This window comes from Anastrepha ludens, chromosome X, assembly GCF_028408465.1.
Source record: "Anastrepha ludens isolate Willacy chromosome X, idAnaLude1.1, whole genome shotgun sequence".
Classification (NCBI taxonomy): Eukaryota; Metazoa; Arthropoda; class Insecta; order Diptera; family Tephritidae; genus Anastrepha; species Anastrepha ludens.
This window is the reverse complement of record NC_071503.1, coordinates 8,623,568-8,911,925: the sequence shown is the minus strand read 5'-3', so window position 1 is coordinate 8,911,925 and position 288,358 is coordinate 8,623,568. Positions and strand designations below refer to the sequence as shown.

Below are 288,358 nucleotides of genomic sequence, written 5' to 3'. Positions count from 1 at the left end.
AATTTTAAGACACATAATTACAAGTATTTAATAGCGTCATTTTTCCATTGAGCAAAAACAAACTGCTTTCGATAGTTATTTTTTGCGCGTTTTCTCTGGCAGCATGCCATTTCGCCTATCAGCTGTTCAAAATCCCATAATGCGTGAATGCTGCTAAGTTTTGAAACGAGCTCATGGGCGCGATCTCTCTCAAAATGAAAGAGTTTCACATCTGGTCATCTATGAACGTGACATCGTCGGCAACTTTTTTGATTAAATTAATTGATATTGATATATCATCAAAAACAGAATTTTAATTTATTTTTATATTCTCAATTACTGAATTTTGTTAAATAAAAATTTTGAATTTGAACGGAGGCGATTATAGCATTAACTTATTAGCCATTTCGGCGAGGTGTTACCCTCTTCTACTGAGGTGATAAAATACTACCTTCACTAGTCCTTAGGCTATTTGATCCGAGTCATATTCCAGTACGCCACAATCGGTACCTTACTGGTCTTGACCCCGGTGCGCTTTTCAACTCGAGTTCCGTTGTATTTTTTTTCCTTATTTTATGTTTCTGTATGTTTCTGTTGTCTTTTTGTTTGTTTTCTAATTAATCTCTCGTCGCACTCTGGCCTCCCGCTCATGTGTAGGTGTTCTTCGGGGCAGCCTTGATGGGATTTGATGCCGCTTATTTCACGGGCGGTGCCAACTCACTGTGCACTAGAGGTTCTCTGGGTATATGAGGGATTTTAGGTAGAAATTTCCTCTACTGCCGAATTTTATTAGCCTCTTATGACAAGCACGCTTTCCTCGTGGGGTAATAATAACACAGGCCGACAAAATTTAACCAACATTCAGACCCAGAAACCAGATTATATATTTCCGAAGGTTTATGATGCGCTGAATCCAAATCTGGCCTCAGAATTGCTCTATTAGTTTGAGTTTTCGAGATATCCTAACCTAAAACTGCAAAAACCCCATTTTTGCCCATATTTGAGGTTATGTAGCCTTGCAGATGTTTTCTTTCACCAAAATTAAAGGATGGCATCTTTAAATACAATCCTTCTTTTTTCAAATGGCGTTTTGTTTGCTCAAATATCATTTTTTTTCGCAGAGATATCGCATTTTGAAATTTTCATGTTTCGAAATTTTCCTACACCTGAAAATCGATTAAGATAACATAGACATGATATATTCGATTACTAATTTTCTTGAATTGAGTCTTATTTTTCTTAAAATTTTGTCTCACACCATAAGTGTGCTGACTCACCACATCCCTACACTATCTAACCTTTGGGTACCGAGTCACACACAGCCCTAACCCCTAGAAACCACCCCTATCATACCGCGAGCAGGCTAACCCACATAACCGCAAGCAGGCTTTCCCACAAACTCCAAATTTACATATGTACTATTAATCCATATATTTCAGGCCCTCAAACCCAAGAAAATTAGTAATCGACTATATCATGTCTATGTTATCTTAATCGATTTTCAGGTGTAGGAAAATTTCGAAACATGAAAATTTCAAAATGCGATATCTCTGCGAAAAAAAATGATATTTGAGCAAACAAAACGCCATTTGAAAAAAGAAGGATTGTATTTAAAGATGCCATTCTTTAATTTTGGTGAAAGAAAACATCTGCAAGGCTACATAACCTCAAATATGGGCAAAAATGGGGTTTTTTGCACTTTTAGGTTAGGATATCTCGAAAACTCAAACTAATAAATTAATTTTAGTTATCAATCCGAATTTTGCATGGACAGAGAAGCAGATATTAGTTTAAATTATTTCGGATACTTTTCCTTGTAGACTAGTGTAATTATAATAACAAAAATTATAATAATGTTACCAATAATAAAATCCTACACAAGAAATAGCAAACAAGCTAGAACTGTTGAAAACCGAGAAGCTACTTTATAAACATAATAGAAAATTAAATATACACACTATGCTGGGCAGATAAAACCATTATTAACATTAGACCATATATAACACATATTAACAAAACCAATAGAAACACCTTCTTTAATGAAATTAGCAACCCAAGTGAGAATTACGAGAGTCTCAGATGAGCGGCGTACAGGTCGGGAACGACGCGGAAATTAAGAGCCCGATCATGATGACAATAGAAAACAACTTGCGCTAAATATTTTGTCCGGAAAACTTTCTTCCTAATTGGCGCGGTAACTGCTTACGCGATTTTGGCCGAGTTTAACAAAGCGCGGCAGTTGTTTCTTTCTCGTGCTAACCGGAGCCAATTGGACACACCAAGGGAAGTCAAGACCTTCTCCACCTGATCTTTCCAACGCAGATGAGGCCTTCCTCTTCCTCTAATACCACCAGCTGATACCGCATCAAATACTTTCAGAGCCGGAGCGTTTGTATCCATTCGGACGGCACGACCCAGCCAACGTAGCCGTCGTAAAGCTCATACATTTCATCGTTCCATCGCCTGCGATATTCGCCGTTGCCAACGTACAAAGGTCCAAAAATCTTGCTCTGAATCTTTCTCTCAAACGCTCCAAACGGCTCGGCGAGGTCCTTCCCAATTCTGACGCCGCTGGTGGTGTTGAACAACGTTATCTTGCATAGCCGTAATAGTTTTGCGAGGATACCGAATTCAGACATCGGCATACAGGAAAATGCTTTTCGTACTGTCGAATGCAGCTTTGAAATCGACGAAAAGATGGTGTGTGTCGATTCTCCTTTCATGGGTATTTTCCAAGATTTGGCGTATTGTAAATATTTGGTCGATGGAAGACTTTCCAGGTCTAAAGCCACACTGATAAGTCCATTCAGTTGGTTGATGGTGGTCTTCAGCCTTTCACACAATACGCTCGCTAGAACCTTATAGGCGATATTTAGAAGACTAATCCCGCGGTAATTGGCACAGATTGCAGGATCGCCCTTCTTATGGATTGGGCAGAGCAAACTTAAATTCCAATCGGCAGGCATGCTTTCATCCGACCCTATTTTGCATAGGAGCTGATGCATGCACCTTACCAGCTCCTCGCCGCCATGTTTGAATAGCTCAGCCAGCAGTCCGTCGGCGCCCGCGGCTTTGTTGTTCTTTAGCCGTAATATTGCTTTCTCACCTCGTCATGGTCGGGTAGCGGAACGATAATTCCGTCGTCCACAATTCGGCTATCGGGATCTTCACATTCTCGGTGACATGCGCAGCTATCACTATTTAACAGGTTCGAGAAGTGTTCCCTCAATAATTTAAATATGCTCTGAATGGCAGTCACCAGATCGCCGTCTTTGTTCTTACGGAAAACGCCTCGGTATTCAAACCTTCTGTAAGCCGCCGAACTTTCTGGTAGAATTTTCGGGCGTTGCTCCTATTGGCCAGCATATCAAGTTCCTCGTACTCACGTATTTCGACCTCTCGTTTCTTCTTTCGGATAATACGTATATCTTCCTTTTTTAGGTCTCTGTAGCGATCCCACATGGCTCGCGTTGCGCCCGATCGCAGCGTGGCTCTATAGGCGGCATCCTTTCTTTCTGCGGCAGCATGACATTCCGCGTCCTACCAATTGTTTTTTCAGGCTCGTCGGACTCCGATTTCTTTTTCGGTGGCGGTACATTGAGAACGAAAAATGTTGCTCCATTGCTCATGCATGCCGGTTTGTTGGGTAGTATTCTCTAAGAGCAGGAGTGAGGGTCGAGTGGCGAGTCTTCTGGCTATCTGTTGTGATTGCAGCTTTTCGATGTCGAACATTCTTTGCGTAGATTTATGTACGTTTTTTGCTAAACAGGGAGGTGTGTACAGATTGGTTGCAGCAAGGTAATGATCCGAGCCGATGTTGGGTTCTAATACACTAGACCACAACATGATCGATTTGATTTAGCGTTTTTAGATCAGGAGACAGTATTGTGTATGTTTCTATGCTGGAATCTGGTGCTGCAGACTACCATGTTTTGGGCCCCGGGGCAGTCGGTCAGCCGTTGTCTGTTACCGGACGTTTCATTGTGCAGGCTGAATTTTCCGACTGTGGGACTAAAAATTCCCTCCTTGCCCACCCTAGCGTTGAGGTCGCCCAACCCGATTTTTATATCGTGGTGAGGGCAGCGCTCATAGGAGCTCTCCAAGCGCTTAAAGAAGGAATATTTGGTCGCATCGTCCTGCTCTTCCGTCAGGCCGTGGGCGCAAATGAGCGAGATGTTAGTAAATCGGGCTTTGATGCGGATTATTGCGAGACGCTCGTCTACCGAAGGGAACGACCGTATTTAGCGACGAATTCTCTCTCCCACAACAAATCCGACACCGAATTTTTGCTCCTTTACATGACAGCTGTAGCGACGTCCCAAGTTCCTATGTTTTTCTTGCCTTGTCCCGTCCATCGCATCTCTTGAATGGCAGTGATGTCAGCCTTTACTCTCATGAGGACATCAACCAGCCGGCCAGAGGCAGCTTCCCCATTAAGAGACCGGACATTCCAGGTGCATGCCCCCCGTAGTCCTTAGTTCGTTTACAGGGGTCGCCATGAGCATAGGAAGTTCTCATCCGAGGCTGGTTTAATCTTTTCATTAGGGGGGATTTTTAAGTGGCGGGTTCTAAGCCTAGCGCACAACCCGATATCCTGGAATGCTTCGCCTTCTCATGCTAGCTCACTTCCGAACGGGTGTTCGGAAGCTACCCCGATGATACTTGGGCTAATCCCGGAAATTGGGATCTGCTTGAATCATATGCAGAAGAATCGTCCTGGCCACTCCCAAGTGAATGGCGATCAGTAACTTTTCATACTTACGTGGGCTTCTACATATGGAACCGTTCTTCATTCCAATTACATTCCATAACTAAATTCAAAAAAATTTCTGTAAAGCAATCAACACGTACGCCATAGCAATACTCATATACTTATTCGGAATAATAAACTGAACAAAAACTGTTATTGGCAATCTGGAAAGTACAATAAGAAGACAACTTACCATCTATAGAAAACTTCACACCACCTCATGCACACAAAGACTTACAATATCAAGACTAGAAGGGAGAAGAGGATTTATTGGTATCCAAAAACTTCACAACAACCAAATTTTAAAATTAAAATAGTTTTTCCATAGCCACACTACACCTCACTAAACCTACAAAACACTGAAATAACAATAACTCAAAGCAGTTGAAGAAAACTGCTTGGCACAGAAATATTGTATGGCAAACACTTACACCTTATAGGAGGCCCAAATTTTGAATTGAACAGGTATACCTGACTTCAGGGAGGAGGCCTTCATTCTGAAAGGGAAGGGTTTATAATCGACGTTCAAGATCAAATAGTCCTCACCAAAAACTACCAAAAATACATAGTGAAAACCGGATTATATTGTAACTAACCACAAATGACGAATGTTTTTATACATTGAATATATTTTATGGAAATTATGTATGAGATATTACATCAGACAAATGTCCACCATTTTTCTAGATACAAAGATTGGCTCTTTTTAACGCGTTTTCCATTACACCACATAATGTTTCTTGTAGAAGGCTCAGTATGTATTTCGTCTCGAATATTTTGCTTCAGCTGTCTAATAGTGTCTGGTTTACTAAGATACATTTTGTCTTTCAAATATCTCCATAAAAAAGAAGTCGAGCGCAGTCAAATCTGGCGAACGAGGGGGCCAAGGGAAATCTGAATTTTTGGAAATCAGACGTTCGCCAAAAATTTCACGCAGCAGGTCCATAGTTTGCCTAGCAGTATGCGCAGTTGTTCCATCTTGTTAAAACCACAGATAAGAATACTGCTCCGCTATTGGCCGTAAAAAGTTTTCAATCAATATTATGTAAGAAGCTCCTGAAATCGATTCCGGCGTTTCATTCTCATTTTCGAAGAAATATGGACCGATAACTCTAGTGACCATAACACCGCACCAAACAGCACATTTAGATGGGTGCAACTGATGTTGATGTGTTGCCCTAGGATTTTCAGAGCCCCACAATCTACAGTTTTGTTTGTTGACATAACCATTTACATGGAAATGCGTTGGAATTAAAATGTTGCCGATATTTACGCTGCGTTGAAACAATTGATCGTTGACAAGAATAGAACAACTCTATAATTTTAACGCGTTGTGTTGTACTGTATACAATTCAATTATAACCTACAAAAAGAGAAAAAAAAATATGTCAAAAAATAAAAAAGTTATTTATGCTTAACATTAGTAGGTCTTATTTGGCCCACTCTGTATAAAAGAAAAAAATTGCGCAGGAATTACACAACAGCGAAAGTTCTAGAATATACAGTTTACAGCGCTTCATAACACACTGGCAATACACATAAATCATGTCTTAATTTATCTAGAAGAATTACCGAACTTTCTTACACAGGGCAAAACTCTTATACTACTTAAACCAGTGGTCGCCAACCTTTTCAATGTGTTGAGCCACTTTCAAGATTTTTAAATAAACAGCGAGCTACTTGCACAAGCCAACATAAATTAAATAATACACAGTTATATTCGACATACAATACATGTATTTATTTTACTAATATACGTTCTGTATATAATAAACTTATGACTTATAGTGCTTATACTTATGCATAACTACATCCATGTTCACACCTATCAATCGTAACAAAATTTTTTGCAATCATAATGGCAAATCACAAGCGACTTTAAAAAACAACAAAACAGTAATAGTACACTATTATAATTACAAATAAAATATGGGCAGATAAAAAGAGCATATTTAATGAGAAGGTTGTCATTCTGACTCATCGATAATTTTTTTAATATTTGCAGTATAATTTGATACAGTCATTCGAATACAGTTATCCAAATGTATATCTGTAAGCCGATTGCGGTATTTATTTTTAACAAATTTCATATTGGAAAAAAGAATATTCACACAAATAAGTTGAACTGAATAACGCTTTCACTTTCAACGCAACACGACATAAAACTGAATACTTATCTTTACTTACTAAAGTCCACATACATTTTGTATTTGAACCTAAAGATTTTAAAAAGCAATCAGTTCCATTTCTGTCACAGCAATGTCTTCGCCAAAGTTGTTCATAACACAAGTTGCAAACTGTTGTATATCAATGTCGATGAAGGGTGAAACAACAAATTGCGTCACTAAAGCTTTTTTGCTGAAATCCTTGAAACGATTTTTGAAGTTTTCCTTCAAGTTAGAAACTATTTCCATATGATATTTACTGTCATAGGGCTCTAATAGATTTTTGGATATCTTTTCGGAAAGAATAGGAAAATGCTTAGAAGCGCGGTTTTTTAGGTTTTGTTCCCAAAATTCAAGTTTTGTAATAAATGCATTTATATCAGAAATCATTTTCGCTAATTCTTTATCCCTGCCTTGAAGCTGCAAGTTAAGCTCATTTAATTTCTCTGTAATGTCCACAAGAAAACCAAAATCTCTGAGCCAAGTCGAATTTTCCAGTTCAGGAATCGGTTCATCGCGTTCTTTGAAAAATTGGAGTATAGCAGGCAGGACATCATTGAAACGTTTGAGCACTCGTCCTCTGCTTAACCATCGTTCAGAGTGAAGAAGTAGCTCTCCGTATTGACAGTCAATTTCATCAGCCAAGGTTTTAAATAATCTTCTTTGTAACGCTTGAGCTCTAATCTTGTTCACAATTTTCACCACCAGTTTCATAATGTTGTTCAAGTTTAGAAAATTTCCACATAATGCTTGCTGATGTATAATACAGCTCCGTCAGTTGTCAGGCCTACCATTTTTGATATTGGAATTTTCTCAGAAGAGATGAGATTTTTTAAATGAGAAAACAGCTCTAGTATGTCCTTTGAGTGGAATAAACTTCAAAAGATCTTCTTTAATTGTAAAATCACTAAAAGCCATCCTGACAAATATGGCCATTTGTGAGGTGTCAACTACATCTATTGATTCATCCAGTTGCAGTGAAAAATAAATACAGTTATCTAAGTCACTTCTTAACTGTAAAAAAATATCATTGCTCATTACTTCTACTCGCCTCATCACTGTATTAGCAGAAAGTTGCATAGATTTTATAGCAGACACTATTTCGTCTTTATTTCTAAAGTTGGCGAATAAAGAATCTGCAGCTTCCAAAAATGCTTGTTTTATGATTTCCCCGTCTTCATAAGGTTTTTTCTTTTGTGCAATTATCTGGGAAACACGATAAGATGCTTCACTTGCAGCCTTATTTTTGTCGATTGTTTTCAAAAATATTGACTGTTGTCCAATTAACTGGATTTTTAAATGTTTCAGTTTTTCTTTTCTGGTGGCAGAATTTAACGGGAATGCCTTCTCAAAATTCGAATGTACAGTTTGCCTCTCAATATTTCCTTTTTTAGGAACTGACACAGATGTAGTACATAGCAAACAAACACTTTTGCCTTTAACTTCTGTGAAGAAGTATTGTTCTTCGCATTCCGAATGGAAATGGTATGTCTTCGCCTTCTTACTACTGCTTGCCATAATGTTTCGAACTCTAACCCAACCGCTGCACGCAGAACGTTGATAATGCCGTTCAGTATTAAACTGAGCGCAATGTCGACGTGCATTGCGTATATATAAAGCGGAAAAATTCTCGAACACGCTAATCGGTTCCAGCCGATCCTAGAACGGAGACGCGACTTCGCGTCGTGTTTGTCGGCGCGAAATCGCTTACCGCAGTGTTCCCGCTGTTTATCTATTTATTATGAAAATTTCTGAAATTTGCTAATACTGGTATGATTTTCAGACTTTTGGATTTTTTGCAACGTGAGCAGCGCGAGCTACCAGAATTGCCTTTGCGAGCTACCGGTAGCTCGCGATCGACGGGTTGGCGACCTAAACGCTCAGAAACTGAAAATCCAAAAAAATTGTAAATGAATAACTTGCTTACCTACCCTCATAAAGGTTATAAGCCTCAGTAATAGCACAAAAAGTATAAAATGTTTATGATATCCCATATCATACTTACAGAAGAACAAACAAGATGCAGGAATACAATTTATAATCGATAGTGTTATAATAAAGCAAAGTGAGAACAAGTGAGGAATGAAACCTATCCCAAATACGATTAATATATCATATTTACCGATGACTCGAAAATGTCGGACGGAGTAGAGGCAGCGATCTAGCAGAGCTAGGTATCAGGCAGCCATTTAAGCTCCCCGACCACTGCAGTATCTTTCACGCAGAATTATTTGCTGTAGGAGAGGCTGAGGAAAAAACATTCGCTAAGGCACCAAGAAACTCCAAAATAAATATAGACGTTGACAATCAAGCGGCCATAAAAGCAATAAGCTCATATAAAATTTCATCTAAAAATGTTCTAAAAAGCAACATTTGCCTGTCTCGTCGCGGACATGGATGTATGGATAAAAAGTGGAACAACCTAGCCACTTGCAAAATCGCGAAAACAATGTTTAAACTGAATGCAGATAAATCCGCCGCCCTGTCTAAAAAAAAAAGCAGAAATATCGTAGGTATACTGACAAGCCACAACTTCCTAGAGGCAAACGCGTACAAGAGAGAATTACAAACAGATTTGGCAATGAACTGGAGAAAGAGAAACAATAGAACACCTTCTATGTTCTTGCCCTGCGTTAGCTACAAACAGATGGAAATGCTTGATTGAATGCCTCTCATCCCATGAGGAGTTGCCTGATTTTCCTTCGGGCGCGTCCCAGGTGGTGAATAGGCAAGCTCTAGCATCACACGAGTGGCCTTCCCAGATGGGTAAGGTTCCAACACTCGTGTGACGACTCAAAGTTGGCAATAGAATCAGGGTGCCGTCCGCAAACCAAACTGGCTGGGGAGGAGTGTCGAATTAAAACGATCACCTAGTAATGGACAACTATAGGATTAATACTACAGGTGGAACCCACTCAAGTGGCAATCCACCCAATTCGGCGGCAGGGGCATGAAGTCTGAAGGTCCCAACCATTACCAAAGTCTCTCAACTATGAGAACAAGAGCACATTCTGGAGGAGAAGGGAGTTGCTATCGCAATCTCCTCTTCTTCAGAGACAGAGAGTTGCTCCGCAGTTTCGGAGGGCTTGCGTTGTTAAGTCACTGCGGTGGCGGCACGACCGCCAAAGGAAGCCGGGAACTCGAAGAGCTAGGCAAGGAGGGAAATGAGAAGGCGGTTTGCAAGGCTAATGCGGGAGAAATCCTTATGTGCCTTTGCCGGCCCTTCTGCGTCTGCGTCTTTCAAAATACCTAGGTTAGCGGAAGGGAAACTCACGGAGGCTACCGAGTCCTCGGTACGCTCCCAAATTTTCTCGCTCTCGAGGTAAGGGGAAGAAGACGGTGGCTGAAATTAGTACACCTCCCTGCCCTGCAGGTGCAGCTAATGGCCACGCCACGACCCCCCAAGGAACGAGCGCGGTCTTAGCGCCAGTCAATGTGACGGGGAAAGGTTCTGCTAAGCCACGACCTGATCAGCGCCTCGACAAACAGTAAAAATGTTTGCCCGGCGAAAATTGCGTCAGTGGAGAATTTATCCGAGCACATCCAAGGGTGTGGCCGAGCCATCTTATTGCGAGAAGGCTGCTGATCCACGATCTGTGGCTGTGATCAGTAAATTGGGGCCAACTTTTGCAGTATTTGATTTCTGCATTTGTCGGCTGATGCGTCAAGTTATTCCCTCCGGTCCTGAAACCACCGCGAAGGGCCCCATGACGGTGACGTGCGCATCTGTAGCCAATTTCGTGCCCCCATGGAGATCACTCGCTTCGCAGTCTACAGCGAAGCGGGCGCACCCCTCAGGAAGGTCATTTGCTGAATTTTGGACCTGTATATAACAGATATCCTGACCTGCCTGCGTGCCCAGAATACGGGCACAGGCAAGAGGCTTTGGCGAGTTCTTTCGCACACCAAGGGTAGGTTAGGTTAGGTTAGGTTGGTATGGTTGCCCAGGGAATGAGATGATTCCACCTCATCCTCCATACATCCAACACAAAAAGGACTCAAGGTGATTCCAAGTCTCACAGCATGCATTCCGCGCGCATTGAGTCCTGTGAGAGAACCCACGAGATTAAAGAGCTGATATTTTGTCAGCCTCAGAAGCTCGCCCGAGGGCCTCCGGTCCACACGTGGCCAGAAGGAATTCTTGACCTTACACGTTTGTGTACTTGCCCAGCGCTTGCTGAGTTGGTGCGATGCCCATCTTTCCAGGAGCAGACCGCAGGTAGTCAGGGGGACTCCAATTCTCTCCCTTCGCGGGGAAATCCCCTCACATGTCCCTTGTCTGGCCAGCTCATCCGCCTCACAGTTTCCAGCAATGTCGCTGTGACCAGGAACCCATATGAGGCTGATGTCAAAATAGTCGGACTCAAACGAAAGCGAGGTCAATCATTCCTTGACCAATTCCGAATGCACCGCCATAGACCCGAGGGCCCTTATTGCCGCTTGGCTGTCGGAGTAAATATTTACTTTCTTGACCGTTAGTACGCATTTGAGCAGCCAATCACTTGCCTCCTCGATTACGGCTGCCTATGCCTGGAACACACAGCAGTGGTCCGGTAACGTGAATTTGAGTCTGATGGGGAGCTCCTTGCAAAAGACTCCTCTGCCAACCTTTCCTTCCAACTTCGATCCATCCGTGAAAAATTTCACCAGGCCCTGCCCCGAAATGTAGCCCTCCGTCCACTCTTCCCTTGACGGAATATAAGTGGAGAAGGTTCCGGTGGGACTAAACGAGGGTATACACTTATCCGTTGACAGAGGGATGAACTCGAAGCTTCTGAGCATGCTTGAGGGGCCATAAGGGAGGTTGAGCTTATAGCTCCAGCCCCTCAGTCTGATTGCGGTACGCGTAGCTGCAATTCTGCCTGCGACGTCCACCGGTACCACATATAACATTGCGTTATGCACCAGAGTAGGAGTCGTTCGAAACGCCCCACTGATTCCAATGAGTGCCGATTTCTGCACTCTCTCCAGCTTCTTCCCCAATGTCGTATTCTCTAGTGAGTTCCACCAGACTATGACTCCATATACCAAGGTAGGCTTTACAATAGTATTATATAGCCAGAAAACAACTCTAGGCGAAAGGCCCCACGTTTTACCAATTGCACCTATACATCCATACAAGGCGGATGTTGCCTTCCTCACTCTTTCCTCAATATTAGGCTTCCATGTAAGCTTGCTGTCAAGGATAATACATAGGTACTTTACCTTGTCAGAAAGCATCAGAGGAGCGCCCCCTAGTGAGGGAAGTTGAGCTCTGGGTATTTTATGTTTCCTCGTACATAGGACGAGCTCCGTCTTAAGAGGATTCACCGACAGGCCGCAATCCGTTGCTCATCTAACAACTACGTTAAGATATCCCTGCATCAGTTTGTACAGAGTATCCACAAATTTTTCTCTAACGATTAATGCAACGTCATCCGCGTAGGCAATTACCCTGCAGCCCCCTATCACCAGCTCCTCCAGCAAGTCATTTACGACAACAACCCAGAGGAAAAGCGAGAGAACACCACTTTGCGGAGTGCCCCTACTCGCCTGCCGGTGGATGGAGATGCCGCCCCATTCTGCCGCGACAGTTCTACACTCTTCCATTCCTCCCAAGAGATAGCGCCGTCTTCCTTACCGCTGTCCATTATTCGATGATCGAGCCCGCCTGTTTAGCGACTTCGCTAAATGACTTTCGCGGGCCACCACCAATCCTGGGCCCCTTTTCTTGCGGGATATCCTCTTCCTGGAAGCGTTGCCTTTTAACTCCCGAGTCCAATTGTCTTCCACTCCCTTTCCACTGCCCTCCTCTGTTCCCTTATGGCCTTCCTGGCCCACTCGAGCGTCTGGGAATGCTTCTCAGATAACTTAGAGCCATTCTGCCCACCGTAGCGCTCCAGGATCTTGGTAGTCATACGAAGATCAGAGATGGACCGTTTACTCTGGCCTTGCTGCCGTTTAGGCCTAGTGGAGGGTCCCCGGAGAGATACTCTCGAAGTCCCCGGAAAACTAGGGGAAAGCCCCTTGCTTGTGCTGGCTTGCCCATTCATCGCCCCTACTTTAGGAATTACAGACGGTTCCGTCTGTACTCCGCTACCTATGAAAGGTGGATTCCCACCCTTTACCCCCCGATTAATACTGAAAGTCGGTTCCGACTTTCCCTCGGTGTCTCCCTTGGTTACTACCTTACGCGTCGATTTCGACGTATTACCCCCACTAGAGACTACCTCCCGGGGCAAAAATTTTCGAGGAGGCGATTTCGCTCCTCCTGTCTTGAGAGAGGTGGTTTTGGGACTCGGTTCCGAGTTTCCGCCACCTTCTGAGGCTTTATACAGGTTTATTGTTTTGTTAGTTGTGTTGTTGTTTGTTGTTGTTATTCATTATTGTATTGAGTCGAAGCCGCTATCCAAACCCGTAGTGTGTAGTCGTCCTTAAAGGGCCCCATGGTTGTCTATGCCGTAGCAGGGTGGCTATGCGAGGGTTGACGCATGTCCTTATGGGGCATTCGTTCAGTGCCAGATCGGACACAAAGACGGCAATCGTCTCAACCGCACCTACACCGCCAACCCAATGGCTACGGGTTTGGAACCTATTCCGAGGCCTGCCAAGGTTTTAGCGGGAGCAGTCACGTCATTAGCTCATTAAAATGTGTGGAAAGAAAATAAGTCCAAGTCCGAAAGCGGGGGTGGGGTCGTCATCGTTCAGGAAGACCGTTGAGGCCGCAGTTCATTTAGCGCTTCCCAGGGTGCATCACGCGGAGGCGATCTGCCCTACACCCCACACCAAGGGTTGCAACCCAGAAGGAAAAGGAAGGGGCTACTCATGTGGTGCGAGTGGATAAAGCAAGTGCTGATGTCATGGACCCTCGGTGCGGGAACCGTCTGAGTCTCTTCTTGGCGTCTGCTACTTTCGATGTCTTTCCCAAATGATTATCTCGGACGGTTCCTGTAGCTGCCCTCCCTTGACGGTGACATAGATTAACTTGCAGTATTCCAAAGCCGCTACCGCATTACTAAGCAGACGGTTTGCCCAGCTGCATATTTCACCTAACATAAATCAGTGCAAGAGGGTCTTTAGGGGCCGTCTCTTTTGGTTTTGCGCCACGTTATTATGTAACAGGAATTCGAGTAGACCTAGGACTGGTCTTAAAGTACCATCTCATCTCACAATGGCGATCTTGAGCAATTCTGCGAAGACCTGGTGGCGGCAGAGGTGTGTTATAGGGGTAAACGCGGATGGTTGAGGTTTGTGATTGCATCTGCTTATTTTTCTTACGATGCTCTAAAAGCGCCACCACCTGGGAAGGCCACCAGTCATCTGGGCCTCGTTCTCTGTTGCGATGTCAATGCCCAACATACAATCTGGGGCAGCAGCAAATGCAATGAACGGGGTCCTTAGCCGTTCGAGTTTATCACTTCGCTTGCTGAAACATACACAACAAGGGCACACAACCTACGTTTGTAACTGCTATAAGCAGGCCCGTCGAGCGGGGGGGCGGATCGGGTACTTTTTCCCCCGGGCCCGTAGTTTTCAGAGGGGCCCGGACTCGAGATTATACGTATTTATATGAATTAGACATCATTGGAAAGGGCCCGCATTTGCAATTTTCCCCCGGGGCCCGGATTTTCCCCCGGGGCCCGGATATCCTCTCTACGGCCCTGGCTATAAGGCAGGAGGTGACTGATTTCACCTTATAAAATTCAAAACTTGGGTGGTCAGTCAAGAATTGGAGAGTCGTTATCGAAGATTCGTGCTAACAGCACAGGTACATTGAATTTTAATGTAGCGAGGAGGCACAAATGCCATTGCCCTCAAAAAACCCCAGAAAAACAGACTGACATAAGCTTAGGGCGGCATTGCGGAACCTTGACGTGACGCCACCAAGACTTCGGAAAGAACAGGAACTCAACACTGTCTTAACTGAATGTTTTGGGTCAGCCTGTTCAATTCAACCTCTCCTCGACCGGACTCTCGTTCCATGGTGGAACCGAGAGCTCCAGGTGTTGGGGCGTGAGTCGAGAAAACTTCTAAATCGGGCCTCAAAACTAATCCTTCTAAGAACTCTGAGCGATACCGTAATGTTCAGAAAAACTACAAGAAACTTATTCAGGAATCGAAAAGAGCTTCTTATAGGAACTTCCGCAGCGGTATTGAATCTCTAAGTGGCACGGCGAAATTGGTTAGAATCCCAGAAAAGGGGTTCAACCGCAAAGCTGGGGCCACTTAGGAAGTCTGATAGCTCTTTCACGAAGACACTCAGCTTGCTGATGGAATCTCACTTTCCTGGAGATTTGTCATCAAATCTTTTAGCCGCTACAAGTCGCCCGGACCAGATGGCATATATCCTGTCATGCTGAAGGAAGGCATAGAGCCCGTAACTGCAACCTTGAAGAAAATCTTCACTGCATGCCTGGCACTTCAAAATGATCGTCATTACTTACACGAGCGACTTCATGCACAAACAATTGCAAAAAAAAGTTGAAAATGTTTTATTTTGCAAATACAAAAAGTGCGAAACACGGTTTTTACTCAAAAATTCATTACTCAAAACCAACTCATTTTAGCTACTAGGCATTCAGCTCAATTAAAGTTTCAGATGTCCTTCTGATTTGGAAAAAGTTATAAAAAAAAAATACTCTTTTTGAAATATTGAATTTCGAAAAAATTTCAATTTTTTTTCTGTTTTGCTAAATAAAAAATTTTCGACTACTTTTTTGCAATTGTTTCTACATGAAGTCGCTCGTGTAAGTAATGACGATCATTTCGAACCCAGAATTATTAAAATCGGTTCATTTTTGACTAAGTTATGGTGTATATTTCGCAATTGTTGATAAATTATGTTATTCTTAATTTGAGTTGAGGGTTATAAAATTTGGTTTTAGTTCTTCATAAACTGCTTGAATGCCTCTATTATTCTTACAATTGTGTTCTTTCTCAATTATTTCACTTAATTCATTTTTATCTTCTTAATCTTTTAGTAAAGTAAAACGTCTCATAATTCTAAACTTTCTGTTATAAGAGAATAATTCTTCGTAAGTGGTCTTAAAGGTGTTGTAAAATACGTCATCTATTAAAATTGCATTTAGTTGTGCAGGGTTAAAAAGTTTTTTAAGTAGTGTAATGGCTGTATTTCTATCTAACTCTTTAATTTGTATAAGTTTTCTTTTGTTTTTAAAAATTTGCTTGTTTTTCATTCTTACGGCTCCTGATTCAGTTTTTCCTATTATAACCTGATTTTTTTTTTCTTCATCATGTTGGTCTCTTTGTCGCGGGGATGAGGCTTAAGTGGTGGTTTGACCACCATATCATGGGGACTAACCCAACACGAACTATGAGGGAAGCTCCATATGAGGATTGGCTAGCCATCCATCCGCTTTACGGCAAAATTGGTGGCCATCCAATCACAATATGAAGATCACCGTATCGACGAAGATCCCCTGTTAATCCTTAACCCCCATCATCTCCTGTCCTCGCCCCCCCTAACCAAAGATGTCATGCGACCCATGCCTATTGGGTGGTTTGCAGTCAGGGGGCTTGCTGTCCGACTGTATTTCTACGGAGCTACCTCGATGCCGGGTCTCCTCGGGGTATAACCATGACCGTGCTGTGGTGTGGGGCGATGCCATGGTCGACCATTATGTTTCCCCTTTCTTTTTAAAAGATCACCATGTCTGCCACGGACCTCTATGGACAAGCAGTACTTAAATGCAAAGGAAGCTATAGCTTCCACCCCCAAATCTGAATCAAACTAGATTTGTTTTAGTACGACGGAAGCTGGGATAATCAAGCCTAGTGGAAGGGTCAGTACATCCAAGCCCTTCACGGCTAGCCCATTTCGTACGGTGGAAGCTGGTGCTAAGGAAAAACCTGGCAACTGCAGAAGTGGCGGTACTAACAATAACCCAATAAAACAATAAATAAAAGCCAAGGAGTCAATTTCCTGTAGCACCAATACCGGGACTAGCTCTCGTAAAGGTAGTAAAACTGAGTCTGAAACGACTGATACCTCCACAGTAGCAAAGCCTGCACGGCATGGCTACAAGGAGAGAGGTGCTGCCTTCAGGCTACTGGAGTGCTTCAAAACGATTCCAGAGGGGGAGTGGTCTGTCAAACAGAAGCACTCTTTTAGCTGGGCAACAAGGGTAACGGAGAAGTCCCCACGGGGTTCTGAACCGACCCCAAAACGTCAGTTGTCGGAAGACCCACCCAGCAACCCCAGCACGTTGAAGAACAAGACTTCTGCAGCTACATACAGGAAGCTGTCAGAGGCCAACAGCTAGGGGCGGTGGTTGATAGAAGAAACCCTGACGGCACTATTTCGCCTGAAAATTGGATGAAAGTGGAAGCCACGCTCTTAAGCGTTTTCTTCCAAATTCTGAAGGAGAATTCGGGTCCAGCTCCTTTCAGTCGCGATAGTGGCTGGCATCAAAACCACGTGAAGCTTATCGCCTGTGCCGATCGCCTGTGCTGATCTTTAGAAAATATACAAGGATCGGCGAATTATGGCCTGGGTCTAAACTCGAGGTAATTTCAAGGGATGGCATCCGCAATTTACCAAGAGCTAGGACCTGGTTACCAGCGAAGCCATCAGGCCCTCAAAGGATCCTTGAAATGATTCGGGTGTGTATTCCGGAGCTTCCTACAACGTCGTGGAATGTCACAAAGCTGGACAATCCCAAGGGTGAGTACCGAAGCACTACTTTCGTAGTCTGCAAGGGCTCGGTGGTCGGACTGGCGCGATCTGACGGTGTAGTAAGCTATGAGCTTTCATCCATAACAGTGGAGGTCTATAATAAGAACAAGACGTCTAATTCAAAGGGCCCAGTTGGAGCTGAGATAGGCCCCACGGCGGAATCTGGCTCCGGTCCTAACACTGCTACAGCGCTACGAAAGACCTCTGCTGACGGCAGTATCTCCACCTTGTTAGATAGAGTACTTGATACTACTCTCACTGATGAGGAGGAGCTACTGGCGTCAGACTCCGATGATCCTAACAAAACGGTGGTGGAGAGGAAGCCCAGTAACCATGATGGCTCGGGTTCTTCAAATTAATCTTCACCACTCAAAGGCTGCCTCCGCCAGCCTCATAATCCACCTGTTAAATGGTGGGCATCATATTGTCATGATTCAAGAACCATGGGTATCACATGGACTTGTTGTCGGACTAAGGACTCAAAAATATAAACTGATATATGCTCGTAACAAAGGTAATCCTAATACAAACTGATGTATGCTCGTAACCTAGGTTATCATGCTCTCTAATTACAGCAACACCGATCAATTGACCATTAGCCTGGAGTCGGGAAATTAACGGATGTGGCTATCTTGCTGTCCCCTAGCACATGACCATGAAGAGCTACCGAGATTAATATTCAAAGATCTGGTAGCGCAGGCGCAGAAGCTTGGCGCAAAGCTAATTATTGTTGCGGGTGCAAATGCGCATCACGAGATATGGGGCAGCACTGATACTAACGCTAGAGGTGAGTGTCTCTTTGATTATCTGATGGGAACCAAACTACAGATTTGCAACAAAGGCCATTAACCTACTTTTGTCATTAGTAATAGACAGGAAGTGTTAGACGCTACTTTTGCCTTTGACTTCGTTATTAACAGAATTAAAAACTGGAAAGTTTTGGAAGAACATTTCTTCTCTGATCATAGATATATCTCTTTTGAGGTTAGCAAAAATCTACCGAAACCTAAGCCTGGTAGAAATATCAGGAAAACAGACTGGGAAAAGTATGTAGATCGTATCGGGGTTACCCTAGGAACATGTCCATCTGTGGTACCAAAAAACATAGAAGGACTAGAAAATTTGGTTCACAAGATTACCTACAACATGAGTGCTGCCTTGGCGGACGCCTGTCCCATAAGAAGACTGAGGGGTAAACCCAAGCCGAAGTGGTGGACGGTTGATTTAAGCAAGCTTCAAAAAGCAAGCAGAAGCACTTTTAATGAGACAAAGAAAACTCGCCTCGCAGAAGATTGGAAAGGCTATAAAGATGCTCTGAGAATCTAAAAGAAGGAAATCAGAAATTACTGCAGCACTCACTGATCTTGGGATAGAACCGGGCTTTTTTTTCTTTTTTTTTTTTTGCGGTGAGGCTGGGTTAAAAATGCCTTCGCACCATATAGTAACCGTCGCTTCTACGTGTGTGGTGATTCCACTAAAAATATCCCTCCTCTTCTCTTGGATTTTTCCACCCCGGGACTGCTTCCGCATTACTTCGAGGTAGAGGGCCAAGACGGCGTCCTAAGAAGGACACATACTTACTCACCCTGCGTCCAGGGTCGCCTGTTTTGAGAAACCTATGCTCAATGCTCTTTAGCATAACTCTCCATTTCGCGCTTCTTTCTTCGGATAATATCCTCCACAAAATTTGCGACGGCATTCCATTTTTCTTCGTCTATCTTCATTTTCACTGTAATTTCTTCAGGTGTAAGTACACCAATAGCTCGTTGCAGACCTCTTCTCTCTACGTTCCACCTTTGGCATTTAAAGAAGCTGTGCTCCGCATCATCATACTCAATATCTCCATATATGCAGCTTGGTTGGCTCACTTTTCCCATTCGCCACAAATACTTGTGAAAGGACCCATGTCCGGACATAAACTGTGTGAGGTAATAGATAACCTCATCGTGCTTTCTTTCTACCCACTTTTTTAGATTGGATATTAGTCTCGCTGTCCATCTACCATACCGTTCAAAGTTCCATCTTGCTTGCCAAAGTGTGAGCGTTTGAACTCTAATTTCGGAGAATCGTGGTACTGAGATTCCTGTGTTTTTGCCTCCCATCTCCGTTTGCGTTCTTGTGCTCGAATATCTATAGGGATGGTTCCGCTGAGAACTAGCACAGCTGCTTCAGATACTGTTCTGTATGACGAAGCCACTCTAGGAGCGCAGATGAGTTGCACAGATTGCAGAGTTTTCCGCCGGCATTGCAACCTTGGCGAATCTGCCCATATTTCGCATCCGTATAAGAGAATCGAGTTCATCGTGTCCATTAAAAGTTTTCGCTTGTTCTGCGTTGGACCTCCAAGGTCTGCCATGAGCTTACTTAACATGCTGCTTACTTTGTCAGCTCTTGTGGCAGGATGGTATACATCGAGCATCACCTGATTTAACTTCCTTTTGGCTTCGTCAGCGTTTCGGGCGATTATTGCAGCAGCAATGTCATCTGCGTATCCCACTAAATGCACATCCTCAGGCATCTCTATTCGAAGGATTTCATCGTAGCTTATATTCCAAAGTTCAGGTCCCAGCATTGATCCTTGCGCCGCACCTGCTGTTATTTGTTTAGTCTTACACCCTTCTCGCGTTTCGTATAAGAGCACACGATTGCTTAGATAGCTACGAATAATCTTCAATAGATTATTCGGGATCTTGAATTTTACCTTTAAGGCTTCATTTCCGTCATCCGAACTTAAACTGTTGAATGCATTTCTAATATACAGTGTGGCCAGTAATACTAAGCGTTTGGAGTATCGATTATCTGCATGGGCATGTTCTACGCTAGCTATTACATCTTGGATGGCTCCTAAGGTAGATCTGCCACTTCTGAAAACCATGCTGCCTGTCAGAGAGGCCGCCACTGTTCTCTACGGCTTTGCTAAGCCTATGCTTTATCAGTTTCTCAAAGAGTTTTCCTGAGCTATCCAACCTGCATAACGGTCTATAAGCGGACGCTAATGTTGGGTCTCCTCTTCCCTTACTGATTAGCACTAGTTTTTGTTGTTTCCATATTTCTGGAAAAATTCCTTCTTTTAGGAATGCGTTGTACATGTCTAGCAGCAAATGAGGGCGTTCGATTGCCAATAGTTTCAACATTTCTGCAACTATGCCATCAGGTCCTGGCGCTTTATTGCATTTCATTGCTTTTGCAGCATCCATAAGTTCTTCTTCTGTGAATGGAACAGGTTCCGTTGCTTCATGCTCAGCAGGGGATTTGGTAGCCCAACCCCCATGGGTTATTGTTTAGATTGTGTCGTAGCTCTTCCCATTTGTCTGTTTTGCTTTGGCTTATAATATAGCTTTCCTCAATTATTTTCTGCTCTTTTTTTATTCTTCGTATTCCGTTATCGCCGGGCCCAATCTTCTACTTTCTACTTATGGATGCACATATCTCTAAGTTCTGCGATCTTATGCGTCCACCAGTTCACAGCATTTCTTTTTTTTGTTCTCATCTATTTAAGGCATAGATGCATTGCAACCTATCGTACTGCATTGCATTGTTGTCTTGACGAGTGTTTTTGCTGAACTATTCGTACATTTTCGTCAATAGTTGCTAGGAGCGTCGCTGGGTTTAGCTTGTTTATGTTCCATTTGCGTGTACTTTTATTTCAATTTTCACGCACTCTTTGGTTTTCCATTTCAATGCAAAATGTGTTGTATTGATGGTCACTCCCATTGTCATCTTCCAGAACTCTCCAGTCTTTAGTAAAGGTGACTATGCTTTCCGATGCTAGGGGTATGTCGGGTGTTGTGCTTTCGCAACCTGGCTTTCGGTACGCAGTCGTTCCTGTGTTGAGCACCACTAAACCTAGTCAGGCTGCCATGTTCAGCACTCGTCTACCTCTTGAGTTCGTTGTCGCCGAGCCCCATTCCTGCTATTATTAATCGTCCCTCTAAACTAAGGGCTTTGTCTTCAATATTTTCCAGTTTTCGGATGAATTCATCTATATTGTCGTTCGATGTAAGATAACAGCTTATCATTATGAATTGGCTGTTTTGAATGTAGACGAAACCATCGCCTGATCCTTTCCTAGTTATTACGAAATTTGTGCCCCTAGGCAGCCAGATGGCGGTAGTTCCCGAGTCGTCTTCGATCCAAGCTTTCTCGGATTGAGCATATTGTTCCCTTATCAATACTGCTTGAACTCCTTTTTCTAAGACCATCTGCTCCATTAGCAGGTCTGCATTTTTACTCCTGTGCATATTTGCTTGAAGTATAATCATATCTTATCTTATCTTGGCATATTCTTCTGTCATCGGGCAGTTGCCAGGGCCTGGCATGTGCTTTGTCTCGCTGCGATTGACATCAGTACATAGACAGCATTTGGGCTCTTTGGTGCACTCTTTCATTTTGTGCACAGCTTCTCCACATCGGATGCATATACCCTTTCCGCTTCTGTCTGGTCCTTTGCAGTTTGATTGAAGGTGTCCGACAACGAAGCACCGCTTCAGAGATGTGCTAGCCCTATCATTGCACTAGCCCATCCGATTTTGATATTATTTTGCTTGAGCAGCTTTTCTACGCTTTTAATAGCGAGAGTAACATAAGCCCGTACTTGTTGTCGTTGACTAGGTTTTGTGATCCTAACATCGATATTTGCATTAGTGCCAGCTAGCATTTTTCTCACAGCGTCATCAACTTCCTTCTTCTCCGTGACGGCATCCAAGTCTATAATCTCTACAGTTGAAGTTGGTCTGAGGGTTGTAATGGAACCGACCGCTTTTACGGTTTCCTCTAATTGCTTCAAAAAAATCAGCGTTAACTGTTTTCCCCTTTTCTAACTCAAGTAAAAGAGCGCCAGTTTTGGTTCTTTTTATGCCTTTTACCGTTGTGGTTTCGTCTGGCATGGTCTTTTCTCGGAGGTTTTCGAGGATTTCAGCATAACTGTGGCCCTGTACCGGCTTTACCAACACAGCCTCCGACTTTGGTTTTGGTATTCGCTCATTCTTATTTTGGTTCACTTTAGCCTTCCTTACTCCATCGTTTTGCGCTCCATCACTTCCTTTTGGCACGGTAGTGTGTATAAATTTTTGCCGGCTTACCACTTGCCATTTCTCAGGCTCTCGAACTCTTAGTTTCTTCGAAAAGTCGGGTGCGGCAAGACTTGCTGCATTCCGTTTTACGGTTAAAGGAGTACTCTCCTGGACAACACCTGTTTTCCGAGCCGTTGCGGGGGTGTCACCTCCGATTTCTTTCGTTGATGTGCCCGGCAAGAGACGACTTTTACCGGCTTTCTCAGCTCGAATCCAACCTCCTCTGCAGTTTTTCATGAAAGACAAATAGTTCGTAAAGCTCTGAGACTCCGGTCTTTATTTCCGTGGAAGTCTTCCTACTCTTAAATATAGCTGCTTTCATCTTCCTAAGCACTCTCAAACATTTCTCTACGTCTTTCTCTTCTTCAGCTCGCATTTGGACATTAAACTCTTGTCGCGGAGATGCGGTGGTTTCCCGTTCTGTGTTTGCGTCCTTTTACAGGGATATACGACGGCGCATTTGCAGTATTTTTAACCTCTTTTCATGTTTCTCTTACGTCTAATTCTTGAGGCGTCATTTCAGCTCCTTCGTTGACCGTCTTTGATTTTCCTATAGTTCGCAATGTTCCACTCGTAAGGGGCGAATTCGCTTTTTGTAGTGGCGAGCGAAGCAATCGAGGTTTCTTTACGAAAGGGCTCTCCATCAGTAATGGCCTTCTGCTGTTTTTCTTCTTTTTGTCTTTTTTTCATAATTTTTACCATTCTTTTTTATTTAACCAGCGCCTCGTGTGCAGGGGGGCGGGCCGAAATAGTCAAGAGCGGGTGTACCCTCGGAGGCATTGCTCCTACCCCAGTTCCCTCAGGCTTGATCTACGCTTTACCGATCCCGGAAAACAATCGAGTATCGGCGCTCGCCCGGAGCAACGAAAGCTACTATTCTTTCGCCCAATGAACACTTCCTGACCAGGGTCCCAGGCGGCCGGTTACTGGTATACAACGAAGCTAACACATCGGCAGAGCGAACTCACATCACCCCTTTGAGGTCGCAGGTGGAAAGCCATAACGACCTATCCAGGGACTAACAGTGCGTCCCGGTGCATACCGGTCATGCTTTTTTACATGACATGGCGAACACACACTGACCAGCACACCGCCCATTATGGGAACAGACATGTGCTGGATTTTGTCTCCTAATTTTCTAGCTAACTCTTACAAAGTCGCTGAAACGAGGGACATCTTGACTAGGGTCCGCGGGTTCGTCGTATCCGTCACCTCCTTGTGGGAGATGCCCTTGCGGGCAGTAGTTGTTTTGATGCTGAGTTGGTTGCCTGAATGTTGTGTTTCAAGACGTTGTGCCCATGGGTTCTGGTTTTGGTAAGTGTGATGGCGGCTGGTTATAGTTGTATTTCCGCTGAATCATGGTGTTCACGTCGATTTGTTCCATAACGTCAATGGTGTCCAAATTTCGTCGTGTATTAAGTTTATTACGTTTTTCCAAAGATTTTCTCATCTGCTCTTTTCTATGAGAGTTAGATCACTGTTTTTATTTTTTTAATGGAAGAGACAGGAATAGTTTTTCTATCACTACTTTTTTTACTTCTCTGCTCACTGTATTTTCACTTCTTTTCCTTACAGCCTTTAATTTTTTTACATAAGATTTTGTCCTTTATTATGAAGGATGTCCTTGCTGCGACGAGGATGACTATTTTTTTGGTCAGCTCACTGGAGCATCAATATGATACTCCTGGCAGGATAGTCAGTTAAAGATTTGGAAGATAGTTAAAGACTTGCTTGTTTTTGGAAAAATATAAAGTTTATTTTTTATTTTTTGAGTAGTTCTTAACACTATGTTAATACTGGACTGACTGCCAATACTTGACAGTCGTATTTATACCTATACTTCATCTTACTCGTTTAGGTACACGACTTGTATATTAGTTTCTTTATTTGCTGTTTAGGAAAAGCATGTTTATCTCTTGTTATTCTTAAAATACATATGTTTAACATATTTTTATCTTTTGTTATTCTTAATATATGTTTATTTTTTGTTATTCTTAAAATTCATATGTTTATCTTTTGTTTTTCTTAACATATGTTTATCTTTTGTTATTCTTACAAGTGTTTGTTTTTTGGTGTTCTTAAAATACGTTTGTATTTGCTCAGCCCTGCATGATTATATTTACAATTTACTAAACTATTTGTATTTATTATCTGTGAATGAAACCATTCCTTAACTAGTTTTGAATTTGCGTAATATCGTTCTTTCTGTTGGAGTCTGTTCAGTAAACAGCGATGCATGCGTATTTAAAGAATGCGATGAATGCCCGGGAGTCAATGGAATAGTCGAAAAAATTACCGATTATTTTCAAGACGAAGTCCAAGAAGACATAACTTTCCCTGTGTGGGGAGGGATTAATCTCCTCAAAAAGACAACTTCAATGGAAATCTTTATCAAAACATTGTCTCTATGTACTTTAAAAGTAAATACTCACCTTCAGTGCAAAAAAATTCAACAAAATGGAATAGCTCAAGAAAAAGAAAATTGGTCGGTGATTGTTAGAAATGAAGTACAGTCGTACCACTGGAAATCGAAACAAGTTTCTATTTTCACTGCAGTATGCTATTTTGGCCAAAGCACCGAAAGCTATGTCGTCATTAGTTATGATTTAACTCATGATTCACCGCATACATTGTTGACAATTGACAAAATTTTACATGATTTGAAGAAAAGATTTCCATTTCCAATTATAGCGCGGAGTATGACAATAATTTCTGATGGAGCGGCTAGTCATTTTAAGAATCGATTCCAATTTCATGAATTCAAAACATCGAAGCTCCAAATGAAATGGTTGTTTTCTGCGACAGGACACGGCAAAGGGGCGTGCGATGGCATAGGGGGACTAGTAAAATACTTTGCGACAAGGCACAATCTAAGTGCTGATGAAAACTTATAGCCTCCGCTGTATTAGAAATATAAAAAAAAAACTAAAATGTTTGTTCATAAGAATATGAACAAACATACATACATAAGTATTTTTTCACACTTCCTTTATTTAAACTTTACTGCTTTATAAGCAATTTGTAGCAAATAATTACTACAAAGACCAATGAACCATTTTTCGAAGAATTGTAAATTGAATATTGTAAATATTGTCAAGTAATCATAATTTTGTTGTAAATAAAATTAAGCAATTATTAAAAAGACCAATGAACTATTTTTCCAAGAATTGTAAATTGAATATTGTAAATATTGTCAAGCAATCATAATTTTGTTGTAAATAAAATTAAGCAATTATTAAAAAGACCAATGAACTATTTTTCCAAGAATTGTAAATTGAATAATGTAAATATTGTCAAGTAATCAAATTTTGTTGCAAACAAAATTAATATTAATTAATTAATTTTCCAAGAATTGTAAATTGAGAAAATTAAATTAAATATTGTCAAGTAATCAAATATTTATTCTAAATAAGAAAATTTAAGGAAATAAAGATCAGTTATCAGTAATAAACTCAACAAACTACAACCCAAGTGTTGTTTTATAAACACCCGTTTTTATGAAACTCAGTATTTTCAATCTGCAGAGACTTTCATTGAAATCGTTCAAAAAGAAAACTCCAAATAAAAAACATCTTACTATACCAAATAAAGAGTTAGAGAGTTTTCGGATTGAAAAAAAACACATCTGGAAGAAAGCACCAGCATACAAAGGTATTCGGGAAACTCATATGTGAAAAAATGAAATTGGAAGAAACAAAAAAAGTGTACATGGTAAATACTTGTTAACATATGTGGAAAAATGCCAAATAACAGCCATGATTTAGTTAAAGTTGAGATTCACGTGATTTAGAAAGTTATATAAGTATATGACTGACTTATGTAGGTCAAGATTCTTGATAGACATTAAATGGTAAAGTAAGCGGTATATTATAAAATAAATATGTTCCTTGTTTGTAATGATTTTTTTCTGTACACTTATTGTACGTAAAGTGGAGAATATTCCTCTTCGATGACTTATGTAGATGAAATATTTTTAACAATACAGCATCTTAGAATAAAAAAACTACAAAACACTTACTGTACTTTGTTATATCACACAATATGAACAGTTCGAGACGATATTTCAGCAACTGGGCATCCAGCTCAATTGAAGTTTGAGGTGTCCTCTTGATTTAGATAAAGTTAAAAAAATACACTTTTTGAAATATTGAATTTCGAAAAAATTTTGCATTTTTTGTTTTTTGGAAAATGAAAAAATTTCATCTACTTTTTTGCTATTGTTTGTACATGAAGTCGAAATAATACTCATTTTGAACCCAGAATCATTATAATCGGTACATTTTTGACCAAGTTATGAGCAATAAAAAAAATAGTTCTTATATAATTAAAAAAATCGATTTTGAGCCGAAAAACAAAATTGCCGATAAATTTTGAAAATTTCTCGGGCGAACAAAAAATACGTGTCTCATTATTTTCACCAGAGAGCAACATATTTGAGTTACATCGAAATCGAAGAACATGTCCCGAATAGCCCGGTTGAATAGAAATGGAAATCATCTAATATTATACATGCATATTAATTAACACTATATTAACACTAGAGTCGTCGTGCGAAGTAGTCGCTGCGTTCTCGTCTGCGTGGATTTTGTAAAACTAATGTTGAAGTAGGTAAAAAAATATCGCAAAAATATAAACCAATCGTTAAAATAACAGACGTGTGCGAAATTGTGAAAAAATTTTAAGATACTTTTAAGATACAATTTATACAGTGAAAATATTACAAATACAAGTTGTGTTAAAGAGAATTGCAAGAAGGGTGAGGAAAAGGGACCAAAATTCCTTTAAACAATAATAAAGACTACAGAATCAAAGACTGAATTTCTAGGCGTGTGAAAATGCAAACGAGTATCAGTACATATCAAAATAACCAATACAAATCGCGACATTCATAGTGGATAATTAACATAAATAAATCAAAACAAAAGCAGAATCTAAAGAAAAAATTTACAATAAATAAAACTCCGCTATTGTGAGTATAAACAAATCTTGTCACCGTTGACTGCATTATCGACTCCACGAAAGGAGTGTTACTATACTTCTAAACCGAAGTGGAATGGGTTCTCCACTACAGGTTGGTGGGCCCAATCATTTTCATAGAAACAGTGAAGTGCGAAATAAAGACATAATGCAAAAAATTTGCGACTTTTATACTATGCTCTACAAAATGAAATATCCCATCTTAAATGAGAAAACGGCAAACATAAATCTGATATATGTGCTGATAATATTATAATAAATCTTGGATAAACATCACAAAAAAAAACACGTTTTGAAGTTTATGAAACTGATGAAGAAGAGCTTGCTAGAGAAACCGACTGGATCCTAAAGAAAACAGGCTATTCAAAAAACGTAGAGCTGAATCTTGTTACACCATCAGAATCTGCAAATAGTGTTAATGATTCAACAAATTCAAGAAAAACGGAATAAGTTAATAAAATACCTCGTCCTCCTCCAATAATTATCAATGGTAATAATGAATTTGGCGACCGCCGTAGCCGGATGGCTTGGTGCGTGATTACCATTCGGAGTTCAGAGAGAACGTAGGTTCGAATTTCGGTGAAGTACCAAAAAGAAGAAAAAGTTTTCTCTAATAGCGTCGCCTTCGGCAGGCAATGGCAAACCTCCGAGTGTATTTCTGCCAGGAAAAATCTGCTCATAAAAAAATATATGTCGTTCGGAGTCGTCTTGAAACTGTAGGTCCCTCCATTTGTGGAACTACATCCGGACGCACCTATTTGGCTTTTGCAAATTATCAAACTAAATAATTCAAAACCAGTGCACATTATATTCGGGCTGGAAAAAACAGTTTACAGCCAGTCTACATAAACAGCGTAAATATACCGTACGTCAACGAGGCAAAATATCTCGGAATAACCCTTGATGCTAAACTACGTTAGAAGGCGCATGACAAGAAAAAGCGTGAAGAGCTGGAATTAAAAACAAAAAGCCTTCTTTATCTTATTGGCAGACACTCTATTATGTCAACAAACTACTTCTATATAATTAAATTCTTAAACCGGTCTAGACGTATGGCATTCAGCTATGGGGATCATCAAGCGAATCTTGCATGACATTATCCAACGATTCCAAAATAACGTGTTGCGCAACATCGTCAACGATCCATACTATGTGAGAAATCTCGACCTCCATCGTGATCTTGGTGTGCTGCTCGTCACTGACGTGGCGAAAAAGTGTACCATGGATCACAGACAACGTCTAAGTACAGATGTCAACGCTGAAGTGTTGGCTTTGCTCCAGCCAAGTACTCATAGTCGGCGACTCAAGCGTAAAACAGTTTTAGACCAGATGGGCATCCAGTAGCAGCTGTACCTTATATATTTATACATTCATAATGAATTTGTAAGTATTGAGTCATTTTAGTTTTCTATCATTTAATATACATACATATGTATATGTTTAATAAAAATTGCTCGTTAGTATCTTTATTTCGTTGTATTAGTTGTAATATCTAAACGTTATTCGCTGTATACTTTAAGATGAGTTAATATCAAAAAAGAAAAAATATGTACATATATTCATACATATAACATACAATGAGTTAACTGCGTGTAATGGCAATGTTATTATTATCATTATTGGGCCTTACTGCACTCTGATGTGCTCTATCTTGACGACATACTTGAATATAAATTTACTGTCATAGCAGAATCCAAAGTTTTCAGATATGCGTGCTTAATACTACCTTCTGATCCTATGGATTTTTATATTCATTATTATTTATCGTCAATGCATTGAATATTACGATCTTAAAATCCAATTCTTATGTAAAGTCAACTAATCCGAGCCAAATGAACCTTTTCGGTCATTTAGTTTTTGTTTGGTGAATCATACAAATGTCTAGTTTTTGGATCTTGATATTTAAAATGAAGGGCAATTAATTTTTGTTCACACATAATTTTTCAATCAAATCCAAGGTTTTCAAGATATTTACAAAGTTTCCGAATAATACTGTAATAGATATAGTACATTCCTTAAACCTACTTAAAAAATCTCTCGAATAAATGTAAAAGTAAGTCGCATGAAAACAACAAGACTAAGTTTTGCATTGACCATACTTAAGAAAAGTTGAACAACTGGCCAGCTAAAAATCAATTTTTTTATATCATTAGTTGGTTTTCCTAATAGCAAATTACTAAATTTTAATCGTAAAAATGCAAATAACATATTGACAGAGACGGAACGACTTTTTTTTTTTTTTTTTTTATTTTACATTGCGACTAGTTACAAAGAAAAATTTTATTAACTAACAAGCAATTTGTTTAGAATTTAGAAAATAAGGTATATACAACAGTTAACGCTAAGGTGTGGCTAGTACTTTAAGTCTTTGGGCTTTCTGCGTTTCAGTCTTCTTCTCCAATTAGCTGGATTAGCGAGAATAGTGGCCTCCTTATTGACGTGGTTTTTTAACCTTTCATCATGGGCTTTTGCTATCTTTTTTATCATGTCTGCCACCGAGTCAATATTTAGGTCGCGTTCAAGATCGGAGCTACGGATATACCACGGAGCACCGACTGCACATTTAATAATTTTGTTTTGGAGCCTTTGTATAGATTGAATGTTACTTTGGCTGGAGCAGCCCCATAACTGTGCGCCGTAGGACCATACAGGCTTCAAAATTTGTTTGTATACAATAATTTTATTGTTGGTGGATAGTGCTGATTCCGTTCCCATAAGCCAATACATATTTCTGTATTTTAATTCCATTTCTTCTTTCTTTTTCTTTACATGGGCTTTCCATCTTAGCTTGGCGTCTAGATTCATGCCCAGATACTTTGCAGTATTTGAGTATGGAACCTGTCTACCATTTAAATATATTGGAACAATTTGATTTTGTTTTGGGTGAAATTTATATGCACAGACTTGCTTTCATTTAGTTTAATATGCCATTTATTTATTGGTCCAGTCATATATTTCATTTATGGCTAATTGTAATTGTGATGTCGATGTGTTTTCCGTGTTTCCTATCGAAAGAATAAATGTATCGTCGGCAAAAGTAGCTGTTACGCAGTTTGAATTGCATGGCAGATCGCATGTAAAGAGCAAATACAATAAAGGGCCAAGTGCGCTTCCCTGGGGAACCCCTGCTTTGATTGGTTTGAGACATGAATATGAATCTTCTTGTTTTACTCTGAAGTAACGGTCGGATAAATACGAATGTAGGATGGTGGAGTACTGCTTGGGTAGCAACGCATTTATTTTCTTCTGTAGCCCATAGTGGCATACTTTGTCGAACGCCTTGGATATATCAAGGAATACCGCAGAGCAGGTTTTTCTTTCTTCAAAAGCATTTTCTATTATTCGCACTATCCTATGTACTTGATCGATAGTCGAATACTTCGTGCGGAATCCAAATTGATGCGTCGGTATAATTTTTTTGTTTTCTATTATTATGTTGATCCTTTTGATTAACAATTTTTCCACCATTTTCGATAGTATTGGAAGAAGGGAGATAGGCCTGTATGATGTTACATCGTGAGTATCTTTACCTGGCTTATTGAACATAACGACTTCCGCTGTTTTCCAATATATTGGAAAATATTTTAGCTTAAATGTGGTGTTGACGATATTCGTCAATACAGCAATAATATTGTTCGGGAGCTGTTTTAATATTTCAGCAGTAATGAGGTCGTAGCCTGGCGATTTTTTTATCTTTAGATATGAAATTTCTTCTAATATTTCGTCTTGTGTGTATTTCGGAGGGATCTCATTTATAGCATTGCTATCGCCGTCGTGATCCATATCATCAGCCATTACCGATCCATATGGTGTGAACGTCTCTTCGAGGTAGTTTGCGAATGTATCTGCTTTTTGTTTATTTGTTTTGGCCCACTTATTGCCATGTTTCTTGATGGGTGCGTTCTGAGATAACGGTTGTTTTAATTTTTTAGTACATTTCCACAGTGAATAATTTGTCTTCCGTTCATTTGTTAATTCTTGCAGGTATTTTGTGAATGAACTGTTTTTGTACGCTTTAATTTCGTCGCTAAGTTTTTTGGTTAGTTTTTTTAGCTGAGCTTTGTCAAGAGGTGATCGTGTTTGATGCCATCTTCTTCGTATTTTCCGTTTCTTAAATACCATTTCCTTTATTTCTTTGGTATACTTGTGACCTGAAATGGGTTTCCTTATAGTTGGTGTACTCTGCCAAGCTGCGCGTTGGATGTTATTTGTCAATCGAAGTACTTCGTCATCGAGTTGATCCTTTGTGTTGATTATCGGCAGGTGGTCATCTGGGCCTTCCAAAATGTGTTTAAAGTAATCCCAATCTGTAAGGTGGTTAGTCAGTTTAAATGGATCTTGTATTGTCGTTACATTTTCGTGCAGTGTTAGATAAATAGGAGAGTGATCTGATGACATATCCATGCCATTCTCAATGTTTACATAAGCGGTTGATACTTTTTTAGCGATGAAAAAATCAATTAAGTCCGGTGTTTTATGTGGATCTGTTGGCCAGTACGTGGGGCTGCTCGTCGATATAGCAATGCATCCTGTCTTCTTAAGTGCATCGTAAAGTTCTCTTCCTTTGGTTGTTGTGAGTCGCGATCCCCAGTGAGTATGCTTGGCATTGAAGTCGCCACCCATTATAAATCTATTCTTGTGGCTGTTTATCAGTTCAATATATTGGGCGCATTTGATTGTATGTCGTGGAGGGCTATATACCGTGGAAATTGATATTTCAGTTTTGGCGTATATCGTAGCAGTTGTTACCTGGAATTCTTCCGTGAATGTTTTTTGGTCTTCGTGATGTTTCAAGTTTCTTTTGATGATAATTGCACTCCCTCCTCTTGCACGGTTGCTAGGGTGGATAGTGCGATAAACATTGTAATTTTTAATTTTTATTGATGACTCCTTTGTGAAGTATGTCTCTGTAATCAAACATACACCCACTTTTTGAGAATCTAAAATAAATTCCAGCTCTTTTTGATGCTTTAAAAGCCCGTTTGCGTTCCAGAGCATTACTTTCAGGAAGTTTGGAATTATGACTTATTTTGCAGATATTTTTCGACGTTTCGCAGTCTTTTTTCGAGTACCAAATTGAATTCATGTTGTTTTGTTGGTTTCTCTAGGATCAGTTTCAAAATGTTATCTTCCTCAATTTTGTTAGCCTTCAATGTTTCTGCAAATGTAAGCACCTTTGGTGCCGTATCTGATGATAGCGGAGTTTGCTGTTTATTTTCTGTTTCAGGTAGCCCATCTTTATTATCGGCTTCAGCTACTTCTTTGTTTGGGTGTAAAGTTCCGGTAATACCTTTATGTTTGTTAGTTTGATTGTCACGTAGCTTTTGTAGCTCTTTTGCTACAATGCAACCTCTGTAACTAGCCGGATGGGCTTTTCCACAATTGCAACATTTCGGTTGATGTTCCTCCGGTTTTGTGCAGAGAGAAGTTTGGTGCTTGCCTGCGCACTTAACGCATCTAGGTTGCTTTCCGCAGTAGTTATGGGTATGTCCGAAGGATTGACAGGACTTACATTGAGGTAGTTGGTTGTCTAACTGGTTCCATATTGACTACTGAATGCAGTATGGTTTTTATATTATAAATTTTATTTATGTCTTCCGAAGTTTCAAATGTAAGAAGGAACATATCAAGCGGTTGCTCAGTTTTCCATTTTAATTTGTTTATCGCGTTGGTTATTTTTAATCCCTGTTTATTCAAGTCGGAAATTATATCCTTGGGGTCACATGAGTGGTGTAAATTTTTGGCTATGACCTTAATTGGTCGTGAATGCTTATCTTCATAAGTGTACCATGAAATATTTTTGTTTTTCAGTGCTTTCGTAATTTTCCTATAATCATTTGGGTCCTTGGTAGATACTTTGTAATATTTGTTGCTAAGCAGTTTAATTTGAAACTCTTCGCTTGCCTCAACTTTCGCTATGTTAAAAAGCTGATGGTAATTACACTCTACCGAGACCATTATAGGTGGAGGTCGATGGGCCTTTTTTTTACTTCCTTGGTTTCTTGAGGATTTTGAATAGTTGGTGAAGAAATCAATAGTTCGGGGGAAGAATCGGCTTTCCTCTTTTTGCTGGATCTCTTTTTGAGTATCCATTCCGCTTCACGGGTTAGCTCTACTTCATCGGTTTCATATATTTTATCATTTGCATTTTCTATTTGAAGTGCATTTTTTCCAACATTGGATTTTAATTGGCAATTTTCTGATTTAAGGTGTACTACTTCTTTTTTAAGATCGGCGCATAGCTTTTCCAAATTTTTTAATTTCTCTGATAATTGATTTATTATTGTTTCGTACTGGTTATTTTTAGTTGCAATTGGCTTTGCTTGATTTCCGCCACCTCCCGGTGGAGCTGCACGATCGTCTCCCATAATAACGCAGAGTTTAGTTTACGCGATTTTCTTAGAAGCAAAATTAGTTTAATCTAAGTATGGTGTTTGTTGTAATCGTAAATCGCGAGATATCTTCAAATACATCCGGATCAACTTTGTTAGTATCAATTAAGCAATAAATACATATATTATATATGGGATTTTATCCTGTCATCCGATTTGGTCATTCAAAACACTGGTAACAAACCAACTTTTGTGACCAGAAGGAGACAAGAGGTGATTGATTTAACACTTACCAATAGGTCAGTTGGAAATCAAATCAACCGATGGCGAGTTTTGGAGGAGGACTCTCTTTCTGATCATCGTCTTATCGAATTCCGACTGGGAATTGACACAATATCAATACCTTCCGGTAGGAATCCTCGAAATGTGGACTGGGACAGGTATGGTGAGCTTGTAACAGAGCGATTACCAAACCTGAAAAAACTCAAATCAGCAGAAATGATTGAAGATGCGACTAAGAAATTAGAAGGTACTTTAATCAATTGCTTTGAGGAACTGTGTCCACTCAGGCAAAGCAGACAGGGGAAAGCGGTTCCTTGGTGGAACCCTGAACTGTCGAAGCTTCGTGTACGGTCCAGGAAACTTCTTAATAAGGCCTTGAAGACCAAAACAGAAGAGGACTGGGCCAATCATCGACTTACACAGAGAGAATATAAGAAAAAAGTACGGCAAGCCAAACTTGAATCCTATAGAAATTTCTGCAGTAACGTCGAAGAAATGAGGGAAACAGCGAGACTTTGTAAGGTCCTTCATTTAGACCGCTCAGTAAGGCTGGATTCCATTCGAAAACCTGATGGTTCATACACCATTTCCAAATCGGAAACGTTTAATGCTCTACTCGAAACTCACTTTCCGGGTAGTAGAACTATCTCTGAAGTTGAGAGTGGCATGAACAACAACGGTGGAACCTCTAGGTACAGCTGGTATATTGCTAGTCGGATAGTGACAAGGGAATCGATAAGGTTTTCCTTATCTTCCTTTGAGAACTTTAAGTCCCCTGGACCTGACGGAATATATCCAGCAATGCTTAAAAAAGGAGGAGACAGGCTGATTGAGGCCCTGAAAAGGATCTTCACAGCCTGTCTTGCATTTGGTTATATACCATCCCAATGGCGACGCGTAAGAGTAGTATTTATTCCAAAACCAGGAAAAGATGACTATTCCCTAGCAAAAAGTTTCAGACCAATCAGTTTGACATCGTTCATGTTGAAAAGTCTGGAACGAGTGGTGGAGAAACATATTCGAGTGGGGGTATTGCCGAGAAGTCCACTTAGTAGAAATCAACACGCTTACCAGAGTGGAAAATCATGTGAATCAGCCTTACACGATCTTGTTAGCAAGATTGAAGCTGGGCTGGAAGCTGACGAATACACAATGGGCGTGTTCGTGGACATTGAGGGGGCTTTTGATAATGCCACTTTCGGCTCGATATGTTCTTCTGCCGAGCGACACGGAGTTAATCAAGCCATTATAAAATGGATATACTCCATGCTCTCTGAGAGGCTGTTAACCGCTGGTGGGAGCGACGACGAGCAAATCACAGTCAGGGCCAAGCAAGGATGTCCCCAAGGGGGTGTTCTTTCTCCGCTGCTGTGGTGCTTCGTCGTAGACTCCCTATTAGCGGAGATGCAGGAACTCGGCTTTCACGTCCAAGCATATGCGGACGACGTCTGTGCGCTAACATCGGATAAATCCTTAAGGAGGCTTTGCACGAAAGTGCAGAGTATCCTTGACAAAATCGATGATTGGTGCATGAGACAAGGTCTTTCCGTTAATCCGAACAAAACAACCATAGTCTTGTTTACGAGAAAACGGAAATTGGATGGACTCAGTCTTCCAACACTGAAAGGTGTGACACTTGGTCTTTCCAACGAAGTTAAATATCTAGGAGTAATCTTGGATAAGAAGCTGACCTGGGAGACACACGTTTCACTGAAGGTGAATCGTGCATTGAAGATTTTTCAGCAATGCCGTAGAGCCTTTGGCAAAACTTGGGGTCTGAAACCTGCTGTGGTCCTATGGATATACACGGCACTTATCAGACCAATCATCACTTACGCTTCTGTGGTCTGGTGGCGACGGAGCATGGTTAAGTCCACAATCCGGGAACTATACACGCTGCAAAGAAGTGTATGTTTATGCATCACGGGTGCCATGAGTACAACCTCTGGAGATGCCCTAAATCCTATGCTTGATTTGCTCCCCCTGGATCTTAAGATACAACAGGAAGCAATAAAAGCTATGTGTAGACTCCATAAATATGGTTTCTGGCACGAAGATGGAGCTTCGGGACACAGAGAAATCTTTAAGTTGCTGTCGGAGCAGTATCCACTGTTTTTGGCACCTAAAGATGACCTGATACCCACAATTTCATTCGGAAGGAAATTTGATGTCAGATTTCCATTGCGTGAGCAATGGGGCAATCCAGGAGGCATGCAGGGAGGTTTGACGGATATTTTCTTTACCGATGGGTCCAAGACTGAAATAGGGTCTGGAGCCGGATGGTACTTAAACGATAGTAATAAGTATCACTACGCTATAGGGGGAATGGCAACTGTCTTCCAAACAGAAGTTTTTGCCATCCTAAAAGTAGCCGAATGGATAATCGAGAGGAGATGGAGCGGGAAACAGATTGGAGTCTTCAGTGACAGTCAGGCTGCATTGAAGGCCCTGGAGAACGCGAAGCAAACCTCAAAGATTGTTCAAGAATGTAAGAAGAAGCTTAATTCTGTCGCAAAACAGAACAGGCTTGTACTTATATGGGTTCCAGGACACTCCGGTGTTCAAGGAAACGAAATTGCCGACGAATTGGCCAACCGTGGATCAGCGGTGCCTCCACAGGGGCCAGAGCCAATAATCGGAATCAGTCCCGCAGGAATCAAGAACTGGATCAACGATTATGTAGGCAATCTACATAAAGAGCGATGGTCCGGTCTAGAACGCTGCAGAACTGCAAAGTGTTTTGTGACGAGTCCGAACAGAAAACTGTCAAACTTTCTACTAAAACTTAGAAGGAAAGACATTCGGTTGATGGTCGGCATCATTACAGGACACAACCCATGGGGTCAGCATATGGCCACCATTGGGATCATCGAGGACCCGGCATGCCTGTCGTGCTTGGAGGAGGCGGATAGCACTGACCACTTTCTCTGTGAGTGTCCTGCCTTTGCTAGAGCGCGACTACAAGTATTGGGTTCCGATGTCATGAGAATGAGTATTATTCGTTCTCTAAAACTGGAGGATATTTACAAATTTGTCAAAGAATCTGGAAAATTCTCACAGGACTAACTATCTCTATCTCTGTCTCTATTCTTTCCTATCTCTTTCTATGATACTTTTCTCCCTCCCTCCTTGACTATCTACCCCCTTTCCAGAGCTTTAAATACAATGGGCTTTTTTAGCCTGAGTGTTTTAGGAGCCACCAAATCTCCTGGTGCTCCTTGGCTCGACCTTTTCAAATTCAAATTTCAATTCAATATATAAATTTAAAGGATGATTTTAGCGGTTTTTCAACATAAACTCAACGCTTATATATGTAGTATGATAATTGCAAATACGCTAACAGTATGTTATGAAGTATTGTAATATAAATATATTGTACCAGACAATTTATATCAATTTCTCTTTACCAAAAATGTTTGAATACTTTTAGGAGCTATTTAATACAACTGCTATTTGTTATGTTTTAGAACCACAAGGAGCTTTTTAGTACTAAAATATAAATTTCTACAAATACAGCAACACCTGCTCGGGTCAAAGTCCAATCGTCGTTGACAGCTGAGTAGGAGCAGAGAATGTTAATGCAATGAGAAGGAGCAAATGTTAAATGAGCTTTTTTCGAGTACTAATTTGTAGATTCATACTAAGGTAATTTCAAATTTAACTTTCCTCACTAGTGGGGAATTGCAGATATTTACCACGCGAGTGGAGGGTTTCTATATTTACTTACCACGCAAGGACAGGAATTCAGATTTTTTCTGCGTTTACCAAACTACTGAGGAATTTCATAAGATTTTTCGGCACACTACTAAGGAAATCGACTTATTTCATGCCCACAGCGAAGCGAATAAATTTGCGATTAAGAAAGCCGTGCGACAGTTAATTTGTGGTGCAGAAGCTAAAGTCGGCGGAATTATTCGTTTTGTTTTTTGGCACGTATTTAATTCAGGTTCAAGTCCTGAAGTCATATTTTTTTTGCTTGCACATTTTTTTTTTACAATTCAAACCAGGAAAGTTTGGTAAAATTTTTGAGTTTATTTTAATTAAAATTTCTTTAAAATACTGTTTTTTTTTGAATTTCATAAATGGAAATTTCTTTTCGGCATAAAATAGTTCATACTGGATATGACCTGATTTTTATATAAATCAATCAAAACAGAAAATATGTAATATACATATGTCTCGAATCTCTTTCATCAAATCCAAATTATATTGATGAGAAAATATCATTCTAATATCCGTCCAGAAAGCCAAACGCGCATACACACATACATATGCATATAATTACGCATACAAACTTTCAACTAACGCAGAATATGTGCATATAAAACTGCGAATCGAATACATGATTGATTTAGAAAAGTTCATTATTAATTATATGTAGTTTAGAGCAATCGTGAAAGACGTGTCGTGTATGCAGTAAATCGTCCCATATGTGACTCAGGTTCAAGTCCTGTACACAGTTTTTTGTTCGATATTTTTATTTCATTTTTTATATTTGGTTTAATTAGAATTGATTTAAAATAGTGTATTCAGGTTTTTCTAATACCTGTTATTTAGAAATTTATTTTCTATATAACATTATTCATACTTCTTTTGAATTGATTTATATGTAAAACAGTCATAAAGGCAATCATATGAATATGCATTCCTATATTTAATCTCTTCAGTCAAATCTGAACTACTTATGTACATGCACATATTGATGAGAAAATGTTCTAATATCCATGGATGCATCCAGAAAGCCAAACGCGCATACACGCATATGTATATAAATACAGTGAAACCTCCCACAAGCGGACACTCACGGTTCCACAATTTTCGTCCGCTTATGGGGAGTGTCCACTTATGGGGGTTGAAAAAAAACTCTAAGTTAAAATTACTATCCCACCTCTTTAAACAATTTTTTTATGTTTTTTTTATGGTACGTTCAATTTTTTTCATATTTTTTGAAAAATATATATGTAATATATGTATGTACATTTTTATATTGGGAACAATGAATATATTTACACATTTGAATATACAGATTTCATTGAACATATTTATATTTTAGGCTTCAAAAATTCATATAACGTAGTCTGTCGTAGATTTTCCTGCTTATGTTTCAGAAAAAGGTTTTCAAGATGACATTCTAAAGTCTTGGCGTATTGGAATCCAGTAGTATCGTCTCTTAGAAATTGTTTAATGCGACGCAGTTGTTCTAATGCTTCAGGATATGACTTGATCTGGCATTCATCCTGGACACATACATGATTTGAGTCTTCGCTTTCTCCGTCAGATAATTCCTCAGTATTAATTTCGTCAATGACAACGTCAATATTATTGTCTTCTGTATTAACAACTTCGACGATTAACAAAAACTCTTCTGTATACTGACCTTGCTGATTTTCATTTAAAATCTTTATCAAAGCCGCTAGTGTCGATATGGGAATATCATCCCCTGCCTCTAAGTCAGAACATTCAAGCGGAGCTTTTTGAAACCCGGCTTTCGAAAAACAATTCTTAATAGTTTCTGCCGTTACGTTGTCCCATGAAGATTTAATAAAAAAAACAGCCTCCAAAATGTCAAAAGTTTTTGAAAGGCTGTCCATTGGAATGTCTCCTTATTTTGTCAAAATATGTTTGATTATATGGCATCTGTAATGACACATAAAATTTTGTATTATACCCTGATCGAGGAGCTGACAAACGGATGTTGTATTAGCAGGTAAAAAGATCAACTTTATGTTATCTAGTTTAATATCTCGAGGGTGAGTTGTAGCATTGTCCAAAAATATAATAAAATAATAAAATTTTTCTCTTCTGGCAGCCCATTTTTTTATCAAGCCTTTCCAGCCACTCACACATAATTTCACGAGACATCCAAGCTTTCCGGTTTGACTTCCATTCCACTGGCAAACTTCCTATATTGCCCTTTTAAAGGCGCGTGGGCATGCTGCTTTTCCGATAACCAATGGCTTTTCTTTATCTCCAACCATATTGGCACACAATAGCACAGTTAATCTTTCTTTTGATAACTTACCGCCCACGCATTTTTCATTCTTCAGAGCAAGAGTTTTATTGGGCAAAGCACTGAAAAATAGTCCAGTTTCATGCGCGTTGTAAACATCTTTTGGGCTGTAGCCTAATAAAATATTTGGTAGTTTTTGTTTAAATTGCTGCACATCCTCGAAATTAACCTCGGAAGATTCCTCACATATTCTTTTGAAAGTCACATTATGACGCCTACGCCATTTCTCCAACCATCCATTTGTCGCAGAAAAATTTTGAATACCTAATCGGCCAGCGATTTCTTTTGCTTTTTCCTTTATAATAATACCCGATATTGGTATATTTTGGCTTCTGGCCTTAACGAACCATTCGAAACTCAAATGGTCAATTTTTGAGCCATCCGCGTTTAAGAACTTTTTCTTTTTGTTGACGTTATCACCGCACATCAATATTCTTTTAATATCTTCCTTTTGTTTCACGAGAGTGGCAGCTTAGGTTCTTCCAATATTGAACCTTTAAAAGCAAAACAGAAGGAAACCTGTTGAAAAGATATTTAAAAAAAAAACAATTTTGTGTAGTACTAACCTCTTTGCTAGAGCACGAACAGATAAATTTTCCTTATCAACCACATTTAAAACTTCCATTTTTTCCTTAATGGAAAGCATTTTCTTTTTCTGAGACATTTTCACTATTGAAACAATTAACACAATATAAAAGTTTTGCATAATACAAATCAAATTATTCAAAATATTCTGTTCTTTTCATGGTAAAAGCTACACATTGTTACACATATGCAGATCCCGTTACACGTTCATATGTTTCAGCATGTAGATTTGTGTGTTTAGTTTAGTTATGTATTCTTTTTTTATTTCAACTATTGTCTATCTACCATCTTTGTTGTCCACGGATTAGAGTATCGCGTCCGCTTATGAGAGGTTTTTATTGTTTTCTTTACACATTTGTTCAGTGATATATTTTGCGTGTCCGTTACCGAGAGGTCCGCGTCTGCTTTCGAGAGGTGATTAGAACAAAAAAAATGAGAAAAAGTGTCCGCGTCCGGTTATTAGAGTGTCCGGTTATTAGAGTGGAATTCGTTCTAAAAACACAACATAAAGCTTGGTTCCTCAGTTTTTGTCCGGTTATGGGGAGTGTCCGCTTATTGGAGGTGCCCGCAAGGGGAGGTTTCACTGTATATACAAACCTTCAACGAACGCAAAATGTATGCATATAAAAAACAACAACTGCGACCGTCTTCTTGTCCGTCAGTGAAAAGATGGGATATGTATACCCTATGAGCAAAAAGAACCGGGAAGGTGATGTTGACTGTTTTCTTCGATTGCCAAGGCATAGTACACCATGAGTACCTTCCATCGGGCCAGACAGTCAATAGAGAATATTATTTATCCGTTTTGAAGCCTTTGAGAGATGCTGTATGTTGTAAACGGCCGGAAATATGAGCAAACAATTCTTGGATTTTGCGTGATGATAACGCGCCATCGCACCGATCAAAAAGATCAAAGAGAATACCACAAAGGAGCTGAAGGCCATATCGGCCTGCCGGGGGTGTTTGGAGGACTGGGTTAAACGTTGGCACATGTGTGTTGCTTCAGACGGGTCATATTTTGAAGGAGATAATATAAATTTGCCTGAAATTTAACTCTGTTATGTTTTATTTAAACATTCCCGGTACTTTTTGATCATAGGGTACATATATGCGGCTTTGCGAACAGAAATGCGTGATTCGCTGGAATTGTTCAAGGAATCTAAGTCGCATTAACTCGCGACTGTCGAACAGTTAGAAGACATATTTACATACATATAAGGGTGCATACATACATACGGAGCCGCGGCCACTCGACATGACAAAAATTCAAGATTTATCAAATATTAGCAAATAATTCCACGCGAAATATTCCAATATTGACTATTTTCGAATGGTCGCGAAAATTGGCATATGGGCGGCTCGTTTTATGAATGAAATTGAAATATGAGCTCGAACTTATGAATGAACTTTTTGTTTTTGTTCTAAATTGTTTAGCGCCGTCGCTGATAGGATCATGGCCTCTGCGACTGCGTCTACGAATGTATTTTATTTTTGTAGTCGCTAGGCTTAGATTTTAGCTTCGGGCGACATGCGCATGTGAGGTATGTGTTTTTGTTGTGTTCTAGAACATTTTAGAATGTGTGGTGGCAAAGCGGCCATCGCGTTGCGCTTGCTGTTGCATTTGCGTCTATCAAAGTATTGTGTTTTTGTAAGTACAATATTAGGAATATCGACTGGTGAAAGACAAAAGTACACGGAAGCAAGAAGGGAGCGCTGTGCTCGCGCATATATGCATGAATGTATGAACGTGCATGGATGTATATAGTAACATATGAATACAATTATTTTGTAGGAAGTTTAGAAGGCAAGTAGGTATATATGTATGTATATATGCTAGGACATAAAGTGGGTATATATACATACATAGAGCAGAATTGTTTTTGCACTTCTTAGGAAGAAACTCGTTCACTAGTGCGTATGTGTATTTGATTTCTTGTAAGAATGTGATGTGCTGTGACATGTGTACATACATAAGTCAAGGTTATTTGGGCATACATGCATATGTACATATGTATGAAAGAAAGATGATGTTCTTACGCTTGTGCATTATTGTTTTTCATATACAAATGTACATACATACATACATATGTATGTAAATGCTGTCGAATACATTAACTATAAAGTGACATACAATATATAATAAAATAAGTGTTGATTTATCTTAAACCGTTTTATTTTCTGAATGCAAATACCTCCTATTGACATGTACATACATACATATTATGTATATTGTCATATACCATCATTTATGTACATATAGAGTATGAATGTATGTAATGAAAAACTACATGAATTACTTTCAGAATTTATTAAAACTTATTCGCGTCGCGCGAATTTTATATTTTACTCAAGCAGGAGAATTTTTAAAAAAAGAAAGAACAGAATTACTTTTGCCTTGAAGGGCTTCTCAACAACTGATTTATTATTTGTTCAATTATTACATTCGGACTTAAACTAATGTACATATGTACAATTTGCTTATTTGGCATTTAATATTTAATTTTACAAAATTATTGTCAATATCTTATTCAGCATTTCCTTTCCCACACTTTGTCAAGTAAGTCAAACTGTTGCAAAACAGGAAATGCGTTTCCAATTACTTTTACTTATTGTTTATTATTTTAGTTACAAATTCATCAATCTCGTCTGTTTTAAAATATGAATTTGTCTTTGGAATTGAATATGTAACTTCTCCCCCCTTTAGAGTAGAATTCTCCTGAATTCTTTTATTTAGTTTTATCTTGATATATTTATTTTTTATGATTACGATAATTAAAGTGATAACTACAGTTATTGTTAATATAAAAAGGCATCCGTAGGATATGTTACTATGATATTTCAATTTATCTATTTTTATCTATATATATAAATGTGAAAATCTGTCCCTATATTCGCTTAAAACTCGAGAACGGCTGAACGGATTTATCTTATCTTGGTCTTGAATTATTCGTGGAGGTCTAGGGAAGGTTTAAAAGGTGAGAAAAATTCGAATAATTGCCGGGAAAATGGTCAAAACGTGGACCCGGGTAACCTTTGGTTGTGTATGTACAATATGGGTATCAAATGAAAGCTGTTGATAAGTGCTTTGATACGGGGTAATTTTCATACCTATTGATGACTAGGGTCTCGAAATATATGCCAAATCGTGGACCCGTCGTGTCTTTAAACCGAATTAAACCAAACTTACACACATTGTTAAGGAGGTATTGAAGATGGTTTCCGTATAGTTTGGATACCTATTGGTAGATACGGTCTCGAGATATAGGTCAAAACGTGGACCCGGGTAACCTGGGGATGTGTATGTACAATATGGGTATCAAATGGAAGCTGTTGGTGAATGCTTTAGTTCAGAGTATTTCCATCCGCTCCGTGACTAGGGTCTCGAGATAGAGACCAAAACGTGGACCCTAGAATATGTTTGTACAATATGGATATCAAATGAAAGCTGTGGTTAAGTGCTTTAATACGGGTTAATTTTCATACCTATTGATGACTAGGGTCTCGAAATATATGCCAAAACGTGGACCCGCCGTGTCTTTAAACCGAATTAAACCGAACTTACACACATTGTTAAGTAGGTATTGAAGATGGTTTCCGTATAGTTTGAATACCTATTGGTAGATAGGGTCTCGAGATATAGGTTAAAACGTGGACCCGGGTAACCTTCGGACGTGTATGTACAATATGGGTAGCAAATGGAAGCTGTTGATGATTTCTATAGTATAGAGTATTTTTCATACCGTTCCGTGACTAGGGTCTCGAGATATAAGCCAAAACGTGGACCCGGGTAACCCTAGGATATGTTTGTACAATATGGATATCAAATGGAAGCTGTTGGTGAATGCTTTAGTACAGAGTATTTTGCATGTCGCTCCGTGACTGGGGTCTCGAGATATAGCTCAAAACGTGGACCCGGGTAACCTTTGGTTGTGTATGTACAATATGGGTATCAAATGAAAGCTGTTGATAAGTACTTTAATACGGGGTCATTTTCATACCTATTGATCACTAAGGTCTCGAAATATATGCCAAAACGTGGACCCGCCGTGTCTTTGCACCGAATTAAACCAAACTTACACACATTGTTAAATAAGTATTGAAAATGGGTTTCGTAAAGTTTGGTTGTAATTCGGAACACCGGCAACGCGTACAGCGTTCTTTGAACCAGCCGTAATGTCGTTTACTTTTTTAACGCTTGGGGCGGAACTGAACTGTCAAATTGACAGTGTGAGTTACAATGTGTCAATATTTCTTTCAGATTTGGACGCCATAAGGAGAAGACGTAAGTGCAAAGTGTAAACATTTTTTGTGAATTTTTTTGGAGTGGATTTTGGAACAGTGAGTAATTTCTTACGAAATTTGAGAGTTTAATGTGAAATCCGAATGTTCAAATGAAATTATGTTTTGTGGATTTATTTTTTCGGTTCATTTGCGATAAGCTACGATACACCTTGAGTGAAAAAAAGGTAAAAAAAAATGAAAAAACAAAAGAAATTGTTAAAGGATGCAAGAGAAGAGCACGAAAAAAGCGTAACTTTGATGAAAAAATCAATAGTCTTATCATGCAAATTGTCACCAATTTTCAGAAGCAAAGAGATAATTTAAGAAAATCACAACAAAATAAAATAATCCTGACCATGTGGACTTGGGCTTTTAAACACATATGCATCGAAAATATAATCCACAAAATTGAAAAAAAACATGTTTTAAAATCTCAGAATACCATAATTACAATCATGTTTATTACAGTACAAATGCCAAGACAATCACGTAATCATATTGGTCGTTCGACAAATAATAATAGGCGCATGAGAAATGCCCGGAATAACGCGACATCAGAAGAACGTCAAGAACAAAATGAAGTAGTCAAACGATTGACGAATAATGCTATCCAAGCAACTATTTTAATTGGCAAATTCAAGAATGAAGACGTTCTAATACCCAGAATTCCTATGATTCCACCTGAATTGCCATTTGAATTCAAGCGTTTGCAACTGCCCATTCGTTTAGCATTTGCAATAACTATCAATAAATCACAAGGGTGAACTTTAGAAATATGCGGGATGAATTTACAAGAACCAGTATTCACTCATGGTCAACTATACGTTGGCTGTTCACGTGTTGGGAAGCCAACAACATTATATATTTACTCAAAAGCAAATAGAAAAACAAAAAATATTGTTTATGCCAAAGCGCTTGAATAAAGAATAAAGAAATAAATAATATGAAAACCATATCTTTTCTGTTCTAAACCATATCTATTCTATTTTAGTGTGCCCAGCGAAGCGGGCCGGGTTTGCTAGTAACATTATATTTGTTTTCTTCTATGATATCGCTGAACGTTAATTTTTTTTTAAAGTTTTTTATATTTTCATATTTAATTGTTAGAATCTTTGTTTCATCTTTCTCAATTATATTAGAAAAATAGTAATCTTTTATTTTTAATGAACAATTATTAAATTGAATTATATAATTTCCATTCACTATGGTTTTATTTTCATTACAGGTATGTTGGACTGTTACATTTATTGCATTCTTAATAACTATTGTTTTTATGTCTATTGCTATTACTTCAAATTCTATGTTTTTTATTAATTTACAATTTTCTTCTATTACACAGTGTTTGCTAGGCTTTAATTGTCCAAATGATTTGGTTTCTTCAAATCTATAGTTAATATTTTCATAGCTAAATATTTTTTCTATTTTGGAATCAATTTCATTATGTTCATTATTGGGTATTGGTATTATATTTCTTATATTTACGTGTATAAATGATTTAGGCACTTTTATACCATATATTAAGTATGTATTATTGAAAATTGCTGTGCCTAGTTTAATATGTTTTAACTTATTGTAGTCTATTTCATATTTTAAGATTTCTTTACTCGTTAAAATATTTGGATGAATTAATCCATATTTAGCTGAAACAACATTATCTTGGATATTTTCAATTTTACTTTTTAACAATTGTATTTTCATTAGTTGCTGTAAATACATATTTTCTTCGTATTCTTTATCAATATACTAGCAAACCCGGCCCGCTTCGCTGGGCACACTAAAATAGAATAGATATGGTTTAGAACAGAAAAGATATGGTTTTCATATTATTTATTTCTTTATTCTTTATTCAAGCGCTTTGGCATAAACAATATTTTTTGTTTTTCTATTTGCTTTTGAGTAAATATATAATGTTGTTGGCTTCCCAACACGTGAACAGCCAACGTATAGTTGACCATGAGTGAATACTGGTTCTTGTAAATTCATCCCGCATATTTCTAAAGTTCACCCTTGTGATTTATTGATAGTTATTGCTAATGCTAAACGAATGGGCAGTTGCAAACGCTTGAATTCAAATGGCAATTCAGGTGGAATCATAGGAATTCTGGGTATTAGAACGTCTTCATTCTTGAATTTGCCAATTAAAATAGTTGCTTGGATAGCATTATTCATCAATCGTTTGACTACTTCATTTTGTTCTTGACGTTCTTCTGATGTCGCGTTATTCCGGGCATTTCTCATGCGCCTATTATTATTTGTCGAACGACCAATATGATTACGTGATTGTCTTGGCATTTGTACTGTAATAAACATGATTGTAATTATGGTATTCTGAGATTTTAAAACATGTTTTTTTTTTAATTTTGTGGATTATATTTTCGATGCATATGTGTTTAAAAGCCCAAGTCCACATGGTCAGGATTATTTTATTTTGTTGTGATTTTCTTAAATCATCTCTTTGCTTCTGAAAATTGGTGACAATTTGCATGATAAGACTATTGATTTTTTCATCAAAGTTACGCTTTTTTCGTGCTCTTCTCTTGCATCCTTTAACAATTTCTTTTGTTTTTTCATTTTTTTTTACCTTTTTTTCACTCATGGTGTATCGTAGCTTATCGCAAATGAACCGAAAAAATAAATCCACAAAACATAATTTCATTTGAACATTCGGATTTCACATTAAACTCTCAAATTTCGTAAGAAATTACTCACTGTTCCAAAATCCACTCCAAAAAAATTCACAAAAAATGTTTACACTTTGCACTTACGTCTTCTCCTTATGGCGTCCAAATCTGAAAGAAATATTGACACATTGTAACTCACACTGTCAATTTGACAGTTCAGTTCCGCCCCAAGCGTTAAAAAAGTAAACGACATTATGGCTGGTTCAAAGAACGCTGTACGCGTTGCTGGTGTTCCGAATTACAACCAAACTTTACGAAACCCAATAATACTCAATACTTATTTAACAATGTGTGTAAGTTTGGTTTAATTCGGTGCAAAGACACGGCGGGTCCACGTTTTGGCATATATTTCGAGACCTTAGTGATCAATAGGTATGAAAATGACCCCGTATTAAAGTACTTATCAACAGCTTTCATTTGATACCCATATTGTACATACACAACCAAAGGTTACCCGGGTCCACGTTTTGAGCTATATCTCGAGACCCCAGTCACGGAGCGACATGCAAAATACTCTGTACTAAAGCATTCACCAACAGCTTCCATTTGATATCCATATTGTACAAACACATTCTAGGGTCCACGTTTTGGTCTCTATCTCGAGACCCTAGTCACGGAACGGTATGAAAAATACTCTATACTATAGAAATCATCAACAGCTTCCATTTGCTACCCATATTGTACATACACGTCCGAAGGTTACCCGGGTCCACGTTTTGACCTATATCTCGAGACCCTATCTACCAATAGGTATCCAAACTATACGGAAACCATCTTCAATACCTCCTTAACAATGTGTGTAAGTTTGGTTTAATTCGGTTTAAAGACACGACGGGTCCACGTTTTGGCATATATTTCGAGACCCTAGTCATCAATAGGTATGAAAATTACCCCGTATCAAAGCACTTATCAACAGCTTTCATTTGATACCCATATTGTACATACACAACCAAAGGTTACCCGGGTCCACGTTTTGACCATTTTCCCGGCAATTATTCGAATTTTTCTCACCTTTTAAACCTTCCCTAGACCTCCACGAATAATTCAAGACCAAGATAAGATAAATCCGTTCAGCCGTTCTCGAGTTTTAAGCGAATATAGGGACAGATTTTCACATTTATATATATAGATTTATTTATAGAGTTCAGGCCTTTCTCTATTTCGTGCCTATCACTCTTTACAATTAGTCTCAGTTGATTGATGGCTGAATGAAAATAATCATTAACTTGAATTTGTTGGTGAACTGACTCGTTCGTTCGTAAAAGGTGGTTATGAATGTCCTGTCTGTCATAATCGTCCATTGTACCGAATAACCATTTAGTCCTGCTTCCTACGGCATTCATTAATCCTCGTTTATGTCTATTACTAATACTTTATTTCTAACTTCTAATAGTTCTTGTTGAAGTACTATTATGTTGTCTGTCATTTCGTTTACTATATTCTCTAAGTTTTCTACGTCTATTATATGTAGTATTAAGTCTGTCTCCTTGACTATTTCCTGAAGTCCTAACTGAATGTCCGTGAATCCTGTTTGGTCTTTTAACTCAATTGTGCTCAGTTCTCCTTTAATTATCGGTGTCGAGGTCATTATCAGTATGAGTATGGTCATTATCTGTAAATTTATATTGTCTTTTAATGTTGCATGGATGAATATTTTTTAACAGTCCTTTTTTGTATTTAGGTTGTTCTTTGTGCCTAACTGCTTTGTAGTTCTTTATGAATCCCTCACGTCTTTTTTCTTTATAGTCCTCACTTTTTAAATTAAGTTTATCAATTTTCTTTCTTTTGCATTCTTCTAAGTTTTGTTTAATTTTTCCTAGATCTAAACGTCCTTCCTGAACGTCTTTTGGTGCACATTTAATACTGGAATGATACCTTTCGTTATAATTTCTGATTGTTCGTTGAATTAATTGTTGGATAGGTAAATTTTTATTAGTTTGGTACAAAATCCTAAACTTTTCTGCCATCGTATTATGAAATCTTTCTATATCTTCTATAATTCGATTCCTTGATCTGTTAGAAATTCCCTTATCCTTATTGTCTTAAATTCATTGTCTGCTATTATTTTATCTGGTTTTCCTATTTTAGTGATATGTTCTTCTAGTTTTTCTATTATAGTCAAATGATTTCTGTCATGCAATGGATACGCTGCGCCAAATTTTGAAAATTTATCTATAGTCGTCAAAAAGGTAAATCCTTTGATTACGTATGTATCCATATGTATGATTTGGTTCTTATCTGAAGGAGTTTCTGTGTAATGAAATTTATTTTTAATCGGATGTCGTTCATACTTTACTTGTTGGCAAATGTCACATTGATTAATTACCACTTGGATGAGTTCCATGAGTTTTGGAAAATATATTATATTTTTGATTTTATTATAAGTTTCTTGTATGCCAGAGTGCATACTCTCTCTCACATGATACAGTGATATTTGTCTTACTGCTTCCACTTCAGTTTCAATGTCCTGTGCTCTCATGGTGCACTTAGTAAAATTAATTTGGCTATCGTTTGAATACATATCTATAAGCTTCTCTTGTACTATATTATAGTTGTTTTCGGATAGTTCCGAAAATATCCCTATTTTCCCTTTTGAAATGTATCTTCTAAAAATGTCTCCTATTAGGTTAAAGTCACTTTCTGGAATAAAAATAATTCTTTTCCCATATACTTCTTTAAATTCTTCCGTTTTATTATTTGTTAAAATTATTTGGGTTTTGTACTTATTCACAATTTCTTCTTTTATAAAAAAATGATCACCCAATTCTTCCTCGGCTGAATGTACTGTTGCCATTGTAACATCATCTTCTACATTGTTAACTGAAAAAAAATTTAAAATATTGGTATTTTCAACCATGGTATTTTCACTCCCCGCTTTTTCTGAAATAGTGTCCTCACTATTTTCTAGTCTACTTAAAAAATCTGCCACTTTATTTTCTTTTCCTTTTAGGTATTCTATCTCAAATTGGTATTCACCTAATTTTAATAGCCATCGCTGGTGCCTGGGTGACATGTCTTTTCCTTTGTATTTGGAATGGAGATTTTTAATTGGCTGGTGATCAGTAAGGATTTTAAATTTTTTACCATAGATGTAAGGCCTAAAATAATTTACACTCCACATTATTGCTAGGAATTCTTTATCCGTTGCAGAATAGTTTTTCTCATGGTTATTTAATGTTCTTGAAGCGTAGCACACTGGGTGACCTTCTTGCGATAGTACCGCACCAATCGCATAGTTAGATGCATCCGTTGTCAATGTGAATTGTTTATTGAAATTGGGATAACGTAAAATAGGATGTGTACTTATTAATGTTTTTGACTTTTCGAAAGCTTCAATGTATGTTGGGTCTATTACATTAATTTTTGCGCCTTTCTTTAGGTATTTTGTTATCTGTTGGGCTACTTTCGCATAATCTTTTATGAATTTGCGATAATAACCTGTTATTCCCAAAAAACTTTTTATCTGTTTTTCGGGTTTGGGTAATTCTAAATTTTGGATAATTGTAATTTTATTTGGGTTTGGTTTCATGCCATCCTTTGTTAAAATGTGTCCTAAAAATTCTGTTTCTTTTTTTAAGAAAATTGCATTTGTCAACTTGTATCTTCAAATTTTTACTTTCGAGAATTTCGAAAATGTCTCTTATTGCTTTAATATGCTCAGTTAAAGAAGTACTAAAGATTAGTATATCATCTAAGTATACTACACAGGTTTTGTTAATATGATCGCTCAAGATTTCATTCATCAGCCGTTGGAATGTGGCTGGCGCATTTTTAAGACCAAAAGGCATTCTCATAAATTCATATAGACCATGAGGAGTTACGAAGGCAGTTTTTTCTCTGTCTTCCTCCTTTACTAAAATCTGATGATAGCCTTTCGCTAAGTCTAATGTCGTAAAATATTGCGCTCTACCTAATTTGTCTAGAATTGAGTCTATATTGGGTAAAGAATATTTGTCGTCTAAGGTTATTTCATTAAGCTTTCTATAGTCGACAACTATTCTATATTTTTTTTCGGCTGAATTATCCGTTTTTTTGGGTACGACTATAAGTGTCCTTGCATATCTTGAATGGCTTTTTCTAATTATACCTTGTTCCTCCATTTCTCTGATCTGTTTCCGTACTTCTGCTTCGTGTTGAGGTGGGTATTTATATAGCTTTGAATAGATTTGCTGTTGGGTAATGGTTTTTATCTCATGCTGAACTTCTGTTGTATTAGTTAATAAATCGCCTTCTCTAAACAATAATTTGTTATATCGGCTTAGTAATTTTATAATTTCACTACGTTCTTCATTATTTAAATGATTTAATTGAAGCCTTTCGAATTTAGGACCACCAGTTTCAAGCATGTAAATTTGATTAAATTTATATGGGTTATTAATAAAATAAGATATTTTTCCATTTAGTGTTATTTGTCCTTTTTCTATATTTATTTTTGGCATTTAAAAAGCTTAATATATCGATACCTATAATGAAATCATAAGTTCTCCCTTTTAATGGGGTGATCTTCCAACGAATCCTGGCATTGTTGGGCTTTTTGTGTGTACTTCATAATTTATTGTATCTTTATTTGTTAATGTACTAAATGTTATGGGATATTTTAATTTATATATCTCAAAATCATTTATTTCCTTATTAATTAAACTAAGACTGGCACCTGTATCTATTAGTGATACGTATTCTTTATTTACGATCTTTAATGTTATCTTTGGCAGGCATTCAGTAGCTGCCTCGTAAAAAAAATGGTATTATTAATTTCAGGTCCCTCTGGGCTTTGCCTACCCAACTTTAAGCGATCTTGGCCAAACTTGTGATTAGGGTGTCCTGCCTCTCGAGGATTGCTATAACACTTTTCAATATTGTCCACTTCCATGGGTTCCGTGCGGTTTTGTCTAGGCGGTTGCCAGCGAACTTGGTTGGAATACGGCCTAGCGTGTCCCACTTGTGGCACACGTTGGAAATGTCTTGGGGTGTTATTATTTCTTGCATCATTTTGGAATCTGTATCTTCCCGAATTATTTAAAGGATTATTAAAAGCATTTTGCTCTTCGCGCCTATAAAAATCATTAGTCCACTTATTTCTTTCTTGGAATTGTCGGTTATTTCTTTCATCCCTATTTTGATTACTATAGGTCCTATTCTGATTATTATAAGATGTTTTATTATGAAATTGTCCTTTATGTTTTTCTTCTCTTCCGAATCTCTTGTATTCGGGTCTTATGCACGTGTCTTCAAACCTTCTTTGATTCATTATAAACAAAATATCTTTTAATTGTCTTTGTTCGTAAATTTTGTCGAGTAGTGTCCCTTGGGTCATCTCTTTTATAGTATTCACTAACAAGCTGTCTATGTTTGTCAAGTCTATGCCAAGTTCACCATTATAATATACTATTAACTCGTCAGTTTTATACTTAATATTCTGAATTACAGTAATTAACTCACTTACCGTATTGACTCGTAAATTGGCAACTCGCTTGTAAATTTCATGAGGCTCTGTGTCTGGTTTATACATCAATTTTAGTGTGTCTTTAATTAGTTTCCAATTGTCCGGTTCCGGGATGTTAATGATTGCATTTTTAGCTTCTCCTTGGATTGTTTTATAGTATATGGTTCTTCTTTTTTTTGTCCTTCATCTTCGAGCGTTGATATTAAGTATTCTACGCTACTAAAGAATGAGTTTATTGTTATGTCTCCGTGTCCTGTGAATGCTGGAAGGTGGTTGATGTTCTTCAATATTCTGTCTAGTCTGTTTTGATCCTGTTGCTGTCTTTGTGGTAGATCTATGCAGGCCAATCTTAATTGCTCGAGTTGCTGCTCCCTTCGTGCGAGCTGCTCTACTAGATCTACCGGGGCCATTTCTTGCTGGGCCTGCTCCATTCTTCTCTTATCAAATTCTCTCTGCCTGGCTTGCCGAATTTTAGTATTTTTCTTATGGCTGTTTACAAGAAATTCTTACTTTCCTCTGTGGCTTTCACTCAGATTTTCACTTGAGTGTTTGCTGCACCTTTTCACTTGATTATCGTTTAGTGGTTAGTACACGGATTTTCTTTTCCTGTGTATTCACTGCACTATTGAATAACCCTATATTTTGTGGTGTCCACTTTTCTTTGTAATGAAGAATCGTTCACTGCACTTTATCTTTAGTGGTGTTCAATTTTCTTTTTATTGAATAAATATTCACTGCACTTTTCTGTTAAGTTATACGTATGTTAAGTTATACCCTGGAGGGTCCGGTCAACTCCTGAGTTGGCTACGGATTCGCAGGATTAGTTTTGGGGTGTTATAAAAATTTTTAGTTTATTCACTGCCCGTATTTTCGTTTCACTGGATCCTTTTACTTCTTAAAGGATCCTACCGACTGATTTATTATTTGTTCAATTATTACATTCAGACTTAAACTAATGTACATATGTATTTGCTTATTTGGCATTTAATATTTAATTTTACAAAATTATTGTCAATATCTTATTCAGCATTTCCTTTCCCACACTTTGTCAAGTAAGTCAAACTGTTGCAAAACAGGAAATGCGTTTCCAATTACTTTTACTTATTGTTTATTATTTTAGTTACAAATTCATCAATTTCGTCTGTTTTAAAATATGAATTTGTCTTTGGAATTGAATATGTAACTCTCGCATACATATCTACGTAGACATCACAAACCTTTTGTTCACAAAGCAGGCGCAGAAATAAACGCTCTGCGTATTTATCCTCCCCACGTGACTTGCCATCAATTCCTCGCAAATTTTTTTTTTTTCGTTTTAAAATTTTTTTTTTTTAATGTAATCGTAAAAAAATTTGTAATACATTTTATGTATCCACTTATCATTTCAAAAGTAAAAAAATGATAGAAAAATAAGCAGTCGAAGAAATAAACGCACCGCCTATTTTTCCTCGCCACATGTTAGACTCGATTTCAATTCCCGGCGCAAACTTTTTTTATTAATTTTTTTTTATTTAATTCGTTTCTTTTTTAATGTAATTGAAAAAAAAGTTATGTGATAAATTTTACGCATTCGCTTATTATTTCAAAAATACGGAAATAGTAAAAATTTAATTGGTTTAATGTCGAGGTGAGAAATGTGTTGTGTGTTGAGGTGAAAGATGTGTGGTGTTTCTAATTTTTGTGTCGGCAAAAGTCAGTGAGGTGTCTATAAACTCGGTGTGCTAAATTTCCTTACTTCAAACCTTTCAAATCTCAATTGTACTAAAAAAAGAGGTTGTCTGTAAAGTCGGTTTACTGACGATAGTTTAACGTGATAACGTCATAAGAAAATACTGATTGAATGGTTGCATTTTCAAAAGAAAATTTTAATTTTATTTGTTTGATAGATATTTTGTATGGATATAGAGAATGAGTTAACATTAACATAACATAATATACTTTAACATAACATAACATAACATAACATAACATAACATAACATAACATAACATAACATAACATAACATAACATAACATAACATAACATAACATAACATAACATAACATAACATAACATAACATAACATAACATAACATAACATAACATAACATAACATAACATAACATAACATAACATAACATAACATAACATAACATAACATAACATAACATAACATAACATAACATAACATAACATAACATAACATAACATAACATAACATAACATAACATAACATAACATAACATAACATAACATAACATAACATAACATAACATAACATAACATAACATAACATAACATAACATAACATAACATAACATAACATAACATAACATAACATAACATAACATAACATAACATAACATAACATAACATAACATAACATAACATAACATAACATAACATAACATTACATTACATTACATTACATTACATTACATTACATAACATTACATAACATAACAAATTACCCCGTATTAAAGCACTTATCAACAGCTTTCATTTGATACCCATATTGTACATACACAACCAAAGGTTACCCGGGTCCACGTTTTGACCTATATCTCGAGACCCCAGTCACGGAGCGGCATGAAAAATACTCTGTACTAAAGCATTCACCAACAGCTTTCATTTGATACCCATATTGTACATACACGTCCGAAGGTTACCCGGGTCCACGTTTTGACCTATATCTTGAGACCCTATCTACCAATAGGTATTCAAACTATACGGAAATCATCTTCAATACCTACTTAACAATGTGTGTAAGTTTGGTTTAATTCGGTTCAAAGACACGGCGGGTCCACGTTTTGGCATATATTTCGAGACCCTAGTCATCAATAGGTATGAAAACTACCCCGTATTAAAGCACTTATCAACAGCTTTCATTTGATACCCATACACAACCAAAGGTTACCCGGGTCCACGTTTTGACCTATATCTCGGGACCCCAGTCACGGAGCGGCATGAAAAATACTCTGTACTAAAGCATTCACAAACAGCTTCAATTTGATATCCATATTGTACAAACACATTCTAGGGTCCACGTTTTGGTCTCTATCTCGAGACCCTAGTCACGGAGCAGCATGAAAAATACTCTGGACTAAAGCATTCACCAACAGCTTCCATTTGATACCCATATTGTACATACACATCCGAAGGTTACCCGGGTCCACGTTTTGACCTATATCTCGAGCCCTATTTCCAAAATAAAATATAATACATGTTACTCGTGGATGATGTAGCTTTCGAATGGTGAAAGAATTTTTAAAATCGGTCCAGTAGTTTTGAGCCTATTCATTACAAACAAACAAAGTTTTCCTCTTTATAATATTAGTATAGACAACATATCTTATAAGGTATATGGTAAATATTACCATACATTTTTTCCTTCATATATAATAAAAAAATTAATAATTATAACATTAAAACAACAGGTATTATTAACAAACTTGGTTTTATTTTAAATTCTTCAAGTGAATCAAATTAATAATAATCAATAAGAAGGCATATGCAAATACAAATACGTGAATTTATATATGTACATATGCGCATATACATACATATATACGCTCACTTAAGTAGGAGAGAGCAAGATGTCGAACGTTGCCGTTCGTTTGCTTTGTTTGCTTTGTCGTTCGTTCCGCCCTTTCGCTTGCAGTTCATTCAATGCAATGAGCAAGGTAACGGCAATGAGCAAGGTAACTACATATGAGCAAGGTAACACTAATGAGCAAGGTAACACTAATATGAGCAAGGTAACACTAATGAGCAAGGTAACTACATATGAGCAAGGTAACACTAAAGAGCAAGGTAACTACATATGAGCAAGGTAACACTAATGAGCAAGGTAACTACATATGAGCAAGGTAACGACACATTTTTTCGTGCGTGCAGCCTGTTAAATCGAATTATAAGACGTTATCACGTCAAAAAGCTCACAGTAACATTTGCACCTTCTCATTGCATTAACATTCTCTGGTAGGAGTCCCACGTAGGAAGATTTGTATTTCAGCACTTTTGGTTGTATTTCACTGGCCAACTTACTGCACTTCAGCTTCCAGCTTTCCCTTCCAATAGGTGTTTTGAACTTCCTTGCTTATAAATTTTGTTTCGACAGAAAACTTCGAATATTTGAATATATTTGATTCACACTGCACAGAAACAGTCTTTATTCGACAGAGTTGCCAAATGCAATCGGAGCGAATGCAGTTATAAAATTAAGATTGTATTTGTGTTTATTATAAAATCTAACGCATTTAGAAAATAGATAAGGAAAAAATTGGTTATTTAATTATTTTGCTTTCTCTGGTTATGCTCGTCCCTTTAAGATCCGAGATTTCCGAAAAGTGCGAAAGTAAAAAATGTATCTGGAAAAACATATTTTCTCCTGCAAAGAATAACTGATTTTATATCCAAACAACAATATTTATTCCTCGATTATACTTCTGTGCTCTTTGCTCTTCTTATTGATGAGGGCCCAATCGAAAATAATTCCAACCCTGAATCATACAGAAGCTTTTTAAAGGTGTGGCAAAGATCAGACCGTTAACTGGCCCTCTGCGAATTTGAAAAAATCAGTTTATTGGTTGACGTCCTATGGGTCAAAAAACTAAGATTGTGTTGGTGATATAGGAAGAAGTATATACACAGTATCCGCTCATGTTGCTTCGTTGCGGTCCCAACAACGGCTGATTGGGCGAGAGTATTAATTTGTGTGAAATGAGCGGGCAGAATTCTGCTGCCGAATCCCCAGTTGCTCGCTCAATTTCGGTTTTCGAAATAGCGATATCGGCTCTGAGCGAATTTGACAGAATCAACTGATGGTTGACGTTACTTGGAATGTGTTTAACAAAACTTAGCTTGTGTTAGCGATATATGAAAAAAATCAACACAACCAATTCTCATGCCATGGCAATTGTTTGTTTATGGACACGGTGAATACAAATATGCGAAAGTGAATTATTTCATCGTCTTATTTCGAGTTATTTCATTTATTTGAATGTCGTGATCGGTTCTAAATTATGATGGGGTAAAAACCGTAAGTAACATATCTTTTAGTTTTTTCGATTTTCCATCGGACGCGGATTGTTAGAAAAGAGAATTCAGTTCTGTCGGAGAGAAGATGAACTTAACCCGAAAACGAGTTGCATATGCATAAAGTATTTTATGAATGAAGACGTCGAAAATGAGATGGAATTTAATTTGGGTAGAAAATAGTTTATCGATTATTTGTGCAAGTAATAATTTAATAATAATAAAAAAAAAAAATAAATAAATAATTGGCGCGTACACTTCTGTTAGGTGTTTGGCCGATCTCCTCCTCCTATTTGTGGTGTGCGTCTTGATGTGGTTCCACAAATGGAGGGACCTACAGTTTCAAGCCGACTCCGAACGGCAGATATTTTTATGAGGAGCTTTTTTATGGCAGAAATACACTCGGAGGTTTGCCATTGCCTGCCGAGGGGCGACCGCTTTAGAAAAATGTTTTTATTAATTTTGCTTTCACCGAGATTCGAACCAACGAACTCTCTGTGAATTCCGAATGGTAATCACGCACCAACCCATTCGGCTACGGCGGCCGCCGTTGTAATAATAATGCTTTACTCAAAATATCTTAGGCTTTTCGAATAAGCGATTTCTAAGGAGAGGTACGGTGCTCAAATACTATACCATGTATACTTTTACATACATACATGCCATATATATCATAAATTCACAAGTAAGTATAATTTGTAATTGGTATTGCTATTTATAATTGTTTAATATTATTTAATTTTATTATTTACACTCCATACTTTGCAAATACTTTAATAATTTCTTAATAATTTTTAATAACAGAAAAAGCCCCTTTTCATTGCCGCAAAATACTATAAAATGAAGAGACCAAAGTTGTTACATTATAAAAAATTAATAACAGTTGTTTGCATTTGGCGAGTGCTATTTAAAAAGGGCGAAATAGATTAACTACTTAATTGATGACGCGAATTTTTTTATACTCCCCATGGATCTCCTGTTCTTCTTCTTCTTCTTAATGCGCGTGATAACCGCTTACGCGATTTTGGCCGAGTTTAACAAAGCGCGGTTGTTTCTTCCTCGTGCTAACCGGCGCCAGTTGGACACACCCAGTGAAGCCAAATCCTTCTCTATATGATACTCCTGGCAGGATAGCCAGTTAAAGATTTGGAAGATAGTTAAAGACTTGCTTGTCTTTGGAAAAATATAAAGTTTATTTTTTATTTTTTGAGTAGTTCTTAACACTATGTTAATACTGGACTAACTGCCAACATACTTGACAGTCGTATTTATACCTATACCTCATCTTACTGTTTTAGGTACACGACTTGTATATTAGTTTCTTTATTTGCTGTTTAGGAAAAGCGTGTTTATCTCTTGTTATTCTTAAAATACATATGTTTAACATATTTTTATCTTTTGTTATTCTTAATATATGTTTATTTTTTGTTATTCTTAAAATTCATATGTTTATCTTTTGTTTTTCTTAACATATGTTTATCTTTTGTTATTCTTACAAGTGTTTGTTTTTTGGTATTCTTAAAATACGTTTGTATTTGCTCATCCCTGCATGATTATACTTAGAATTTACTTAACTATTTGTATTTATCATCTGTGAATGAAATCATTCCTTAACTAGTTTTGAATTTGCGTAATATCGTTCTTTCTGTTGGAGTCTGTTCAGTAAACAGCAATGCATGCGTATTTAAAGAATGCGATGAATGCCCGGGAGTCAATGGAATAGTCGAAAAAATTATCGATTATTTTCAAGACGAAGTCCCAGAAGACATAACTTTCCCTGTGTGGGGAGGGATTAATCTCCTCAAAAAGACAACTTCAATGGAAATCTTTATCAAAACATTGTCTCTATGTACTTTAAAAGTAAATACTCACCTTCAGTGCAAAAAAATTCAACAAAATGGAATAGCTCAAGAAAAAGAAAATTGGTCGGTGATTGTTAAAAATGAAGTACAGTCGTACCACTGGAAATCGAAACAAGTTTCTATTTTCACTGCAGTATGCTATTTTGGCCAAAGCACCGAAAGCTATGTCGTCATTAGTTATGATTTAACTCATGATTCACCGTATACATTGTTGACAATTGACAAAATTTTACATGATTTGAAGAAAAGATTTCCATTTCCAATTATAGCGCGGAGTATGACAATAATTTCTGATGGAGCGGCTAGTCATTTTAAGAATCGATTCCAATTTCATGAATTCAAAACATCGAAGCTCCAAATGAAATGGTTGTTTTCTGCGACAGGACACGGCAAAGGGGCGTGCGATGGCATAGGGGGACTAGTAAAATACTTTGCGACAAGGCACAATCTAAGTGCTGATGAAAACTTATAGCCTCCACTGTATTAGAAATATAAAAAAAACTAAAATGTTTGTTCATAAGAATATGAACAAACATACATACATAAGTATTTTTTCACACTTCCTTTATTTAAACTTTACTGCTTTATAAGCAATTTGTAGCAAATTAATTACTACAAAGACCAATGAACCATTTTTCGAAGAATTGTAAATTGAATATTGTAAATATTGTCAAGCAATCATAATTTTGTTGTAAATAAAATTAAGCAATTATTAAAAAGACCAATGAACTATTTTTCCAAGAATTGTAAATTGAATATTGTAAATATTGTCAAGCAATCATAATTTTGTTGTAAATAAAATTAAACAATTATTAAAAAGACCAATGAACTATTTTTCCAAGAATTGTAAATTGAATAATGTAAATATTGTCAAGTAATCAAATTTTGTTGCAAACAAAATTAATATTAATTAATTAATTTTCCAAGAATTGTAAATTGAGAAAATTAAATTAAATATTGTCAAGTAATCAAATATTTATTCTAAATAAGAAAGTTTAAGGAAATAAAGATCAGTTATCAGTAATAAATTCAACAAATTACAACCCAAGTGGTTTTTTATAAACACCCAGGTAAAAACCTGTTTTTATGAAACTCAGTATTTTCAATCTGCAGAGACATTCATTGAAATCGTTCAAAAAGAAAACTCCAAATATAAAACATCTTACTATACCAAATGAAGAGTTAGAGAGTTTTCGGATTGAAAAAAAAAAACATCTGGAAGAAAGCACCAGCTTACAAAGGTATTCGGGAAACTCATATGTGGAAAAATTAAATTGGAAGAAAAAAAAAACAAAAAAAGTGTACATGGTAAGTACTTGTTAACATATGTGGAAAAATGCCAAATAACAGCCATGATTTAGTTAAAGTTGAGACTCACGTGACTTAGAAAGTTATATAAGTATATGACTGACTTAGGTTAAGATTCTTGATAGACATTAAATGGTAAAGTAAGCGATATAAAATAAATATGTTCCTTGTTTGTAATGATTTTTTTCTGTACACTTATTGTGCGTAAAGTGGAAAATATTCCTCTTCGATGACTTATGTAGATGAAATATTTTTAACAATACAGCATCTTAGAATAAAAAAACTACAAAACACTTACTGTACTTTGTTATATCACACAATATGAACAGTTCGAGTCGATATTTCAGCAACTGGGCATTCAGCTCAATTGAAGTTTGAGGTGTTCTCTTGATTTAGATAAAGTTAAAAAAATACACTTTTTGAAATATTGAATTTCGAAAAAATTTCGCATTTTTTGTTTTTTGGAAAATGAAAAAATTTCATCTACTTTTTTGCTATTGTTTGTACATGAAGTCGAAGTAATACTCATTTTGAACCCAGAATCATTATAATCGGTACATTTTTGACTAAGTTATGAGCAATAAAAAAAATAGTTCTTATATAATTAAAAAAATCGATTTTGAGCCGAAAAACAAAAGTGCCGATAAATCTTGAAAATTTCTCGGGCGAACAAAAAATACGTGTCTCATTATTTTCACCAGAGAGCAACATATTTGAGTTACATCGAAATCGAAGAACATGTCCCGAATAGCCCGGTTGAATAGAAATGGAAATCATCTAATATTATACATGCATATTAATTAGCACTATATTAACACTGGAGTCGTCGTGCGAAGTAGTCGCTGCGTTCTCGTCTGCGTGAATTTTGTAAAACTAATGTTGAAGTAGGTGAAAAAATATCGCAAAAATATAAACAAATCGTTAAAATAACAGACGTGTGCGAAATTGTGAAAAGATTTTAAGATACTTTTAAGATACAATTTATACAGTGAAAATATTACAAATACAAGTTGTGTTAAAGAGAATTGCAAGAAGGGTGAGGAAAAGGGACCAAAATTCCTTTAAATAATAATAAAGACTACAGAATCAAAGACTGAATTTCTAGGCGTGTGAAAATGCAAACGAGTATCAGTACATATCAAAATAACCAATACAAATCGCGACATTTATAGTGGATAATTAACATAAATAAATCAAAACAAAAGCAAAATCTAAAGAAAAAATTTACAATAAATAAAACTCCGCTATTGTGAGTATAAACAAATCTTGTCACCGTTGACTGCATTATCGACTCCACGAAAAGAGTGTTACTATACTTCTAAACCGAAGTGGAATGGGTTCTCCACTACAGGTTGGTGGGCCCAATCATTTTAATAGAAACAGTGAAGTGCGAAATAAAGACATAATGCAAAAAAATTGCGACTTTTATACTATGCTCTACAAAATGAAATATCCCATCTTAAATGAGAAAACGGCAAACATAAATCTGATATATGTGCTGATAATATTATAATAAATCTTGTATAAACATCACAAAAAAAAACACGTTTTGAAGTTTATGAAACTGATGAAGAAGAGCTTGCTAGAGAAACCGACTGGATCCTAAAAAAAACAGGCTATTCAAAAAACGTAGAGCTGAATCTCGTTACACCATCAGAATCTGCAAATAGTGTTAATGATTCAACAAATTCAAGAAAAACGGAATAAGTTAATAAAATACCTCGTCCTCCTCCAATAATTATCAATGGTAATAATGAATTTGGCGACCGCCGTAGCCGGATGGCTTGGTGCGTGATTACCATTCGGAGTTCAGAGAGAACGTAGGTTCGAATTTCGGTGAAGTACCAAAATGAAGAAAAAGTTTTCTCTAATAGCGTCGCCTTCGGCAGGCAATGGCAAACCTCCGAGTGTATTTCTGCCAGGAAAAATCTCCTCATAAAAAATAGATGTCGTTCGGAGTCGTCTTGAAACTGTAGGTCCCTCCATTTGTGGAGCTACATCCGGACGCACCTATTTGGCTTTTGCAAATTATCAAACTAAATAATTCAAAACCAGTGTACATTATATTCGGGCTGGAAAAAACAGTTTACAAGCCAGTCTACATAAACAGCGTAAATATACCGTACGTCAACGAGGCAAAATATCTCGGAATAACCCTTGATGCTAAACTACTTTAGAAGGCGCATGACAAGAAAAAACGTGAAGAGCTGGAATTAAAAACAAAAAGCCTTCTTTATCTTATTGGCAGACACTCTATTATGTCAACAAACTACTTCTATATAATTAAATTCTTAAACCGGTCTAGACGTATGGCATTCAGCTATGGGGATCATCAAGCGAATCTTGCATGACTATTATCCAACGATTCCAAAATAACGTGTTGCGCAACATCGTCAATGATCCATACTATGTGAGAAGTCTCGACCTCCATCGTGATCTTGGTGTGCTGCTCGTCACTTACGTGGCAAAAAAGTGTACCATGGATCCCAGACAACGTCTAAGTACACATGTCAACGCTGAAGTGTTGGCTTTGCTCCAGCCAAGTACTCATAGTCGGCGACTCAAGCGTAAAACAGTTTTAGACCAGATGGGCATCCAGTAGCAGCTGTACCTTATATATTTATACATTCATAATGAATTTATAAGTATTGAGGCATTTTAGTTTTCTATCATTTAATATACATACATATGTATACGTTTAATAAAAATTGCTAGTTAGTATCTCTATTTCGTTGTATTAGTTGTAATATCTAAACGTTATTCGGTGTATACTTTAAGATGAGTTAATATCAAAAAAGAAAAAATATGTATATTCATACATATAACATACAATGAGTTAACTGCGTGTAATGGCAATGTTATTATTATCATTATTGGCCCTTACTGCACTCTGATGTGCTCTATCTTGACGACATACTTGAATATAAATTTACTGTCATAGCAGAATCCAAAGTTTTCAGATATGCATGCTTAATACTACCTTCTGATCCTATGGATTTTTATATTCATTGTTTTTTATCGTCAATGCATTGAATATTACGATCTTAAAATCCAATTCTTATGTAAAGTCAACTAATCCGAGCCAAATGAACCTTTTCGTTCATTTAGTTATTGTTTGGTGAATCATACAAATGTCTAGTTTTTGGATCTTGATATTTAAAATGAAGGGCAATTAATTTTTGTTCACACATAATTTTTCAATCAAATCCAAGGTTTTCAAGATATTTACAAAGTTTCCGAATAATACTGTAATAGATATAGTACATAAGAAAGTGACTTTCAACATTTTTTTTTACATTCCTTAAACCTACTTAAAAAATCTCTCGAATAAATGTAAAAGTAAGTCGCATGAGAACAACAAGACAAGTTTTGCATTGACCATACTTAAGAAAAGTTGAACAACTGGCCAGCTAAAAATCAATTTTTTTATATCATTAGTTGGTTTTCCTAATAGCAAATTCCTAAATTTTAATCGTAAAAATGCAAATAACATATTGACAGAGACGGAACGAATGCAGTTATAAAATTAAGATTGTATTTGTGTTTATTAAAAAATCTAACGCATTTAGAAAATAGATAAGGAAAAATGGTTATTTATTTTGCTTTCTCTGGTTATTCTCGTCCCTTTAAGATCCGAGATTTCCGAAAAGTGTGAAAGTAAAAAATGTAATATATCTGGAAAAACATATTTTCTCCTGCAAAGAATAACTGATTTTATATCCAAACAACAATATTTATTCCTCGATTATACTTCTGTGCTCTTTGCTCTTCTTATTGATGAGGGCCCAATCGAAAATAATTCCAACCCTGAATCATACAGAAGCTTTTTAAAGGTGTGGCAAAGATCAGACCGTTAACTGGCCCTCTGCGAATTTGAAAAAATCAGTTTATTGGTTGACGTCCTATGGGTCAAAAAACTATGATTGTGTTGGTGATATAGGAAGAAGTATATACACAGTATCCGCTCATGTTGCTTCGTTGCGGTCCCAACAACGGCTGATTGGGCGAGAGTATTAATTTGTGTGAAATGAGCGGGCAGAATTCTGCTGCCGAATCCCCAGTTGCTCGCTCAATTTCGGTTTTCGAAATAGCGATATCGGCTCTGAGCGAATTTGACAGAATCAACTGATGGTTGACGTTACTTGGAATGTGTTTAACAAAACTTAGCTTGTGTTAGCGATATATGAAAAAAATCAACACAACCAATTCTCATGCCATGGCAATTGTTTGTTTACGGACACGGTGAATACAAATATGCGAAAGTGAATTATTTCATCGTGCTATTTCGAGTTATTTCATTTAGTTGAATGTCGTGATCGGTTCTAAATTATGATAGGGTAAAAACCGTAAGTAACATATCTTTTAGTTTTTTCGATTTTCCATTGGACGCGGATTGTTAATTAGAAAAGAGAATTCAGTTCTGTCGGAGAGAAGATGAACTTAACCCGAAAACGAGTCGGATATGCATAAAGTATTTTATGAATGAAGACGTCGAAAATGAGATGGAATTTAATTTGGGTAAAAAATAGTTTATCGATTATTTGTGCATGTAATAAGAATAATAAAAAAAAATAAATAAATAATTGGCGCGTACACTTCTGTTAGGTGTTTGGCCGAGCTCCTCCTCCTATTTGTGGTGTGCGTCTTGATGTTGTTCCGCAAATGGAGGGACCTACAGTTTCAAGCCGACTCCGAACGGCAGATATTTTTATGAGGAGCTTTTTCATGGCAGAAATACACTCGGAGGTTTGCCATTGCCTGCCGAGGGGCGACGGCCATTAGAAAAATGTTTTTATTAATTTTGCTTTCACCGAGATTCGAACCAACGACCTCTCTGTGAATTCCGAATGGTAATCACGCACCAACCCATTCGGCTACGGCGGCCGCCGTTATAATAATAATGCTTTACCCTAAATATCTTAGGCTTTTCGAATAAGCGATTTCTAAGGAGAGGTACGGTGCTCAAATACTATACCATGTATACTTTTACATACATACATACCATATATACCATAAATTCACAAGTAAGTATAATTTGTAATTGGTATTGTTATAATTGTTTAATATTATTTAATTTTATTATTTACACTCCATACTTTGCAAATGCTTTAATAATTTCTTTGTCGAAGGAACCATATAAATATCGTATTAACTTAATAATTTTTAATAACACAAAAAGGCCCTTTTCAGGGCCGCAAAATACTATTAAATGAAGAGACCAAAGATGTTAATATACATTATAAAAAATTAATAACAGTTGTTTGCATTTGGCGAGTGCTATTTAAAAAGGGCGAAATAGATTAACTACTTAATTGATGACGCGAATTTTTTTATACTCCCCATGGATCTCCTGTTCTTCTTCTTCTTCTTAATGCGCGTGATAACCGCTTACGCGATTTTGGCCGAGTTTAACAAAGCGCGATTGTTTCTCGCTCGTGCTAACCGGCGCCAGTTGGACACACCCAGTGAAGCCAAGTCCTTCTCCACCTGATCTTTCCAACGCAGAGGAGGTCTTCCTTTTCCTCTGCTACTATCAGCTGGTAGCGTATCAAATACTTTCAGAGCTGGAGCGTTTGTATTCATTCGGACGACATGACCGAAATAACTCGAAAAATCTTCCGCAAAATCTTTCTCACGAACACTCAAAGTGCGCCTCATCGGATGTCGTCGATTTCCAATATTCTGTGCCATACGTTAGGACGGTTATGATGAGAGGCTTGTAGAGTGTTAGTTTTGTTTGTCGAACGAGGACTTTCCTACTCAATTGCCTACTTAGTCCAAAGTAGCACTTATTGGGAAGAGAGATTCTACGTTGGATTTCCAGGCTGGCATTGTTATCGATGTTAATGCTGGCTCCTAAATACACGCAGTCTTTTACAACCTTGAAATTATAACTGTCAACAGTGATATGGGTGCTGATACGCGAGTGCGTATTCGTATTCGTCTTGTCTTCGTTTATTCGTCTTGTCTTCGTTTACCAGCAGACCCATTTGCTTTGCTTCTGTATCCAGTTTAGAAAAAGCAGGAACCAATAGCGAGGTTGTTCAGGCCGGTGACATCAATATCATCGACATACTCCAACAGTTGTACACTCTTATATAAAATCGTGTCTGAGCGAATAAGTTCTGCGGTTAGCACGATCTTGTCCAGCATCAGGTTAAGGAAGTCACACGACAGCGTTGTCTGAAGCGTATCAAACGGCTCGGAGACAGTGTGTGTCGATTCTCCTTTCATGGGTCTTTTCTAAGACTTGGCGTATTGTGAATATCTGGTCAGTAGTGGACTTTCCAGATCTGAAGCCACACTGATAGGGTCCAATCAGTTGGTTGATGGTGAGCTTCCGCCTTTTACACAATACGCTCGCTACAACCTCATAGGCGATATTTAGCAGACTAGTTCCGGCACAAATTGCAGGATCACTCTTCTTATAGATTGGGTAAAGCCCACTGAAATTCTCATCGGCAGGCATGCTTTCATCGGACCATATTTTGCTTGAAGCAGATGCAGACACCTTACAAGGTCCTCGCTGCCATGTTTGAATAGCTCAGCCGGCAGTCCGTCAACTCCCGCGGCTTTGTTGTTCCTTAGCCGCGTTATCGCTATTCTCAGCTCGTCGTGCTCGGGGCGCTTCCTGAAATGGGGCGCGAATACTGCTGTTTATTTTTTTCTAAATTTCTAAACTAAATTTAAAACACACAACTTTTCACAATTTGTTAACTACGCTTGTTTCGGCGCGTGTTTGTATTCAACTAACCCCATTTCATACTTTTTGCTATGCATTTTGCTTTAATTTCATTCGCCTCTCCCATGTGCCGTGGCAGCCAAAGCTCCCCTTACAATTTTATTTTTTCGCCAGCAAGCGAACCTTGTAAATCTATCATCCTTGCTGGTAATCTATAATTCTGGCCGGCAACGTGGTAGCCGAAGTTACTCGCTTAATTTCGTGTTTCACCGCAGCTGATGGCCAGGCCTGCCAATCTTCCATCCTTGACGATTAAAGTGAATTGTCCATGGTGAAAATATTTTAAAGGTGAGCCCAAGATTAGGCCGTTAACCGGCTTTCAACGAATGTGAAAGAATCAGCTGAATGGCTGACGTCACATGGGTCATAAAAGAGGTTTATTTACAGAGTAAAGAAACAATCAACATAGTCTTCGCTCATGTTGCATCGATGCCATCTAAATAACAACTCATTGCACGACAGTGTGAATACGTGTGCAATGAGCAGGCAGACTTCTGCTTCCGAGTTCTTCAAGACATTTGAGATAATGGTGAAACACCCAGCCTGATAATCTACCATCCCTGTGAATTGTCAAACATGAATTCGAACGACGAAGACAGTGTCAGCACACCTAGCTGGATAGCGGGAAAATCTTAACAAAATTAAGTGCAGTCACCCCATTTCCATTCAAATATGTTGCGCGTCTGATTTAATAGCATTAAGAAATATGAAAAGAAGAGGAAAGGCAAGCATCATGACGACTTATAGATACAACCAACCATTTTTCTACTTGAATACACAGGGAGTAGAAGAAGCACAGTACTGCGGTTCTATATAAAAAGTGAGCGAAAATAGGAAAATGGATGGATTTTGCTGAAAGTATGTTCCTCAGTGGACTAGAGTGCGCTAAGCCAGTAAACCAAATAGGTTTTATATTTCGAATGAAAAGTATGAAAAAGATTACCAGAACTTTCTCCCTGAAACATTCCAACAAAACCAAATACGCCTATATTTGGAACAACAAAATTTTTAATTTTTCCGCCCAGGATTCGTTAAAAATTCTGAAGAGTTCGAATTCGTTGTTCGAAACATTATGTATATGTAAACATTCGCATAGAAACATATGATAAATTAACTACAAAAAGAGCCGCACTCTTGTTTCAAAGTAAATTTCTACCTTCATCTCTATATTACTTGCCAAGTACAAAACGACATTCAGGGCAGCACTGATGTCAATACAAACAGTCCTTTGCACCCTCCCTAGTTTTGTGATATTAAAGCCCTTCCGAAGAGCTTCCCACCCAGCTAGACATCCATTAAAATCTGCAGAACCACTACATCTGAACATAGCTTCCAGTGGAGTTTGCAGGCAAGTATCTCTCCAAGACTTCCGATGGAAGCGGGAAAACGTCATTGTTTAATTTGGAAAGTTTCAAGTGTGAAGATTTATATTTTCTGGTAAATAGCACCAGCTCCGTTTTGTCAGAGTTGACTTGGAGGCCGCAAGTGGCAGCTCAGCGACTGAGTACCAAAATCTCAGCCATGACTGAGGAAAACGGTCCAGATACTATTAGGACCGGGTCATCGGCTATGCTACTACCTTAACCCCACCCTAATTCAACATTCTCAGAACTTCGTCAATAGCAATCAGCCAAAGTATAGGCGAAAAAACACAAGCATAGAAGATGATGCATGCACCTTACCAGCTCCTCGCCGCCATGTTTCAATAGCTCAGCCGGTAGTCCGTTTGTTGTTCTTTAGCCGTGTTATCGCTATTCTCACCTCGTCATGGTCGGGCAGCGGAACGACTATCCGTCGTCAACGATTGGGATATCGGGATCTTCACATTCTGTGTGACATGCGTAACTATCACTATTTAGCAGGTTCGAGAAGTGTTTTCTCCATAATTTAAGTATGCTCTGGATGTCAGTAACAAAACCGCCGTCTTTGTTCTTACCGGAAAACGCCCCAGTCTTAAAACCTTCTGTAAGCTGCCGAACTTTCTGGTAGAGTTTTCGGGCGTTGTTCCTACTGGCCAGCATCTCAAGCTCATCTTTCTTCCTTTCTTAGCTCTCGGTAGCGATCCCACATGGCTCGCGCTGCGCTCCATCGCAACGTTGCTCTATGGGCATCATCTTTTATTTCCATCTATTTTTTCGGGATCGCCGGAATCCGATTTCTTCTTTAGCGGCGTTACTTAGAGAACGAGAAATGTTGCTCCATTGCTCGTGCATACTAGTTTGTTGGGCAGTACTCTCTGAGACCAGGAGTGAGAGTCGAGTGGCGAGTCTTTTGACTGTCTGTGGCGATTGCAGCTTTGCAATGTTGAACATTCTTTGCGTAAGTAGATGTCCGTTTTTTACTGCACAGAGGCGTGTGCGCAGTTTTTCTGCAACGAGGTAATGATTCGAGTCGATGTTGGGCACTCTGATCCGTACGTACATCTAATACGCTAGAAGGAGACAGGCAGATAGCTTGGTGTATTCTCTTCTGCTGGAATCTTGTGCTGCAGACAACCATGTTTCGGGCCTCGGGGAAGTCGATTAGTCTCTGTCCGTTACCGGATGTTTCGTTGTGCAGGCGGAATTTTCCGACTGGTAGACCAAAAATTCCCTCCTTGCCCACTCTAGCGTTGAAGTCGCCAAGCACGACTTTTATGTCGTGGCGGGGGCAGCACTCATAGGAACGCTCCAGTTGCTCATAGATGGAATCTATGGTCACATCGTCCTTCTCTTCCGTCGGGGTGTGGGCGCAAGTTAGCGAGATGTTAAAAACACTGGCTTTGACGCGGATTATTCCGAGACGGTCGTTCACCGAAGTGTCAGTAACGACAGTACTTGGCGACGCAGTTTCTCTCCCACAGCAAATCCGACACCGGATATGCGCTCTTTTACATGGCAGCTGTAGTAGACGTCGTAAGGTCCTAAGTTTTTTTTTTGGCATCAACCAGCCGGGCAGAGGCAGCTTCCCCATTAAGGGACCGGACATTCCAGGTGCATGCTCTCAAAGCATATTCTTTATTTCGTTTGCAGGGATCGTCATCTGTATAGGAAGTTCCCTTCCGACACTTTTTTTTTTGGAATCTTTTCATTGTTGGGGATGTTTAAGTGGCGGGTATCAAATCCAGTGCCCAACCAGCTATCTGGGAATGCTTCACCTTCTCACGTTCGCTCAATCCCGAACGGGTGTTCGAAAGATACCCAGAGGATACTTGGGCTAATCCCGGAAGTTGTGAGGTGCTTGAACCATATGCAGAAGAATCGTCCTGACCACTCGTAAGTGAATGGCGACAAGTAACTTTCCCCACTTGCGTGAACTTCTACATATGAAATATTATACTATATATATTTACTACCAAACCAAGGCTTACTGCAGTTCCAATTAAAATAAGTGGCAAAGCAATAACAATAAAATCAACTACTAAATACCTAGGAATTCATTTTGATTCGAAACTAAACGGGAATCAAAACATAAAGCAAACGGTCAAACAATTAAAAAATAAACTTTGACAACTTCATTGGTTAGTCGGCACAAAATCCAGAGTTACTATAAGAACAAGCTGTTCGCCTACAAAACTATGATTAAACCAATCTGGCTATAGATGCTTTCCATTTCAATTCAACCGGGCTATTCGGGTCATGCTCTTCGATTTCGATGTAACTCAAATATGTTGCTCTCTGGTCAAAATAATGAGACACGTATTTTTATTTATCGGCAATTTTGTTTTTCGGCTCACCATCAATGTTTTTTTATTTATATAAGAAACATTTTTTTTAATTGCTCATAACTAGTCAAAAATGAACCGATTATAATAATTCTGGGTTCAAAATGAGTATTACTTGCACGAGCGACTTCATGTACAAACAATAGCAAAAAAAATAGTTGAAAAAATTTTATTTTGCATCGAGCATTAATTTTAAATTGTTTGATCGATACTTTACGATCTACCGCGAAAATAATGCATTTATTTTCCCCCAAACTAATATTGAAAATTTTAAATGAGCTTTCTGAAGTTTTCGCGAAATTAGCAAATTTGGGTGAATGTGCGAAGTTAACGAAATAGAAAAAAATTTAATCCCGTTAGGGGCTGAGCTCGTTACCATAAAATGGGAACATGGAGACCGAAACGACAAGTGCATTTAACTGTGAAACTATTAAACTAAACTATGATGTTACCTAATAAATATGAATACTTACAATACCCCACCACCGGGTGGTGGAAATATAGAAAAAATACTAAAACTCCGAATTGAAAGAACAAAGAATTAATAAAAGGAATTAAAAATCTAGGAAGCATGCATACACTATTCGTTTATGAGGTTACTCTCAAAAGTGAAAACGAAAAAATAAAATCATCCAAAAACTCTACAGAAAATAATGTTACGAATTTGGTTACGAAATCCAAATAGTTCTCTCACAATTATTCCTCTGAGTTCGATCACTGGATCGCCGAATAAAACTCGCAAATTAATGGTAACACCACTTGCTTTACTTTATCTTCAACACTTAACTGCTTTGCTTTACATATAAAAGTTCACCTTATGACTGAATTACTCTATTACTTTTCGTTTATTCGTTTACAAGTTCAACTTATAACTGAATACTGTATGCGCATGCACCTCTGTTTATGTACATAAGCTTAATAACTATCGTAATTTCTAGATCGTATCTCGATCTCGTACCTTCTGGCGAGCTCTGAACTGCCATCTGTTATCGGATAGTAAATCAGATTTGACGGCTTCTCCATTTTCAAATCAGTTGTTATTTTGCTGTTATCTTTAGACTCTTGATTTCATTTCACCGGTGGTATCTTCCATTTTGTTAGCTTTCGTGACATCGGCTTTTTCATCAGTACCTTTCTTTGCGTTGTCCCCTTCACTTTTCATCTTCCCAGATAACTGGTCGTCTTTTTCAAACTTTTCTCATCAATTTCAGCAGATTTCTATTCGTGTGCTGTTCTATTTTTTACTACAGTACTGCTTTGTGTCTAATTTATCCTCTCCGTTTCTAATTTTGAAGTTATATGTGCTTCTCTGCTTCTAAAATGTGCGTGTTGATTTTCTTCCAACATCAGTCCGCATAATCCGCTGTTCCTTTTTCAGCTGTCTGATGGACTTCGTCTTCCTCAATTTCCCTTTTAAAATGCTCTAGATGGTTTTTCTCCTGCTTTCAATTTATCTGTGATGATCATTCTGTGAACCTTTGTTACATCTGTGCTGAGATTTCCGATGCTGATTGCGACGCTCATGATGATAATTGTGTTGACTGAAATGACATTTCCGTTAATAATTGCGACCACCATGTTTATATTTCCGATGACATTTGCGAATACTGCGATAAAATTTCCGATATTGCAGCCATAATCCCGCTCCATTATACTCCTGGTGACGGTCCTAGATTCTTTACGTTGTTTGATGACTCCTCAGCTTCTAGCTTGAACACATAGCCTCAAGTAGTCGTCCTTGTAGCTTTGCCTTGCTTCCATTAGTTAACAAGCCACGCTGTTTCAACTCTTTCTTAAGATGCTGTATCTTGAGTTCGTTTAGCTTTGCCATTTTCACGATACTGTTCTATGGACTTTATTCAACAATCCCACTTCTGACACCAATTGACGAACTAGAACCTATTGGAAACTGCTTTAAGTAACACCAGAAGAAGTTGGTAAGGAAATGAAACAAAATTGAGCTTAAAAAGTTCCTTGGATTTTATTTAAACACAACTGAAGTCCGTCGTAATCTGCCAAAAAATTGCAATGTCTATTTGACCAGCTTATTTCATAAGTGCCTCAGCTTGAGACATTACCCAAATCGCCCAGCGAAGCATCCTTCTGGAGGCCAATATCTTTGTTATCAGTAATGTCGAAGCTTTTTGAAAAAATAATTTTAAAATGTCTACTACCAGTTATTGAGAATAAACGTCTGATTCCCATGCACCAATTTGCTTTCAGAAAAAATCATTCAACGCTCGGTCAAATACACATAGTCGTAAGTACCATAGAAAGCGATATGGAACAGAAAACTTTTCAACCGTTTTTCTTAATGTATCGCAAGCTTTTGGCAAATTCTCGTACGAACGGTCGGTCAAATAAACCCTATCGTTTTGGGAGTTTACGAATTGCTCAATTTGAAAAACTTTTTCGTCAAAAAACACAATGTTCGGAAGTTGAACGCTGTCGACCAAGCGAAACAACTCCTTTCGCCTTTTGGATCTTGTGAGGCTTGACGTTGAGATCATTTTTAGTATGCGGCGGATGCTACGGTAAGATATTTTCAGTTCTTTCGCTATTTGGGTGGCACTTCGTCGGTGATTTCGCTCAGGTCGCTTCTTCATTTTTTGAACCATTTCACGTGACGTTGCAGTCTTTTGGGGATCACTTCCATAAAGTTTCGCGATGCTATCATTGTAACGAGTAATCGTGCGAGAAACAAAAACTTTCTTTACTTTGAGGTACTCGTGCTCACGAACAATCGCTGGTTGTGATTTTCCAGCCAAATGTAATGCGATCACACTAAATTTCCTCTAAAACTAACAAGCCTGTGCTGCGAAAATAATTCAGCAGGATTTAATTGTTTTTTTAACGAAGTTTTAGTTTAAATTTTGCCGGTCAAGCTTCTATCAGACAGACTGTAACTAAAACTAATAGTGACGAAGTACAAAAAATTATGGTGTGTATGTTTATTACTGGCCAATTCATTGGTCAAAAATCAATTCAGTTGCGTTAGATAGATTCATATATATATATTATTCCAAGAAGTATTTTGGATGGAAAAATTAAAATCTACTATAGCCAATAGTAAACGTGTTTTTCAGAGAAATGGGCTGCATTTGGGTGTGTTTAGGCCACACCCTAATATTTAATATACATTTTTAGCCACCCTAATGGTAACTGCGCCTACCGTTCCGACTGTTGCTAACCACCGTTTCCAGTCGCTGCAACGTGAAGGCCGTTAACCCTGGCATTTCCCCGCCGAACAGTTAAACCGTTTACCGTGTTAAACGTTGTTCGGCGAGGTTACTTTCACTTTAATTCTAATTATAACTTTCTCTGCGATTTTCCAATCAGAAGCATCAGGACGTGTCAGCCAGCTAAAGGTAATATGTTATAAATTATACTTATACTAAAAAAAACAAAAAAAAAATAATTGGCGCGTACACTTCTGTTAGGTGCTTGGCCGAGCTCCTCCTCCTATTTGTGGTGTGTGTGTTGATGTTGTTTCACAAATGGAAGGACCTACAGCAGAGAATGTTAATGCAATGAGAAGGTGCAAATGTTACTGTAAGCTTTTTTTAGTACAATTGAGATTTGAAAGATTTGTAATAAGGTCATTTAGCACACCGAGTTTATAGACACCTCACTGACTTTTGCCCACACAAAAATTAGAAACACCACATATCTTTCACCTCAACACACAACATATTTCTCACCTCGACATTAAACCAATTAAATTTGTACTATTTTCGTATTTTTTGAAATAATAAGCGAATACGTAAAATTTATTACATAATTTTTTTTTTTTTCAATTACATTAAAAAAAAAAAAAAACGATTTTAAAAAACAAAATTTATAAAAAAAAGTTTGCACCGGGAATTGAACTCGAGTCTAACATGTGGCGAGGAAAAATAGGCGGTGCGTTTATTTCTTCGACTGCTTATTTTTTGACCATTTTGTTACTTTTGAAATGATAAGCGGATACATAAAGTTTATTACAAATTTTTTTACGATTACATTTAAAAAAAAAACGATTTAAAAAAAAAAAATTTATAAAAAAAGTTTGAGCCGGGAATTGATCTCGAGTCTAACATGTGGCGAGGAAAAATAGGCGGTGCGTTTATTTCTTCGACTGCTTATTATTTTACCATTTTGTTACTTTTGAAATGATAAGCGGATACATAAAATTTATTACAAATTTTTTTACGATTACATTAAAAAAATAAAAATTAAAAACGAAAAAAAAAAAATTTCCACCGAGAATTGATGGCGAGTCACGTGGGGAGGATAAATACGCAGAGCGTTTATTTCTGCGCCTGCGTTGTGAACAACAGGTTTTGTGCATGCGCGCGACGCGAATAAATTTTAATAAAGTTCTGAAAGTAATTCATGAAGTTTTTCATTACACACATATGTTCATAAATGAACGTATACTTTATATGTAAATAAATGATGGTATATGAAATATACATAAGTACATAATATGTATGTACATGTCAATAGGAGGTATTTGCATTCAGAAAAAAAGAACGGTTTAAGATAATCAACACTTACTTTATATTGTATGTCAATTTATAGTTTATGTATTCGACAGCATTTACATACATATGTATGTATGTACATTTGTATATGAAAAACAATAATGCGCAAGCGCAAGAACATCATATCACATATGCAAGTATGCCCAAATAACCTTGACTTATGTATGTACACATGTCATACCACATCACATTCTTACAAGAAATCAAATACACATGCGCACTAGTGAACGAGTTTCTTCTTAACAAGTGCAAAAACAATTCTGCTCTATGTATGCATATATACCGACTTTATGTCCTAGCATATATACATACATATTGTACATATATACCTACTTGCCTTCTAAACTTCCTACAAAATAATTGTATTCATATGTTACTACATCCATGCACATTCATACATTCAAGCAAATCATATACATGCGCGAGCACAGCGCTCCCTTCTTGCTTCCGTGTACTTTTGTCTTTCACCAGTCGATATTCCTAATATTGTACTTACAAAAACACAATACTTTGATAGACGCAAAAGCAACAGCAAGCACAACGCGATGGCCGCTTTGCCACCACACATTCTAAAATGTTCTAGAACACAACAAAAACACATACCTCACATGCGCATGTCGCCCGAAGCTAAAATCTAAGCCTAGCGACTACAAAAACAAAATACATTCGTAGACGCAGTCGCAGCGGCCATGATTCTATCAGCGACGGCGCTGAACAATTTAGATCAAAAACAAAAAGTTCATTCATAAGTTAGAGCTCATATTTCAATTTCATTCATAAACGAGCCACCCATATGCCAATTTTCGCGACCATTCGAAAATAGTCAATATTGGAATATTTCGCCTCGAATTGAAATTATTTGCCAATATTTTGTAAGTCTTGAATTTTTGTGATGTCGAGTGGCCGCGGCTCCGTATATATGTATGCACGCTTCTATGTATGTAAATATGTGTTCCAACTGCTCGACAGCCGCAGCTGCTGTGAGTCAAGTGTTCGCAAAAGCTACAGTAATAGGCACAAAAAAACGACAAGTAGTATATGAAAAAGTTCTGGCCAGGACATTTCGATACTACGGAAAATTTCTAAACCATTATTTTTAGTTCTCGCGTGGTATATAAATACAAAGATAACATATTCCTTTACGTATGTGGTTCTCCGATTGATAAAAAGTGCACAAAAGCATATGCATATTAGCAGCAAAGAAATAAACTTACTGTAAAATAAGAGTGCGGTTTTTTTGTAGGCTACTGTGCAGACATTCAGCCTTCCCATGAAGCACAAAGTGCCAAACATTTAATATTGAAGAAATCACTGAAGCTTCTGCGAGTTGTGTTGATGTGCAGTATTGTTCATAACAAAAGAGACCGATGTCTCAAAATTTGTAACCAAAATTTTTCAATCAATATGTACTTTTTATTTCAAAGCTGTAACACTTAACACTCGACATTAATATAAGTATTCATATACCAAATAATAAGTTACACTTCATAAAAAAGGTTTAAAAAGGTATCTAAGTATATTATGGGGCAGTTTTGTTTTCGCTTCATAATTCATAATTTTCGGCACAATGCTGTGCCTTTGAATGCGCGCGGATTCCTTTTTAGCGAATCGTGTGTGAACAACCGAATATGTATTGTAGATATACCGTATTTTCCTGAAGGGTAAGGAGTAGGCGGCCACAGTGAATGGTTGTTGTTCTTTACATGCCCTGTGTCAAGTGTGCGCAGAAGCTTGTGTTCTGGGTTTGTTAGAATGGTGATAGTTTGTACATATATTTATACACATATGTGAGTATGCGCGTTAGGCTCCCTGGATGGATATTAGAATATTTTCTCATCAATATGTGTATGTAAGTAATTCAGATTTGACTGAAGAGATTAAATATAGGAATGCATATTCATATGATTGACTTTATGGCTGTTTTACATATAAATCAATTCAAATGAATAATGTTATATAGAAAATAAATTTCTAAATAACTGGTATTAGAAAAACCTGAATACACTATTTTAAATCAATTTCAATTAAACCAAATATAAAAAATGAAATAAAAATATCGAACAAAAAACTATGCACAGGATTTGAACCTGAGTCAAATATGAGACGATGTACTGCATACACGACACGTCTTTCACGATTGCGCTAATCTACAATTATTAATGAACTTTTCTAAATCACTCATCTATTCGATTCGCACTTTTATATGCACATATTCTGCGTTAGTTGAAAGTTTGTATGCGTAATTATATGAATATGCATGTGTGTATGCGCGTTTGGCTTTCTGGACGGATATTAGAATGATATTTTCTCATCAATATAATTTTGATTTGATGAAATAGATTATAGATATATGTACATATTTTCTGTTTTGATTGATTTATATAAAAGTCAGGTCATATCCAGTATGAACTATTTTATACCGAAAAGAAATTTCCATTTATAAAATACAAAAAAAAAAACAGTATTTTAAAGAAATTTTAATTAAAATAAACTCAAAAATTTTACCAAACTTTCCTGGTTTGAATTGTAAAATAAAATGTGCAAGAAAAAAAAATATGACTTCAGGACTTGAACCTGAATTATATACGTGCCAAAAAACAAAACGAATAACTCCGCCGACTTTAGCTTCTGCACCACAAACTAACTGCCGCGGGGCCTTCTTAATCGCAAATTTATTCGCTTCGATTTCCTTAGTAGTGTGTCGAAAAATCTTATGAACTTCCTCAGTAGTATGGTAAACGCAGAAAAAATCTGAATTTCTGTCCTAGCGTGGTAAGTAAATATAGAAACCCTCCACTCGCGTCACTCGCATGGTAAATATCTGCAATTCGCCACTCGTGAGCAAAGTTGAATTTGAAATGACCTTATTATGAATCAACAAATTAGAACTCGAAAAAAGCTCGTTTAACATTTGCTCCTTCTCATTGCATTAACATTCTCTGCCTACAGTTTCAAGCCGACTCCGAACGGCAGATATTTTTATGAGGAGCTTTTTCATGGCAGAAATACACTCGGAGGTTTGCCATTGCCTGCCGAGGGGCGACCGCTATTAGAAAAATGTTTTTTATTAATTTTGCTTTCACCGAGATTCGAACCAACGAACTCTCTGTGAATTCCGAATGGTAATCACGCACCAACCCATTCGGCTACGGCGGCCGCTCACTTATACCAGAGAATGTTAATGCAATGAGAAGGAGCAAATGTTAAATGAGCTTTTTTCGAGTTCTAATTTATAGATTCATAATAAGGTCATTTCAAATTCAACTATCTTCACGAGTGGGGAATTGCAGATATTTACCACGCGAGTGACGCGAGTGGAGGGTTTCTATATTTACTTACCACGCTAGGACAAGAATTCAGATATTTTCTGCGTTTACCATACTACTGAGGAAGTTCATAAGATTTTTCGGCACACTACTAAGGAAATCGAAGCGAATAAATTTGCGATTAAGAAGGCCCCGCGGCAGTTAGTTTGTGGTGCAGAAGCTAAAGTCGGCGGAGTTATTCGTTTTGTTTTTTGGCACGTATTTAATTCAGGTTCAAGTCCTGAAGTCATATTTTTTTTTCTTGCACATTTTATTTTACAATTCAAACCAGGAAAGTTTGGTAAAATTTTTGAGTTTATTTTAATTAAAATTTCTTTAAAATACTGTTTTTTTTGTATTTTATAAATGGAAATTTCTTTTCGGTATAAAATAGTTCATACTGGATATGACCTGATTTTTATATAAATCAATCAAAACAGAAAATATGTACATATGTCTATAATCTATTTCATCAAATCCAAATTATATTGATGAGAAAATATCATTCTAATATCCGTCCAGAAAGCCAAACGCGCATACACACATGCATATTCATATAATTACGCATACAAACTTTCAACTAACGCAGAATATGAGCATATAAAACTGCGAATCGAATAAATGAGTGATTTAGAAAAGTTCATTAATAATTGTAGATTAGCGCGATCGTGAAAGACGTGTCGTGTATGCAGTACATCGTCTCATATTTGACTCAGGTTCAAATCCTGTGCACAGTTTTTCGTTCGATATTTTTATTTCATTTTTTATATTTGGTTTAATTGAAATTGATTTAAAATAGTGTATTCAGGTTTTTCTAATAACATTATTCATTTGAATTGATTTATATGTAAAACAGCCATAAAGTCAATCATATGAATATGCATTCCTATATTTAATCTCTTCAGTCAAATCTGAACTACTTACATACACATATTGATGAGAAAATATTCTAATATCCATCCAGGAAGCCTAACGCGCATACTCACATATGTGTATAAATATATGTACAAACTACCACCATTCTAACAAACCCAGAACACAAGCTTCAGCGCACACTTGACACAGGGCATGTAAAGAACAACAACCATTCGCTGTGGCCGCCTACTCCTTACCCTTCAGGAAAATACGGTATATCTACAATACATATGCGGTTGTTCACACACGATTCGCTAAAAAGGAATCCGCGCGCATTCAAAGGCACAGCATTGTGCCCAAAATTATGAATTATGAAGCGAAAACAAAACTGCCCCATAATATACTTAGATACCTTTTTAGACCTTTTTTATGAAGTGTAATTTATTATTTGGTATATGAATACTTATATTAATGTCGAGTGTTAAGTGTTACAGCTTTGAAATAAAAAGTACATATTGATTGAAAAATTTTGGTTACAAATTTTGAGACATCGGTCTCTTTTGTTATGAACAATACTGCACATCAATACAACTCGCAGAAGCTTCAGTGATTTCTTCAATATTAAATGTTTGGCACTTTGTGCTGAAGGCTGAATGTCTGCACAGTAGCCTACAAAAAAACCGCACTCTTATTTTACAGTAAGTTTATTTCTTTGCTGCTAATATGCATATGCTTTTGTGCACTTTTTATCAATCGGAGAACCACATACGTAAAGGAATATGTTAACTTTATATTTATATACCACGCGAGAACTAAAAATAATGGTATAGAAATTTTCCCTAGTATCAAAATGTCCTGGCCAGAACTTTTTCATATACTACTTGTCGTTTTTTTGTGCCTATTACTGTAGCTTTTGCGAACACTTGACTCACAGCAGCTGCGGCTGTCGAGCAGTTGGAACACATATTTACATACATAGAAGCGTGCATACATATATACGGAGCCGCGGCCACTCGACATCACAAAAATTCAAGACTTACAAAATATTGGCAAATAATTTCAATTCGAGGCGAAATATTCCAATATTGACTATTTTCGGATGGTCGCGAAAATTGGCATATGGACGGCTCGTTTTATGAATGAAATTGAAATATGAGCTCGAACTTATGAATGAAGTTTTTTGTTTTTGTACGATATAATATTCTAAATTGTTCAGCACCGTCGCGACTAAAAGAATCATGGCCGCTGCGACTGCGTCTACGAATGTATTTTGTTTTTGTAGTCGCTAGGCTTAGACTTTAGCTTTGGGCGACATGCGCATGTGAGGTATGTATGTGTTTTTGTTGTGTTCTAGAACATTTTAGAATGTGTGGTGGCAAAGCGGCCATCGCGTTGTGCTTGCTGTTGCTTTTGCGTCTATTGGCCTCTGGAGACGATACAGCATGCTTGACTGAGCTTTGTGTGTGTTAGTGCAGTCGGGTGTCGTCGTGTCACACATACTTGTTGTCGGCTTTTGAATGATGAAAATCAAAAATTTTAGATATTAGCGTCAATCAGCCGACACGCACACATATAAAGTTCTTGTCAAACAATGCTTGACCGTCACCAGAGGCCATATCAAAGTATTGTGTTTTTGTAAGTACAATATTAGGAATATCGACTGGTGAAAGACAAAAGTACACGGAAGCAAGAAGGGAGCGCTGTGCTCGCGCATATGTACATATATGTATGCTTGAATGTATGAACGTGCATGGATGTTGTAACATATGAATACAATTATTTTGTAGGAAGTTTAGAAGGCAAGTAGGTATATATATATGTATGTATATATGCTAGGACATAAAGTCGGTATATATGCATACATAGAGCAGAATTGTTTTTGCACTTGTTAGGAAGAAACTCGTTCACTAGTGCGCATGTGTATTTGATTTCTTGTAAGAATGTGATGTGGTATGACATGTGTACATACATAAGTCAAGGTTATTTGGGCATACTTGCATATGTGATATGATGTTCTTGCGCTTGCGCATTATTGTTTTTCATATACAAATGTACATACATACATATGTATGTAAATGCTGTCGAATACATAAACTATAAATTGACATACAATATAAAATAAGTGTTGATTTATCTTAAACCGTTCTTTTTTTCTGAATGCAAATACCTCCTATTGACATGTACATACATATTATGTACTTATGTATATTTCATATACAGTATAATCTCGATAATTCGGACAATTAAATACCAGAGGTTGTCCGAAATATCGAATTTTCCGGATTATCGAGTGGGTAAACAATTTAATAGAAATCAGTAGATCAGTAATTAAATGAAATAAACTTTTATTTAATCTTAAATTGATTAATATTCAATGAGTTATATGTACATATATTAGTTTTTATTCGGCCGTAATATAAAATAATTCAATATATTCGTTTGCCGCAATTTTGTTTCATTTCTCTTTCTGAAGGCAATATCTCTGAGACTCACAAGTTTTAAAATGTCTCCGGATGAAAACCCCTGTTCCTCTGCATATTTAATACAACTATCAAATGCGACAATAGCTTGAGAGTGCGAAATTTTAGGATCTTGACTTTCATTTTCGTCCAGACTGCTGTTCTCGTTATCTTCTTCCTCAATCTCGTTGATATCGAAATCAGTGTCGTCATTCAACCACTCAGTAATCTCGTTATCATTATATACATCAGGGGATATTTCAAGAAGAAGATCAATTATTTTAGTTGAGGTGCTGGGCCGTAGCATCGCAACAGGCAAATCATCATCTGAGTCCAATTCTTCGTCATAAAGAATTTTGTTAAAACATTTTCTGAGCACGCGTTCATCCACATTTTTCCAAGCATTAGACGATAAAAAAGCCACATCTTTTAGTGTAAAGTTTTTTTAAAGATTCCGGGAGATTGCTCGTTGGGCTGGACAAAAGTAGAGACAAAAAACTCTTCAGATAGTTTGTCTTTAAAATTCGGATAGCATTTTGGTCCATTGGCTGTATAAGAGCCGTGCAGTTTGGTGGCAAAAACATAACATATATGTCCTTATCGACATCCGACAGTGATTGGGGATGGCAAGTTGCATTGTCTAGCAGTAAAATGGATTTGGCTGGTAAATTCTTTTGCTTTAAGTAACGCTTTACTTCTTTAACGAATGAGTTTTCAAACCAATTTTTAAAGATTTGCTCTGTCATCCAAGCATTTTTGGTATGGGAGTACCCAAGCGGAAGGTTTACTTTTTTAAACGCTCTGGGGTTTTTGGCTTTCCCTATCATGAACAATGGAAGTTTATGTTCTCCGGTTGCATTACAGCAAACTAGAAGTGTTACTACTTTTCATTATGCAATGCAAGGGTTTTTTCTTGAAGTTTTCTCCAAAACAAAGCAGTCTCATCTGCATTATAAACCTGATCATACGTAATGCCCATTTCTGCAATTTTCTTTCGCAATTTTTCAATAAAGGGTTGCACAGCAGTAGAATCATTAGAAAGTTTTTCGCCAGATATTGTTAAGACTTTAATTCCATATCGGGAGCGAAAATTACTAAACCAACCATTACTAGCCACAAATTCCACACTTTGTCCGTAAATTTGGGAACAGAATTGTTAGGCCTTTTCTTTGATGATTTCCGAGGAAATCGGTGCATTGTTTCGTCTTGCGTTTACAAACCATTTATACAAGTGGTCTTCCATCTTTTCAAACTCCGCAGGTCGCATAGTTTTACGCTTTCAAAGGCCACATTCTGTTCTAGCAATGTAACTGCAAAATATAATCAAAGGAGTGTAAACTCTTCTTACAAAATGTTTTCGTTTTTTACCTATCAATCTTTAATCCACTTGATTTTATGTCCGAAATTGTAGATTTACTTACATTGTATTGCGCAGCTAGCTGTCGAATTGACTGTCCTTCACTTAGTTTCTTAAGAACTTCTTTTTTCTGGTCTATCGTTAAAAACGTATGTTTTTTCTTAGCTGCTGGTGCCATAGTTAAATTTATACAGTCCACAGTTAAATAAATTATGGAGTTAATGTTTGAAATTAGCTACTGAACTACACGTTACGCAAATATGCTTATGAATATGAACTAGGAGGCTGACGAGCACTTAAACGCACTATTCACGCAAAGTAGTTAGCAGGGGAGTCCCCTTTATAAAATAAAATAAAAATAACGGAATTCCTTTTTATTTCAGCATATTCACTGGAAAATAAAGAAGTGTCCGAATTTTAGAGGTACATGAATACGTGGTGTCCGGATTACAGAGACTTCAATAGAAAACGTTTTGGTGTCCGGATTACCGCGCTGTCCGAATTATCAAGTGTCCGAATTATCAAGATTAGACTGTACCATCATTTATTTACATATAAAGTATACGTTCATTTATGTACATATGTGTGTAATGAAAAACTTCATGAATTACTTTCAGAACTTTATTAAAATTAATTCGCGTCGCGCGCATGCACAAAACCTTGGTTCACAACGCAGGCGCAGAAATAAACGCTCTGCGTATTTATCCTCCCCACGTGACTGGCCATCAATTCTCGGCACACATTTTTTTTTTCGTTTTTAAATTTTTTTTTTTAATGTAATCGTAAAAAAATTTGTAGTACATTTTATGTATCCGCTTATCATTTCAAAAGTAACAAAATGGTAAAAAAATAAGCATTCGAAGAAATAAACGCACCGCCTATTTTTCCTCGCCACATGTTAGACTCGAGTTCAATTCCCGGCGCAAACTTTTTTTTATAATTTTTTTTTTTTAAATCGTGTTTTTTTTAATGTAATCGTAAAAAAATTTGTAATACATTTTATGAATCCGCTTATCATTTCAAAAGTAACAAAATGGTCAAAAAATAAGCATTCGAAGAAATAAACGCACCGCCTATTTTTCCTCGCCACATGTTAGACTCGAGTTCAATTCCCGGCGCAAACTTTTTTTTATAAATTTTTTTTTAGATCGTTCTTTTTTTTAATGTAATTGAAAAAAAAAATTATGTAATCAATTTTACGTATTCGCTTATTATTTCAAAAATACGAAAATAGCAAAAATTTAATTGGTTTAATGTCGAGGTGAGAAATGTGTTGTGTGTTGAGGTGAAAGATGTGTGGTGTTTCTAATTTTTGTGTGGGCAAAAGTCAGTGAGGTGTCTATAAACTCGGTGTGCTAAATGACCTTATTACAAATCTTTCAAATCTCAATTGTACTAAAAAAAGCTCACAGTAACATTTGCACCTTCTCATTGCATTAACATTCTCTGCTTATACTACTTAACATAATAATACGTAAGCAATGTATGTCTATTGCCTATACTTCTATGTACATGTATATCTTTCTATGCATATATCTATGTATGTATATACTGCAATAAAATATTAATGAATATATACTGACACGTCTTTGTGCTTTCTATTTTTTATAAAATATATCATCGGAGCGACCGTGGAGGCCCCACATTTTAAACCGCCCATTGCGTCGCACTCCGATGAGAACATGGTCCTTCGAGCCGGATATTATAATAAAAGATCCATTTAAACAGAGCACCAGCAAGCATCAAAGAGCACCAGCAAGCATCAAAAGCACCAGCAAGCATCAAAAAGCACCAGCAAGCATCAAAAGCACCAAGCAAAGCTGAAATTAACAAAGCACCAAGCCAGCAAGCACCAAAAAAGCACTAAGCACCAGCAAACAATCCGTTCCAGCAAAACCAGGTACGTGGATTTATTGCACTTTTTTTTTGGTGGAAATAAGCTAATTAAAAAAAAAAAACAAAAAGGGTCAACGACTCCGTCTGTCCGCAAACAGACAATACAAGTGCGCGCGGTATTTCCAAGCTAACCATCTAACAGCGCGTTGTTGGGAATTTTTAAATTTTTTCTTATTCCGTTCCTTTTACTTGTACATTCCCGCTGTGAAGTTGAGTACACAACTGCACAAACAACGCCGCAGTAAATTAAAATCGATCCCAGCGCACTTTTTGCATAGGTATATACATACCACTGATTATTGTGTGGGTGGCGAAACCACATACATAAATATAAATATATTATCTTTTTGTCAACAAATATATATAGATACATAATATATATTGTTATTTTAATCTCGGTGGTGCATTTTGGGCTTGGGTCTCGCTGTGAATTCGTCTCCATTTCGCGAAGGAGCATTTTTTTAATACCGCGTAAGTTTTTGTATCCCATAATTACAATATGGATACCTATATTCGTTTAGTCGACGCCCTGACGGAATTCGAAGCCGACTTTAATGGCACTCCGTCAAGTGACCATTCGAAATTTTCACTCCGGATCCAACAGGAGGAGTTGAAAGCAATGTGGGAAAAGGCCAAAGCAGCGTACGACCACCTGCTTTCAACAGAAACTCCTTCTCCTAAGGATCTTGCCGCGATAAAGAAAAGGAATAAAATATGTTACCACACATATTTGCGCGGCATGTCGACGATGGCTGACCTCTCTGTGAGGCTGGAAAAGGCAGACCGGAAAGGCGAAGAACTTGCAGTACGCGAACATAACATTCACCTTCCACCGTGCGATACGGAGATTTTCAAAGGCGACTACGTATCTTGGCCAACATTCCGCGATATGTTCACGGCCATATGCATTTTAAATAAACGCCTTACCCCGGTCGAAAAGCTGTTCCACCTCAACCAAAAACCGCAGGGTGAAGCCAGAGACAACGTGAGGAAGTGCCCGCTCACTAATGACGGGTTTGCTACGGCGTGGAAAAATCTCTGCGAAAGGTACGAGAACAAACGGATTCTGGTGAACACGCAGCTGAAGATCCTGTTTAACCTACAGTCAATCGAAACTGAATGTGGCAGTTCGATAAAAAAACTCCAACGAGATATTAATAATTGCATTTCCTCCTTACAGAACCACCAAATTGACATTTCAAACTGGGATGCAATTATCACATATTTATGGTCCACGAAATTGCCAGAGAGTACTCTATCGCTTTGGGAACAAACGATAGAAAATAAATCTGAAATTTCAAAGTGGACAGACATGGACAAATTCCTTTCCAACAGGTTTCAGACACTTGAAATAGTGTCAGGCTTAAAAGGAATTAAAGCCTACAAAGCGCCCAAGGCGCAAAGCTTACAACATTTCACGGAAACTACACCAAAAAGGATGGGTAACTTTCAGGTAAGTGTCGCCAAACATATGTGCAAATTATGTGTCACTGACGACCACAAATTGCAAAGTTGCCCAAAGTTCCGCAAGTTGAAGGTCACCGATCGAATCGCGTGCGTCAAGAGCAACAACTGTTGCTTGAACTGCCTGTCGTCAGGACATACGGTGTCAAGATGTACGAGCTCGTATAACTGGAGCACATGTCACTCAAGACACAACACGCTCCTGCACATTACAGCAGTTCAACCAAAAGTAGCAGCTCTTAAGGAAAGCAGAGATCCCGCTGATGACCTGCCCTCAACATCCAAGGAGGCCCTAAAACGACTCGATTCGTTGTTAATTTTACAGCACGAGCTCTGATCGATTCTGGTTCTGAGTGTTCGTTCATTACTGAATCAACCTGCCATCTAAACGCTTGCATGCCCAAGTCTCGGGCATCAACAATTCAATATCTGCGCAGGTAAGACAAGCGTGCTCATTACAACTGCGGTCGCCTATCGACCCTTTTGTAAAAATAAACACAATTGCGCTAGTTTTGCCGCAATTAACTGGAAATCTGCCAACTTGCCTAGTAAGCGCAATGACAAGGCAAGCATTTCCAGATCTCACTTTGGCGGTTAAGAGGTTCTTCGTCAATGAACCAGTGAACCTTGTCCTTGGCGGAGACATTTATCCCCAAATTATTTTAAGCGGCTTGAAGAAAAATCTACTTAGTACACTTCTTGCCCAAGAGACTGCATTCGGGTGGATACTAACTGGTCGAGCCGAAACAGTCAGTCCACCAAACAAGATAGTTTCTCTTTTCAGCGAAGTCACACTGGACAAGCAACTAGCTGCCTTTTGGGAATTGGAAGACATCCCAAGAAAAGAAAGGCAGACTGAAGATGACGTGTATTGCCAGGAGTTATATCGGACCACTACGAAGCGCAACCAAGATGGAAAGTACGTCGTTACCTTACCCTTCAAACGGGATTTTCCATCAAACATCATGCTGGGACCATCACTCAAGAGCGCCTGCTCTCAATTCTTCCGGAATGAGACGCGTCTCGCGAAAAATCCGTCCCTGCAAGAGGAATATACTAGAGTGGTGGCAGAATATGAAACGCTAGGTCATATGGACAAAATTACAACCAACATACCTGCAGATGCAACTGACCATTATTTTTTACCTCATCATGCCGTCATGAAGGAAGAGAGCACCTCCACCAAAGTGCGCGTGGTATTTAACGCCTCATGCCCGACTGCCAATGGAATGAGCCTCAACGACGTCCTTCATCCAGGTCCGGTATTGCAAGCAGATATGACTGTCCTGATTCTTCGCTGGCGATTATACAAGTATGTCTTCAACAGCGATATCGAGAAGATGTACCGTCAGATAATGGTAAGCAATACACATACTAAATATCAGCGAATAGTTTTTCGCACTTGCCCGAAAGACCCAATTAGTCTATACGAATTAAAGACTGTTACTTTCGGCATAAATTGTGCTCCTTATCTTGCGATAAGGACATTACTTCAATTAGCTGATGATGTTGAAAACTCCTTTCCAACAGCATCAAACATACTTCGAAAATGCATGTATGTTGACGGTGTTCTTGCCGGGGGTCATAGCATAGACTCTGCAATAACAGCCAGAGACGAAATTATGCAAGTTTTGCAGTCCGCTGGATTTCCATTGCGAAAATGGACTTCCAACTGCAACAAAATTCTAAAGGGCATCCCAAAAGCCCATTTGCTCAATGAAGATTTTTTTGGATTTTGAAGATACTAGTTCGGTAAAGGCACTTGGCATAAGATGGAATGCTCATTACGACCATTTTTATTTTATAACAAAGCCAATAAAAAACCACGATGTTCTTACGAAAAGAGAAATCCTCTCGGCAATCGCCAAACCTTTTGATCCACTAGAGTGGCTCGCCCCAATAATAATTACCGCCAATATTATTATGCAAAACATTTGGTTAGAAGGCACTGATTGGGACGACACCTTATCTGCGGTCACATTAGACCGCTGGCAGACATTTATGCAGAATTATGGGGAAATTGATAATATCCGCATACCTCGTTGGGTGCACTATTCACCAGCCGACAATGCCGAAATCCATGGATTCTGCGACGCTTCGGAAAAGGCATACGCGGCTGCTGTCTGCTTGCGTGTGAAGAAACAGGATCAAGTATACCTCAACCTACTCCACGCGAAAACCAGAGTGGCACCTGTTAAGACGATATCCCTTCCGATATCCGACGATATCCCTTCCCCGTTTGGAACTATGTGGTGCCGTCCTATTAGCGGATATTATAGAAACTGTCACGGAAAATCTCAGCCTAGCACATTTGGATGTTCATCTGTGGACAGATTCAACAATCGTCCTTGCATGGATTCGCAAACCGCCCTGCTCGTGGTCAACCTTTGTGGCACATCGAGTAACCAAAATAGTGGAAAAGGTCGGAAACAATAACTGGCGTCATGTGGACCCGGCATCAAATCCAGCAGACTTAGCAAGCAGAGGTCTTCCGGCCACGGAACTGGTTCACAATTCTTTGTGGTGGCAGGGTCCTTCTTACCTACAAGAAGACAAATCACGATGGCCGACAACAGAATGTGATTATCGAACAACGATGGAAGAGAAAAAGGTACAGGTATATTCAACAACAACAATCAATTTCAGTGATATTCTTGACCGTTTTTCAAATTTACCAAGAGCTTTGAGAGTTTTATCATATATTATGAGATTCTCTCAAAGAACCCAGCCTAATACGAAGACTGCATTTCAAGCAAAGTCTTGCTTAATTTCACCTGATGAAATTGAAGCAACGTCACAACGCTTAATCATAAACAGTCAAAAGCAATATTACGGTGGAGAATACGCGAAATTGAAACAAAAGAAAACAGTTGACACAAAAAGTGAGATATTGCCTCTCAATCCATTCCTCGACAAAGATGACATCATGAGGGCAGGCGGTCGTCTGGCCGCATCCCTCAACTTATCATATAACGAACGTCATCCTATTATCCTTCCATACAATAGCAGGTTATCACGCCTTATAACCAAATTCATTCACGAAATATCACTGTATGGCGAAAATCAGCTGATGTTGCGTTTAATTCGAACACAGTACTGGATTCCGCGAGTTAAAAATATGATCCGATCCATCATCCATAATTGTAAGATCTGCACGATCTATAAAAAGCGATCGCAAACCCAACTCATGGGAATCCTTCCTCAGGTACGCACCACCTTTTCGCGAGCCTTCACTAATACAGGTGTAGACTTCGCAGGTCCATTTGACATCAAAAGCTTCCGCGGCATAGGATGTCGCATTTCCAAAGGCTACGTCTGTCTATTTATTTGTTTCGCCACCAAAGCCATCCATTTAGAGGCCACCAATAACCTAAGTACCCCATCCTTTCTAGCAGCCTTCTCGAGATTCGTTGCTAGACGAGGATGTCAAAAAATGTTTACTCCGACAATGGTACCAACTTTGTAGGAGCTTCACGATCTTTACGATCAGAATTTAAAGCGTTTATTGCGGATGCACGCAATAACACGCTTTCAAAATATGCCCACCAGGCATTAACATGGCACTTCATACCTGCAGCAGCCCCTCATATGGGCGGACTGTGGGAAGCAGGTGTGAAAAGCTTCAAAGCCCACTTCAAAAAGACAGCCTCTTGTCTGAAATACACTTTCGAGGAGTTTAATACCCTCTTATGCCGAATTGAGTCATGAATGGAGACATTCGCGACCCTTAAGTCCCTTTTCAAATGAGCCATCCGATCTAGAGCCTCTCACACCTGGTCACTTTCTGGTTGGCGGACATCTCTTAGCTCCGCCAGAAATAGAAACCAGCGAGAATCCTGCCTCAATTGTGAATCGGTGGCAGAAATTGAAAGCCCTCCATCAAACCTTCTGCAAACGATGGAAAAGGGAATTCCTCATCGAATTACAAAAACGCACGAAATGGAAACATCAAAACCCTAACATCAAGGTAAGGGACCTTATCGTCATTAAAGAGGACAACCTACCACCAAACGAATGGAGAATGGGACGAGTAGTAAAACTACATCCTGGACCCGACAATCAAGTCCGCGTCGTGTACATCACGACACAAAGGGGACAGGTGACTAGACCATTAGTCAAATTGGTCCTACTTCCACCTTACCCAGAAGAAACGGAAAAATCCACACCTACAACTTCAACGTAATATCTTAACCCAATACCTCTCCAGTAGAAACAAATCTCACTTCGCGATTCACCCTTTACTAGAAGGTGATTGACATCACCACACTGTTATACCCCAGCAAACCTAAGAAGCTACAACAACCCCTACAACCTACGAACGATGCAAGTAAGTTCCATAAATTGTACCTATAAAGGTCAGGTGTACACGTGAGGTAACTTGCATAATTATACATATGCATACCTATGTGTACTTTGCATCAAATGTACTTACATGCATACATATATATATTATATATACATATATGATATATATATATATATATATATATATATACATATATGTATCTATACTATCCAACGTTAATCACATAAAAATAGGTACCAAGTAACGAAGCAAAGAGAATTAAGATTTACTGTAGAAAATATAATTTATTACATTTAAAAAAAATGCAGGTGAAAGCAAAATATTTTTTTACATATTTTTCGGGCGATAAATTTTAAACTACTTCAAAATCGTCAACTATTTGAACAATGTCAAAGTTTTCAGTTCATTTAAGGAATCTTCAAAAAAATGTATTAATACCAAATCTTTGTGAAAAATACATATGTTTCATTTACAAATGAATTAATAAAAATTCATGACTACATTGTTCAAATACCCTTTTAGGCTAATAGAATAAGCTCAATTTTTATTACCTTGCAACACACGTAATTATGTTTCGCCAGATTAATTTTAATTTGGTTTTTTTCGTTTTTCGGCGCGTTTTGGTTGTAGTATATTAGTTTAGTTTGATGATGCGACGTGTCATACTCTCAATACTCTAAGTTAAATAGCACACGCGAATTTCTCTATTCAATGAAAGGAAAAATCAGAATAAATAAAAAAAAAATAAAAACATAGCATTTGGTCATACCCTACGAATCGCGCATGCATGGGCGACCGCCTTTTGTGCCGCCCTAACTTGATGTTGATGTCTAGCACCGAATGCACTTTTAGCTCCTTCAATGTATCCTTTAGAGTAAGCACCGCTTTGCCCAACATTCGTCCCACAAATTCGAATAGGCTTCTCTAGGTCACTTAAAGCTTAGATGACACAAACATCTAAAAAGGCACATTTTCTCTTTCTTATTCACATTTTCACTTTCACGCATTAACATATTTACCTCATAGCAGCGGCAACGAGGTGATTAGAGATATCCTTCTAGTTGGCTATATCCCTAATAGCTTCAACATGGGATGGTCGTAGTCACACCAGCTTTTCTGTGCTTCAGCACATATGTTGATGATGCTTCTGATGGTGCAATTCCATGATTTCACGTCAGATGATTGGTTCCAAAGCGGCATAATCGCTTCGGCAAATCCTGCTTACAACGCACAGCCGCTTTGGGGCGTTTGAAGCAGTACGTGTCAATGCGAACATATTGAACAATTAGTTGATGGTGATTGCACAACAACAGAACCTATAACACACAGAATTAATTATAAAATTCATTGGGAAAATACCCATTTGGTCTCCCGCCTCTTTTAAAAAAAGAGGTATAAGGGGGGGTAGAGGGGTGTATCCCCATCTTAAAACTGAAAACAGAACCTACCGGAGGCTTATAGTTTTTAAGTTATTTGAGTTTAAAAATTGTAAAATTGACCAAGAATCCTCCTATTTTGGTTACTACAACCAGCCGAAGTGCTGCCAGACATCGTATAAATAAACAATTTTAGAAGATAATAAATGAATAGAAATACAAAATTTTACAAATTATTTCTATATTATATACGTCTATTCATATATATATATATATATATATATATAGGTATATTTATGGATATATGTATATATTTATATACATATATATATTAATGCTTGATTTTCAGTAAAGTATGTTTGATTGTATGCATTTTGAACATATGATATACATATATATATGATATATATATTTTTAATTCCAAATTTTCACTATATTATGAATATATGACATATACATACATATATATTTTTAAAAAAAAAGAAAAAAAAAGCGCCGCAGGCGAAAATTTGGAATAAAAAATCGCGCGATTTTTAATTCCAAATTTTCACTATATTATAATATACATATATATATTTAAAAAAAAAGAAAAAAACAGCGCCGCAGGCGAAAATTTGGAATAAAAAATCGCGCGATTTTTAATTCCAAATTTTCCCTATATTATGAATATATGATATATATATATACATACATATATATATTTAAAAAAAAAAGAAAAAAAAGCGCCGCAGGCGAAAATTTGGAATAAAAAATCGCGCGATTTTTAATTCCAAATTTTCCCTATATTATGAATATATTATATATATTCTTTTTTATATATTAAATATCTATATATAAAAAAGAATAATTAAAACATTTTGCGTAAAACTTTTTTCTGCGTAGGCGGCCTACGGCCGCACTTCAAAAAAATAACCCTTAATAGTGCAACACCGTCTCCGCTGCACATAGGAGTTTTACGTGAAGCGGAACTGTATTTCGAAAATCATATCGATATTGTATTTATATATATTTATGAACTCAATATATACACCTTAGAGGTTGTAAACCCCCATTCCTTCATTATTCTAACAGAAAAGAGTGTGTGGAAATTATGTTCCTATGTTGCTTCGTTTTCAATCGCATTCTATTATTTTTTTTTATTTTTTGCTTCTGGCAGCACTCCATTTAGCCATGCTTTTCAGTTATTGTAAATTTAGCTGGCATATTTGGAGTTAGCAACTTAAAAATGCAATATAAATGGTTAATTTGTGGTATAAATAAATAAAAAGAGTTAAAAACGTGTGTGTATGTTAATATAGTTTCAATATTTATTAAAATAAATGTGATAAATGCACTTATTCTATCAAAATTTGGTGAAGGTAAAAGTCAAATTTTATCAACAAATAACTTAAAAACTATTATTAACAGAATAGTGTTGGTGCTAGTTTTAGCAAAATAAGCACGAAATGAACATCTCCTGTGAATTTCATTGGAAAATTCGTAATATTTCTCTCAAAACAAGTGAGGGGATACTGCATGGAGTCTGAGCCAATTCATTAAGCACTAATTATAAACAATCATATATTTTAAAATCTTACCTTTATATTTTCGCCCACTTGTTGCTGTAGAATATTTTGCGAAATGTATGAAAAACAGAGTTGCATACTTATTATATTCAGATCATAATGCTGCGCTTACACTATGATCACTACTTGAGGCCGGCGCTCGTTATTCTGCCAAATATCTTTTTATTGATGGTGTTGAAATTGAAAATTGCTAATTTTTGCTAAACTGAACATATTTGTACGTATATATTTTTTAAAGATTTAATTTTTTTAGACCTTTCTCAATCACAAATGTTCAATATTCATATTATTCAAAGTAAAAAATTCACACTTAATTCAAAAAATTCAATATAATAAACTCACCTTTAATATAAATAAAATTTAATTAAAATATCATATTTCGCCCTCGTTCCATGATGATCCAAATGCGAGCACCATACGCAAATTCTGATGGCGCTCCTTCTTTGCCGTGGTCCAAGGATTTCTTGTGGGTGGTCGATTCACTAAATTGCCGTCATTGGCAACGCGTACATAGGGGCCTTTTTACGCACTTGTTATCTAGCCTTTATTCACACGCAAAACCGAAAGGCCAACAAATTGGCACTTAACACTTTTAATATACGGCTCGATCTGAACCTTTTTCTTAGCGCGACAGTTCTTTTTCCTTTATTTTCACTCACCCTATTTGTCGCTTATTATTTTTTTGACGAATTCACTATTTCCACTCACGTTTGTCACACAAAAAAAAAACCCGTACCCGACCCGCCGTCAACACATGTGAAAAAGAAATGGGTCGAAGTCAGCCATTAAGGAAATTAGGGATTAAGAAACAAAAACAAAAAAACCCTACAGGAATGATATAAATGGGTTCCACATTCCAGGGATAGTTTGCGTAAAGTAACGCAAACTATTAGTTTTCTCTAACATCATGCACCTATGTATGCAAATGCTATACAAAATTATATAATATTTATATATACAGGCATGTTCTGAAAATCGCGCGATTTCAATTCGGATCCGAAATGGAAATTCGTACGATTTTGTTTTGGGTGTTCTGTAGTTCGTCCGATTTCATTTAAATTCGAATTTAAGTTCGAGACAGCCGAAACAGCGTGAAGATAATAAATGTTTGTTGCGCACTACATAACATATGTAGGAGTAATCAAACAGATGACATTGAAACAGAAAGCGTATTAGAAAACAATCCAATTGATGAGGAAATTGCTGAAAATGAGGAAAACAGTAGTTTATATAGTGTTGGCTGAAATATAAGGGACTCTATTGCTAGAAATTTAATATTATGAAACATAAAATTTATTCATATTAAAAGTAAATATATACATAACAGTTCAATAACATTCTTTTATATTTATTTTTTAGTCTCTATCTCAAGCATTTTAATTTTAATTTTAACTGTTTCATGTTGCAACTGCTCTATTTTGAGGAAAAGACTTTGCTTTTGCTCTATACTTTGAGTCTTCAAGCGATTTTGCTCTGCCAGCAATTCATTTTGTTTCTCAACAGCACGACAAAGTCGTCGAATCTCTTCCCTTTCATCTTCCTGCGATTTTGCAATCTTGTGTTGGTTTTCGCAAATGTTATCTAAAGTGGTGGATATTTTCTTCATACAAGTAGATTGCGTTGCCATACACGTCTGAAGGCTGTCCTGCGTTGACACTCGTGGCCTTTTTGCAGCTCTAGGGGTAGCCACCGCTTCCCTACTTGTTTGGGGACGATCTTCCTCAGATTCGATAGCGCTATTATTTTCTTCTGTCCCAAAGCTTCTAGAATGGTGTATGCCCTCAACGGCTGCAAAAATTCCACAAGTTCTTGCAACACATTCTTCGTTGCTCGTCAGTACATGCTTATTAAAGGGTCCACCTCCTGTTGCCCTCGATTCTAGATTGTTATGGGCAACCTTTTTCCGAATGCACCCCTTCCAGTCAGACCATATCTTAAAAAAAGACAACTGAAAAATATTTATTTTAATATTTGACTAAATACTTACTTTTTTCCATCCATTAACATCTTTTTGGGGCGGCCCTTTTGCATTTAGCAGCGTCGTTAGCTCTTTCCACTTTTCCTCAACAGCAACTCTGTCGCCCTTCGAAAAATTCTTCGCCAAATCTGGATGAGATTCCATAAACTCGACTGAAATTAGCTCTTGCTTGGAGTTCTTGTGTTTTCCCCTAAACGTTTTTGAATTTATTTTAAATATTTTAAATAAACACTTTTATTTACATAAATATATGCAGTTATTTTGAGTAAATACTCACATTTTGATAATTTTATTTCAACAAACAGTTTATAAGAATGCCACAAACCGCTAACGTTTAAGTTGCCGAAATTTTAAGTGGAAAATTTTAACGATTTCGATTTCCAGAACAGGGTGACAAAACGATTTGCTGATGTTCGAAAAAAAATGAAAACGGAACGATTTACAGGACATGTCAAACGATTTGAAAACGGAAAATGCGAAAATATTGCCCGAAAACGATTTGCAGAACATGCCTGATACATCTAATTTTTTTTTTGCTTATCATTTTGTTCTTATTATAGACAAAATATAATAAGAACAAAAGGAAAAAAAATATATCACCACACCACGGCAGGACACCTTGTTCTTGGTTACGATCCACACATAGCCAAGACACGATCCTCCTATGCGGCGAATATTGCAATGCCCATTAGTATGTACCCACCCCCTCGCGGTGAACATACATATTAAAATGACATTAATATGTGATTGTACCCAATTAGGTACATTTTTTGTTTTGGGTGGCAGGGTGTCTCATAGGGCTATGAAAATTCCTCATAGCCAAATTACAAAAAAAAAAACTAGGGTCTGTCAGACTCACGCACGGTAGAAGTGAAACTTCTAAGTTGGTTGTTCCATGCATGGGAGCCCCGGTTTAGATCTCTCCCCCCTCTCTCGTGTTAAATTCAGGTTTTCATATTTTTTTTTCTATATCACTCCACATAAATTTGTACTATTTATTTTTGTCCTTATTAGCTTCAAATTTGACACTTGGGTGCAGTGTTGCACTTGACGCTGACATTTCTTTGCACTTCCAATGGTATTTTTTGCCTACTTTTGGCGCGTTAATCAATTTGCTTTGATCACCGAAACAGTTGAAATGTCATTTTACAACCTTCTACTTCAACTATCGTCACTCGTTTGGCAAACGCACTCATTGTATCGCTTCGTCTCCTCCATACCTACCATCTATTTACTTCACAGCAGTTTCTTATTGCTTTCCCGCTTACACACATTCAATCGGCGCTTTATCTGATACTCACACACAGCACTCATTTGCACGGGCTATGGCTATCTATAATACCCGTTTTTTTTTTTTTTTTTTTTTTTTTTTACGAGGAGGAAGCATCGAAAGCCTGTACCCCGTCAGTGTAGGACTTTAACCCCACTAAACCTCCTACCGTCCATGTACCGATCCCCTCCCGGTACTACCGTTAAGTAAATCGTCGGGAAGGCGGTTGAACTCTAGGCTCTACGTCAGTTACACTTCACATGCAGTCCGTCAAAAGTTGCATGTACTTTAATCCTCCCCCAGTTTTGTTTGTTACCGAAGCAAACCACCCCAGTTGGGCCTGTCCACCCCCTCCCACCATACTTGTCACACGTCGACTTAAGAGTTCGTTTCTTTGTCAAGTATCGTCTGTTTATCTGCCGCTGACCTCGGATATGTCTGCGAGCTTTAATGCATAAATTATTTGGCTAATTGCGGCCGAGATCTTATCCCACGCATACTTTGAAGACATCATGATGTCCACTATGTTTTCTGGTACTATCGGATCATCTGATAGTGAAGCTAAATCCTCTCTGATAGTCACAAATCGCGGGCATACAAAATATACATGTCTTGCATCTTCCTCTTCATGGCATATTCGACATAAAGGCGAATCACGTATCCTAAGGCGATGTAGATACTTCTGGTAGCAACCATGGCCTGTCAAAAATTGCGTTAGCTGGAAATTAGGCTCACCATAGCTTCTATTTAGCCATTTTTCGATTTTTGGGATTAGTGTATAAGTCCACCTTCCCTTTGTCGCGTTTTCCCAACGCTCCTGCCATTTCAGCATGGATGTAGCCTTCTCTCTTTTTATGATCGCGGATATGTTACTGTGGTCCTGTTCTTTCTGCACGAACACTCTCGCTCTTTCTTCCGCCAATATATCTATCGGAATCATGCCTGCGATCACCATTGCCGCTTCGTCAGAGGTGGTTTTATATGCGCTTATCACCCTCAGTGCGCAAAGTCTGTACATGGCTTCGTACGGTCTTCTATATGCTTTTACCTTCATGGATTTTGCCCATACTGGTGCTGCATATAGCAGGGTGCATGCGATGACGCTAGATAATAGCCTGCGTTTGCTGCTTCTCGGCCCACCCACATTCGGGAGCATTCTAGAGAGCGCACTGAACATTCTTGATGCTTTGTGGGTTATATATTCCGCATGTGGGCCAAAACTGAGCCGGCCGTCAATTATAACACCCAGATATTTGAGCTGACGAGACGATTTAAATTTATGTGTGCCTATGCTGAAAGAGGCTATCTCTGGTTTCTTGCGGGTACTGATGAGGACCGCTTCCGTTTTCTCCGCTGCAATGGATAAACCTACGCTATCCAGCCAGTTTGTTACGGTAGCAATTGCAGTGTTTGCTTTGACTTCGATATCGCACACCAGTTTAGCTACAATTACGAGAGCTATGTCATCCGCAAAGCCAACGATGTGTACATCTGTTGGAAATGGGAGTCGGAACACTTCATCATACATAATATTCCAAAGCGTGGGGCCTAGCACTGAGCCCTGTGGCACACCTGCTGTAATCTTATACTTTTTTATTCCACCTTCTGTGTCGTATTCTAAAACTCGATCGCTCAGATAGTTTCTGACAATATTAATATATATATGTATGCCGGAACAGATAGCTTTTTAAGTGCCTTCAGAAGGTGGCCCCAGTCTGCTGAGTTGAAGGCGTTTTTCACATCTAAAGTCACTACTGCGCAGTATTGCTTATCACCGCCTCTCCATCGTTTGCCTGCGATCGCGTCTGTAGCAATCGTGACCACCTTTTGTATTGCCGCTGTAGTAGACCTTCGCTTTCGGAAACCATACTGGTACGGGGATAGTCCCGCCTCGCATTCAGTGTACGGCTGTATTCTGTTGTTAATAAGCCGCTCTAAAAGCTTGCCCATCGTGTCAAGGAGGCATAGGGGACGGTAGGATCCTGGTATACCTGGTGGCTTCCCTGGCTTCGGGAGCAGCACTAGTCTTTGCCTCTTCCAGAAATTCGGGAACACGCCTTGCTCGAGACACAATTGCATCACCCTAGCAAATGTCTGGGGATTTTCCAGGATGGCTGTTTTTAATGCTATGTTCGGAATACCATCCGGGCCGGGAGCTTTGCGATCTCCAATCATTTTTGCTGCTTGTACCACTTCTTCAGGAGTTATATCATCAATGTCATTTATAGATGCTGAAATGTATGGCATTGGATCTGTTTTGCGGTGAGGAAACAGGGTCCGAACTATATTATTTAGCAAGTTAGGGCATTTTACTTGCGGCGCTTTAACAATTTTAGACATTACTACTCTGTATGCATTACCCCATATGTTTTTGTCTGCCTCGTTGCATAGCTGATTAAATGAGGCTGCTTTACTTCGCCGGATCTCATTTTTTAGCTGCTTTCGAAAATTTTTAAAATTTGCCAGCCTAATTTGATGCTCCGCAGTATTCCGTAGTCTTTGGCAGATCCTTCTCTCTCTGAAGCATTTCGCCCTTAGTTCTTTGATTGTGTCATTCCACCAGTATACTTGCTTCCGATGACAGCCTTTTACTTTCCGGGCCATCGATGCTTCGCAGGCTACTATAATGTCTTGCACAAGCCTATTTGCTGCCCTTGCTGCTGATTTCTCTTCTTGTACGCGCTCTATGACCTCGTTTAATACAAAGTTGAATAGAGGTTTGTCCAGTGTTGTCAGTCTCCATGCTTGGTGCAGAGAATTACTAGCAGAGATATAATTGTTGTCTTCTTTTCCTTCCGGGATGTCTATAATTAGGGCTTGATGATCGCTGTGGGTATAATGCTCGCTGACCTTCCATTTGACGCATCTAGTCAAGGAGCCACTAGTAAAAGTGATGTCTATTATGGACTCCTTACTATCTCTTTGAAAGGTGGCTGTTCTTCCATCGTTGGCTATGACCAAATCTAGCGGAGCGAGCGCCTCCAATAAAGCCGCGCCTCTGGCGTTCGTTCTCCTACTGCCCCATTCCACTGCCCATGCATTAAAGTCGCCGGCTATGACGACCGGGTGACGACCTCTCGCAGTCTCTACAATATGATCTAGGAACTCCCGGAACTCCTGCATCGTCCAGCTAGGGGGTGCATAGCAGCTGCAAATATGGCAACCTTTGACAAGGACCCGAACGAAGCCCTTTCTCGCATCTACTGGATCCGCTTTCTGAAACGGGTGGGTACCACAAGTCCATATTGCTGCTTTTCGTGTTCTATCTGCTACCCAATCGTTGCGCGAAGGAATCTTGTAGGGCTCTGAGATTATTGCTACGTCAACCTTCATCTCTATCACCGTCTGCTTCAATAAATCTTGAGCCGCCTCACAATGATTTAAATTTAATTGCATACTCCTCATGTTGATGCTTTGGCTAAAGCTCTTTTGTAGGCTGGACACCTGCTACTACCAGATATGTGGTCGGATAGCTCTTCCTTGGCTAGTTGACATAGAAGACATTTTGGTGCATTTGTGCAGTCTTTTGCTACATGTCCTTCATTTCCGCATCTCCTACACATCTTGGATCTATCGCAATTCGTACAGTTTTTCGATATATGGCCAAAATCTAGACAACGGAAACATCGCGTTGGATGAATAATCCTCCGCAGGCGGCAGACCACCCATCCAACTTTCAATTTCCCTTTAGAAAGGAGCAAATTTGCAGCGCTTACCGGAAGATTTAGTGTCGCTATTTGCGTATTCCCGTATGATTTACGTAAACTTTTCACTGCCGCTACGTTGATGTTTGGTAAATTGAATTGATCTACTATGGCTTGTACTACATCTACCCTTGTAGACACTTCATCAAGATCCCTGCACTCTATTGTTAATTCATGAGTCAGAACTCTAACTTCGGCTTTATCGCCAAGAACTTTTTCTACCAAGCCCTGGTATTGCGCATTGTCTGCCTCGCCCCGCGTTTTTAGTTAGAATAACATTTCACCTTTTTGCGTTTTCCTAATTTTTGTCACCATATCGCCGAGTTGTGAGAGGCTTGGCTCCGATTTAATTACACGGAGAATGTCCGCATAAGACCCCTCGCCTTTATTAGAAATAATAAAAGCGTCTGGTCTGGCCCTAATTCGCTGCTTTTCGCCCCCTTGACGCACTATCTCCGAGAAGGTACCGCCGCTTCTGCTTTCTGCCGCTGCCAAAGTCTGCGTAGGTGTTGTGCGACGCTTAGCTCGACGTACTTCCACCCACCCTTCATTCTCATTGGATGTGGGTTTATTTCCTCTTGGCAGCCTATCATTGGTTCCTTGCTTGCATGTGCCCTCCAAATGTGAAGCCTGCACACTAAGTGAAATGCTTCTCGTACGCTTTCCTATTGGCTGCGGGGAATTTTCAGGAGAGGAATTCCCTCTATATTGAGCCCTTGTCCTCTTCCCATTGGCTTTAGCATTTTCTGCAAAAGGTGTTTGAGTGGCCTTCTCGACACCTGATTTGGCTTTATTATGCGTAGCTAATTTATTCTGCTCTTGCTTTACTTTTTTGTGTAATGCAGAGATTGATGAGACAACACCTCTCATCTGTTGATTTACATGTCTCTGCAGTACCATCATTTTTGCTAGCTCTTCTATCTTTGCTCCCAGCATGGTAAGAGCGTCGCCATTAGCCGGAGAGGCGAATGCAGGGAGAAAGAGCGACTCACTTAATGTTTCCCTTTGCTTCACAGGGGAACCGCTATCCATCGTCTGCTTATCACCTCCTTCTAAGCTACCAGTAACAGATTTGACAACGTGTGGTGAGGTTGTGCGCTCGGGTGATCTCGCTGTTTTGGAGCAACGCATAAACGGATTCACATTCTCCATTGCACTTACACCTTTTGGTGTGAAGCTCACCGCACTGAACCGTACTCACGTAGCTGTTTAAATGTTTGTTTTTCTGCTATTCTCTCAATGTTCTCTATTTTCACTTGTTCACTGTACAAGTACAAACCACTTTGCTGAACTCACCCGCTATCAACGTAGCTGTTTAAATTTTTAGTTTTGCTACTTCTCTCTTTTTTTTTTTTTTTTTTTTTTTTGTTTTTTATAATACCCGTTGTCGGTTGTCGATTGTCGGTTGCGTGCATGTCGCCAGTCTACTTCAATGCTTACTTGTGTGCTATATACATTTCAGTTCATATTATTTCGAAGACGGCGTGTCTCGGTGGCTCCCTCACATCGTTCAGCGCTTGCGATGCGAGAGAGCGACAGAGAGAGCGAATAGGCGAGAGTGGGAAGGAGCAGCTGCTCCTTGGCCCCGCCCATTCGACGGATTTCGGTAACGCTCCGAACTTAGCGTTTCACTCGCCTATTTTCAATCTGTCTTGGGGCCCCCGACGCGCCTAAAGAAGATTCACTTCAAAAAAAAACTAAAATGCCTTCTGCATATTTAGTTAACAAAAAAATATATATTATTTTTTTTTTGTCTTTTCCTTCGCTGTGATCAGCACTGCACTGAACAGCCAAATGCACCACTACCAATATAATACACTAAAGCTAATTAAGCAACTAATTATAAAGCCGTGTACACACTACAAATTTTCGTTTTTAAAAAAACAAAAAAAAGAAAAAAACAACAACAACAAACGCCACCCTCCGATTACGATAATAATATCTTTACAGAATGACTCGCTACAGTGTAATGAAGAAAAGGGCTAGTCGCCACCCCCATCGATAACCGACAGCGTGCCGTTTGTGTGACGCAAGGCACCCAATACGCCTCTGCCCCGTCTTCCGGGGAAACAACCCGATTGAGCGGCTTCGGGAAGCGCTTCTGGGCCACTATTGCGCCAACTGCTTATCTATGGCCCACAAGTCGCGCAATTGCGCAAGCGAGGGAAGGTGCAGACGATGCGGCGACCACCATCACACTATGCTGCATATTCCCGAGGAACGACGCTCGTGGAGCCAGCAAGTCGCTGAGGAAGACAGCGACGCGGTGTCAGTAAATGCGTCGGACGATTTCTCGGAGACACCGATTCCCGATCAAACCACGGCTGGAGCGGAAACTAGGCCTTTTCGCCCAGTTGTGGCCGCAGCGGGAACCAGGCCTTTCCGTACTACCATAGACAGGGGATCGGAGACCAGGCCTCTTCGACCCCAGCTACAGCACGAACGACGGCGCGAGCGTGAACCGGAAACTAGGCCTTTCCGTACCAGAGTAGACAGGGGATCGGAGACCAGGCCTCTTCGACCCCAGCTACAGCACGAACGTCGGCGCGAGCGTGGAGCGGAAACTAGGCCTTTTCGACCACGCACGCGAACGACGTTGGTGCGCCAACGTCCAAGACGCAATGCTCGACTGGCGACTAGGCCTCGCCAGCGAGCATTACCACCCGCATTCCGCGCAGGCGACCTAATTCTGGGACAGGCGCTACGCCCAGTGGCGACGGTCATGCCGACCGCCGTCATTAAAATCGAGGCTGGGGGACGCCCTCATCGACGCGTGCCTACCCGTTACAATCATTGCAAGCGGCCTCGCAAGGGACCTGGGGTTATTAAGTACCCAGGTAGGAGGCCAAAGGGGATGCGTGATCACCAATCGCGGAAGAAACGGCAATACTAAGACCTTGTCATGTCGGTCTCCTTGCCGCGGGGATGAGGCTTAAGTGGCGAGTTAACCCCATTCTATGGAGATTAACTTACCACGAACTAAGAGGGCAGCTCCATATAGGAATTGGGTATCCACTCAACCGCGGAACGGCGGAATTGGTGGCCACCCAAGTACTATGTGGAGAGTACCGTACCGACAACCTGGCAGGAGGTATAAAATGCATTTCCTTACAATGTGGAGGCTCAACAAGGATCTTTCTGCACGAGGTAACCCACTTCTGGGAAATCCTCCCGTCGAGCAATCGACGGCTCGGGCATCGGATGTGCAGGCCCGAACCTCACACTCCCCTATGACCGGAACTGACACCCAGGGTTCCGGAGGAAGCGAACTACTAGTGGTGAAACATGGCACATTGGCTATGCCAATGGAGAGCCGAGTGAGTGTGAGTGATACACCGCCGTCGAAACGATCTGAAGCAACTGAACAAGTTGTGGAGGATGTGGAGATGGCGGACAATCTCTCAGTAGACTCAGACGGATCTCTGGTACCGAGTAAGTCTTTGACAACGGTTAAACCTGGTGCGAATCAGGTAAGTACCGGTAAAAAGACCGAAGTTATTGGAGATTCGAACGCAGGTGTTGGTCTAACCGCAAGGCAGATCAAACGAAGGAGACAGAAGGCGAGGCAAGCCGAAGCACTAGCTAAGGCAAGGACTCAAGCTCCGTCAACTTCGACACCTGTAACGGAAACGGGAAAGCGTGGCAGAACAGAGGATTCCTCTGTAGCGCTGCGCTCTTCCGGAAACGAAACGGGGTCTGTGCCAAAGACCGGGAAGAGGAGAAAGGCAAAGAAGAGGAAAGTCGAGAGACGGAATTCGGAAATGCCTGCATCCTCGACCCAATCCAAGGCAGACAAACCTTTGCCTGACAAGGCAGAGGCTAAGGGACCTCAAATGTCGAATGACACTCTTCCGTCAACGTCTGGCGAATCATTCGCGAGAATGGCAGCAAAGGCAATGACGGTGGAGATACATACCGACAAACAAGATGGTCTACTGTCCAAAGGGCAACAAGACTATCTTGACAGCTATCTTTGGAAAGCTATCGGTGAGTCGAAAGACGCGCCGACGTTCGAGGGGAAAAGCGTGGTAGACGGCATCGTAAAGGTGCACTGTTCCAATGCTTTTTCCCGAGAATGGCTAGAAAAAGTTATAGCAAAGATTCCAGCCTGCGAAAACAGCAAGTTTATTCTTGTTGAGAGTAGCAAAGAAAGGCTGGTACGAGCGAGTGTCTGGATTCCGGGTCCTTCCTGTAATTCAGCAGAACTCCTCAAACGCATCCGTGTTCAGAATAAGGATCTTGACACGACTCTCTGGAGAGTATACTCGTGCACCAGGCAGAAATCCGCTACCACTTCGGAGGCGGGTTCCCACCTGGTACTGGGTATCGATCTTGGGTCCCTCAAGGTGCTTAAGTCGAAGTACGGTTGCCGTCCTCACCTACATCTGGGGCGGATCCAGTTCCGCGTCCAGGATAAGGTGGAGGACAAAGCGTAAATATACTCAGTCTCATGACTGAAGTAATATTTACACAGATTAATCTGCAGCATAGCAAAGCGTCTACGGCTCTCTTGTGCCGTAGGCATGCAAAACTGCAAACAAACCCACACATAATACTTATACAAGAACCATGGGTATGTCACAAGCGTATCTGTGGTCTAAGTGCTATGTCGTGGGGACAAATACTTCATTGTGAAGGGAATGTGAGACCGCGAGCATGTATTATCATGCCGAGGTTGATCGAACACACGATGTTAAAAGAGCTATGCTCTGGAGATATCGTTGCTGCAAAAATAAAGTACTGGAAAAGTGGGAACAGTGTCGAAGCTATCATAGTTTCGGCCTACCTACCCTATGACTCTGTACAGCCACCTCCTTCGAGGGAGCTAAGAGAAGTGGTCAAGTACGCAGAATCCAATAATCTGGGGCTAATAGTGGGCTGTGACGCAAATTCACAGAACATTGTGTGGGGAAGCAGCAAATGCAACCCCAGAGGTCTCAAGTTACTGGATTTTATCCTGTCATCCGATTTGGTCATCCAAAACACTGGTAACAAACCAACTTTTGTGACCAGAAGGAGACAAGAGGTGATTGATTTAACACTTACCAATAGGTCAGTTGGAAATCAAATCAACCGATGGCGAGTTTTGGAAGAGGACTCTCTTTCTGATCATCGTCTTATCGAATTCCGACTGGGAATTGACACAATATCAATACCTTCCGGTAGGAATCCTCGAAATGTGGACTGGGACAGGTATGGTGAGCTTGTAACAGAGCGATTACCAAACCTGAAAAAACTCAAATCAGCAGAAATGATTGAAGATGCTACTAAGAAATTAGAAGGTACTTTAATCAACTGCTTTGAGGAACTGTGTCCACTCAGGCAAAGCAGACAGGGGAAAGCGGTTCCTTGGTGGAACCCTGAACTGTCGAAGCTTCGTATACGGTCCAGGAAACTTCTTAATAAGGCCTTGAAGACCAAAACAGAAGAGGACTGGGCCAATCATCGACTTACACAGAGAGAATATAAGAAAAAAGTACGGCAAGCCAAACTTGAATCCTATAGAAATTTCTGCAGTAACGTCGAAGAAATGAGGGAAACAGCGAGACTTTGTAAGGTCCTTCATTTAGACCGCTCAGTAAGGCTGGATTCCATTCGAAAACCTGATGGTTCATACACCATTTCCAAATCGGAAACGTTTAATGCTCTACTCGAAACCCATTTTCCGGGTAGTAGAACTCTCTCTGAAGCTGAGAGTGGCATGAACAATGACGGTGGCAACGGTGGAACCTCTAGGTACAGCTGGTATATTCCTAGTCGGATAGTGACAAGGGAATCGATAAGGTTTTCCTTATCTTCCTTTGACAACTTTAAGTCCCCTGGACCTGACGGAATATATCCAGTAATGCTTAAAAAAGGAGGAGACAGGCTGATTGAGGCCCTGAAAAGGATCTTCACAGCCTGTCTTGCATTTGGTTATATACCATCCCAATGGCGACGCGTAAGAGTAGTATTTATTCCAAAACCAGGAAAAGATGACTATTCCCTAGCAAAAAGTTTCAGACCAATCAGTTTGACATCGTTCATGTTGAAAAGTCTGGAACGAGTGGTGGAGAAACATATTCGAGTGGGGGTATTGCCGAGAAGTCCACTTAGTAGAAATCAACACGCTTACCAGAGTGGAAAATCATGTGAATCAGCCTTACACGATCTTGTTAGCAAGATTGAAGCTGGGCTGGAAGCTGACGAATACACAATGGGCGTGTTCGTGGACATTGAGGGGGCTTTTGATAATGCCACTTTCGGCTCGATATGTTCTTCTGCCGAGCGACACGGAGTTAATCAAGCCATTATAAAATGGATATACTCCATGCTCTCTGAGAGGCTGTTAACCGCTGGTGGGAGCGACGACGAGCAAATCACAGTCAGGGCCAAGCAAGGATGTCCCCAAGGGGGTGTTCTTTCTCCGCTGCTGTGGTGCTTCGTCGTAGACTCCCTATTAGCGGAGATGCAGGAACTCGGCTTTCACGTCCAAGCATATGCGGACGACGTCTGTGCGCTAACATCGGATAAATCCTTAAGGAGGCTTTGCACGAAAGTGCAGAGTATCCTTGACAAAATCGATGATTGGTGCATGAGACAAGGTCTTTCCGTTAATCCGAACAAAACAACCATAGTCTTGTTTACGAGAAAACGGAAATTGGATGGACTCAGTCTTCCAACACTGAAAGGTGTGACACTTGGTCTTTCCAACGAAGTTAAATATCTAGGAGTAATCTTGGATAAGAAGCTGACCTGGGAGACACACGTTTCACTGAAGGTGAATCGTGCATTGAAGATTTTTCAGCAATGCCGTAGAGCCTTTGGCAAAACTTGGGGTCTGAAACCTGCTGTGGTCCTATGGATATACACGGCACTTATCAGACCAATCATCACTTACGCTTCTGTGGTCTGGTGGCGACGGAGCATGGTTAAGTCCACAATCCGGGAACTATACAGGCTGCAAAGAAGTGTATGTTTATGCATCACGGGTGCCATGAGTACAACCTCTGGTGATGCCCTAAATGCTATGCTTAATTTGCTCCCCCTGGATCTTAAGATACAACAGGAAGCAATAAAAGCAATGTGTAGACTCCATAAATATGGTTTCTGGCACGAAGATGGAACTTCGGGACACAGAGAAATCTTTAAGTTGCTGTCGGAGCAGTATCCACTGTTTTTGGCACCTAAAGATGACCTGATACCCACAGTTTCGTTCGGAAGGAAATTTGATGTCAGATTTCCATTGCGTGAGCAATGGAGCAATCCAGAATGCATGCAGGGAGGTTTGACGGATATTTTCTTTACCGATGGGTCCAAGACTGAAATAGGGTCTGGAGCCGGATGGTACTTAAACGATAGTAATAAGTATCACTATGCTATGGGGGGAATGGCAACTGTTTTTCAAACAGAAGTTTTTGCCATCCTAAAAGTAGCCGAATGGATAATCGAGAGGAGATGGAGCGGGAAACAGATTGGAGTCTTCAGTGACAGTCAGGCTGCATTGAAGGCCCTGGAGAACGCGAAGCAAACCTCGAAGATTGTTCAAGAATGTAAGAAGAAGCTTAATTCTGTCGCAAGACAAAACAGGCTTGTACTTATATGGGTTCCGGGACACTCCGGTGTTCAAGGAAACGAAATTGCCGACGAATTGGCCAACCGTGGATCAGCGGTGCCCCCACAGGGGCCAGAGCCAATAATCGGAATCAGTCCCGCAGGAATCAAGAATTGGATCAACGATTATGTAGGCAATCTACATAAAGAGCGATGGTCCGGTCTAGAACGCTGCAGAACTGCAAAGTGTTTTGTGACAAGTCCGAACAGAAAACTGTCAAACTTTCTACTAAAACTTAGAAGGAAAGACATTCGGTTGATGGTCGGCATCATTACAGGACACAACCCATGGGGTCAGCATATGACCACCATTAGAATCATCGAGGACCCGGTATGCCTGTCCTGCTTGGAGGAGGCGGATAGCACTGAGCACTTTCTCTGTGAGTGTCCTGCCTTTGCTAGAGCGCGACTACGGGTATTGGGTTCCGATGTCATGGGAATGAGTAATATTCGTTCTCTAAAACTGGAGGATATTTACAGATTCGCCAAAGAATCTGGAAAATTCTCACAGGACTAACTATCTCTATCTCTGTCTCTATTCTTTCCTATCTCTTTCTCTGATACTTTTCTCCCTCCCTCCTTAACTATCTACCCCCTTTCCAGAGCTTTAAATACAATGGGCTTTTTAGCCTGAGTGTTTTAGGAGCCACCAAATCTCATGGTGCTCCTTGGCTCGACCTCTTCAAATTCAAATTCAAATTCAAAGCGCGTTGTCACACATGCTGCGGTGGTACCGGGATTCCAGCGCGTCACCCCCTTCCGAAGCGTCGAACCGGCTATAGCGGCGCCTTACGTGCACATGAGACTGGCGGATTCCAAATTCTTTGAATCCACTCCTATCCGCCTAGTGATAGGAGCGGAACTTTACTCCAGCGTCATGACGCAGGAGACCCTACCCCGCTCTCTCAGCACCCTAATGGCGCAGAGTTCTATATTTGGCTGGGTACTGTCCGGGGTCTGCCCGTTAAATTAAAACATTTTTTATTTTGTATAATACAAATTACAAATCAATAAATTTGAATATAACAAATTTTATTTCTTTTGTGTGCAACAATTATCCACGTACATAAAATTTCATCTTTACAGCATTTCAGACGGCACCAGCAGCCTCCGATGTCTCACCAATATACCGAACGTTGGCTGACACCTCCGTCCTGAAACAATCATTGCTTATTGCAAGGGGGCCGGCATGTTTAGGCCACACCCTAATATTTAATATACATTTTTAGCCACCCTAATGGTAACTGCGCCTACCGTTCCGACTGTTGCTAACCACCGTTTCCAGTCGTTGCAACGTGAAGACCGTTAACCCTGGCATTTCCCCGCCGAACAGTTAAAACGTTTACCGTGTTAAACGTTGTTCGGCGAGGTTACTTTCACTTTAATTCTAATTATAACTTTCTCTGCGATTTTCCAATCAGAAGCATCAGGACGTGTCAGCCAGCTAAAGGTAATATGTTATAAATTATACTTATACTGCTTAACATAATAATACGTAAGCAACGTATGTCTATTGCCTATACTTCTATGTACATGTATATCTTTCTATGCATATATCTATGTATATACTGCAATAAAATATTAATGAATATATACTGACACGCCTTTGTGCTTTCTATTTTTTATAAAATATATCATCGGAGCGACCGTAGAGGCCCCACATTTTAAACCGCCCATTGCGTCGCACTCCGATTATAGCCAAAATAAGAACAAAAGAAAAAAAATATTTTGCTTTCACCTGCATTTTTTTTAAATGTAATAAATTATATTTTCTACAGTAAATCTTAATTATCTTTGCTTCGTTACTTGGTACCTATTTTTATGTGATTAACGTTGGATAGTATAGATACATATATGTATATATATATATATATATATATATATATCATATATGTATATATAATATATATATGTATGCATGTAAGTACATTTGATGCAAAGTACACATAGGTATGCATATGTATAATTATGCAAGTTACCTCACGTGTACACCTGCCCTTTATAGGTACAATTTATGGAACTTACTTGCATCGTTCGTAGGTTGTAGGGGTTGTTGTAGCTTCTTATACCCTAGCACACGGGTATAACAGTGTGGTGATGTCAATCACCTTCTAGTAAAGGGTGAATCGCGAAGTGAGATTTGTTTCTACTGGAGAGGTATTGGGTTAATTAAGATATTACGTTGAGGTTGTAGGTGTGGATTTTTCCGTTTCTTCTGGGTAAGGCGGAAGTAGGACCAATTTGACTAATGGTCTAGTCACCTGTCCCCTTTGTGTCGTGATGTACACGACGCGGACTTGATTGTCGGGTCCAGGATGTAGTTTTACTACTCGTCCCATTCTCCATTCGTTTGGCGGTAGGTTGTCCTCTTTAATGACGACAAGGTCCCTTACCTTGATGTTAGGTTTTTGATGTTTCCATTTCGTGCGTTTTTGTAATTCGATGAGGAATTCCCTTTTCCATCGTTTGCAGAAGGTTTGATGGAGGGCTTTCAATTTCTGCCACCGATTCACAATTGAGGCAGGATTCTCGCTGGTTTCTATTTCTGGCGGAGCTAAGAGATGTCCGCAAACCAGAAAGTGACCAGGTGTGAAAGGCTCTAGATCGGATGGCTCATTTGAAGAGGGACTTAAGGGCCGCGAATGTCTCCATTCATGACTCAATTCGGCATAAGAGGGTATTAAACTCCTCGAAAGTGTATTTCAGACAAGAGGCTGTCTTTTTGAAGTGGGCTTTGAAGCTTTTCACACCTGCTTCCCACAGTCCGCCCATATGAGGGGCTGCTGCAGGTATGAAGTGCCATGTTAATGCCTGGTGGGCATATTTTGAAAGCGTGTTATTGCGTACATCCGCAATAAACGCTTTAAATTCTGATTGTAAAGATCGTGAAGCTCCTACAAAGTTGGTACCATTGTCGGAGTAAACATTTTTTGGACATCCTCGTCTAGCAATGAATCTCGAGAAGGCTGCTAGGAAGGATGGGGTACTTAGGTTATTGGTGGCCTCTAAATGGATGACTTTGGTGGCGAAACAAATAAATAGACAGACGTAGCCTTTGGAAATGCGACATCCTATGCCGCGGAAGCTTTTGATGTCAAATGGACCTGCGAAGTCTACACCTGTATTAGTGAAGGCTCGCGAAAAGGTGGTGCGTACCTGAGGAAGGATTCCCATGAGTTGGGTTTGCGATCGCTTTTTATAGATCGTGCAGATCTTACAATTATGGATGATGGATCGGATCATATTTTTAACTCGCGGAATCCAGTACTGTGTTCGAATTAAACGCAACATCAGCTGATTTTCGCTATGCAGTGATATTTCGTGAATGAATTTGGTTATAAGGCGTGATAACCTGCTATTGTATGGAAGGATAATAGGATGACGTTCGTTATATGATAAGTTGAGGGATGCGGCCAGACGACCGCCTGCCCTCATGATGTCATCTTTGTCGAGGAATGGATTGAGAGGCAATATCTCACTTTTTGAAATTAAGCAAGACTTTGCTTGAAATGCAGTCTTCGTATTAGGGTGGGTTCTTTGAGGGAATCTCATAATATATGATAAAACTCTCAAAGCCCTTGGTAAATTGGAAAAACGGTCAAGAATATCGCTGAAATTGATTGTTGTTGTTGTATATACCTGTACCTTTTTCTCTTCCATCGTTGTTTGATAATCACATTCTGATGTCGGCCATCGTGATTTGTCTTCTTGTAGGTAAGAAGACCCTTGAAATGCAATCTTCGTATTAGGGTGGGTTCTTTGAGAGAATCTCATAATATATGATAAAACTCTCAAAGCCCTTGGTAAATTGGAAAAACGGTCAAGAATATCACTGAAATTGATTGTTGTTGTTGAATATACCTGTACCTTTTTCTCTTCCATCGTTGTTCGATAATCACATTCTGTTGTCGGCCATCGTGATTTGTCTTCTTGTAGGTAAGAAGGAGTGCGACGCAAATATTGCATGAAGAGGCCAGTCGCCGTTTAGCTCCTTGATCTTATCTCGGGAAATCGAATTTTTGAATAGTATTTTCCCTAATCGATTTCCTTCTGAGCTTTCTTCAATGCTTCCGCAGAAGTCTTTCCAAGATCCTTTTGGGTCCTTCTGTCCGATCCGAAGTAGTAATCGGCTATGCTCCAACAGACGAGTTTCCCACCCACAGCGTAGTCTTCGTTATAGCAATTAACTCAGCTTCAAAGATACGTACAGCACTTCGTGCGAAAGAACTATTTTAAGAACAGAATTGTTGAGCAATGTAATCTAGCTCCTAGCTCTCGGAAGAATCCTTAGAATTTTCGAGTGGCCAATATTTCCACACAGTTTGATTGCGTTGGAGTTCGTCTTAAATTTGCCATAGACATACACTGGGAGATGATCAAATGGAGTATCAAGAGCTTTGGTTATGGTAGAAAGCATCACACCTTTGATAAGTATAGATGCTGCCCTTCCATTTTGCTCTTCCATACCATATTTTGCTATTTTGATCACCAAACCTTTGAGCACCCTTAGAAGAGGACAGGTCTGTGAACCGCAGTGTACAGCTGGTGTATTATGCGTGCTTTAAGGCCCATCTATTACATATATTCCTTTTGCATGCATGTAGGGCAGTGACCGCTACACTTGACTTGTTTTCGATGTTCCGATGAAATTTGAAATTTGAAAAGGTCGAGCCAAGGAGCACCAGAAGATTTGGTGGCTCCTAAAATACTCAGACTAAAAGGCCCATTCTATTTAAAGCTCTGGAAAGGGGGTAGATAGTCAAGGTGGAAAGGAGAAAAGTATCAGAGAAAGAGATAGGAAAGAATAGAGACAGAGATAGAGATAGTTAGTCCTGTGAGAGTTTTCAGGATTCTTTGGCAAATCCGTAAATATCCTCCAGTTTAAGAGAACGGATATTACTCATTCTCATGACATTGGAACCCAATACTCGTAGCCGTGCTCTAGCAAAGACAGGACACTCACAGAGAAAGTGCTCAGTGCTATCCGCCTCCTCCAAACAGGACAGGCATACCGGGTCCTCGATGATTCCAATGGTGGTCATATGCTGACCCCATGGGTTGTGTCCTGTAATGATGCCGACCATCAACCGAATGTCTTTCCTTCTAAGTTTTAGTAGAAAGTTTGACAGTTTTTTGTTCGGACTTGTCACAAAACACTTTGCAGTTCTGCAGCGTTCTAGACCGGACCATCGCTCTTTATGTAGATTGCCTACATAATCGTTGATCCAGTTCTTGATTCCTGCGGAACTGATTCCAATTATTGGCTCTGGCCCCTGTGGGGACACCGCTGATCCACGGTTGTCCAATTCATCGGAAATTTTGAATCCCGCAGTGTCCTGCAACCCTTATAAGTACGAACCTGTTCTCTCTTGCGACAGAATTAAGCTTCTTATTACAATACATTCTTGAACAATCTTTGAGGTTTGCTTTGCGCTTTCCAAAGCCTTTAGCGCAGCCTGACTGTCACTAAAGATCTCCAATCTGTTTCCCGCTCCTTCTCCTCTCAATTATCCATTCTGCTACTTTCAGATTGCCAAAAATTTCCGTTTGCAAAACAGTTGCCATTCCTCCCATAGCATAGTGATACTTATTACTATCGTTTAAGTACCATCCGGCTCCAGACTCTATTTCAGTCTTGGACCCATCGGTAAAGAAAATATCCGTCAAACCTCCCTGCATGCATTTCCTTCCAAATGAAACTGTGGGTATCAGGTCATCTTTACGTGCCAAAAACAGTGGATACTGCTCTGATATCAACTTAAAGTTTTCTCTGTGTCCCGACGTTCCATCTTCCTGCCAGAAACCATATTTATGGAGTCTACACATTGCTTTTATTGTTTCCTGTTGTATCTTAAGATCCAGGGGGAGCAAATCAAGCATAGCATTTAGGGCATCACCAGAGGTTGTACTCATGGCACCCGTGATGCATAAACATACACTTATTTGCAGTCTGTATATTTCCCGGATTGTGGACTTAACCATGCTCCGTCGCCACCAGACCCAAGAAGCGTAAATGATGATTGGTCTGATAAGTGCAATGTATATCCATAGGACCACAGCAGGTTTCAGACCCCAGGTTTTACCAAAGGCTCTACGGCATTGCTGAAAAATCTCCAATGCACGATTCACCTTCAGTGAAACGTGTGTCTTCCAAGTCAGCTTCTTATCCAAGATTACTCCTAGATATTTAACTTCGTTGGAAAGACCAAGTGTCACACTTTTCAGTGTTGGGAGACTGAGTCTAACCAATTTCCGTTTTCTCGTAAACAAGACTATGGTTGTTTTGCTCGGATTAACGGAAAGACCTTGTCTCATGCACCAGTCATCGATTTTGTCAAGAATCCTCTGCACTTTCGTATGAAGCCTCCTTAAGGATTTATCCGATGTTAGCGCACAGACATCGTCCGCATATGCTTGGACGTTAAAACCGAGTTCCTGTATTTCCACTAATAGAGAGTCTACGACGAAGCACCACAGCAGCGGAGAAAGAACACCCCCTTGGGGACATCCTTGCTTGGCTTTTGTTCGTCACTGCTCCCACCAGCGGTTAACAGGCTCTCAGAGAGCATGGAATATATCCATTTTACATTGATTTGATTAACTCCGTGTCGTTCGGTAGAAGAACATATCGAGCCGAAAGTTACATTATCAAAAGCCCTCTCAATGTCCACGAACACGCCCATTGTGTATTCGTCAGCTCTCAGTCCGGCTTCAATCTTGCTAACAAGATCGTGTAAGGCTGATTCACACGATTTTCCACTCTGGTAAGCGTGTTGATTTCTACTAAGTGGACTTCTCGGCAATACCCCACTCGAATATGTTTCTCCACCACTCGTTCCAGACTTTTCAACATGAACGATGTCGAACTGATTGGTCTAAAACTTTTTGCAAGGGAATAGTCATGTTCCGGTTACAGTTGAGTTTACGGTCTACAATAATCCTGAGGCACTTTACCTTGGTTGCAGGTATAAGTCCCACCCTATTTAGTGAGGGGCCCTAGCAGCAGGTATATTCGTTTATGAATAGCATAATTTCGGGACCACTCTCTCCATAATGAGAGAATGTTTTGCAACAGTTCGCTCAGAATTAGAGATGCTATCCTGATGCAGTTAATGCAATATTGTCCACATAAGCGATGAAATTACAGGCAGGATTTTGCGAATTTAAAAATAGGGTATTTACAATAACGTCTAGAGTAGAGGAGTATTCCTCCCTGCATGCGTAGTAATAGTACTTCCACCATCTGGTGGTTGTTTTCTAATGAAATAACCGAATGAATTCTGCAAATGGCCGGCCCTGATCCACTTAAAGGAGGAATGCTGATAACAGCAACTGGGTAGAGTTTGTTGAAAGCCCCTTTTATATCGAGAACCATACCTAGCGTAAACTTGAAAGGCAACCCCCCTTTTATATTTTGCCTACAATTTCGTGTACAGCTGTGTCTACGTTCTTACCTTTAGAGTATGCGTGCTGACATGGTGAGATGCAATTTGGGAGGATTTTTTTTAATCGGATGTAGACATCCAACTATCTACCTAACATTTTGAGAATAATGGAGGCCAGGCTTGTAGGAGTAAAATACTTTCATTTCACATGGTAGGTTCTGCCCCCGTCAATTAGAAAGATGCCATCTAGTTCGGAAGATTTGTGCTCGGGAATAAATCTAATTTCCTATTCAACCTTTCTATTACTTGTGATGCTCCCAGAGGTACTAAGTTTTTCAAGTTGAGGGTATAGAGCCAGTGTCCTCTGTACACCCGTGAAAACGTGCGTATATTAGGAGGTTCAGCATTTCATAGCTAGAAGAGGTTCAGTCACCGTTTTTTTTGTCTAAATTGGATATTTTGTAAACGGTTCCCTTCAGAGATTTCTCCAATTTTTTCACAGAAATCCTAACACGATTTTATTTGGACAATTTTAGAAGAAACATTTTTTGTCCTAAGCAATTCGTTTCATTAGTTTTTTATTGTAGGCCGCGCTAGTCCTCCTCTTATTTCTGTAACATGAGAAGGTGGTAGATCTCAATGTGGGTTCACAAAAAATAAAGAGATGGTCTGAAAGGAAGTGCTTCCTGGAAACATGCCAGTTGTTGATGTTGTCTGAGAGACCACTCGAGATCAGCATTTTATCCAGGAATTTCTCTCTATTAGATGGGACAAATGTAGGCTTATTCCTACATTTGGGAAAATTAGAAAAGTCCATCTCAATAAGAATACATGCTCTGGTCTTAGCTGTGTGCGGTATATGCCTGGTAGGCATAATAATTTAATTCGCAAACCCTGGGTCCTGCGACCCAGTGTTCTTGGATATATACAAGCTCGTCTGCAGTTTTGCAGATTAGGGGGAAGTCAATATATTTATATTGCCCTAGAATCCCATGCACAGTTGTAACTGGGACAGTAAATTAGCCCAGTGGGTGTAGGCTGAGCCAATGTAAGCGGACACCGAGCGTGTGTTGCGCCGAAGTGGTTTCGAATACATGCTCTGGGGGATAACCCTTAGGTCTCAGAAGGACGCGGTCGGTCTGGGCGTTGCCTAGTCTGTCTCCCTGCAGCGAATTTGACTAATCAGGTCCGCTCGAGGCGTTGCCTCACTGATTCTTCGATGGATCATCCTTCTTGAGGAACTTCATTCTAATGGAAACCGTACCCGTAATCCACCAGGGATAGTCTTTGACCAAGATAGTCTTTGACCTCACCTCCAGTTATAGATATATTTGGTTTCATTGTTAAGAAAAATAAATTTACAACCTTAAATTAGTTACCGACACGTGTCCGATTCAGAAAGGGAAGAACATTGAAATTGAAAATGAAATGACAGCTTATGCCAGTAGCACGGCGTTTCCATAGCAAAATTAATATAAATTCAACATATGAAATCTTAAGGCAAGTGTAGAATACAATTATTTTGTGAATACGCCACATATATAGTCCTTCGTTGCCAAGTCGGATAATCTTCAAAATGTCTTGCGGCGAGGATTGTTCAGCTGGTACCCATGTTCAGGAGCCCTAAAAACACACATAAGATCTGCCCGCCGCCAGAGCTGCCTCACAGAAGTGATGGACTCAGCCGCTTTTGACTTTTCTACGAGAGGTTTAGATTAGTTTGGTGGGAAATTTCGAGTACAGGGGTTATTATGGTGTCTTCCAGAAATCATTTGTTTAAAGTAGCCTTAGGGTATGGTGGTCATATTTCTGTGATGGGATGCATTTCGTTCCCAATCGAGGTGAAGGGCAATGCGGTCCGTCTGGTATTCTTTTTGGCTTCACCGCTGAACACCATATATATATTATATGTTAATACATATATAATTAGCGCTTGCATCCTTAATGGAGTTTTTGATCAAACTCCTCCTCCTCTAATTTGTAGGGTATATCTTGAAGTTGAGTCACAAATATAGAGATCTACATTGCAAAATGTGTTTGGTGGCTAGATGCCACAAAGCTACCAGTACATCAAATATGTCGTAGATTATTTTACAAACACCACTTTTGTTCTTTTTGCGCTCGGCGACAACGTAGAGCCTTAGTAAAGATTTAGAACATTCTTTTGTTTAAGGTTCCTCTGGCGGTGGTCTTTGATAATGAGCCTCAGTTTAAGAGTCATGAATTTAGGGGTATCTGCGGGGGTTATGGTATCCAGAAACACCCCACGCTACCACCCGCAAGTAAATCTAGCCGAACGGATGAAGAGAACGCTAGCGCGAAATTAGCAAACGAGTATAATCTTAAACGTGGAGAGCTAGTGTGGAAGAAGAGTTATGCATTATCATGTGCAGCAAATTTTTTAGCAGTGAAACTAGCGGGTGATTTGTTAGCTATTATCTCTTTAAACAGTTGGTTTAAACAGCTGACGCACGTTTCGTGTTTTGTTTCACTGTCAAACATCTTCAGTTTGGTTTATAATTTAACCATGAATCGTCTCACAAACGATCAACGCTTGCAAATCATTAAATTTTACTATAAAAATGCGTGTTCTGTTAAGAAAGTTTATCGCGCGCTTCTTCCATTTTATGGTCAGTTTAATCGACCCACTGAAGCGGCTATTCGAGCTATTGTGACTAGAACCAAACTTAAATTATTGGACATCAAACCACCAACACGCTTACGTAGAGTGCGAACTGAAGACAATATCGCAGCTTATTGGCCAGTGTTAATGATGACCATCAATTATCGATTCGTCGCCGTTCGCAGCAATTGTGCCTCTGTTACTCAACAATGTGGAAAATTTTGCGAAAGGATTCAGGTGTGAAGCATTTCAAAATACAGCTGGTGCCAGAATTGAAGCCAAACGACCTACCGCAACGCAGAATTTTGGTGAATGGGCTCTTGGAAAGTTAGCCGAAGATCCACTTTTCTATCGAAAAATTGTGTTCAGCGACGAAGCTCATTTTTGGATCAATGGGTACGTAAATAAACAGTGAAGATTAGCCAGAAGAATTGCAAGAGCTACCAATGTATCCAGAAAAGGTCACAGTTTTGTGCGCGTTATGGGCTGGAGATATCATTGGACCGTACTTCTTGAAATTTGCTGCGAATCGTAACGTAACTGTCAATGTTGAGCGCTACCGTGAAATGATATCCAACTTTTTTTGCCCAAAATGCAAGAGCTTGACTTGCATTACATGTGGTTTCAGCAAGACGGTACCACATGCCACACAGCACGCGTAACAATGGACTTGTTGAGAGGCAATATTGGTGAACATTTTATTTCACGTTCGGGACCTGTCAATTGGCCTTTAGATTATTTTTTGTGTGGCTATGTTAAAGCTCATGTCTATTCAGACAAGCCTGCTTCGATTAACGAATTGGAAGACAACATTAAAGCATTTATATGTGAGATACCGGCCGAAACATTGGAAAGAGTATGCCAAAATTGGACTAAGCGGATGGACCTTTGAAGCGTAGTCGCGGTCAACATTTGCATGAATTAATCTTCAAACATTAAATTATATGGACTGTACTATCGATTTACATAAAACTTTCATGAATTTTTCTGAATTTTATGTGCGTTATTTTTAGAAAACTTTCCTAAAAATCACCTTTTAATAGCGAAATATGTAAGACATTTATTATTAAAAGAAAGGTGTTATTGACTTATGTCATTGTGGACGTGATAGAACAGAACGAAATAATATGGATTGTCTGGGATATACGACCTTATACGGACCAATAGGAGTGAAAGAAACCTTAATAGAGACCATTAGCAAAAGGTAGGAACTTGTTTTTTTCAAAAAGGAAGTTTTCTTTTCTTTTTGCCGGGGCAGCTATCGCAGAGTACCCGCAGTTATTTTTATTCTCATGTGAATTTTTTTCTCCTTCTCACCAACGATGTGAGCTAAGTCTAACCACAATGTTGTTCGTTACAATTGTATGAAATAGTTCTATCGCAAATGCCAGGCCGAATGATCGCCAAGTGCTGCCAGATTTGGAAATATTATCAGCCGGCAGTGGTGCTCGCACCAAAATTTTACCACACCAACAAATGTTAGACAAAGTTGAGGAAAACAATTTAGAGGCGAGAAAAAACGCATGAGGAAAAAATACGCCATTCGCTCGTTGCCGCACTGCTGTGCCGATAGATAAAACTACCGGGTGTTGTGAATGTAAGCCGTAGTGGTACCTATGGAAGTGCTCACTCTAGTTTGAAGATATTGGGTGCGCACCAACTCCATACGAAAATACAAGGGGAGCATGCCGGTGCGTAGCTAGCGACTTGGCATGCAAAGCCGTATCGGAGCAAATCAAAAAAGTAATAATAAGAAAAAGAAGATGAGAAAAAAGAGGAAACCAAAATGTATTATACATATGTGTGCATGCGGCCGCCGTAGCGGAATGCGTTGGTGCATGATTACTATTAGGAACTCAGAGAGAACGTTAGTTCGAATCTCGCTGAAAGTACAAATGTAGAAAACGTTTTTTCTGATAGCCGGCGCCTCCCGACAGGCAATGGCAAACCTCCGAGTGGATTTCTGTCATGGAAAGGCTTATCATAAAAAATATCTGCCATTCGGAGTCGGCTTGAAACTGTAGGTCCCGCCATTTGTGGAACAACATCAAAACGCACACCACACCTAGGAAGAGGAGCTCGGCCAAACACCCAAAAAGGGTGTGTATATATATATTTATATATAATGTATTATAAAGGAAAAATAACAGTGTGAACAGCAGAGATTAGACCAGATGAGGCCAACAAATTGTACAGAGGCGAGTTGTGACGGCGATATCGGTCTGCGTTTTTTGTTGCCCATGACATTTTAGCCGTTTTTCATTGTTATCGCTTTTCTTCTCCTATTGCTTCCCTATCCTTCCCTATTTAACGTCCTGCACCCAGAGCCTACCCAAGGCAGATTAAATTTGTCCTCGGTAGCATGTGGACTGTGCGAAGAGGCTTGTAAGATTTTGGTTGGACCTCAACTTGGTAGTACTCCCGAAATAGTTTTTTGTCTACCCTAGTAAGATTAGTTTAATATTTTGTTGTTGCCCCTAGCTCTATTAATTGCATTTAATTTATTATAAAATCTAAGAGAATTTGAACGTGCGATTCTTTAGGTTTCTTTGCAAAAAATCAGTCTCACGAATCAATTCGCAACATTTCACATCATCAATTGGGCATGAGACGCGTGGCTGCTCGACTCGATCCAAAAGAGTTGATTTTCTTTCAAAAAATTCATCGGGAGAAGGTGGCTGAGGACATGCTTGAGGAAGTAAATTCGGACGCAACATTTATCCAGCGCATCATAACACGTGACGAGACGTGAGAATATGAGTTTGACATGCAAACCAGTCAACAGGCGGCTGAATGGCGCTATCCATATGAGGCGAAACCCAAAAAACCACGTCAAAGTCAGTCAAAAGTGAAAGTCATGCTACTCGTTTGACTATCATTGATTATCATGGTGTTGTGCACTCGAAATTCGTTCCCAATGGTTCAACAGTAAATATTGAATATTATTTGGAAATTATGCGACGTTTGAGAGAGAACGTGCGTAGGAAACGGCCTAATTTGTGGAAAGAAAACTCACGGATCTCGCACGATGATACCGCACCGTCTCACAAGGTTCATATTGGGAACACTTTTTGGACATAAAACTCGACAAATATCATCAAACAATCACCGCATTCACCGGATTTAGCCCTCTGTGATTTTTTCCATTTCCCAAAACTTAAATTGCCCCTCGGCGGACGCCGCTTTGAGTCGATAGAGGCCGTTAACCCCTTAAGTGGAAATGACGAGTGTCGCCCGCAAACATTTTCTCTGCCAAATTCGACATTGACGGGCTATGCCCGCCACATATTTAAATGTTTCAAAAGCAGTAGTAGTAAATTTAATAAGCTTAAAAACAACCGTTATAATATTTTAATTTTAATTTCTGATAACACCCGCAAAGAGTTGCATTAAAATTAAATAGTCTGAGCACGCATGTTTCTTCGAAATAAAATCGTAAGACAAAGGGTTAAGGATAATTCGATAAAGGACTGAAGAAGATCTCTTCAAATGCGTTTAAAAGGTGGTTTAATGACTGGGTTAATCGTTGGCATATGTGTATTGCTTCGAATGGAGGCTATTTTGAAGGTGAGAAAACAAAGTTTGATGATTAAATAATTATTTTGCGTTTTACTGAACAATTCCCGATAGTGTTTTGACAGAATGTGAACTAGTATTTTGTTGTTGTTTTACCCATTCGCTGAAAGTTTTTTATCTGATTTTCGGTAATAATTATTTTTTTTAGTGTTCTTTGATTCCTTCCTGTAATGTGACATAAGTTTGTTACCATTGATTGTATTATAACATAGATGATTTGACCGATACCATAGTTTCTAAACTGTTTCCTAATTTTGGAAGTCTTGAGTCTTGTTCCTTTCACGTTTCTGCCCAAGTACGTTGCTTAATCTTGATTTTTAATATAACTCGAGGTTTGTGAATATACTTCGTCCAAAAAATTATTCGAAAAGCTCCTGATTCGTAGGGGAATGGGTTGAGTTGAGAAACTCTCCAAATGATCTTTGATCTGTGTTTTCTGATTTTAAACATTGTAAAATTCCAGATAATGTTGTGTGGAATCGCACGACTTTTCCATACGCAGTTGTTCTCTTAACATGAACGTTACTGAGTTTACATATCTATTATTATAATTTGTGCAACCCCAACTCCTTTCTCTGTATTTTATTAGCCTTGCTCAGGTTATCACATATATCAAAAATATTGTCCACTTTAATTGTCCGGCTTCCTTTATATTTTTATTTCTAACTTTTTAGAAAGAACTTCAATATAAATTGCTAAAAGTTAGCTTTTAATTTTCAGGCAAATTTAAGCGGCTAAAATGTAAATTTTATTTTTTGGCAGAAATAAAAAGCTTGACTGAGTAACAAAAAGCATGCAGGGCAAGTCTAGTAAATTTGTTGCTTTCTTCTTTACTTCTAGATTTGGAATATATATATATTTTTTCTATTGGGTCTTTCCAACTCCACAAGCAACACAAAAACCATCTGCGGCACAAGCATTCTCTTATAGCTTAAACACACTTGTACACACACACTGCATAATAAGCAACTATCTAGCAATATAATTAACATGGGAAGAACTGCATATCAATCATTGCTGTCATAATACTCAAACTTTTGCTTAGGGTCTATTTTCATGTCGAGTCTTTTAGGTGCGCTCGTAATATATGATGAGAAAGCATAATTTTTTTTCTAAATTTTCTGTGTGGCTTAGAAAAATTCATAGCTCTTTTAAAGATTTCCTGATTATCTTGGTTATCTGATTATCGTGGTTATCTGTTTTCACCACATTTTGGACTATTTAATATCGTGGAAACTCTATTGAAATACCACAACATTTTTATCTTTGCAGGGTGGTTTACAAATATGCGACCTTTAAGATTCGGACTAATAAGTTTGTATGGCTAGTTTTCCAGCAAATACAATTTTATCCATAAGCTAATTCTGGCGAATTGCCCCGTGACCTCTCCGAGAGAGAAATAAATAGTAAACAAACAGAAAACGGGTAAAGACACGAACAGCTGATAGCTTGGAGTTTGTGGACGCGATAGCCAGAAAAATCTAAAACTATCCGTTCAGTAGCCTGACAACTATTATTTGGATGGTTGTACAATGTTATTCGATATCTTCAGAACATGCAATTATGTATGTCATCTACATAAACATATCATACCATGCAAGTCCCCTAAAATATCATCAATTGCGCGTTAAAATTTTAACGCATTTTTTAACCCGAAGGGTAATTGTAGAAATTCATACCCGTTATTGTAAGAAATTATTTTTTTAATTCCTTTAATTTTTTTAATTTCCTTTAAATTTTGAGGAGGAAGACCTTGGCCAAACACCCAAAAAGAGCGTAAGAACCAATTATAAATAACTAGCTGAGCCGGTGAACTTTGTTCCGCCCTAGAGGCAATAAAAAAGCAGATTTTGGATTTTATTAAGTTAATTTTTTTATTAATCAAGTATTTCAATGAAGCTTTAATAGATTGAAGTCTTCAGTTAAGCACCTTGTGATACACGACATTTTCTGTTTTATTATCAGGTGCAAGAACAAACAACGCAGATGGTTTTCCGACCCGTGAACATGCCACATATAATTGACCATGTGAGAAACATTGATTTTCTAGATTCAGACCACAAACTTTCAAGGATTGGCCTTGTGATTTGTTAATGGTCATGGCGAATGCAAGACGGATCGGAAATTGAAGTCTTTTAAACTCAAACGGAAGATCGGTTGGGATCGTCGGGATCCTCGGAATGAGAATTTCTTCACCTTCGAATTTTCCTTTGAGTATCGTCGCGCACATTGTTCATCAATTTATTTACCACCAAACGCGTACCGCCGCAAAGTTTTGGTGGGCTTATGTTTCGAAGCATGATTACTAGGGAGCCAACTTTGAGACGTAAATTGTGCGGTGGTAAGCCAGGCACATACAAGGAGTTTAAAAATTCAATTGGATAGTTGGTGGCTTCATCTTCATTTGTTACACAGTCAATGGGTTTGAATGAATGCATTGTTCCAATGATATCATTTTGAATTATGTAGTTTAGGTCATTTACATCTTTATTCTTAGCCGCTAAAATTGCTCGCTCACTAAACCATTCATTATTTTTGTAGTTATTAATGATGTTTGGGAATACTTTATTGATAAGTTCGTCTTTCGATGAGACAAAGTTACAGAAATTCTGAGGAAATGAAATCAATCCGCTCGATTCGTCGACAGGTACTCGACCATTACCGATAGTCAATAATTGCTCAGAGAAATCTTCACTAGATGTATCATTAAGTAATGCAACTCTCATGTTTGTTGTCAGCTGAAGTTTCTTCACATAGCGTCATATATTCGATGATTTGAGACAAGCGTTTATTTCGTCGGCAGCCGTTGGTCATGGAATTACTGGCAGTGTTTGGCGGAAGTCGCCAGACAGTAAAATCATTGCGCCTCCAAAACATCTCGAGTCATTGCGTATATCTTTCAATGTTCGGCTAAGTGCTTCTAATGCACGTTTATGCGCCATTGTGCATTCGTCCCAGATGATGATTTTCGATGCTGATAAAACTTTGGCCATTGCAAAGTTTTTTGAAATATTACATGCTGGTTCTTCAATTTTTTGAAGATTTAACGGCAATTTTAATGCTGAATGAGCCGTACGGCATCCTTCTAACAATGTGGCTGCTGTTCCAGAAGAAGCAACTGCAAGCGCAATGTTGGATCTCGCACGAACAGTGGCTAAAATTACGGACATGAGGAATGATTTAGCAGTTCCACCAGGGGCCTCAAGGAAATATAAACCACCATTTCCATCATCATTTGCCTTCCTTAATGTATCATAAAATTCTTTTTGTAGGCGATTCAACAGTGGTACATTCGTTTGAACTACTAAATCTACTACTTGTTGATCTCTGTTATTCGCTCGACGAATTCGCATTGCCAACCGAGCCGTTTCACGGGCTGCCTCGCTTTGCTCTTGTGATTGAGAAGCACGAAGTCGAGCCATACTAACGCGGCGCTCTTCACGGTCAATTCCTTGTGCTTCTTCAGTCGTTTCATTCGCAATGTTTCATATCCTTCTTGCATTACGGCTTTGTCGGGAAAGATTCGATCGTCTTGGTCGCAGCATTGATAATGATGATTTAAAGAGAATACAAATTACTGTGATTATATATTCTGACAAAATTTATATTATCAAATTTTCTACTTAACTATAGACAAAATTACGTTTAGCTGGCATTTGAGTTTTGTTATTCCATATCAGATGCGTTTTTTGTTATACCACATTTTATAGTGACTACACGGAAACGCGTTCGAATGGGATAACAAGTATCATATGTCCGTCTCCTGGTTCTAAGCTACCTCTCCACCAATTTTCAGCCAAAACGGTTCAGCCGTTCTCGAATTATAAATAGTGTAACTAATATGAAAGTTTTTCGAAATTCAATAATTCAAAAAGTGTATTTTTTTTAGCTTTTTCCACATCAAGAGGACACCTCAAACTTTAATTGAGCTGAATGCCCAGTTGCTAAAATCTCTTGTTTTTGAGTAATGAGTTTTTGAGTAAAAACCTGTTTCGCACTTTTTGTTTTTTGCAAAATAAAAAATTTTCAACTACTTTTTTCCTATTGTTTGTACATGAAGTCGCTCGTGCAAGTAATGACGATTTTGAACCAAGAATCAATAAAATCGGTTCATTTTTGACTAAATTATGAGCAATTAAAATAAATTTTTCCTTATATAATATAATTAAAAAAATCGATTTTGAATCGAAAAACAAAATTGCCGATAAATCTTGAAAAAAAATTTGTTCGGGCGAACAAACAAATATGAGTCTTATTATTTTGACCAGAGAGCAACATATTTCGTTACACCGAAATCAAAGAACATGTTCCGAGTAGCCCGGTTGAATTGATATGGAAAGCATCTACCATATAAAGGGTGATTGTTTAAGAGCTATAGCAAAGTTTTTCAAAAAAACACACGTAAAATTCAAAAAAATGCATGAAATTTTTATTGATATGGAAAGCATCTACCATATAAAGGGTGATTGTTTAAGAGCTATAGCAAAGTTTTTCAAAAAAACACACGTAAAATTCAAAAAAATGCATGAAATTTTTATTTAAATCGATAGTACAATCCATATAATTTAATGTTTGAAGATTATTCCATACAAATGTTGACCGCGACTGCGCTTCAAATGGTCCATCCGCTTAGTCCAATTTTGGCATACTCTTTCCAATGTTTCGGCCGGTATCTCACATATAAATGCCTTAATGTAGTCTTCCAATGCCTTTATTGAAGAAGGCTTGTCTGAAAAGACATGAGCTTTAACATAGCCACACAAAAAATAATCTAAAGGCGTTATATCGCACGACCTGGGTGACCAATTGACAGGTTCCGAACGTGAAATAAAATGTTCACCAATATTGCCTCTCAACAAGTCCATTGTAACGCGTGCTGTGTGGCATATGGTACCGTCTTGTTGAAACCGCATGTAATGCAAGTCAAGCTCTGGCATTTTGGGCAAAAAAAAGTTGGATATCATTTCACGGTAGCGCTCAACATTCACAGTTACGTTACGATTCGCAGCATCTTCGAGGAAGTACGGTCCAATGATACCTCCAGCCCATAACGCGCACAAAACTGTGACCTTTTCTGGATACATTGGTAGATCTTGCAACTCTTCTGGCTAATCTTCACTATTCATTTACGTACCCATTGATCCAAAAATGAGCTTCGTCGCTGAACACAATTTTTCGATAAAAAAGTGGTTCTTCGGCTAACTTTCCAAGAGCCCATTCACCAAAATTCTGCGTTGCGGTAGGTCGTTTGGCTTCAATTCTGGCACCAGCTGTATTTTGAAAGGCTTCACACCTGAATCCTTTCGCAAAATTTTCCACATTGTTGAGTAACAGAGGCACAATTGCTGCGAAAGGCGACGAATCGATAATTGATGGTCATCATTAACACTGGCCAATAAGCTGCGATATTGTCTTCAGTTCGCACTCTACGTAAGCGTGTTGGTGGTTTGATGTCCAATAATTTAAGTTTGGTTCTAGTCACAATATCTCGAATAGCCGCTTCAGTGGGTCGATTAAACTGACCATAAAATGGAAGAAGCGCGCGATAAACTTTCTTAACAGAACACGCATTTTTATAGTAAAATTTAATGATTTGCAAGCGTTGTTCGTTTGTAAGACGATTCATGGTTATATTATAAACCAAACTGAAGATGTTTGACAGTGAAACAAAACACGAAACGTACATCAGCTGTTTAAACCAACTGTTTAAAAAGATAATAGTTAAAAAATCACCCGTTATAAGAAACAATTTTTTTAGTTGCTCATAACTTAGTCAAAAATCAACCGATTTTAATAATTCAGGGTTCAAAATGATCGTCATTACTTGCACAAGCGACTTCATATACAAACAAAAGCAAAAATGTAGTTCAAAACTTTTTATTTTGCAAAAAACACAAAATACGAAACAGGTTTTTAACTCAAAAATTCATTACTCAAAAACAAGTGATTTTAGCAACTGGGCACTCTTGATTTGCAAAAAGTTTAAAAGAAATACACTTTTTGAAATATTGAATTTCGAAAAAATTTCAACTACTTTTTCGCTATTGTTTGTACACGAAGTCGCTCATGCAAGAAATGACGATCATTTTGAACCCAGAATCATTAAATCGGCTCATGACTAAGTTATGAGCAATTAAAAAAAAAATTTCTTATATAATTAAAAAAATCGATTTTGAGCCGAAAAACAAAATTGCCAATAAATCTTGAAAAAAATTTTTAACAAGAAAATACGTGTCATGTCAATGCCGCGCACAGAGCGGATCAAACGCAAACGGGTCAACACAGTCAGCTCACACAAGCTGCAACAACAATATGCGCTCTATATTATCGCCATGGAGCGCAGAGAGCATAAGTTCTCATATCAGCAGTCCCGTATTCTCTGCATCATGCGTGAGCACAACTGGTATGCCTAAAACTACGACTACAAATACATCTACAACTTGTTCAACCGTCTCTTTAAATTCTACAACAACAACAACTGCATCAACAGAACTACTGCTAGCGACCCATTTGTCAGCGTCTATACAATCAGCTGCACTAAAAAAGCAACCTGTAGTTAAAAGAGCACGAAACTCACCCACAAAGGTGTCAACATTGACTGCTAGTAACAAAAAAATAAAAGCAACATCAACCCTCTCAATCAAAGTAAGCTGCCAAACTACTGGCTGAGTGGAACTTCTTCTGCAAACAAATTTGCAGCTTTAGATGTGGATGATGGAGAAGAACTTACTCAAACTGCAAACAGTGGGCAATTTAAAGATTCACTGTCACAAAATTTAAACAAAGACGAAAAAGAAAAAAATAATGAGCCACCGCCAAAATATGTTCAAGGTGTAGAATGCATAACAACATTAAACAAGGCTTTAAATGAAATAGCAAATAACAGCTTCACTCCAAAAATTTTAGCAAATAATGATGTCCGCGTTCAAGCAGAAAATTTAGAAATATATGACAGGTTACACCACATGCTAAAAGAAAAAGGTACGAAACTGTATACATTTAGGCCATAAAGTGAAAGAGGATTTAAAGTAGTCTTACGAAATATGCACCAATCTACAGACCAAGAAGAAATTAAAAAAGAACTAAACGAAAAAGGCCACAAAGTACTTAACATTGCTAATATAATACAAAGATCAACAAAAAAACCACTACCATTATATTTCATCGAACTACAAGCAAGTGATAACAACAAAGACATTTACAATATAAACAAGCTAATGAACTGCATAGTCATTTTTGAAGCACCTCACCATAAGCGCACCATTTCACAGTGCACGAAATGCCAGAAATATGGGCACACAAAAAATTATTGTACAAGGGATCCAGTTTGCGTGAAATGCGCTGGTAGACATCTTACAATGGAATGCAAAAACCAAATAAAGGAAGTTAAATGCGCTTTATGTGGAGGTAAGCATACCGCCAACTACAAAGGATGCGAAATTTATAAAGCACTTAAAATGCAAAGGATTCCACCTCTGCATAATAAAGAACCAACATAAGACACAAATAAAAATAATACACCAATAACAACAGCCGTAACAAACATAATTCCCGGAGTAAGCTATGCTGATGTAGCATCTTCTTCAAGGGAACATAAAGCAGAGCAGGAACTGATTAACAGATCTGCAAAAAACAATGATATTGAAGAGCTTAAAGACATGGTAAAATCTCTAGTCAACCAAATGGCAAATATGATGAATATAATTACAATGCTTTTAAAGAATATGAATGGACAAAAGTGAAAAAATTAAAATTCTAATTTGGAATGCAAATGGACTAACACAGCACTATTTAGAACTGAAACAATTTTTAGTTGAAAAAGATATTGACATAGCATTGATTGCAGAAACACACTTCACTGATAAAAGCCTTCTGAAATTTCCTAAATCCACCCTGATGGAAGAGCCCACGGAGGGACTGCTATAATTATTAAATCAAGAATAACGCACAATGAACAACTCCAATATTCGACGCCTTATCTTCAATCCACGACAGTACAAATCTATGACAAAAATGGACCAGTATCTATCTCCTCCATATACTGTCCACCTAGACACGTAATAAACTCGGATCAATATGACAAATACATAAAGACGCTTAACAATAGATTTATGGCAGCTGGAGATCTCAATGCAAAACACATTGATTGGGGCTCAAGACTCACCAACAAAAAGGGGCGTATTCTTATTAACGTAATTAACAAAAACAATTGCAGATTTATAAGTACCGGAGAACCTACCTATTGGCCAACTGACGTAAAGAAAATTCCAGACTTGATCGATTTCTGCGAAACCAAAAACATAAGCCATAACCAATTGACAATTCAGTCATGCTATGAACTTTCTTCTGACCACTCGCCGATATTACTGGAATATGTAAGTCATATAAAATCTACAGATACATCTTTTCGCATACTTAATGACAGGACCAACTGGGAAAAATTCCGCCACCATATTGACGATCAACTTATTCCAAATGTGATATTAAAAACGCAACTTGACATTGAGCATGCCATTATCCATTTTAATGACGTAGTACTAGAAGCAGGGATCAGATCGGCACCAAAGCAAGCAAATAGAACAAATACACCAACAACTGACATTACTATTAAAAAGCAAATTATAGAAAAAAGAAAGTTAAGAAAAAGATGGCAAAAAACTAGATCACCTGACGACAAGAGAAAACTAAACTTAGCTACAAAAATTCTTAAGGATACCTTAAATAAGAGAAATAACAAAGAAATCGAAAACTATTTGAAGGATCTGACTCCCTATCAAGATACAAACTACTCTTTATGGAAATGTACAATACTAAAAAATTAAAAACTCAAATAAAACATCAAACACCACTAAGAAAAGATGACAATTCATGGGCTGTTACAAAAGAGGAAAAAGCGAAAACATTGGCAAATTACTTTGAAAAAGTTCTATCAAATGACGAAGAAAAGAAAATCAACAACCAAAATAACTTCCACTATGATTTTACAAAAATAAAAAGGACGAATACACACGAAATAATAGCTTGCATCAAAAAAGGAATAAAACATAAAAAAGCTCCCGGATATGACATGATAACAGGAAAAGCATTAGCGGAGCTACCAACCAAGGCATATATTATATATACTTGCGAAACGTTTTTAATGCAATGTTTCGCTTACAATACTTTCCGAAGCTCTGGAAAGTGGCAGAGATTATTGCATTGCCAAAACCGGGTAAAGATCCAACTACCGTGTCATCATATAGAACAATAAGCTTATTACCGACAATTTCTAAAATTGCTGAAAAATTACTGCATGATCGGATAAGCCAACTTCTAGACCAAAAACGTATAATACCGGATCATCAATTTGGATTTAGAAAAAAACATTCGACTATTCAACAGATCCATAGAATTACAAATAAAATCCAATCAGACCTTGAAAACAATCGATACTGTGCCGCAGTATTTTTGGACGTAGCTAAAGCGTTTGACAAAGTGTGGCATGAAGGCTTACTCCACAAAATAAAAAGAATGCTACCTTTTGACTACTATCTCATCATAAAAAGCTATCTAACCGACCGAAGCTTCTATATTAAATATGACAATCAATGTTCAGGTATTCATCAAATAACTGCTGGAGTTCCGCAAGGAAGCGTTCTTGGCCCTCTACTATATGTTTTATTCACCGCAGATATACCACCTCCTGACGAAACTAATTCTTCAATTGCTACGTTCTCAGACGATACAATACTATTAGCATCAGACAAAAGCTTAATTATCGCTACTGAAAACCTGCAGCGATACACAAACGCAGTTAAGGAATGGTTTGATAAGTGGTGCCTAAAAATAAATGAAGACAAAACCGTACAGGTTATATTTACTAACAAAACAAAATTTACCGCAGTTCCAATTAAAATAAATGATAAAGCAATTACAATAGAATCAACTACTAAATATCTGGGAATTCACTTGGACTCCAAACTAAATTGGAATCATCACATAAAGCAAAATGTCAAACAAATAAAAGAAAAACTTCGACAACTTCATTGGTTAGTCTGCTCCAAATCCAGACTCACTATACAGAACAAGCTGTTAGTGTACAAAACTATGATTAAACCAATCTGGCTATATGGATTACAGATGTGGGGAACGGCTAAAAAAACTCATATAGAAAAAATCCAACGACAGCAATCAAAGATTCTTCGAATTTTGACCATGTCTGACAGGTACACGAAAAATGATGACATCCACAGGACTTTTAATATAGCAAGAGTAGACGAAGAAATCAAAAAGATAACAACAAGGCACTTTGAAAAAATACACACACACAGTAATGCAGAAATAAACAAACTCCTTGAAAGGGAAAGAAATGGGAAAGGGCGTTTAAAGAGAACCCGACCAAGCGACCTAGCATGATAAATGCTAAAAAACCATAAATATGTAAAAAAAATAATTAAAAATAGTTGTAAAATGTAATCATGTAAAGTGAAACTTGTATTGTATAATTGTATATTATTTAATTGCTATTATTTCGTTTATTTTAATTTTATCGCTTTTGACACTGGCCATTAAGCGATGTATATAAATCCTGACCAAATTGTTAAACAACATACTTAATGTCAAAGGACAGATGTATAAAATAAATGCGGAAAAAAAAAAAAAAAAAAATTTGACGAGAGAGCAACATATTTAAGTTACATCGAAATCGAAGAACATGTCCCGAATAGCCCGGTTGAATTGAAATGGAAAGCATCATAAAAATCCTACAAAAATAAGGTCTAGGTAAATAGAAATTTTGCCATAGCATCAAATATGATACATTAGTACTATGTGTACGTATGTATGCATGAATATATGTATGTTTGCACATACGTTTACCGCACGCTTGTTCCGTGCATAGGCAAAGAAAACCGACGCATTCGCATGTACTTCGTGTCCATTTTTTTTTGTGCTTCTCGCATCTAGAACTTGTTACAACAGTTGGCAAAGATTTCCACCTCTGCGCAATAAAGAACCAACATTAGATACAAGTAAAAATAATACACCAATAACAACAGCCGTAACAAACATAATTCCCGGAGTAAGCTATGCTGATGTAGCATCTTCTTCAAGGGAACATAAAGCAGAGCAGGAACTGATTAACAGATCTGCAAAAAACAATGATATTGAAGAGCTTAAAGACATGGTAAAATCTCTAGTCAACCAAATGACAAATATGATGAATATAATTACAATGCTTTTAAAGAATATGAATGGACAAAAGTGAAAAAATTAAAATTCTAATTTGGAATGCAAATGGACTAACACAGCACTATTTAGAACTGAAACAATTTTTAGTTGGAAAAGATATTGACATAGCATTGATAGCAGAAACACACTTCACTGATAAAAGCCTTCTGAAATTTCCTAAATACAAAGTGTATGTGACAAACCATCCTGATGGAAGAGCCCACGGAAGGACTGCTATAATTATTAAATCAAGCATAACGCACAATGAACAACTCCAATATTCGACGCCTTATCTTCAATCCACGACAATACAAACCTATGACAAAAATGGACCAGTATCTATCTCCTCCATATACTGTCCACCTAGACACGTAATAAACTCGGATCAATATGACAAATACATAAAGACGCTTAACAATAGATTTATGGCAGCTGGAGATCTCAATGCAAAACACATTGATTGGGGCTCAAGACTCACCAACAAAAAGGGGCGTATTCTTATTAACGCAATTAACAAAAACAATTGCAGATTTATAAGTACCGGAGAACCTACCTATTGGCCAACTGACGTAAAGAAAATTCCAGACTTCATCGATTTCTGCATAACCAAAAACATAAGCCATAACCAATTGACAATTCCGTCATGCTATGAACTTTCTTCTGACCACTCGCCGATATTACTGGAATATGTAAGTCATATAAAATCTACAGATACATCTTTTCGCATACTTAATGACAGGACCAACTGGGAAAAATTCCGCCACCATATTGACGATCAACTTATACCAAATGTGATATTAAAAACGCAACTTGACATTGAGCATGCCATTATCCATTTTAATGACGTAGTACTAGAAGCAGGGATCAGATCGGCACCAAAGCAAGCAAATAGAACAAATACACCAACAACTGACATTACTATTAAAAAGCAAATTATAGAAAAAAGAAAGTTAAGAAAAAGATGGCAAAAAACTAGATCACCTGACGACAAGAGAAAACTAAACTTAGCTACAAAAATTCTTAAGGATACCTTAAATAAGAGAAATAACAAAGAAATCGAAAACTATTTGAAGGATCTGACTCCCTATCAAGATACAAACTACTCTTTATGGAAATGTACTAAAAAATTAAAAACTCAAATAAAACATCAACCACCACTAAAAAAAGATGACAATTCATGGGCTGTTACAAAAGAGGAAAAAGCGAAAACATTGGCAAATTACTTTGAAAAAGTTCTATCAAATGACGAAGAAAAGAAAATCAACAACCAAAATAACTTCCACTATGATTTTACAAAAATAAAAAGGACGAATACACACGAAATAATAGCTTGCATCAAAAAAGGAATAAAACATAAAAAAGCTCCCGGATATGACATGATTACAGGAAAAGCATTAGCGGAGCTACCAACCAAGGCATATATTATATATACTTGCGAAACGTTTTTAATGCAATGTTTCGCTTACAATACTTTCCGAAGCTCTGGAAAGTGGCAGAGATTATCGCATTGCCAAAACCGGGTAAAGATCCAACTACCGTGTCATCATATAGACCAATAAGCTTATTACCGACAATATCTAAAATTGCTGAAAAATTACTGCATGATCGGATAAGCCAACTTCTAGACCAAAAACGTATAATACCGGATCATCAATTTGGATTTAGAAAAAAAAATTCGACTATTCAACAGATCCATAGAATTACAAATAAAATCCAATCAGACCTTGAAAACAATCGATACTGTGCCGCAGTATTTTTGGACGTAGCTAAAGCGTTTGACAAAGTGTGGCATGAAGGCTTACTCCACAAAATAAAAAGAATGCTACCTTTTGACTACTATCTCATCATAAAAAGCTATCTAACCGACCGAAGCTTCTATATTAAATATGACAATCAATGTTCAGGTATTCATCAAATAACTGCTGGAGTTCCGCAAGGAAGCGTTCTTGGCCCTCTACTATATGTTTTATTCACCGCAGATATACCACCTCCTGACGAAACTAATTCTTCAATTGCTACGTTCGCAGACGATACAATACTATTAGCATCAGACAAAAGCTTAATTATCGCTACTGAAAAACTGCAGCGATACACAAACGCAGTTAAGGAATGGTTTGATAACTGGTGCCTAAAAATAAATGAAAACAAAACCGTACAGGTTATATTTACTAACAAAACAAAATTTACCGCAGTTCCAATTAAAATAAATGATAAAGCAATTACAATAGAATCAATTACTAAATATCTGAGAATTCACTTGGACTCCAAACTAAATTGAAATCATCACATAAAGCAAAAGGTCAAACAAATAAAAGAAAAACTTCGACAACTTCATTGGTTAGTCTGCTCCAAATCCAGACTCACTATACAGAACAAGCTGTTAGTGTACAAAACTATGATTAAACCAATCTGGCTATATGGATTACAGATGTGGGGAACGGCTAAAAAAACTCATATAGAAAAAATCCAACGACAGCAATCAAAAATTCTTCGAATTTTGACCATGTCTGACAGGTACACGAAAAATGATGACATCCACAGGACTTTTAATATAGCAAGAGTAGACGAAGAAATCAAAAAGATAACAACAAGGCACTTTGAAAAAATACACACACGCAGTAATGCAGAAATAAACAAACTCCTTGAAAGGGAAAGAAATGGGAAAGGGCGTTTAAAGAGAACCCGACCAAGCGACCTAGCATGATAAATGCTAAAAAACCATAAATATGTAAAAAAAATAATTAAAAATAGTTGTAAAATGTAATCATGTAAAGTGAAACTTGTATTGTATAATTGTATATTATTTAATTGCTATTATTTCGTTTATTTTAATTTTATCGCTTTTGACACTGGCCATTAAGGAATATATATAAATCCTGACCAAATTGTTAAACAACATACTTAATGTCAAAGGACAGATGTATAAAATAAATGGGGGAAAAAAAAAAAAAAAAATTTGACGAGAGAGCAACATATTTAAGTTACATCGAAATCGAAGAACATGTCCCGAATAGCCCGGTTGAATTGAAATGGAAAGCATCATAAAAATCCTACAAAAATAAGGTCTAGGTAAATAGAAATTTTGCCATAGCATCAAATATGATACATTAGTACTATGTGTACGTATGTATGCATGAATATATGTATGTTTGCACATACGTTTACCGCACGCTTGTTCCGTGCATAGGCAAAGAAAACCGACGCATTCGCATGTACTTCGTGTCCATTTTTTTTTGTGCTTCTCGCATCTAGAACTTGTTACAACAATTGGCAAAGATTTCCACCTCTGCGCAATAAAGAACCAACATTAGATACAAGTAAAAATAATACACCAATAACAACAGCCGTAACAAACATAATTCCCGGAGTAAGCTATGCTTATGTAGCATCTTCTTCAAGGGAACATAAAGCAGAGCAGGAACTGATTAACAGATCTGCAAAAAACAATGATATTGAAGAGCTTAAAGACATGGTAAAATCTCTAGTCAACCAAATGACAAATATGATGAATATAATTACAATGCTTTTAAAGAATATGAATGGACAAAAGTGAAAAAATTAAAATTCTAATTTGGAATGCAAATGGACTAACACAGCACTATTTAGAACTGAAACAATTTTTAGTTGAAAAAGATATTGACATAGCATTGATTGCAGAAACACACTTCACTGATAAAAGCCTTCTGAAATTTCCTAAATACAAAGTGTATGTGACAAACCATCCTGATGGAAGAGCCCACGGAAGGACTGCTATAATTATTAAATCAAGCATAACGCACAATGAACAACTCCAATATTCGACGCCTTATCTTCAATCCACGACAATACAAACCTATGACAAAAATGGACCAGTATCTATCTCCTCCATATACTGTCCACCTAGACACGTAATAAACTCGGATCAATATGACAAATACATAAAGACGCTTAACAATAGATTTATGGCAGCTGGAGATCTCAATGAAAACACATTGATTGGGGCTCAAGACTCACCAACAAAAAGGGGCGTATTCTTATTAACGCAATTAACCAAAACAGTTGCAGATTTATAAGTACCGGAGAACCTACCTATTGGCCAACTGACGTAAAGAAAATTCCAGACTTGATCGATTTCTGCATAACCAAAAACATAAGCCATAACCAATTGACAGTTCCGTCATGCTATGAACTTTCTTCTGACCACTCGCCGATATTGCTGGAACATGTAAGTCATATAAAATCTACAGATACATCTTTTCGCATACTTAATGACAGGACCAACTGGGAAAAATTCCGCCACCATATTGACGATCAACTTATACCAAATGTGATATTAAAAACGCAACTTGACATTGAGCATGCCATTATCCATTTTAATGACGTAGTACTAGAAGCAGGGATCAGATCGGCACCAAAGCAAGCAAATAGAACAAATACACCAACAACTGACATTACTATTAAAAAGCAAATTATAGAAAAAAGAAAGTTAAGAAAAAGATGGCAAAAAACTAGATCACCTGACGACAAGAGAAAACTAAACTTAGCTACAAAAATTCTTAAGGATACCTTAAATAAGAGAAATAACAAAGAAATCGAAAACTATTTGAAGGATCTGACTCCCTATCAAGATACAAACTACTCTTTATGGAAATGTACTAAAAAATTAAAAACTCAAATAAAACATCAACCACCACTAAAAAAAGATGACAATTCATGGGCTGTTACAAAAGAGGAAAAAGCGAAAACATTGGCAAATTACTTTGAAAAAGTTCTATCAAATGACGAAGAAAAGAAAATCAACAACCAAAATAACTTCCACTATGATTTTACAAAAATAAAAAGGAATACACACGAAATAATAGCTTGCATCAAAAAAGGAATAAAACATAAAAAAGCTCCCGGATATGACATGATAACAGGAAAAGCATTAGCGGAGCTACCAACCAAGGCATATATTATATATACTTGCGAAACGTTTTTAATGCAATGTTTCGTTTACAATACTTTCCGAAGCTTTGGAAAGTGGCAGAGATTATTGCATTGCCAAAACCGGGTAAAGATCCAACTACCGTGTCATCATATAGACCAATAAGCTTATTACCGACAATATCTAAAATTGCTGAAAAATTACTGCATGATCGGATACGCCAACTTCTAGACCAAAAACGTATAATACCGGATCATCAATTTGGATTTAGAAAAAAACATTCGACTATTCAACAGATCCATAGAATTACAAATAAAATCCAATCAGACCTTGAAAACAATCGATACTGTGCCGCAGTATTTTTGGACGTAGCTAAAGCGTTTGACAAAGTGTGGCATGAAGGCTTACTCCACAAAATAAAAAGAATGCTACCTTTTGACTACTATCTCATCATAAAAAGCTATCTAACCGACCGAAGCTTCTATAATAAATATGACAATCAATGTTCAGGTATTCATCAAATAACTGCTGGAGTTCCGCAAGGAAGCGTTCTTGGCCCTCTACTATATGTTTTATTCACCGCAGATATACCACCTCCTGACGAAACTAATTCTTCAATTGCTACGTTCGCAGACGATACAATACTATTAGCATCAGACAAAAGCTTAATTATCGCTTCTGAAAAACTGCAGCGATACACAAACGCAGTTAAGGAATGGTTTGATAAGTGGTGCCTAAAAATAAATGAAGACAAAACCGTACAGGTTATATTTACTAACAAAACAAAATTTACCGCAGTTCCAATTAAAATAAATGATAAAGCAATTACAATAGAATCAACTACTAAATATCTGAGAATTCACTTGGACTCCAAACTAAATTGGAATCACCACATAAAGCAAAAGGTCAAACAAATAAAAGAAAAACTTCGACAACTTCATTGGTTAGTCTGCTCCAAATCCAGACTCACTATACAGAACAAGCTGTTAGTGTACAAAACTATGATTAAACCAATCTGGCTATATGGATTACAGATGTGGGGAACGGCTAAAAAAACTCATATAGAAAAAATCCAACGACAGCAATCAAAGATTCTTCGAATTTTGACCATGTCTGACAGGTACACGAAAAATGATGACATCCACAGGACTTTTAATATAGCAAGAGTAGACGAAGAAATCAAAAAGATAATAACAAGGCACTTTGAAAAAATACACACACACAGTAATGCAGAAATAAACAAACTTCTTGAAAGGGAAAGGGCGTTTAAAGAGAACCCGACCAAGCGACCTAGTATGATAAATGCTAAAAAACCACAAATATGTAAAACAAAAATAATTAATAATAGTTGTAAAATGTAATCATGTAAAGTGAAACTTGAATTGTATAATTGTATATTATTTAATTGCTATTATTTCGTTTATTTTAATTTTATCGCTTTTGACACTGGCCATTAAGGAATATATATAAATCCTGACCAAATTGTTAAACAACATACTTAATGTCAAAGGACAGATGTATAAAATAAATGGGGGGAAAAAAAAAAAACAAATTTTGACGAGAGAGCAACATATTTAAGTTACATCGAAATCGAAGAACATGTCCCGAATAGCCCGGTTGAATTGAAATGGAAAGCATCATAAAAATCCTATAAAAATAAGGTCTAGGTAAATAGAAATTTTGCCATAGCATCAAATATGATACATTAGTACTATGTGTACGTATGTATGCATGAATATATGTATGTTTGCACATACGTTTACCGCACGCTTGTTCCGTGCATATGCAAAGAAAACCGACGCATTCGCATGTACTTCGTGTCCATTTTTTTTTGTGCTTCTCGCATCTAGAACTTGTTACAACAGTTCGCAAAGATTTTTACCTCTGCGCAATAAAGAACCAACATTAGATACAAATAAAAATAATACACCAATAACAACAGCCGTAACAAACATAATTCCCGGAGTAAGCTATGCTGATGTAGCATCTTCTTCAAGGGAACATAAAGCAGAGCAGGAACTGATTAACAGATCTGCAAAAAACAATGATATTGAAGAGCTTAAAGACATGGTAAAATCTCTAGTCAACCAAATGACAAATATGATGAATATAATTACAATGCTTTTAAAGAATATGAATGGACAAAAGTGAAAAAATTACAATTCTAATTTGGAATGCAAATGGACTAACACAGCACTATTTAGAACTGAAACAATTTTTAGTTGAAAAAGATATTGACATAGCATTGATTGCAGAAACACACTTCACTGATAAAAGCCTTCTGAAATTTCCTAAATCCATCCTGATGGAAGAGCCCACGGAAGGACTGCTATAATTATTAAATCAAGCATAACGCACAATGAACAACTCCAATATTCGACGCCTTATCTTCAATCCACGACAGTACAAATCTTTGACATATACTGTCCACCTAGACACATAATAAACTCGGATCAATATGACAAATACATAAAGACGCTTAACAATAGATTTATTGCAGCTATAGATCTCAATGCGAAACACATTGATTGGGGCTCAAGACTCACCAACAAAAAGGGGCGTATTCTTATTGACGCAGTTAACAAAAACAATTGCAGATTTATAAGTACCGGAGAACCTACCTATTGGCCAACTGACGTAAAGAAAATTCCAGACTTCATCGATTTCTGCATAACCAAAAACATAAGCCATAACCAATTGACAATTCCGTCATGCTATGAACTTTCTTCTGACCACTCGCCGATATTACTGGAATATGTAAGTCATATAAAATCTACAGATACATCTTTTCGCATACTTAATGACAGGACCAACTGGGAAAAATTCCGCCACCATATTGACGATCAACTTATACCAAATGTGATATTAAAAACGCAACTTGACATTGAGCATGCCATTATCCATTTTAATGACGTAGTACTAGAAGCAGGGATCAGATCGGCACCAAAGCAAGCAAATAGAACAAATACACCAACAACTGACATTACTATTAAAAAGCAAATTATAGAAAAAAGAAAGTTAAGAAAAAGATGGCAAAAAACTAGATCACCTGACGACAAGAGAAAACTAAACTTAGCTACAAAAATTCTTAAGGATACCTTAAATAAGAGAAATAACAAAGAAATCGAAAACTATTTGAAGGATCTGACTCCCTATCAAGATACAAACTACTCTTTATGGAAATGTACTAAAAAATTAAAAACTCAAATAAAACATCAACCACCACTAAAAAAAGATGACAATTCATGGGCTGTTACAAAAGAGGAAAAAGCGAAAACATTGGCAAATTACTTTGAAAAAGTTCTATCAAATGACGAAGAAAAGAAAATCAACAACCAAAATAACTTCCACTATGATTTTACAAAAATAAAAAGGACGAATACACACGAAATAATAGCTTGCATCAAAAAAGGAATAAAACATAAAAAAGCTCCCGGATATGACATGATAACAGGAAAAGCATTAGCGGAGCTACCAACCAAGGCATATATTATATATACTTGCGAAACGTTTTTAATGCAATGTTTCGCTTACAATACTTTCCGAAGCTTTGGAAAGTGGCAGAGATTATTGCATTGCCAAAACCGGGTAAAGATCCAACTACCGTGTCATCATATAGACCAATAAGCTTATTACCGACAATATCTAAAATTGCTGAAAAATTACTGCATGATCGGATAAGCCAACTTCTAGACCAAAAACATATAATACCGGATCATCAATTTGGATTTAGAAAAAAACTTTCGACTATTCAACAGATCCATAGAATTACAAATAAAATCCAATCAGACCTTGAAAACAATCGATACTGTGCCGCAGTATTTTTGGACGTAGCTAAAGCGTTTGACAAAGTGTGGCATGAAGGCTTACTCCACAAAATAAAAAGAATGCTACCTTTTGACTACTATCTCATCATAAAAAGCTATCTAACCGACCGAAGCTTCTATATTAAATATGACAATCAATGTTCAGGTCTTCATCAAATAACTGCTGGAGTTCCGCAAGGAAGCGTTCTTGGCCCTCTACTATATGTTTTATTCACCGCAGATATACCACCTCCTGACGAAACTAATTCTTCAATTGCTACGTTCTCAGACGATACAATACTATTAGCATCAGACAAAAGCTTAATTATCGCTACTGAAAAACTGCAGCGATACACAAACGCAGTTAAGGAATGGTTTGATAAGTGGTGCCTAAAAATAAATGAAGACAAAACCGTACAGGTTATATTTACTAACAAAACAAAATTTACCGCAGTTCCAATTAAAATAAATGATAAAGCAATTACAATAGAATCAACTACTAAATATCTGGGAATTCACTTGGACTCCAAACTAAATTGGAATCATCACATAAAGCAAAATGTCAAACAAATAAAAGAAAAACTTCGACAACTTCATTGGTTAGTCTGCTCCAAATCCAGACTCACTATACAGAACAAGCTGTTAGTGTACAAAACTATGATTAAACCAATCTGGCTATATGGATTACAGATGTGGGGAACGGCTAAAAAAACTCATATAGAAAAAATCCAACGACAGCAATAATAATAATATAGCAAGAGTAGACGAAGAAATCAAAAAGATAACAACAAGGCACTTTGAAAAAATACACACACGCAGTAATGCAGAAATAAACAAACTTCTTGAAAGGGAAAGAAACGGGAAAGGCGTTTAAAGAAACCCCGACCAAGCGACCTAGTATGATAAATGCTAAAAAACCATAAATATGTAAAACAAAAATAATTAATAATAGTTGTAAAATGTAATCATGTAAAGTGAAACTTGTATTGTATAATTGTATATTATTTAATTGCTATTATTTCGTTTATTTTAATTTTATCGCTTTTGACACTGGCCATTAAGCGATATATATAAATCCTGACCAAATTGTTAAACAACATACTTAATGTCAAAGGACTGATGTATAAAATAAATGGGGGGAAAAAAAAAAAAATTTTGACGAGAGAGCAACATATTTCAGTTACATCGAAATCGAAGAACATGTGCCGAATAGCCCGGTTGAATTGAAATGGAAAGCATCATAAAAATCCTACAAAAATAAGGTCTAGGTAAATAGAAATTTTGCCAGAGCATCAAATATGATACATTAGTACTATGTGTACGTATGTATGCATGAATATATGTATGTTTGCACATACGTTTACCGCACGCTTGTTCCGTGCATAGGCAAAGAAAACCGACGCATTCGCATGTACTTCGTGTCCATTTTTTTTTGTGCTTCTCGCATCTAGAACTTGTTACAACAGTTGGCAAAGATTTCCACCTCTGCGCAATAAAGAACCAACATTAGATACAAATAAAAATAATACACCAATAACAACAGCCGTAACAAACATAATTCCCAGAGTAAGCTATGCTGATGTAGCATCTTCTTCAAGGGAACATAAAGCAGAGCAGGAACTGATTAACAGATCTGCAAAAAACAATGATATTGAAGAGCTTAAAGACATGGTAAAACTCCTAGTCAACCAAATGACAAATATGATGAATATAATTATAATGCTTTTAAAGAATATGAATGGACGAAAGTGAAAAAATTAAAATTCTAATTTGGAATGCAAATGGACTAACACAGCACTATTTAGAACTGAAACAATTTTTAGTTGAAAAAGATATTGACATAGCATTGATTGCAGAAACACACTTCACTGATAAAAGCCTTCTGAAATTTCCTAAATCCATCCTGATGGAAGAGCCCACGGAGGGACTGCTATAATTATTAAATCAAGAATAACGCACAATGAACAACTCCAATATTCGACGCCTTATCTTCAATCCACGACAATACAAATCTTTGACATATACTGTCCACCTAGACACATAATAAACTCGGATCAATATGACAAATACATAAAGACGCTTAACAATAGATTTATTGCAGCTATAGATCTCAATGCGAAACACATTGATTGGGGCTCAAGACTCACCAACAAAAAGGGGCGTATTCTTATTGACGCAGTTAACAAAAACAATTGCAGATTTATAAGTACCGGAGAACCTACCTATTGGCCAACTGACGTAAAGAAAATTCCAGACTTCATCGATTTCTGCATAACCAAAAACATAAGCCATAACCAATTGACAATTCCGTCATGCTATGAACTTTCTTCTGACCACTCGCCGATATTACTGGAATATGTAAGTCATATAAAATCTACAGATACATCTTTTCGCATACTTAATGACAGGACCAACTGGGAAAAATTCCGCCACCATATTGACGATCAACTTATTCCAAATGTGATATTAAAAACGCAACTTGACATTGAGCATGCCATTATCCATTTTAATGACGTAGTACTAGAAGCAGGGATCAGATCGGCACCAAAGCAAGCAAATAGAACAAATACACCAACAACTGACATTACTATTAAAAAGCAAATTATAGAAAAAAGAAAGTTAAGAAAAAGATGGCAAAAAACTAGATCACCTGACGACAAGAGAAAACTAAACTTAGCTACAAAAATGCTTAAGGATACCTTAAATAAGAGAAATAACAAAGAAATCGAAAACTATTTGAAGGATCTGACTCCCTATCAAGATACAAACTACTCTTTATGGAAATGTACTAAAAAATTAAAAACTCAAATAAAACATCAACCACCACTAAAAAAAGATGACAATTCATGGGCTGTTACAAAAGAGGAAAAAGCGAAAACATTGGCAAATTACTTTGAAAAAGTTCTATCAAATGACGAAGAAAAGAAAATCAACAACCAAAATAACTTCCACTATGATTTTACAAAAATAAAAAGGACGAATACACACGAAATAATAGCTTGCATCAAAAAAGGAATAAAACATAAAAAAGCTCCCGGATATGACATGATAACAGGAAAAGCATTAGCGGAGCTACCAACCAAGGCATATATTATATATACTTGCGAAACGTTTTTAATGCAATGTTTCGCTTACAATACTTTCCGAAGCTCTGGAAAGTGGCAGAGATTATTGCATTGCCAAAACCGGGTAAAGATCCAACTACCGTGTCATCATATAGACCAATAAGCTTATTACCGACAATATCTAAAATTGCTGAAAAATTACTGCATGATCGGATAAGCCAACTTCTAGACCAAAAACGTATAATACCGGATCATCAATTTGGATTTAGAAAAAAACATTCGACTATTCAACAGATCCATAGAATTACAAATAAAATCCAATCAGACCTTGAAAACAATCGATACTGTGCCGCAGTATTTTTGGACGTAGCTAAAGCGTTTGACAAAGTGTGGCATGAAGGCTTACTCCACAAAATAAAAAGAATGCTACCTTTTGACTACTATCTCATCATAAAAAGCTATCTAACCGACCGAAGCTTCTATATTAAATATGACAATCAATGTTCAGGTATTCATCAAATAACTGCTGGAGTTCCGCAAGGAAGCGTTCTTGGCCCTCTACTATATGTTTTATTCACCGCAGATATACCACCTCCTGACGAAACTAATTCTTCAATTGCTACGTTCGCAGACGATACAATACTATTAGCATCAGACAAAAGCTTAATTATCGCTACTGAAAAACTGCAGCGATACACAAACGCAGTTAAGGAATGGTTTGATAAGTGGTGCCTAAAAATAAATGAAGACAAAACCGTACAGGTTATATTTACTAACAAAACAAAAATTACCGCAGTTCCAATTAAAATAAATGATAAAGCAATTACAATAGAATCAACTACTAAATATCTGGGAATTCACTTGGACTCCAAACTAAATTGGAATCACCACATAAAGCAAAAGGTCAAACAAATAAAAGAAAAACTTCGACAACTTCATTGGTTAGTCTGCTCCAAATCCAGACTCACTATACAGAACAAGCTGTTAGTGTACAAAACTATGATTAAACCAATCTGGCTATATGGATTACAGATGTGGGGAACGGCTAAAAAAACTCATATAGAAAAAGTCCAACGACAGCAATCAAAGATTCTTCGAATTTTGACCATGTCTGACAGGTACACGAAAAATGATGACATCCACAGGACTTTTAATATAGCAAGAGTAGACGAAGAAATCAAAAAGATAACAACAAGGCACTTTGAAAAAATACACACACGCAGTAATGCAGAAATAAACAAACTTCTTGAAAGGGAAAGGGCGTTTAAAGAGAACCCGACCAAGCGACCTAGTATGATAAATGCTAAAAAACCACAAATATGTAAAACAAAAATAATTAATAATAGTTGTAAAATGTAATCATGTAAAGTGAAACTTGAATTGTATAATTGTATATTATTTAATTGCTATTATTTCGTTTATTTTAATTTTATCGCTTTTGACACTGGCCATTAAGGAATATATATAAATCCTGACCAAATTGTTAAACAACATACTTAATGTCAAAGGACAGATGTATAAAATAAATGGGGAAAAAAAAAAAAAAACAAATTTTGACGAGAGAGCAACATATTTAAGTTACATCGAAATCGAAGAACATGTCCCGAATAGCCCGGTTGAATTGAAATGGAAAGCATCATAAAAATCCTATAAAAATAAGGTCTAGGTAAATAGAAATTTTGCCATAGCATCAAATATGATACATTAGTACTATGTGTACGTATGTATGCATGAATATATGTATGTTTGCACATACGTTTACCGCACGCTTGTTCCGTGCATATGCAGCATATGCAAAGAAAACCGACGCATTCGCATGTACTTCGTGTCCATTTTTTTTTGTGCTTCTCGCATCTAGAACTTGTTACAACAGTTCGCAAAGATTTTTACCTCTGCGCAATAAAGAACCAACATTAGATACAAATAAAAATAATACACCAATAACAACAGCCGTAACAAACATAATTCCCGGAGTAAGCTATGCTGATGTAGCATCTTCTTCAAGGGAACATAAAGCAGAGCAGGAACTGATTAACAGATCTGCAAAAAACAATGATATTGAAGAGCTTAAAGACATGGTAAAATCTCTAGTCAACCAAATGACAAATATGATGAATATAATTACAATGCTTTTAAAGAATATGAATGGACAAAAGTGAAAGCATTAAAATTCTAATTTGGAATGCAAATGGACTAACACAGCACTATTTAGAACTGAAACAATTTTTAGTTGAAAAAGATATTGACATAGCATTGATTGCAGAAACACACTTCACTGATAAAAGCCTTCTGAAATTTCCTAAATCCATCCTGATGGAAGAGCCCACGGAAGGACTGCTATAATTATTAAATCAAGCATAACGCACAATGAACAACTCCAATATTCGACGCCTTATCTTCAATCCACGACAGTACAAATCTTTGACATATACTGTCCACCTAGACACATAATAAACTCGGATCAATATGACAAATACATAAAGACGCTTAACAATAGATTTATTGCAGCTATAGATCTCAATGCGAAACACATTGATTGGGGCTCAAGACTCACCAACAAAAAGGGGCGTATTCTTATTGACGCAGTTAACAAAAACAATTGCAGATTTATAAGTACCGGAGAACCTACCTATTGGCCAACTGACGTAAAGAAAATTCCAGACTTCATCGATTTCTGCATAACCAAAAACATAAGCCATAACCAATTGACAATTCCGTCATGCTATGAACTTTCTTCTGACCACTCGCCGATATTACTGGAATATGTAAGTCATATAAAATCTACAGATACATCTTTTCGCATACTTAATGACAGGACCAACTGGGAAAAATTCCGCCACCATATTGACGATCAACTTATACCAAATGTGATATTAAAAACGCAACTTGACATTGAGCATGCCATTATCCATTTTAATGACGTAGTACTAGAAGCAGGGATCAGATCGGCACCAAAGCAAGCAAATAGAACAAATACACCAACAACTGACATTACTATTAAAAAGCAAATTATAGAAAAAAGAAAGTTAAGAAAAAGATGGCAAAAAACTAGATCACCTGACGACAAGAGAAAACTAAACTTAGCTACAAAAATTCTTAAGGATACCTTAAATAAGAGAAATAACAAAGAAATCGAAAACTATTTGAAGGATCTGACTCCCTATCAAGATACAAACTACTCTTTATGGAAATGTACTAAAAAATTAAAAACTCAAATAAAACATCAACCACCACTAAAAAAAGATGACAATTCATGGGCTGTTACAAAAGAGGAAAAAGCGAAAACATTGGCAAATTACTTTGAAAAAGTTCTATCAAATGACGAAGAAAAGAAAATCAACAACCAAAATAACTTCCACTATGATTTTACAAAAATAAAAAGGACGAATACACACGAAATAATAGCTTGCATCAAAAAAGGAATAAAACATAAAAAAGCTCCCGGATATGACATGATAACAGGAAAAGCATTAGCGGAGCTACCAACCAAGGCATATATTATATATACTTGCGAAACGTTTTTAATGCAATGTTTCGCTTACAATACTTTCCGAAGCTCTGGAAAGTGGCAGAGATTATTGCATTGCCAAAACCGGGTAAAGATCCAACTACCGTGTCATCATATAGACCAATAAGCTTATTACCGACAATATCTAAAATTGCTGAAAAATTACTGCATGATCGGATAAGCCAACTTCTAGACCAAAAACGTATAATACCGGATCATCAATTTGGATTTAGAAAAAAACTTTCGACTATTCAACAGATCCATAGAATTACAAATAAAATCCAATCAGACCTTGAAAACAATCGATACTGTGCCGCAGTATTTTTGGACGTAGCTAAAGCGTTTGACAAAGTGTGGCATGAAGGCTTACTCCACAAAATAAAAAGAATGCTACCTTTTGACTACTATCTCATCATAAAAAGCTATCTAACCGACCGAAGCTTCTATATTAAATATGACAATCAATGTTCAGGTCTTCATCAAATAACTGCTGGAGTTCCGCAAGGAAGCGTTCTTGGCCCTCTACTATATGTTTTATTCACCGCAGATATACCACCTCCTGACGAAACTAATTCTTCAATTGCTACGTTCTCAGACGATACAATACTATTAGCATCAGACAAAAGCTTAATTATCGCTACTGAAAAACTGCAGCGATACACAAACGCAGTTAAGGAATGGTTTGATAAGTGGTGCCTAAAAATAAATGAAGACAAAACCGTACAGGTTATATTTACTAACAAAACAAAATTTACCGCAGTTCCAATTAAAATAAATGATAAAGCAATTACAATAGAATCAACTACTAAATATCTGGGAATTCACTTGGACTCCAAACTAAATTGGAATCATCACATAAAGCAAAATGTCAAACAAATAAAAGAAAAACTTCGACAACTTCATTGGTTAGTCTGCTCCAAATCCAGACTCACTATACAGAACAAGCTGTTAGTGTACAAAACTATGATTAAACCAATCTGGCTATATGGATTACAGATGTGGGGAACGGCTAAAAAAACTCATATAGAAAAAATCCAACGACAGCAATAATAATAATATAGCAAGAGTAGACGAAGAAATCAAAAAGATAACAACAAGGCACTTTGAAAAAATACACACACGCAGTAATGCAGAAATAAACAAACTTCTTGAAAGGGAAAGAAACGGGAAAGGCGTTTAAAGAAACCCCGACCAAGCGACCTAGTATGATAAATGCTAAAAAACCATAAATATGTAAAACAAAAATAATTAATAATAGTTGTAAAATGTAATCATGTAAAGTGAAACTTGTATTGTATAATTGTATATTATTTAATTGCTATTATTTCGTTTATTTTAATTTTATCGCTTTTGACACTGGCCATTAAGCGATATATATAAATCCTGACCAAATTGTTAAACAACATACTTAATGTCAAAGGACTGATGTATAAAATAAATGGGGGGAAAAAAAAAAAAATTTTGACGAGAGAGCAACATATTTCAGTTACATCGAAATCGAAGAACATGTGCCGAATAGCCCGGTTGAATTGAAATGGAAAGCATCATAAAAATCCTACAAAAATAAGGTCTAGGTAAATAGAAATTTTGCCAGAGCATCAAATATGATACATTAGTACTATGTGTACGTATGTATGCATGAATATATGTATGTTTGCACATACGTTTACCGCACGCTTGTTCCGTGCATAGGCAAAGAAAACCGACGCATTCGCATGTACTTCGTGTCCATTTTTTTTTGTGCTTCTCGCATCTAGAACTTGTTACAACAGTTGGCAAAGATTTCCACCTCTGCGCAATAAAGAACCAACATTAGATACAAATAAAAATAATACACCAATAACAACAGCCGTAACAAACATAATTCCCAGAGTAAGCTATGCTGATGTAGCATCTTCTTCAAGGGAACATAAAGCAGAGCAGGAACTGATTAACAGATCTGCAAAAAACAATGATATTGAAGAGCTTAAAGACATGGTAAAACTCCTAGTCAACCAAATGACAAATATGATGAATATAATTACAATGCTTTTAAAGAATATGAATGGACGAAAGTGAAAAAATTAAAATTCTAATTTGGAATGCAAATGGACTAACACAGCACTATTTAGAACTGAAACAATTTTTAGTTGAAAAAGATATTGACATAGCATTGATTGCAGAAACACACTTCACTGATAAAAGCCTTCTGAAATTTCCTAAATCCATCCTGATGGAAGAGCCCACGGAGGGACTGCTATAATTATTAAATCAAGAATAACGCACAATGAACAACTCCAATATTCGACGCCTTATCTTCAATCCACGACAATACAAATCTTTGACATATACTGTCCACCTAGACACATAATAAACTCGGATCAATATGACAAATACATAAAGACGCTTAACAATAGATTTATTGCAGCTATAGATCTCAATGCGAAACACATTGATTGGGGCTCAAGACTCACCAACAAAAAGGGGCGTATTCTTATTGACGCAGTTAACAAAAACAATTGCAGATTTATAAGTACCGGAGAACCTACCTATTGGCCAACTGACGTAAAGAAAATTCCAGACTTCATCGATTTCTGCATAACCAAAAACATAAGCCATAACCAATTGACAATTCCGTCATGCTATGAACTTTCTTCTGACCACTCGCCGATATTACTGGAATATGTAAGTCATATAAAATCTACAGATACATCTTTTCGCATACTTAATGACAGGACCAACTGGGAAAAATTCCGCCACCATATTGACGATCAACTTATTCCAAATGTGATATTAAAAACGCAACTTGACATTGAGCATGCCATTATCCATTTTAATGACGTAGTACTAGAAGCAGGGATCAGATCGGCACTAAAGCAAGCAAATAGAACAAATACACCAACAACTGACATTACTATTAAAAAGCAAATTATAGAAAAAAGAAAGTTAAGAAAAAGATGGCAAAAAACTAGATCACCTGACGACAAGAGAAAACTAAACTTAGCTACAAAAATGCTTAAGGATACCTTAAATAAGAGAAATAACAAAGAAATCGAAAACTATTTGAAGGATCTGACTCCCTATCAAGATACAAACTACTCTTTATGGAAATGTACAATACTAAAAAATTAAAAACTTAAATAAAACATCAACCACCACTAAAAAAAGATGACAATTCATGGGCTGTTACAAAAGAGGAAAAAGCGAAAACATTGGCAAATTACTTTGAAAAAGTTCTATCAATGACGAAGAAAAGAAAATCAACAACCAAAATAACTTCCACTATGATTTTACAAAAATAAAAAGGACGAATACACACGAAATAATAGCTTGCATCAAAAAAGGAATAAAACATAAAAAAGCTCCCGGATATGACATGATGACAGGAAAAGCATTAGCGGAGCTACCAACCAAGGCATATATTATATATACTTGTGAAACGTTTTTAATGCAATGTTTCGCTTACAATACTTTCCGAAGCTCTGGAAAGTGGCAGAGATTATTGCATTGCCAAAACCGGGTAAAGATCCAACTACCGTGTCATCATATAGACCAATAAGCTTATTACCGACAATATCTAAAATTGCTGAAAAATTACTGCATGATCGGATAAGCCAACTTCTAGACCAAAAACGTATAATACCGGATCATCAATTTGGATTTAGAAAAAAACATTCGACTATTCAACAGATCCATAGAATTACAAATAAAATCCAATCAGACCTTGAAAACAATCGATACTGTGCCGCAGTATTTTTGGACGTAGCTAAAGCGTTTGACAAAGTGTGGCATGAAGGCTTACTCCACAAAATAAAAAGAATGCTACCTTTTGACTACTATCTCATCATAAAAAGCTATCTAACCGACCGAAGCTTCTATATTAAATATGACAATCAATGTTCAGGTATTCATCAAATAACTGCTGGAGTTCCGCAAGGAAGCGTTCTTAGCCCTCTACTATATGTTTTATTCACCGCAGATATACCACCTCCTGACGAAACTAATTCTTCAATTGCTACGTTCTCAGACGATACAATACTATTAGCATCAGACAAAAGCTTAATTATCGCTACTGAAAAACTGCAGCGATACACAAACGCAGTTAAGGAATGGTTTGATAAGTGGTGCCTAAAAATAAATGAAGACAAAACCGTACAGGTTATATTTACTAACAAAACAAAATTTACCGCAGTTCCAATTAAAATAAATGATAAAGCAATTACAATAGAATCAACTACTAAATATCTGGGAATTCACTTGGACTCCAAACTAAATTGGAATCATCACATAAAGCAAAAGGTCAAACAAATAAAAGAAAAACTTCGACAACTTCATTGGTTAGTCTGCTCCAAATCCAGACTCACTATACAGAACAAGCTGTTAGTGTACAAAACTATGATTAAACCAATCTGGCTATATGGATTACAGATGTGGGGAACGGCTAAAAAAACTCATATAGAAAAAATCCAACGACAGCAATAATAATAATATAGCAAGAGTAGACGAAGAAATCAAAAAGATAACAACAAAGCACTTTGAAAAAATACACACACACAGTAATGCAGAAATAAACAAACTTCTTGAAAGGGAAAGAAACGGGAAAGGCGTTTAAAGAAACCCCGACCAAGCGACCTAGTATGATAAATGCTAAAAAACCATAAATATGTAAAACAAAAATAATTAATAATAGTTGTAAAATGTAATCATGTAAAGTGAAACTTGTATTGTATAATTGTATATTATTTAATTGCTATTATTTCGTTTATTTTAATTTTATCGCTTTTGACACTGGCCATTAAGCGATATATATAAATCCTGACCAAATTGTTAAACAACATACTTAATGTCAAAGGACTGATGTATAAAATAAATGGGAAAAAAAAAAAAAAAAATTTTGACGAGAGAGCAACATATTTCAGTTACATCGAAATCGAAGAACATGTCCCGAATAGCCCGGTTGAATTGAAATGGAAAGCATCATAAAAATCCTACAAAAATAAGGTCTAGGTAAATAGAAATTTTGCCATAGCATCAAATATGATACATTAGTACTATGTGTACGTATGTATGCATGAATATATGTATGTTTGCACATACGTTTACCGCACGTTTGTTCCGTGCATAGGCAAAGAAAACCGACGCATTCGCATGTACTTCGTGCCCATTTTTTTGTGCTTCTCGCATCTAGAACTTGTTACAACAGTTCGTACTTCCTCTTCTTTCCACCCGACCGACTGCATCAATTGAACAAAAATTGAGTGATTGGGGCTCTATCTTATTACTTTCTGAATGTTTCAGATTTAAAAATGCAATTTGGAATGAGTAAGTGCAAATCACAACCGCCGTAGCCGAATGGGTTGGTGCGCGACTACCATTCGGAATTCACAAAAAGAACGTTGATTCGAATCTCGGTGAAACTCGAAAATTAAGAAAAACATTTTTCTAGCAGCGGTCGCCCCTCGGCAGTCAATGGCAAAGCTCCGAGTGTATTTCTGCCATGAAAAAGCTCCTCATAAAAATATCTGCCGTTCGGAGTCGGCTTGAAACTGTAGGTCCCTCCATTTGTGGAATAACATCAAGACGCACACCACAAATAGGGGGAGGAGCTCGGCCAAACACCCGAAAAGGGTGTACGCGCCAATTCCTACTAATATTATAAATGTGAAGGTAAGTTTGTTTGATACGCTTTCACGCCAAAACTACTTAACCGATTATTATGAATCTTTGTACACATGTTTTTGGAGGTGTTAGAAATAACATAGGATACTTCTTTTTTTAATGATAAAAAAATTGTTTGTCAAAAAATCTCAAAATTTCAGCTGTTTGAAATTTTTCTATATTTATTGTTTTTTTATTAAACAGTTTTATTTAGCTTGCCCAGTAATTGGAATTTTACCCTTTTCTTGATGATTGATCTGATATTTGGTATTCTTCTGTCATTTTTATATTTTTATATAAAATATATATATATAAAATTTTGATTTTTGAGGTTTGGCGTCATTTGTATGGTTAGATGTCACTTGATTATTTTAAATCTTACCACTGATTTTAATTCTTACTATGTTTTTCTTTAAAAATGCCTCGGAAACGGAAATCTGATCTATCCAAAAATTCGTCGCGGCTCCGTGCGGCAAAAGTTGCACGAAATCAAGAGTCTTCGATTCACGCAGAGCTGAGAAAACAACAACAAGCACAGCGATAAGGATTTTGAGAGCAACTGAAACGCCTTTTCAAGCACAAGTTCGCTCAGAAAGACAAGCTGAGCTGCAGGCAGCTAGAAGAGCAATAGAAACCCCAGAGCAATCGCAGGTGAGAAGAATTCATAATGCTGAAATGCAGAGCACGCGCCGTAGAAATTTTATGAGTAAGGATTGGTCTGTATTTAATGGTACTGGATTTCCATATGATCCTTCAATTGAATATCATAATAATCCTTTAATTGTTATTGGCACAGTGGATAAAAAATGTCAGTATTTTTTAATGTTTTTCCGGAATTGCAACAAAATTTGAGTTGTGATCAGTGGTTGTGCGCAAGAACAATATTAACGCCAAAAAATGAAGTAGTTTGTGCGCAAGAACAATATTAACGCCAAAAAATGAAGTAGTTTCTAGGATCAACACTGACATTTTAAAACAGGTGCAAGGAGAAATGAAGGAATATTTGTCAATGGATACAATTATGGATACGGAACTAAGTACTTCATATCCTATGGAATTTTTAAACTCACTTGAACTGTCGGGTGTACCGTCACATAAAATTCAATTAAAATTGAATGTACCAGTGATGCTTTTGCGAAATCTAAATGCTCCTCTGCTATGTAATGGAACAAGGCTTCGGATAACAAAATTGGGGCAAAATATACTTGGTGTTACTATTTCAACAGGTATGGGTAAGGGAAAGAGTGTTATCATACCTCGCATTCCAATTATTCCCACTGACCTTCCATTCCAATTCAAAAGGGTTCAGTTTCCCGCCAAGCTTAGCTTTGCTGTTACCATAAACAAAGCACAAGGGCAGTCATTGCAGGTAGCGGGAGTGCATTTAGAAAAGCCATGCTTCTCTCACGGTCAACTATATGTAGCATGTTCGCGAGTGTCTAATGCCCGGAATTTACACATATTTGCAAAAGACGGAAAACCTTATAATATAGTCTACAAAAATATCCTAGATTAATGCTCTCCATTATATCTTTTTGAATTATAAGAATTTAAAATTATTTATTTTTGTTACAGTGAAATATATTTTAACATTTGTTGTTGTAATTAAATAAAGCATATTTTAAGCTTTTGAAACTCATTGTATGTAGTAACTCTTAAATACTAAATCACATTGATTCAGTCCTATTGAAATGTAATGATCTTTGATATTTATTTAAGGGCTTCAACGCGAGCGAAGCCGCGGGTAACAGCTAGTTATATATATATACCTAAGTGCAAATCACAATACATAGAGAAAGGAAAATAAGTAGAAACGCCAAATGAAACGCTGAACGAGAAAACGTTAGAAAACATGGAAGCTAACGAGTCATACAAATATTTAGGATTTCAACAGAGTACCAGAATATACCACACTTTAATAAAGAAACAATTGTACATGCAATATGAAAATCGCCTCATTCTAATACTTAAAACACATCTTAACTCTAAACATATTACTAAAGCTATAAATACATATGATATCCATGATGGAACGAATAATGAAATGGCGCCTATCGTGGTACCGTTACTTTGCTCTCAGCAAATTTGACAATGAGTGACGTCGTATTATCACCAGTATGGCCAAATACCATTTTCGTAACTTGATTTAGCCTTTTTTGTTATTTAATCTGAGGAGGAAGTGGTGAGGATATAATAATAATAAGAGCAAAGAAAAAGGTAAAAATCTCATTCAAGATAAATTAATTAATTTATTATAAAGTCCCACGAACTCAAACCTGTGCTTGACAAATGGTCGGAGATTGAGGCACGGTTGTCTCGTATAATCGTCGACCATGTCATGGCGAACCCGGAGGGTCAATCGCCAGGTTTCGACTCGGTGGAAGTGGTTCGCGGGTGCCGGGTAATCAAATGTGATGACCAGTACTCATTGCATTTCCTGACAAAAGCGATTGGCGAAATTCAGAACAGCTGGGATGGCTTGAGGCTCAAGCTCATTCCAGCTAGCGAGATACCATGAAGGCCGAAGGCTCGCATCTGGATACCAAACATGGAGTTTGAAGCCAATCAGTTAATTCCCTATCTCCAGGCTCACAACCGCTCAGTGCCGATGGCCGATTGGTCGATCATCAAAGCGTAGTCTCCGCAAAAGCACAGCGTGTCGTTCCTCCTTCAAATTACAGAAGAGAGCCTTGAACCACTGCAAAAAGTGGAAAATAAACTTCGGTTTGGCATACGGAAGGCCCAGCTGAAGATATTCCGTTCTGCGAATCCGGAGGAGGAGCAGGATGAGGTCGACGGCACCAGCGAACTGCTGACTGGCATGCAGTTAAATGACGCCGAGCCTGCGGAAGCAAACCAATAAAAAATGGTTTTAAAGGTTTGAGAGTAGGGTCATAACACTGGAAAAGGCATTTAGTAGGGCCTACAAAACGTCCTGCCCCATAAAATTTAGCAAAAAAACTCACCCTCCTTGGTGGAGCAGTGAGCTCTTAAAACTAAGGGAAAAATCTAGATCAACGTTTAACCTCAGCTACTCGACGGGAAATTGGGAATTGTACAGAGAAAGTCGGAGACAGTACAAGAAGGTAATCAGGGCCGCCAAAAAAGAGAGCTGGAGGGAATTTTGATCGTCATCCGAATCCACCAGGGATTCTGCTAGGCTCAGCCATGTTCTTTCCAAAGGCCACTCAATGTCTTCTTGGGTCAAGAAGCCTGATGGAACTTGGACTGCTACAGCAGAAGAATCGCTAGAACTTCTGCTAAACACGCATTTTCCTGGTTGCAGCGCTTACGAAAGTGAGAGGGGAAAAATTAGGCGGAGCCAATATAATCCACAGCATCTTGCAAATGAATTATTATCAAAGAAAAAGTTGCATGGGCAATCAAATCTTTCTCACCCTTTAAATCTCCGGAGCCAGATGGGATCATTCCAAAGATGTTACAGGAAACCTTGGACTGCATCCTACCATGGCTAGAGGAAATTTTTAAAGCGTGTTTAAACTTAGGCCATATTCCAGATAGCTGGAAACTAGTCAAGGTCGTCTTCATACCAAAAGTAGGTAGAAGAGGACATGAATCAGCGAAGGACTTCAGACCAATCAGTCTTTCGTCTTTCCTGTTAAAAACTTTTGAAAGACTTTTGGATATGCACCTCAGAAGCTCTTTGGAGAGCTCTGGTATATCAACTGCACAACACGCATACCTTAAAGGCAAATCAACGGAGACAGCGCTTCACGAGGTAATCCGAACTATAGAGGGCTCTTTAGAGAGCAAACATTATACCATGGCGGCATTCTTGGATATCGAAGGCGCCTTTAACAATGTTAGCACAGATGCTATCCAACGGGCGTTGATAGGCCTGGAGGTGGACAGTTGCGTTAGTAACTGGGTCATCTCCATGCTAGAAACCAGGATCATCAAAGCTAATATGGGTAATATCAACATAACCAAGAAGGTCCACGGGGGCACTCCCCAAGGGGGAGTATTATCTCCACTTCTTTGGCTATGTGTGATCAGCAAAATCTTAATAAAACTTAACAGAGGTGGGGTAAAAGTGGTGGCGTACGCTGATGATGTGGTGCTAATGGTCTCAGGACTGTGTCCAAATACGATCAGTGGGATCATCCAAAGGGCGTTAGGCGAGCTTAACTCTTGGGCCACAGGATGTGGGCTAAGTTTAAACCTGCGTAAAACAGAACTTATGCTTTTTACCACCAGATACAAGGTACCAACTTTCACCCTACCAAATATCAACGGACAAACTCTGTCACTATCCACCAGTGCAAAGTACTTAGGAGTAATTCTGGACTCAAAACTTAGCTGGAAGTTAAACGTCGAAGAACGGGTAAGGAAAGCAGAAATTGCTTTATATGCCTGCAAACGTATGCTTGGAAGAAGATAGGGTCTTCAACCTAAGCATACATTATGGCTGTATAAGGCGGTTATACGACCCATTCTATCGTATGGTTCGGTAGTTTGGTGGAAAGCTCTAGGGAGAGAGTACAATACCAAATTACTCGGCAGAATACAAAGATCAGCCTGTGCAATAACGGTCGGTGCAATCAGATCTTGTCCTAGAGAGGCTCTCAATGCACTGACACACGTTATTCCAATAGACCTACACATAAAGAAGACGGCAACCATGAGTGCATTTAGGTTAAATGAAGCGGGTCGCTGGAAAGAAAAAACTTATGGTCACGCTAGTCTATTATTGCGACAAACTCAGTTAACCTCGGTGAGGACTGACTACATCGTCCCGATGGTAACGTTCAATAGGAATTTTGCCACACCCTTTCCATCTAAAAAAGAATGGAATAAGGGATTCTCTCTAAACAACTTCGATACCACAGTCTATACAGATGGCAGTAAAATGGATTGTGGTGTCGGAGCTGGTATATATTCTCAGAGACTTGGAATTGAAAAATCTCCCTAATACCAGTAGCGTCTTCCAAGCGGAAGTACTAGCAATCGGGGAAGCCTGTAGGTTACTAATCGCAGATTTCTCTTTTAAGGGCAATATCGCTATTCTTTCGGATAGCCAAGCTGCAATCCAGGAGCTGGTCGCGACTATAACAACCTCTAAAGTGGTGGAGCAAAGTAGGAATAGCCTCACCAACTTGAGTGAAAACCATAAAGTAACCTTAATTTGGGTCCCGGGACACCGGAACATAGAAGGTAACGAAAACGCTGATGAACTGGCAAGAGGGGGATCTGCCATGAATAGCACTCTTGCAGTACCAGTATTCACTCCACTAGGTGCGGTCAAGAATGCAATTTCCCTAAAATACCTTCGGGCTGCAGATTGTAGATGGAGAGACCAGACGAAATGCAAAATCAGCAGAACGTTATAGCCCACCTACAACCTCAAACAATCGTCGACATTAATAAACATGAAACGACGGGACACCTGTAGACTTACGGCAGTCATAACTGGCTTCTGGTCTATCGGAGAACAAGCCGCAAAAATGGGCATCCCTCACAACACATATTGTCATAGTTGTAAACAACCGGAGAAAAAAGAAACAATCTTCCATATCCTCTGTGAATGCCCTGCCCTATGGAAGGACAGAATGTTAACCCTGGGCAAACCGCTGTTCGAGAGTCTCGAGCAGCTGTCTGGCTTAGACGTCAACAACCTAATAAGGTTCCTAAACCGCACAGACTGGATATAGTCCTGCTGTAAATACCTGTTAAACAATTTGGTAACGAGGATGTGGCAACAAAATGGTACGGAAGCGCTAGTTGGATTCTGGATGAATCACCACTCTAACCAACCAACCAACCCACGAACTCAAATAAGAGCAAATGAAATAAAAACCAATTTTAAATTAAATAAATCACAACCAAAAACATTACAAAAAATAATATGCTTATAAATCAAATTCTAGCATATTCAGCCATAAAAATTAAAGCAAATCCATCACTTCTATATTCATTATTAAATCCAGAAACCAATTCAGATTCACCTTCTGCAAAATCAAAAGGCGTGTGATTAGTTTCAGCTAAACAAATACAAAATCAAGCAAGTCTAACTGGAAATGTAATTACCATAAATAAAATGTATCTTTCATAATAAAAAAAATAGTATAACTTTCAATTAAAAACACAAATGGTAAGATAATTCAATCTATATAAACTATAGCAGCTCGTAATCCTCCTAATAAAGCATAATTAGAATTAGAAGATCAACCAACAACCACAACTGCATAAGGCTGAGGCATTCCTATCTATCCAACTTTATTAGGACTCTTGCGAATCTGAATATAACCTAATATTTACGTTCCAAAAGAATAAAAAAAGCTACTCTCTTTAAAACACAAATTACCAAAATTAATCTACTAACACAAAATAAAATTATTTCCATAAAAGTCAAGTACTATTCGTAATATAAATTATTCTTCTTCTTAATTGCCGCGATAACCGCTTACGCGATTTTGGCTGAGTTTAACAAAGCGCCAGTCATTTCTTTCTCGTGCTAACCGGCGCCAGTCGGACGCACCAAGTGAAGTCAATACCTTCTCCACCTGATCTTTCCAAAGCAAATGAGACCTTCCTCTTCCACTGCTACCACCAGCTGGTACTGTATCGAATACTTTCAGAGCCGGAAGGTTTGTATCCATTCGGACGACATGACCCAGCCAACGTAGCCGCTGGATCTTTATTCGCTACGCTATATCTACGCCGTCGTTAAGCTCATACAGCTCATCGCCTGCGATATTCGCAGTCGCCAACGTGCAAACGTCTACGCAGAGTCGTTCTCTCAAACACAAAAAGCGTCGCTTCATCGGATGTTGTCCTCGTCCACGCTTCTGCGACATACGTTAGGTCGGGCATGATGAGAGCCTTGTAGAATGTTAGTTTCGTTCGTCGAGAGAGGACTTTACTGCTCAGTTGCCTACTTAGTCCAAAGTAGCACTTGTTGGCAAGAGAGATTCTGCCCTAAATTTTCAGGCTGACATTGTTATCGGTGTTAATGCTGGTTCCTAAGTATGCGAAGTCTTTTAAAACCTCGATATTATAACTATCTACAGTGACGTGGGTGCCGATACGCGAGAGCGCTGACTGTTCGCTTGAGGTACTTCGTTTTGTCCTCGTTCACCACCAGACCCATTTGCTTTGCCCTCTATCCAGTTTGGAGAAGGCAGAACTAACAGCGGGCTTGTTAAGGCCGATGAGGTCAATTTCGTCCGCATACGCCAACAATTGTACGCTCTTAAAAAATATTGTGCCTGAGCGATTAAGTTCTGCAGCCCATTTCTGCGACTCGCCCTGTCTGAAACCTCGATTGACGGCGCTGCTCGTATTGAGCAACGTTATCGCGGCATACAGGTAACTCCGTTTTGCACTGTCGAATGCTGCTTTGAAATCGACGAGAAGATGGTGTGTGTCAATACTCTTTTCATTGGTCTTTTCCAAAATTTGGCGTATTGTAAATATTTGGTCTATGGTAGACTTTCCAGGCCTAAAGCCACACCGATAAGGTCCAGTCAGTTGGTTGACGGTGGGCTTCAGCCTTTTACACAATACGCTCGCTAGAACTTTATAGACGGTATTTAGAAGACTAATCCCTCGGTAATTGGCACAAATTGCAGGATCCCCCTTCTTATGGATGGGGCAGACCACACTTAAGTTCCAATCGGCAGGCATGCTTTCTTCTGACCATATTTTGCATAGGAGCTGATGCATGCACCTTACCAGCTCCTCGCCTCCGTGTTTGAATAGGTCACCCCACAATCCGTCTGCGCCCGCGGCTTTGTTGTTCTTTAGTCGCATTATCGCTATTCTCACCTCGTCATGGTCGGAATGACTATTCCGAAAACTGTGTATCGGGATCTTCACATTCTCTGTGACATGCGCAGCTATCACTATTAGCAGGTTCGAGAAGTGTTCTCTCAATAATTAAAGTATGCTCTGGATGACATTCACCAGGTCGCCGTCTTTATTCTTAGAGGAAAACCTTCTGTAAGCCGCTGAACATTCTGGTAGCATTTTTGGGCGTTGTTCCTATTGGCAAGCATCACAAGCTTTTCGCACTCACGTATTTCGGCCCCTCCGTTCTTCTTTCGGATAATACGTCTCTATTCCTTTCTTATTTCTCGATAGCGGTCCCACATGGCTCGCGTTGCCCCCGATCGTAGCGTGGCTTTATAGGCAGCATCTTTTCTTTCTGCGGCAGCTTGACATTCCGCGTCGTACCAACTGTTTTTTCGGGCTCGCTGGAATCCGATTTCTTCTTCGGCGGCGGTACGTAGAGAACGAAAAATGTTGCTCCATTGTTCGTGCATGCCGGTTTGTTGGGCAGTACTCTCTGAGAGCAGGAGGGAGACTCGAGTGGCGAATCTTCTGGCTGTCTGTTGTGATTGCAGCTTTTCGATGTTGAATATTCTTTGCGTAAGTAGATCTACGTTTTTTGCTGCACAGAGGCGTGTGCGCAGCTTGGCTGCAACGAGGTAATGAATCGAGTCGATGTTGGGTTCTAATACACTAGAAGATGCTGGGTTCTAATCCACTAGACCACAACATGATCGATTTGGTTTCGCGTTTTTGATGAGGAGATAGCCAGGTAGCGTGGTGTATGTTTTGATGGTGGAATCTGGTGATGCAGACTACCATGTTTCGGGCCCCGGGGCAGTCGATCAGCCATTATCTGTTACCGGACGTTTCGTTGTGCAGGCTGAATTTTCCGACTGTGGGACCAAAAATTCCCTCCTTGCCCACACTGGCGTTGAAGTCGCCGACGATTTTTATATCGTGGCGGGGGCAGCGCTTATAGGAATGCTCCAAATGCTCATAGAAGAAATCTTTGGTCGCTTTGTCTTTTTCTTCGTCGGGGTGTGGGCGGAATTTAGCGAGATGTTGAAAAAACTTGCTTTGATGCGGATTATTGCGAGACGCTCGTTCAACAGAGTGAACGATAGTACTTGGCGACGAAGTCTCTCTCCCGACACCGAATATGCGCTCCTTTACACGGCATCTGTAGTAGACGTCACAAGGTCCTACGCTTTTCTTGCCTTGTCCCGTCCATCGCATCACTTGAATGGCAGTGATGTCAGCCTTTACTCTCCCGAGAACATCAACCAGCCGGGCAGAGGCACCTTCCCCATTAAGGGACCGGACGTTTCAGATGCATGTCCTAAAATCGTATTCCTTATTTCGTTTGCAGGGGTCGTCATCAGTATAGGAAGTTCTCATCCGAGGCTTTGTGTATGTGTTCATTGGGGGAGATTTTCTAGTGGCGGGTCCAAACCCAGCGCACCACCAGCTATCCTGGAATACTTCGCCTTTACACGTTAGCTCACTCCCGCACGGGTGTTCGGAAGTTACCCAGAGGATACTTGGACTAATTCCGGGAGTTGTGAGGTTCTTGAACCATATGCAGAAGAATCGTCCTGGCCACTCACAAGTGAATGGCGATCAGTGACTTTCCCCACTTGCGTGGACTTCTACACATGGAACAATCCTCCCTGGACTACCACACATGGAACCATCCTCCTGGACTTCTACATATGGAACGATCCTCGCATAAATTACATAAGTAAATTCTATATATGTTGCACTGATCTGCCAAAATAAATTTGTTTATGAATAATATTATATTATCAAAATGTAATTTTTTTCATATTTGGTCCTCTTGTACTAAAATATTACATTTTATTAAAGATGGAAACCAACCTGGCTTACGCCGGTCTGAACTCAGATCATGTAAGGATTTAAAAGTCGAACAGACCTAATTTTTGAACAGCTACACCAAAAACTATATCTTTATCCAAAATCGTGGTAGCAAACTTCTTTGTCACTATAAATTGATGAATAATTCATAAATTAATGATTTAAAAAAATTAAACCTTTATTAAATTTTAACATCCCCCAACAAAATAATTAATATTACAAAAGGAAAACTAATCTAAACAATTTCACGTCTTTTAATAAAATTTTAGCTTTTTAGCTAAAATATAAAGTTCTATAATAAATATATATGAAACAGCTTCTACTTCGTCCAACCGTTCATACCAGCCTTAAATTATAAGACTAATGATTATGCTACATACATATATGTATAATTAAAATTAAGAAGTAGTGGTAATTCTTTATGTAATTTATAAAAGTCATGCTTAAATTAACTAATTTAATATATAAAAACCCCTTTGGTTGGGCACCTATTGCGGCGCGTCCCAGGTGGTGGATAGGGTACGCCACAGTTATCTTCTGTGGTTAAGTAGGTCACAGCCTTGGTAAAAGCCCACTCGCGAACCAGCCTAGTCCTCGTGAACCAACAACTATGGTAGGGGGAACAACATGCTGTGCAGTGTTACTGCACGCGTGCCGTAACTGCCATAATTGCTGGCAGTGACCCATATCCACTTCGGTGGATGGCGAGAAACCACTCGTATTAGTAGGTCATGTCTCTGCTAATACGAATGGAATAAACATGGACTCACGGGGAGAAGGCCACTTCCTTATATCAAAGGCTACCAATCCAAGGTGGAACAGCATACGCCGAGGGATGCATGGCTTAGGAGGAACTAAGTCGCTAGTATGCGGACTCTGGGGCACCTGTCGCACCCCAGTTTCAATTCGACTTACCACGGCATAGGGCTTTGGCGTGGCGAACCCCATTATTTCCCTATATAAATCCCAGGTCACGACTGCTGACACGTCAGCTGAATGACCGCACCGCAAAAAATATGAATCAAACAACAAACACAAAACAAACAACAAAACAAAAACAACAAATTCCTTCCCGACGCGGAAGACCTCTTGGCTCCACCAAACTCATGGCGGTGTCAAAAACCACCCCTTCGGTGGCGAAAGTGCTCACTAAGAGCAAAACCGTCAAAGAGACACCACCGTATTCTCTTGTGGCCGACTCGGCTGCGGAGAATCAATCAATCACCAAAGCTGTTTTGCCAGAAACTGGGGAAACAACTCGGACAGAAGTCTCCAAAAAACCTGTCCCTCCTCATCTCCGTCGATACAGAGATAAAAGACGCGCCACTTTCCTTATGGAAAAGCTCGGCACAACCCCTGAGGAGGAGCTGTCCGACCAACAGAAGTCAACTCTCGATTGGGCCCGGGAATTCCTTCGGAAGTATGAGGCGTCCACAGAAAAACCGAGTGCATCTAAGCGGCAGCGGTCTTCAGAGGATCCTTCTAGTTACAACGATTCCAAGAAGCATAAAACTTCCTCTGAGGTCAAATTACGCAAGTTCTGCGAAGTTGCCAGAGATAGTCTGGTCATGGCGGTGGGGGATAAGAGCCACCCTGACGGTTTCATCTCTCCATCAAACTGGAAGATTGTGGAGAGAAAACTTCAGTTGGGCTACCTGGACGTTCTGAAGCAGAACCCAGGACCCCCTCCTTTCTGCTCTGACGCGGGATGGTTCCAGGCAAGGGTCAAGTTGATCGCGTGCTCGGATCAACGCACTGTCAGCCTGTATGGCAAGGCCCTCGGCCTACTCGGCGAGGTATGGCCCGGAGCGAATCTTCAGCTCGTCAATAAGATCGAAATACCAAACAAACCACGCGGCAGAGCAAGAATACCTCTAGAGCCATCCGATCCGGAAACCATTCTGGAGCTACTGAAAATCGGGAACCCGAACTTACCCACCGAAAACTGGAGGGTAGTTAAGGTGGAAGAGCCTTCAGGAAACTCCAGACATGTCACGCTGCTCCTGGACCAGGAAAGCGTTAAAGCACTGGACGACCGCAAGGGGATTGTGGCGTTCGGGTTCATCACCACTACCATCTGGACTTATCAGCCGAAAAATCTCCTCGCACCCAGCGAAGAGAGTACGGCGGCCCCCGAGATGGATGTCGATAAGCCTCTCTCACAAGCTTCGACGATTGAGTCCGACTCGGAATCGAACAGCGAACTTGTGGGACACTTATTTAATATTCAACTCGAGGACGAGGATGGACATTTAGATAGCAGTGATGACGCGAACGCCACAGTCATTGAATGTTCGTCTAAAAGTGCTGCAGATTAATCTGCACCACTCTATGGCTGCCTCAGCAGAAAACATCATTCTCATCCAAGAACCTTGGATATCAAACGACAAGGTATGCGGCCTGAAAGATAGGCACTACACCTTGTTTCAAGGTGAGGCTAACGTTAGATCGCGCTCTTGTGTTCTCATTCGAAAACATATTAATGCTTTTCTTCTTCCCTTTAGCAATGCTGACACCACTGGCATAGAGATTGAAGCTGTCCACGGCCCGATCTGGATTGTGTCGGCTTACATGCCTTACGACGCAGCGGAGGCGCCTCCTCCTGAAGCAGTGAGAAGGCTCGTCAATACGGCGCATCTGAACCAGAAACGCATCATTATTGGAGCAAACGCTAATGCACATAATATTGTTTGGGCAGTATAAGCAACAACACACGAGGTGAGCAACTCTTTGATTATATTCTAGCGAATAAGCTTGATATATGTTATAGAGGTGATGTCCCTACGTTTCCTTACTCGTCTAGAAGAGAGGTACTCAATATTACTCTTGCTAGCGAATCATATACACAACTGGTGCAGGACTGGAGCGTTGATAAACAGCACTATTTTTCCGACCACCAATATATAACATTCACTTTAAAAGCCGAAACGGCAAAACCCATGAAGTACCTTAACAAAAAACGTATGAATTGGATCAAATATAAAGAACATCTTGCCAATGGACTTCCTGATATCAGGCAGTTTGAAATGGCAAATAAAAACGATATCAACAACGCTGTCAAAATGATAACGAAGACGTGTCAAAGCGCAGCACGAAAATCTTGTCCCCTGACAAAAACAGGAGGTAAGCATAAACCTTTTTGGTGGACTCTAGAAATCTCAGAACTTGGAAACTCGGAAACTCTTTAACCAATCTAAAATAACAGACGAACGGGAAGAATATCGACAATGTCTCAAAGACTTTAAGAAAACTGTCAGAAGTGCAAAACGCACATCCTGGTGATCATACACTCAAGAATTAGAGAACACTTCAGAAGTAAGCAGACTACGCAAGATTCTTGCATCAAACCCAGTCTCTCCCAGTTTTATCATGACTCAAGATGGAACTTGGACTACTTCAACTGACCACACTCTTAGAATACTTCTAGAATCTCACTTTCCAGGCTGTGTTGCCAACTTACCTGCACTTCCCAGCACTTTAAGAGTAATTATGGGAATAGATAAGATCTAATCAGCTCTAATAGCATCCCTACAGCAATACTAAGTTTTAAAAAATTTAAATCACCAGGTCGTGACAACATCATTCCAGCAGAACTTCAAGAAGGACTGGAAATTCTACTGCCTTGGTTAACCAGGATCTTTAACAAGTGTTTAAATCTCTCTTACCTTCCGACAATTTGGAAGAAATCGAAGGTAGTATTCATTCCGAAAACGGGGAGCCTTCACACTGCAAACCAAACGACTTCAGGCCCATTAGCCTAACCTCTTTTTGCTTAAAGGCTTTTGAAAAAGTCTTAGATGAGTAAATCAAAACCCAACTTGATACTAAGTTGATATCTGAGGCACAACATGCCTACACTAAAGGGAAATCGACTGAAATGGCACTTCATTCACTGGTGCAAACAGTGGAAACTTCCCTTCACAATAAAGAGTACTCTCTTGTCGCATTTATGGACATAGAAGGTGCTTTTAATAATATTGAACCCAACGCTATTTTGTCTGAAATTGCCAAATTGGGTATTAATTGCTCCATCCGAAAGATGATCGAACAAATGCTCCAAAATAGAATAATCACTTCAGAGCTTGGGTTAAGCCGCATGAGAATGTACGCCGTCAAAGGCACTCCTCAAGGCGGAGTACTTTCACCCCTTCTCTGGAATCTCGCTGTAAACAGTTTGCTTCAAAATCTCGAAAAAGCAGGCTGCAAGGTTGTAGCCTATGCAGATGATATTGCTCTCTGCGTGTCAGGCAAACATCTGAATACCCTCACTGAGCTCATGCAACGCTCAATCAATATTCTGTCAAAATGGTGCACCGAATGCGGACTAAATGCGAATCCAGCAAAGACAGATCTTGTTCGCTTCAATAGGAAACAACAATCTCCTCCACTGCAAACAATAACTTTAAAAGGGGAATCATTACTTCTATCTGATTCAGCTAAATATCTAGGAGTTATTCTAGATAGGAAGTTGAGTTGGACATCGAAAACAGATGTAAAAAAGCTTTCATAGCTCTTTATACCTGTAAGAAAGCTATAGGCAAAACCTGGGGTTTTTCACCTCGGATCATTTATTGGATATACACCTCGATCATCAAACCGATACTCTTCTACGGTGTGGTTGTATGGTGGACAGCACTCGAAAAACGGTGTAGAGTAGCCACAATTGATCGAGTCCAAAGAACAGCCTGCCTCCTGATAACAGGATGCCCTATCGATCTGGCTGGCAAAGCGATTGCAGCGAAAGCAGCGGCACGCATTAATACTATATCGAAATGGAATAAGTATCTTGGCCATTCGGCCATACTGAACAGGAACACTGTTATCTCTTCCGACATAGACTATAATGTAAGTCTTCCATCACCACCCTTGCTATTCTCCTGTTCACTCCCAACTAGGGAAGAATGGAAGACAAATCTAACCGAAATCGATGGCCCTCTGATTATATATACAGATGGTTCAAAACAAGACGGCAAAGTGGGATTTGGAATCCTTTCCAATTACCCTCACATCAATCTATCATTTAGATTACCCGAATACTGTAGCGTATTCCAAGCGGAAGTATGCGCTATCTGGTATGCTGCGAAAACTCTCTTAGAAAATAGAATATCACTAGAGGATATCCGCTTTTTCACCGACAGTCAAGCGGCCGTTCGAGCACTCAGCTCCTCTTATACCCACTCAGATGTGGTTCGATCCTGTCTCTTATCTCTTAACGAGATAAGTGTTCAGAATTCTGTCCAAGTTATCTGGATACCGGGTCACAGTGGATTCGAAGGTAACTGCAAAGCTGATAAGCTCGCAAGAGCTGGAGCTGCGCAATCAAATGTTAGTATCTTACCCACAATCCACATTCCGCTCTCAACATGTAAATTGCTCATTGATCGAGAATTTCACAGCATTGCTGATCGGAGGTGGCGAGTGGAAACTACTTGCGTTACGACCAGACAAATCTGGCCATCCTACAACCTGAAACAGACAAAAACCCTTATAAGTCTTTCGAAACACGAACTAAGGCATATAATATCTCTTATCACCGGCCACTGCCTCTTGGGCACTCACGCACGTCGGCTCGGGGTTCCTCAGAACGACCTGTGCAGATACTGCGAGGACGAAGATGAGGAAGTATCGATCAGACTTTTGCTGTGCAGTTGGCCCGGTCTAGCCAGAAGTCGACTCGCTCTTCTAGGCTCTCCAACAATTGACAATTTTTCAGTACTCTCGAGCCTGAAAATCGAATCTCTCATCAAATTCTCGAAACGAATTAATATCTTTGACCAAAATGTACAATAAAAATCTCGGTTAGGTGGGGAAATCATATAACATAATGAGCTCTAGGGCAACACAACGGACCCAACTTGCGGTCTATGTGGCACTCCGATGCGGGGTCACCCTTAAACCAACCAACCAACCCAATATATATAAAAACAAATAAAGAAATAAATAAGAATGTTTGTAACTCTGAGCTCTTAAATAAATTAATAATTGATAGCTATAAGGAGTTCTCTGTAGAGTGTATAAAACCAATTAGTGCTCTCCAATTTGGTAATAAGTAAGTATATTACTTCAGCGTTGTTTAACTTCTCTGCATTTAAGTATCTTTGTCTGATTTCCGTCAGTACAGGGCATCTTCCTAAGAAGTCATGTCTCCGTTTAAGTTGCATAGGGTGCAAATTTTCACTACATTTCCTTAGGCTATTGCATTCAGTTTTAGCAACCCACATCTTGGTTTAAATATTGTAAAATATCATTCTCCTTTTGAGTAATCTAAGTATATATCAATTCGTATCGTGTTTTAATGCGCTATTTGTTTTGCTATGTGTAAATTTTGTAATTTCATTTTTGATAAAAACTGGATACAGCGATCTTCCTAGTCCATATCAGTTATATTTTCCTCAAGTCGAACTCCATACCTAAGTCGTTGAGTTGCTTGTGCCAAAAAACGTAATATGCACTGTGTTAATTTGTACGGGAGCCTGCTGCTGTTTTCATAAATACAAAAGCTTCCCTAATGTATTTCATGAGTAATTCTAGTGACTATAAGAAAGATATCTTCCACGTTAGTTTAAATTGATATTTCTTTTAATTACAATAAATAACACTGAAGTTTATTTACTTCTTCAAATAGTATATAACCCCAGATCAGAGCCGCGTAACATATGTTTGTATAGCTCTACACACAGCTTGAAACAGCTCCATTTTACATTGTATGAAATGTTTAGTTAGGGTAAGAAATTGCTACATGCACAATTAATGCGAGGTTTTGCTGACTTCCACATATATACATATGTACTGATAAGATATATACATATGTACTGTCACCACTTGTATTTCATTGCCCTTGTACCACCATATTTCAGCCTTGGCTAGTTGACCACCTATTCTAAAGACCATCATCTCAGATTCATTGAATTTACTTGCATGATCCACTCAGCGCAATATTTCTCCAGTTTATTAATCATAGATTGCAGTAACTATTTTTGCATTACAGAGTCCTTCAGCCGTGATCTGGTTGCGATCCAGGTGCGGCTGCCGGTGGACGGGACCCGCAGGCACTTCGTAGTGGCGTCAGCATATTTTGCGGGGGATAACATCATCGCTCCTCGAAATGGCAAGCTACTGCAACAGATGGAAGCTACCAGTCCTGATGAGTTGCGATGCCAATACGCATTATGAGGCATGGGGAAGCAACAACTGTAACAGAAGGGGTGAGTCTCTATTTGTCTTTATTGTAAGCAATGATCTATACATATATATATACAAAATGTTGGGTGTACACCAACTTTCGTAACGAAGAATAGACAGGAAGTCCTTGATGTGACGCACAGTAACACACTGGCTGAAAACCTGGTGTCAGTTTGGAAAGTTTCCTCCGAGCCTTCCCTATCAGACCACAAGGTCACTCAGTTTGAACTGGAAACAGAGGTCTTAAGAAAATCTGAGAAAAACCCCCAGGAACACTGACTAAGACAAGTTTAGAAATATGCTAGGTATAAATTTACCCAGCATGAGTAAGCGGTCAAGTACCACGTGGTCGAAGGAGCTCTCAGCGCAAGCCAAACGCACCGGACGCTGGGATGAATACACTACCCATCTAACAGCATATAGACCCAGGGGGCTGATGGAATTCGGTAGTGCTGTAGTACTACCGCAGGACGGGGAGTTAATTACACCACATCTATTTAGGATAATGCAAGATAGTTTTGCGCTGGCATACAGAGGAGAGCACAAGTGGTTTTCATACCAAAAATCGGAAAAAAGTCCTTCAGATCAATCAGCCGCACCTTCTTTGTACTAAAAACAATGGAGAAAATTATTGATAATGAGAGCAAGGAAATCAAATACTCTGCATATAACACCTCTCCATCAAAAGCAACATTCGTACAGGACAGGAAGGTATACGGACATTGCGCTATATCAGCTATTTACGGAGATCCGGAATGCCTTTGGCTGTGCCTCCGGCTGTTAGGGATACGTGAATGATTCTGTAATTATAGCGGGGGCCGGTTCGAGAACACTCTTTGTGATATACTGCAAAGAGCTATATATATATATAATTGGCGCGTACACCCTTTTTAGGTGTTTGGCCGAGCTCCTCCTCCTATTTGTGGCGTGCGTCTTGATGTTGTTCCACAAATGGAGGGACCTACAGTTTCAAGCCGACTCCGAACGGCATATTTTCATGAGGAGTTTTTTCATGGCAGAAATACACTCGGAGGTTCGCTATTGCCTGCCGAGGGGCGACCGCTTATAGAAAAATGTTTTTCTTAATTTTGGTGTTTCACCAAGATTCGAACCTACGTTCTCTCTGTGAATCCCGAATGGTAGTCACGCACGAACCCATTCGGCTACGGCGGCCCCCGAGCTATAAACCTGGCAAAAAGATGGTGCGCTGGGGTGGGTCTGGATATAGTCCCGTCCAAAACAGCGATCATTCCTTTCACCAGGAAAAGCGCCTTACCAGGAATGGAAGAGATCAGCATAGACGGCGTTGTTATTGAGGCTAAGTATCTTGGCCTTGTCCTCGATACCAAGCATTACCTAGCTTGGCATATGGCGCGGTCGCTTGGGCATCGAGAGTCACTCTCTCGACGGTGGGAGCAGCGCTAACTAAGCATCAGCGTGCGTGTACATCAGGCTGCGGAAGAGGAAAAGTGATGTCATCTAAAAACATGGAAGAGCGGAGGCTGCAGCTTCCAGAGATGAAAGTAATCAAATTAAAAAAGAAGCTCAAAATTAAACTGAACCCTGCACTGTACTGGTACACAGATCGCTCGAAGACCGCAGAAGGCATAGGCGCTGGCACCTAAGACCCCAGAACTAAGCGTTCTGTGCCGATGCGTAGTTCTGTCTATATGCAGATAAGCTTGGGCAGAAATATCCGCTATGAGCCAATTGCCATTCAGAGCGACAATCAGATGGCACTCATGGTCCTATCATCCTGTGAGATCAAATCCTCCCTGCTCCTTCAGTGTATCAAGAATCTTAATATACTAGGAACGCACAATTGTGTCCGGCTAATTTGGGTCTCAGGACACAGGGGTACAACAGGGAATGAAAAAGCAGGAACGAGATTGGCGAAAGAGGTTGCGGCCTCGCAAGTAGTACGACTCGAGACCTTCCCTGCCATGGGACAACACAACATCAAGGAAAAGCTTAAGAGAGCTAGGGTTAAGGGAAGTTTGCTGGCACCAAACTACCAAAAGAGCTTTAAAAATCTCCTAACTCTCTCTAAAGATAAACTGAGAATGCTCACGGCTGTATAAAAGTAATGTCGTTGCCCGATTTGTGAAATTTTATCACATCTATTCCGTTTTCAGTTCTAAAACTACATTTGTCCTTATTATGTAATTCTGTATTACTACCGTACACACATCTTCCAGAAGCTCTTCCAAATTTCCTTATTGGAGACTATTTCAATAATAGACTGCTGCTCTACGATACTGCGGCTGACGTTAAACAATATAAGGTGTCGGGTGGCGTGCCGGAAGGCTCGGTACTTGGTCTAGCGCTACGGAACACAATGTATGACGGCGTGCTTGAAATGACCCTTCCCACAGATGCAGAACTTGTTGGATACACTGATGACATCATTTCGACACCGAAAAAGAAGATCTTTGCAGGATTTTGCTAAGCTCCCACAGAGGCAAACCTTACGATGCAAATGTGCGATAAACTTGGAAAATGGTGCAAGGCGAGCCTGCGTCAACTACAGCTTGATCTCCAAGCTGATAGAAACGCTGAGAGTCGTTGCAAGACGAATACCGAACAGATTCTCGTACTTACAGAGACTGACTAATTTGAGTTAACATATTCCATAAGGGCCCCGTGACGATTTACTTAACGGCATAGTTCTGAGAGGAGCAAACGTTCGGCCAAGAAGGGGTTTTAGTTCGCGTTAAAGTCCCACACTGAAGTCCCCTATGGTCATAGGCTTTCGATGCTGTCCTTCTCCACAACAGAAAAGCTCTTGGCTTAGCAGAAATTTGCGTTTTTAAAACCAGTCTCTTTAGGCATAAATTGTTTACGAAAGGGCACACAGTTTCAAGGTGCAAAAGAGATCAATGTCGTAACTGCAATCGTTCCCTCTATCGCACGTTCTATGTTTCCAACAACCCTGTGAACTTGGTGGATTGTATAAGATTTTTCCGAAAGCCAAATTGGTGCGTCGGAATAACTCTCTTGTTTTCCACAATTGACAACATTCGAGTCAGTAACATTCGTTCAAAAAGTTTGGACAGCACTCGCTTCTTCTTAATTGGCGCGATAACCGCTTACGCGATTTGGGCCGAGTTTACCAAAACGCGTCAATAGTTTGTTTCTCGTGCTAAGCGGCGCCAATTGGACACACACAGTGAAGCCAAGTCCTTCTCCCCCTGATCTTTCCTCTTCCTCTGCTACCACCAGCTGGTACCGCATTGAATGCTTTCAAAGGCGGAGCGTTTGTATAAGTTAATGCAACATTTATTCCTATTTCAATATTAGTCAGCATATTCATATTTCAATATTTAGTTATTTCATATCAGTTATCCTATTTCAATATTTAGTCAGCATATTTCATGACTGCTTACATTGCAGCTAAATGCTTATAACTCATTTATGCTTACTTTACTGTGCCAAATAATAAGAAATGCTAATCAATAAATAAACATGTAAACCAGCATAAGAAATGCTGATCAATAAATAAATATGTAAACCAGCATAAGAAATGCTGATCAACAAATAAATATGTAAACCAGCATAAGAAATGCTGATCAACAAATAAACATGTAAACCAGCATAAGAAATGCTGATCAACAAATAAATATGTAAACCAGCTTAAGACTATTTATAAGAGGCATCGTAATTTTAAGAGTTCAGTGTAAAAAGAGAATTGAATGAATAAAGAGCTCAGTTCTTAAATATTTTTCAATGAACTAAAATAAATTTATAATTTATTAACTGGCGCCCGAGCAGGGACCGGTCTCAAAGTTCGTGAAGTGAAGTGTTTTGTACAAAAAAAGAGTACGATTACAAGGACGCGAACAGTGAGCCGGTGCAGCGTTGGAATCCAGTAGGAAAAAAACGCTCGCTTCTAATAGTGCGAATTGGAGGTGCCCCAGTAGCAGAGACTAGCAAAAAGGAACCACACCCCACCGCCGGGAAGTACTAGTGTAAGGATATTAATATTAAGCAATATTAAGAATTATAAAGAAATTATTGAAAAAAAGGATATTAATATTAAGCAATATTAAGAATTATAAAGAAATTATTGAAAAAAATATAAGTTGAATATTACTATTAATTTGGAATTACAAAAAATTTTTATTGAGAAAAACAAATTTGTGAAAAATACAGAATTAAATATTACTATACAAATTAATCGAATTATTTAAAAAACCAAAAAAATATAAAGAAAGTTATAAAAAAAAAAAAAAAATTTTATAATAAAATCTGGCTTGTACAGCCAATAATATAATATAATTTAAAGCTGCGATTCACCACCTAACGGGGGACCCTCCAGCTTATAATAACAAACATTCTCTGCGATTCACCACCCAAGGGACCCTCCAGAGAACTGTTAAACAAAAACAAAAATAAAAAAAAAAATAAAAATAAAATAAAAAAAATAAATTAATTAAAATAATGTCTAACCCTAACAATATCATCCAGACCCCCACAAACTGACATTAATACTCTCACAGTTACAGACCATAGCGACGAAAGCTCCTCACACCTCCTCATTCCGGCCACCGAAGCCCCCATAAACGCTTTTAAAAACCAACTCTTCTTAATGATTGGCAACGAAGATAGCTACTTATTCCAGTTACCATTTCCAAGTTTCCACAGACACACTGTTACAAAGCAAAATTATTCTAATCAGGATATCATAGACATATTTAAACGCTACCTCGACCCTTCACTCGTCAACGGACTATACACCACAGAAACACTGATGGGTAAAATTCAGGAAATATTCCCTCTCCACTTTAGCAATGTAAAAATCCGCTACACACAAACTCTACTTCAGGACATCATATCAGAGACAGAGCAAGAACAAATTATCATCGAAGAACATCAACGAGCTCACAGAAACAGCCGCGAAAACAAAACCCAAATTCTACGAAAATTCTACTTTCCAAGAATGCATGGGAAAATTGAACAGTTTGTAAAAAAATTGTTCAACTTGTCGTGCTCAAAAATATGATAGACATCCAGCAAAACCACAAATCCAGCCTACTCCCATTCCTCACTCCCCAGGTGAAATAGTCCATGTTGACATATATTCCACTGAAAAAAAACTAATCCTTACAGCCATTGATAAATTTTCCAAATATGCTCAGGTAAAGATAATACCTTCTAGAGCAATAGAGCATATTAAAGACCCAATTAGAGAACTAATGATCGCATTTGGAATACCGAAACTTATAGTAGTTGATAACGAAAAATCTCTTAACTCTGCCTCAATATCATCCTTACTTAGGGATGAAATGTCTATTAACGTTTACACCACACCACCTTACAGTAGCACAAGTAACGGACAAGTAGAAAGATTCCATAGCACACTCTCCGAGATCATGAGATGCCTCAAAAGCAATCAAACGACAATAACATTCGAAGAACTTCTATTTAAATCAGTACAGGAATACAATTCATCAATTCACTCAACGACAAAAGATAAACCCATAGACACATTTTTTGGAAATAGAGTTTACAGTGACCCACAACAATTAGAAAAGCAAAGACGAGAAAACATTACCTTACTTAAGAAAAAACAAGAGCAAGACCTCTCATATCACAATAAAAATAGACCAGAAAATAAGGATTTCTCACCAGAAGAAATAATCTATATCAAGATAAACAAGAGACTAGGTTCTAAACTAACTCCAAGGTATAAAAAGGAGAAAGTTTTAGAAAACCACAGGACAACGATTAAAACAGTAACAGGAAGAACAATTCATAAATCCCTAATAAAAACTTAATTAAATTTGCAGGTAAAATGGACCATTACAAACTTTTTATCCTTCTCATCACGATCACTACTTCTTCATCAGACGTTCAAATTTTAGACTATAGTCAATCTCAACTTGTGACAATAGACGACGGACAAGCGAAAATACAAGACGGAACATTTAGACTTATTCACCTCATCGACTTAGGAAAATACGAACAATTTTTGACAGAAACATACGAAGAAATAAATCACCAAATCCCTAACAACCACTTCCTATATCCTCTCCTCAAACACGAAACCATTCAAACCTTTGAAATCCTAAATGCACTAAAACCTTCTAACACAAATTACAAAACGAAGAGATCAATTGATATACTGGGAACGGCATGGAAATACATAGCCGGATCTCCAGATCACGAGGATTTGAAAATAATTACAAATAATCTAAATAACTTAAATGAAAATAATAATGACCAAGTAGTAATTAATAAACTATTTGAAATACGAATAAATAATATAACCAGTATAGTTGATAGAATGGTAAATACCATTAGAAAGGAAGACAATGTAATAACAGAAATTATAATCAATTTGCAGAATAGGATTAGGTTAATTAAGGAAGAATTAATAAATATAAAATATGCCATCCAATGGGCGAAAGAAAATATATTGAATTCAGTAATATTAAGTAAAAAAGAAATAGAATTGTCAATTAATAAAAATGAAAAAGGAAAAAATACCATTCAAAAGTGCCGAAGAAGCATTAGAAATATCGAAAATAAACGTATTAAGTAAGGATATGGAAATTGTATATTATATATGGTAAAAATACCTCTAACATTAAATGAAATTTTTAAAAGAATTATAATACGACCAGAAAAAAAAAGCAAACAATATTATAATCAAAACTGAGTATAAAGAAATACTTAAAGGAAAAGATTCACTGTTCGGAATAAAAAATGAATGCGAAAGATATAATGATCTAACGATTTGTAAAGAAACTAATTTAATAGATTTAAGTAAAGATTTATGTATAACTAGGATTATTTATAGCTTGAATTCGACTTGTTCAACAACAAATGGCCATCACGTCCCTACATTAGAAGAAGTAAAACAAGGAGTTATATTGCTAAATCAATTTGACGGCGAACTAGTAGCTGACGAAATACCCCAAAAAAATCAATGGTACTCATGTCATCATATTTCACAATTCAACAATAAAAATAAACAGTCAATTATTCGAAAATTTGGAAACAAGACCGATCGAAGCCATACCCACAATACTACAGCCAACTCCATTAGAAAAAGAGCACATAGAAATACTTTCCTTAGAAGCTTTGAAAGACCTGCACATAAAAAACACGCATCAAATTAACTCTATCAACACGTAACGCTCGAGGACGATCGCTTTTAAGAGGGGAAGAGTTAATGCAACATTTATTCCTATTTCAATATTAGTCAGCATATTCATATTTCAATATTTAGTTATTTCATATCAGTTATCCTATTTCAATATTTAGTCAGCATATTTCATGACTGCTTACATTGCAGCTAAATGCTTATAACTCATTTATGCTTACTTTACTGTGCCAAATAATAAGAAATGCTAATCAATAAATAAACATGTAAACCAGCATAAGAAATGCTGATCAATAAATAAATATGTAAACCAGCATAAGAAATGCTGATCAACAAATAAATATGTAAACCAGCATAAGAAATGCTGATCAACAAATAAACATGTAAACCAGCATAAGAAATGCTGATCAACAAATAAATATGTAAACCAGCTTAAGACTATTTATAAGAGGCATCGTAATTTTAAGAGTTCAGTGTAAAAAGAGAATTGAATGAATAAAGAGCTCAGTTCTTAAATATTTTTCAATGAACTAAAATAAATTTATAATTTATTAACTTATACATTCGGACGACATGACTCAGCAAACGAAGCCGCTGGATCTTTATTCCCTGCGATATGTCTATGTCGTCGTAAAGCTCATATAGCTCATCGTTCCTTCGCCTGCGATATTCGCCGTTGCCAACGTGCAAAGGTCCAAAAATCTTACGCAGAATCTTTCTCTCAAACACTCGAAGCGTCGCTTCATCGGATGTTGGCATTGTCCAAGCTTTTGCGCCATACGTTCGTACGGGCATGATGAGAGCCTTGTTTAGTGTTAGTTTTGTTCGTCTAGAGGGGCTAAACTGCTCAGTTGCCTACTTAGTCCATAGTAGCACTTGTTGGCAAGAGAGATTCTACGTTGGATTTCAAGGCTGGCATTGTTATCGGTGTTAATGCTGGTTCCTAAGTATGCGAAATCTTTTACAACCTCGAAATTATAACTATCTACACTGACGTGGGTGCCGATACGAGAGTGCGCCGACTGTTTGTTTGAAGACAGGAGGTACTTCGTTTTGTCCTCGTTCACCACCAGACCCATTCGCTTTGCCTCTTTATCCAGTTTGGGGAAGGCAGATGATGTCGATATCATGTGCATACGCCAACAATTGTACGCTCTTATAAAATATTGTGCCTGAGCGATTATGTTCTGCGGCTCGTACGACGCTCTTCAACATCAGATTAAAGAAATCACACGACAGCGAGTCACCCTGCCTGGAACCTCGTTTGGTATCACACGGCTCGGAGAGGTCTTTCCCAATTTTGACGGCGCTGCTGATGTTGAGCAACGTCATCTTGCATAGCCGTATTAGTATGGCAAAGGTTAGTATGGCCAAAAGGTTGGCCTTTTTACACTAAGGTATCAGATTTGTAGACTTTACAGGTTCAACTTTTACTATGGTACTCAATATATTTTTAATTCCGTAACTTTTTTCACATCTCCAGATGGACCGAAAGTGATGAGAAAGATTTCAAGTATTTCCTTTGTTTTCCACTTGAGTTTGTTTATAGCGCTTAAAGCATTAAGCCCTTGTGATTTTAAGTCTTTCACTATTAAATCGCTGTCGCAGGAATGGTGAAGATGTTTAACTAATACCTTGATAGGTCTATATTGCTTATCCTCATAGCTGTGCCAAGGAATACTTTCATTTAGTAACTTTAATACAGACCGATAGTCGAACTTTAGTACTTTGCTTGCATCGTTGTTTAAAAGTTTGATGAAAAATGTATTTTTTGTTGTAGTAACAAGTTGACTATGAAGTATTTTTAAAATCATTACTACCATTGATAATTATTGGAGGAGGACGACGTATTTTACTAACTTGGTCCATTTTTGTTGGATCATTAACACTATTTTTAGATTTTGATGGTGTTACAGCTTCAGGAGAAGATTCAGCTGTCGGCGTTTTACATGGTCTTTTTTGCTTTGGAATCCAGTCGGTTTCTCTAGCAAGCTCTTCTTTATCAGTTTCATAAACTTCAAAACGTATTTTTTGTGATGTTTATATCAGTTTTATTATCATTAGCACATATAGCAGATTAAAGTTTGCCGTTTTCGAATTTAAGATGGGATATTTCATTTTGTAGAGCAGAGCATAATTTGTCTAAGTCGAAGATTTTTGCATTTGGTCTTTATTACATTGTTTGTGGTGGAGTGATTGGGCCCACCACCCTGTCGTGAAGAACCCATTCATTTCGGTATAAGCGGTATGGTAACACTCTTTTCGTGGGGTTGATAATGCAGTGCAAAATTAAGTTAAACTTATCGAACAGACGTGCTTTGTGAAAGTTTCGTAGTGAATCTACCAATCGTACAATATATAAAAACACACAGCGATATACATAGATGCTTTAATTTATACATATAGATGCTTTAATACTGCAACACAATACATCTTGTGCTATCTTAGCCCAACTTTTGTTTTGCAAATACAAATAAAAACATAAATATAATAATAACAACTAGTGAAAAAATGTAACTTTTAAAATGCCTGTGGGGCGCTGTCCTCCTAAAGAAAGGCCCGCTCACCAGCGCAAAAGCAACTAACAAGTGCTAACTCAAGCTACAATGTTCCGTTCTCGGCAAGTGAAATAAAGGGTAAGTCATCAGTGGCACAACCTCACCTCGCAACCGCCGTTAACTCTATACCCACAACTCCTCTCTCATGGAATGAGCAATGCCAAAGTCTAATTGAACTAATCAGCATTTCTCATCCCACCTCTGTCTGGTAGCTCTCACGATCGCAACAACATCACAACAGTTACAACATCAGCATCAAAAATCAGAACCGCTACTACAAACTCTTCAATTTTCTCATACTCGTCAATCATGTCTACATGCGCAAACATAGTTATGCAAGCAAAGAACTGTCTTTTCCAAAGAGAACACGTAATTCTGCAGATAAGAATACAGAAACTACAAACACCACAAAAAAACATTAAACACTAGCAAACCAAAAAACAATCACAACCTACTGGTTAAGTAAACCAACAAATAATAAATCAATCCCGCATACTCTAACATCACACAGATTTTATATACTCTCTCTTGATGATGAAAAAGTAACACAAAGCAGTGGGACAAACAACAATAATGAGCAGCAAAAATCTAAAGCTCCAAAATCACCACCTATATGTGTACAGAATGTTCAATACATTAAATATTTAACCGATGCGCTTCCGAATTACGTTTATGAACTGAAAGTCCTGCAAAACAATGAAGTAAAAATTCAACCCAAATATCTTACACGCTACTACCAAAGCACCAAAGCACCACTGTTTACACTCGAATTAAAAACCAAACTCAACAACAAAGCTATATACACTATTACACATCTACTACATGGCAAAATTAAATTTGAGCCTCCACATCTAAAACGCACTTTGCTTCAATGCACAAACTGCCAAAAATACGGTCACACAAAAAATTTTGGTTGTAAAACACCCGTGTGTGTCAAATGTGTTGGTAGTCATAAAACCATAGAATGTCCAGTAAAGGACATTAACGAAATAAAATGTGCTCTCTATGGTAAAAACCACACAGCCAATTACAAGGGCTGTATGATTTATAAATCATTAAAAATACAGCAATTTCCAAGTCTCAGACAGAAAATTCCCACCACAATTACAAACACAGAACAAAAAGTTGCATCACAAACTACACTAGACAATATGACAACCCAACACAGAACTACAACACCAAATTCATCTTATGCCCAAGTAACAGCCATAAACGCTAAAAATGATGCTCAATCTATTGGAGCAACTACAACGGAAAACAAAGAAATTTCAGAGTTGAAAGATATGATGAAACAATTAATCTCACAAATGTCTGCAATGATAAACATGATCACGTTACTTTTCGCAAAATTTAATGAACAAAGAAGATAAATTAAGAATTGTCCTGTGGAACGCTAATGGTCTAAGCCAACATGCACTGGAACTAAAAACATTACTAAAAAAAATAACATAGACGCAGCTCTAATATCTAAAATACATTTCTCAGATAGAAATTATTTAAACATTGCTAACTATACTATTTATCACACCAATCACCCTGATGAGAAGGCACGTGGTGGAACGGCAGTAATTATAAACAAATACATATGTTAAATGCATTGATGTAAACCACTATAGACAGGACTACTTGCGACCGACATCTATAAAAATTGAGGACCTTAGTGGAAGCGACCTTATTTAATTGACTTTTACATTATGAAAGATATTAAAAGTGAGCATCTGGAAATAACTCCAAGCTTTGACCTCACATCTGACCATTCTCCAATATTATTAAGCTATGAAACCAGTCCTATCCTAAACTACAAGACACATAAATTTTACAATAATTATACGAACTGGGAATATTTTCGTGAAACTATGAAGAAAGCCTTAACATTTAAGTCCCCCTAGAGAGCGAAAAAGAAATGGACTCCGCAATCGCATACTTCAATGACAGTCTAGTGTTCGCAACAACAACTTCCACACCTATAATCACGATGAGTAACAACAAATACAAATTACCCCATAAAATCTTGGAAAAAATCAGAGAAAAACGAAGACTAAGGCAACAATGGCAATCTACACGTTCACCAGATATTAAAAAAAGGCTGAATATAGCAACAAAAGAAATTAAAGATATATTAAAAGTGGACAGGGAGGAAAAATTTGAAAAATATATCGCATCACTGGGAGCTACTAGAGCTACAAACTATACACTATGGAAGGTCTGCAAAAAAATCGACAACGCAGTTATGCACCAACCCCTTCTAAGGACAAGGACAAATTCTTGGGCGAAAACACCAAAAGAAAAAGCAAAAATACTCGCTGATCATTTTAAAAAAACATTTACAAATTAACATAATAACCAAGACATTGACAATTCTGAATTTCATGCTCACCTCACAAATAACATAAATATACTAATCAAGAAAATAACTTCGAAAGAAATACGAATAGCAATTGAGACAAAAATTGACGTAAATAAATCCCCAGGATATATTCTAAAGGAGTTACCAGACAAAGCCACTCTCTAATTAAGAAATATATTTAACTCAGCATTACGAATGAAGTATTTTCCACCGCCTTGGAAGGTTGCTGAAATCATCGCAATTCCCAAACCTAATAAAGACGCCTCTGAAGATTCTTCATACAGACCAATTAGTTTATTACCATCATTATCCAAACTTTTTGAGAAGGTTATACTTGACCGCCTTGACCCCATACTACAGACGCGAAATTTATTTCCTTCACACCGATTCGGATTTCGTAGAAAACATTCAACAATAGAACAGATACATAGAGTAACAAATAAAATGTTGTCAGAAATTGCAAAGCAAGATACCTTGGAATGACTATTGACTCTAAACTTCTCTAGAAATAACATATCTGGTTGAAAAGAAATGAGGTAAGAAACAGATCCGGACAACTATACTGGCTTATTGGCAGGCGCTCGAAACTGTCTTTGCCGAATAAAACCCTTATATACAAAACTGTGATTGGGCCAATCTGGGCATACGGCATAGAAATCTGTGGAACTGCAAGTAAAAGTCATATTAACATTATTCAACGACTACAATCAAAAATACTCAGAACTATATTGAATGGACCTTGGTACGTCCCAAACGAACGCGACCTCAACATCGATACAGTAGCAGAAATCATCCGCAAACGCAGCACAAATCATATTGTCCGTTTAATGAACCATACAAATACTGACATGCGACAACTCCATCAGCGGCTCAAACGACCAACCTCAACTCAGCTGATAACTAGAATAATTTAAAGGGGAAGTTGTTTAGATTGTTCTATGTTGACTGTGAACACGAATCTATATTGATCCGAAAAGGAGCACTCCGGTGAAACATGCCAGTTGTCAATCTTTATTGAGCCTGAATTTGATACTAGGATTATATCAGTAACCTCCTCCTTGATCCTATTATATTAGGTGCGGAACTAAGTTCTCGCTGTTTTTTTGCTGAAATTACAACTTTATTCTAAAAAAAATGGTTACAAGTGAATCATTAAAAGTATTGCCCATCGATGGCTACTACTTTTTCCCATCTTTCTGGTAGATCTCTCACACCGTCGCGGTAAAACTCTTCCTCTTTTGAGACTTTCCACGGATCAAGCCATTTTTTGATGTCTTCATATGAATGGAACTGCTGGTCAGCTAGACCATGTGCCATCGATCGGAACAGGTGAAAATCGGACGGGGCATTTCTGGAGAATATGGCGGGTGAGGGAGGATTTCCCATATCAGTGTTGCCAGATAGGTTTTAACGGGTTTGGCAACGTGAGGCCGAGCGTTGTCTTGCTGTAGAATCACTTTTCATGCCTCTCCGCGTATTGCGGCCGCTTCTCTCGAAGTGCTCGGCTCAATCGCATCAATTGAAGTCGATACCGATCCCCAGTGATCGTTTCGCTTGGTTTTAACATTTCATAATAAATAACACCAACATGGACCGGGCAGTACCCATAACTTTATTTTCTTTGAATTGCTGTTGTTACGAACAGTCTGGCAGCACGGTCAGAATAGATCCCACTTTGGCTCAAAAGCAACACTGAAATACGTGTCGATCGGTGATTGGTCGATGAAAAAAAAAAAACGGGAGAAATATAGGAAATCGAAAGCCGTGTAGGAAAAAAGGCAGTACGCGAACAGACAGCAGGGCAGACAGAGCAACAAATTTTTTTAATTCATTATGTACAGCTTATTTAAATAAAGTTATTGAATTGCAAAAAATGTTTGCCAACAATTTAAAAATTTGTTCTGCCCAGAACGTACGTACGAAAAATTCCGATGTTGCAGGTTACTACATTGTCTTCGAATATAGCCGATGTGACCGCTGCGCCAGCTAATCACAACGCGGCGATGAGCTATCCAGTTGCATCCAATTTGGTCGCTCCGGGCAACAATTTGCTTATGCTGGAAAAGTGTGCCGCTAATAGTGCAGCTGCCCCACAACAAGCCTCGGTAGCGCATCGCGAAAACCTGAATGCTGGTATTGTATATGGAGCTCCCTCCGCGCCTAATACAGCGCACGCCATGCCATCCGGTCGACTACTGCTCCAGGGAAACGCGCCGATTAGCCCCGCTCACTCCATTAACTCGGTTGGCTCGCTAGGGCTTCGCCGACGAGCTGAGCTAATACAGGAGCGAAGCGAAATTTTACGACAGAGGGAGGATTTTTTAAGAGAAGAGCATAGGTTTCTGGATCGCATAGATGCAATGGGTTTTGACGATGACCTAGATGATGGGCAATGCGCTGTATCTAGGTTTTCAACTTCTGCACATGATTCAGGCCCACATTCAACGCAAATTATACAGCCACCCCCATTCAACATAGCTGCTTCGGGTGCCAATAATTTTACCAATACTGGCTCTGCCCCGGATGATGCAAATTTGATAAGTGGATTAAATGCTCAGCAGCCAGGAGGGGGTCTAACAGCATCTGTTCTTCAATGCCTATTAGACAGAATACAGTCACTCGAACAGCAAGTACACAAGTATTCGACACTCAATCGAGGAAGTTCCCCGCCACAACCACAACCAGCACAAACTACTTCGCCAACAGCTGGGCACGTTAATAATTTATCTTTCGGTGTCTCGACTTCTCGACGCTTGAGTAGAGACCATATTGCTTCTCGTAACTGCCTAGCTAAAGAGTTGCCGAAATATGATGGCAAGCCAACTGAGTGGCCGTTATTTTATGCCGCATGTAACCAATCGACTGAGGTTTGTGGATTCTCGGACGATGAGAATCTTATAAGACTACGGCAGGCATTGGAAGGGCCAGCGCGGAATGCAGTTAAAAATTTATTGTTGCATTCCTCTTGCGTGCCCCAAATTATTGCTACCCTTCAATTGCGATTTGGACGGCCAGAATAAATTATCAGTATTCTACAGCGACAAATTTGTGAGCTTCCATCACCGTCAGCTGGAATCGATCGTCGACTTCGTCGTAGAAGTACAGAACGTCTGCGCAACAATGTCTGCGTCAGGCCTGACCAGCCATTTGAATAATCCCGATCTCGAACAGAAGCTGGTTTCGAAATTGCCTGGGCTACTACCAGCTTATTGGGGAATGCAAAAGCAAAATTTACCGATCTGTAATTTACAACATTTTAGTGATTGGCTTTTCCTACGAGCACAAGGCGCCAACTGTGTTATGGTGCCAAAGGTGTCAACAAAGGTGCGCAAATGGGGCGCAATTAATTATTATTTTAATGCGGGAATGACACGTAGTCAAAAATGGGGAATTGTTCGCAAGTTGAAACTTTGTCACCGATGATTGAAGGGCCATTCTACAGCTGGTTGTAAATCGACTGCACTTTGCAATGTTAATAGTTGTACCCGTAATCATCATCCTCTGTTGCACAACGCAGAGTTAGGTGCTAAAGACGCTCCAAACAATGGCAAGGGCGTTACTAGAATGCGGGCTGTCAACGTTAACATGCACAATGTTGGCCAAGGCAGTACTCTTTTCCGTGTCCTTCCCGTAGTTCTACACTCAAACGAACGGAATGTATCAACATACGCTTTCATAGACGATGGCTCGTCGCTCACTCTTATCGACGAAGAGCTGCTGAATAAGCTAAATATAAAGGGCACACCACAACCACTGTGCCTGCGCTGGACTGGTGATACACATCGGTGATATCAGCTAAAAACGGTAATAAGAAATTCGGGCTTCGAGGCGTTCACAGAGTCAAAAAGCTTGACTTGCATCTTCAATCGATTAACGCTGCTAAACTGCAGTCCAAATTTTAATATTTGAAATTCAATTGCGGTACCACAACTTTTGATTGGTTTAAACAACGCTGCGCTTGGTTCTCCAATCAAATATTTATATGGCCGTGAAAATTAGCCAATAGCAGAGAAGTCCAAACTCGATTGGACATTGAAAGGACAAGCATCAAGTACAACTCATGATGCAGCGCACTCTGTCTTTCACATTTGCGACTGCTCCGCACACGCTGAACTCGGTAAAATTACTAAGTCGCACATTTGCCTCGATAATTTAGGCGTGTCAGCCAAATCTTCTGCTTTAATGTCTGAAGAGGACGAACTTGCTATGGTGCAGCTACAACAACACATTGTGCGAGCTGGCAATCGATATCGAACCAGCTTATTGTGGAATTTTGGTATCTTTTCTTCACCCTTTTTTTCAATTCTCTTTAACACAAATTGAATTTGTAACACTTTCACCCAATTGTTTGGCAATTGCCACAATTTCTGGGTTTTTCAAGTATCTTATTATGGGTTTTACAGGTATCTTAAAATTTTTTCACACTTTCGCACATGTCTATTATTTTAACGATTTTTTTATATTATTGCGACATTTCTTCACTTATTTCAACATTAATTTTGCAAAATTCACGCAGTCGAAAACACAACGACTACTTCTCACGACCACACGTTATTCGTATGCGAATGAAAACAATGAAAGAAGTTTAGCTTTGCGTAAGAACACCCAGCGGAGTTCATTATATATTTCTGCCCACTATATAATACGAGATATACCATATATAGTTTTATATGCTTTTACATTTTATATTTTATAACTTTGCATTAATTCATTAGGCATATACCTTTTTAATCTTCGTAAAGTAAAGTTGTTACTAAAAAACGTTGTTAACTGCTCTTCGTAAATTGCAGAAACATTTAGATCTTCGTGCAATGCCGCGTTTTGTAGAAACCATGGCGCATTAGCACACATGCGTTACAACTTTGACTGGAATCCCTGCATCATTTCCAGATTAGATTTTCTGAGCCACATATTTCGACTCCGTGCGTCCATATTGGTTTGGGAATTGTTCTGTACAATAAAGTCCTCGTATTTTGTCTAGTGACAACTCTGATTTGAAGTCTAGTAACCAGTAAAGTGAACAGCCCAAGTTGTTTTCGCTTTAAAAATATATGCGATCGACGTGAGACGATCTGTCTGAGGTATTAGGGCGTTGTTTAAAGACACGGCCGGGCATGAGCCATAGCGAAGCGTGAAAATAAACTGCATAGATTTGATTTCGTTAGCTTTTATACTCAGGTTTTCAACCAGGAACTAACACTGTTGATGTTTTCTTGTAGTAAGAAGCAATTGAGGCTTGATTGTTTTTGGACATTATGACCGTATCATCGAGATAAGTGGCTGTATATGTGATCTTCGTTAAGGGCAGGTCGGCTGCGAACAAAGTGTATGAAACGGGTCCTAGGCACTTCCTTGTGGTACCCCTGCTCTAATTTCGCAGGGAATGGTAGTTTAATCGTTTGGCAAGAAAATGTCTGCCATTCAGGTACGATTTTAGAAGCAAATATTAATTATGCGGTGGCTATTTTACGCTTGTATAGGCGTTCGCGCCATACCTTATCAAAGGTTTCCGTAATATCTAAAAAGACTGCTGTACACTGCTCCTTTTTTTCTAGCGCTTCACTAGCGAATTTGAACACATAATTAACCTGTGTTTGGAGTGGATAATTGCGGAATTCAAATTGGAGTGTTGGAATAAGTTTTCTTTGCTCAAATATCAGATTAATTCTTCTCAGAAGCAGCCTTTCAAAAAGATTAGAAACAATAGGCAGCAGACTTATTGGACTACAGTTGGAGACAACGTTTGGAGGTTTCTCAGGCTTTGTAATAAGTATGATTTTATCAATTTTCCACTGAATGGGAAAGTACTCATTTTTCATCATCTCATTAAATATGTACATAAGTGATGTATAATATTTATGGCCCCTCATGTGGGTAACTCTTTTAAAACCTTACTCGCTTTGAAGTCGTATCCCGGTGCCTTTTTTATCTTTAGATCTTTGCTTATTGTGTATTTTAGCTCTTTTCAAGTAATAGGGTGCAACTATGATACACTCTAACAATCATTGACGATAGCATTAAGACTTTAATAAATGAAAAACGCAAGCTACGCGCATATGAAAAAAAACAATCAGAAACAAAAATAACGATAAACAGCTTACAGTCTCACAAAACAATTAAATGCAAATAGTGCAGAATTTCAAGAATACTTATCCAACCTATCGCCTACGCAAGCTACGCACTCTTCGCTGTGAAAGGTGACGGTAACAACGTTACAGCCAATATCTCACATTTCACCGATAAAAACGTCCAACGGAAACAGGGCAAAAAGCTAGGAAAAAGGGCAAAGCAAAAGGTATGGAGCTTGGGAAAAGCCTTTCAAGGTTTTTGTACCATTTTCGAGTCAAAGTGCGGAAGGCGACCATAAATAGAAATTTTATTCTAAGTGCCAATGTAAATGGATTTCCCGATTTCAAAACTTACTTGAAAAGAGCTAAAATACACAATAAGCAAAGATCTAAAGATAAAAAAGGCACCGGGATACGACTTCAAAGCGAGTAAGGTTTTAAAAGAGTTACCCACATGAGGGGCCATAAATATTATACATCACTTATGTACATATTTAATGAGATGATGAAAAATGAGTACTTTCCCATTCAGTGGAAAATTGATAAAATCATACTTATTACAAAGCCTGAGAAACCTCCAAACATTGTCTCCAACTGTAGTCCAATAAGTCTGCTGCCTATAGTTTCTAATCTTTTTGAAAGGCTGCTTCTGAGAAGAATTAATCTGATATTTGAGCAAAGAAAACTTATTCCAACACTCCAATTTGAATTCCGCAATTATCCACTCCACACACAGGTTAATTATGTGTTCAAATTCGCTAGTGAAGCGCTAGAAAAAAAGGAGCACTGTACAGCAGTATTTTTAGATATTACGGAAACCTTTGATAAGGTATGGCGCGAACGCCTATACAAGCGTAAAATAGCCACCGAATAATTAATATTTGCTTCTAAAATCGTACCTGAATGGTAGACAATTTCTTGCCAAACGATTAAACTACCATTCCCTGCGAAATTAAAGCAGGGGTACCACAAGGAAGTGCCTAGGACCCGTTTCATACACTTTGTTCGCAGCCGACCTGCCCTTAACGAAGATCACATATACAGCCACTTATCTCGATGATACGGTCATAATGACCAAAAACAATCAAGCCTCAATTGCTTCTTACTACAAGAAAACATCAACAGTGTTAGTTCCTGGTTGAAAACCTGAGTATAAAAGCTAACGAAATCAAATCTATGCAGTTTACTTTCACGCTTCGCTATGGCTCATGCCCGGCCGTGTCTTTAAACAACGCCCTAATAAGTAGTAGGGTAATGCCGGTTCTACCCTAAATTATGCAAGGAAAATTATGCAAGGCGCGTGCCTGGCACGTGCCTGCGGCTGCGGTTTGCGGTTTTGGCACGTGCCTGCGGTTGCGGTTTGTGGTTTTGGGAGGTGGTTGCGGTGGTGGCACGTGTCTGCGGTTGCGGTTTGTGGTTTTGGCACGTGCCTGCGGTTGCGGTTTGTGGTTTTGGCACGTGCCTGCGGTTGCGGTTTGTGGTTTTGGGAGGTGGTTGCGGTGGTGGCACGTGTCTGCGGTTGCGGTTTGTGGTTTTGGCACGTGCCTGCGGTTGCGGTTTGTGGTTTTGTTGTGGTTGCGGTTGGCGTTTGTGGTTTTATCATTTGGCGGCGGTTTTGGGTTTTTTTTTTTTTTTTTTTTTGGAGATGGCAAAAAGCATTGAAAGCCGAAAAGTGTGAGACTTGTCTTTCGACTCACCCACTAAAAACCCCACCCCAGCTCCGTTTCCCTCCCGCGGGACGACCGTTAGGTAATACTTCACGGGAGGGGGAGCGGCCTATTGCCTCTTCATGAAAATCTGCGCTGATGTTCAGCACGTCGCAGTTTGGTATTTACTTATCGTTAAGTAATAATTCTGAGAGGGGAGCGGCCTATTGCCTCTACTTGAAAATCTACGCTGCTGTTGAGCGTGACGCAATTTGGTGATTCCTAATACCGTTAAGTATTACTAGGTACAACTTCACGGGAGGGGGTGTGGCCTATTGCCTCTACGTAACAATCTGCGCTGTTATTCATTGCGACGCAGCTTGGTAATTACTATCCTTGCCATGTTACTGACAGCGGACCAATGTTCTTCTGAGTCAAGCATGATATCTACTAGGTTGCTAACCATTATTAGCTTCCACAAAACATGTTCTACATCTTCAACTAGACTGTCGCAAAAGGTGCAGTACGGGTCATCTTCGTGCTTAAATCTATGCAGATAAGCCTTAAAGCATCCATGCCCACTAAGTACTTGGGTCAGGTAGAAATCTATCTGACCATGCTTTCGATTTATCCATCTTGCGATATTCGGGATCAATCGATATGTCCATCGTCCGTTCATGGAGTTCCTCCATTCCTCCTGCCAAGTACGGATGCTTCGCTCCCGTTCAGTCCTTCGGTTAGTCAGCTGTGCTGGATCCGCTCGATGTTTTTTTATTTCGGCGAATTCTAGTGCAGTCAGCTTAACTGGTAGCATACCCGCGAGGACTAATGCAGCATCTTCCGATAATGCGGCGGTTTTGGGTGTGCGTGTGCGTGTATGTGTGTGTGCCCGCGTGTGTGTTCGTGTGTGTGTTTGTTTGTGTTGTGCAAAACAAAACAAAACATGTTTATAACAACTATTATTTGTTTTTTTTTCTTTTAAAATGACTCAACTATTTTAGCGATTATGTGTATATATGTAAATATATATAAATATGAAGTTTAAATTCATACTAAATTTTTCTCTGAGAACAAATATTATGTGGTTTTATATAAATATGCCTTTTAAAACCAATAGATTGTTTCATTTCTCTTTGTATATGAGTGTGGGAATTGTATGAAAGCCACATTTAAAAGATTGTGCATTCCTCTATGTATATAAGTGTGGGAATGGTGAAAACCACATTAATATATTGTACATTCCTTTATGCATATGAGTGTGGGAAGTATTTTTCTTTGATAACAAATATGGGTATTGTATGAAAACTACATTAACAAATATTAAATAATATAATAATTTATCCTAGTAGGTGGACACTGCGACCTAAAAGATCTTTTGTGTCAAGCTACCTAATTTAATATGGATGATCCTTCTGATCATCCGCGAAAGTTACCCGACCACTACATCAGGTTCTAGTTTGTCTAGTTGTTCTCTGCCTTTGGAAAGGAGTTGGTTGAAAGCCATGTTCTTCCAACAATTTTTCTGCTATACGTATAAACCTTAGTATATCTGTAATAGGAGCTTTCTTTATTTCTTCCGGATCCAGTTGATCACGGTGGAAAATTTGCATTCTGGTTCTAGCCAGTGCAACGCACTCGCACAATAAGTGCTCCGTTGTTTCATCATCCTCAAAACAGAGTCTACACTCAGTGTCCCTGAGAAGTTGAATTCTGTTAAGATGATAGTTTAGATAGTAGTGGCCCGTAAGAAAGCCTACTATTTTCCTGATATCTACTTTCCGTAAGTTAATCAGTTCCTTTTTGTAGGTAAAAGGTCTAACCAACCTCTTGGCTTGACGAAGTTTCAGATTATCTTCCCAGTAAGCTATTCTGAGAGTATGTTCCCACTGGTCTACCCTAGATTTAGCTTCCGCCCAGTTGATACCACAATATGGTTCTGGTCCTAAAAGGTCTGATGTCGATCCAGCCCTTGCCAGTTCATCAGCAATTTCGTTACCCTCGATTCCAGAGTGACCTGGAACCCAGCAAAGTACAACCGTATTTTTTGTACTTAATTCTTGAAGATTGTTTACACATTCTTCCACTAGTCTCGACTCCAAAGAATGAGACATTAGTGCTTTCAGTGCCGCTTGGCTGTCCGAATATATAGTTATGTGGGCCCCTTTGATACCCCTTTTTAGATTTGTCAGTGCACAGATCGAAATCGCTTGGATTTCGGCCTGGAAGACACTGGGCCATTTGCCCATGGGTTCTGAAATTTTTGTGTTGGGTCCAAAGATCCCGGCACCAACTCCAGTATTTGTTTTTGAACCATTAGTGAACCATTTCAGACTTTTTGGGTTAACCCAAGGTCCTCCAATTTCCCATTCATCACGGTCTGAGATAATTATCTCATAATTTCTATTGAAGACCCGTTTCGGAATCATGTAGTCTGTTACTGAACAGCTAATATCCCTATTCGGTATTTTTCTTAGAATACTCATATGACCAAAGTCACTGTATTCCTTATTTGACAAGATTTGCATTTTTAGTGCATTTCTAGCTGCACATTTCCATATGAATATATGCAGTGGGGATAATCCTACTATCGCTTCAATTGCAGTTGTAGGACAACTTCGCATGGCACCTGTTATAGACAAACAGGCCTGCCTTTGAAGACTTGCCAGTAATTTCTTGGCTGTTTCTTGTGTGGTTTTGGGCCACCAAACAAGGGACGCATAGGTAATGATTGGTCGAATCATCATTGTATACATCCAATGAATCATTTTGGAGTCAATACCCCATGTTCTCCCCAGGAGACTGCGACATGCCCACATGGCTCTGGTGGCTTTATCTATCACCGATTTAAGGTGAGAGTTCCAATTTAATCTTTTATCCAGAACAACTCCTAAATATTTGACCTCATTGGAATAGTTTATATTTGTTCCTTCGACATTAATTGAACCAAGGTCCAACTTGTATCTGTTTGTGAAAGGTACAATAATAGTCTTGCTGGGATTTATAGAAAGTCCTTCTGCACGACACCAGTTTAGAATGAAATTTAATGTTTGATTCATAATGCTGGATATTGTTCTGTCGAATTTGCCAGGAATAATCACTGCAATATCGTCAGCATAGCCAATTACCTCCAAGCCTAACTCACTTAGTTTGACTAGGAGGTCGTCAATAACCAAGGACCATAATAAAGGTGACAAAACACCACCTTGGGGGCATCCTTTTAATGCTTTGACTGAGACTGATACATCTCCTAGAGATGAGCTGATTTCTCTGCTTTCCAGCATTGCCTTTACCCACCCTATGGTCGGCTTGTCAATGTTTTTATTTTGTAATGCTCTATCAATCGAGCGATAATCTGTATTATCAAATGCACCCTCGATATCTAAAAATGCGCATAAGGCGATTTCCTTAGAATAATGAGCTTTCTCTATCTTTGATACGAGAAAGTGAAGAGCTCCTTCTGTAGATTTCCCTTTATTATATGCGTATTGCGATTTATGCAAGGGTGTGTTCTTTTCTAGATTTTCTCTAATGTGAAGATCCACCAATCTTTCCATTGTTTTTAGGAGAAACGAAGTTAAACTAATAGGTCTATATGACTTTGGAAGTTCACTGGACCTCTTGCCCGTTTTTGGAATAAATATCACGTTGACCTTACGCCAAACGTTTGGTATGTATTCCATACTAAAGCTATTCCTAAAAATGGCAACAAGTGGTTTTATTAGTATTTCTATCCCTCGTAAGAGGAGGGCTGGAAAAATACCGTCTACCCCTGGTGCTTTAAATGATTGGAAGGACCCAACGGCCCACCGTACTTTGTTTGGGGTAAAGATACGTCCTGACAGACTCCAGGATTTTTTGTTAGCCACGACCCCTTGGTCTGGTGTTAACTGATCATCCCTCACTGTCGATGACGTATCTATAGATCCCGGGAAGTGTACTTGAAGCATATATTCCAAAGTATCTTTCCGATTTTTTGTATAAGACCCATCTGGTCTTTTTAAAGTTGTAACACCGTTTGAGTGTTCCTTGCACAAAGCTTTATGGAGCCTGGCGCCCTCTGGCGCCTCGATAATACTTTCACAGTATCTTCTCCATGACTCGCGTTTAGACTTTCTCAATTCTTTGTTGTAATTTGTTAGAGCAACCCTGTAGTCGTCCCATACCTTTGTATGTTTACAACGATTGAAAAGTTGTCTTGTTTCTTTACGCATTTTGGCAAGCTTATCATTCCACCATGGGACCTTTCTAGTCACATTACGTGTTTTGACTACGTTGCTTTCGTGGTATGCTGAAATTATTGTATCACTTAGTTGAAACGCTGCCTCATCTAGTTCACCAACAGAACTTATGTTGATAGGCAGTGAATCGACCTTTGATTCTAGTAATTCCTGATATCGTTTCCAATTTGTTCTTTTAGGATCGAAGACCTCATTTCTGAGATCACTTCTACCTGGTAGATCAAACCTTATGTGTAGATGGTCTGACAAAGAGGCTTCGTCAGACACATGCCAATTTCTCACAAAGTTAGCAATGTATGGGCTTGTTAGAGTAAGGTCTAGTACCTCCTCTCTAATAGCGTTAATAAACGTAGGTTTAGTACCTTTATTACTAATGTTTACGTTTTTGCTTAACAGATAATTTAAGAGAGACTCACCTCTATTGTTGACATCCGAGCTGCCCCAGATACAGTGATGCGCGTTTGCATCGCATCCGATCACGAACTGTATGTTCCGTGAGTGACAGTGCTCAATAAGCGCCTGCACCTCTACAGGAGGTATATCGTTGGAATCGCCCGGGAAGTAGGCAGACGCACAAACAATTTCCTGTGTCCCCTTTTCCGTTGCGATTTCTATTTGGATAGCTGCCAGATCCTGGCTGGCAAACTCTGAAAGTGGAAAGTAGTTAGTGTTATTGTCTACCATTATCGCAGCCCTTGGACGCGGATAGTGATAATAAACCAACTTACATTCCTTGCTAGATAGTCCTTTAACTTGACCACCAAATACCCACGGCTCTTGCAGTAGAGCTATGGATATTTTTTCTTCGGCGAATCTCTTGCACATGGTGGCTGATGCTCCTGTGGCATGGTGCAAGTTCGCCTGTAGCACCTTCAATGTGCTCATTTTTGGCTATTTTCTGCCACAAGGTGCTGGAGCCTTGCGCCCCGAGGTCCTTTGTTTTTGTGGTCCTTATGACCCCCCACCGGCCGTGGTTTTGCTTGCTTTGGCACCTGTGTGTGCCGAGCTGCAGCGGTAGCCTTTTTCACGACCCTTATCGCGTTTTGTCGCTCTAACGCCGCTTTGCTTGTTGATGGTTTCTCCACCTCTTTGGGTGCCGTTTCATCAGTATGCCCAACAGCACTACTTATGGATGTTGCGGCAGGTACTTCTTGCGCGCCCAGTGGCTCTGCTGTACCAACGCTTTCCTCTGCCTTTACCCCCGCTTTGTTGTTTTTGAGGATAAGGCGCACATGGCCGAAGCGATATGCAATTTTGCCTTTCAGCTCTGTTAGCTTACTCAGCGATTCGTCGTCAACCGTCATGACAAGGTGAAGTGAGGCACCTTCGGTCGACCTTTGGATCACTTTCCAGTGTTTGGCTGCCAGATTGTTCTGGACCCCAATGGTCGCAAGAATTTTCTCGTTAGAGAGTTCAATACTCTGTGGGAAGAAACCCCTCACGATGAACGTTTTAGGAAAATCATTTTCCTCCACGAGCATCATTTCTAACCCACATTTCTTCTTAATAAGATCGAAATTGCTTCGCATCCATTTGGCCGTGTCATTATTGGAGCAAAGAAACAGCAACCAACCGTTCCTGTGTATTGCACCCTCAAATACTGGCTTGTTATTGTCGTCGACCTCGATCATTACGTCAATAACCGTTTCTTGAATAAGAACCAATTGTTCTTTGTTAAAAGGTGACTTAGCTAGATCAGAAGGGACAATACCCAGCCGAACAATGCTAGCCACTTGGCTAAAAGTTGGCCTTCCCACGTGCGAAGACGTTTTGGGTTTTTTGCCACCTGGCGTTTCTTTGGCTGACTCTTCCGAGCGCACTCTTTTCGCCGTGGAGGCATTTCTTGCTATTTCCAGAGCTTTCTCTCTAGAGTGACCACTTGCCATCGCTAGCTTGAAACGCCTTTTCTCAGCTGACTTCATTTTGACGAAGCCAGATGTTAGGTTCAGTTTACCAAGGTCTGAACCAATGACCGTGCATCCAGATTTTTCTGAGACAACACTATTGTTGTCTCCACACAGGGTGTCGGTATCAGAGGAGTCCATTGACTCATGACCGGATTCTAAATGTTCCGACGTTGGCCTAGGAGCCAGGAAAGGTCGGTCTTCATTAGACTGTGTGGATGTTGATGCGGGGATTTTCTTATCAGCAGAACCTGCCAAAGTAGATGCTGTTGAAGGTTGACTAGGCGCATGTCCAACAACGCTGCGCGCAGCCGAAAGAGGGTTATTCAGCCCGATGGCTGATTCGGTCGAGTTGACCGACAACGATTGCCCAGCAGCAGATTCGTCGTGTTTGGTTTTTGTTTTTTCTTGTTTTGTGTTCATGTGATTCCCACGAGTGTTAGGGAAGGGAGGTCACCCACGGCAGAGCCCTTGTACCGCGGGAAGGCATTTAATTAAAACCGGAGGTCACCAGGTATCCGGAGTTCGCATATTCACGACTAAGCATCCTCTTAGCCACGCATCCCTCGGCATATGCTGTTCCGCCTTGGATTAGGAGTCTGTCTATCTTAGCCTTCTGCGTATTTATCGATTAAAGCATTTGTTAACAAAATAACAAACTACGTCCACCAACAAATACACAGAAGTTTCCAGCCGTTACCGCGTGGAGGTGATAGCTCAGGCTTCCATCAGAGAGTCAATTACGGCACGCTCCAAAAAAAGCATGTTATTCCCCTTAACTCACTGATGGCTCAACGGCCACAAATATTATGTGGTTGTGGTTTTAAACTACTCAACTATTTTTTGATAACTTAATATGAAAATGTATTGTATAAAAACCTAACACTCACTTAGTTTATCGTTCACAAGCAGTAGCTTTTAATAATAGCCCCCCACAGTGTGCATTTTTTTGTTTTTTTAAATTGATTAGAAAAATGACCAACCGTACACATATAAGTCTTCCAATTGATGAAAAAAATGTGGAAATAAAGGCAAGGATTGGAAGTGAACAAGAATTTGAACGTCGAATGCAAGTGGCGTGTGAACTTACAAAATCTAGCGGCGAGTTACTGGAGCAGAAGGATGTGTTCTTTAATCTTCTAGAGGAGATTGATGGGAGAAGGCTTAAACTACGCTACTTACAGCCACCAGACGTCTCACAGTTGATTTATTATGTTCGTTCTAATAAGACTGGACCAAAGCTCTCAACATTCAATATAATTGATGTAGAAGATCCTGTATTGCTTCAGGAGATTTTGAAAAAAAGTAATGGAATTAAAGGAATTTTAGAGAAAAAGAGATACTTATTTCTTTATGGACAAACTCGTATACATATGGATAAAGTGATAAATTTAGGCAACTTTATAGAATTTGAAGTTTGTCTGCGGCCAGATCAGACAGTAGAAGAGGGCCAGCGAATAGCTAACGAGTTGATGAAAATATTTGGTATAAGAGAGGAAGAGTTAATGGATGGGGCTTACTTTGATGAACTGTTGAATATTAATGTTTAAGTAGAATTTATAAATTTTCCTTTTGAAAAACTTACTTCAAACTGTACATTATATACATATATTCTCAAATATGAAATAAATAGACAAAATTTTAATTTTCTGTTTGTATTTTATTATTACTTCAAATTTATAATATTTGTACATTTATAAACATTCCACTTGTTATCATTAAATTTAACAAATGCAAATCAACTCTTTTTCAAGTGCTTAATACGACCAAAACCACCGACATATTTATACTTATATATAATTCCTAAAAGTTCTTGAAGAAGTTTATCTTCACGTATCCATTCAATGTCACAGCTAATATTATCCATTTGTGGTGAAGTTCGAGCGCATCCCAAATCAACATCATCTGCTTTCACTTCTTCATCGAGCCATTGATGTAATAAATATTTTAATTTATATACATCCCCTTCATTTTTTAAATTAACTTCAAATGAGGGAACTCTTTTCCCCTCTCCATTTAAACAAACTTTTCCAATTTTTAATAAACCGTTTGTGTCTATTACATCAGTTTTAGGAAGAGATGGAGATGTATATGTCGGTTGACAAATATCAATACAATTATTTTCAATTTTTGTTGTAGCTGTTTGGGAAGAAGCTTCACCTAGTATTTTATTTGAGGGTCCTTTTCGAGTAAAATCTTGTTTTCTTCGCTTCTTTTTTAAGGTTTGGGTGGACTCATCATCCAGTTTTGAAAGCTGCTTAGTGAATTCCTCTTCATTAAAATGTTGTAACATCTTTTCGAATTCATCCTGATTCACCTCAAAATCAGGTAAACTATTAAGCATTTGAGTTTCGCAATCAAAGTTGTTCAAATCCATTACATTAGTGCGCTTTCCATAAAAAATTTATTCTGAATAATTAAAACAAAATGACGCTCTTATTTATATATCACTTATTACATAAGTATGTATAACGCGTTATCGCTAAATTGTGGTTTTATGTAGAACATTTTTTTTTATTGTTTTTTTTTTTTCACACTGTGTACGACCATCTAGGTTCTTTAAAAATAATAGCATACAAATTATATATTTTTTTAAATGTTTGATATCGGGAATAAAGCGCAATACAATTACATATATCTGCTTCTGCTGTTTTCTTTTCGGAACTTTGTGCAAAGCAACAATCTTTCTTATGCAATCCATGGGGTGAATGGCTTTGTTAAACATGCTCGCAATTCATCAATCATAGAATAAAAAAATATTTTGTGGTCAGGATCAATTAATTCTCCATATTTTTGTAAAAAGTTATCTAAATTTTTCGAGTAAAGCATTTTTACTTCCTTGCTTTAATCCCTCTCTAATACTAAATTTTTCAGATACTTCCCACCACACATTTATTTCACGAAGATAAGAAACCGCAAAATACACACAAGACAACAAACCACAAAAATACATACATATGTAAATATATATACGAGTACTATATATTAAATATGAGTAGATGATAAGAAATTTATTAACGCGTTAGAAAGAGAAAGACTACTTCTTTAAATTTATATAAATTAACCTCCTTTTCGGAGAAAACTTATAGTAAAAATTTAACCACTGCTTAAACAGCATTTGTTCTTATTTCAAATATATTTCGGTAAGTATTTTCAACAAATGGAAAACAATATTTCGACCTATCCATTGATGATATTTAATATCCCCCTATTACAGTCATCCTCAACATTATGAATCAAGCACAAAAGGATTTAAAATCGGTTCCCCAGCTAAAAGTGAAAAAGCAACCATTGAAGGCCCATGAAATACCATTACAAAAAAAATTGAGGATATTAAAAGCATCGAGGGTAAACACGAAGTTTGGTGAGAAGATAATGTTAGAATTAGAGGATAATGTAAATACTTTTTCTTCCGAAATCCTTCAACACGATAAAAGACTCAACAATTGAAGCAATAAATAGCAGCACCTTTTATATAGAAAATATTAAACCGGGTGAAAAATATACCTCTCCATTATTCGAATTTCACACTGAAGAGTAATCATAAAATTATAGAAAAAAAATGTATCCGTGTAGTTTTTGTGAAAAGACATATACTCGTAAAAGGAGTTTGGACCATCATACTAAATTGAAACACCAAGTTTCTAAAAAAATAATTTATTGTGAGCAGTGTAAAATTCAAGTGAAAGAAAACGAATGGAGAGCACATGCGAGGACAAACATACATAAAAAAAATTGTATGTATACTATAAATGATAAGGTAAAATGTATTAATTCCATATTTAGTAACCGAATTGAAACATACGTTTTTGAAAACGAAAACCCAAATGATTTAATTGTTGAAATTTTTTTTTTAAAAATTTTAAATGAATTATCTACGCTCTTACTAAAATTTCTAGAAAAACATATAAACATAAAATTTAACTTTGAATTATTTTGTAAATATATTCAAATAAAAGAAAACGTTAATGAATTTGCTATAAAATCTCACCAAACATTAATGACTGAAGCGTTCATAGAGAAATTAAATATTGGTGATATAGTTCAAGAAAAGTTTAGTACTTTGAAAGAGAAAATGAGTACATTCCAAGAGCGAGATAGTGGTTGGAGCCTAAGTGAAATTGTTCACCTAGAAGTAAACATAAATAAATATCATCATATATAGCACTCCCAAAAAAAGTAATAGATAAAAGAGCGTGTATTAATATTGTTAACGATGCATGTTTAATACATTTTGATAAGGAAGAAAAATTAACCACCCATAAAATGCATTGTAAAAAAATTGTAACACGTATGCCTGCACCTGAAAAGAGTGTATTAAAATTTGAAAATTTAAAAAAGCAATTAGATGTTGCATTTACTATATATGCAGATTTTGAGTGTATTCTTAAGCCAATAGATATCCAAAATTCTAGTAGGACCCAATGTGTTCAAGAACATATTGCTTATGCCTATTCTTATTTTATTAAGTGCACATATAATAACCAACTGAATCGTTTTAAAATATATAGCGGTAGTGATGCTCCAAAATTTTTTTTCCAAAGTATTGTGAACGATGTTCTAGATATTTACAACCTATATTTAAGTAAACCCATTGCAATGCATCCTTTAAATCTCGAACAAAGTAAACGACAAAAAGAGGATATAGTTTGTTATATTTGTGGTAATGAATTATCTTTAAATGAAAGAGTAGCAGACCATTGCCATTTAACTGGTGAATATAGAGGCCCGGCCCATAACGATTGCAACCTCCAATACCAACTTCCTCATTTTATTCCAATACTATTTCATAATCTATCTAAATATGATTGTCATTTATTCGTGAAAGAGTTGTCATCTGTTAAGGGAGATATAAATATCATTCCTCTTAATAAGGAGTTATACATTTCAATATCAAAGAGAATATATTGCACCCTAAATACAAAAGGGTCACAACTCAAAATGTACTTCTGCTCAAATATGAACGAGACGTTATCAATAAAACGGTCCGCGGATGACATATGGCAAAAATAAATTTTTTGTTTTTTGGTAGGACTGTTATAAGCTTACATGGCAAATTTCAGCGTGATATGTCACATAGTTTGTTTTCTGTGCTACTGTAAACAAGTCAAGCTCGAGTGTGGAAAATTTTGAGTTGTGACCCTTTTGTATTTAGGGTGCGATATGTTAATGATAAAGATACTATTGAACTTCGTTTTTAAGATTCATTTCGGTTTATGCCTTCTAGTTTAGACAGTTTAGCTAAGAATTTAAATAATAATGATTTAGAAATAACGAAATCATTTTTCCAAAACGAACTACACTTTAATTTAATGAAACGAAAAGGTATTTTCCCATGCGACTACTTAGTTTCAGAAGAACGTCTCATGGAAACACAATTACCTCTACAATCATATTTCTTCAATAAATTATCGAATGAACCATGTATATTAGTATCAATGATTACACCCACGCTCAAAATGTTTGGAAAACATTCAATTGTTCTAATCTATTAGATTATTTGCTATTATATCTGAAAGTAGTCGTGCTACTCCTAACTGACGTTTTTGAAAATTTTAGAAAATTGTGTAAAAGAATTTATCAGTTAGATCCATGTCAATATAATACATCTCCTGGATTATCTTGGGATGCAATGCTAAAACTAACTAGAATTGAACTAGAATTATTTACTGATGAAAACAAACATAATTTTATTTTGAGAGGGATTAGAGGAGGTATTGTTCAATGTTGCAAACGGCGTTCAGTTGCAAACAATAAATATTTAAGTGACTATGATGCTCTCACCCCTTCAAATTATTTAATTTATTTAGACGTTAATAACTTATATGGACTAGCCATGTCTCAATATCTTCCCCATAATAATTTTGAATGGGTTGAAAACGTAGATGGGTTTAACGTTTTTAATATACAAGAAGATTCTCTAGTTGGCTACATATTAGAGGTAGATTTAGATTACCCTATTTCTATTCACAATCTTCATAATGACTTGCCATTTTGTTTTGAAAATAAAAAAATTGGACCAATGAAAAATTCAAAGTTGATTGGGGACTTAGGAAATAAAACAAAATATATAATTCATTATAAAAATCTACAACAGTGCCTAAGGAATGGCCTTGTACTAAGAAAAATACATCGAATACTTAAATTTAACCAATCAGATTGGTTAAAAAAAGATATTGATTTAAATAATTATCATAGAACACTAGCGACAAATAAGTTTGAAGAGAATTTTTTTAAATTATTAAATAATGCAGTGTATGGGAAGACAATGGAAAATGTTGATAAAAGAGTAAATGTCAAATTAGTACAAAATTGGGAGAATATTAGTATTGGGGGTAAAGGAAGGAAAAAAATAGGTGCTAGAGCTTTAATAGCGAAACCAAATTTCCATAGTCTCAGCAAATTTTCCGATAATTTAATAGCGATTCAATTGAAAAAACTATCAACTCTATACAATAAACCAATACATATAGGGTTTACCGTTTTAGAACTTTCAAAATTTAAGATGTATGATTTCCACTATGATTATATGAAAGAGAAATATCAACATAATATTGATTTAAATTATATGGATACTGATTCTTTCATATATGATATTCAAACAGAAGACTTTTATAATGATATTCGCGATGATATTCCTAAATTTTTTGATACTTCTTCATATCCAACTGAAAATATTTATAATTTTCCACGGTTGAATAAGAAGGTTCTTGGTATGATGAAGGATGAATGCAATGGAAAAATTGTGAAGGAATTCATTGGCGTGCGAGCAAAGATGTATTCATTTAGAATTGATAACGATGAAAATGAAATAAAAAAGATAAAAGGAATAAAAAAATGTGTAACCTCTAAATTAAGTGTTAATGATTTTAAAAAATGTCTTTTAGAAAATAAGTTATATACTGATTCAATGTATATATTTAGATCTAAATTACATACGCTTTATACACAAAATATTTCTAAAGTATCCCTAAGCAATATAGATGATAAGCGAATTGTACGAGAAAATCATATTAATACTTATGCTTATAATCATTTTGAAATACTATAAATAAAAGGAAAAAACATTTTATGTTTTCAGTTGTTTATTTTTTTTTTATATTTAATATAATTTTTTCATAACCTATATACCATAATATTTATCAAATAAAAAGTTTAAACATAATTGACCACATATTACTGTGTTATATTTTTGTTTCCGCTCATAATTGTAATGTATTGGAGACTTTAAGTATTTAATAAGTTCTATTGGGGGTTGTAGATTTCCAAAACTATTAAAATATTCTTTATAATTTTTACTTTTAAAATAAGCTACCCAATGAGTACCAGGACCATCAGCATCATCTAAATTAAGGATTCCACATTCTTTTGATTTCGGTTTATTCGGTAAGGCATTTCGCATAAAAATTCCTCTGAAATGTTTAAGATGCTTACAATATTTCATTAAATCAACATCTGTCAATGGTCTTTTGGGTAGGTTTTTTATTAGTTTTTTGGATAAGGGTTTAAAAACAATCCGTAGCCCTGTTTATATGGCTTGAGGTATAGCCCCTTCCCCATAGCGATTGATTCCATATATCTATTATGACGACTGGCCTCAGCCAATTGTTCTTTTCCATTCCTAATATCATTTAAAAGTTTTCCTATAGCTGAGCCACCAGATGCTATACCCCCAAGTGCACCTAATGCAGTTAAAATAGGAAGTATTGGTAAAATTCCTCCAATTTTTGGGACCGGGATTATTCGCGGTATTTTAATTTTTTTATTTTTTAAGTTAGATTTTATTATTGTACATTCTTTGAAATGTTATAAGCCTCATTAAATGATTCCGGCTTCTTTTTCTTTTGCATGTTAATGCCTTTTTTAACTGCTAGGAAAAAACTTTTGTCGGTTGTCATTTTTCTTTTTTTCATCTTTTTTCGTTTATTACGTTTGAATGTTTTTCTTTTCTTATTCTTAATGCCCATTCCTAATTTAACTTTCGCTTTCATTGCATTCGTAACAAACCAAGCGGTTGTTCGTTCTTTTAAATCACTGTCTCTAGATGTAACACGCTGCCAGGCTTTCTCAGATAAAACTTTATCAGCTTGGTGTCTCTTATTTATATCTTTCGATTGGGAATATGCAATATCATGCTCTCTACATGCTGCATCTAAAGGATTTATACCTTTATCTTCTCTTTCTAAGCGTTGATGGAGCTTTGTTCCAGGACCACAAAATTGATATCCAGGTATATGAAGTTGAACAGGTAAAGAATTAATTAAATTATTTAGAAAACCCTGTCCAATCTTTTTATGTATAAGTCCCATAAGCGATTTTGAAATAATGATATGGGTTTATTGAGCAATAGTGAAATGATGTCTTTATTATAAAAGCGGTGGTTTATATTGTCATAAATCTAGTTAACAAAATGAAATTAGTTAAACAACGCCTCCAAATTAAGGTGAAAAATTCAGATATTTATACAAATTTAAAAAACAATAAAAGCCATAGCCCTCTTTTACCAAATTCTATAGGAGCGATAATTGTGGGTCCTTCAAATTGTGGGAAAACCAACGTCATGCTCAGTTTAATTGAAAGTCCAAACGGGCTTAATTTCCAAAACATATACATTTACTCAAAATCATTATACCAACCGAAATATATCTACCTAAGAAAGCTTATTGACCCGATAAAAGGAATAAATCTTTATACATTTAGTGAAAACGATGATGTTATCAGCCCGACTGAAGCCAAGCCGCACTCAATTTTTATATTTGATGATGTAATATGTGAGAAACAAAGTACAATACGAAACTATTTTTGTATGGGCCGCCATAAAAACATTGATTCTTTTTATTTATATCAAACTTATACAAAAATTCCAAAACACTTAATTCGTGATAATGCAAACATGATTATTGCGTTCAAACAAGATGAAATGAACCTTAAGCATATCTATAATGATCATGTTATTGGAGATATGTTGTATAAAACATTTTTAAAGATTTGTTCCGAGTCCTGGAAAGATAAATATGGATTTATTGTTATAAGTAAAGATGACCCTTTAAATAAAGGTCGATATCGAAAGGGATTTGATAATTTTTTTCAATTATAAAACCATCTATAATAACATATGCTAGATCAGATTGAAAGCAGATATATAGCTGATCGGAAGTAGATTTTTTCAATCATGTTAAACAATAATATGGCCGTATTAGCAAATCTTGCTAGAACTAGAAAAATACTAAAAGAAAAAGTAAAAAGAATGAAATTGGGTGAATTGGATAGAGTTAACTTGTTGGAGAATACATTTAAGCCCATTTCAAAACCACTAAACGAATTAGTTGATAATTTGAAAAACACAAATGTAAAAAATAATGTTAATAATTTTAATAATGATAATTGTGATGAAGGTAATAGCTTGTCTTGGGAGGATGAAATTTCAGAAGTACCGTACGGGGTAAAAGAAACTGAAAAGAGTGAAGTTAGTACTTTACCAACTATTGAAAATGAAGTAAATGGACCTGAAAATAAATCAAATAGTGAAAATATTAAGAAGCAAGTGTTGAAGAAATCATTGAAATATAAAAGTAAATACCCTCTTAAATGTAAAGCTGTTTCAAATAATATAATTGATAAAAATGAGATAAATGGAATGCCAGTTAGTAGGGAGGTTGAACACAGAAATAAACCTAATAAGCGAAAGCCTATTGATACCATTCATACCCAATGTTTTGGAAAGAAACAAAAATTAGATAATATTGTTAGCGTTAGACGAAAAGTAAATTTTATGAATAATTGTGAAAGACCAGCTCCATATTTTCCAAGTAAGGCAAATGATGATGAATTGCTAAACAGGGCTGCACAAAGTGAAATGATGATAATTCCAACAAACCAAAATCAACCTGAAACGGATAAGGGTAATACAACTAAACTGGATATTTTAAGAAGAATTAAGGAATATCCTGTATTGTGGGAAAAAAATAAACATGAAAACCGAAAAAGCAAAAATCAATTAAATGAAGACTCTAAACGGGTTAAGATTACACCAACGATTACGCCCTCAAAAAATCCACTATTACAAAAGATGCTTAAACGAAAAAGCAAAAATCAATTAAATGAAGACTTTAAACGGGTTAAGATTACACCAACGATTACTCCCTCAAAAAATCCACTATTACAAAATATAAAATTGCTTAAAGATCTTAAAGTGCTTGACACATTGTATGGAATGAATATAGACCGAAAGGGTAGGTGGCGATTTGGTCTCAAACCATTAAAATTAATTCAAAAAATGTTATACAGATTGGGAATGAAAAATGGAAAATGACCCCGGGTCTTTTTGAGTTACTTTTTCATATAAAACCGCAGCATTATAAAAATTATGACTTAGAGGCTTATCGGCAAATTTTATTAGATACAAACGTTCACAAACATAACTATAACCCAAATAGCCAAATTAAGGGAACAAAATCGTTTAAATATCGGTACATCATCAAGAAGTTGTTCAATTATATTCCAAACTTTCTCATAAGGGGAAGAGGTCTATTGAAATCAACCAATTTTCGAAAAAATATTTATCAATATTGGGATAATCCAAATGAGTTAGTGGATAGGTTGAAATTGCTTTTATCTTCAACTAGTGCCGGTCATAATAACCATCAAAACGAGATAATATCAATTATTGAAGAGTTGCGAGAAGCGAATATTATTAAATAATATGAGTATAAATAAGTTTGGTCATTCATCCCTTAATGATAGTGGTTCATTTTCTAATAGTAGGTCGAAAATAATTCTCGACCGAAATAAGAATCTTAATCTAAATAAGAAAAGAATAATTAATTTAGCCCATCCTATAGATGACAATGATGCCATTTCAAAAGTATCCTTTTTCGAAACGATAAACAAGATGAAAAATAAATTAGAACATGAAATCAGAGAAATAAATACAATCCTGAATAACAGCATTAAAAATGATGTATCAATTTTAGAGGATCTAATAGACCGGCGAATAAAAGGCGCATTGGAGGAAAAATTAGCTAATATAAGCGACTATTTAACAACTATTGAGGATTATTTGATGCGTTTCGTTGTGTCGAAGCAACACCCTTCAAATAAAGATGTTGAAGTATTAAAAATAAAATTCCCTACTATAAAAGGTTTAACAAAATGAATAACAAAAGGGATATAGTACAAGAATTACATAAGCAAGCTAGAAAAAATTTTATACGGAGACGTGTTATTATTAAAGGAATCGATGATTTATGGCAAGCTGACTTAGTGGTAATGACACAGTATTCAAATAGCAATAATCGGTATCAATATCTTTTAACTGTTATCGATACATTTTCTAAAAAAGCATGGGCTGAAGCAGTTAAAGACAAAACTAAAGAAAATGTTACAAATGCAATGGTTAAAATTTTAAATTCAAGTAATCGAATACCGAAAAACCTCCAAACAGACGATGGAAAGGAGTTTTACAATACACACTTTAAAAGATTATTATTGAGGAAAAAAATTAACCATTATTCAACATTCTCATCACTAAAAGCATCTATAATTGAACGATTTAATAGAACATTAAAAGGAATGATGTGGAAGGAATTTAGTTTTCGGGGAAAATATAAATGGATTGATATCTATAAAAATTTAGTTAATGATTACAACAACACTATTCACAAGACTATTAAAATGAGACCAAATGAAGTGAATTCTACTAATGAACAACATTTACTAGACACCGCATACAATAATTTAAAAGTTTTTCGTAGACCGAAATTTAAAATAAATGATAATGTAAGAATAAGTAAATATAAACATATATTTGAAAAGGGGTATACACCAAATTGGTCAACAGAAGTTTTTAAAATAAAATCAATTAAAAACACACACCCAACAACATACATACTTGAAGACTATCAAGGTAATGATATTAAGGGTGGATTCTATGAATATGAACTAATGAAAACTAAATTTCCTAATGTATATTTAGTGGAAAAAGTTTTAAAACGTAAAAACAATAGAGTTTATATTAAATGGTTAGGATTCTCTTCTTCCCACAATTCATGGGTGAATGAAAATGATTTAAATTAATTACATCTAATAAGTAAATATATGTATTATAAATAGAATAGTGTTCAACATACTCTTTTAGTTAAGTATTTTATGATAACCTATCAACATGTCGATTACATTAGCAATAAATGGTAATTCATCTTCACTGGTTGCAAATTATTTCCCACCTATAGAACTTAAACAAGATTATGTTTGTGGATTAATTAGTTTTGACTCATACCATACAATTCCAAATGTGGATAAAGAAAACAATTTATTTCACATCGGATCGAATGTTATTGAAATACCTGTTGGAACATATGAACTGAGTGATATAGCTGAGAAAATTTGTGAAATATATGAACCTATGAACAAGGGTTTTATTGACATAAAAGCCAATACTAATACATTTCAAACTGAAATTTTAAGTTCGAGGGAAGAAGTGAATTTTGAAAAAGAATACTCAATAGGATCATTACTAGGATTCACAAAAAGAATATTGAAGCCAGGGATTGTACATTACTCTAACAATCCCGTGGATATAACAAAGGTAAACACAATATCTGTTGAATGTAATATTATCAACGATTCATATATAAATGGAATATCTATGCATACAATACATCAGTTTTCTCTTAGAATTAGCCCAGGTTATAAAATTTCTGAAATACCCATTAATGTTATATATTTACCAGTTAATACGCGACAAATAAGCACTCTAGTTCTAAAAGTCGTTGATCAAGCTGGGAGGCTGGTTAATTTTCGCGGAGAGAATATATCAATAAGACTACATTTGAAGCCTATCTAAAAAATGATTATTTTTAATAAAAAACAATTACATACAGATTTTGTAAATAGTTTTCAATCGGACACAAAAGCATTGGGTACAAAGGAAAATTAACGCTTAAAAGAGAGAAAATCTACTGTTCAACATAAAATTGGTTTAACCCTTCCCAATAAGGAGTTCTTAAAAAGTCTAGGATTTCATTTCGTTTTGTACAAGCCCCGTTTTGATAATAGTATAATAAAAAAGGAATACCATAGCTATATACCATATTTACAGTCATTTAAAAACAATGATGAAATTCGTATCCCCATACAAAATCAAGACCTGTATGTGCTACTAAGTGAGAGTATTTTATACATTGAGGGATTCATATCAAATGCTGATTCAACAATTTCGAAAACTGTAAAGCTCTTAAATAATTGTATGGCTCATTTATTCGAGGAGATACGATATGAAATGAATGGAATAGAAATTGACCGCACTAGAAAGTTGGGAATTGCAACAGAAATGAAAAATTATGTTTCGTTTAACGAATCTGAAAGTATAAATCTTAAAAATGCAGGGTGGTGCCCCTTTGAAAATATAAACCTTAAGACTGGACATTTTAATTTTTGTATACCGTTAAAAATCCTACTTGGATTTTTTGAAGATTTCGATAAAATTATTATTAGTTGTAAACATGAATTAATCTTAATGCGAGCAAAAGAAGATGATGCTGTGATGATGTCAACTACACCAACAGATAAACTAACATTAAAACTTTTAAATATTACATGGAAAGTGCCACACATTCAACTTTCAGACTCGTATCGGTTAAATGTCTTGCGAACAATTAATAGTAAACAACCATTAAGCATTACGTTTAGAAGTTGGGATGTTTATCATAACCCCTCCCTACAGGAAATCACGAATATTTTATGGAATGTTAAAGTAGCTGGTGAAAATGAAAGGCCCCGATATATTCTTTTAGGATTTCAAAATGAAAAGAAATTTAAACATTGTGACTTATTGGATGTTAAAGTTCACCTTAACTCCACTTCATATCCATATGATGACCTTAATATTAGATTTGATCGAAATCGCTATGCTTTATTATATGATATGTATTTAAAATTTCAACAAAGTTACTATGGACGCACTCCTCAACCACTTTTATCTCCTCAACAATTTGAAGAAACTGCACCAATAATTGTTTTAGATGTTTCACATCAAAATGAATCTATAAAAAGCGGGCCCATCGATATTCGTATTGAATTAAAATTTCACAAGGCGATTCCTACTAACACCGCTGCTTATTGTATACTTATCCATGATAAAATGTATGAATATATTCCACTTTCAAATGTGGTTAAAAAAATAATTTAAACTAATAGAGAAAACCACAATAATAGATTGTACATGCTTAACAATTTTTTCCCATTTGTTCTGTTATAAAAGCTCAATTTTCGTCGTTTAAATTTATTCAAGTTAAAGTGCAAAGATGTTCGTGAACATAAAGAGCGCAGTAAAAAGTGTATTCGTCGAGGCGAAAGTCTTTAAAGAAGATCTTTCTAGTTGGCAAAGTATCTTACAATCAAGATGTCAGAGAACGGAAGTGATTGACGAAATCAAGGCGAAGTTCTTGGAGTTTCTCTTGTCAGCTCCAGATTTCATCGGACAAGAGATCCGGATTGAATTTGCAGACCCGGAGCTGAATGATATTGAGGGGGGGGAATATGTGCGTTCAATTCCAGGTTTTTGAAACAAAGCCTGAAAGAATATGGATGATAGGGAAGGGTGAAATGAATTTTATGAAGGGGGACATACTCTTCTCCATGGTGTTTTAATCTAAAATAAAAAAATAAAAAAAAAGAACATATTGTTATTATTTTTAAAATGGTTTATTAAAAAAAATATTAAAGCATTATTTACAATGTTTACAGCGCAGTTTTCTATAAATATTAATATAAGTGTCCATAACTTTACATGCTTCGTCATCCAAGCGGTCTAAATATGGACAATCGCAAGTGTCTGGACCGGCCTTACAATTCGAATTCGACCAGACACAGTCTTCGTAATGATCACCGAAACGGGATGTTACTTTTTTTAAATTACTTCTATATTCAATTTTTGATTGAATATTAATAAGTCTATTCTTCTCGTCTTCAGGCAAAATATGTCCTAATTTTTTTTGAAAATTGTATCTGTCTGTAGCTGTCAACATCTCTTTTATTACTGAATCCGCATATGTAATGTTTGTGAAAAACGATCGACATGAATAATTGTTGGATTTGTATTGTATGAGTTGCGCTCCATTAATGCTCCCCGTTCTCCTCCCCTACTATTGTTTTCAAACAATTCGAAGCAATAGATATTCAGAGTACGCTTTGAATAATTGCTATAATAAGAACATTTTATTCGTATTTCACAATTATCGTAAACTAAATTGAAATGGCGATGAAAAACGCCTGGACTTTCAAGAATACCACCAATTCTCTTTTCTTTTTCAACTAAGTCTCTTTTAAAGGCATCAATAGCATCGAGAACAGTATATTGAATTCTCCTCTCACTACGGGGCTTAGTCCCTTCGTCGGTGGAAGTTGCAATCCTATAAGGTACCCAAGGGTCCCGCGTTGTTGTTGTTGTTGTTGTCAGCTCAGGCAAACTTTGATCTATCAATTGAATTGTAATATTTATTTTTAAACGTAATGAAGTATTTGGTATATTGTATTCAAAACTAGCTTGTTTACTATTTTCAAAATTTTGAAAGCTGCTTATATTTAGGTATTGACTTCTTCCACAATGTAAATAAAAGCTGAATAGTAGAGTTGTTATTAAATTAGTTAGTTTCATATCGGTTTCCATCTACTATACACATGAAACACTCGTTATACAATAACCATTTTATATGTTTGCCTATAGTTTTTAACATCAATTATTTCTACATTTGGCCTCTTATATGACGTATCTTGGACTCGAACCTTTTCAATTTCACCATTACTTAGAATTCGATCAGTTTCAATCTCACGATATTCAAAACACTTGATGCTCAACATTTTTTCCTTATATCTACTATCATATGTGCAACGAATTGGTATATCAAAAGTGTTATATTCCAGTTTGAAATGACGGTAAAATGCTTGTTTTGCTTCAATAATTCCTCCAATATCATGTTCTCTTTCAATAAGCTCTTTACGAAATGCCTCTATAGCTTCATCTATAGTAAAAACTCTGAAAGGCTTCCCTTCAGTTGAAAACTCCACTATAGACGGTGTTGTGATTGTTGTAGATGGTTTAGTTGTGTCTGAAGGGGGTAAGGACGTCGTTGACAATACACCAATTTCTTCTTCATCATTTAAGAGAAGATCACTCGGTTTTAACAATAATAATGAAATATTTATTTTTAGTATTTCATTACTATTGGGTACTGTTAAATTAAATTCAATAGTTTTAGAGTTTTCGTTTATCGCAACAGGGGTAATTATTTATTTTTTTCCAAAACGGAACCCCATAAGTAGTGGTAGTTTTTGAAATAAATAATAATAAAAAATAAAAAATAAACTCCATTGTAAGTGAAATAGCCCTTTTCGCTCATCAATGTAAAATGAGGGTGAAACAAGAAAAATATACATTTATATACTTACCTTTTCGCACCCTTCGAAATAAAAGCATTGAGCTTAATACTTTTTTATTTAAAAATAGTTTGTTTTATTATTATTCAATATGTGTTGGTACAAAATAAGTGCTGTCTTTAAAGCGCAACGAATTTGACGTTGGGTGCTTTTTTCATGACATCCATTGTTAAAATGATATTGACACCATACAGTATCTGGATATAAATTATATAACCTAGATTGGTTTACTGCATCACATTCCAGAGTTTCTTCAATGTTGAATACAGGCATTTGGAGGAACTCTGCTATCCACCTTTGTTTCTCTCCGCCTTTTACATAAACTTTTAGGTGTTTTAAGGTTGATATAAAATAATTTCTAACGGTTTTATAACTGTCACTGCCATAAGTCCATGTTAAATTATGGTGGTGTAGTTTTAACCAATTAGCCTGCCGTTGATTATCCTTACTTAGGTCGGAAAATTCAAAAGGAGGTTTAATGTGAAAACAATGAAATTCTTCACTATTTAAAACAACAGCTATTTCCTTTACAATGAATCGATTATCACATGCTTTAAAGCCTTGTACATCTACTGTCGCAAACATTATGAAATTAAAAACTATCTTTTAATGGTGAGCTATTTATATGTTCTTAAAACAAACACACACACGAACACACACGCGGGCACACACACATACACGCACACGCACACGCACACGCACGGTCGTTGTTCATTCCATCTGGCTGAACGACAAAGCTGGGCTCTAAGCAACCGTGGGGGTCGGCAGGTTGCGGATAGCCGGAAGGCCTGTAGTAGCAGGTTAGTTGCGAAATAAGTTTAAACGAATAAGCAATCCCCGACAATGAGCGGCCAGAAGCGGAGGAGGCGGCTAAATGACAGCCCATCCGATGAGGCTTCCGGTGACAGAAAAAAAAAAAAAAAAAAAATCCAGGCGCGGCGGCTTCCATAGTGGACGGCTTCCTGGTCAGCGTCTGTTCACCATGTTAGGTGCGGCTGCTAACTGACCGGTATATGCCGTGGCGCACTGGGAGTCTCTCATCACTTCAAGAACCATCTCTGTTGTTGAAGTGAGGGGAGTGATGTGAGCTTGCTCTGCCGAGGTGTTAGCTGCGGGGTGTATCAGTGACCAGCCCCTTCGGGCCCTAGTCAGGGAGTGTGTATTGGACGCAGAGGTAGTAGTATGCGTTGCCCCGGGTGAGCTCCGGTCCGTTCGTGTTTTCCGGGACCGGTAAAGCGAAGAACAGGCCTCAGGGAACTGGGGTAGGGGCACCGTCCCCAAGGGTATACCCGTTCCTGTTTATTTCGGCCCGCCCCCCTACACACGATGCGCTGGTAAACAAAAAAGAATGGAAAACAAAATGAGAATTACAAACACAACAAACAACAGCAGTAACATCTATGGAGCCATTATGGGCAGTGGCAGTGAAAGCCGGGAAGAGGCTAACAGAAAGGTACCAGGTGCAAGTGGATCGAGTGATCTACTAGTGGACCTAACTGAGGAGTACAAGACCCCCAAAGGCCGTATAACAACGGGGGCTGATCCCTTTAAGCGTGCACCAAAGCTGGGACGGAGTCCTATCAAGACGCTCAGTGTAGAAAGGCCTGAGAGAGCAAAATCGTCGCCACCTGCGCTGCAAGATAGCAATGAGAAAGCAGCACAATCGAGTAATGATACCTTAACGCTTCTTGGTGAGACGATTGGGAAGTTGACAGAAGCAATGCGTCTACCGCAACGCTCAATTAACAACAACATAAGGGAACTCCTTGAAACGATCACCAAGCTGCACTCGAAAGCTCAGGAAGAAGCAAAAAGCAAGGAAGCCACGCGAAACGTTCTTGGAAGTGTAATGAAGGAAGGAACACCAAAAAGACCACGCGACGATAAACAGCCGGGCAGAAAAACGCCACCTAAGAAAAGTAAAACCACACGCGAAGAAGAACACAAAGTGTCAGCAAGTGCAGACAAGAAAGTCAAAGGAGAGGGAAATGTTAAGAGGACAAACGGGGTTGTGGAAAATGGCAGGATTAGTGTCAAGCGCAAACCAGCCAAGAAGAAAGTGACAAATAAACCACCCCCGAGGCCGGATGCGATTGTCATTGCGCGTGCCGGAACAATGACATACAGTGACATTCTCAGGGCGGTTAAAAAAGATGATGCCCTGCAGGAACTCGGCGAAAACGTTACGCGTATAAGAAAGACGGCCAAAGGCGAAATCCTGCTTCAATTGAAAAAAGAGCAGATGGCCAATACAGGAGTCTACCAGAAGAAGATTGGTAAGGTGCTAGGTGACCAGGCGCAAATCAAGGTTCTAACCCACGAGATGTTGGTGGAGATCCGTGATTTAGATGAAATCACAACCAAAGAGGACATAGGTGAGGCAATACGAACGCAAGTTAAGGAGCTTAACCTATTTAGTGCAAACGCAATAAAAAGCGTTAGAGCGGCGTATGCAGGCACGCAAACAGCGGTGATAAGCCTACCAGCACTGGACGCAAGGCGACTGCTTGAGAAACAAAAACTCAAAATCGGCTGGACGGTATGCCGAATAAGAGAAAAGCCTGACTTGAGGAGGTGCTACAGATGCCTGGAGTATGGACACCTAGCGAGGACGTGTACAAACGAAGACGACAGAAGCCAGAACTGTCTCAAATGTGGAGAAAAGGGTCACCAAGCAAAAGTATGCGAAAAAAAGCCCTTCTGCGGAGCTTGTAAAAGGAATGGAAGAGAAGATACAAGCCATCAGATTGGAAGCAGAAAATGTCCCCTGTATCAAGCGGCGTATATTAAAACCAAAAAATGAGGATTGAGCAGATCAATCTAAACCATTGCGAGGCTGCACAAGAGCTCTTAAAACAAAGGGTATACGAAAATAAGGTGGACGTTGTGCTAGTCAGCGACCAGCATAAAATCCTAAACGTCGGAATGTGGGTCTCGGACAGGAAAAGTAAAGCTGCTATTTGGGCCTGTGGTGGAAATACCCTGCAGGACAAACCGCACACCCACAGTGATTACTATACCCGAGCAAAAATACGTGGCATCTATTTCTACAGTTGCTACGCGCCACCGAAACTGACGCAAGTAGAGTTCGAAAACCTACTGGATGAACTTGTGCAAAACGCTCGCGGCACCACACCAAACGTGATTGCGGGTGATTTCAATGCGTGGGCCTTGGAATGGGATAGCAGATACACCAATAAAAGGGGAGATGCCTTGATTAAGGCATTCTCACTGCTTGATGTGGTTCTGCTAAACACTGGGGGAAAAACCACCTTCGAAGTGAATGGTCGTGCATCAATAATCGACATCACTTACGCCAGCAGGGCTCTAGTACGATCAGCAAGCTGGCAAGTGAGTGACTTTTACACAGGCAGTGACCACCTCGCCATTAAGGTGGACTTTTTGCATGCAAAGGAAACCGCACAGAGAAAACAGAATAAGGGTTGGAGGGTGGAGACGCTTGATGAAGAAATGTTCCAAATCATGCTAGAAAAGACCCCACCTAGCACCAACGATGTGGAGCTTCAGGCGGAGCTGCTAGTAAAACATGTTAGCAGAGCGTGCGATGCCGCTATGTGCAGGAGAAGACAGAGCGCTCCCAGAAAGCCTGTATACTGGTGGAACGAGGAGATCAGCACCCTAAGAAGTGAATGCAAAAAAGCAAGGCGCCTTTCCCAAAGGAGTTATGGGCTGGCAGAACACTACAGGCTCCGCGAGAACTATAAAAAGAAGCGGAAACAATTAAAGAAAGCCATTAAAAGCAGCAAGGCAGCCAGCTTTAAAGAACTGTGCCAGAATGTGGACGAAAACCTGTGGGGTGATGGCTACAAACTCGTTATGGCCAAGGTCAAAGGAGGTAGAGGGCAGGCGCCAACTTGCCCCATTCTCTTAGAAAAGATTGTACAGACACTCTTTCCAAAGCAAGACATACAACCAAGCCAGACCCAGTTCCACGCAGCTGGAAATAGTGTCACAATCAGTGAAGCAGAGTTGATTATGGCAACGGAAACTTTCGGCAATGCTAAGGCTCCAGGACCTGACGGCATTCCGAACAAGGCGCTGAAGATCGCTATCGGGCGCAACGCAAAGCCATTTGCAGAACACTTCACCAAGTGTATAAATGAAGGCATGTTTCCGAAAGTATGGAAGAAACAACAACTAGTCCTACTTCAGAAACCAAATAAACCAGCGGGTGACCCAAGTTCTTATCGGCCACTCTGCATGATAGATACTATGGGCAAAATCCTGGAGAAACTAATCTGCACGCGCCTGGAACAGCACCTGGAGAAAGTGCCGGCTGAACTATCCGAACATCAGTTTGGTTTCCGAAAAGGTCGTTCAACCATCGATGCCGTCAGGAGGGTGACAAACATTGCAAGTAAGGCTATTGAGGGTGACAGGTGGATGCATGGTAATAAGGAATACTGTGCAGTTGTCACTCTGGATGTTAAGAACGCCTTCAACTCGGCATACTGGCCCCATATTATAAAGGCTCTTGAAGAGAAAAAAACACCAGCATACTTAGTACGGGTTATAAACAGTTATCTGTCGGAAAGAGTACTTCTGTACAATACAGATGAAGGTCCAAAGAGATACGCAGTGACGGGCGGAGTACCGCAGGGTTCTGTACTGGGCCCGATGCTATGGAATGTATTATATGATGGGGTACTGCAACTCCCAATGCCGAGGGGAGTTCAAATAATAGGATACGCAGACGACATTGCGTTGACCATAGTCGCCAAAACAATCCCCCAGATCCAGAGTATCTGCAGCGAGGCAACAACAAAGGTCAAACAATGGCTAACGGCGGTTAAACTCCAGCTAGCCGGGCAAAAAACAGAAGCAGTTCTCATTACGAGTAGAAAAAAATTAGAAACGACCACACTAAACATTGATGGGTTCAACGTCACAACACAGGCGGCACTACGATATTTGGGTGTAATGATCGATGCTCGACTAAGCTTCAGGGAGCACATCAAAAAAGCATGCGGAAAGGCAGCCATGGTAACGGCGGCACTGTCATGGATTATGGCCAACATCGGTGGTCCCACTCAGAGTAGAAGAGCGCTCCTGGCTAGAGTTACCCAGTCTACACTCATGTATGCAGCACCCATATGGGGCAAAGCCCTGATACAGAAAACGTACGCGAAGAAGGCGGAAATAGTTTTTAGACTTATTTCCCTTAGAGTTGCCTGTGCTTTCAGGACAGTGTCGTTCGAAGCAGTATGTGTCATATCGGGTATCATGCCACCAGATATAATGGCCTCTGAACTGGGTAGAGTGTACGACAAAGCCAAAAGCCTAAACAGGCGATTAACGGCGGAAGAGCGTAAAGAAGAAAGACGGGGGAGCATAAGTGAGTGGCAAAATCGCTGGGACCAAGCGACAAAAGGGAGATGGACGCATAAACTTATCAGAAGCGTACAGGCCTGGGTTGAGAGAGGACATGGAGACACAGATTACTATCTCACACAGTTCCTGACGGGGCATGGATACTATAGAGAGTATCTCCAAAGACTCGGCCACGAGGACGCAGCTGACTGCTCGTTCTGTGGCAACGGTAGTGAGAACGTGGAACATGTCTTCTTCTCCTGCCCGAGATACGCATCTGAGAGAATGTGCATTGAAGAAATCATAAAAGAAAAAATAACCCCGGGCAACATTGTAGATCACATGCTGCAGTCGAAATTGGTGTGGGCCAAGATGAAAGAATGGTCCGCAAATGCGTTACAGGAACTGCGGAAAAAGGAATGGGAACGCAGTAAGGAACGAAGACAAAGAAGTAGTGAAGGGTAGACGGAGAGAGAAATACAAATGAAGAGCCATAATGGCTAGCTTGGCCCTGCGATGCAATGCTTAAATGGCGGTACCGCAGGGCAAACGAAAGCTACAGAGGTCGGAGTTAGGGTTTAGTACGTAGGTGTACTGTTTCGCAAGTCCAGTTTAGTAGTAATACTGACTGTGCGTGGTCCCGAATGAGGTGCACCTTTAGCGATCAGTATGAATCGTGCATGCCGTCTGTATTGACGGTATCTATGTAAGATTCCCCCTTCGGATAAAAAAAAAAAAAAAAAAAAAAAAAAAAAAAAAAAAAAAAAAAAAAAACGCACGCGCGCACACGTCCACACACCCAAAACCGCCGCCAAATGATAAAACCACAAACGCCAACCGCAACCACAACAAAACCACAAACCGCAACCGCAGACACGTGCCAAAACCACAAACCGCAACCGCAGACACGTGCCACCACCGCAACCACCTCCCAAAACCACAAACCGCAACCGCAGGCACGTGCCAAAACCGCAAACCGCAGCCGCAGGCACGTGCCAGGCACGCGTCAAAACCGCACGCACGTGCCACAAAACCGCAGGCACGTGCCAGGCACGCGCCTTGCATAATTTTCCTTGCATAATTTGGGGTAGAACCGGCATTACCCTATTACTTATTAGGGCGTTGTTTAAAGACACGGCCGGGCATGAGCCATAGCGAAGCGTGAAAGTAAACTGCATAGATTTGATTTCGTTAGCTTTTATACTCAGGTTTTCAACCAGGAACTAACACTGTTGATGTTTTCTTGTAGTAAGAAGCAATTGAGGCTTGATTGTTTTTGGACATTATGACCGTATCATCGAGATAAGTGGCTGTATATTAGACCGGAGTGAAATACGTAAATTTTTTCAAATCATATCGTAATAGCAGGGAAAAGTTGCTACATACCAATACAAATTCAGGAAAAAAAGAAATTTCAAATCGGTTAATATCTTCCGTTCGCGCATTGCATTTAAAATTTACAAATTTTATCCCAAATCTTGCTGATTTACGAAAACTTGTAGAAGTTGTAAATGATTAAAGATCGAGCTCACTTTTTATACATAGCACTTTCAGCATTGAGTAGTAGATTTTTAATTTTCTAATATATCCATTTCTGTGGTTCTGAGCGATCAACTTTCACCAATTTTACACCAAATCTACTAAGGAAACCTATGCCACATGAGGCTTGCGTGAGAGCGGCTTACGACTACTATAACGCGTCTGTGCTTTAGATCGTCTTCCACTTGGTTACTTGTATTCCATCGTCTTTCTTTTCATTTTGCTTTTGATTCTAGCATACCGATAAACGAAGTGCACAGAAGAGCCTGTACTCTCTGGTCGTTACCAGTTCTGCTTTCACTCTTGTCGAACAGTACTGTTTGGTAAAAAAAAATTCTATTCGATATTCTTTTAAATTACATAGTTTACACAATTACTTAACATTAAATCGCTTCAAACATTTTAATCATGTCTCTTACTCGTAAGGACATACACTGCCCATTTTTTGGTGCACCTAAACCACTGCTGTCATCGGTCCTTCCCACTAATACCGATATTATACAATGTTGGCAAGAAGTGCGGTACAAAATGACAGTAGAATCTTCTGCTGCCAGTTCTGGTCAGAAGTTAAGCTTCACAGTTGTAGCAGATACTGTAGCTCATCAGACTGGGTCCCTTTATTCTATGGCTTCGATTCCAAAGTTTCCCACACAAGAGTTGTACAAAAGATCAAACATCTACATGATCGATACTACACTCTTCGTAAATCTTATTCAAGAGAAAAAGACACACCTGAGAAACAAAAGAAGTACAATGATTTTATTGAACAATCTTCAAGTACATTATTTGACATATCGTCCTGCAAGTGCGAGATGACACTCAATTGCTTTTGTCAAAGAAGCTTTGACAAGTGTATTTGTCCCAGGCCGGTAACTATCAACTGCACATGCCCTAAAGATAGAAAGTTACCGCCATTAGAAATCAAATTTCTATATGCTCAAAGATATCTCGGATAAGGTAAGATTGGGACAGGAGATACCAAAGAAACTCAAAAGCTTACATTAAAGTTGCAGAGAAAAGCTCGTCACTTAAGTCAGACCAACTTACTTGGACCTTCTTGTAGTAGCATTGATTCTGAAACAGAGATAACTCCTGAAGTTGACAATGATAAGAATGATCCCGATTTTCAGACCTCACGCTCTATTTCCTCTCAGTCAGCAAGTTCAAAAAATGCACAGATGCGCTTATCACTTCCAGCAACGGCTTGAACAAGTGATCGTTTTGGAGTATCTGATAGAGCAGCAGCATCTATTGTGTCTAGTGCATTTAAGGGGTAACACCACTGTAGAAATTTCAAAAAATTGATTTTTTTTTTATAAGCTTAAAAAATTCTTTGAACCTTTTAAAGTACAGAACAAAAAGTTTTATACGTTACCGAAGTTTATTTCATAAATATTTTAAGCTTTTAATCAAGCGTTAGTGACTGCTACCTAACGACTTCTCCAAATTTCCAAACTTTAAACGCGTTTTTCTCAAAACACGTTTTCTGAAATTGGCACGCAGCATAACTCAAACAATTTTTAATATTTTTAATCATGTTTTTCACTACGTCTGTATAATAACCTTCTTAAGAGAACAGCGTAGGGGTTTTTCGATAGATTAATTTAAACGATTGTTATAATTATTTAAATGCCGTTTTTTTAGTCCAAAATAGAGTTTTTTCCTTCAAATCCTTGCTAATTCCACAAAAATAAATATTTTTTAAATCCCCTATGTGTTTCTCTAGCTATTTTTATCTAGATTAAGAAAAAACATGTTTCTTTGTTCCAGATTAAAATTTGCACCCTCTGTGCTGCGTGCCGCGGAGCTCCTTCAAGAGAAACCACATTACAAAAATGTCTCCAATGCCGCCATTTTGTAAAATTTGTCGATCAAACTTTGTAGTTTTGTATTTTAGTATATAAGTAATAACTTCCCAAATCAGAGTGATTCCTTTCCCTTTCCTTCTGTACAAAAAAATTCTTTAAAAATCGTGTTTATTTTACGCGTGTACAGTGGTGTTACCCCTTAAAGACGTTGGTCTTATAACGGACAAAGATACTTCTTTTGTTGTTGATCGAAGCAAAATTAGAAGAGAAAAAGAAAAATGTAGACTAAAACTTCTCGAATCGGAGAATGCATTAGAGCAATTAAACGATCCGATGTGTGTGTATTTTGATGGCAGGATGGATGACACTTTAGTTTTAGTTGGATGTGATGGTACGCCAACAAATACTGGGTGGAAGAATGGTGCAATAAAATTCATTGAAACGCGTTTAAAAAGACCAGTACAATGGGCTATCTGTCTCCTCCATTTTAATGAATTACCTCTGAGGCATCTAGTTGAAATACTTGATGGTAAAACATGGGGAATAAATTATTCTACTTATATACTCAAGAAGACTTATACAAAAATTAAAATAGAGAAACTAACCACCCGCAATTACGTAAATTTATACAAAAAATTACATTTCCCACTTCTTTTCAGGGGCTGTAGGGGCTTTGATAGAGCGGTAGACGTTTCTCTTTTCAAACTGTACCTGATGTTGTAATAGTCTACAAAAAATGAACTTTATCTAACATCATTTCCACCTCTTACAATTTTTCGAATATTTGTTCAATTTATTTTAAAATTTGTAAATTTTAAATGCAATGCGCGAACGGAAGATATTAACCGATTTGAAATTTCTTTTCTTTCCTGAATTTGTATTGATATGTAGCAACTTTTCCCTGCTATTACGATATGATTTGAAAAAAATTACTTATTTCACTCCGGTCTACTGTATATGTGATCTTCGTTAAGGGCAGGTCGGCTGCGAACAAAGTGTATGAAACGGGTCCTAGGCACTTCCTTGTGGTACCCCTGCTTTAATTTCGCAGGGAATGGTAGTTTAATCGTTTGGCAAGAAAATGTCTACCATTTAGGTACGATTTTAGAAGCAAATATTAATTATGCGGTGGCTATTTTACGCTTGTATAGGCGTTCGCGCCATACCTTATCAAAGGTTTCCGTAATATCTAAAAAGACTGCTGTACAGTGCTCCTTTTTTTCTAGCGCTTCACTAGCGAATTTGAACACATAATTAACCTGTGTGTGGAGTGGATAATTGCGGAATTCAAATTGGAATGTTGGAATAAGTTTTCTTTGCTCAAATATCAGATTAATTCTTCTCAGAAGCAGCCTTTCAAAAAGATTAGAAACTATAGGCAGCAGACTTATTGGACTACAGTTGGAGACAACGTTTGGAGGTTTCTCAGGCTTTGTAATAAGTATGATTTTATCAATTTTCCACTGAATGGGAAAGTACTCATTTTTCATCATCTCATTAAATATGTACATAAGTGATGTATAATATTTATGGCCCCTCATGTGGGTAACTCTTTTAAAACCTTACTCGCTTTGAAGTCGTATCCCGGTGCCTTTTTTATCTTTAGATCTTTGCTTATTGTGTATTTTAGCTCTTTTCAAGTAAGTTTTGAAATCGGGAAATCCATTTACATTGGCACTTAGAATAAAATTTCTATTTATGGTCGCCTTCCGCACTTTGACTCGAAAATGGTACAAAAACCTTGAAAGGCTTTTCCCAAGCTCCATACCTTTTGCTTTGCCCTTTTTCCTAGCTTTTTGCCCTGTTTCCGTTGGACGTTTTTATCGGTGAAATGTGAGATATTGGCTGTAACGTTGTTACCGTCACCTTTCACAGCGAAGAGTGCGTAGCTTGCGTAGGCGATAGGTTGGATAAGTATTCTTGAAATTCTGCACTATTTGCATTTAATTGTTTTGTGAGACTGTAAGCTGTTTATCGTTATTTTTGTTTCTGATTGTTTTTTTTCATATGCGCGTAGCTTGCGTTTTTCATTTATTAAAGTCTTAATGCTATCGTCAATGATTGTTAGAGTGTATCATAGTTGCACTCTATTTCCGGTGTAGCCGTCCAGGCAGCTCTTAGAATGTATTTGTTGAAAAGCTCGACGGTGTTGGTTTTTAGCGATCTCTGATGAGAGATCGGGACACATATCTATGGTGACTCAAGTTTTTGATAACCTTCTCTTATGCAGAAATTGATGACGCCTGATATTTTATTTAGGTCGCTAGACCAGAAGATAGGATGCCCTGAAGAAAAATGATGCAAGTTATTCGCCTGCAAGGCTCTGAAGAGTTCCCGTTCTCTTGAAATTGTTAGGCGTTGGCCCCACTGGATATGTTTCGCATTGTAGTCGCCGCCTATCTTGGTGTTTTAAAATAAGTTTGATATTCTTCGCTTTTAACTGAATGATTTGGAGGGCAATACATGGCTGCAATAACTAAAGAACCCATTCCATCTGTAACTGTTAAAGCAGTGGCTTGTGCATTATATCCATTGCTGCTTCCAATAACTACACACATATAAAGCGTTTTTCAGTAAGAGCGCTTCAACTTTTTTTTTGAATAAAACACAAACGGTTTGACTTTTTTAACTAATTTTTTTTTTATTATCGAGTTTGAACATATACATTTAAGTATGAAATTCGATTTCTTTTGCATGATCACCGCGTGCACGTTTTACGAAGTCCAATCGTTGAACCCAATTTTCGACCACTCTTTTGCATAAATCGGCCGAAATTCCAGCAATTTCTCGTTCAATATTGGCTCTGAGCTCACAAATCGTCGCCGGCTTGTTACTGTAGACCAATGACTTCACATAACCCCAAAGAAAATAGCCTAGAGGGGTCAAATCTCACGAGCGCGGCGGCCATTCGTCCGGTCCATTTCTGGAAATAATGCGCTCATCGAACTTACTCTTCAACAAATCAATTGTAGCGTGTGCTGTGTGGCTTGTGGCCCCGTCCTGTTGAAACCACATGTCGTCTAAGTCCATACCATTCAATTGCGGCCAAAAATAATCGTTTATCATGTCGCGGTATCGATTTCCATTCACAGTAACGTGGCGATCGTTCTCGTCAACGAAAAAATATGGGCCAATTACGCCGCCGGCATGTAAACCGCACCAAACAGTGATTTTTTCGGGATGCAACGGTGCCTCATGAATCACGTGTGGATTGCTTTCTGCCCAGTAACACATATTTTGCTTGTTGACAAAGCCATCGAGCCAAAAGTGAGCTTCATCACTGAAGATGATTTTTTGGATTTTTTTCATAAAAAATTTGCACGATTTGCAATCGTTGCTCAAGTATGTAGTGTTCCATGATAAAATGTATACTAATGAAGTTTACAAATGACAAGCGAAAAATAAAAAATATTGCGTCACTCGCCCTCCCTATTGGAAAAAAGTTGAAGCGCACCTATTGAAAAACGCCTTATGTGCAATATAATTTTTGAAGTGAAACTTCTTAGGCGTCGATGGACGAGCGAAAATGGAGAGTAAAATTTCAAGACCATGCAACGTTTCGGGCATTTTCGTTCCGCGAGAGAGAAAAAAGATATAACGTAGAAGAAAAGGAGAGAGAGAGCTATACCTTATATAGTTATATCTTAAATACACTTTAGGTTTTTCACATCTCCCTCTTTTTTGTTTTTGTACCATATAATATTCTAAATTGTTCAGCGCAGTCGCGACTAAGAGAATCATAGCCGCTGCGACTGCGTGCGACTACGAATGTATTTTGTTTTTGTAGTCGCTAGGCTTGGATTTTGAGCTTGGACGACATACGCATATTGAGGCATGAGAATGCGCTGTGTTTTTGTTGTGTTCTATAACATTTAGGAATGCGTGGTGCCAAACTGGCCCTCGCGTTGCCCTCGCTGCTGCTTTTGCGTCAATCAAGGTATTTTGTTTTTGTGAGTGCAATATTCGGAATATCGACTGGTGGAAGACAAAAGTACACGGAAGCAAGAAGGGAGCGCTGTACTCGCGCATATATGCATGTATGTTTGAACGTGCATGGATGTAGTTACATATGAATACAATTATTTTGTAGGAAGTTAAGAAGGCAAGTAGGTATGTTACGTATGCTGGGATTTAAAATGGGTATGTATACATACACACCTAAATAGGCTTGTTGAAATTAGTCAAGTGAAGTCATAAGTGAATAAATAAGGCAAGGTTATTTGGGCATACATGCATACATGCATATGTACATATGAAAGGAAGATGATGTTCTTGCGCTTGTGCATTATTGTTTCTCATATACAAATGTACATAGATACATAATATATGCAATTCGCCGTCGAATACATAAACTATAAATTGAAATACAACATAAAATAAGTGTCGATTTATCTTAAATTTTATATTTATCTTATTATTTTATTGTTGTAAATTTTGACAATTTGTATTCTCTGCAAATGTTGTGAATCTATTTAGATATGTAGTCTTTCTCTCTCTCTCATTCTCTCTCGGGTCTCTCCCTCTTTCTTTGTCTGTCTTTGTGTACTACGCTACACGCACTTTTTTTATTATGATTGCTGTTCCTCCTCTTGCTGTACCTGCAGGATGATTTGTGTGGTATATTTTATAGTATGATATTTTAATGTAATATTTGTCTGTCAGATGAGTTCCAGTTCCAATATATTTCCATTTCGTAGCTGGGCTGGATGAGCCCATTGGCGGCTTATTACATTTAAGAGCAATGCTGTTAACAGATTAAGTACAGTGCCCCCCTCTTCGACTAGAGTTTTTACCATTCTTATAAGTTTAATTTCACTATTATTTTGTTTATCAATAGTTGGATGTGGTTGTTACTGTACAGGTAAGCTGCACAAGGCGTAAGATATCGAATTCTTAACCACTGCAGGGTGGGAGACAGTGGTATGCGTTTTTCGTTGCAGGTCTTTGTAAACACAACAACTCCTGTAATTGGCGGGATGGCAGCGGTTAAATAATTGCCAACGCATTTTACACATCTTGGGCTGCGACTGCAAATAGGCTTGGTATGTCCATAACGTTTACATCTGGTACACTATGGGATTGCGCGCCGTTTTTTTGAAATTTAATTTTTGAGCAGAGCAACTTATCACAAGTGTAACTGTCCCGAGCCTAACACATAGATGTCAACAATGGATAAAAAATAACTTCGTGTTTTAGTTTTACACTCCTTCTTGATTGAGAAAAATACCGTTCAAGAGAAACAATGGATTGAAAAGTGTTATGGTTACTCCGCTTCATCAAAAACAGCAGTAAAACTATAGTTTGCTGACTTCAAATGTGGTCGTGAGACACCGATGATGCACAAGACAGTGGCCTTCCAAATGACGCTGTAACACCACGAAACATCAAAAAGCCCAAAAATCGTTTTCTTCTTCTTAATTGGCGCGATAACCGGTTACGCGATTTCGGTCGAGTTTAACAAAGCGCGCCAGTCGTTTCTTTCTCGTGCTAACCGGCGTTAATTGGACACACCAAATGAACCCAAGTCCTTCTCCACCTGATCTTTCCAACGCATAGGAGGCCTTTCTCTTCCTCTGCCACCACCAGCTGGTACCGCATCAAATACTTTCAAAGCCGGAGCGTTTGTATCCATTTGGACAACATGGCCCAGCCAACGTAGCCGCTGGATCTTAGAAGCGCAACTGGATGTAAAGGAGCGCAAATTCGGTGTGGGATTTGTTGTGGGAGAGAGACTTCGTCGCCAAGTACTGTCGTTCACTCCGGTGGACGAGCGTCTCGTAATAATCCGCATCAAAGCGCGATTTTTCAACATCCCGCTCATTAGCGCCCACACCCCGACGGAAGAGAAGGACGTTGCGACCAAAGATTCCTTCTATGAGCGCTTGGAACGTTCCTATGAGCGCTGCCCCCGCCACGACATAAAAATCATGCTTTGTATCCATTTGGACGACATGGCCCAGCCAACGTAGCCGCTGGAACATTTAGGAGCGCAACTGGATGTAAAGGAGCGCAAATTCGGTGTGGGATTTGTTGTGGGAGAGAGACTTCGTCGCCAAGTACTGTCGTTCATTCCGGTGGACGAGCGTCTCGTAATAATCCGCATCAAAGCGCGATTTTTTAACATCTAGCTAATTAGCGCCCACACCCCGACGGAAGAGAAGGACAATGCGACCAAAGATTCCTTCTATGAGCGTTCCAGTTCGTATGAGCGCTGCCCCCGCCACGACATAAAAATCGTGCTTGGCGACTTCAACGCCAGGGTGGGCAAGGAGGGAATTTTTGGTCCCACAGTCGGAAAATTCAACCTGCAAAACGAAACATCCGGTAACGGACAGAGACTGATCGACTTCGCCGGGGCCCGAAACATGGTAGTCTGCAGTACCAGATTCCAGCATGAAAAGATACACCAAGCTACCTGGCTGTCTCCTCATCGAAAAACGCGAAACCAGATCGATCATGTTGTGATAGATGGAAGACACGCTTCTAGTGTATTAGATGTACGTACGATCCGAGGACCCAACATGGACTCGGATCATTACCTTGTCGCAGCCAAACTGTGCAGACGCCTCTGTGCAGCAAAAAACGTACATCTACCTACGCAAAGAATATTCACAACAGACAGCCAGAAGATTCGCCACTCGACTCTCACTCCTGCTCTCAGAGAGCACTGCCAAAATCGTTTTGGATGAACAAAAAATGAATATGCGTGATAAGTATATCGAAAGTACGTGTTGACTTTTTATTGCGTAAGCATTTGACTATGAGAAAGTTCTGTTAAAAGTGGGTGCCTCGTTGGCTCACTGTTTTATTTCATAAAGACAACAAACTGAATCACGAGTCAATCAAAAGAATGACAAAACTACATTATTTGAATTTCGAATTGCCTTCACATTCACCGTATATGCCATATTTGGCTCGTTTCAAAAAAGTGGTATTGAAATATTAGGTTGCCGCTGGAATGATTAAGTTGTTCTTAATTTAAATTACGTTGATGAAAAGAGCTAATTTAGAACAAACAAAAAATAGTTTCCTTTGTTAGACCTAGGACTTTTTAGCCCCTGTGTTATGTCTTTATATTTGCAGTCTGCTTTGAGACTAACGTAAAACACAGGGAACGTTTTTTTTTTGTTATGTCTCTGTTTGTCTTATTGTCTCTATCATCTACAGATGTTGAAGGATGCAATCCTCTAAAAGGACGTTCTCATATGCATTAATTACCAATAAATCCGCAAAATTAATCTACCCGATCACATATGGCGGATTACCTGCAAAATTAACAATCAGTTGTCAATACTGTTGAGAAAGATTTTTCTTCATAGAAATTATTTTGGTGGAATATTTCGGTGTTTTTGGTTTGTTGAATTACACCGCGTTACACACATACACGTGTATCGGCGATTTTCATGTACACGTCACAGTTTTTTTTTTGTATTTTATAACTTGAAACGAGCAATTCTTGTATGCATATCTGTATAGCCACACGATCTCAGGATTAGCTTAACGGATTTGAATGAAATTGGGCGCACAGATAGTGTATCACATTTCTAGACTTTTCCCCTAGGTGTTGCCGCTGACAATGTTTCACAGGGTTGCCACCTGTTCGAAATTTAAAAGAAAAAATTGCATGAGATATGCCGATGTGGGTATCAAAAGAAAGGTATTTCACTCCACATTACAATAAAGATATAAACCCCGAATTTTTTATTAATTTTATTATGGAAATGGATCTTTAGCGACATTAATATGCCCATTTCGCCATATGCCAAAATCATTTCTGCAACAATATTTTTATAACTCTCAGCTCATTTGTTGCCAAGAAACTGCTCAATAACGGCAACTGTGCCTTTCCTTGCACGTTGTTCGATAGCATTCAACTTTGATGAAAATTCATAACTTGCAACTATTTTTTTTATCTGCGGACCACTGAAAAGACCTTAAATTATACACATCATTAAAAAAATAAGGTTACTAAAAGCCTTCGTAAAAAAAATACCTGCATGAATCTTTGCGCCGCTCAGTTTCGGAAAAATATTGCGCAAACTTGCAATCGCCTCGCCCTCACGATCGGGTTTTTAAACAAAATTTGATACGACACCGAGCTTAATGTGTAGTGACGGCAAAATGATTTGAGATGGCTGCACTAATGGTAGATTTTCTATACTTTCTACGCCTACTTTGTAGCACTTAAATTCAGTGTAATGCTGATCTCTTTTGCGACCGTCCCATGTACACAAAAAGTACTGGTGGGTTGGAAATCCACGCTTAACACCCATGAGTAATCCGACCACTTTTAGATCGCAGCATATTTTCCAATTATGCTCTTGGTAGTTTATCAGCTGTAATATTAATGCCATGCCTTCGTATGTTTCTTTGAGGTTGGTGGCATGTGCGATCGGGACAGCTGGATGTTTGTTACCGATATGAAGCAGCACTACTTTAAGGCTGTTGACCGATGCGTCGATGAAAAGTCGCCACTCCTCTGAAATATGAGGGTAACCAATTTTTTCAAACATTGAATCAATATCACAACAATAAGCCAGGTTTTTTTCCCCGATCTAAATTTAAATTCACCCGCCACTATATTCCACTGCTTAAAGCGTGATGCAAAGAGTTCGGCTGTTCTCTTTGACAAATTTCCTTCTCGTACAAGGTCATTGAAGTCGGCTTGCGTTACTAAATGCGGCACTGCAGTCCCAAGTTCACTGGGTGTTGGTACAAATTCCGATACTTCAGGTTCCCCGCATCTCGCATTCGATGCAAGAAATGTTGATAGCATTGTTGGTGCTACTGTTGGTTCTCCATACCTTAATTCGGGAACATCATCAAAAATCTCCATTGAAGCCGCTATACGTTCTTCTGGTGAGTACAGAACCGCTGGAATAACCGATTCTACATTAGCGTAGCGAATTTTGTTGCGGCGAAAGTATTGGTACCCTTTAGTTTGAGTAAAAGTTACGCAAAAGTAGCACAGTTCACTGCAGTGCTCCGTACGTGGTAGCTAAATTGTTGGTACAGAGTAATTTATTGTTGACCTTCCATCAGTAAACTTACTTAAATTTCTATAGCAATAGTCGCACACGACTTCCGGAGTATACCACAAGTAAGGAACATAAGCAGTCTTGAATATTTTCTGAAACGAATTAACCACTGTTTTCGTAATATTTTTTTAAATTTTACTTGGTACAAATAAGCCGCAAGTAAGCCACATTTTTCGTAAGATGAAATATACAGAAAGACGTTTTCGCGCAACAGAACTTAAAACAATTGTCAAAGTATATGTCTCCCAGTAGCGCAACTGTCAGATGATCGGAACTTCCGGAACTGTAACAAACACACAAACGGCACAGAGTGTGTTGTATGAAACAATAAATTAAAGGTTAATAAGTGGTTTAAAAATTTTGAGTCACTTCAAGTTATGCCGAAAATTTAGAAAAAAAATTTTTTTTTAGAAAAAAAAAATTCAAGAAAATCTGAGAATTGATAAATTTTTTTTTTTAATTTCACATAATAAAAACATTTCCAAAAGTCTGCCTGCAGAAATTCAGCGCGACTGGATCTACGAGCTCTATATTTTATACATAAAAAAAAATTCTGACGTGTACATGAAAATCGCCGATACACGTGTATTTTTATTTTTTCTCCCCTTTCCGAAAAAGTATATTTGGTTCATAGGACAGAAAAAAAGTTCGTTTTTGTAACGCAGTGTTATTACTAACGATATGAAGAAATGACAAGGAGAAGGTATAGCTAATTTAATTGCGCAATTGGCTGCTAATAGCAGTTGGAGGAAATCCGTAAGCAAAATATTATGGCAGGAAGACGCATAGGAAATTCTATATTACATTTTATAATAAGTATTAAGAGGACAAAACGTATATAGACACACGCTTTTTTCTGTAAAATTAATACATAATTAATTATATTTAACAACAATTTGTTTATAATTATTTTTACAGACCTATTTTCTTTGTCGGCGTCCATTTCATTTAGTTTTTATTTCGATTTTTCTCCTTACATTCGTAATGATAATTATCGATAACACAGGGTTGTATGTCAAAAAATATAGTTACTATCTAGGATTTTTTGATAATCTCAGATTTTAGGAGAGAAATTTTGTATGCGAAATCTCGCTTTTTAATTACGGATTGGGAGTTAAGCACGAAAAAGTAGATCATCTACTTCTATGTGGACGTATTATAAGAACAATATTGAAGCTTCTCTCTAGCTCTAATTTGTACATACATATGAAACGCTGTTTTCTTTTCTGCTAATGCTGTTATTGGTGCTGGACCCAGCAAAACCTGCGTGACCGAAACTCTAACACAATTACACTTTTTTATATGTTACAAACACATATGCACGCAGGTTTTGCTGGGGCGTCACCGAAACTCTAACACAATCGACTTTTTTTTGATTCTCCGTCACCTTTGGAAAATGTGTAAGCAGTAAGCAAACTTCATTCATATATTTTTTCTCATTTTTGCATCAATAGAAAAAAAAACAAAAAAAACGGCAAGTGGCTGTCAAAGCAATAAGTCAAAAAGATATCTTTTCTCTCTTTTTGATATCAAAGTAGGCCGAGAATTAAATTGTTAACCTTTGGCAAATGTGTAAGCAGTAAGCAAACTTCATTCAAATATTTTTCCTCATTTTTGCATCAGTCAAAGTAAACAAACGCCGTAGCCGAATGGGTTGGTGCGTGACTACTATTCAGAATTCACAGAGAGAACGTCAGTTCGAATCTCGGTGAAAGCAAAATTAATAAAAACATTTTTCTAATAGCGGCCGCCCATCAGCAGGCAATGGCAAAACACCAAGTGTATTTCTGCCATGAAAAAATTCTCCTCATAAACATATCATAAAACAAAATAAAATAAATGTATAAAAAAATTTTGTTTTCGTGATTCGAACCAAGGATTTTGGATCGGAAGCCCACATTGCTAGCCGCTAGGCTATCGCGCTGTGCTGCCGCCGCTGGCCTAAAAGTTATTTTGTTCGTCGCTACGTTTGTATGAAACTGGCACTGGCAAACGAATCCATATGTATGAAAGGGGTAGAAAATCACACGTACACAAAGTTTTTGGCACGATTTTCCCAACGCCTTTAACAACGTGATTGTAAAGGGGCGTGGTAAGTGACCGCTTAACGGTCACGCGTGCAGGTTACGTGATGGGTAACGTGACCGGCACTCTTCTTGCTGGGGCCTCCACGATTACATCGGTAACAACAAACACGCAAGTACTACATACATATATGTAGATAGCTTAAATCATTGAGTAAATAATAAGAAAGAGCCACAATCACTAAATAACGGCAACGGGCATATTGATGCGGTCGATCGAAGAGGAAGGGCGCACCGGTGCAAGAAGTTCCAGACGCGAGAAACGATGTCTTCGCTCGTATACACAAAAAGATATCGACACGAAGTACATACATTAGAATTCGTCGATTTGTCTTTGACTAAGCACTGAGCAAGCGTACCGTAAACGTATGTACATATGTACATTTGTATGCCCGCACTAATGTATCATATCACCCCGCGGGTTAGGGGACTAGAATTCGTCCGAGATAACGGATGCCTGTCGTAAGTGGCAACTAAAAACCACACTTCAGCCTGTTATTTATGAGTTAACTCAACGATAGGGGGCTAAGCGAATCAGAACCGGCTTGGTGACGATGGGAACACTGTCGTCATTGGAGCGTTCAGCGGAGGTTCGATGGTTAAACTTGACGAGAGCGGACGTGTGCTTAAGCGAAGAAAATAAATAAGTAAAATAAAAACCTTATTGACTAAATCAACCAAAAACATTATGAGTGAAAAAGATAATAGCAAAAATCCGTATGGATTATTGGAAAATGATTGAAATGAAAATTATTTTTCCCTAAATAAAAACAATTCTGTCCAGAATACAGAACAAGAAATGTGTACAAATATTACTTATTTAAAGCTAAGTGAACCACAAGGTGACCTTAACTTACAAAACACAATCCCCAACACCAATGCTAGTGATAACTCTCGCTCTAAAAGCAATGTAACCCAAGCAATAAAAAGAAGAAAAGAGCAAACAGACGAACGACGCGATACTGAAGACGGTAATGATGAAATCCAAACAAAAAATCTTTGTCGGCCCTACTGCATGCACTTACTGCACAGGTTGCTGAACTAAAAAGCATAATAGTGAATCTTAACTCTGAGAAAGCCTCTCTCATAGAGGAAAACAAACAAATGAAAAAATACGAAAACGTCAATCAAAACAAAGATAATCCAGATATCACTATGTCAGAAGAAGTATCATAAGCAATCAGAATGAAAGGGAGCACAATTTTCCCTCTCTTTCCACAGTAGAGAGCCGCATACAAACAATGGAAAGTTGTCCAAAAACAACGCTTAAGTCGACAAAATCCATCCTACCAAAACGTGAAATTAAAAAAAAGGAAGAGAACCCGCCTGTGCTTCTTTGCTACAATATCAATCAAAACAGAAATGCCCCTAACCTACAGCAGTTATTAAAACACAAAAGCTTTGTGTTTAATATTATCAACAAAAAAGTAACACACAAAAGTTCACGTGTCACAAATGACTACAAAAATATTAAAACTTATTTAATAGATAGCAAAGTAAATTTTCATAGTTACACCCCCAATGAAGAAAACCCCTAATCAATAATTATTAAGAAACTATCAAATATTTACGAACATGTTGAAATACATAGTTAGTTATCTTAATGACTGAAACCTTGATATTGTAATTGTAAAATTATCGAAATTCAAAAATAATAATTGGCTAATTCAACTTTGCCATACATCTAACCTGTCGGAATTCTATAATATTAGATATATTCCTAATTGTAAGGTTACTTTTGAAAAATTAAAACCAATGATACCCTCACAATGTAAAAACTGTCAACGTTATACACATGTGGAAAGTATCAGGTCAGTCCATAAGTTCGCGCGTTTTTTATAGGTGGTTTTAAAATGAATAAAAAAGATGTTTAAGTTTTTATTTATCATTAATAAATTTTCCTTCATTATTTATAATGTCTTCCCAACGCTTAGGCAAATTTTTACAATAATTCCCTGCTCAAACAATTTTTTGTCAACACCCTTCGATATCCCTTTTTATAGCTTCTTTTGAGGAGTAGTTCTTGTTACTCATATGGGATTGAAGTCCACGGAAAAGTTGATAATCACAAGGTGCAATACCCGAAGAGTATGGGGGATGCGGCATTAGCTCCCATCCGAGCTCGTTCAGCTTGCCTAATGTTTGCCTTGCGGTATGAGGTCTTGCGTTGTCGTGGTGTAACAAAACTTCGCGTATATTCACTAAAGACGGTCGATTTTTTCTAATTGCCTCATTCAGGTTTGATAGCTTATGGGAATAATAATCAGCAGTTATCGTCTGGTTTGATTCCAGAAGTTCATAATAAACAATACCGGTCATATCCCGCCAAATAGACAGGAGAATCTTCTTGGGGTGAAGGCCATCTCTAGGGGTCGGTTCTGGTGTTTCATTTTTATCTAACCATTGGCGTTTGCGAACAGGATAATTGTAAAGGACCCATTTTTCATCACCAGTAACAATACGTTTCAAAAAACTTTCATTTTCAAGCCGTTGCAGCAGCTGAGAACATACATTCACTCTCTGCTGAAGGTTGGCGACGGAAAGTCTATGCGGAACCCAGCATTAACCTTTGAAACCTTTCCCAACCTTGAAACCTTTCTCAACTGAACCAGGTGCATGTGAACTGTTCCATGCGATGCATTTAACTTCTGAGCTATCATATCGACTTTCAAATGTGGCTCAACTTCAACGAGTTCGAGAAAGGCTTTGCAGTACTATCCCGAAAATTTTGCTAATAATGACTAAATCAGTGGACCTAATTTAAAAACTATTGCACATAAATGTAGTCAATATATCAGCATTTTGATTTATGATACTTTTTATAAATTATCATTAAGAATCAATAGGAATATTTTACGTTAAAAATGTTTATTTTGGCTCGAGCTATCGTGCGCGCGGATAGACGGACGAACATACAGGGGTAAATCGACTCCTCTATGTCTATCTCCAATCGTTTTGGGCTGTTACCTACAACTGTTATGTAAACAAAATTAGAATGCTATTGTGAAAATTACAGTTTTTCTTATTAAAAGTGAGTAAAAACATATTTTTTGAGTAGGTTGAGCTACTGATTTAGTTTACACGTTCGCTGTAGTTCATCAACAAGGATTGCTCATTTCTGGAGGCCAGTTATCTAAATACTGCTCGGTGTTCACAGCGGAAGCAATGGCCATATACAAAGCAGCAGATTTCGCGCAGGATAATAAAGGAAAATTCCTCATTTGTACGGATAGCATGTTGTCTATTAAAGCCATACAAAACATGTATAGTAGTAGCAAATTAGTTGATAAAATAAGAGGCCTTTGTGTTCGGAACTTAAAAAAGATCAACATTATGTGGGTACCAGGCCATAAAGGCATCCGAGGCAACGAGCGAGCCGACGAAACAGCTCGACTTACGCCAGCAACAGGCTCATTGTGTCCAGTTTATTCAGAGAATGATTTACATAGGCATATAAAAAAACATATTGACTCGATTAATCTGACAGAATGGTATACGTTTAGGCATCGGTATACTGAATTCAACGACAGGCGCAAACCATCTCTGTACCCAAGCAATACACCTCGATATTTATCAAGCCAGTTCGCCAGACTCAGAATCGGACATACTACACTCACACACTAACACCTCCTCACAGGAGGTACCCAACAACAATGTCCATTTTGTGATAATAACTCATCAGCTGACTATCTTTTAAACGATTGTCGTACCTTAGAAAGTTTCAGGAAAAAACACTTCGGATCCACTAAACCTTCTGCTCTGCTGGCTACGGTTTCTACCACCAATATAACTGCTTTAAATAATTTTTTGAAAGATTGTAACTTAACTACTATGATTTAATATGATTTGCTAATAATAACACAGACTGTTCTATCTAACTATCGAGTTGTAGGCCCTGACAGCTAGTACTCGTTCTTCTATTAGTTTTAGTTTTATATATTAATTCTAATAAATATAATTAATTGGCGCATACACCCTTTTTTGGTGTTTGGCCGAGCAGCTGCTCTTATTTATGGTGTGCGTCTGGATGTTGTTCCACAAATGGATCACTCCCTTAATATAGGCGATTTCCCACTGGAATGGAAAACATCAAAAATAAAATGCATTCCAAATCCAAACACTGACCGTAGTTCTCTTCTTAATTACCGCAAAATAACTCTTCTTTCAAATATTAGTAAATTATTTGGGTTCCGACCATACCATTCAACATGCCACGCACTAACATTACTCTCTGATTTTAGTAGTGTGTAATGACTAATTTAAATCGACGACAGGTGACGATCTTAGTCAGTCTAGATTTGGAAAAAGCATTCGATACTGCTTGGGTGGAAGGAATCATATTTAAAATGTACAGGAAATCATATTTAATGTGTTCGAAAAAAATCTTTGCATAATGTTGTATAGTTATTTAAAAGAACGATAATTTTATGTTAATGAAGGTATATTTAATTCTTTGACAAGAGACGTTAGCTCAGGTGTGCCACAAGGCTCTTTGTTGGGGCCAATTCTCTATAACATCTTCTTAGCCGATTTCCCTGACCCACCATTAAGCTCCGAAATTAATAATTGCGATATTAAAGTTCACATATACCCAGATGATATAATAATAACCAAAGCCAACGAAGCGGTTAGCTCATACTTAAATGAATTAAATACATACTTTCCAGAATGGAAGCTACAAATAAATTTGTTAAAGGAATACGCAAAAACTTATATCCAAATGCTCGTAAATATGAGCCCGAAGTTAAAATAAATGAACTCAACATAAAAAACAAAGAAGAAATTAAATATTTGGGCGTATTTCCACAACCTTTGTAAGACATATATGTAGATGTCACTTTGACAAAAGCAAAAAAAAATGTTCTTTAGCTATTGTAATTTAGTAAGAAGGCAGGGTGGCCAATCTAACTGCATTAAAATAAATATTTACAAACAAATAATTAGACCAATCATATCTTATGCTCATCCAATATGGTTCAACATTTCGTCGAACCAAATGGAGCGACTAAGACGATTTGAACAATATGTCTTAAGAATTTGTAGCGGTCTCAACCGCCAACCTACAGAAGTGGTACTTTTCGGAAAAGAATTTCTAATAAAAGTTTATATCAAAAATGTAAAATATCACGCATAGACTTTTTCTTAATGAAATCGTCAGTAAGATTTGTTGATAAAATGACACTCCTAGAAAATGAGTTGGTAAATAAATATCTGTCAAAGACAAGGGAAATATCACCTCTAGCAGAAAAATATATTTCACCAAATTACTTAAAAATACTAAAAAATAATAATATGTTACATAAAAATAGTAAAGCAATCTATTATCATAGGCGATACAATACTTTTAACTTCAACGAAGAAAATTTAGTTTATAACATTGGTAAATTTATAGCCAAATCAATTTTAGAAGTTTAATATAGGTTATCTCTTTTTTAAGCCCTTTTTGGGAGAGTATAAATAAGGTTTAAAAATTATGACAAATATGTACATACAAAAAATAATCAAAACCTATTGTATATATCAAAAGAAAAATAAGTTTTAAACTCCTAGATAAATAGAAATGTATGTTAGGATAACGCTAAACAATCTAATTTTATCATAACTTTGTCAACTCCTCTCAAATGATTTTGGGCAATGAATGAAATAAAATGAAAAATGGAGCGTTCAGCCACCTAACAGTGCATAATTTTACATTTGCTTGTCGTGCTTGTGTGTCATTCCGCATTTGGAGTTCGGTCCCACGTGCAAGTTATTGTAACATAACAGAGACTCAATCTGCTCTTATGCATATTTTTTTTGAATTTCAACTAAAACGCCCTGTCGACCGAGTCAAGGCGGTAAAACCTTGTCAGCACTTTAAGCTAAGGTGTTGATGTACCCGTATGGAGAGCTGCACGACTGGTAGTGCCTAAATTACCAGTCGTCAACGGTTCCCTCCGCAAGGTTGGTTGTATCAAGTGCCTTACCGCGGTATGCCGGTTCTATCGCGGTGGACCATTTCCTTCCGTGCATACTTGTGGAATCAAAATATAGATAAATGAAAATAAAACAAAAAACATATCAAAAAACACAACAATAACTACCAGCACACTTTCGGAAGACGAGCTGCTGGCTTATAGCCCTGACACAGGGGTCGGACCCAGCACGTCGAGTGCTCACCATAGCACTCCATTGCTGAAACCCAGCCGTCTACAGCCAATAACTCAACAAACGCAATCTTCTTCTCTGGCGACCTCTGGTAGGGATTCTGGCTAAGACAGCTAAGAATAAATTGGCCGGTGAACCAGATGATCGAGATGCAGGGGACAAGGACAAATATGAGATCGTAGTTTCGGAGTACGAAACCATGGCCACTAGGAAACCTTCCGACCTCCAATCTCATGAAAATCTTCAGAACCAACTAGCGGCTAAGCCTAATCGATCGAAGAAAAGAAAATAAAAAATGTCTCGACACAGGGAGTTAAGGGTCCTACAACAAGTGCGGTGGTTGCGGCTGCGAGGGTTGTTTATAGCGAGGTGGCCAGGGATTACCTCCAAGTGACCGTAGACGCAAGATCCCATAGTGGTAGGGAGGTGCTGGCTAATTAGAGTGCCACTGAGGGACAGCGGTCAGAAATGATCGTCGACTACCTGTTGGAAAACAAAGGTCAAGTACCTCTTCTCGACTCCTGAGACATGTGCCATGGCTGTAGGGTGATTAAGTGTGCGGAAAAGTTCTCCAGGGGGTTTCTGGAGAAGTGCGTTGCTGAGGTCAGCAATGCCTGGAAGGAGCTCTTACTTAAGCTCATCCCAGTTTTGGAGATCCCGAGAAGACCCAGAGCCCGCATTTGGCTACTGAAAGTGAAGCTGGAGGGTCGGAAGATCCTCCACGGTTTCAAGCTTCAAAACCCTGAGGTTTCTATAGACAACAGGTCTATGATGAAGTTGGAGGAACCTCAGATAAACAGCTCCATTGCCCTGCTGCTTATTTCTAAAGAGTCCCTGACGATACTCTAGGAAAAGAAGCATAAACTGCGTTTTGGCCTCTTGACGGCCAAACTTAAGATCTTCTCTGCGTCTGGTGCTCCGTATAGCGGACTGGACGGAATAGAGGAAGAAGCTAATCAGCCCGACGAACTACGGCCGTCTACGACGGAAGCCAAGAGCTCCATGAAATCCTCGGAGCTCGGCTATAAAACAGGCTCAGGTGAGCATCCTTTAACAAAGAAATGTTAAGGGTAGCTCAAATGAATTTTCGCCGCGCTAGTTTAGACACCGATAACCCTGAGTCATCCTCACGGAGGAAGGCATAGATATCTGCCTGATCAAATAACCCTGGGTTCTGCAGTCTAAGATAATGGGCCTCCAGAGCAGATAATATGATATTTTTTATGTCCAGTCGGAAAATAAGCCTAGGGCTTGTATCCTAGTTAGGAATAATATTAATGCCTTTCTGACTTCTAATTTTAGCTCACCAGACGTGACAGTAGTCCGTGTAGAAGCACCTAGTGGCCGCAGTTATTATTCGGTTTCTGCATACATGGGCGACGAAAATGCAGCACCTCCTGAGGTAGTGGGGCGTTTGGTGGACTCAACTTCATTTAATAAAGAGGACATCCTCATCGGCTGTGACGCCAATGCGGGACACACCGTTTTCGGATCACAGGTTGATCCTTTTAGAAATCAATTTCGCCAAATCAACCATATCTCCCAACAGGAACCCTAAAAGAACCGACTGGTCTCTGTCCAATAGGGTTTTCAATAATAAATTGAACAGGCAAACTTTTTCTTATTGATCCACTGATCAACTGGACAAGCAGGTGGAACACTTAGAGCGATCCTATCAGACGACCTTCAAAGTGGCTTGTTCAGTATCTTTTAGCAGGAAATACTTTCGTCCCTGGTGAAGCAAGACGCTGACCGACTTCAAAAAGAAGGTAAGTAGAGGCTTTAACGAATGCTACGAAACTAAAAACTTTGGAATTTGAAGTGCAATTTTGAATGAATACAAAAAAGCTGTTAAATATGCGAAACGCAACACCTGGAAGGCGTACTGCCAATCCATTGAATTCGTCAGAGTCAACTCTGACAAAACGGCGCTAGTGCTATTTATCAGAAAATATATACCTCCCCCCTTTCGACTTCCCAAATTAAACAACCACGTGCTCCCGCTCTCATCGGAAGTTAGATATCTTGGAGTGATACTTAACTCCAAACTCCATTGGGAGCTACACCTTGAAACTAGGGTAAAAAAGGCAAATACAGCCTTCTACTCCTGCTAATCTATGTTCGGTAAAAATGGGGACTCAAGTCGTGCTGTGGATGAACAACGCAGTGGTTTTGCCAATTTTAACGTATGGATGCTTAGTTTGGTGGGAAGCTCTTCGGAAGGGCTATAATATCACTACACTCGGAAGGGTGCAAAGGACTGCATGTATTGTCATCATCGGAGCATGTAAAACTTGTCCCAGTGCTGCCCTAAGTGTCCTTTTGCACTTACTTCCCATCGACTTTTACGTTATTGCCATCGCAGCTCAAGGTGCAATCAGTTTAAAGGAGATTGACCTCTGGAGGCAATCTTTCAAGGGACATGGTAGCATTTTCGGGCAGTTAACACCGTATTTCTCCGAACTCAGAAAGCTAGGGTTTGAGGGTTGTGCTAGAGCAATCTTTCCAAATAGGGAGGATTGGATCGAGGGGAAAATCTGTACTGAAGCTTGCACCTTTGTCTTCAGTGACGATTTCAAGATGGAATCGGGAGTCAGAGCAGGGGTTTTCCCTAAATCAACCAATTTATCTATCTCCTTTAAACTGCCGAATACTCCTGGTCTTTTTCAAGCAGAAGTCTTTGTGATCCTGCAGGCATGCAAAATGCCTAGGGAACGCAGAAGCGATGGAGATATTAACATTTTCTCCGATCGTCAAGCCGCGATCAAGGCTCTGATAACGCCATGGTGCAGAACGAAAATAGTAAACTCCTGTAAGGAGGAGATCAAATCTCTTGGGTGTGCAGATAACAATTCTATGATCTGGGTTCCAGGTCGTACGAGCATAGAGGGAAATGAAACTGCTGATGAGCTTGCCACGAAGAGGACTGAATTGGACTCAGAGACCTCCTACCCGGTGATCGGCATCCCCTTGACAGTTGTTAAAGGGGAACTGCACAAATTATTTCTCAGGAAAGCGCAGAAAAAAAGGAGCTCCATATCTTCATGTGCTATTTCGAAAACTCTTTGGCCCCAATATACGAAGGACTCAGAAAGTCCTTTGGACTTCTCGCCATTCAATTTCCAAACTCTTAGCTATGTTGACCGGTCACTGGCTAACAGCACACACGCGGAAAAGCTAGGGTTACCATTTAACTCACATTGCAGAAGCTCTGGGAACCTTTCAGAGAAGGATACTGTAGAGCACTTTCTCTGTAAATGTCCGGGCTTGGCAGCTAGACGATTAAGGTCACTGGGCACCTTTCTTCGACAGTCTGGGGCAGTGCACCAACCTTAACCCAATCAATCTCTTTCATTATATCAACAGCTCTGGCTGGCTGTAGATATCTGCCTGTTAATGTATCATATTTGATACTATGGCAAAATTTTGAATTGCCTAGTTTTGATTTTTGTAGAATATTTACATAAAATATTTTATTCAAACCACCAAGGTAATATTTTATCAGACTTTGTACCTATGTAAAATAAGCGTGTAATCAAATATCCTTACATCAGTTATAAATACGTTTTTCTGTACTAAATATTATTACTTAAATATATGTACTAATGTTTTTACCTAGCCGACGACCCTGGCAGCCAGTGCTTTAGATTTAAATCTTTCTTTCTTTATTTGCAAGTTCTTAATACAGAATGTAAGCTGTCACAGTAATAAATTGCTCATTAATTTTAATACAAATGTGATAAATAATGCTTTCTTCTTTTTTACATTTACCAAAACTATAAAATATTAGATAAAATACTCTGGTAATTGTTTCTGCTTCGGGCTGCTTCAACCAATTGCCCAATAGTTCTTAATCCTGTCCACTGCCTAATGTTACGTAGCCAAGACATTTGCTTCCTTACAATTCCACGTTTGCCTTCGATTTTATCTTGCATTATCAGTTGCAACAATTCATATTTAGGACCACGCATAATATGACCAAAAACTGCGGTTTTGCCGCGCTTTATCCTTAATAACAGCTCCCTATCCTTTCCAAGTTTCGTTAAGACTTCTTTGTTCCTAAATTTGTCTGTCCACGATATTTTCACCATCCGCCGTTAGCACCACATTTCAAACGCCTCTAATTTATTCATACTCGTAACCTTTAGTGTCCATGCCTCCACAGTACAACAAAACAGACCAAACGAAACATTTAAGGTACCGAAGACCTAATTTTATGTATTTTTTTGTTTGTCCGAAAAAATTTTTTTTAAGATTTATCGGCGATTTTGTATTTCGGCACAAAATCGATTTTTTTTAATTATATAAGAAAAAAAATTTTTTTAATTGCTCATAACTTAGTCAAAAATGAACCCATTTCAATGATTCTGGGTTCAAAATGATCGTAATTACTTGCACGAGCGACTTCATGTCCAAACAATAGCAAAAAAATAGTTGAAAATATTTCAAAAAGTGTATTTTTTTTTAACTTTTTCCAAATCAAGAGGACACCTCAAACTTCAATGGAGCTGAATGTCTAGTAGCAAAAATCGGTTGTTTTTGAGTAAAGAATTTTTGAATAAAAAACAGGTTTTTTGTTTTTTGCAAAATAATACATTTTCAACTACTTTTTTGCTATTGTTTGTGCATGGAATCGCTCGTGCAAGTAATGACGATAATTTTGAACCCAGAATCATTCAAACCAGTTCATTTTTGACTAAGGTATGAGCAATGAAAAAAAAAATCGTATATAGATGCTTTCCATTTCAATTCAACTGGGCTATTCGGGACATGTTCTTCGTTTTCGATGTAACTCAAATATGTTGCTCTCTGGTCAAAACAATGAGACATGTATATTTTTGTTTGCCCGAAAAAAAATGTTTTCAAGATTTATCGGCAATTTTGTTTTTCGGCTCAAACTCGTTTTTTTTAATTATATAAGAAATTGTTTTTTTTTTAATTGCTCATAACCTAGTCAAAAACGAACCTGGGATAAAACTCATCTTTGGCGAACTCCTCTTTTGATTAAAACATCACTCGTCATATCATTTTGTAGTCTCACGTTCGCATTTTGGCCCCAATGCAAGTTAGAAATGCACCTTATGTATTTCTTTTTCATTAATGTCCATTTGCCTTAAAATGTCATCCTCCCGGTGGAGCAATGAGCTCTCGAAATTAAGGGAAGAAGCCAGAAAAAATGTTAATCTCAGCTACTCTACAGGTAATTGGCAACTGTACAGAGATAGTCGGATACTGGAGAGGAGCTGGAGAGATTTTTTTTCTTCGATCGAATCTTCCAGAGATTCTGCGAGGCTCAGCCGTATCTTGTCCAAAGATCATTCAAAGGCTTCTTGGGTCAAGAAACAAGATGGCACTTGGACTTCTACGGCAGAAAAGTCTCTAGAACTTCTCTTAAATACTCATTTTCCGGGATGTAGTGCTTACGATAGCGATGTTGGGAGAATTCGGCGGAACCGCTATGATCCAAAGTATCTTGCGGATGCAATAGTCACAAAACAGAAGGTTGCATGGACACTCAAATCATTTTCACCTTCATCTCCAAGCCCTGACGGGATTTTTCCCAAGATGTTACAGGAAACTCTTGATAATATCCTACCATGGCTAAGGGAAACTTTCAAAACGTGTCTACACCTAGGTTATATTCAAAATAGCTGGAAACCTGTTAGAGTCATCTTCATACCGAAGGTAGGCAGAAGGGAACATGAATCAGCGAAGGACTTTAGGCCAATTAGTCTTTCGTCCTTCCTTTTAAATACATATACACATTAGAAGCTTGCTGGAGAGCTCTAGTATATCAATTGCACAACATGCTTACTTCAAAGCAAATCGCGCTTCACGAGGTAATCCGAACAATAGAGGGGTCTCTAGCAAGCAAACAGTACACCATGGCAGCTTTTCTTGACATAGAAGGCGCATTTAATAACGTTTACACTGATGCTATCCAACGGGCGTTAATAAACTTAGGGGTGGAAAATTTTATCAGCAATTGGATCACCTCTATGCTAGAAACCAGGATAAATAGAGCTAATATGGGTAATATCAACATAAATAAGAGTGCCCACAGGGGCACTCCACAGGGAGGAGTATTATCTTAACTGCTCTGGTTACGTGTTATTAGTGAAATCTTAATAAAACTTAATGGAGGTAGGATAAAAATGGTCGCGTACGCTGATGATGTGGTGTTAATGTCATCAGGACTGTGTCCCAATACGATCAGTGGGATCATTCAAAGGGCGCTAGGCGAGCTTGACTCTCTGGCTAAAGGCTGTGGCTTAAGTTTAAACGCGCGTAAAACAGAACTCATGCTATTTACGACCAGATATATGGTACCAATTTTTACTCTACCAAATATCAACGGGCAAACTCTCTCACTTTAGGCCAGTGCAAAGTACTTAGGGGTAATTCTGGACTCCAAACTTAGTTGGAAATTAAACATTGAAGAACGGGTTAAGAAAGCAGAAATCGCTTTATATGGCTGTAAATGTATGCTAGGAAGAAGATGGGGTCTTCAACCCAAGTATACATTATGGTTGTATAAGGCGGTAAAACGACCAATTTTAACGTATGGCTCGGAAGTTTGGACCAAAGCTCTCGAAAGAGAATACAACATCAAATTACTTGGCAGAATACAAAGATCAGCCTGTTCAATAACAGTCGGTGCAATCAGATCATGCCCTAGGGAGGCTTTGAACGCTCTGACACACGTTATTCCGGTAGAAATACATATCGAGGAGATGGCAACAATGAGTGGATTTAGGTTAAATGAAGCGGGTCACTGAAGGGAAAAAGCTCATGGCCATGCCAGTCTATTACTTCGACGAACCCAGTATACCTCGAAGAGGACTGACTACATCGTCCCAACGGTAACATTCAGTATAAAGTTTGTCACTCTCTTTCCATCTAGGAAAGGATGGAATAAGGGTTTCTCACTAAACAACTTCGACACTATAGTCTATACAGATGGCAGTAAAATGGATTGTGGTGTTGGAGCTGGTATATATTCTCATAGACTTAAAGTTGAAAAATCTGTGCGTCTCCCTAATGCTTTCAGTGTCTTTCAGGCAGTACTGGCAATTGGGGAAGCTTATCGCAGATCCCTCTTTTACGGGCAATATCGCTACTCTTTCGGACCTTGAACGAAAATCATAAGGTTACCTTAAGCTGGGTCCCGGGACATCGGAGCATTGAAAGTAATGAAAAAGCGGATGAACTGGCAATAAGGGGATCTGCTATGAATAACGCTCTTGCAGAATCGGTATTCACACCATGTGGTGCAGTCAAGAGTGCAATTTCCCTAATGAAGAGGCCAGACGAAATGCCAAATTAGCAGAACGTTTTGGCCCACCTACAACCCTAAGCAATCGTCAACATTGATAAACATGAAACGACGGAACACCTGGAGACTGACGGCAGTCATAACTGGCTTTTTGTCTATGGGAGAACAAGCAGCCAAAATGGGCATCCCTCACAACACATACTGTCACAGTTGTAAACAACCGGAGAAAAAGGAAACAATATTCCATTTCCTCTTCGAATGCCGTGCCCTATGGAAGGACAGAATGTTAACCCTAGTAAACCGCTGTTCGAGAGTCTGGCTGCCTGGCTTAGATATCAACAACCTGATAAGGTTCCTGAACCGCACAGACTGGATATAGTCATGCTGTAAACAACTGGTAAGCAAGTTGGTAACGAGGATGTGGCAACAAAATGGTGCGGAAGCCCTAGTTGGATTCTGGAAGAGTCACCACTTAAACCAACCAAACAACCATCGAACTTTTTCAACGGCGCAGGAGCAGTGCTTTCGCAGAAACACTAGGACGAAAAAGTCTAATAATTGAATCCTATGCTTTTTACACTCACAAGTAAACCAACTAGGTGTAGATAAAATTTATCAATTAAACGGTGTAACAGTGAATCAGAACTTTTGAAGTGACATGATGAGCTCTGTAGATCTAGCAGAGAACGACGCGGAACCGTGTTCAAAAAAATTTTAACATCCTCAAATTTTTTATTTACCGTTAAAAACCGATTTTGGGTGTTTTCCGACACATAAAAAATTCGTAGCTCGTCTGCATTGTATCCGATTTCCAATCTTGAAACAGTTTTGTTGAGGTAAATGTTAGTCCTTCTGACGTTTGTCTTCTATTTTTTCACGCTAAGCAAAAATAACCACTGATTTTTCAACACAAAACTTAAATTGTAGTCAATTTTTCCAATTTTTGCGAGTATAACGAGATGTTGTCGATAATATTAAAATGAAAGGTTTATTTATTAGTAAAAAGTCTTATAGCTGTGTTTATTCCGAATGTAAAAAGCGATTAGTTTCAAAAATCGATCAAAATGTGTCGAAGTCACGGATTTTTTTGTAAAACACAAAAATCAGTAAACTGAAAGTTTTGTTCACCACTTTCATATCTGCAAATTTTATGCGGTTCTCCGTTATTATTCGCGAAATACGTGTAGAATTACGTGTGTCCATTCCGAATCAAGCAAGCATAATTTCATGAAAATTGGTAAGAAATTTTCCAAGTGAAGAACGCTTTTGTAGAAATAAAATAAAAACAGAACATTCTCGAGTTGAAGATAGACCATAGAAGAATATTATAACGTCAAAAAAAAAAAACCTCACCTAACCTAATGTTATCGAAATCAATCCAACCGCACACAATGTGAGACAATCGAACCCATTCTGCTGCTTTTCTGCATTGCAAAAGGAAGTTATTTTGATTAGTTTGCAATGCCAACTTATCCAAACTCGAAGTAACCTTAAATAACTTATCCTAATCTCACTTCACTAAATAGAACCCTACGTAACACAATTGAACCGATTGCATTGTACTTCTATGTGTACTCGATTCAAAACATCTACAAATAAACGTAACGTGTCTTTACCTAGCATAACACAAAATAACATAACCTTACATTAACCTGAACGAATCTAACGCAACCTAAGCTGAATTTGTTCCATGTAGGTAATACAAGAGTGGCTAATTTGAACACAAAATACTGTTAAAAAATTCTGATTTATGTTTACTTAATACACTTAGGTAAGGTTAGGTCAGATGCACTTATGCTAAGTTTTAATAGGTCTTGATCATTCAAGAGTGATCATTTTTCACACTCATTAAATTGTACATGCTTACCAGCAAATTGCAAACGGTTCTGCTGTGTCATGTAAGCTTCCGTTGGTCAGTTTGGATTAGGTAAGCTTGGGTTATAATGAATTTTGATATGTTAGATGTATTCATAGTTATGTAATGAGCAATAAAGCACTAAAGAACAATGAGCAGTAAAGCTTCGGTCATGCGGTATTCTCTCGCAGTCTCGGTTCAGCTGGATTTTTTAAAATGAGGAAAAAAACTTTTTTTTTTAATTGTAACTTTTACAGTTTTCAATGTATGAAGAAGAAAAATAGCTTATTTCGAACACATTTTATTGGAGTTTATAAATATGTAAATCACAAATCTTGTGATGCCCGTTGGTGAATAGTGGCCAAAAATTGCATCACATTGAAAAAAACGTGGAAAAATTGCAAAAATCAGAGCTCGTTATTAAAAATTTCTTTTGAACGTCAATCGTTCAATCTTAGAATTATATACATTCATAACGCACATATACTTTCCTTCCCAAGACCATATTGAAATAAAAAATCGGTTGAAAAATTGGTTAGTTATGTGTTTTTACTTCATCAAAAACTCCATAAATCGGGTTTTTAACAATAAATAAAAAAATTTAGCGTGTTTTGAATTTTCTGAACATAGTTTTGTGTTGCACTGGTCTTGACCTAAAACGTGCACTATATCACTTGAAGAGTTCTTTCAATTTTTTTTATTTATTTTGTAGCACCGTGTTATCAGTATCTTAATTCCAAGTTGCTCTGATTTAGATTTAAATAAATTTGATAATTTTCAGCATTTCGCAGTTTTGTTCGTATAAATAGATGTGTATGTATGTATGTACTTGTATACTAAATATCATCATTCTTACCTGAGCACAGACGGAAAACAAATCCAAGCAATCAGTTGAAATTTCAACATATTAATGCGTGTGTGGCCGATTGACGGTTTTTCCTATTTCTTTCGAAATTTCAAGGTGTGTACATCAGCGGACAAATGACAACATTAAGCAATTCTGCCCCCAAATTGATCACTTTGTATTGTAAAATTTGTTTCCCGCGTTTTTGTTTTATAAAAATTTGTTTTCCGCGTTCCATGTTTACTCATCGACGATCAGACTGAAACTAGAAATATCAACAAATCCCCGCGCGTGTGGCAAAATGAGTTTCAAGCGATTGTTTGGATGAGTTTTCCGTTTGTAGCCTGCATTATGGGACTGTAGAAAAACAAACGCAGATACACAAACCATACACTATTCCCTGCGATAATAGTTCCCCATCCCTAATCCATACATACATACGTACGTACAAATAAGTCGGCATATATATATATAATTGGCGCGGACACCCTCTTTGGGTGTTTGGCCGAGCTCCTCCTCCTATTTGTGGTGTGCGTCTTGATGTTGTTCCACAAATAAGTCGGCATACATATAAAGGGTGATTTTTTAAGAGCTATAGGAAAGTTTTTCATAAAAAACACACGTAAAATTCAGAAAAATGCATGCAATTTTTATTTAAATCGATAGTAAAGTCCATATAATTTAATGTTTGAAGATTATTTCATGCAACTGTTGACCGCGACTGCGCTTCAAATGGTCCATCCGCTTAGTCCAAGTTTGGCATACTCTTTCCAATGTTTCGGCCGATATCTCACATATAAATGCTTTAATGTTGTCTTCCAATGTCTTAACTGAAAAAGGCTTGTCTGAATAGATATGAGCTTTAACATAGCCGCACAAAAAATAATTTGAAGGCGTTATATCGCACGATCTGGGTGGCTAATTGACAGGTCCCGAACGAGAAATAAAATGTTCATGGAACTCGCCTCTCAACAAGTCCATTGTTACGCGTGCTGTATGGCATGTGGCACCGTCTTGGTGAAACCACATGTAATGCAAGTCAAGCTCTTGCATTTTGGGCAAAAAAAAGTTGGATATCATTTCACGGTAGCGCTTACCATTCACAGTTACGTTACGACTCGCCGAATCTTTGAAGAACTACGGTCCTATGATACCTCCAGCCAATAAACCGCACCAAACCGTGACCTTTTCTGGATACATTGGTAGCTCTTGCAATTCTTCTGGCATCGACAATTCTTCTTATTTACGTACCCATTGATCCAAAAATGAGCTTCGTCGCTGAACACAATTTTTCGATAAAAAAGTTGATCTTCGGCTAACTTTCCAAGAGCCCATTCACCAAAATTCTGCGTTGCGGATGGTCGTTTGGCTTCAATTCTGGCACCAGCTGTATTTTGAAAGGCTTCAGACCTGAATCCTTTCGCAAAATTTTCCACGTTGTTGAGTAACAGAGGCCCAATTGCTGCGAACGGCGATGAATCGATAATTGATGGTCATCATTAACACTGGCCGATATTTTCTTCAGTTCGCACTCTACGTGAGCGTGTTGATGGTTTGATGTCTAATAATGTAAATTTGGTTCTAAATTTAGTCACAATAGCTCGAATAGCCGCTTCAGTGGGTCGATTAAACTGACCATAAAATGGAAGAAGCGCGCGATAAACTTTCTTAAAAGAACACGCATTTTTATAGTAAAATTTAATGATTTGCAAGCGTTGTTCGTTTGTAAGACGATTCATGGTTATATTATAAACCAAACTGAAGATGTTTGACAGTGAAACAAAACACGAAACGTGCGTCAGCTGCTTAAACCAACTGGTTAAAAAGATAATAGCTAAAAAATCACACGTTACCTATATGCACCGGCCCGCACTCGCCCAGCAAAAATACCACCATTATCCGAATTCGGCACAATTCTATATAGCGAAGTTAGCAATATATATCTACGTACATATGTATAGCGTTTTTCACTAAGAGCGCTTCAACTTTTTTTGAATAAAACACAAACGGTTTGACTTTTTTAACAAATTTTTTTTTATTATCGAGTTTGAACATATACATTTAAGTATGAAATTCGATTTTTTTTGCATGACCACCGCGTGCACGTTTTACGATGTCCAATCGTTGAACCCAATTTTCGACCACTCTTTTGCATAAATCGGCCGAAATTCCAGCAATTTCTCGTTCAATATTGGCTCTGAGCTCACAAATCGTCGCCGGCTTGTTACTGTAGACCAATGACTTAACATAACCCCAAAGAAAATAGTCTAGAGGCGTCAAATCACACGAGCGCGGCGGCCATTCGACCGGTTCATTTCTGGAAATAATGCGCTCATCGAACTTACTCTTCAACAAATCAATTGTAGCGTGTGCTGTGTGGCTTGTGGCCCCGTCCTGTTGAAACCACATGTCGTCTAAGTCCATACCATTCAATTGCGGCCAAAAATAATCGTTTATCATGTCGCGGTATCGATTTCCATTCACAGTAACGTGGCGATCGTTCTCGTCAACGAAAAAATATGGGCCAATTACGCCGCCGGCATGTAAACCGCACCAAACAGTGATTTTTTCGGGATGCAACGGTGCCTCATGAATCACGTGTGGATTGCTTTCTGCCCAGTAACGCATATTTTGCTTGTTGACAAAGCCATTGAGCCAAAAGTGAGCTTCATCACTGAAGATGATTTTTTGGATTTTTTTCATAAAAAATTTGCACGATTTGCAATCGTTGCTCAAGTATGTAGTGTTCCCTGATGAAATGTATACTAATGAAGTTTACAAATGACAAGCGAAAAATAAAAAATATTGCGTCGTTCGCCCTCCCTATCGGAAAAAAGTTGAAGCGCACCTATTGAAAAACGCCTTATATGTATGTATGTGATCTATCTAAAAGCGTATATTTTAATAAATTTTAATATAATTTAAATAAAAAAGGTGCGTGTAGCGTAGTACACATAACAGAAGTGAAACTTTCAAGGCAGACAGAGGGAGAGACCCGAGAGAGAATGAGAGAGAGAGAGAGAGAGATAAAAAGAATGTATATCTTAATAAAGTCAGAACATTTGCAGAGAATACAAATAGACAAAATTTACAAAAAACGGAGAAGGGTCGACCGGTGTAGGTAAACACCGGACACAAACCGTAGCAACAACGCGCACTACTCCGAGCGTGTATCTGCTCTGGATAGGCTGGGGGTCGGAGCCGATCTTTCCAGGTTTATCTACAGAATGCTCAGCGACAGAACGGTCGTGGCAGAGTGGGGCGGCTTCTCTCTCCGCCGGCAGGTGAGCAGAGGCACGCCGCAAGGCGGGGTCCTCTCACCATTCCTCTGGATCATTGTTATCAATGACTTGCTGGAGGAGCTGGCGAGGAGGGGCTGTAGGGTGATTGCCTACGCGGATGATGTGGCATTAATTGTTAGAGGAAAGTTTATAGATACCCTGTACGATTTAATGCAGGGATATCTGAACGTAGTTGTTCGATGGGCAGCAGATTGCGGCTTATCGGTGAATCCTCTTAAGACGGAGCTCGTCCTATTTACGAGGAAATATAAAATACCCAGAGCTCAACTCCCCTCGATGGGGGGCGCTCCGCTGGTGCTTTCTGACAAGGTGAAGTACCTAGGTCTAATCCTTGACAGCAAGCTGACGTGGAAGCCCAACATTGAGGAGAGAGTAAGGAAGGCAACAATCGCCTTGTATGGGTGCAAAGGCGCAATTGGCAAAAGGTGGGGCCTCTCGCCCAGAGTTGTATTCTGTCTCTACAATACCATAATAAAGCCAATTTTGTTATATGGAGTCACTGTCTGGTGGAACTCACTGGAGAGGACGACATCAGTTAAAAAGCTAGAGAGAGTCCAGAGGTCTGCTCTCATTGGGATCAGTGGGGCGCTTCGAACTACTCCTACTCTGGCGCTTAATGTAATGTTAAATGTGGTACCTATAGACATCGCAGGCAGAATTGCCGCTGCTCGTACCGCAATCAGACTGAGGGGCTTGGGCTATAAGCTCAACCTCACATATGGGCACTCAAGCATCCTCAGAAACTTTGAGTTCATCCCCTCGTCGACGGACCAGTGTGTGCCTTCGCTAAGTCCAATCGGAACTTTCTCCACCTATATTCCACCAAGGGAGGAGTGGAGCGGGGGCAACACCTGGGGACAGGGCCTCGTTAACCTGTTCACGGATGGCTCGAAGTTGGATGGTAGGGTTGGAGGAGGAGTATTCTGCAAAGAGCTCCCCATCAAACTCAAATTCAGGCTACCGGATCACTGTAGTGTGTTCCAAGCAGAGGTGGCCGCAATTAAAGAAGCAGCTGACTGGCTACTTACTTGCGTAATAACTGCAAAAAAGGTAAATATTTACTCCGATAGCCAAGCGGCCATTAGGGCTCTAGGCTCTATTATGGTGCACTCGAAGCTGGTTAGGGAATGCCTGGTCTCACTCTCGATTGCATCAGAATTCTTCGGTATTAAGATAATTTGGGTACCTGGTCACAGTGACATTGCAGGAAACTGCGAAGCCGACGAGCTGGCCAGACAGGGGACCTGTGAGGCAATGTGTCCGCGAAAGGAGAGGATCGGGATCCCCTTGACAACCTGCGCTCTACTCCTGGAAGGATGGGCTATGCACCAACTCAGCGAACGCTGGGCAAGTACACGAACGTGTAGGGTCGCGAAGTCCTTCTGGCCACGTTTGGATAGGAGGCGCTCGAGGGATATCCTGGGGATGACAAAATGTCATCTCTCAAATTTCGTGGGCATCATCACAGGGCACTGTCCGCGAGGTACACATGCCGTGAGACTCGGAATTACTTCGAGTCCTTTTTGCGTCAGCTGTATGGAGGATGAGGTGGAATCATCTCAGCACCTGCTCCTAAGCTGCCCAGCCTTCGCGGGACTAAGATTCAAATATCTTGGTTCTCACTTCTTTTCTGCGCCTGCTGATATAGCAGGCGTTGATAACAAAAATCTGATGAACTACATCAGCAGCATAATGAGGTTAACACAACCGCGGACTAGTCACCGTTCGTAGTCCACAAGCACTCACCACTCCCCATCCCTTCCCTTCCTCCCCCCTCTTTGTCCTTCAATGGTATCACAAAGGACGAACCAAACTATTTCGTCCAAGTGGGCCCTATTGGGCAACCATTACAACCTAACCTAACCTAACCGAGCGTGTATCACCCGCACAAACGCAGCGATTCCAAGAACGCAGCATCGGAACAAGTTACCGCCAGGCAAAACCAATAAATCCGACGCCGGAATGGATAGCACTTTATGGTACACACAAACACTTGTCAGGAAACGGAAATAAGCGCCAAAAAGTAGGCACCAAATAAAAACGCCAAAAAAATGGGACCAAAAAACGCCCCAAACAGTAGATACCATGGAAATATAACGGCAAAAAGCAGTCACTACAAATGTATTTCCTACAAACAAGCGCCAAAAAGTAGGCAGTGTTATTTCTCACTGGAAATAGGCAACCACAAGGAAAAATCACCTAAAGTGCATCTAAGACATCTTTCTCTCATTTTCCTCTATGTTATATCTTTTTTCTCTCTCGCGGAACGCAAATGCCCAAAACGTTGTATGGCCTTGAAATTTTACTCTCCATTCTCGCTCGTCCATCGACGCCTAAGAAGTTTCACTTCAAACATAAAAAGTGTATGTACGGATATGCCGGTCACAAGATTTGAATACTTTTGGGTTCGATATTTTTAATGAACAAAAAAAAAAAAAACAAATTTGTGTTCAATTAAACTCAAACTTTGCTTCATTGAATTTATCTTAAGACTGCCTTAAAATTACCGTTACAGTGTTATTTATTGTTTAAGTTCTGTCTATGGTATGTTGCCTATGAGCACGGTGAATAATTCTGTGGAATTGATTACCGTTTATTTGACAAGTGACGGAAATGCAAATTCGGCTTTGTTAAAAAAAGGTGAATTTGTGTTCAATAAAAGTGGTATTTTACTTCAGTTTCTTTGCAGTCTTCCATATCGCAGTATGCTTCTTTAAAATTGATAATATTTAATAAACATTTGTCTGTTAATCTTACTAAGTTTCTTTCTAGGTTTCCCTTAACGTAAGTGTCAAGAACGTTATTATTATAATCTACAAGTATTTCATATATGTTTCATTTAATAGATTTGTTATTGATATTAGGCATTGCTTCAAATACGATTGCTGATAGGATTCTTTCAGAATATTGAGGTATTTGGAGAATTAAAACAATGTTGTCTTGTAATACGACGGCTATTTAAATACGATTGCTGATAGGATTCTTTTTGAATATTGAGGAGAAGTAAAATAAAGTCGTTGTCTTGTAATGCGACGGCTACTTTAATGTTAGTGTAACTGTCGAAGCCGTGTATTAAATCTAATTTTGCTTTAACTAGTAAGTATGTCGGAAGGGATTATTCCAAGTTTACAGGAGAATATTATTTGTCCAATGTCGTCAATGCGGTCACGTAAAAGGGATATATCGTTATTTTTTTGATAGATATTCTCTAAAAATGTTATTTCGTCTTCTATTGTAGCTATTTTATTTTGTAAGAAGTTCTTGAAGTTGTTTATGTAGTTTCCTATTAGAATTTGCTTCCGACTTATATGATTGGTGATATTTTGTATTTGAGAGGAAATTGTATTATTTATGCTTGTGAGATTGTTCAAATTATTCTTTAAAATCTTTTCGTTCTTGTATATAGTGTTCAATGAATTTTTAATAAATAATAAAATAAAATTTTTATTTACTGTATACAATAATGTTTTGCTTTCTGTGGTGGTAGATCTTAGCAAAAGTACCTATGTTTTCATGTATAGTGATAAAGTATCGGTGTATGCTGTAACTTTAATGATTACTATTTCGTTGTAATGTCCTTTTCTTTCCAGTTTTCATTTAACTTCTGGATATATTTTTATTTCTATATATATATACTCTCATGTTCTTGCCATTTACAAAATCAATCGGCTTGATAACGGTCGTGCTATGCGTTGTGTTGTATATCGGTATAGCCTTAAATCTTAATTCTTTATCCACAATAATTTTATTTATTTTCCCATAAGTATTGATTATCAGCAATAGTTTTGTATTGAATTCCGTCCAACTTCTACCGTTTTTTTGAAATACTAAAACGTATTTTGAGAATTTATCGATTGATGTCATAAAGAGTTTCTTATATAATGTATAAAATACATCTATATGTAACATTTCGAGGGGTTTACATGGGTTTTCCGTAATTTTATAAGGGATCTTTGGATGTTTCCTGTCATATTTTTTTAAGTTACAAATTTTACAATTATTTTTGAACTGAGTTATCTTTTGCTTCAATTTCGGATTGTAAATTCGCATAATTGATTCCTTATATACCGCCTGAATTCCTCTATGGTTTTTGTTAAGGTGTTCGTTGTTGATATTTTCGGTTAACCGATTTCCATCTTCATCTTCTCTCTGTCATGAGTGTAGATCTAAGTACCTTTAAATTTGTGTTATTTGAAAATAGTTCTTCATAAACATTTTTAAACATTGTATAAAATTCATCTTCGATAAAAACAGCGTTCAGCTATGTTGGATTAAAAGGGTTCTTTAGTATTGTAATGGCTGTTTCCCTGTCCATTTCTTTCTAAAAATTATTTCCGGATCATTTATGTTTATTTTTGAATCTCTCTTTAAGTATTTAGTCATTGGTTTAGCGATGGATGAGTATTATTTTATAAATTTCCTATAATAGCCTGTAAGTCCTTGAAATTCTTTGATCTGTTTTGTCGTTTTGGGTATTGGAAAGTTATTAACGCATTCTATATTTTTAGACTTGGGCTTGACTCCTTCCGTTGCGATTATGTGCCCAAGGAACTCTGTTTCCTTTTTTAGAAATTCTGATTTATCCAATTTGATTTTCAGGTTTGCTTCCCGTAACCTTGCGAATATAAGTTTAAGTGAATTTATGTGCTCCTGTAAGAATGTTGAAAATATGATCATGTCGTTAGCAGATTTTGTTGATGTAATCTTGAAGTATATTGTTCATTAATCTCTGGAATGTTGCGGGGGCTGTTTTCAGTACGAAAGGCATTCGTAGAAATTCATAGAGTCCTCCTTCAACACTAAATGCAGTTTTGTGAATATCTTCTTCCTCTATCTCAATTTGGTGAAAACCTTTTGCTAGATCGAGTGTAGTGAAATATTAGCTTCTTCCCAATTTGTCGAGTCTCTCGTCTATATTCGGGGTTTGATTGTTGCTTCGTTCAGTTTACGATAGTCGATTACAAGTCTCCATTTTGGGTTTTCCACTAGGATCGGCCTTCTTTAGCACGATCCAAATTGAGGCTGAATAGGGAGAGTTGCTATTTCTAATTATCTAATTTTTCTTGGCTCAGAATGATTTGCTAGCAGAAAATTTACAAACTTAAGCCACGAAAAACGATCTATTAATTAAAAGCCGGCCTCCGTAGCCGAATGGGTTGGTGCGTGACTAACATTCGGAATTCAAAGAGAGAACGTAGGTTCGAATCTCGGTGAAACACCAAAATTAAGAAAAACTCTTTTCTAATAGCGGTCGCCCCTCGGTAGGCAATGGCAAACCTCCAGGTGTATTTCGGCCAGGAAAAAGCTCCTCATAAAAATATCTGCCGTTCAGAGTCGGCTTGAAACTGTAGGTCCCTTCATTTGTGGAACAACATCAAGACGCCCACCACAAATAGGAGGAGGAGCTTGGCCAAACACACAAAAAGGGTGTACGCGCCAATTATATATTCATGTATATAATAAATTTGACGATACAAATCTGAATTCTAATAATTTAGTATTGAAAGTGAAAGCACATAAAGTAACCTAAAAAAATAAAATTTTTTGAATATGTGAAGTCTTTTGATATTTTCATATTACTCGAAACACACTTAAGTGCAGATAAAATTGAAAAGTATAACAAATATTTTGGGGGTTTTGAAACATTTTGGAAACCTTCGAGTCGCATTAGTCTTTTTGGAAGAGGTATAGGGGGAGTAGTATACGGTGTAAAAACAAACTTAAAAACGCTTAACTATCAATGGTTTTTTAAAACCCTGACTAGTGTAGATTAACTGCAAGTTAATAATTAAGAATTAAAAACGAAGTTGAGGAATTTACACTGATTCCCACATATATAAGATAATCTTAGTGGCGGAAAGAGATAAATAGTATTATTACACTTTTCCTAGAAGATAATATTATTAATCCCATTCTAATTGGTAATATGAGTGCGCGAATTGGGGAACAACAAAAACTCAAGACTTGATAGGGGGCGGTACATGGTTCGAAATAATAAATTCAGACGACAAGATAGAGAATGGAAGTGGTCAGATTTGCTTTTTGATTTGATCTCGAAGGAATCGACAATAGATTACTTTGTAGTCAACAAAGATGTATTACAACGATTAATTTTAGACTTTGAAGTTGATTCTAAAAGTTGGTCGGACCATTTGCCAATTAAATTGAAGTTGGGTGGAAGAGCCTGCAAAATGTTAAAATGTTGCTTATTGCCAAAATTGAATTGGAATATCCAAAATAAATAAATTAAATAAGAATATAGGAATTATAAGTAGAGTAAAAGATATTAATATTGAAGGTTAGGCAAGAATTAGTGGTTTAATGAAGAATGTGAAGAAGCAAGAATCTTGTAATTTCAATGTTTAAGTGCCCTTAGAGAAAGCTATAATGAAACGAATAAATTGTTATACTTAAAAGCAAATGAATATTTTAAAGAAGTATGTAAAAAGAATATAAAATATTGGTATAACAGGCTTACAGGAAATTGAACTGCATTATTAAAGTTATGATGGGCATAATTAATGAAAGAATAACCTCTTGGACTGAAAGGAACAAACGAGTATCAAGCCGGCTTCAGAAAGAATTACTCCACAGTCGACAATATATTCAATTTAGCATTTTGTCGACTTTAAGGCGGCATTTGATAGAGTATCAAGAAACGCCTTGATATATAAGCAATTTCACGAAACTAGTGAAGTTCATAGAAAATATATACAGCGATACAAAGACAATTATATGGAATGGCTCAGAAATTTCAGATACATTCAAAACAAGCTCAGGCGTCCAACAGGGATGCTTATCGTCGCCAATACTATTTGCTCTTTACATTAACGACTTACATGACAGCTTAGAAGGAGGATTAAACATAGAAGGAAAAATATTAAACTTCTAATGTATATTATTTTGTTAGCGGATCACCCAGGCAAACTACAAGTGATGATTAATAACCTTGAAAGCAGGGTGCAGTGAAATCTTGAAGTAAACCGCTCAAAGTCTCAAATAATGGTGTTCAGAAAAGGTGGGAAACTTAGTAAAAAGGAGAAGTGATATTATAGTAAGGAAAAAATACAGACTGTGTCTAGATATTCTTACTCAGGAGTGGAAATAACACCTCAGATGAATTTAAAAAAACATGTTGAAAACAGAACAGGTGCAACAAAAAATGGTAGTGATGCTTCGTGGACTTGTCTTTTAAAAAAAGAAAGAAATTTCAATTTAAGATAAATGGAAAATTTTTCTTGCAGTTTGTCGTTCATACGCAGCACAGGTGTGGGGTCTTGGGTGGTTTGAAGAAGTTGATATATTGCAAAAGTATCATATTTTGTAAAGCGAGTTCTGAAGCTACCATCACATATGCCTACACACATACTTTTTTTGGGAACCGGCATGCAAGAAAATCATTTGTTCACCTTAGAACTGTTCCTTAAATATATGCACAAAATTTCGTCTATGTACTCAGAAAATCGACTGCCACATTATCTGTCCAAAATTGCTAAAGGTAAAGAAGTCTTCCGGATTAGAGATCTAAAGAACTTGTTTAGTAAAAATGAATCAGAAAGCTGGATAGAAGGTGTAAAATTGCTTTTAACAAACCACAACCAGGCTAGTAGTCCAGTCATTATAGTAAGTTCACCTCGGACTTGGAGATACCCAGATGTAAGTCTATAAATACTTTTATATTGACACTCTAAAAGTTGTCTCAAAACCTACACATGGTACGGTGTACGCAACTATTAAATTTCAAGGTCAAAGGTCTCATTTCCAATGGGTTTTTTGCTATTTGTATTTGTTATCAATATTGTAGAATGCAAAATTCTCTACAAATTTTGTTGAAACATTTTTGTATACGGTGAACCGTTTTCGAGATAGAGGGCTGAGAGCGCGCGGTTACCGGATCACTTCAGGTCAACCGGTGCCTCCAGTCGAAAACGCGCCATACAGTCCTGTGCAAAAAAAACCGGACAGCTAATTTACCCTATTTAAATTTCTATAGCTTGAGTATAAAGCTTCTTGGCGGTAAGCAGCTTTTTTTGTGAATAAATAGAACAGTTTTGAATTAATTTGTATCATAATTTAACCAATAAGTGAAATAGTTAATACGTGGCAAGTGTTAATATCAAAAATATGCCAGGATCGAAGCAAATGGGAGCTGTCGTTAAGGCGAAAACTATTGCACTATCACAACAAAAATTGTCCGTACATCAAATTGCTGCTAAAGTAGGCTTCAGCAAATCATCTGTTGCCGGCTTCAACGGAGCGAAAGAAAGGATCGGGATGACGAAAAAAGACGTCGCCTGCTGAAGACCGGATGATTAAGCGGATGTGTATCCAGGACCGTTTCAAATCTTCAGCAGACATCAGGAAGGAGTTCTTGGATGCAACTGGCGTCGAAATAGATTCATCTACTGTGCGTAGGAGATTGATAAATGCCAGTTTTGTAGGAAGACATCCTGCAAAAAAGCCGTTTTTGAACGAAAAAATGCGTCAAAAACGATACCGATGGGCCAAAACTCATGAAAACTGGACTGTCGAGCACTGGAAGAATGTGATTTTTTCGGATGAATCCAAATTTAACCTCTTTGGATCGGATGGTATCCACCATGTGAAGCGCAGATCTGGCGAAAGATATAAAACTGGATGCATACTGCCTACTGTAAGACAGTCAGTTGGTAGAATGGTATGGGGCTGCTTCAGCTATGACGGAACGAAAGCACTGACTCTTATTGATGGTCGGGTGAACGGAGATGCTTACATTTCAATTTTAAATAAGCATTTAATACCTGTCATTGAGGAGCAGTATTCTCTAAGAACGGACGTTATATTTCAAGATGATTCTGCGCCATGCCACCGATCTCACAAAGTAAGTTATGATTTTTGTTAAATCTCCCGAGTGTTTTGTTTAAATGTCGAATCAAAAAACCAATGATTTATTCCTTACTTGTTGCAGGTAAAAGAATTTATGGAAAAAACGGAATTGTCCAATTGGAATGGCCGGGTAACAGTTCCGACCTAAACCCTATTGAGAACCTCTGGGCCATTGTAAAGAAGCAGGCAGCTGAAAAAAAGCCGAAGAACAAAACTGACCTGGATAACATTATAATGGACACTTGGCACAACGATATTTCGGAGGAATTGTTGCAAATCCTGGTTACATCAATGCCGAGACGTATTAAAGCGGTAATTAAGGCGAAAGGCGGTGCGACCAAGTATTAAAACTTCAAATTATAACATTTATAATGAAATAATTAATTTTGTTTTGAATTAATTAGCTGTAAGATTATATAATAAGGATAAACTAATAATAAAACATTCGTTATTGACTATGCTAAAACAAATAAAGTATGAAAATATTAAAAACACGTATGAAATTTATTGATTTTATTTCATACTTTTGTATTAAAAACACAATGGAATATAACCACATTCAAACATATTTGATAAAATCCATACTACTTCAAAAAATGGAGTTTTCAGACTGTCCGGTTTTTTTTGCACAGGACTGTATATATAATAGTTGATGAACTATCGATATATCAATGATTATAAATATTTGTAAATTTTTATTAACTATTATATTATATTTTATGAATTTTTCCTAACCTATCCACTTTTTATTCAGTATTAATTTACTTAACAACACTTACCTGCCCATGTAATTGCAGAATGGTTAATGAAAATATAGAAATTATATTTGAATTTTAACCTAATTAATATTAATAACTTCTTACATGATGAAAAAAAAATATATATATATATAAATTAATATTTTTATTAAAAAATATTATTTAATACATTTATTTTTATTAAATGTAAAAAAATGGAATAAAGGGTACAAAAACTATTACAATTTATAATCTTAATCATCTTCTTCCTCTTGATCGTCGTCTTCCGGCTGCTGGTTAATCTCAAACTGGTCTTCATTATCGTCTTTAACGACATTTGTCTCAAGTTCTTCCATGATTTCGGGGTCAAAGGTTCCATCTTCGTTAATGTCGCTCTGATATGGTAGAGCATTGAGACAAGCTTTGCCCATTACATTGGCCACAAACTAAAGAGCATTGCAAGAACGTTTTCCTGCATCCGCATCGCGAATTACAACCGCTCTTGCAGTAGCAGAAAATTGTATTTAGCAAATCTTCTGGAGCAGGTGGTAAAATTGTCATGATAGACTCCAGAAAATCGTTTCGCATTGCCCAATCCCATACCTGGCGTTTCGAATAATGACCTAACCGAGTTAGAAATATGTAGATAATATACACGTTTGAAATGTTACTATAAGAAGTTGCGAATCCATAACTAGATAAAATATCCAATAGTCTTTTAGCTCCATATCTTCTGTGAAGAAATACAGAAAGGCTCAAAAGTAACTGTGATAAAAAAGAAGTACATTTTGTTTTTAAATGATGAAGTTGTCCTTTCCTGTTTTTGACGATGACTTTTTCTAAGAAATGTAATAACGTTTTTGGAATTTCTTGATAAACATTATCCAACATTTTCCTAGGAGGTGGATAAGATTTAGTTTCAACTATAGATGTTCGGATATCTTCTCTAATAAATGCTGCTGCAGCTTCTACAATTCAACTCATTCGTACCAAGCTTTAGATAGAATGTTTGCTTGTGCATGACGGAAAGAAATGATTATGAAAGCTCCAACTTTCTTCGTAATTACGATATCGGTTAAGTACTTCTGTTGTAGTCTTGTATTCATCGTTTTATCATCTGGCACATACCCTGTCAAAACATCTTAAAGCTCTTTTAGTGTGAATTGAGAATCATTATTATTTTCGATGTAATTGAAAATCTCTAACATAGCTTCTCTAACTTGATTATCTTGTCGAGGTTTCTCAAGAGGCGATGATGATGATGATGATTTATTTGAAAAGTTTGTAAAGCAAGCGGCATGGTACTTCGTTTCAGCAGCGATCAAATCATACTGTAAAATTATACGACTTTTCACCAATTCTCCGAAATCATACCCACATTCCTCTGCTTTTTTGATAAGAAGAGTACTCACATTTTTTATCTTCCGCCTGTATTTTTCTCCTTTCTTCTTCTCTGCAGCATCATCAGCAATTTCGCCACAAAATAAACATTGATTCTTAAAACAAACACTTCACCTCGTTGTACGGACAAACTCGTTTGTTTGTCCGGCGGCAATGCTGAGAAAATCTTTATAAATCAACGAACTCCAAAAGTATACTGTTTTTTTTTTGCATATAGATCTGCATGCTTATATACATACACACATACTTAATTCTAAAAGAAGGGGACCAAATCACCTGATGTTCATGATTGCGGGAACTGCAACGCAGGGGCGGATCAAATGATGCGGATAAAAAGGGCGCATATAATAGACTAAACATCAGCAGGGGCCGATTAAATGATGCGGACCAAAGGAGCGCATATAATATGTAGTACAGCTCATTTATGAACTGGTCGGCGTAAGATTCCTCTTGAAGTATTAACATCGACAACTCTAATGCGATTATCACTGCCAACAATGCACTTAATGATGCGTCCCATAGTCCATCGCTGCGGAGGTGCGTTCTCGTCTTGGATAATCACTAGCAATCCTTCGAATACATTAGGATTACCACTCGTCCATTTGGTCCGCGCTTGCAAGCTCTTTGTATATTTATGTGACCATCTTCGCCAAAACAACTGTTTGATCGGAACCGTGCGAGCCCATTTGCTAATATGATCCATGTTGGTGCGCATTTTCTCTCGCTCTGGGATTGCTTTAAGAGAGCTGCCTATTAAAAAATGGCATGGAGTCAGTGCTTCAAGGTCGTTTGGGTCTGATGACAAAGGTGAAATTGGCCGTGAATTTAGTATCGCTTCGATAGAAATCATCACTGTGTTCAATTCCTCAAAGGTAAGGCGACCATTCGCCACACTGCGGTTCAAAAGACCCTTTGCCGACTTCACAGCGGCCTCCCATAGGCCTCCAAAATGTGAAGCCCTAGGGGGAATAAAGTTTAAATTTATAAACTGATTAGTACAATAATTTATAATTGACTCTTGATGTTTTTGATGAAATAAAAACATCTTCAACTCTTGAAGTTTCCTGCTGGCATCTACAAAATTAGTCGCGCTATCGCAGTATATATGAGTTGGTAATCCTCGCCTGCCGATCATACGCTTCAGTGCGGCCAGAAATGCATCTGTTGACAGGTCAGATACTATTTCTATGTGCACTGCCTTCGTTGAGAAGCACACGAATATGGCTATATAAATTTTGTATGGTGTTTTGCCTCGAATGCGCAGGTACGTTTCAATTGGTCCGCAAAAGTCTATACCACACCGTGCGAACGGTCTTGATGGCGTAAGACTTGATACAGGAAGATTGCCCATCGTCTGTTGAAATAATTTTGGCTTATATCTTACACAATGTATGCAAGATCTCACAATGCGACGTGCCACATCATTTGCATTTATGATCCAGAATTGAAAACGTAGTAATGCCACCAGTGCTTTAGCACCTGCACGGTAATGCGTGATGTGTAAATGTCGAATATAGAGCTCCGCGAAGTGACATTTTCCTGGCAATAAGATAGGGTGTTTATGAAAATCTGCCAAATCTGCTAGCTCAAGGCGCCCTCCCACTAGTAGTAGACAAAAGCTACCATGAATCTGCAGAAACGGGTTGAGAAATTTAAGTGGCCCAGATATTGTTTTGTTTTGATTGATCAGCCGTATTTCGTCAGCGAAGTGCTGTTGTTGCACATTCCAAACAATGCACCACAGCGCTTGCTTCAAATCTTGAGGCGATAGAGTTCCTTTGTCTAGGTGAGTTTCAAGCGGCCTGCTTGTTAATTGATGAAAACAAAATAGCCAGGCTATAACTTGTAAGCAATGATTGTATGTACTGTTTCTCTCAAGCACCTTCAAGACGTAGTTTTCTTCGATGACTGCTTTAAAAGCTGACTTCCGTTTTTCTCGAGAAACTTCTTCCATATCGAGCTGGCCACACTGATTGCTGGGCCAATTTTCGGGTTCAACTTGGAAGAATGATGGTCCTGAAAACCAAATTGACCTTCTTAGCTCAAGTGCAGTACAGCCTCGTGACACGATATCAGCCGGGTTACACTTTGTTGGGACATGCCGCCAACTTACATCTGCTGTGAGATCTTGAATTTATGATACTCGATTACCGACGAATGTAGAGTGCTGAGTGCATTTCAAGCTTTGGAGCGAAGATAAATAGCACAGCCATAGGCTCGAATAGACGAATCACAAAAACCAAGAATTTGTAAAGAGTAGTAATTTGTTGATCCAGAGTACCTTGGGACTGAGAGCGTACTGAGATGAGCTATGTCCTTGAAAAAACGTTCCCAAGCCGTTTGTAGATTCTGCAGCACCGAATCTTTCCAATTCAGCTTCAAAAGCCATATTTCTTGTAATATAATCTTTGCAGTAATAATAACGGGAGCGAGAAGTTCCAAAGGATGGAAAAGCGCTGATGCACGTCCATTCAAAGGTTGTTTCGACTGAAAAGAAAATAAGAAAATATCTCGTAGTTGGTCCCATTTTATACCTAAAGTGCTCGTTGTAAAACGTTCATCTATATTTAAATTTTTCATGGTGTCATCTTCTCCAAATTTATGGTGATTTGAATGCCTCTTCGCCAAAGGGAAACAACCACGCCTCAGTATCTCCGTGACTTCGTATTTGATTCGCGGTAGCTCTGTCAGGGTATCAGCACCGAATAAAAGATCATCAACGTAGAATGACGTTTTAATTGTGCTGGAACCCAGAGCATAATCCGATTCGTATGCATCAGCAATGTAGTTGAGGCTCTGTACAGCGAGATAGTGGGGCGTACTTCTCCATAAGATGCATTGGAATTTGCGATCGTTTTTATCCACCAAAATTTGTCTGTACATCTTTACGATATCAGCAGTAAGTGAGTAACGATATAATCGACACCATAGTAGCAAGATGTATAGATCGTTCTGCAGAGTAGGCATCACAGCAAGAATATCGTTGATTGATCTTTGGGTTGTACTCTTGCAGGAGGCATCGAATACTACCCTGAGCTTAGTTGTTGTGCTAGTTGGCTTCAGGACATAATGATGAGGCACATAGTAATGTGGATTATCGAAATCCACAATTTTAACGATGCTCATATGCCCAAGGCGGGAATACTCTGCCATGAATGCGATGTATTGTTGGTGAAGGTCAGGACAGCGCGTTATACGCCGCTCCTGAGCAATAAGTCTTCGAAGTGCAGTTGCGTACGACTGGCCAAGACAATGAAGGGACTCTTTAAATGGTAGCTTGACAACAACTCTACCTCGATGCTTCTCTGCACGGTTTGCATGTAACTTTGCTCACAATTCCTTTGCTCAGTGGTCCATATGTCATCTCAGATGAGCACCACTGCAGTTGCTAGTATGACTTGGTCTTGTTGGTCTAATGTACCTTTTTACCTCTTTGAATCGGTCAGCAATCTTGAAGCGAGAGCAACTGCCAATCAAGTGGTCTGAATTAGAACATAATGCGCAAGAGCGATTTGTACATGAAAACGAATAGCCCTTACGTGGCGGATTATTCCTATTTTCCTGTTTGTTGCTGGATTTACCAGAATCAACAAACGAGAGGGAGCCCGATGCTGACTCTAAAAACTGACAGCGTCGTTCAAAAACCTTTGCGCACTGTTCCCAAGATGGTAGCGATTTGAAGTCTAACGACTCCTTCCACTTTTTTTGCGTTTCTTCATCAACCTTGTCCATTACAAGATGAATGGGCAGTAAATGCGAAATGTTTTTATCAGAGCCGATTGACAATAGAGAACTATAAAGTGCAGACGCGTTGCCGACCAAACTTTGTAACTGAGAAGCACCACCTTTTGCAACAGAAGGCAGCTCGAATAACGACTTGATGGTTTCCATGCTATTGTCGTAACGGGACTTTAATCTGTCTAATGCTTTTGAGTAGTTCTCGCTGGTGATTTGGAACGCCTTCACAGTCTCCAAGGCCTGTCCTTGTAAACAATTGAGGAGATGGTTGAACTTCTCAATATTAGACAGCGTTGACTCATTTCCGATGGCGTGCGTGAATGATGCGATGAAATTTTTATATTCTGAGTATCTTCCACATAATACTGGTAGCTTTAATGCTGGTATTTTTGAATGCGAGACAGGAATTGCTGCTGTTGATTCATGGAACGCTGCATTTGCCGCTAAAAAATTAAAAGACACTTTATGTCGTGCCTCACGTTGGGCGCCAAAAAATGTATGGACAAACTCGTATGTTTGTCCGGCGGCAATGCTGAGAAAATCTTTATAAATCAACAAACTCCAAAAGTGTACTGTTTTATTTTGCATACAGATCTTAGGATATATAAGGAATTAGATTGGTCAAAAGGTCTGGTTTATTTAGAAAAATATAGAATCAAGCGTGTGGATAATGAGGAATCAAAGTGACATGGTAATATTAAATAACAACAGATTTGACACAGAAAATAAAACTTCCTCAATGTGTAATTCAGGCTCGAAAACATAGCACAGTTCCTGGCGTGCTGCCCAATATTAAGATATTATAAAAAAGTCTTTTTCGGAAAATTTACCTTAAATGATTCACAACTGATTCAGATTCTCAATGGGAAAAATGATCATTGGGATAAACTTTTGCGTTTCATTACATATGCCTCTAGATACAGAGATTACTTAATAAAAGAGTGAGGATCATGAGGAGTTACTGATCTTCCATCGGGCGCGTCCGAGGGGGTGGATAGGGAAGCCCTGACCTCACACGAGTGGCCTTTCCTGATGGGGTGGGTTCGACACTCGTGTGATGACTCAAAGTTGGCATAGAATCAGGGTGCCATCCGCGAACCAAACTGGCTAGGGAGGAGTCCCGAATAAAAACCATCCTTGGTAATGGACAACATGGAGGATAGTACTCCAGATGGAATCCACACAAGTGGCAATCCACCCGCTTCGGCGGGAGGGGCATGGATTCTGGAGGCCTCAACCATTATCCAAGTGTCTCAGCTCTATGAGCGAGAGCGCATCCTGTAGAAGACGGGGGTTGCTATCGCAATCTCCTCTTCTTCAGAGTCTGGAGAACGTTTCCCTGTATCGGATGGTTTTTGCAATCTGTTTGAAGTAACAGAGGTTTAAAGTTAGTTAAAAAATGTGCTGGAGTCAAAGGCTCCAAATCGTTGTGATCGCTGCTAATGTAAGTCAATGGTCTTGCATTGACCACACTTTCTACTTCAGTTAGTAGCGTTGTCAATTCGTCTACGGACAAATTCTCGTTTCCTATGGCCGCCTTAAGACAATCTTTAACAATTTTATTATTTAGGCGTTCCCCAAAACCACCCCACCACGCTGCTCTTTCAGGTATAAACTTCCAGTTAATACTTTCATGCACTACTAACCGCTGAACCTCGCTATTATTCAAAAGATCGTTTAGTTTTCTTATCTCAAAATCCGCTCGTTTAAATGTCTTGGCATTATCTGACATTATAGTTGCTGGTGCACGACGTCTCGCTATAAACCGCCGTAATGCACTTATAACGAGTTGCCAATATTCGACGGACCCATCTGGCAACCCTGTATCTTTCGACAGAGACGTAAAATCGCTTAATGACATACCGCGTTGGAAGCGACAGTCCAAGCAGATTTTTACCATGGAACAGTACACGCCACGCAAGCGCTCCCAAATTGTTGAAATTTACATTCAACAAAAGAAGTCAATTGTGAAAACTCAACGTGCGTATAAAAAATTAAATAATGTGAAAAGTGCGCCTTCTAAGAACACCATTAAATGTTTGTACGAAAGGTTTTCGACTAGTGATGCTCTTTCTAATCCAAGGAGGCCAAATCAAGACCGACTAAGGCGTCGCTAAGGACATCCCAAAATCGTATTGGGCAGTCGGGCATTGCTCGGACCACTTTACAACGAATTATCCGCACTGATTTGCATTTATTCCCGTATAAGATTCAATTGACGCAAAGATTGTTGCCTGCGACAAGCCTCGTCGATTGGAATGGGCCCAAAGAGTCATCGAAATCCGTCGGGTATGTCGAATATGGGCAACCCTGTACAGCTGTTAGTTGTCAAGTCTCCGACGCGTTCCAAATGAACTGCTCTAAATGCAGCACACGTTATTAGCATGATGTAAACTTTTCGCCTATCGCCTTCAGTCTTTTTTTAACATATAGTGGCCCAGCAAAGTTGGCTCCAATAGTCTTAAATGGTCTGTTTGTTTCCACTCGTTCACGTGGCAGATAACACATTTATGGAGGCAAGATTTTATGAGCTGACGCGCTTGTACTGACAAAAATGTTTGTCGTAAATGGGCTAAGACCGTATTTATGCCTCCATGCATCGTTTGCTTATGCGCTTCCCAAACTAGTAAGCTGCTTAAATGTGTACGTTTTGGTAGTATTATTGGATTATAATTACTGTATGTCTCTGGTGGTAACCTGCTAGTAAGCCTCAAAATACCATCGAATAAAACTGAATTCGACAACAAAATTTTTGAATCAGCAGGAATTGAACGCTGACTTTCTAAAGCAACAACTTCTCTATTATAAAAATTTCGTTGCACATATCTGATCCAATATGACTCTGCTTTGCTTAATTCGTGCGCAGTTATTTCTTTAATTATGCCGGACGGTTTTGATAAATGTTTTCCTTTATTTATTACGCTACCAGGCTCATTGATTTTTCTAAAATATACTCCGAAGGCCACTTCAACTCCCCTTCAACTAACCATTCAGGGCCAAACTTCCACAGATCTGATTCCACTAATGCTTTTACTTTTATAAGGAGGTCCGCTCGATTGTTTCTGCCCCGCCAATGCTTCCAATCATGAATGTTCGTTGTGTTATTTATCTCGCTAACTCTCGCTTTTACATAGGGTATTTGTTTTTCTTGCCCATTAAACCAGTTGAGAGCTATCGCTGAATCGCTCCATAAGGTGACGCTGTGCACTTCGAACTCGAGTACATCTACTAAAAATGTTTTTAATCTCGCTGCTGTTAATTCTAACTTAGGCAATGTCAATTCCCTCTGTTTTTTACTTTTCTCCGTCGGGCTTACTCTGTTTTTAGAACAATTGAAATTTGTTGTAATGATACCGGCCGCTGTTAGTTGGCGGACGTAGGCGACATCACCATACGCATTCGGACTTGTTTTGAGAGTCACTTTCTGTTGCTAAACATAGCCTCATGTTAAAGTTATACAGAGTTTATATTCCTTGATTGAAAACAAATGCGCTAAGCTCAGGATCATTTATGTTCCACTTTTGAAGATTAAACCTTGCTTTGGCCATAATTTCTTTTGATTTCAAATACATTAACTTAGCTAAACTTCGCTCGCTTATCACCAAGTCGTCTACATAAAAGGATTGTTTTAGTTTATCGCAAATAACTCCATACTCTTGCTGAGAAGTGTTTAAATGACGGCGGAGTGTTGCTGCCAGCAAAAACGGACTTGACGTTACACCAAACGTCACCCTGGTCATACGGTATTCAACGATTTTGGGCAGTCGAATTTTACACATAGGGGTGCGCTCGTACCATAAAAATCGGAGTGCGTCTCGATTATTTTCCGCGGCCTCGATCTGAAGAAAAGTCTTTTCAATGTCCGCAGTTATCGCTATTTTATGTGAACGGAATCTTAAAAGAGTTTTCAGTAAATCTACTACGAGATTGTCACCCGCATTCAAGTGATCATTTAAAAATAACACCTGGTTCGCTAGAAGATGCATCAAAAACTATTCGCGTTTTTGTAGTGATTTTGTCGTCACGATATACCGGTTTGAGGGGCATATACAGGGTGGGCCATATAGCGTTTGCTTTTTGAACCACCTACGTTTTGAGAATGGTAACACAAATTACATGTCAAATGTGTTCATAATTTACTTAAAGGTTCGACATTTACGAAATGGGACGCTATACGCTTGAACAAAATTGGGAAATATTGAAAACCTTATTTCCATAGTGGTGAGTCTTCTTCTTTTCTGATTTTCACATCGGTGGCTACGTCAATAAGCAAAATTGTCGGATTTGGGGCTCAGAAAATCCACACGTTACTGTAGAGAAGCAAATGCATCCACAACGAGTCACTGTTTGGTGCGATTTTTGGTCTGACAGCATCATCGGGCCATTTGTTTTTTTTTTTCGAAAATGAGCGAGGAGCTGCGGTTACAGTAAATGGCGAGCGTTACCGCGACATGCTCAACGAGTTGTTTCCAAAAATTGAAGAGGATGACATGGACGACATTTGGTTTCAACAGGATGGTGCAACTTGTCACACTGCCAAAGTTATACTCGAACTTTTGGCTACCGTTTTTGAAAACCGAATAATCAGCCGAAATTCCGATATCAATTAGCCGCCTCTGAGCTATGATTCAAGCCCGTTGGACTATTTTTTGTGGGGAGCCGTTAAGGACAAATGCTAAGCGAACCATCCAGAGGCGATTGATGCTTTAAAACACGAAATCGAAGTTGCCATTTATGAAATTGGAGCCCAAACAATCGAAAATGTGCTTAAAAATTGGGTTGATCGAATGGCCTACTGTAAAGCCAGTCGTGGCAGTCATTTGAACGATATTATTTTTCATTCATAAATGACAATGTTCAATCTCCCATAGAAAAAAAAAGTTTTAAAAAATATTGATTAGTTTTTTTTATAGCCCATTCAAAAAGCAAAATTTTACATGGCTCAACCTGTAGTACACTATTTCACTGTTTGAGTCGTTTACTTGTTCCACTATGCAGTTTTGTACTAAATCTCTAAGCGCTATATCATATTCAATAAGCTTATTATTGTCCCTTAACAATTTATTTGTCAAACTGTACAATCTCTGTTCTGCGATTTCTCTATTGCCATTAAATTTTTTGTTTAAAATTTTCCAAGGCAAACACACTTGCCTATTTCACAATCTGCTAATTCTATTTTGATGTTTCTAAACTGCTTGTTTTTAAATTTGGGCACAGGCAAAATGTTAGCACAGATAGTAGGTACAACAATCACTTTTATTTTTTGCACTTCATCATTATATCGGCTGCGTAATGAAATTTCTACGCTTTTCAATTAAGTGGCTTTTTTAGCTTTTTGTCACCAAATGCAATAATTTGAACGTTCTCAAAACCACAGGTGGGAAGCTTAAGCACCTCCGCCAATTTCTCGCTTATATAGGTTCTTTGACTCCCATTATCCATAATAATTCTGGAGATTACGCTATGACCGTTATTCACTTCGCTAATTACTGCTTTTGCGGTTTGGAGAAAAATACCAGTCTTTTTTAATTCAATTGCATTTAATGTTGTTGCGTCCGCTGCACTCGTTATTTCTGTAGACTCCCCGTTATGTTTACTTTTTGGTTATTTTTCATTTTTCATTTCGCTTTTTGCCATTTCGTTGTTATCGATCGCACATTGCTGATATGGTAGACATATACATCTGTCGCATTTCACCCATAGCGCAATACAATATTTGGAATTATGGTTACGGTTTGTACATCGAAAGCATCTACCTTCTTTCCTCAATATAAGCTTCTTCTCTTCGACAGGCTTTTCGTGGTATGCGTATTTGTTTTGCAAAGATCACATTGATAGTGCTGGCAGTTGCCTACGAAGGGTCCCGCTGCAGTACCTAGATCTCGAAACCGTGTTTCTCTTCTTTCCTTCACATTTAATTTTTTGTCTCGCTCAGACATTTGCGCCTTTCCTAAGGCTTCTATTCCGGTCATTAAAAATTTAAGAAGTTTATTTAGCTGATCATTTTCTGTTCCATTACTTCTCCTCTCCTTAACTGTATCAATGCTGGAATTTAGTATTGTACTGCCAGCTGCATTCCTCTCCAATGAACGGTAAAAATGCATACGCAATGTTTTTGGTATAGATTTCAACAAAATTGATTTTACCATTATATCATACTGAGCCGATGATATGTAAAATGCTACAAGTGATCGCATAGTCGAAGTAACCTCATTGTACAGTTGCCGTAATCCATATATTATATATCTGGTGTAGACTGCACCGTTCTAATATTCATTAATCTCTGAACAAATTTCTCGACGATTTTTTCATTGTTTCCATATTTCTTGCAAGAGAGATATGGCTTCGCTGTAACAATTTCGGTGGGTGTAAAACCGGCTATGGAAGCAGCGGCCTTGCCTACTAGCGCTTCATTCAAAAAATTAAATTTTGTAGATGTACACAATTTTGGATTTTCGTGCACTGCTCTTTTAAACTGCTCCCAGGAAGGAAGCCAATTTTCGAAGTTTCCATCAAACTTTTTTAACTCAAAAGGCTTAAGTTTTATACCACTATAGCCACTATTTCCCTCCGTCGCTACAACCTGCCCTGCGCCATCATAGGGGTTATTTGATGCTTCAGCACGTATTTTGAGATCAAAGAATATTAGAAAAAAAAATTAAATACCAACAAATTAGTACTCTTTATTTACTGAGAAATATCCGTTATTTAATGAGAGAGAAAATCTCAACACAGTAAAAACCTAAACTCATACCTTGTATTATCCTTAGCGCCAATCAATGTGGAGGGAAAAGGTTCGGCTGAGCCACGTCCCTATCGGCGCCGCGACAAAAATCCCAGCACAGCCGTCTGCCCGTCGAAATTTTTGTCAGTGGAGGATGGGGAGCTGGACCCTTTCCCAAGCACATCCAAGGGTGTGGCCAAGCCATCCTATAGCGAGAAGGCTGCTGGCCCACGACCTGTAGCTGTGATTGGTAAACTGGGGCCTGACCATCAGCTGACGGATGCAGAAATCAAATACTGCAAAAGTCGACTGATGCGCCAGGTTATTGCCTCTGGTCCTGAAGAAAACGCGAAGGGCTATGACTGGGCTTTATATCTGAAGTACGGCGGATGTTCTATCCTGTTTACGTGCCCAGGATCCGGGCATCAGCACGAGGCTTTGGCGAGTCCTTTCGTACACAAAGAGCAAAAACCGGGAAGGAAAGGAAGGGGTTGCTCTTGTGGTGCGAGTGGATGAGGCCAGTGTTGATGTCATGGGCTCACGGTACGGGAACTGTCTGAGTGTCTTCTTTTGGGAAGGTCAATTTTCACGTTTTTCCCAACAAATTGGACGGTTTCTGTAGCTACCGTCCCCTGACGTTGACGCAGATTAACTTACAGCATTCCAAAGCCACTACCGCTAGGTAGAAGGCTTATCCACCTGCACACATTACCCCACATAACAGCAGTGCAAGAGCCCTGGGTCTTAAGGGTCCGCCTCTGTGGCCTAGACACGTTGCAAGGGGTCAGGTTATTATATGACAGGAGTTCGAGTAGATCTAGGACCGGTTATCATCCCACCACACTGTGACGGGTCTTGAGCAATTCTGTTGCCTAGACCTGGTAGCGGCTGAGATGTGTTACAGTGGTAGACGCGGATGGTCGAAGTTTGTGATTGAATTTTCTTATTTTCCTTACGATGCCCTGGAAGGGCCACCATCTGGGAAGGCCACTAGTATCGTAAGATTCTGTGAACGGCGCAATCTGGGCCTTATCCGATGTTGCGATGCTAATGCCCAGCATACAATTTGGGGCAGCAGCAAGTGCAATCTGCGGGGCTCTCAACTATTCAAATTTATCACGTTCTCTTGCCTAGACATACATAACAAGTGATCACAGCAAGGTTTGTAACTGGTAGAAGGCAGGAGGTGATTAATATCACCCTATCAAACTCAAAACTGGGGTAGTCAATCAAGAACTGGAGAGTCCTTGCTAAAGATTCCTGCTCAGACCACAGGTACATTGAGTTTCAGTGTGGCGAGGAGGCACAAATGCCATTGCCTTCTAGAAACCCCCAGAAAAACAGACTGGCAAAAGGGATCTTAACGTGACGCCACCAAGACTGCCCTAACTGAATGTTTTGAGTCTGCCTGTCCAATTCGACCTCTCCCTATTCGGACTCCCGTTCCATGGAGAAAGCGCTAACCTTGCTGAGGACTGGGAGCGATACCGTGATGTTCAGAAGTACTACAAGAGGATTATTCGGGAATCGAAAAGAGCCTCATTTAAGGAGTTCTGCAGCGGTATTGAGTCTCTGAGTGACACGGCGAAATTGGTTAAGATCCTGAAAAAGGACTCAACTGTAAAGCTGGGGTCACTTAGGAAATCTGATGGCTCCTTCACGGAGCGGCAAAGAGAGACACTCAGCTTGCTGATGGAATCTTACTTTCCTGGTAGCAGCCATTATTGATAGAGGCGGTTGTCAGTGCTGCTACACCTTCTCGGCGTGACTGGTACGTTGCCAGATCTGTGGTGAATGAGTCTGCCATTCGATTTGCCATCAAAGCTTTTGGCGGCTATAAGTCGCCCGGACAAGATGGCATATATCCTGCCATGCTGAAGGAAGGCGCAGAGTCCGTGACAGCAGCCCTGAAGAAAATCTTCTCTGCATGCCTGGCACTGGCCTACATACAACGCTCTTGGAGGATGGGGAGCGTCGCCTTCATCCCAAAGGTTGGAGGAGACGGCTGCACCAGTCCAAAAGCTTTAGACCCATCAGCATGACTGAGCTGATAGCTGAAAAGTCTCGAACGACTGGTGTAATTGAGCATACGTCAGAAGACGCTGAAGGCTCACCCTCTGTCTCCATTTCAGCATGCCTATCAAAGTAGAATATCCTGCGAGTCGGCACTGCAAAACCTTGTTGCTAGGGTAGAGCTGGCCATCGACATTAGGGACTAGGCTATGGGTGTCTTTTTAGACATAGAGGGGGCGTTTGATAATATCACTTTTGGCGGAATAAGTAGCTCTGCTAGTAGGTACGGCGTAGACCTGGTGCTAGTGAATTGGATTCGTTCGATGCTGGCCCAAAGAATGGTCTCGGTACGAGCAGAGGCAGATCTTCTGGTGCCATCCGGGGTTAATAGAGGTTGCCCCCAAGGCGGTGCCCTGTCTCCATTGCTCTGGTGCATGATAAGCGATCCTCTATTCACCACCTTAAACGACTTGAGAGTCTACGCACAGGCATATGCGGACGATGTTGTTTGGTAACAAGCCTTTTGCTTATGAACATCTGCAGGAAAGTGCAGAAAACTCTGGATCTGATTGACACTTGGTGCTGTGCAAAAGGGCTATCGGCAAATCCCACCAAGACTTGTATAGTCCTCTTCACCAGAAGGAGGGAGCTTGATGGACTCGTTCTGCCTAAGCTAAAAGGAGTCACAATCCAGGCTCAGTTGTGGTCAAACTCGGAAAATGAGCCCGGAAATCACTGTCTTCGCATTTTCACGGATGGCTCCAGGACCGAGCATGGCTCCGGCTCTGGGGTCTACGTGGAATCCAGCAGGACAAAACTGCATGTTGCTCTTGGAATGCATGCACCTGTGTTTCAAGCGGCGGTGTATGCAGTTCAAGAAGCGATGAACTTTGTTGTGGAAAACCGATAGAGAGGCAGCTCTATATGTGTCTGCAGCGACAGCCAAGCTGCGCTTATGACCTTAGACAGCCCCAAATCACATTAGGGATAGTCGAGTCCTGTAAATCCATTCTGATAGACATAATGGCCTGATGCTAACATGGGTCCCGGGACACGTGGGTATCGCGGGAAGCGAGACCTCTGACTCCTTAGATAAGATGGGTCTGAGGCCACTTTGGCACTTCGGTGAGCGAAGCACATGGAAAGGCTGGGCATCTCAGGCACTGTACTCTGCCCACTTGTGCTGAGGAGGATGAGACGGCGGACCACTTCCTGTGCGTCTGCCCAGCCTTCGCTCGAATCAGATTTGAGGTCTTTGGCACTGATGTGTTGAGAGTCGACCATCTTGGCTTCTTGGCACCACAAGATCTACTCAGATTTCTCCGTAGATCGGGTAGATTTAAAGAGAATTAAAAGGGAATCCAAGTGTAGTACAATGGACTTAATTAATGTCTGAGTGCTTCACTTGCTAGTTGTCACGACAAAAAAAACAAAATATTATATTATATTAATAATAATAAAAGAGTTTAACTGATTTTAAAACCGTAAACCGAAAAATTTTTTTTGCCCGGAAAATAAATCGGCAAATGGCTCATGCCTTTGTCGTTAAATTATTGTAAATATTTATTTTTTTTCTTAATAATATATATTAATAAGTAAATTTCAAACTTTGTATATTTTACTTTTATTTCCAATAAATACTATCTACTACTACTACATTTTATATTATATTATATATGTTGAGGAGGGAAAGTAGTTCGTAGTAAATACTTTATATTTCAACTATGCATACTTGCAACCCTGTACACTATTTTTTATTTCTCTTTTTATCGTTTTCAATAAAGTCAGTCGTTAATCAGCTTTTCAAATCCTCGGTTGACTGCGAGACGAGTTGCCGAAACCAGAGGTGCTTCGCGTGAAAATACTCGAAGAATACGAGTCTCGAAAATCGAAATAGATGACAATAACGTGCTTTATATAAAGAAAAAGCTAAACAAAGCATACGTGAATCGCGATTCGGTAATTCAAAGCAACCGACGAAGTGCTATCGGTGTGGTAAACCAGGGCATTTCGCGAGAAATTGTACAAGCAAAATACAAAAACAAAATATACATGCGAATGAAGAAATGAACGAAAATGCGAAACTGACAGTGAATACACTGGAAAAGGCATACGCAGTCCCTGTAAGAAATATGAGATGGTACCTAGACAGTGGTTGTTCGTCTCATCTGAGTGCAAATACAACAATTTTTGAAAGTGTAAAGCAAATAGATGAGGAACTAAATTTAGCAAATGAGTGTTCGACAAAAATAATGCGTGTCGGTAAAGCACGCACGAAGATAGACTTTCGTGGAAAACAAGTCGACTTGGACTTGGAGAAAGTTTTGCACGTGGCTGATTTGCGTGCAAATTTGATGTCAGTTGCTAAAATTACCGACAGGGGTTGTTGTTGTTGTTGAGGTGGTTGAACATTTCCACTGAAATGCTCTTAATTAGTGACCAGCGTTTTACTACCACTATCGTGGTGTGATGATGTTTGTGTTTTTTTTTTGTTTTTGTTTCCCAGTCAGATCCATTTAGTGAGGAGTCTCCTGGCTAGAGTCGTGCCCTGGCTAGTCCCGGACATTCACATAAATAGTAGAAAAGACTTTCCTTCGCCCCTTCCGCTTGACAGCTTTTACTTTCCAATGTCCTGTTAGGGTTGCAGTGATGCGTGAAATGTTTGGCCGAGAGCATCCTAGCAGGTCATTCGTCCTTTGGATTTTGTATGACGGCCATGTGTTTTTTGTTGTAATACGTGTAGGTATTTGCTTCCATCTTCTTTCGGCTAAAGCATGATAGTGTGAAGCAATATATGCTTTTGTGTGTTCAGTGGGGTGGAGACTGCCACCGCCTCTGCTATGTCTAGTGTCGAACCTTTTCTTGCTACTTCATCCGCTATCTCATTGCCCCGTATGTTTCTATGACCGGGAACCCATATCAGAGTAATTTCAAGCCAATGGCTGAGCAGTTTCAGCTCCTCTCTACACTGTAGGACCAGTTTGAATGAAATGTAGTTGGAGTCTACGGCCTTAATAGCTGCTTGACTGTCTGAGAAGATAGCTACTCTTGCACCAACTTCCTTGTAGAGTTCTAGGGATTTGCATGCTTCTCTGATCGCTAAAAGTTCTGCCTGGAACACGGTGGCATAATCAGGAAGACGAATTGATTGAGATAGGTTGAGTGGCTCCGAATGGAAGCCAGCTCCCACACCACAGTTCATCTTAGAACCATCGGTATAAATTTCGATATCGTGTCTTCCAATCACCTCTCCTTTGCTCCACTCGATTCTCGGTGGAAAACGTACCGTAAAGCCTTTCTTGAAGTTAAGGTCGGGGACTGTGTAGTCTGATCCGTTTTTGAGCAGCGAGGGTCCCTGTAGGAGGATCTTACTGTGTCCGTACGACCGTGTTGTCCAGCTTCCTATGTCTCTGAGCCTCACCGAGCTGCAAGTAGCTATTGTTTTAATGTGTAAATCTAATGGCAATAGATGTGTTAGTACATTGAGCGCTTCAGTAGGACTGGTGCTAAGCGCTCTTGTAGTTAAGATACACGCTGTTCTTTGTCTCTTGTTCAGCTTAGTTTTGTTGTATTTCTTTTCTATTGCAGGCCACCAAACTAGTGCCGCATATGTTAGTATTGGCCTTACAATGGCTGTGTAGGACCAGTTAGATAATTTTGGTTGGAGACCCCATTTTTTTCCCAACATTCTCTTACACGTGTAAAGTGCTATATTTGCTTTCTTTACCCTATACTCTACGTCGGACTTCCAGCTGAGTTTGGGGTCCAGGATAACCCCTAGGTATTTTGCCTGTTTGGTTAGCGTGAGGCTGACGCCGTTTAGTTTTGGGAGATTAAAGTTTGGCACCTTGGTTTTCTTGGTGAATAGCATCAGTTCAGTTTTTCTCGGGTTTACACTTAAACCACAGTCCGTGGCTCAATTGCTGAGTAACACCAGAGCTCCTTCCATAATCTCATTGATTGTGGTTGGAAACATTCCTGAAACCATAAGCACTATGTCGTCCGCATACGCCACTACTTTAATTCCCTTTCGGTTGAATTTGGTAAGGATTTTGTTGGCGACTAGTAACCATAGCAGAGTGGATAAGACTCCTCCCTGAGGGGTTCCCCTGTTGACAGAGCGTTTTATCGTGCTGCTGCCTACCTCACCGATGATTATTCTAGTTTTGAGCATGTTCCCTACCCATTCGTTGAGACCTATGTCTGTGCCTAACATGTTAAGAGCATCAATTATAGATCTTGTGGTAACATTGTTGAGGGCCCCCTCTATGTCGAGAAAAGCGACTAGTGAGTATTGCTTGTATTCTATGCTCCTCTCAATCGCACTTACAACCTCATGAGGAGCTGTATCTGTGGATTTTCCCTTGAGATAGGCATGTTGAGATGGTAAAATCGTTGTGTCTGTAATATTTTCCCTGAGATATACATCCAACAATCGCTCGAGAGTTTTGAGGATGAAGGAGGATAGGCTGATGGGTCTGAAATCTTTCGCTGTATCATGACCGCGTCTACCAGCTTTGGGGAGAAAGATCACCTTAACCCTCCTCCAGCTTTTTGGTATATGCCCTAGCATAAGGTTTTTTCTGAAAAAGGCCTCCAGCCAAGGAATCGTCGTTTCTCGAGTGTTCCACAGCATGGCTGGGAATATCCCATCTGGACCGGCTGCCTTATATGGTTCAAAGTATTTTATCGCCCATAATATTCTATCTTGGGATACGATGTGGTTGATTATAATGGGTGATAGTTTGGATGTTTGAACACTGTCAGTATTGTTCTCAATATATTCTGTGTTGCCTGGGAAGTGTGTATTTACAAGATGTTCTAGTGTGTCGGCCAAGGATTTTGTCCACTCTCCGTTATCTTTCTTCAAGAAGGAAGGGCAGAAGTGTTGTTTGGATAAAAGCTTGCCTAGCCTGACCGTATCTTTGCTCGATTCTATGGAACTACAAAAATCTCTCCAAGCCTCTGTCTGAGCCTCTTTGATTGCTTTCTTGTATTCCCAAGGCAATCTTTGTAGGGTTTGAAGTAAGAAAGAATTGGTAATTTGTATTATTTAAAAACTTCGAAAAATTTCGCGAATTTAGTTCACACTAAAAGCACGGTATTGATTTGTGGGCATTACAGGATGGGTCACGTAAGCGAACACCATTTATAAAATATGGCAAATGGTTCGATGCACGGTCTAAAATTTAAACAAACTGAACAATTTTCTGACTGTGAAATTTGTGCTAGCGAAAAGCAAGTGCGTGCTGTTTTTAAGAAATCGGATGCGACTAGAGTAAACGATTTACTCGAGATTGTGCATAGTGACGTATGCGGGTCAATGAGACATGCGTGGAATGCCGGTGCGAAATATTTCATAACTTTTATCGATGAAAAGTCGAGATGGTGTGAAATATTTTTTATAGAAACAAATCGGATGCTTGGAAAGTTTTCAAGCAATATAAAGCAAAAGTTGAGATATTCACGGGCAAATTGCAATCCGACAACGGACGCGAATACTTTAATGAAGAGTTTGACAATTTTTAAGTGCGTACGGAATCAAACGTGTCCTTACGGCACTCCACAACAAAATGGTATCGCGGAGCACGACTTATCATCGAAGATCCGCAAACTTTAGCCTAGGCGTTGAACACCGAGGACGCAACTACGTGGTTAAAGGCGCTTGAAGTCGAATTTTTGGCGCATATGCGGAAAAAAACTTGGCAGATAGTAAAAAGACTTTCCAACCGTAGGGTAATTGGCAACAAATTCGTATTTCGTACTAAAGATGAAAACCTGAAGAAGGTTCGACTCGTAGCAAAGGCCTACGCTCAACGAGCAAGAGAAGATATTCATAGGTTTCATCTCCTGTTGTGCGGTCAACTTCAGTACGATTTTTCACAGCGTTGGCTGCAGAGCTAGATTTGCAGATACATCAGATGGATGTGGACACCGCATACTTAAACGGGGATTTGGACGAGAATGTCTACATGGATGTTCCAGATCTACTTATGAGTGTGTTGAAGAAAATTCAACCTTAAAGGGTTTGACGAAGCATAGCAACGAAATCCAGAAAACAGCAGAAGAGTGGCGAGAATCATTTCAACGAAGTAACCCTGCGTGTTTAGTAAAGAAAGCACTATATGGTTTGCGTCAATAGGGGTTAATGTTGAAGCCGACGAAATTTGATACATGTTTCTACGTGCGGCGTGAAGGCACAGACACCATGTTTTTCATTATATATGTAGAAAAAAGCTGTCACAACATTTCATATGGGTATAAATTTCCATCAGAATGTGGAAAAAAGCGAGATATTTCTATCACAACGGTCGTATGCTGAATCAGTTTAAACCGATTCGCCATGTCAGAGTGCAATTCTTCGAAAACGTTAATAGAAACAAATTGCAAACTCACGTTGCCTGCAAGGAATGACGAGGCCAAAATGGCGAAGCAAACGTTTCAAAGTCTAATCGGCGTACTTGGCAGTATCTACGAGACCTGATATAGCGTTTGCCCCTTCAATTTTATGAGTCAATTTTATACAAACTACACAGAACAGCACTGGAGGGCGGCAAAACGAATTTTGTGTTACATCAAAGGTACATTACAACATCAGCATCAGCAGACAGGCGATCTTACTCAGGTTTTGCATTTATATTCGCCGGCCCGTATATAAGCTGAGAAGCGCGTAAGCAGCGTACTGTTCCGCTTTCAAGTACAGAAGCGGAATACGTAGCGATAACTGGGGCGACTAAAGAAGCTTTATATTTGAAAGCTGCCTCACATAAAGTGGGAATTATTTGTGCCAGCTTCAAGTTATTTAACGATAGCCAGAGTGTACAGAAATTGGCTGCATTTTCCAATTTCCACCCTCGGGCAAAACATATTGACATACGTCATCATTTCATTCGATACTGCACACAAGCTAAAATGATCATACTAGAGTATACATATGTCCACACAGCAAATGCCAGCGGATATTCTTACAAAGGGTTTAACACACATGAAGCACAAAACTTTCGGTACGACCTTGAATAGCAACTTTTAAGGCCTCGTTGGGGACTCCATCCGGTCCTGGAGCTTTATTATTTACCAATTCATGGTCTCGTATAGTGTCTTGCACGGGGAACAGGGTTTCCACTACATTACACAGTGTAGCTGGGCGTGTTGTTGGCAGTGGCTTAAGAACTTAAAGTTTTTTCATAACAAGCCTGTACCCGAGGCCCCAAGGATGTTTTTAATTGCCTTTTTTAAGGCTTTCCTCCTTTGCTTGTATTGGAACTGGTTTTCCTGGAAACTACCCCTAGCTCGTTGGTAGATTCGCCTTGTTCTTATACATTCGCTGCGCAATTCTGCAATGTCTGCTGTCCACCAGTAGACAGGTTCGCTGTTGCGCTTGTTAGGCCTCGTTTTGGACATGACTGCGTCCCATGCTTCTGTTAGGGGTCTCATGGCTTGCGTAGTCTTCTCAGATGCATCCCCTGTGATGTTTACACCTCTCAGCATGATTTCAATAATCTCAGGGTCCATTTTTTTAGCTTTGTCCCGTTCCTGCCGTTTTATACGTCTGTTGGTTTCCTGTGTTCATCAAGGCATATCTAGCATGGCGAACGCTTCCAGCAGCGCTTGCCCTCTAGGGTTTGTCCATGGACATCCCCAGTTAACAGCTCAAGCGTTGAAAACACCAGCTATGATGACAGGTCTATGCTCCTTCACATCCTGGGCGAGATTATCTAGGATGAATGTTGCTTCCAACAGAGTTAAGCTGGGACGTAGATAGCAGCTGTTAATGTGTGTACGCTCATTAGTTGGGGTCTATTTGTTCCACAGTTCCAGATCGTTGCCCTGCCTGTTGTGTCAGAGACCTAGCCGTTGCCTTTTTTGTGTTTATAGGGTTCACTGAGTATAGCAACATCTATTTTTCGTTCCCCTATAGTGTGCTCGAGTAGGTCCTGAGCGCTTTAGCAATGGCAGAGATTTAGTTGCAAGATCTTCATTTCTGCGGAATTTCTTTAAGAGCTCTCTGATATTGAGGACACTTGCTGCTGGTCATCGCATGCGCTGTATCGCTTACCTTATTCTTCTTGCAAATTATGCAGCTTGCTTGTGAAAAGGTCATTAGTGTCGTGCAGGGTGCCTTCACATGCCGAACATATGTTTATTATGTCGGGGTCAATTGTGGTGCTACAGTGTCTAGAACGTAGTTGTGCCAAACTACGCACAAACCTGTCTAGTATCATTTGTCCCCCTTGGGACCTCGGTGTAAGGATAGATCTTCCTATCCCGCTCCTAACATGGTGAACAGACGCTGATTAGGAAGCCGTCCATTATGGAGCCGTCGCGTCTGGTTTCTTGTATTACTCATCATACCTTCACATAATGAAGAGGACACCTATATCTAAGAGGCGGCATCTTCTCGCCACTGTCACAAGAACTTCATCAGATTTATGCTGGCGTTTATACCGCATCCTCCGCTCCCGCTCGCTCAATTGTCGGGGGTTGCTTATTCGTTTAAACTTATTTCGCAACTGGCCTGCTACTACAGGCTTTCCGGTTATCCGCAGCCAGCCGACCCCCACGGAAGCTTAGACCAATTTGTACTCTCTGCTGCTCAAACCGCAAACCCGATCTTTTACGACCCATGGTTCTTGGATGTGCACGATGTCCTCTTCTCTTTCTGCGAGACGGAGAATGAGTGCGGCTGAGGCCGCCTTACTGTGGGGAAGATTGATTTGTACAATCTTCACCATCGCTATTATAGGTTATTGAAGGGCAGCCAACCACGGTTTGGTCTGCGTTCTCTTCATCGGATATAGGGGGGAGAGACTCCTCATCCTCCATAGCAGAGAGATCGGAGTATTCCCCCTCCATGTCCTCTAAGGTAACCCTTTCGAAGAGTTCGCCTACCATGCCGGAGTTGGAAGCCACCTCATCGTTGTCTGTGACAACCTCGTTTGCTTCCGCAGATGAAGTTATATTTTCTGCGGGGGTGCTCTTGCTGGCTACATCCTGTCTGTAGACATGGAGAGTCAGCGTTTGGAAGCCGTAATTGATCTTCCATTTCCTGTTGGCAAGTGGGTCCAAAGATTCCTCATTGAGGATTATCACGGCCAGTCTCCTCTTGCCGTCCACTTCGCCAATCTTTGCTACCTTCCAGTCGCTGGTAGGTAGTTCGGGGTTGCCTAGCTTTATTAGATCCAGGACTTCCTCTGGATCAGAATGGAAGTCTGGTATCCAGGCTCTAGATCTTGGCCGGTTGGGAATGTCTTCTCGGCGGACTACGTCAAGGCGGGCCCCCGGCCAAGGTTCCCCTATGCGATTAATCGCTAGGGTGTATAGGTCCACGGAACGTTGTTCAGCGCACCTTATTAATTTGACGCGGGATTGAAACCATCCCGCATCCGAGCAGCTGGGTGGAGGTCCTGGATTTTCTTTCAGGATGTCCATATACACCTTCCAGAGGCTCCTATTGATTAAGTCCCAGTTTGCTTGAGAGATCGCACCATCATGGGAACTGCGATCAATCACTGCCCGTACATGGCTTCCTTTCGCTACTTCCGCGAAAGACCTCTTCGGTGTGACTTTGGTCATTTGAGTGGCGGACACCTTGGTTCGCTTGGCTTCAGCCGATGTCCCTTCACTCGATCTCTTCCGCTTGCCTTGTGCGGAGTCCATTTTGGCCTTCTCCCGGTGTTCGGTAATGAAGGCTTCAGCCCACGCCTTGGAGTCTGACTGTTCCTCCGTCAGATCCTCTTCTCTAATGTCCTTCAGTCTCTCCAGGATTCTGAAGGCCGATCGCCTGGTACGATAGTACCTTTCTGACGCACTTATTTGCTTCCGGGGGTGGGTACTACCCGGGGCAGTGATAGTGCCAGAAGGGCAGACATCGGAAGCCATTGGCTTAGCCATGTGGTCCGATGTTGCCGACGTTGATGGGGGTGTTTCTCCTTTCGGAGTTCCCGTGTCACCTGGAGTGACAGGGACAGCAAGGTCTGCTTGTTTTTTGACAGGGCAGCTCTTGCTTCCCAACGATTTTGTTGCGAGGGGGGGTCTATTGCTGGCACCAGACGTTGATGGAGTGTCATCCTCAACTTGTCTTAGGACAGGGTTGGGGTTGTTGCCAGTGAAAGGTTTCGCTGCCGTAGAGGCAGTCCCTGAAGGGACGGAGCGGGAGTTAGGCCCTGGCTTGGCCACAGGCTTCACTCCGCTTACATTGGTGGTCTTCCTTATTGAAAGACCTGACCTTCCTGAGGGATTTGGTCTTGATTTGTGGGTGCCTTGGTTGTCCGAGGCTAGGTTTTTTTTAGAATTGATTTTAATTTCATAATCGTCCGCACTGCTCGACGTGGCGAGCGTGGCGGACTAGGATTTTTTAGGGGGGAGAGGGGAAATGTCGACCATGGCAGTCCCCTCTACCATGGCAAGGTCATTCAACCTCCTGAGGTGACCCAGTTTCAGAAGGGCGCCGTTAAAATACAGCCGGATACCCCTGGCTGCAAACCATCCATTGGGCACGGTGACGCGTAACACCCTGGATTAGGGGGGTACAGGAGAGGAGGTCATAGGATACCAGGTTAGGGATAGCAGTGGGGAGATCGTCGGTGCGGTACTCTCCGCATGGTGATTGACTGTCCTCCGCCGTTTTTCGGATGGTTGGCCAGCCAATACCCATGTGGAGCTTCCCTCTTAGTTCATGGTGGGTTAACCCTCATGATATGGGGGCTAAACCAGCACTTAAGCCTCATCCCCGCTGCAAGGAGACCAACATGATGAGGCCCATCGTACATAACTTTCCAAAATATTGGAACCAGGACCGATCCCTGAGGGACCCCACCAGTAACTTCGTACTTTTTTGGCCCGTTATCAGTATCGTACTATAGAATACGGTTGCTGAAATAGCTTCTGATGATGCGCAAGAGATAACATGTCACTTTTAAAAGTTTTAGGGCTAGCAGTATGTTAGACAATTTTGCCGAATTGAAAGCATTCTTTACATCTAATGTGATGACTGCGCAATAGTTCATGGAGGAGCTACCCCCGCTGATAGCCTCCCGAGCTATGTCTGTGACTATTCGGACAGCATCCACGGTTGACCTTGCTCGTCGGAGGACAAACAGTTTGTCAGAGAGTCCTCTGGGGCTTTCTAAGCTCTCTTGCAGGCTATCCCATATGATGATACGTTCAGAAAATTTCTCTACTGTGTCCAACATACAAAGAGGACTATATGCGGATGGTTAGTCAGGTTGTTTGCCTGGTTTAAGTAGTAGCACCAATCGTTGCAATTTCCA

General features: G+C 38.5%; 1 protein-coding gene across 1 annotated transcript; it reads left to right on the top strand.

Moving 5' to 3' along the window:
* The first annotated feature begins 198,926 nt into the window (after positions 1 to 198,926).
* On the top strand, positions 198,927 to 199,502 carry LOC128869732 (uncharacterized). The gene has a single exon (XM_054112336.1). It carries the CDS (start codon positions 198,927 to 198,929, stop codon positions 199,500 to 199,502), a length of 576 nt encoding a protein of 191 aa, XP_053968311.1.
* Positions 199,503 to 288,358: the final 88,856 nt, after the last annotated feature.

What these genes read in the sequence shown, in the direction of transcription:
- LOC128869732 (XM_054112336.1), top strand. Translation starts at nt 198,927, where the DNA reads ATGACCAACCGTACACATATAAGTCTTCCAATTGATGAAAAAAATGTG.